The sequence below is a fragment of the Seriola aureovittata genome, chromosome 5 (genome assembly GCF_021018895.1).
Source record: "Seriola aureovittata isolate HTS-2021-v1 ecotype China chromosome 5, ASM2101889v1, whole genome shotgun sequence".
Lineage (NCBI taxonomy): Eukaryota > Metazoa > Chordata > Actinopteri > Carangiformes > Carangidae > Seriola > Seriola aureovittata.
This window is the reverse complement of record NC_079368.1, coordinates 21,750,592-22,006,345: the sequence shown is the minus strand read 5'-3', so window position 1 is coordinate 22,006,345 and position 255,754 is coordinate 21,750,592. Positions and strand designations below refer to the sequence as shown.

At 39.4% G+C, this 255,754-nt stretch overlaps 18 protein-coding genes and 1 long non-coding RNA gene across 28 annotated transcripts; 10 read left to right on the top strand and 9 right to left on the bottom strand.

The window, feature by feature from the left end:
• Nucleotides 1-9,373: 9,373 nt before the first annotated feature.
• Nucleotides 9,374-58,539, bottom strand: slc20a2 (solute carrier family 20 member 2). 5 transcript variants are annotated; one of them, XR_008827798.1, is made up of 12 exons: nucleotides 58,278-58,539; nucleotides 31,264-31,844; nucleotides 28,498-28,638; nucleotides 27,777-27,862; nucleotides 26,201-26,297; nucleotides 25,845-25,964; nucleotides 24,228-24,461; nucleotides 22,990-23,626; nucleotides 22,602-22,787; nucleotides 19,256-19,340; nucleotides 17,793-17,877; nucleotides 14,845-14,983 (listed from the first exon to the last, which is right to left on the bottom strand). XR_008827798.1 is itself a non-coding variant. In XM_056375599.1 (11 exons), the coding sequence occupies exons 2-11, from the start codon at nucleotides 31,550-31,552 to the stop codon at nucleotides 14,819-14,821; spliced, it is 2,040 nt and encodes a 679-aa protein (XP_056231574.1). In that variant the 5' UTR covers nucleotides 31,553-31,844; nucleotides 58,278-58,539; the 3' UTR covers nucleotides 9,374-14,818. The 5 variants fall into 5 exon arrangements, 4 of the variants coding, with proteins under 4 accessions (XP_056231574.1, XP_056231575.1, XP_056231576.1 ...); XM_056375599.1 differs by lacking the exon at nucleotides 17,793-17,877 and having other exon boundaries at nucleotides 9,374-14,983; XM_056375600.1 differs by lacking the exon at nucleotides 19,256-19,340 and having other exon boundaries at nucleotides 9,374-14,983.
• A 4,936-nt stretch (nucleotides 58,540-63,475) lies between these two features.
• On the top strand, nucleotides 63,476-75,199 carry mthfd2l (methylenetetrahydrofolate dehydrogenase (NADP+ dependent) 2 like). 2 transcript variants are annotated; one of them, XM_056375401.1, is made up of 8 exons: nucleotides 63,476-63,636; nucleotides 65,161-65,345; nucleotides 65,595-65,717; nucleotides 66,456-66,608; nucleotides 68,886-68,993; nucleotides 72,362-72,454; nucleotides 74,222-74,347; nucleotides 74,702-75,199. In XM_056375401.1, exons 1-8 carry the CDS (start codon nucleotides 63,494-63,496, stop codon nucleotides 74,815-74,817), a joined length of 1,047 nt encoding a protein of 348 aa, XP_056231376.1. In that variant the 5' UTR covers nucleotides 63,476-63,493; the 3' UTR covers nucleotides 74,818-75,199. The 2 variants fall into 2 exon arrangements, with proteins under 2 accessions (XP_056231376.1, XP_056231374.1); XM_056375399.1 differs by lacking the exon at nucleotides 63,476-63,636 and adding an exon at nucleotides 63,742-63,821.
• A 1,558-nt stretch (nucleotides 75,200-76,757) lies between these two features.
• On the top strand, nucleotides 76,758-78,973 carry epgn (epithelial mitogen homolog (mouse)). Its single transcript, XM_056376827.1, has 5 exons — nucleotides 76,758-76,864; nucleotides 77,151-77,282; nucleotides 77,705-77,825; nucleotides 78,055-78,207; nucleotides 78,582-78,973. Exons 1-5 carry the CDS (start codon nucleotides 76,831-76,833, stop codon nucleotides 78,634-78,636), a joined length of 495 nt encoding a protein of 164 aa, XP_056232802.1. The 5' UTR covers nucleotides 76,758-76,830; the 3' UTR covers nucleotides 78,637-78,973.
• Nucleotides 78,974-79,951: 978 nt separating this feature from the next.
• LOC130169065 (proepiregulin-like) lies at nucleotides 79,952-87,643 on the top strand. The gene is made up of 5 exons (XM_056375480.1): nucleotides 79,952-80,167; nucleotides 83,398-83,481; nucleotides 84,755-84,881; nucleotides 85,030-85,176; nucleotides 86,348-87,643. Exons 1-5 carry the CDS (start codon nucleotides 80,128-80,130, stop codon nucleotides 86,412-86,414), a joined length of 465 nt encoding a protein of 154 aa, XP_056231455.1. The 5' UTR covers nucleotides 79,952-80,127; the 3' UTR covers nucleotides 86,415-87,643.
• Nucleotides 87,644-92,628: 4,985 nt separating this feature from the next.
• On the top strand, nucleotides 92,629-98,565 carry areg (amphiregulin). Its single transcript, XM_056376862.1, has 6 exons — nucleotides 92,629-92,779; nucleotides 93,684-93,860; nucleotides 94,124-94,352; nucleotides 94,725-94,886; nucleotides 96,372-96,485; nucleotides 98,223-98,565. Exons 1-5 carry the CDS (start codon nucleotides 92,743-92,745, stop codon nucleotides 96,463-96,465), a joined length of 699 nt encoding a protein of 232 aa, XP_056232837.1. The 5' UTR covers nucleotides 92,629-92,742; the 3' UTR covers nucleotides 96,466-96,485; nucleotides 98,223-98,565.
• Nucleotides 98,566-103,273: 4,708 nt separating this feature from the next.
• On the bottom strand, nucleotides 103,274-106,400 carry LOC130169786 (granzyme A-like). Its single transcript, XM_056376754.1, has 5 exons — nucleotides 106,296-106,400; nucleotides 105,939-106,080; nucleotides 104,988-105,126; nucleotides 104,127-104,402; nucleotides 103,274-104,036 (listed from the first exon to the last, which is right to left on the bottom strand). Exons 1-5 carry the CDS (start codon nucleotides 106,390-106,392, stop codon nucleotides 103,884-103,886), a joined length of 807 nt encoding a protein of 268 aa, XP_056232729.1. The 5' UTR covers nucleotides 106,393-106,400; the 3' UTR covers nucleotides 103,274-103,883.
• A 1,094-nt stretch (nucleotides 106,401-107,494) lies between these two features.
• On the bottom strand, nucleotides 107,495-113,660 carry LOC130169694 (uncharacterized). Of its 2 annotated transcripts, none has more exons than XM_056376613.1 (6): nucleotides 113,315-113,660; nucleotides 112,285-112,653; nucleotides 111,343-111,651; nucleotides 111,009-111,131; nucleotides 110,630-110,920; nucleotides 107,495-110,407 (listed from the first exon to the last, which is right to left on the bottom strand). In XM_056376613.1, the coding sequence occupies exons 1-5, from the start codon at nucleotides 113,358-113,360 to the stop codon at nucleotides 110,811-110,813; spliced, it is 957 nt and encodes a 318-aa protein (XP_056232588.1). In that variant the 5' UTR covers nucleotides 113,361-113,660; the 3' UTR covers nucleotides 107,495-110,407; nucleotides 110,630-110,810. The 2 variants fall into 2 exon arrangements, with proteins under 2 accessions (XP_056232588.1, XP_056232589.1); XM_056376614.1 differs by having other exon boundaries at nucleotides 111,009-111,128.
• A 2,091-nt stretch (nucleotides 113,661-115,751) lies between these two features.
• On the top strand, nucleotides 115,752-118,049 carry LOC130170176 (uncharacterized). The gene is made up of 3 exons (XR_008827953.1): nucleotides 115,752-115,890; nucleotides 116,134-116,262; nucleotides 117,960-118,049. It is a non-coding gene; the product is annotated as an uncharacterized LOC130170176 (long non-coding RNA).
• On the bottom strand, nucleotides 116,659-128,206 carry LOC130170174 (cell division cycle protein 20 homolog B-like). 2 transcript variants are annotated; one of them, XM_056377343.1, is made up of 12 exons: nucleotides 127,853-128,206; nucleotides 127,449-127,508; nucleotides 122,782-122,998; nucleotides 121,699-121,802; nucleotides 121,125-121,176; nucleotides 120,429-120,545; nucleotides 119,120-119,334; nucleotides 118,868-118,962; nucleotides 118,353-118,581; nucleotides 118,062-118,187; nucleotides 117,855-117,978; nucleotides 116,659-117,403 (listed from the first exon to the last, which is right to left on the bottom strand). In XM_056377343.1, the coding sequence occupies exons 1-12, from the start codon at nucleotides 127,889-127,891 to the stop codon at nucleotides 117,306-117,308; spliced, it is 1,476 nt and encodes a 491-aa protein (XP_056233318.1). In that variant the 5' UTR covers nucleotides 127,892-128,206; the 3' UTR covers nucleotides 116,659-117,305. The 2 variants fall into 2 exon arrangements, with proteins under 2 accessions (XP_056233318.1, XP_056233319.1); XM_056377344.1 differs by lacking the exon at nucleotides 127,449-127,508.
• On the top strand, nucleotides 124,097-126,421 carry gpx8 (glutathione peroxidase 8 (putative)). The gene is made up of 3 exons (XM_056377345.1): nucleotides 124,097-124,484; nucleotides 124,646-124,907; nucleotides 125,822-126,421. The coding sequence occupies exons 1-3, from the start codon at nucleotides 124,278-124,280 to the stop codon at nucleotides 125,983-125,985; spliced, it is 633 nt and encodes a 210-aa protein (XP_056233320.1). The 5' UTR covers nucleotides 124,097-124,277; the 3' UTR covers nucleotides 125,986-126,421.
• Nucleotides 128,207-131,143: 2,937 nt separating the features above from the next.
• mcidas (multiciliate differentiation and DNA synthesis associated cell cycle protein) lies at nucleotides 131,144-133,903 on the bottom strand. The gene is made up of 6 exons (XM_056375816.1): nucleotides 133,792-133,903; nucleotides 133,123-133,202; nucleotides 132,628-132,682; nucleotides 132,250-132,476; nucleotides 132,027-132,137; nucleotides 131,144-131,911 (listed from the first exon to the last, which is right to left on the bottom strand). Exons 1-6 carry the CDS (start codon nucleotides 133,901-133,903, stop codon nucleotides 131,471-131,473), a joined length of 1,026 nt encoding a protein of 341 aa, XP_056231791.1. The 3' UTR covers nucleotides 131,144-131,470.
• Nucleotides 133,904-136,176: 2,273 nt separating this feature from the next.
• Nucleotides 136,177-140,519, bottom strand: LOC130169162 (cyclin-O). Its single transcript, XM_056375639.1, has 3 exons — nucleotides 138,072-140,519; nucleotides 137,340-137,525; nucleotides 136,177-137,245 (listed from the first exon to the last, which is right to left on the bottom strand). The coding sequence occupies exons 1-3, from the start codon at nucleotides 138,423-138,425 to the stop codon at nucleotides 136,616-136,618; spliced, it is 1,170 nt and encodes a 389-aa protein (XP_056231614.1). The 5' UTR covers nucleotides 138,426-140,519; the 3' UTR covers nucleotides 136,177-136,615.
• Nucleotides 140,520-140,696: 177 nt separating this feature from the next.
• On the top strand, nucleotides 140,697-164,089 carry gak (cyclin G associated kinase). Its single transcript, XM_056375637.1, has 29 exons — nucleotides 140,697-141,032; nucleotides 144,637-144,698; nucleotides 145,643-145,702; nucleotides 146,643-146,757; nucleotides 147,302-147,444; nucleotides 147,627-147,752; nucleotides 148,533-148,622; nucleotides 149,108-149,243; nucleotides 149,833-149,945; nucleotides 152,069-152,147; nucleotides 153,538-153,655; nucleotides 155,805-155,854; nucleotides 156,028-156,176; nucleotides 156,368-156,490; nucleotides 156,636-156,769; nucleotides 156,920-157,114; nucleotides 157,222-157,339; nucleotides 157,505-157,584; nucleotides 157,776-157,969; nucleotides 158,171-158,332; nucleotides 158,567-158,733; nucleotides 158,853-159,114; nucleotides 159,212-159,406; nucleotides 159,550-159,687; nucleotides 159,821-159,907; nucleotides 160,058-160,375; nucleotides 160,740-160,888; nucleotides 161,156-161,332; nucleotides 161,452-164,089. Exons 1-29 carry the CDS (start codon nucleotides 140,891-140,893, stop codon nucleotides 161,551-161,553), a joined length of 3,984 nt encoding a protein of 1,327 aa, XP_056231612.1. The 5' UTR covers nucleotides 140,697-140,890; the 3' UTR covers nucleotides 161,554-164,089.
• Nucleotides 164,090-164,950: 861 nt separating this feature from the next.
• On the bottom strand, nucleotides 164,951-177,840 carry si:dkey-164f24.2 (uncharacterized protein LOC566607 homolog). The gene is made up of 12 exons (XM_056375638.1): nucleotides 177,657-177,840; nucleotides 174,652-175,086; nucleotides 169,782-169,829; nucleotides 168,552-168,596; nucleotides 167,908-168,417; nucleotides 167,618-167,650; nucleotides 167,424-167,492; nucleotides 167,204-167,311; nucleotides 166,683-166,814; nucleotides 166,429-166,545; nucleotides 166,092-166,193; nucleotides 164,951-165,953 (listed from the first exon to the last, which is right to left on the bottom strand). Exons 1-11 carry the CDS (start codon nucleotides 177,699-177,701, stop codon nucleotides 166,131-166,133), a joined length of 1,605 nt encoding a protein of 534 aa, XP_056231613.1. The 5' UTR covers nucleotides 177,702-177,840; the 3' UTR covers nucleotides 164,951-165,953; nucleotides 166,092-166,130.
• A 7,360-nt stretch (nucleotides 177,841-185,200) lies between these two features.
• On the bottom strand, nucleotides 185,201-187,916 carry mrps30 (mitochondrial ribosomal protein S30). Its single transcript, XM_056377242.1, has 5 exons — nucleotides 187,310-187,916; nucleotides 186,787-186,932; nucleotides 186,397-186,502; nucleotides 185,897-186,073; nucleotides 185,201-185,751 (listed from the first exon to the last, which is right to left on the bottom strand). Exons 1-5 carry the CDS (start codon nucleotides 187,914-187,916, stop codon nucleotides 185,492-185,494), a joined length of 1,296 nt encoding a protein of 431 aa, XP_056233217.1. The 3' UTR covers nucleotides 185,201-185,491.
• Nucleotides 187,791-192,614, top strand: hint2 (histidine triad nucleotide binding protein 2). Of its 2 annotated transcripts, none has more exons than XM_056377244.1 (5): nucleotides 187,791-187,923; nucleotides 189,084-189,221; nucleotides 190,117-190,221; nucleotides 192,085-192,157; nucleotides 192,267-192,614. In XM_056377244.1, the coding sequence occupies exons 1-5, from the start codon at nucleotides 187,915-187,917 to the stop codon at nucleotides 192,356-192,358; spliced, it is 417 nt and encodes a 138-aa protein (XP_056233219.1). In that variant the 5' UTR covers nucleotides 187,791-187,914; the 3' UTR covers nucleotides 192,359-192,614. The 2 variants fall into 2 exon arrangements, with proteins under 2 accessions (XP_056233219.1, XP_056233218.1); XM_056377243.1 differs by lacking the exon at nucleotides 187,791-187,923 and adding an exon at nucleotides 188,665-188,856.
• Nucleotides 192,615-193,859: 1,245 nt separating this feature from the next.
• On the top strand, nucleotides 193,860-207,487 carry LOC130170083 (long-chain-fatty-acid--CoA ligase ACSBG2-like). 2 transcript variants are annotated; one of them, XM_056377209.1, is made up of 15 exons: nucleotides 193,860-194,018; nucleotides 195,769-195,843; nucleotides 196,020-196,231; nucleotides 197,458-197,741; nucleotides 199,275-199,363; nucleotides 200,290-200,410; nucleotides 200,527-200,607; nucleotides 200,815-200,964; nucleotides 201,577-201,744; nucleotides 201,824-202,005; nucleotides 202,605-202,838; nucleotides 203,174-203,391; nucleotides 205,324-205,463; nucleotides 205,548-205,791; nucleotides 206,516-207,487. In XM_056377209.1, exons 2-15 carry the CDS (start codon nucleotides 195,779-195,781, stop codon nucleotides 206,605-206,607), a joined length of 2,280 nt encoding a protein of 759 aa, XP_056233184.1. In that variant the 5' UTR covers nucleotides 193,860-194,018; nucleotides 195,769-195,778; the 3' UTR covers nucleotides 206,608-207,487. The 2 variants fall into 2 exon arrangements, with proteins under 2 accessions (XP_056233184.1, XP_056233183.1); XM_056377208.1 differs by lacking the exon at nucleotides 193,860-194,018 and adding an exon at nucleotides 194,628-194,674.
• Nucleotides 207,488-212,671: 5,184 nt separating this feature from the next.
• On the bottom strand, nucleotides 212,672-220,361 carry LOC130170285 (flavin reductase (NADPH)-like). Its single transcript, XM_056377508.1, has 5 exons — nucleotides 220,320-220,361; nucleotides 217,202-217,437; nucleotides 215,509-215,710; nucleotides 214,656-214,820; nucleotides 212,672-214,240 (listed from the first exon to the last, which is right to left on the bottom strand). Exons 2-5 carry the CDS (start codon nucleotides 217,334-217,336, stop codon nucleotides 214,083-214,085), a joined length of 660 nt encoding a protein of 219 aa, XP_056233483.1. The 5' UTR covers nucleotides 217,337-217,437; nucleotides 220,320-220,361; the 3' UTR covers nucleotides 212,672-214,082.
• Nucleotides 220,362-221,584: 1,223 nt separating this feature from the next.
• Nucleotides 221,585-235,493, top strand: ppef2a (protein phosphatase with EF-hand domain 2a). The gene is made up of 19 exons (XM_056376688.1): nucleotides 221,585-221,705; nucleotides 221,792-222,038; nucleotides 222,148-223,352; nucleotides 224,281-224,340; nucleotides 225,052-225,179; nucleotides 225,281-225,335; nucleotides 225,415-225,590; nucleotides 226,299-226,413; nucleotides 227,012-227,058; nucleotides 227,650-227,816; nucleotides 227,962-227,998; nucleotides 228,629-228,778; nucleotides 228,880-229,224; nucleotides 230,356-230,541; nucleotides 230,713-230,855; nucleotides 231,977-232,083; nucleotides 233,312-233,478; nucleotides 234,200-234,287; nucleotides 235,186-235,493. The coding sequence occupies exons 4-19, from the start codon at nucleotides 224,289-224,291 to the stop codon at nucleotides 235,437-235,439; spliced, it is 2,217 nt and encodes a 738-aa protein (XP_056232663.1). The 5' UTR covers nucleotides 221,585-221,705; nucleotides 221,792-222,038; nucleotides 222,148-223,352; nucleotides 224,281-224,288; the 3' UTR covers nucleotides 235,440-235,493.
• The last annotated feature ends 20,261 nt before the right edge of the window (nucleotides 235,494-255,754 follow it).

Here is a 255,754-nt window from a genome sequence, read left to right as displayed (position 1 = left end):
AAAACCTCATAGTATGGAAAGGCATCAAACAAGATAGTATAGTAAGGTATAAAAATGCCAAAAACATCTAAGTATTGTGTCATGTCAGTGAAGAGATGTTTGTCTGTCTTGTGACTTGTTTTATTTTGAAAACCTAACTCTCCTCTCGTTTCAGAGAACTTCCTCCTTCCCTTGTGTGTTTCCCACTGGTCTGATTGTCTGCCCCGCCCTGATTGTTTCCACCTGTTTCCCATTACCTTGTGTGTGTATATAGTCTGTGTTTCCCTTTGTCCTGTGCCAGTTCGTCTAGTTATGTTACCAGAGAACCACGCCAGCCAAGTTGTCCCATGCCAGGTTTTTTGAATTCTATGTTACATTTTGCCATAGCCTTTCTGTACATTCCTTTAATACTTTGTCTTTTCCTTGTGTCCTGAAGTTTTTGGTTTTCCTCGAAAGAGCAATTTTCATTTGGATACTTTGTACATATATTCCTCTGTTAGAGTGACTTTCTTTTGATATTTTGTCTTTTCCTTGTGTCCTGAAGTTTTTGGTCTTCCTCGAAAGAGAGATTTTCATTTGGATACTTTGTAGCAAATATTCCTATGTTAGAGTGACTTTCCTTTTGATACTTTGTTATTAAAATATCTTTTGGTACTTTGTCTTGGAGTCGTGCATTTGTGTTCAAGCCTTAGTTCAGTTGTGATATATTGTATGTCATAAAAATGCCAAAAAACGTCATAGTATAGTATGGCATGAAATGTCAAAAAAAATATCATAGTATATTAAGGTATAAAAAGTCATAAAAACGTCATAGTATGGCAAAGCATGAGAAGAAATTTATATAATTAGGCTTAAAAATGCAGAAAAATCATCATAGTATAGTATGGGATAAAACTTAAAAAAAAGTCATAGTAAATTAAGGCATAAAAAGTAAAAAAAAAAACCTCATAGTATGGTCAAGCATTAAACGAGATAGAATAGTAAGGCATAAAAATGCCAAAGAAGATTTTAGTTTAGTGTGGCAGAAAAATGCCAAAAAACGTCATACTATATTAAGGCATAAAATGTCATACAAACATCATAGTATGGCAAGGCATTAGACGAAATAATATAATTAGGCATAAAAATGCCAAAAAACATCAAAGTATTGTATGGCATAAAATGTCAAAAATACATCATACTATATTAAGGCATAAAATGTCAGACAAACGTCACAATATGGCAAGGCATTAGATGAAATAATATAATAAGGCATAAAAATGCCAAAAAACATCAAAGCATTGTATGTCATAAAAATGCCAAAAAACGTCATAGTATAGTATGGCAAAAAAAATGCCAAAAAACATCACAGTATAGTATGGGATAAAACTTAAAAAAAAACCTCATAGTATATTAAGGCATAAAAAGTAAAAAAAAACCTCATTGTATGGTCGGGCATCAAACAAGATAGAATAGTAAGGCATAAAAATGCCAAAGAAGATTTTAGTCTAGTATGGCAGAAAAATGCCAAAAAACGTCATAGTATATCTCTTTCTCAGATTAAATCGAAGGCAACTGGACTTGTATTTGTCTGTGGAAGACGTTATAATTAGGCATAAAAATGCCAAAAAACATCAAAGTATTGTATGGCAGAAAATGTCATAAAAACGTCATAGTATGGAAAAGCATCAACCAAGATAGTATAGTAAGGCAGAAAAATGCCAAAAAACATCTAAGTATTGTATGTCATAAAAATGCCAAAAAACGTCATAGTATAGTATGGCATGAAATGTCAAAAAAACATCATACCATATTAAGGTATAAAAGGTCATATAAACGTCATAGTATGGCAAGGCATGAGATGAAATGATATAATTAGGGATAAAAATGTCCAAAAACGTCAAAGTATACTATGGCATAAAATGTCAAAAAAACATCATAGTATATTAAGGCATAAAAAGTCAGTATGGCAAAGCATGAGAAGAAATTATATAATTAGGCTTAAAAATGCGAAAAAAAACCATCATAGTATAGTATGGGATAAAACTTTTAAAAAAGTCATAGTATATTAAGGCATAAAAAGTATTAAAAAAACGTCATAGTATGTTCAGGCATTAAATGAGATAGAATATTGAGGCATAAAAATGACAAAAAACGTCATAGTATAGTATGGCATAAAATGTCAAAAATACATCATACTTTATTAAGGCATAAAATGTCATACAAACGTCATAGTACGGCAAGGCATTAGACGAAATAATATAATCAGGCATGAAAATGCCAAAAAACGTCAAAGTATAGTATGGCAGAAAAATGCAAAAACATCATAGGAATAAACATCATATGCAATAAAATGTCAAAAATACATCATACTATATTAAGGCATAAAAAGGTCATATGAACGTCATAATATGGCAAAGCATGAGACAAAATCATACAATTAGTCATAAAAATGCCAAAAAACATCAAAGTATTGTATGGCAGAAAAATGCCAAAAAACGTCATAGTATAGTATGGGATAAAACTTCAAAAAAAAATCATAGAATATTACGGCATAAAAGTTCATAAAAACATCATAGTATGGTCAGGCACCAAACGAGATAGTATAGTAAGGCATAAAAATGCCAAAGAAGATTTTAGCCTAGTATGGTAGGAAAATGCCTAAAAACGTCATAGTATAGTATGGCGTAAAATGTCAAAAATACATCTTACTATATTAAGGCATAAAATGTAATATAAACATCATAGTATGGCAAGGCATTAGACGAAATAATATAATTTGGCATAAAAATGCCAAAAAACATCAAAGTATTGTATGGCAGAAAAATGCCAAAAAACGTCATAGTATAGTATGGGATAAAACTTAAAAAAACGTCATAGTATATTACGGCATAAAAGTTCATAAAAACATCATAGTATGGTCAGGCATCAAACGAGATAGTATAGTAAGGCATAAAAATGCCAAAGAAGATTTTAGCCTAGTATGGTAGGAAAATGCCAAAAAACGTCATAGTATAGTATGGCATAAAACGTCAAAGATACATCATACTATATTAAGGCATAAAATGTCATACAAACGTCATAGTATGGCAAGGCATTAGACGAAATAATATAATCAGGCATGAAAATGCCAAAACATCATAGGAATAAACATCATATGCAATAAAATGTCAAAAATACATCATACTATATTAAGGCATAAAATATCATACAAATGTCATAGTATGGCAAGGCATTAGACGAAATAATATAATTAGGCATAAAAATGCCAAAAAACATCAAAGCATTGTATGTCATAAAAATGCCAAAAAACGTCATAGTATAGTATGGGATAAAACTTCAAAAAAAAAATCATAGAATATTACGGCATAAAAGTTCATAAAAAAGTCATAGTATGGTCAGGCATCAAACGAGATAGTATAGTAAGGCATAAAAATGCCAAAGAAGATTTTAGTCTAGTATGGCAGAAAAATGCCAAAAAACGTCATAGTATATCTCTTTCTCAGATTAAATCGAAGGCAACTGGACTTGTATTTGTCTGTGGAAGACGTTATAATTAGGCATAAAAATGCCAAAAAACATCAAAGTATTGTATGGCAGAAAATGTCATAAAAACGTCATAGTATGGAAAAGCATCAACCAAGATAGTATAGTAAGGCAGAAAAATGCCAAAAAACATCTAAGTATTGTATGTCATAAAAATGCCAAAAAACGTCATAGTATAGTATGGCATGAAATGTCAAAAAAACATCATACCATATTAAGGTATAAAAGGTCATATAAACGTCATAGTATGGCAAGGCATGAGACGAAATGATATAATTAGGGATAGAAATGTCCAAAAACGTCATAGTATAGTATGGCATAAAATGTCAAAAATACATCATACTGTATTCAGTCATAAAATGTAATTTAAACGTCATAGTATAGTATGGGATAAAACTTCAAAAAAACATTCTAGTATATTACGGCATAAAAGTTCATAAAAACGTCATAGTATGGTCAGGCATCAAACGAGATAGTATAGTAAGGCATAAAAATGCCAAAATAGATTTTAGTCTAGTATGGTAGGAAAATGCCAAAAATACATCATACTATATTAAGGCATAAAATGTCATACAAACATCATAGTATGGCAAGGCATTAGACGAAAAAATATAATTAGGCATAAAAATGCCAAAAAACATCAAAGTATTGTATGGCATAAAATGTCAAAAATACATCATACTATATTAAGGCATAAAATGTCAGACAAACGTCACAATATGGCAAGGCATTAGATGAAATAATATAATAAGGCATAAAAATGCCAAAAAACATCAAAGAATTGTATGTCATAAAAATGCCAAAAAACGTCATAGTATAGTATGGCAAAAAAATGCCAAAAAACATCACAGTATAGTATGGGATTAAACTTAAAAAAAAACCTCATAGTATATTAAGGCATAAAAAGTAAAAAAAAAACCTCATTGTATGGTCGGGCATCAAACAAGATAGAATAGTAAGGCATAAAAATGCCAAAGAAGATTTTAGTCTAGTATGGCAGAAAAATGCCAAAAAACGTCATAGTATATCTCTTTCTCAGATTAAATCGAAGGCAACTGGACTTGTATTTGTCTGTGGAAGACGTTATAATTAGGCATAAAAATGCCAAAAAACATCAAAGTATTGTATGGCAGAAAATGTCATAAAAACGTCATAGTATGGAAAAGCATCAACCAAGATAGTATAGTAAGGCAGAAAAATGCCAAAAAACATCTAAGTATTGTATGTCATAAAAATGCCAAAAAACGTCATAGTATAGTATGGCATGAAATGTCAAAAAAACATCATACCATATTAAGGTATAAAAGGTCATATAAACGTCATAGTATGGCAAGGCATGAGATGAAATGATATAATTAGGGATAAAAATGTCCAAAAACGTCAAAGTATACTATGGCATAAAATGTCAAAAAAACATCATAGTATATTAAGGCATAAAAAGTCAGTATGGCAAAGCATGAGAAGAAATTATATAATTAGGCTTAAAAATGCGAAAAAAAACCATCATAGTATAGTATGGGATAAAACTTTTAAAAAAGTCATAGTATATTAAGGCATAAAAAGTATTAAAAAAACGTCATAGTATGTTCAGGCATTAAATGAGATAGAATATTGAGGCATAAAAATGACAAAAAACGTCATAGTATAGTATGGCATAAAATGTCAAAAATACATCATACTTTATTAAGGCATAAAATGTCATACAAACGTCATAGTACGGCAAGGCATTAGACGAAATAATATAATCAGGCATGAAAATGCCAAAAAACGTCAAAGTATAGTATGGCAGAAAAATGCAAAAACATCATAGGAATAAACATCATATGCAATAAAATGTCAAAAATACATCATACTATATTAAGGCATAAAAAGGTCATATGAACGTCATAATATGGCAAAGCATGAGACAAAATCATACAATTAGTCATAAAAATGCCAAAAAACATCAAAGTATTGTATGGCAGAAAAATGCCAAAAAACGTCATAGTATAGTATGGGATAAAACTTCAAAAAAAAATCATAGAATATTACGGCATAAAAGTTCATAAAAACATCATAGTATGGTCAGGCATCAAACGAGATAGAATAGTAAGGCATAAAAATGCCAAAGAAGATTTTAGCCTAGTATGGTAGGAAAATGCCTAAAAACGTCATAGTATAGTATGGCATAAAATGTCAAAAATACATCATACTATATTAAGGCATAAAATGTAATATAAACATCATAGTATGGCAAGGCATTAGACGAAATAATATAATTTGGCATAAAAATGCCAAAAAACATCAAAGTATTGTATGGCAGAAAAATGCCAAAAAACGTCATAGTATAGTATGGGATAAAACTTAAAAAAAACGTCATCGTATATTACGGCATAAAAGTTCATAAAAACATCATAGTATGGTCAGGCATCAAACGAGATAGAATAGTAAGGCATAAAAATGCCAAAGAAGATTTTAGCCTAGTATGGTAGGAAAATGCCAAAAAACGTCATAGTATAGTATGGCATAAAACGTCAAAGATACATCATACTATATTAAGGCATAAAATGTCATACAAACGTCATAGTATGGCAAGGCATTAGACGAAATAATATAATCAGGCATGAAAATGCCAAAACATCATAGGAATAAACATCATATGCAATAAAATGTCAAAAATACATCATACTATATTAAGGCATAAAATATCATACAAATGTCATAGTATGGCAAGGCATTAGACGAAATAATATAATTAGGCATAAAAATGCCAAAAAACATCAAAGCATTGTATGTCATAAAAATGCCAAAAAACGTCATAGTATAGTATGGGATAAAACTTCAAAAAAAAATCATAGAATATTACGGCATAAAAGTTCATAAAAAAGTCATAGTATGGTCAGGCATCAAACGAGATAGTATAGTAAGGCATAAAAATGCCAAAGAAGATTTTAGCCTAGTATGGTAGGAAAATGCCTAAAAACGTCATAGTATAGTATGGCATAAAATGTCAAAAATACATCATACTATATTAAGGCATAAAATGTAATATAAACATCATAGTATGGCAAGGCATTAGACGAAATAATATAATTTGGCATAAAAATGCCAAAAAACATCAAAGTATTGTATGGCAGAAAAATGCCAAAAAACGTCATAGTATAGTATGGGATAAAACTTAAAAAAAACGTCATAGTATATTACGGCATAAAAGTTCATAAAAACATCATAGTATGGTCAGGCATCAAACGAGATAGAATAGTAAGGCATAAAAATGCCAAAGAAGATTTTAGCCTAGTATGGTAGGAAAATGCCAAAAAACGTCATAGTATAGTATGGCATAAAACGTCAAAGATACATCATACTATATTAAGGCATAAAATGTCATACAAACGTCATAGTATGGCAAGGCATTAGACGAAATAATATAATCAGGCATGAAAATGCCAAAACATCATAGGAATAAACATCATATGCAATAAAATGTCAAAAATACATCATACTATATTAAGGCATAAAATATCATACAAATGTCATAATATGGCAAAGCATGAAACGAAATAATATAATTAGGCATAAAAATGCCAAAAAACATCAAAGTATTGTATGTCATGAAAATGCCAAAAAACGTCATAGTATAGTATGGCATGAAATGTCAAAAAAACATTGTACTATATTAAGGCATAAAAGGTCATATAAACGTCATAGTACGGCAAGGCATGAGACGAAATTATATAATTAGGGATAAAAATGTCAAAAAAAGTCATAGTATAGTATGGCATAAAAATGCCAAAGAACATCATAGTATAGTATGGCATAAAACTTCAATAGTACATTATAGTATATTAAGTCATAAACGGTCATAATATCGTCATACTATGGTCAGGCATCAAACGAGATAGTATAGTAAGGCATAAGAATGCCAAAAAACGTAAAAGTATAGCATAGCAGAAAAATGCCAAAAAACGTCATAGTATATTAAGGCATAAAAGGTTGTAAAAAATGTCATAGTATGGTAAGGCAAAAAAGTCATAATAAATGTCATAATATAGTAAGGCATAAAAAGTCCTAAAAAATGTCACAGTATAGTAGGGCATAAACAATTTCATAGTATAGTAAGACAGAAAAGTCCTAAAAAATGTCATACTATAGTCAGGAATACAAAGTCATAAAAAAATGTCATGATATAGTAAGGCAATAGGTCATCATATCGTAAGGCATAAAAAGTCATAAAAAAATGTAACAGTATAGTAAGGCATTAAAAGTCACAAAAAGATGTCACAATATAATAAGACAGAAACGTCCTAAAAAATGTCATACTATAGTCAGGAATAAAAGGTCATAAAGAAATGTATAGTAAGGCATAAAATATGTCATAGTATAGTAAGGCATAAAAAGTCATAAAAACGCCATAGTATGGTAAGTCATAAAAATGTCATAGTATAGTAAAGCATGAAAAGTCATTAAAAAAAAGTCAGAATATAGTAAGTCATAAAAGACATAAAAAATGTCATAGTATGGTAGGGCAAAAAAAAAACAAAACAATATAGTATAGTAAGGCATAAAATATCATACTATAGTCAGGAATAAAAAGTCATAAAAAAATGTCATAATATAGTCAGACATAAAATTTCATAAAAAATGTCATAGTATGGTAGGGCAAAAAGGTCATAAAAAACGTCATAGTATAGTAAGGCATAAATATGTCATAGTATAGTAAGGCATAAAAGTCCTAAAAAATGTCATATTATAATAAGGCAGAAAAGTCCTAAAAAACATTATAGTCAAAAATTTGTTGTGTTGTGGTTCAGGAGTGGTGGAGTCAGAAAACAATTAGATTGAAAATATGATGCAGGCTCTGGATGATTTTTTTCTCCTTGGCAACTATCATGTTTTCCCCAAATGATGTATAGATGGCTTGAACCATCAAATAGTGCATGTAGCTGCTCTGAATGGGGAAAATATCTCTAGGAGTAGCATGTCCCATGAGTACAGACTTAAGTTGGGGCTAAGCCCCGAATGTTTACAATGTCTGGCTCTGCCCCTGGTATCTATTATTTGATTCAAAATGAATGTGCTGAAGCACAGAGTCCGAAGAACAATAAAACTGTAACTGTCCAAATACATACAGCCTGGACTGTATTTCTATATCCTATTTACTGTTCTTGTATATACCTATACCTATATGATACCTGTCCCCTAAACTGTAGACCTGGACACTCCCTGTATGTATGTGGAAAAAGCAGAAGTTCTGTAAGAAAACTCAAAGTTCAATAAATTCTGTGTTAAAATATATAATTTAAATATATATAATTTTTAGAAGTAGAGCGGGGCGGCCTTCTATATTTCAAGTGCACGTCTTTACATGATCTCCTTGCACTTATTGAACAAATGCAGTAGTCAGTACTTACACCAAGGTCTCCTACTGCACTGAAACTTTAGTGTTGTCCCTCACTTGGAAGTAACTTTGGATAAAAGCCTCTGCTAAATGAATAAATGTAAGGATGTAAAGTATTGTTTTAAGTTGTTTTCAACAGTTTGCTGGACAAATTCTTTGTTGACTTAACCGTAATCATTTCTGCAAATCTAGTGGATAGAAAGAGGTCTACAAATAGATTTTCATAAGAGTATAAAGTATGGTACAGCTCTTGTATTAATCACTTTTTCAACCATGTGGACATATACTAATACATATTGATATGTGCGTACTGTATACTATATCATCTTGCTGCACCTGTACAGTGTATGTGTTAAAAGTATATCAAAAAACAATAAAAACTAACTCACACAAAAAGAGAGAAAACTGTTTTGAGAGTTCCGAGCTGGCCATAAACATCTCATCTTCAACTCATACACATCTTTCCAAAAGCATGACACAACTCAGTGGAGGTTAGGTATTCTTTGTAATTTTAATTCCCATAATTTAGTTTAAATGCAGACATTTTTTTCACTAAACTCTTAAATAAAACATTACAGTACGATATATGCAAATCAGAAGAGCTTTAAGATTTTGTAGAAGCAGGCTACAGTTTCTTTTGATTTTTTTATTCATTTATTATTATTTTTCTTTTACTTTTTGAAGGACTGGACAGTTAAATAGCAGTAAACAGTAAAAAGACAACACAGAGCTGTAAAGCCTGCAGGCCAGCCAAGGAGCACATTCTATTACAAAACAGACCAGAAAACTAGAGACAGCACGCCACATCCAGATGAAGGTCTGAACTGATGCCCCTCTACCTCTGTGAGGTGGTGCTAGTCCCACACACACAGGAGAGGGCATTATAACACCGGAGCAGGTGGAGCTACACGACCACAGAGTGACAGCAATGTAGTTGCACCTTCACAAGAAACAGCTTGTATTGCACATTCAGGGAGAAAGAAATGGCACATTCTGTTTCTCTAGTTTTTTCCCTACAAAAAAATGTTACAAAACAGTTATAATGCAGAAGAAGCACAGTAACTCCCTCAATGGCAATCACACCACACCACTGATTGATTTATACTGATCTGTTGAAATGGACTGGTCTAAAATGCTGTCCCTCTCTATGGGGAGGGAAAGTGTCCGACTACTCCATCTAGTGGCTGCGTTCATACCTTAGCAAGTTTAAAAAATAAAAAATAAATAAGATTGCAAATTCAAACCTGCAGAGTTATAATGACTAGTGGCTTTGGGGACACAAATTAAAAATGTATTGAGAGAAATTTTTGTTGAGTTCAGTTAAGTCTATAATTGATGAGATGATTAGATTCAATAAGATCTGAATCATTTAAAGGCCCTGAAAACATTGTGTCCATGTATATTCAATTATGTTTCCAGGGGCAATAACATCTAAATATCATTGGTGCCTTTAATATCTCCCCTGTAGCCCCAGTTGAGTTCAAGACATTTCTGTCACAGACATGCAACACTGCCACCAGAGGGCAATTTTCACTTTCCCTCCGCATCTTGAGCAGTGCATCCCTTTTGGCCTATCAGGACTGATGATGCATGGAAAAACAAAAAAAAAATGACAGTGTGAGTTACACAGTGGGGCCGACAGAGCACAGTGATGATGCACAAACCAGATACCTGGAGCGTGCTGGCTGACCTCAGTCCATTTGCAAATAAAGCTCATCATTCAACAGGAGGAAAGTGGAGTCTCATTTCATCGTTTATTTAAACTCACACAAGAACAACAAACTTCCAGCCTCAGTCACACAATGAATCCTGCCACAGAAAGTTTCTTTCATCAGTTTTCTAAACAGCTGAAACATACTGGTGGCTTTTTGTCCATGTTCTAAGAATTGGTTTTCACTTCTGTTTTAGACATCAACAGATGAGCACTAAATAAAGGTTATTTTGTTAGCATTCAACAGCTGCTACCACGAGCTTTTAACTGCACTCATATTGCTAAGACTCATAGGAGCTGTAGTTGTTTAACGTTAACAAAGTAACTGTTTTATTAGGTTGCTGTAAATGCTGTAAGATAAGATGCTCAAATGTTAGTGTCTAGTACAGTAGTACATGCCTATTTATTTAAGAAGTAAGCTAGCGTAACAGAAGTTAACCATAGCTTTTTGAGAAAATTAGCTTTTTGTGCTGGATGACTCTGTCCATGAAGTCAGGGGTAGATTTTGCACCATTTCAAGTTTACAGTGACAGGTGATTAAGAGACACGGACTGGGTTTGTGTTCAAGCAAAGATAATTCGCCAATGAAAGCAGGACTATGTCATTTCTGAAAGAAGAAATAACAAAAATCGTCCTCTAACAGATAATTCTTACGCAGTAAAACACACTCCTGCTCAGTTCAGTTCACTCAATGTTTGTGCTGATACAGTTTTACTTGGTCTAGTATGACCAGTAGCATGTGGTGGCTAGTTTTAGCTTTTAGTTTTTTGTTCTTGTGCTTCTGTTACAGAATGCTTTAGCACATTTAGTTTTATCTCCTAGTTGTCAGTTGTTAAATTGGCTCGCTTTAAAGACAGTGGGGAAAAATCTGATCTTCCACAAGCTGTATTTCTTTGATATTTTAGGAAACAAGGCTTGCCCTTTTGTGCATCATGAACTTTTGTTTAAACGACCTCCAGGCACCTTTACTGTACAAGATAAATAGAATTTGAACACACCCGCTCCGTGCAGCCCCGCTGTGTAACACACAACCTGGAAGAGTAAAAGGGTATGAGCTTCAAGAGTGGTCACCCGCCAAAACAAGGAAACACTTCAATTCTCACAGTCCAATTTTCTGTTGCTAAATTTAAGATTTACGTTTCTCAACTACACAGATTTTGCTTCTAGGTTTTCGCCCTCGATGAGCAGTTGTCCTGGTTTTAGCAAGATGCTGTCCTGCTCTCACAGCTCATGATCAAAGCAGCAGGGAAACAAAATTACAAAGTGTTTTCATTTAAAATTCAAAAATAAAAATGGTAATTTAAAAATCTGATCTACTGGCAACCGACACGTCAATCTACATGTTAGAAGAACACACCGGGAATAGAGGGAGAATGGCACATGGCACCAGCAAAGGTGGGACACCCCTGTAACAAGACCATTTCTCATTATCACTGTGGACTCGTCCCTGTTTACCAATTTCCCCATCAACCCCACAGTGTGTCCTCCACAGTGTCTGGAAGCTCACCCAGGTTAAAACTCAGATATGGTAGAAAAATATATAGTCTTGATGAAATTTCTCTAGTTATTCTCTTCATTACTGAATTGCACCCATACATGTAGTGTTAACGCTTTGTAGTAGTAGTGTAAAGTGACGGGATCATGATTAGCACTACTGCTACAACAAAAACGAAAAAACAGGTCATCGCGCGCACACTTGCTCTTGCTCTCTCTCTCTCTCTAGACACTTCTGGTTATATTTTTTTACTTGCACTTAAAAAGTCATGGTTAATAGTTTGTCTTTCATTGGCATCATTAGGCAACAGTTTTTTTTTCAGATACTCTACAATATGGTTACGATGTAAACACCACAGTACTTAATTATTTTACTGTATCTGCACAAAGTAAAACACAATGTTACAAGGCAAGTGGCTACTTAAGCATAGATTTGTTCATGAGAAACAAAAATGAAATTAGGAAACACACCACAAGAACAAAAAGAACTTGCAACACCTGGCATCGAGTTTGTTCAAATAAAAAAAAAAGCTTTAGACTTTGTTCATCTACAGGTCAGATGACCCTGTTAAAAAGCTGGTGATGATCAGTACTATCCCCCCTGATACCATCTCATTCAAACATAATGATCCCAAGACAAAAGTCTTGTGATATTTTATGACATGAGCAGACTTAAAGACCCCGACCAGGCTTCGATTCAGCCCTCGACTTGACCCTATGATATGATAGCTAACCTTTAGCACTTAGATTGAAAACATAGGTGATCAATAGACTAAATGCTTCTACACTTCAAACACCACCAGCCCATTTTGAGGAGCTACAAGTGTGGCTGGGGTTGAATCCCCCTCTTTCCTTCCACTTCTGTATAACCTGCTGACTTATAATACAACAGTTTGACTTTTTAGTGTTTGATATGACACATAGTTGCTGTCTGACAAGACAAGGCTTTAACTTTCGGAGGCATCCCGAGAGACAACTCATGAGGGTTATGAGACTGAGGTTCAGGGCTACTGAGACAGATAAGATATGTAATCTGACTGATGAACAGGGCGGGAGATCTGAAATGACTCGAAAATGGACAGTGTAGAGGTCCATCATTGGCAGGGAGCCTTCAATATGAGGAAATGACTCCAGTAGCTGAGCTCTATGTGTGGAAATAAAGGCATACAGATGCAAATATGTGAATGTCTTGCGGGCCCTTCTCAGTGTGTATTTGTATCTGTTCAGTTTTAGTATTTTGGCTTCTGCTGCACCTAAACCTCATTATTCTACTTTAACTTGGCATGCTGACATGGCGACAACACAGCTCGCTTTGGCATGGTGCTGCTCTCAAAAAGAGCGACCTCCCTCAAACATCGCCATCTGAAAACCTCTCCTCTTTTCACTAAAGGACTTTCTGTCAATACTGTTGAATTTTCTGATGATTTCTGAAAATCAAAATGAATGAAATAGCTCCAGTTTTCTCTATTGAAAACAGGTTTGATTCGTTACTTTAAATTCAAATACCATTTTCCAATCAATATACTTCTGCCAACCGCCAAAAGAACAGCAGCCTTTCAAGTGTGTGTTCATGTGTGTGTGTGTGTGTGTGTGTGTGTGTGAGCCTCTGGGATGAAATACACTATATAATATGACATCATGAAGAGGTGAAGAGGCCTCCCCTACAACATTAAATACAAACCATGATCCCCCACCCCTCCCCCGAACTCTTTAAGGACAATATTTACAGTACAAATTACAGTATAATACATCATTAAAAAATATGAGATCCATCTCTAAAAACATACAGGAGCTTTTGACAAAAATCAACTCTTTAGCAAATCAGGTTTCTATGGTATCATGTGGAAAATAAAAAAAGCAGAAAGACAGTCCCACCACCGCTCTCTGAGGCGTCCTTTCCATTTGGCCCCAGTTGTACCTGGCTAGCATGTTATAGGAGTGAGATGATGGATGGGTTGGTTGACCACACGGACATCTTTTCTTCTTCTTTTTTTAACTTTAAAGCAAGCTGCAATACAACAAATCACACTCAATCCAATACAACAATATGTACAGGTTTTTTCTGGCATCTTGGAATAATAATAATAATAATAATAATAATTATAATAATAATAATTAGAAGAAGAAGAAGAAGAAGAATTTGACCAACTATGCTACCTGGGGTTGCAGGCAGAAGGATATAGTTTTACTGCAAGCATGTTTGCCAGTTTAGGTGTGCAGAATTAACTGTTTTTTGATCATTTTTAGTCGTGATTTTTTTTTTTTTAAATGAAGAGACAGAAAATGGCTGCCACTGTTTCTCCATCAACCATAATTTTTGTTAAAAGTTACTGGAAATCTCACTATTATTGTCATATGTACAGCAGATTGAATGGTACGGTGAACACGTTGGTTACACGCTTTCTTATGCACCCAAAAAAGAGAATAAATAAAAACCGATCAGAAACTCAAATGAGTCAAAAAAGATCTCTGGACTATGGAGCCAGGCAGCATGTGAACCAACCCTCCTCACATCCACAGTACAACCAAGTCCATCTGTGAAACCTCTGCAGCTCCCTCCTTCTCTTCTCCTTCTCTTCACCGCCACCCTTGCCCTTTTCCTCTCTTCTTCATTTCCTTCTCTTTTATCTGAACCCCGACACTCGAGCTATGATTTTTACCCAAGTTTTCCCCTCTCTCTCTCTCTCTGACTCTCTCTTTCCTCCTCTGTTCTCCCTCCCAGCCACATGCCCTCAGACGAAGGGCAGGATGCCGTAGACGAACAGGGCCATGACGGCCGCGCTGAACAGGCCGGCCACGGGAACCGTGACGAACCACGCCAGGAAGATGTTCCTGAAGAGGCGCCAGTCCACTGCTTTCTTGGAGCGGATCCAACCCACGGCCACAACAGAGCCCACCTGGAGGCCGCAGCCGGAGGAGAAGAAAAACAACACAATCAGCAGCAGAAATGTCTAAAATGGTAAAGCCAAAGACACTGAAGAGCTTGTAGGCTGTCCAGGCTTTCCTCATGATGGAGGGTTTTCATGAGCAACTGATCATTTAGTGTTCAGATAAAGCCTGCTTGTTTTATCAGGCATCAGTTTCCACACCCAGTTTGGATGTTGAGCCATTATTTGTCTGTGTAGCTCTAACGCTAAGAACAGCTGATGAATTGAACTGCCAGTTTGTAGCCTCTGGTTTTAACACTGAAGATGGTGGAACAAGTACTCAGAGAATAGTAGTATGAAGTATAAAAATACTACTACTAAAGTAAAAGTAGAGATGTCTACTACTAGCACTGTCAACAGATGTTCTTCAAGTATCAAAAGTATTATATATGTTGTATTACTGGATGGCAATAAATTATGCATTTATGGGTAAGCAGTTTTTTGGCTGTCCCATCTATAAAAATGATCAAATCTTATAAGATGATCACACATTTAGCTGTCAGTTAAATGTGTCACTGTCTCTATCACAATAAAGGCAAAAATGCCCCAAAAAATATATTGTAAAAAGATAATATATTAATATTAAAATACCAAGTACCTCAATGTTGTTCTTAAATACAGTGCTTAGTTAAATTCCACTACAGATAATAGTTGAGCTGAAACACTGTGTGTGTGTGTGTGTGTGTGTGTATATATATATATATGTTCATACAATATTAGCATCTGGACAGAAAAGCCTGTACACAACCTTCAGCTCTTCAGGACCAGCTCGGTCCAAAATGTCTGTGTTAGTTAGAGCAAGCCGATAAATTAGGTATCACTACTTAATTCAATTTGTGGTTGTGGAAGTCTGAAATTGGCAGGTCTACTGTAAAAATCCTACTATTTTCCTCTTCATTAGACATCAAGTCAAAAAAGAAAAAAAAGAAAAAAGAAAGACCTAATTTTGGAGGTTTTTTTTTTTTTACGTTTTCCTAGCTAATGGAAAATATATCTCCAACTGTCAGACTTCCACTGATGCATTCTTCACTCACCTTTATGAAAGAAATCAAATTATAATACCATTGAATGAGAATTACTTTTGGAGAAGACGCACACATACACAGTGCAGACACTTCAGTGTGTTGGAGTGGCATGCACAGCGACTGGTTTCATCTCAGTTGACACTGCAGGCGGGCGGAAATTAAACTGTGTTCGCCTGCTCTTATACAACCAGACACATGATACACCCTCTGTCACACTCACAGCTAAATGCGAAAGGTTGGGTTGAAAGTCATGTTTGTAGTCTTACTAAAAAGGTTACACTAGTGCTGGACTACACAAAAAACATCTTGTGGTGAGGAGAGTTTAGGCTGCATTTTGTGGCCATCGTTGTTTGTTTACAGCCATTTGTAGTATTTCAGGCATGCAGCAACAAAGCCTGATCTCAGCCTGACCTCGGTGTTTAGGCTGCTGACCGCCTGCAGTGCTTCTGAAACAACAAGTCACTGTACATAATCACACCACAGCGCCCCACACATCACACGTCAGGGCTGGGCATCAATTCAGTTTAACCTCCACGGAAGATTAAATAAATAAATAAATAAAAAGAGCCAGAGCTGAGACAAAACTAAATAGATGCCCATTGCTTCTCATTCTCTCTCTCACTCACACTCACACACACACACACACACACACAAACACACACACACTCTCTCACAGCCATCTGGGAAATATTGACAGATGTTGTTGGCTACTTCTGTGTCACTTTTAACAATCAGAAAAAATGCCTTAAAAATAAAAAGCTTTACTGCAAGTGTATTAATAACTTAAAAATACTGGTTTTGGTCCAACAACATGTGTGAATCCCCCAGACACACACACACACACACACACACACACACACACAGACACACACACACACTCACTAAAATCAATCAAATCACCACCATGATTGTATACCTCTAACCATCAGTAGATTTAGCATTTTGGCATAGCAGTTGATTATCCAAGGTTTTAGGGAAGAGACAAGGGTGTTTGCAGGTGAGAAATAAACTATGGATGGCGATGTTGATGTTTAGACAAATTGATCATCAGTAATTAAATACCAGTTTTGAGTCTTGTGCAGTTTCCCTTCAACAGATCTGACATTTTTTAAGTATTTATCTAAATCAAAAAATTGTGTTACTTCTATGTTTTCACTGAAACGCTATTATCCACTTAACTTATCCCATGTTTAGACCTAACCCTTATACAGACTAGCTGCACGATTAAAGGAATAGTTCAATATTTTCCTTCAAATATCTTTGCTAATGTTGCATGAACACTAATTCAAATTTGACCTTTCTATAATCAAACTTCTCTGTTCCATTGAAGGAAAAAGATTAGCACTACAGAAAAATGTGATTAATTCATATAATTAAATAAGAAGAATGTGAACAAGTAGATCAAAATCTGGCAACGAAAAAAAATGGAAATAAAAAAATAAAACGATAAATTCTCATGAGTCTCTGCTTTTTAAGAGGGTGTAGTTCAATTGCTATACACTTGTGATTTACTGCTCTTTATCTAATAAGCTTGCATCGAATTTGCTCATATTTTCCTTTAATGTTGCAACGCTCCCTTTATGGACTGTTATGGGAGATTTAGTTGCTGGAGGAAAACTGCACGAGAGGTCAAAACTTCAACTGCGGGAGTTGTGATTGTCTTTGATGATTGACAGCTACAGGTGAAGCGATGAAGTGGAGCTCTCTAGTGGGAGGGCTCTCTAGCACAGCTTCACTACCAATGACTCCAATACCTTGCAGTGGGTGGAGCTTATTGGGATGCCCACATTTGATGCAACAAGCACTGTTAGCGCACTCATTACTTCAATGCAAAATCCGCTGTGAAGACAGATGAGTGGAGAGACACAGAGAAAGATGGAGAGTGAGAGGTAAAAAAAGTGGAAAACAAGTGAGACAGGTGGGGGTCAGGGCAGGAGGCTGGTGGTGGTGGGGGAGGGGGAAGAGTCTGCCTGCAGCCAAGCACAGGAGGGTGGAGGACCCACATACCAAACCATGCCAGTGCTGAGAGGGCAAAATGGAAAAGAGTTGGTGGAAATGAAACAGAGGATGAGACACCATGTTGATGGGGAGGGTGAGGGGGGCAAGGGGGGGAGGGACAGGGTTGGCGCTGGAGGGGTCCGATAAGTCTTCCAGCCTGGATCCGATGTTCCTGAAAAGAACAGGGGAGAGGGGCTGCACACTGTTGCCTGGGGATGTCTGTGGCGGGCTGGACACGGCTTTGTTTGTCTTTTAATGCGGTGGAAAGACTGCATCTGAAAATCACCACGATCAGAGGATTAAAGGATAATTCTGGTTTAGTTTTCACAGATTTGGTAATCATTATTATTGTTCTCACCAAGTTCATTTCTACGATCTGGAAAAACAGCGACATTGCACATTGAGGTGAGAAGTTCTTCAACCAAATACATTTCTCCACCACTGATGCACTAAAGCAACTTAAAATCATGTTTAGTTTCTTTCCTTGATAGAGACCTGATACTTTATTATAATGCTTGTTACATATTAAAAGATTATGATCCTTTGTTAGATTATGTTGCATCTTAATTAAAAAGGACACTTTCTTTTACTGGCTTATCTTCGACTATTATTCCAGTATGGCATGGTTAAAGGAGAATATAATATTAACAACTATAAATAAAAACACTTTTATATTTTACAGCTCTGAGTAATACCTGCAAATCTTCTTTAGGTTGCATACAGCCCCAACAATCTCCAGCAGCGAGGTAAGACATCCATCGCTAGTGGAATTGTTTAAATGCCTGATTGTAGGACCTCTATTGTCTCTGGCCCTGTCTTGACTTTGTTGTAGCAACGCTGCCGTGTTGCCAGATCTCAGCAACTACTTTGGTGAGTGCAATCTTACAGCTGCAGGAAATGATGGCAGACAAGTTGTAATAAACCAGAAATTATCCTTTTCTGCTACAAGAGTCTGAACTTTGCTGTCTGTGGTGAAATATATTTAATAAAAGGCATCCTTGCAAATATGACGAGGAAAAGGAGATGGACAGAGACTGCCTGACAAAAGTGGCCATAATGATGTGGATAACAGACACAGAATCCACAGATATTATCTGACTGAAGTGCCGTGTGTGTGTGAGTCCAGCTCGATGCCCTGGGAGGCAGTGTGAGCTCCCTGTCCCCTGGAGATGCCTGGAGGGGGGGTTGAGAGAGCAGCTGGAGGTCCACTCAGTCATACCTTGCAGTGTGTGGTACTGACAGGGATTCCGATATTGGAAGCCAACACGACTGTGAGTGCAGAAGCCAGTTCAATAGTGAATCCACTGTGGAGGAGGGAGGGGAGAGGGGTTTTGGGGGGTGGGGGGGGGCAAAGAAACATTCTTCATTGTAATGCCTGGGACGTGCCGTTGATGGCACGGTCTCACCATTTTCCAGCACCCACATTAAACCACAGTAGGACATTCAACAGAGACATTCTTTTAAGTATGCTTAACACGCACGCACACACATACACACACACACACACACAGGTCCAAAATGTTGGTAGGTAATTCATAGACCGAATAAAGAGTATGGTTGCATGTGGTACACAGACAGGCAGTTGTTGTGTGAGTGTGTTGCCTTGTGCTGCTGACTAGGAGACACTTTGTCTGAGGCCCTGTCCTGTTTCCAGAGCTGGAAAAGAACCCCCCCCCCCCCCCCCACCCCCCCCCCCCCGACGAGTGAGAAACTGGACGAGTGAGAAAGCAAAAAAAAAAAAACTAAGAAAGAAAGAAAGAAGAAGAAGCCAGCAACACTCGGGTAAGGTCCTGCGAACAAACGCTGTTGAACTGTGATTGGCCAAAGTGACACAATCAGCAACATGTCAATCCGGTCACTGCTGTGGCGCTCGTGAACAGCAGGGGGCCAATCTCCTTCACAGCAGTCTGCTAATCATTTGACTTGAACCAATTGTGAACATAACTTGAACCCACGTGTAAACAGGAGCTCGCCTTCAGTGTGTGTGTGTGTGTGCGTGTGTAGAAACATTTCAGACTGCATAGGTGTTGGATGTCCTGGTGGCCAAATGAGCTTAAGCTGACCATGTGATTACATTATATTCTCATTCTCATTCTCTCTCTCTCTCTCTCTCTGTACTCATATCCTGTCATCTCTCCACTGAACGCTGTCAAGCAAAGGTAAAAAAAAAAAAAAGTGTTCATTACTACAATAATGTCTAATCTCCATAGAGCGGTGACACCTGTTCTGTGTGATCAGAAACCAGCTCTTGATTTTCCAATAGGTTTTTTTTTTTTTCCACAGCGGATATTTTGATTTGTCAGTGCAGGAAAAGAACAGCTGTTCATCTCAAGGACAAGACTGTTTACGTTTTAGATCTGCAGCAATCCATCCCTGTGGCGGTTAAACAGGAGAGCTGTCCAGAATGATGGAAATCCATATCTCTATCTAAGTTTAAGATCCTTTTTTCTTTTTCACTGCTGTGCTGTTTTAAGTGTTCACTGTGCCTGGCAGACTAGGCTATAAACACACACAACTACACACACTTTCCTGTCCTTGCCCCAAACAAACTTCTTTGTCAGACTGATGCATGGAAACAGACAGTGGAGGAAAGAGAGTCTTTAGAGGAGTGAAGCAGAGCAAATTTGTCTTTGAGTCCTGGCAAAGAAAAAAAACTAAGCTGGTGTTGGAAAGGAAGAGATTAAGAAAGAAAGAAGGCACACAGGGAGAAAAGGGGCTAAAAAAAAAGAGAGGAGGAATGAAGAGGAAAAAAAATAATTAGATGAAGTGAGCATGAGAATGACTGCAAGACTTTGGGGGGTGGGAGAGAGAGAAAGATTTAGAGGTGACATGCCTACTAAAAACAGGACGAGAAGATGCAGTGAGGAGAGGGAAATGGGAAGGAATGAAAAAAAGGAAAAAGTGAGGGAAGAAGAGAGTTAACCGCAAAAATAGAGATTTACAGGAGGAGGACAGACGGAGGGAAAGAAAAGTGCAAGAGGAGTCAGGCTGGTGTTCCTCCCTGTGGTTGGAGAAGAGAGGCCAAGGGTTCCCACTGTGGCTTTACCCCTCCCTCACCCCCCCTGCTCTACTTCTCTTCATCCAGAACGCCAAACAACTTTCTGTAACCCTGTGTGATGTTCCTCTCAGGCAACAGAGCGTGCGCGCACACACACACACACACACACACACATGTACACACACACGGAAAAAGAAAAAGAAAAATCTGGAGCAATTAGACCTTAATGTGCATGCATGCTCACATTCATACAGTAGATTCAACGCACAATGACCTGCAGACACAGAGCCTGGCTTCCTTAAGCTGACACCATACAGACAAAAATCCTTGAGGTATGCACGCGCGCACACACACACACACACCCACACACTGTTCTGCTGCTGTGTGGAAAGACGAGAGGACAGTAAAAGAAGAGATATTAATCTCAAGGACAGAGCAGCAGCAGTAAGTGGTTAAGGATGCGTGATGTCCGTTGCTTAGGTTGTAGGACGAAGTGAGCCCTAGGGCTTCATGTGTTGTGGTCCAAAGGACATCTTATTTATTCATAATTATTATGTAATAAGTCAAAGTGCAGAGGGAAAATAGTGAGAGCGCACCATTCCTATTTCATTGCCTATGCAAAGAGGCACTAGAGACACAATTATTATGGTAGATCTCTGAATGTGTTCCAAAGCTGCAGAGAATTATCTCCAGCAAAGTTAAAGTTCCTGCAGGAGTGTGTGAGGACTGCCAAAAATGATAATGACTTTGTTCAGATTATTTCTCATCAACTTGTTTATAGCCTTTATCTCTGGGAGAAGAAAAACATATTTGATTGCATTTGCTTGTTTTAAAAAAGGGACAGAAAATATTCTTTCACATTAACGTCCTTAAACTCAAATAAAACTCATTCAAATATACAAATCTGTCCTTTAAATTAATGGAATCATACTAATTCAGTGTGCTGTCGCTGGATGAGAAAATATGAATACGATTTGACGCAGACGAGGATGCAGAAACTTTGTACTTGCAGGTTGTTTGTGGAGTAAAAGTGTATGTTGCCTGCAGCAGCAGCAGCTCTGTTTGGGAAGTAGAGAGTGGTTAACCAGAGCTGCTCAAGACAAATGTCCTTGAATAGTCAGTTACTGTACCTGTGAACACAGAGCAATTGAGGCAACAGAGCACGCACTCTGAAAGTGATTGTGTTGCCTCAGGTTTTTGCACTTCACTTTCAGCTTAGTGGGAAATTCTCTGTGTGAGTTGAATGGCAATTACTTGTTCAATAACATTTAACAGCCTTATTAAAAACATTGGGTGTGTGTGTGTGTGTGTGTGCGCGCATTCTAATACAGCTATGTGCACGCACGTCAGTACTTACCCAGGAAGCTGTGGTCCTGGATGCACTTGTGTGTGTCAGCATGTTGAAAGTCTTTGAAGCGAGTGAAACCCAGCATATGTTGGGAGAGTTCGCCTTTGCCACAAATACTCCTCCGTTCTCTCTTTCACACACACCCTCACCCACACCCACACCCACATCCACACACACACACCCCCTTCCACTCACTCTCCCACGTGGTGGCTTTCTCACCTTGAGGGGGTGATGGGAGTCAGGTCCTTCCCCATGGTCTGGATGACGCGACGGCCCCACACCCACAGGCCGGCGCAGATGCCTATGCCGCCGTAGAACAGCAGCCAAATGGGAGTGGCAGCATCCTGCATCACACCGCCCTGGTCGTAGATCATCCACAGCGCCACCAGAGGCCCGATAGCATTACTGCAGAGGTGGGAAAACACATTATAACCTCACCAGCTCCTCTGGTACCTGTGCTACACCGAGACTACATGATGTCAGAGCAACAAAGTAAATTCAATTTCTCTATTTGTTGTTGCTGAAAAATTACTTGCATATAATTTAACAGGGAGAGAAACTTCTGGAATAAAAGAATATATTAGCAGGTATTAGCAGGAGGCAGCACCTGACATCGTTGCCTCCGTGGGCAAAGGACCCGAAACAGGCCGTGAGGATCTGCAGGAAGTGGAAAAGCTGGAACACCTCAGGCTTGTCCTTCTCCTCATGATCCTCCTCGGCCAAGTCGTCCAGAGGCACAGGTGCTGGAGCCCCTTCTTCCTCCACCCCCTCCAGCTCTGTGGCCAGCTTCATCTCCACCCCGCCCTCCTCCGCCTCAATTTCAGCCTCGGCCACGGCGTTACAGTACGACGAGTAGCTATCGTAGCGTACCCTCTTCTTGGAGTAGGACACGCTGTTGCTCCTGCCGCCTCCCTCGCCCACCAGCTTTTCACTGTCCTCGCGAGACTCTGTGCGTATGAGCGGCTGGACGGGCATGCCGCATATCGCCGCTGTGTAGCAGGTGTAGCTGTTGTTGCGGCGCAGCAGGCGGTAATTGTTGTCAGCCGGGCCGGCGTTGGAGCCCGAGCGCTCGTTGTCATCCATGCGGCCCAGGTGGATTTTGTGAAGCAGGTCTTTATAGAGACCTGAGTCCTTGTGTACTGTGTGGTACACCTGGCCATCGCTGCGCATGTGGCCATCGAAGCTGAAGCTGCCATTAGAGATGGGTGACTTGAGGCAACCGTTGGTCATTGAGTGGGTCCGACCTGAAGGAGACGAGATGGAGAAGAGGATGTGGATGCAAAACTGTTGCCAGGCAGCATCCAACAGCAGCACATTTACATTTACAGTCTCTTACTCTAAATAAACATAAACTGAATAGGAATCTTTAATAAAAGAGAAGTTACTCCCTACGAAGGAAGCAAGTCAGATTTCTAAATTTGAGACTGAATCTTCTTTAGTTATGACAAACTGAGATTAAATCTTTTTTCCACCTGATGGGTGACAACGCTTTTTGTCCTCAGTGTAAAAATTTTAAAATATCTTGCTGTTTAATGCTTTTTTGTAGGTTTTGCATTCATTGTTTTTTTTTTTTTTTTTGTGAAGACACAAAACTAATTGATTGACGACATATAAAAAGGAACCAGAAACAGCCCGACACACCACCCTGCTGAAGGTGGCTGTAAACAGAAGAGTTGTGTGACCTCTGAAAAATATTAATGCAGCAACAGAGCTGCAGTTCCTCTCCTCCTCCACAAAGATTACACAGTGACCACAGCTTTACAGTCGCTGTTTTTGTCCCTAGTGAACAGATGTAGTAGATCTACTGGAACATCTCAAATCAGTGGCTCTTATTTTCAGTTTTACCATACACCCGGCCGTTTGGCAGGACGGTGCCTCCGTTGGCCAGGTTGGTGAGCTCTCCGCTGGAGTCTCGGGTGCCCCGTTCACTGCTGCCCCCGGTGAGTGGCAACACGGCCTCATCTGTTCCCTTGGCCCCCGGGAGCTCCTTAAAGACGGGACTCTCCTCCTCCTCCTCAGGTATCTTGTCCAGGCTCTCATCAGAGATCCTTGACAGAGCCTGCTCCTTCTTTAGACGACCTGAGAGAAAACAAGTTCAGTTAAGAGATCTTCCTGAAGGGAAAAAATATCACCACCAGGTAAATCCTGTTAATCCTCTTAACAATGTTACCAGTGTTTACAGGGCCTTGTAGACAAACTATGAGGAAATTACAACATCTATATTTGCATGTCAGGCCCATATTCTAATATGTCTGAGTGATCATTTACAGCAGGATGATGAAACAGTAGAAATAAAAATATTTTACAGAAGTTATCTGGATGATTTCCACTGATGGAATCAGGACAGGAGCTCAATGAGTGAATCACACAGATAATATTTTTATCAACATAAATTTTTAATGCATATTTTTGCTGAAACTATGTTGTTACTCTGCACCACCATCAATCATTTCAGGTCAGAAAAAAAAAAAGAAGAGAAAACTATGCACCAACAACAAGTATAGCCATCAGCTGATCCTAACTAATTCCAGTGCTGATAGACTTGATGCCCCCCTACTCCTCAAAACAGCCTTCAGCACAAACACATACATAAAACTCACTCGCTTCATTTTGACGGATGCAGTAATATCCAGATTAGGACCGATAATATCACCTATAATCCTCTCAGGCATTCAGCGGTCACGACGCCTTAAGCAACAGATCAAATCGGCCTCGCTCGAAAGTTCGAGAAAAGAATCGTTCTGTTTTAAGCCTCAACGTGGATTGTTATCGCTTCAGTAACAGCACTTCTTTATGTTGTTTAAGGTAAATCCAGTAACAAAACTGTTGTAATTTAACCTTGATTTTTATTTTCATGTCAGTGGAAAGCATCTCAGGCATCTAAGACTTGGGGCTTAAGAGTTTGTAGCTTTGTGTTTGGATTGTTGCACTAAACAGAAGTTCTTGTCAAGTTGAATTAGAAGACTGGTTGCCTTGCTTATGTCCACTGTTCTCTCAGATGTTCCTCTTACTGCCCTTTCCACTGTTTCATTTAATGTGTCATTATGGCGTTGTCTGCTTTGCTGCAGGCTGATTTTCCCATTACGAAAACAATTCCTAACCTTGATCTGAAAGCTTTCTTCACTGCAGGCTATGATTACGCCCAAAAATCTTAAGTGTTTGAGCAAAGCAAGTGGAGTTCTACACAGAGTTCACAGGGTTTCTTGGTGGCTTTAGTGGCTTTGGCAGAGGCCAATGAGAAAACACATCCGCTGGCATCCAATGTTTGGTGTCAGAGCACAGAGTGTGCAAGCAGAGGCTGAGACTCAGTTGTTAGGTTCGGGTCAGAGCGCTGGGCTTTCAAGCTTTCAAATGGCGTGAGAAAGACTGGACACACACACACACACACACACACACACACACACACACACACACACATATATACACACACACACACATACACACACACACACAGATACCTACTTGCTATTTTCCTCCTCATCCAAGGACACACGAAGAACCACACCACCGCTGCGCAGACCAGCGCCCCGGCTAAAGTAATGAGAAAGATGGCCCACACCGGTAGCAACTCTAGCCCAAGCACTGAAATTAATGAACACACACACACGGGTATAAGAACATGACATCTTTCAAGTAGTTTTGAAATGTTAAAAAAAAATCTATGTATACTCTTGTCACACCTTCAGAAGGAATTTTGAGTAATCAAACGACACTGGCGCAAATCAATGCGACTGAGATGATAATTTGATCATACGTTGGTGTCAGACTAAATAAACAGCGAGAATGTCTGTTATGAGTAAATGCCGCCTGTCACTTACACGGGGCTCCAGTGTACATGATGGAAAATGTGTTGATCCCGATGGTGGTGGCATAGAAGAGAGGCAGCGCTCGCAGGCCGTTAGGGACGGAGTCATCCTGAAGAGAAAACACACAGATGGAGGACCAACAATTATTAATATCTTATGCGTGATTTATACTATATATATTTATATATATATATATATATATATATATATATATATATATATATATATATGCTATATTTCCATATACATGTAAGGATGAAGATGATAAGATTAGTCAATTAATCAATTAGCAGAAATTTAAGCAGCTTAACTTTTTTTTAATGATTATTAATTGTTTCAGTCATTTTCTATCAAAAATTCCAAACATTTTCTAAATTCAAGCTTCTCAAATGTGACGATTTGCTCTTTTTTTCATATATATCTTTGAGCTTGAGACTGATGGTCACACAAAACAAGCACTTTGAAGATAGGAACTTGGGCTCCAGGAAATTATAAAAGGCTTTATTATTTTACTTCATTCAATATTGGGAAACTTTATTAATATTGTGATACTGATGTAAATAAATAAAATAAATAAAATAATTATACATTCTTATAATTAAAAATAAAACAAATATCTCCCACACAAGATTTAAATTTCCTTATGTGCCTGTTTATTAAACCTTCTTGCTCTCCTCTTCAGGTTCTTATGTGATGACCAACCTGCCATCACTGGCAGATCTACAGCCTCGTAAAGTCTCCCTGAAGAAGACAATGAAGGCTCACTGATTACACATCATTATGTGCAGAGCTCTAAAACTAGAAATATGCAGAATAGGTCAAGATGATCTGAAGTTAGAGCTTTCTCACTGCAGCCACAAAATCATGTGCGAGTGTGACATGTTCACTTCAGAACTCCAGTTAAATACAAAAGGTGAAATATTTCTGCACATTGATCACTGTTGTGATCAACATGTGCTGCACAAGCATTGAGGTCATTGTTCTGGCTCAGGTCAATTCATAGGTGTGGACATGTTGAAAACAGAACTAGACATGCGACAATTCATTCTTACACAAGGTGTGGTTTACTGTTACAAGCAGCTTGATATGCAATATGACCGACCTCCCACGGTAAAAAGTCTCATATGTAAAAACTAAACTAAACCTCAGCACAGCACAGATATAATAGAAAGATCAAGATGAGGCAAACAGCCAGAGACAGAGATGAACTCATCCTGAATCTGACCCAGCTTTACAGTAACTCCAGCCCAAATGACAAATCATCCCTGTGAGTCATTCATACATAATCCTGCTGTTGTGACCTTAGGATGAGCCACAACACTTCTGCTCGTCTGTCAGCGATAGCCTGTTACGTAACAGCAGGTCTGTGGGTGTTGCCAAATCCAAAAGATTTTATCTGTGCTAAAGTTCTTTGGACAATTTTTTGTGTACACGTGTACAGTCTTAGCTCTGGTATTTGACCTTTTTGACAAACAACTCAGTCAATATGTGGAGAATTTGTATTACAACACCCAGATTTCTGGGGTTAAACCAGAAATACATAAAATACAAACAAGAAGCTTGTCTCAGAGAGGTGATGTGAGCCCACCTTGCTGAGGATGAAGTGTCTGATGAGAATGAAGAGGAGTCCAGACATGAGTCCAGACAGCAAGGGGGAGATGAACCATGATGACACTGCAGAGGGAGGAGAAAATTTCATCACAAACAGGAAAAAAAAAAAGAAATCACACACTGATACAGTATTATCAGACATCATGATTTTTTACAGCTTCTGTACTTGAATCACCTCAATTAGTCCTTTCCTACATTTCCCACTATGACTTTCAAACTTTCAAATCCTCTGGAAATGATTCAGATTCGGCTGAGGTTGTAGTTGCAATGGTGGGAGTCATTTTCTCTGGCTGAGAAGAAGTCATAGCTCAATCTTTCACTTAACAGGTACTTTAAGATGTTTTGTGGCTGCATTGCATGCTGGTCTACTGAGGCTCTTAAAGGGGGAGAAATTGGTATCTCTGCCGCTTCTAAAATAAATTAGTTTCTGTGTAAAACGGCCAAGGGAGTCATCCTCACTGACAACAAAATCTGATGATTACCGTCTGTGTTTCACAGAGCGAAAAACCTCCACCGGAGCTGCACTGGATATATCCCAGTGCGCTTTTATTTTGTATTATATTCAATGGGAAAGTGGCAGTTCTGCAAGTATGAGTAATATTATGTAAAAGCATTTCACTGTATATGTTTGCAGTGGACGTACGTTAGCAGAGAGAATATGTGAATTGTAACGACACAAACGCTGGACTCCAACTTACCAATCTTGACAAGCTGCATCCACTGCACGCCCTTGGTGCCGATGGCCACCATGGAGAAACCGATGGTGGCGCCAACAATGCAGTGGGTCCCAGAGATGGGCAGCCTGAGGAAGGAGGCGATCAGCTGCCAGACTGCTGACCCTGTGATCAAGACAGAGACACAAACCTCAGACATTTTTCATATTTAATTGGCCACTGTTTCTGGAACAAAGTTCAAGTTCAACTGGAAAATAGAGAGAGCAATACCACACGCAACAGTTTGTCATTTTGGTGTTCATTTATTTAAAGTCGTGACATCGTGTTGCTGTTTGTGGTTTGCTTCATTAAAGTGAAGACAGAAATAAAGAAAAATCAAACTGGGTTATGACAGCAAGACATTTTAATTGACAGTCTGAGTAATGTTTGAAACTAAAAATTATTACCTCAAGTTTGCATTGTTTGTAAAAAGTTGGCACAAATGAACCTGTGAAGTCTGAAAACTGCAGACACATGATGCTCCAACACCACAGACTAGTTTTCAAAAAGCTCTAGTATCATATAAACATCAGCATTAAGAGTTTTTAGCATGAGGGACTTTCTGACAAAATATATTTTGAGATACTATAATAATGACAAACAACAGAGAATAAGGCTTCATTTATCAAGACAAAAATCCCACTGGAAATGTATTTTTGTTTTGCTTTGGAAACAGAGTCCATTATTTAAATAATAAGTCCCCAATGTCTCATTGTTAGGCTGGAATGAAGTAGCCCTAAATTAGACCCTGACAAATATACACTGTATGCTGTAGTGTATTGTGTTGTTTCTGTGAACTGCTGTGAAACATTAAAAACCTAAAGGACACAATAGAAGTATTTTCCTGTCGTTATCAAATTAAAATCATGAAGTTAAACATTCTTCAAATTCTGTCTGAACAATATGGCAGAGGAAAAAAAAAAGTTTCCTGTCTGAGACGACGAAGAGAAACTGCTCAGTGTTTCCCCAACATTCACTTGTGCCGCTCTGCGACACGGGAATCCCCCCGTGCATAATATCACCTTATTCATCAGCGTTTCCCAGCGCATTGTCTCAACAGGAGCCCCATTGTTTTTTGTTCTGCACCATTCATTTACTGAGGTAATCGAAAGCTGATGTGTAAAGCCACTGGTGATGCTCAACAATCGCTGCTTGTGCTTATATCTGCAAATAGATTTCCATATTTTTCACACTGTTTCTTAGGAAGCTGCTTTGAATCTTTGCAAAACAAATTTTTATTACATTGCTCATAAAAAAAGTGGTTTGGAAAACAACAGCAGATGTTCTTCAAATGACCAATTATGAACTTTTACCGACTGGAATACAAAAACACATTCTGCTGGGGTTATGTTATTTAGCAGTTTAGTTCTTGTTTGTGAGCAAAAAGAAAAACAGGTGGATGCAGAAGCTTTTTTACAGATGATTGGGAAAAGTTCAAAGTTCAAACATGCACAGTAATATAATCACGTGAGTGATGACTCTCTTCTGTCCACAGGGCCTGTGGACACACACACACCGAGGGCAGTGTGACAGCAGAGTGGACTCTGATCACAGCTGCACACAACATCTCACTGAGCCTGGACTTACACACTTTTTCACTTTCAAATGTGTGCAGAAGAGGGAACAGTGGAGCCTGCCTCATAAATTAAATACATTCAAATATATACAGTAATATGCATTACAGATTTTTAACTTGCTGGTTCCAGCCTCTCAGATCTGAGGACTTTCTGCTTCCCTCTTTATATCATTGTAAATCTAATATGTTTTGGTTTTGGACTGTTGTCACTTTGGGCTACAGGGAATTGTGATGGTACTTTTTTCACTATTTTCTTACTTTTTTTTGGACAGCAAATGCTTTATTTAAAAAGAGGTTGAAGCTAGATAAGAAACTAGATCCTGGCTCTGCTCCACCATCACAGGTTAAGGGTCAGCGATTGAGAGACACTCATCAACACATGAACTCGTGGATGTCGTTTCCCCAACAGCATGAACAGCATCAACACAACTTTACTCTGGAGGAAAATGTCACTCTGCACTTCAATATTTATTTATCTGTACAGTGGTAATCACAGAGAATTATTTTTTGTGTTTTCAAGGCTGAAACTAACAATTACTTTTATTAGCAGATTCATCTGTCAGTTATTCAATTATTTGATTGCTTAGTGTATAACATGTCAAAAAATAGAGATGACCCAAAACCCAAAGATTTGTAGTTTACAAAACTATAAAACAGAGAAAAGCAGCAAATCCTCACATTTAAGAACCTGTGGCTAGTGATAAACAGCTAAACAGACTAAAACTATGAATTTGTTTCCAAAAATATTGATCATTATGTCTCTGCTAATTGACTGATCTACTGGTCAATTAATTGTTGTTTCTGTAAATGATGGAGCCAGGAAGCAGCAGTGCTTCAGCTGTGACGCTGTCAAAAAGTAAAGTCTTTCCTGACATGGAACATGAAAGTTTTCCTGCTTTATCTGTAACACTGATGCCTATTTGCCATTTAGACAAGGTTGACATTTACTCTAATGTTCCTTACGGCTTCTTTCAGATATGAGAGGACATTTATGGAAAAAGCCACATCACTAGGTCTGACTTGGACACATTGCCCTTGTAACTTTTATGTAAAAGTGATTCACACATGTGAAGGACATGTTATATTGCAGTGTAAACGGGTGCACGTCTGAAAAGAGCTGCTGGCGTTAGAAAAACCGACATAACTCGGTGGAAATAAAAACTAGTCCAACTCACCGACCATGGCGCTGACCTCCCCCGCCATGAGCACGGGCACCGTGTCGTTGTACAGGCTGACATCTATGATGCCCTTCCGAATCGTCTCGCCCACTTTGGCCCCCAGCAGCATTGAGCCCAGTGTCTCAAAGATGGACGCCAGGATACAGGCCTGCTTCAGTGTGACCACGCCAGACCCGACCGCTGTGCCGAATGAATTGGCCACATCATTGGCGCCCACCGAAAAGGCCAGGACGAAGGCAATGATGAAGCCAATGATCACCATCCACAGATACTGATCCATATCCATCTTGATATGATTTCACCAGAAAAAATCCAAGAGGAGAAAAACAAACAAAAAAAAAAAACTAGCTTAAATATTCTAGTAAAAAAGAAAAAGAAGTGCTCTGTGCGTTTTTAGCGGAGGACTTTGGTAAGCCCGCTCCTTATCTTCGTCCCCTGGTTGTAAAGAGTTCGAGGGGAGAAGCACAGCCGCTAACTAAGCGTTTGGAGCTCAGTCCAAAGATTGGAGACTAGTGATGGTGGGAGCAGGGAGCATTCCATAGCTTAGTGTGAGACAGCCTGTCTGCACGTTCCTTCACCTGCCAGAGAAACGAGAGAGCGGAGACACAGAAACAGATTAGTGTCATAAGACATGATTACTCTTTTTCAACAGCTGCTTCAATGTGACAACACCTCCCTGTGACTTCCCCAGAAAACCTAAAACAAAGGCGGGGAGGGACTAAGAGGGAGGAGGAGGAGGAGGAGGAGGAGGAGGAGGAGGAGGAGAGCTGATGAGAGAAGACAACAAAAGACAGAAAAAGACAGAAAAAAAGATTCAGGATTGATGATGGCGATGCAGAACTGGCTTTTGAGCAAACACGGAGAGCCCTCCAGTGGGGGGTGGGGAGCTGAGGACATCTCAGATAGCCGCAATAGGAAATCACAGTCTGCACTTCAAAGAAATCAAATCAGACCGTTCAGAGGGCTTGCTGTCAGCACTGCGACTAAAAAAAGAACACAGTATCGAGATTGAGATGTGAGCAATGCTCCCAGCATTAGAGTAGACTGTTAACACCTCATCCCCACACAACAGGCCAGCTGACGTTTCTGCCAAACCTGCTTTCATTTCACAGGTTTGGCCTTTGCCACACATCCAGATAGCCTTTGGCTGGAACTTATAATATCAGACTACTAGACCTTCTCCATCACTATCATGTCAAACACATGTGAAGCTAAAACTGATAATAAAACGGCATTACCAAGGATATTAAGTGTTTTACATCACAATGTAGCGGCACTCCCTGAAATGTCTGGAAGCAGTTTGATCGAGCCGACCTTATTAAAATATGAATGTTAACTGAGAGACAGTTGAACCGACGGCCTGGTGGCAGGTTACGTTGCAGTTACACTTCTAATCTTTGCTTTCAGCCTCAGTGGGACTGTTACGTTGCTCACATGGGGGGAGACAGTCAAAGGTTCACATCAGTTTTGCAACAAGCTTTTTGAGTACAAGTTCAAACAAAATCAAAGGCTTTGCTGCAGCACAAAATATAAAAAAACTCTAAGTCCAGACTGCAATGCAGTGAGAATATCAGCAGTTCCTGCTGCTGCATGTGAGAACACAAAACACAAAACTGCACTTCTAGGGCTCAGGTCAGTAAACTGATCGTACAGTAGAGAAAACACGACTCGGGAGTGATGTTCAAAGAGATACTGTGGATGTTCAAGTTCCCAGTGTTAAAATGCATATTCAAATAGGAAAGTAAACCATGTTTTTATATGTGTAACTTACTGACAAATTTTAGTTGCTCCATTTCATTTTTTTGTGAAACATTTTGCTGACCAATTAGTTTCAAGCTTTAATCAGTTAGATCTTTTTAGAGCTTGAGGGGACATTTCTATGTAAATAAGCAAGTCTAGTGCTTGTGGACATCAACCTTAAGCGCTGTGACATTAACTAATTAACCTAAAAAATAAAGGGATGGCAAGAGAATTATTTCAGATGCAAATTACAGCTTTTAAGTCTATTACATTCACTCTGATAAGAAGCAGGATTTTCCTGTGAATGTGAAAGTGATGTTGATATCTACACTGTGTGCACAGACTACGGTACTCGAACAAATCTCATCTCATATCTGCTCTCCATGCTACAACAACAAAAACCATTTTACGCTGCTGTCTTCGAGTTAGAACAGATCTACAATCAAACATACCAAACATTCCCTTGTTTCACCACCGAAAATGTGGAGATCTGCTTCTATGTTTTTATCACTGTAAACTGGACAAAAGATATTACTAGGCATTTTTTTAAAAACCTTTTTCTAGATTAATAAAAAAATAATCAGATTAATCAATAATATATATAATCATTAAATAATCATTAGTTGCAGCCCAGCTAGAATAACATCTGTCAGGTGATCCTCTCCTGTAATAAGAGTATGAGGTTCTAGCGATGTACTTGTTGAGTTCATCTATTAGAACAACAGTCAAGCAGCTTCTCTTGTCCCTGTGAAGTTCCACAGAGTAAATTTACATCACAACACAGACATCGTGCTTTAGAAACAGATGATGAGGCCACCAGCACTGAAGCCTCTGGTGGTCCCCGAGAAACCTCCACACCACAAATGACTTACTCTGGGTTCTTTCTCCTCTTTTTCTTTTGCCTATGCCACATAATCAAAGTCATGTCATACGGGTAAATGGCAGCACATTTCCTTCTTTGGTTGAGCCAATTGTTAATGGGGAGCATTAAACGTAAACAGCTTGGAGGCCAGACTAGTACATTCTCTCGGCATGAACCGACTGTGTGCTCCTCATCGTGTGGGGGCAGGCAGCTCCTTTTCTAAATAGCCTGCGGCCAGTTATGGCTCCCTCCTCGTGACCAAGAGCTCCATCTGGAACAGTTGAGGTCACACACTGCTATCCCTTTATCCTTTGTTGAACCACAACACAGGATGATGATGATTTGTCTCTTGATCAGGTCCGTGGAAGACCTCCCTGAATCAGGATCTAGTACCTTAAGTGACACTTGGAATTACTACTTTGTTAATGGTTAAAAATCAAAGAGGAAATCTGACATGTTTATCTTCCTCACAGTAACTCAAAAGATCGCAGGCCAGATTCTTTTTTATATAGACGTGAAGTGAGCTCAGAGGCTGCTGAGTATTTGATAATGTTTGATTTGTCACTGATCCGTGAGGAGAAATTCTCTTTTCACCTGCTTCCCTCCAGAGAGAGATCAGCACGCAGGATCAGAGCGAAGGATCAGTGCCTTCTGGGCTTAAAGATTCAGAGTCCCGGACACAGAGAGTTGAGACTTTGGATGAAAAGTCGATAAACTAAAGTCATGAATTGTGTCCATCGAGATAATTACTACTAAAAGGTTAACCAAGTTAATAATTCACGAATAGACATAACAATACAATCATAGGGAGGATGTTATTGTAAGTTTCCTGAAGTGCTTCATGTCATGTAAACAACTATATTGGTTTATCAGGAAGACACACACAAGTACTGCTTTATTAAAACTGCATTAAAATCCAGACTAAAAGCTTTGGAGATCCTTAAGAGACTTTATTGAACAAGTTAAGAATATAATTCAGCATTCTTTGTTTGACAACTTCTTCACCACTCAAGTGCTGAATAAATAATATGTTTTACAGTCAATGTCCTGGCAGTAGCAGAGTTTGAGGGACTAACAAGATGCTGTGTAAATGTTTGATCAGTGGAGCACCACTGCCACGAGAGGACCACACAGTCAAACATGGCCGTCCACCAAGCACAACCAGAGACTCCACAGAGGAAACGGTCTGTGCAACGGTCAAAACACGTCACCGGAGAGAGCACAGACAGTACATCCTTCAAGAGTGTGTGTGTGTGTGTGTGTGTGTGTGTGTGTGTGTGTGTAAGTGTGGGAAGGAGGAGAGGAAAGATGAGCATGAGTGACTTGAGTGTGGGCGTGCGCACGAGTACCAGGCCATTTTAATCAGGTCTACAATTTTCTAAACAGGGAAACTCACCATGACAGCTGCAGCTGACACGTGGTTAAGACCTCGTCCTACTGTAACACATGAACACTGGTTCACATACCGCCGCTCGCAGTCGTGCACATAAAAACTATTTTCTCCAGGGCTGAAACTTGTACATTGCATTAGTCCAGTGGTAACCTGTGTTCTCCTCTTGTTGACTGCTGTGCTGCAGAGGAGATTCAAACAGTCCAATAAAAATGTTAAAAGGAGTGAACTACTCTGAGGGGAATGTTAAAAAAAAAAAAAAAAGACAATGTCCCACAGCTTCAATAGCATTGTCAGGGTTACAGGATGTAGTCTGCGAGTGCAGTGAAGTCCAGAATGGCCACCTGAGGGCCGAGATGTCACTCAGAAAGACATATGTAGTTCACATGTCAACCTTCACCCTGATCGTCTGTGGAATCCGTAAGTTCAATGGCGTCTTGAAATGGGAGGAGCCATTTCAGCTACTCCTGGTTCTGGAAATGCAACTCCCATCCATCCCTCCCTCCCAGTTTAAGTATCAGCAGTGTTACCTCTTCTGGCGGCCCGCCACTGCTAAATCATAGCCGCCACGCCTTCAAATTTCTTTAATTTTTTTTTTTTTTTTTTTTTTATTGTCGCAAATGCACCACCGCCACATCTCTCCACCTTCACAGCACAGCCTGTGTGATGATGAGCTAATATCTACACGTCATTATGTATTAACTGCTGACTGCATTTTCAGATGAGCTTGTTCAGATACTTCTCTAAGAAGAGAAAGACAACAGATGAAGAAGACGCTAGTCAGGTAGCATCATAAGCCTTTTACTGACTCGTAAATGATGATGGTTAGGTAAAAAATAGTATTTTAATGTTCACACTTGTAATCAGATGTGATGTGAGTGTAAATTATATAACGCTGTTAGCGTTACGTTACTCACACTTTTATGTAATCTTATTAGACAAGTAACATTAGACACGGAGGAGTTGTTAAACAAAGTGGAGGAGAGCAGAGCACAGCAGCGAGAGAGCTGGGTGAAGGTGCAGGGGAGAGAGATGAGCCTGGGTGCAAACTTTGCCACTCTACCCCCCCCCCCCCCCCCGGATAGCATGTCCCCACTGCTGAAAAAAATCCTAGAGGAAACACTGATCAGTATAAAAGATTACCTATATTGCTACACAACTTCATGAGAAAATATCCAGTTCTTTGATAGAAAAGTTGAAGGTACAAGCTTGTGTACATAAAGGCTTTGGGGTGAGAGGTGCATTTCAGAAAGAAAGATCTAATCACAGAACTTAAAACTCTCAGACGTGTGCTGCTAACAGCTTGTGAAAGCTGAAGATTAAAGTTTAGAGAAAGGTGACAATGAAATCTGTGTCTTAAATCAATTTACCTTTAAATTCTGGGTCAATATTGGATTAATTCAGCAACTATGGCACCATATTTGGTTTAGAAATTTCACAACAAAACGTTTTGAATTCACTAAAGCTCTGATTCACTTCCTGTGACTAGCTTCTCTCCATAGCAACGGTGGCCAAGGATCATGAATACTGTAATGTTTAGAACCAGTCGCCTGATTTTTAAGGAACAAATGTGAAATAATTCAAGCTGATGCTCCAAAATATAAACCTACATGATTCTTTACATTAACCAGAAGAGTCCCACGTTTTTATGAGGAGCAACTCTGAGGATTTTATTTAAAGAAAAACTAGAATGGGAGTGTAGAGCAGGGAAAAACACTTGTCATCTCTACAGTAGCTCTCTCTGTTCCCAGAAATACAGAGTTTAATAAGGATTTTTAATATGATTCTACTGTAGCTTAAATGTCTGAAAGAATCTAGACGGCTAAAGGCTACAAACTCCAGATGATATTAAGTTACAGTTAATTTAATGACTGCAGGGAATTTTAGTCTCTGTGTTGGACCCATCTTAACTACTTAGCAGCAGCCACAGCGCAGTGCACAGGAGAGCAACTCCAGTGCCTCCTGGTGCGCCCTCGAGCAGGTTGGCAGGCAGGAGTATTTTACATGCATGCACTGTATTTTGTGATTGGGAGAAAAACCAGAGCACCTGCAAGAATCCCATGCAAATTCAAGGAAAATATGCAAACTACAGAAAGAGGCTCCAGCTAGTGCAGGACCTTGTAACGACGGGGCACAAACTTCTGCCCTTTCACGCTTTAGCTTTTTCTTGGACATCACTGTCATCCGCAGACCACCAACCTGTGGACAATACCCCCAGACTGCCAAATATAAAACACACACAGTCTGTGTTAATATCCAAGGTGTGAAATTTCTCAGTGAGAAATGTCTCCTAAAAGCTGTGGTCAAGTACACCACATCTGTCCACTGCTCTCAGCATCTGCTTTAAAAACATCAAAATGTCTGTTGCTCAGTTTGATCATCAAAATCACTTTCACAGAAAAAGTATGTGACCTTATGTCCTTGACTAGTAAGTGAACACACCTGCCATGCCTTTCTTTATACATTGATTTGTACAAACAGCCATCATTCAGAGTACACTATCTGCCAGAGACTCAGTTATAAGATTCATGTGTGTGACGCAAGCTAACCTGAGCTCATATGAAATGGCTTTCTTGCTAACAGAGTGGCAATATGACCTTCAGTGTGTTAGACGAATCCTCACCATCTCAGGCTCCGCAGTCAAGTTGTGTGACTTGTGACTGTTTACACTGCTCCGATGAATGATTCATTAGGACCTTGAAAATGAAAAGACTTCCCTCCTTTGGAAGAAAAACACTGAATCTTTATAAATTAATATCGTAAAACTCACTTTCAAAATAAGTTGCATAAAATGTTACGCAACCTTTCTGAAGGTTATCCTTCACGCTTTTATGTCTCCACAAAGAGAATAGTTTACTTAGAGGAACTCCACAAAAATCAATGATATTTAACATGTCAAGAGTAAACTATCTCCGAGATCCATTTTCAATTTAGAAATATTACACTCAAAAATATAATTTGGTAACAACTACTCAGCATTAAAGGCACGGAATAGAGTCAGGGCTGCAAATAAGAAAAGAAGCAGAGGCTGCAGTACCATAATGCAGATTCACCGGCAGTGGTCGTAATTGCTCTGTGCTGCATGGGTAAGAATGCACTGCACTGATTATGTTGCCGTCTTGCTGGCCACTCGGACGCAGGTAAATAAACAGCAGATGAGACAGTGATGCCCTGAATTTAATTTGAAAACTGGCAGCAATGGTTATTTGACCAGAGACGAAACAAGGTATTAAATTTAGTCGAGATGTTTGAGACGATGTGCAGAGCAATGATGAGGATGATGATGGTGAACATGCTCTAACAGGGAGCAGGACACAGTATGTCTTGATAAGTTAATGTATAGTAATCATTGAGACCTGCAAATATTACATTTCAACTGCCTTTGCAACCCAACAATATTAATTTCCCAGTTAATTATCATGTCAAGTACAAAACAAAATAAAATTGGTTTAAAAGACCATGGTGGAATTAATATACTGTTAATGAGTTCATTTCAGGCTTGTATAAGATGTTAATGTGACTTTATCCGTCTGGAGGTTTCTGGGTCACAACAACGCCTGTGTGAATTCAAAAGCTAACCACGCTAACATAATGTTAAGCTACGATGAACGTTTGTTTACATACTGTCGACCGATCGGTTTACAGGATGTAACAACCTGCTTCACTGTTCTGCTCAGGTGGATCATTTCTAACGTTCTGCTCAAAGCGCTGTCCAAGGTGCTGAACCTGGGACCACCAGGAACTCGGGAGCTGACCGATGTGACTGCTGTTACTCCACACCTTGATGTACTTGATGACACCAGGGGATATGCATCAGGACTTTATGTAAGATGTATATCTAGCAATATATTAGCTATGATCCATGCACTTGGGACATACTGAACATACTTTTGTTTATACTGCCTGAGTAAGTTCAAATCGTTTATAACAGTTTTAATTAACATTTTATTATGATATTGTCTTGCTGTTGTGAAAATCAATCATCCATGAAGGAATATCAATACATCTGCACAAGATGAACATAAGAAGAAGTGTTGAATATAAGTGTTAACTAATTTTGCTGAATCTTTGGTGTTTATAAGATGCAAACTTCAGTTTCGGGGGGGCGGCTATGACTCAGGAAGTAGAGTGGGTTGTCTGCTAATCACTGGCCGTTCAATCCCTGTCTCTTCCTGTCCACATAAAGAAGTGTCCTTGAGCAAGAGACTGACCCCCATAGTGCTCCCAACTGGCAAGCCAGGAGCTTCCATGGCAGAGAGAGAGAGAGAGAGAGAGAGAGAGAGAGAGAGAGAGAGAGAGAGAGAGAAAACCAAATTGTAAAGTGTTTTTTTGTCCGCTAAAGTAGAAAAGTACTGTTTAGTATAGTCTTGTATAATCTACCTTCTCATGCCCAGCTTGGAATAAACTGCTCTCCCATCTAAAAGAGCTGAAACCCTGAATAAAAACACTTAAAAGCGACACAGTCTGTGTGGCAACATGCTCTGGAGGATTATTACTGGCAGACACATTTTCTTCCTGTGTGTGCCAGGTGGCAAACAGTAACACATAATGAGGGCAATGACACAAAAAGAACACATCATGGGGAAAACAAGACTAAATTAGGTCTTCATGTTTAATATGCCAGAGTGTTCAATCATGACGTCTAGAGGACAAGTTCAAGGTTTGAAAACTGTTCAATAGATGTGAAGAACATCCACTTAACTGAAATTTCAACTATCCAGCTACATCACAAGCTGAGCAGAGCGGTTTATCTGTTACAGCATCAACCTCTGGAAGCATGTGTCTTGTGCCATGACCTGTGTGCAAACTACCTACTGCGATCACTCCTCTAACTGCTTGCTGTTGTGATCGCTGTACAATGCTCATTAATCTGAGCCTGAGATGCCAATGCACCACAGCCACAGCTGGTGCAAAACACTGTGTCACGAGCTACAGTCTGCATTGACACGCGGCTGCACTATCCACGCAATGATTCAAACCCCCCCCCCCTCTCATCAGCGTCTTCTCTAGGCACATGCTGAAAGGAGCAGAACTAGGAGAACATACATGCAACGTCAGATAATGACTCACAGCAGCATCTTAACCAGCGCCGGCTAATTGTCACACCTGAAGCATACGCAACTGCAGTCCGTGCCTCCAAGGACACAGGATTCTCACTCTCATCTACCAGACGGCTTACTAAGTTAAAAGAGAGAGAGATCTGCTTAAGACAAAAAAAAAAAAGAAAGAAGAAAAGAGAAAGACACAGGAGCCTTAAAGCCTGGAAATCAACTCCACTCACCTTCATGTCTCCTCACATCAGTAGAAGGTGGGAAAGTGGTGGAAATTAGTGAATGTCTACGGCAAAATGACAGTATTGGGGAAAAGCACTGACAGAGAGAAATGATAGGTTGAAAAAGAACAAAAAGAAAAAAGAAAAAAGAAAAAACGGACCGAGAAGAAAATGGGGGTGAGCATGTGATTGACGGGAAATGAAATTATGAGGAGCGAGTGCGAGAGAACAGTTGATGACAGGAGGAGAGGAGGAGTGGAAGGGAAGGAGGGAATGAGCAGCAGAGGCTTAGTGAGAAATCAGCAGGTTGTGGTGGTGTTGCAGGAGGGAGAAGGAGAGAGTGAGCGAGCTAACGAGAGAGAGCAACACACACAGTGCGAGAGAGAGAGCGAGAGAGAGAGAGAGAGAGAGAGAGAGAGAGAGAGAGAGAGAGAGAGAGAGAGACAGCGTTACCAGCTGAGTCTAGACTGCCCCTTAAAGGAAAGCATCCGCATTCACAGCACACGCCAGCCAATGACAAATGTCGGAGAGGCCGAGGTGCTTGTTTGACTGGCTGTCTGCGTGCGGAGAGGACGGACGGATTGAGAGGAGGGCAGCCAATGACTGCAGAGGAGGATAACTAGAGAGGGGGAGATGAGGAGGAGAGGAGGTGAACCTGTGCGTGGATGTGCTTTACAGCCGGAGAAAAGCATGCAGACGGATCAAGGGCATTCAGAGCACTCGCCTTCCCTCCGTGACTCCGGTCACAACACAATACAAGCTGGAGACGGATCAATATAATGTGCACATTTTGGCAGCTAAATACTGACGCACATGTTCAGAGGGGAAGCAACAGTGCGACGAGGTCTTGGTTACACAATCATCTACGATGCTTGTTAATGCAAAGAATTTCAATATGATGAAATGAGCTCGGCCAGTTTGGACCATTTTTTTTCTTGGTAACACGGGGGCCCATCACAGAAGAACACACACTATCTCCACACCGGTAACTGGCTGTGAGCCATCCGTCACTTTCTCTCCCTTTCTCTCTCTGCCACAATTGTCCCTTTCAAAAAGACGTGCTGAACACAGGACGCCTTTATGTGACTTGGTTTCGGGAGGCAGAGGCAGAGACAGAGGCTGTCGTCGACACAATGAAGAGCGCGGACCAGAGTCACTGCAGACTCATCGCTGACAAAATACAAAGCAGACTAAAGAGTCCACGTCTCGTCAGCAGTTCCTCAACACTCACTGGTAATGCTACAAGAAGCATGGAGAGGAAAAATCACGCACACAGACCACTGCATACATATTAACAAGTCTTTCTAGTGAACTGGTCAATGGGAGGTAAAGCAAGAAACACAAATGAGTTGGAGATTTTGTTTTCTAAACTATGACTGCAGCACAATACTCTGGTCTTTTTAAACGCTTATGACGTCCCTATGCATGTTTTTCAAACTTTACCAGAGATTTGGCTCAACCTCAAACTACCTCACACAGATTCTGCTGTGCTCAATTTCCACACAATCTTAGCACAGTTTTAAACACACACTTAAAAACACTCATTACTCACGTTCACTGCTGAAGCTAAGGCAATGTCTGGTGCAGTTCAGGTCCTGTTCCCTTCCTTCTCACATACTGTGCACAAGGACTAGAATAGGGGCGATAAATTCATTTGTCCGGTGCTGCTCAGAGGTCTGATCTTGTGTTTGTTTGAGCTCCTGTGGCTTTTTTCCCCCTCTATCGTCTCTCACTCATTCTCTCCCTTTCTGTCCCCCAACTGGCCCTGCCTGCTAAAAAGCCTATCTGCGTCAGCTGCACCTGCTGCCTCTGACTCTGTGCTTCGCAGCAGGGAGGCACTGTCTCCTAGAACCCAAAACTAACACACATACACACACATACAGTGCTAAGATCAGTCAGCCTCCACGGGCAGGAGGGGGGTCGCTTAAGAATGACAACAACGGCGAGTACGACTGCAAAGAGTATGTCGCTCTCAACAACATCTTCAAAGGCTCCTCTCACTCACACACACACACACACACACACACACACACACACACACACACACATACACACACACACACACACACACAGACATTTCCATAAATCCTCTCACTCATTCTATTTTCTCCCCTCCGCCATGGGTCTGCATTGCAGCACTAAGTCAGGTTGTCAAGAAGCAAGTAACTCTGGTAATCCCTCAGATTGCTTCTGACGGCCATTACAAGCACACACAGACAATCTGTCTGAATTCATGCCGAACTGCAGCTACATCAACACTTTTCACTTTTTTTGGCTGATTTACCTTGGTAGAGATGAGTGATCATCATCCTTCGGTCTCCTTGCTATCACTTACGTCCCAGGGCAGCAGTGAAACGTCTCACAGCACAATCCCTGCCTTGAAACAAAAATCGCCTCTCTACTTCATGTTTCATCAATATTCATTCTCCCTTCATAGTTTATTTAAGTTCAGCTGCTATTTATTTATATAGAGACGTGACAATGCACATTAATCAACACTGATGTTAACAACATTGATGAGAATGTGGCGGCGTTAGCTCAACAGCTAATGTAATAATAACAACTGTTGATGATAAATTAGACTGATGAATGGATTTTGTGTCATTAGCACCCGCTAACCACCAACGACAAAGACAAACAACAGCCAACAGTAACATATCGAATATTGAGCCAACTACTTTATCATCAACAGTAAGGACCTTCACATCATGTGACTACTGACATGATTAGGTTTGGTGTTAACTGTCACTGTTAACTGTCTACATAACTTCAACACAGATTCCTACCTGTAGTCTTCAGATCAACATTACCTCCAGTGACATCACTCGAGGCAATTCATCAAACTTCATCCCTCATCTGCTGCTATTTTTTGTTATATTTGAAAATCTAATTGTACATATTATATTATTACAAGAGAGAGAGAGAGAGATTTCGCAGTTTTCCTTTCCTCATACTGTCCACTTTGCTGCTGTAATACTGCAAATTTTTATCCACTGTGGGACTAAAATTGGATTATCTTATCAGGTGCAGCTCCCCCTGGGGTCATAAAAGGCTACATGCAACTTTTTCCGACACCGAATGTGGTGTCAAACGCAAGACACGGACACAGACTTCGATGTGGAACATCGGAGCGCTTACCCATTAAGTTTCAAGTGGCCTTTCTAACTTACCAATTTATCAATTTATTCTTATCACTATTTCTAACTGGACCTCTGTCACATTAGTGTTTGCCGTCTATGACATAAAAGACTTTGCCACTTGGTCATTTTCACTCCTTCTTTGGTGGATTTATGCGGCAAGCTATCTTCTTAAATCCAGCTCCAGAGGATGACAGAAATCAGAGAAACGTCAGCGTCTCACCCTCCACAGACTGAACAAGTATCCGAGCTTTTAGCAACACTAAAGCAGGCCGTGTAACAACAGCAAACAATCGAGCCCCCCCTCTGGCTTTCGGTGTTGAGTAAGCCTTATGTTTAAATACTCTTAAGGTCAGCTCTCTCTGGTTTCAGCGGAGACTGTGCAAGGGTTTGACTCCCTCACCCTCAAATGGCAAAGTGACTGAAGCGACTCCTCCCTATCAGAGTGTCTGTACAACTGTTTTCAGTAAGTGACAGAGCACTGCGCTGTCCTCACACTGTTTGTGGTGGTTAAAAAAACACTACATAACAAATGAGAAACATACACAGATATAACTGAATGACATTTAAGAGATGTAAATATTCATGATTTCAACAAGTAGTGTTTTTTTTTTCCCTTGTAAGTCAATTAATATTGGATTTGAAATTATTCTCTAGACACGTCCAGCTGAGCGCACACACACACACGCACACACACATACACACGAAGCATAAAAAAACCCACTAAAGCCAAAATAGCAGCCACACAATGGATGCAGAGCTCAAAATAATGCTGTTAGACTGGCAGAATCTATTAGTCACCTCTGAGAATAAACCATGCTCACAACAGGGATCCTAATTGACCAATCAAAATGTGCCTCAAAGACAAATATAGAGCCAACTATTTTATTACCAACAGTAAGGGGCCCGCTTTTGTTGGCTAGGCTTCACATCATATGACTACCGACACAATTAGGTTTGGTACCTACCAACAATTGTGGCTGTTTAAGGTCGGGGTCCGGCTTTCTTCTCTTTCGGCCATCTGTCTCCATATTCCTCAGAGTAGGAGTCATCTTACCTTTGACCCTCTCTCTGTTTTCCTCTCCTCTCTCACCCCCCTCCCAAACTCAGCCTCAGCCAGACAGTTCCAGTTCTCTTCCACGAATCAGCATAGGTGTCCAGTAGCAAAAACGAGTCCCGTTCACCCCTGTCCTTCCTCCTCTTCTCGACTCCCCCTCCCTGCCTACCCCCCTTTCCAATCTCTCCTTCTCTTAGGTGTGGAAACTGAGAAATGTTGATCTGGCTCTGTGCTCACAAAGCACTGCCAGGACCTCCAACCTACCTACCTCTTTCTCGACTGCTGGGACTGGTAATCTACTGTTGGCGAGCTCGGTGGCATTTAATTGTGTTACTGGGGCAAAGTGGGTGCCGGTATTAGTGATTGCTGAAAATGCAGTGCGAAAAGAGGACAAGAGACTCGGTGAGAAAGGAGAGGTACCGATATGATTAATGATGTTTCAGGCTACATTCACAGTAATGGGGATAAATACATCTTGCCGTCTCCGTTTTGGTCTTCCAGCCACATGAAATCTTACTCAGTGTTCTCCAAAGAGGAGAACCAAAAATGCTGGTCTTTTGCAAATGCTGACATATGACTGTCATGTGTCACATGATCCATCTGAGAGACTGGACGCTTTAAAAAAAGAAAAACAGGGTCTAAACACTACTGTGGGAAACAACGTAAAGCTCCTAGCTCAGGACGTCTCCGCAAACTACCTACTGGTGACACTGATGAACAGAAAAAGTAAAGAGTAGTAAAGTAAAAACAGATCTATGCAAAGTGATCCAGATAAATTACAAATATAAAAACACAGAATACATTTCCAGGCACTCTGCTGTGTATTGTACTTCAATGTGCTCATTTTGATGACAGGTCTGTCTCTTTGAAAATGGCCACAATGACTGAAAAGAAGTGCCAGCTGTCTGGGAAAGTTCTACACAGTGCGAGCGCGCTGCCAGTGGAACAGCATGTGATGAAAGGTTAAGGAAGGACACAATTAGACACATAAACAGAGCTGAACATATCTGCATTGATCTGGACACGGGTTCACTGCGTGACAGTATTAAGTGTCTGTGGACAGATTTCAGGAAAAAAAAGGAGCAAATTCATTGAGTACAAACTGTGTTTTTTTTTTTTTTTTTTTTTGTTTTTTTAAATCGGCCATAGTATAGTATGGAGATGTGTTTGTTTCTATTCACTGTGTGTCTCACTACAGTATAATGGACATTCGTGACCTTGAATGGCTGCGTCCCCACATGTGAGGTGAAAAGATGAGCACAGAAGCAAAAAGAGAGAGGCAGACAGAGAGAGAGAGAGAGAGAGAGAGAGAGAGAGAGAGAGAGAGAGAGAGAGAGGCAGACAGAGAGAGAGAGAGAGAGAGAGAGAAAGAGAAAAAGGGAAAGAGAGAGAGCGAGAACGCTGCCTCCTAAGCTGGATCTAGTGGCCTGTGCCCTCCTGCTCTTAATCCTGGCTTCTAGCACATGACCCAGCTAACAGTATTATGGACTGCTTTGATTAGACCTGCTGCTGTGCGCACGTAGCAGTGGACGTGGCGGCGGTGGGGGAACATGGGGTCCTGTGCTTTGCCACCTCTTTGCAGGAATGCCAAGCCTCTGTACAGACAACATATGCATGCACACATTACACACACACACACACACACACACACACACACACACACACACACACTGCATTAACCAGCATTTAACCTTAGGTTACACAGCCTACACTTACAGCGGAAGAAAAGACACGAGGCTGGTGGGATTAGGCCTGCGAGTCACTGTGTCAGCGGATTACCCCGGCGCTGTTATTCTAGGTGAAAACTAAAAGTAATGCTCAAAAACGTGCTGCTAGCATTAGCCGTGGACGATAGGCCGCGGAATGAGCTGCAAGAATGGCACTGCGGGAGGGGGATTTCACATGACGACTTCAGCAGTAGGCCTTAATCGCATCAAGGGGTCTCACAAGGGGGACATTTATTTTCAAATTTGCAACTGATAGAAAAAGCAACCTTAAAATTAGGGGATTGGCATTGAAAGTCAACACTGAATTATATCCACATCAAATTAAAAAAAACTTTCAATCTTAACTTTGTTTACTGTGTACTATATTAACACAAAGCTTATCCTCACTAGAGTAAATGTAGTGTTTTGGTATGAAAAAAGGAGGGAAATGGAGCTGAAAGCTGGTTTGAAAATAATACCGTAAAGCGTAAACTGTTGGGGAATTCAGCATAGCATGCCACCACCATGGGAGATGAACTGTATGTTGTATTCCCTCTAGGGAAGGTAATTCTGTCTTTATAATGTTGACTCAACAATGAATCCCAGAGGAAAAGCAATGGAGATAAACTAACACAGATACAACAAACTAGTGACAACCCTCCAAGTTGATTGTAGTTGGACTTTTTGAGCCATGGAGATATTATGATCTGCATCAATTCTAGCCAAGAGATTTCTCAACTATATAAACTCCCAAAAAGGTTGAAAAAAAATGTAGAAACTCAACAGTCCACAGGCAGGTTCCTGACAGCATCAACCTGTGAACAAATTTGTTCACTGCCAAAAAAAAAGAAAAAGAAAAAAAAAAAAAAAAAAATCACAATCTTGAATCCAGGATTGTCAATCCAAAATATTGCACGGCAGGGGGACATAGATCGATGCTGTTACAACTGCTGAAGCATGAATGAGTTAATCTTAACATTACAGAGTGCACACTGTGTGACCAGCGTTATCTATCACATGTTTGCAGGTTGGGTTGAACACTAGCAGACTGTGCTGTACTTGAAGGAGTGGTGAGGCAAGTTGGAAAAACAGGTTTCAGTCAGACTCATTTTATGATACAAGTACTGTAAAACTAAATCCTTCGATAGTCAACAAAATCAGTGATTGTAATGTAATCAAGAACTTTGAAAACGAATTCTCTTCACAGGCAAAATGTCTATGTTATTACTCTATTTCTGTCCATCTGCTTGCCTGCAAAACAAAACACCACTATTTCAGACCGTCAGAAAAAAGTGTTTTAATGCAGCTGTTGCACTGACCACTGAGACAGATATTTTTGGGGACAGCATCGTTTGAGGCTGTGTGTGACATGTGCTACTTTCTTTGTGTCTGAGTGCTATCGCAGCATGCTAGACGCTGAAGGAAACTCGTTGTGACAAGTGGTCTGCTGGTGTTCCGGTAGTGGAGGGTAGACGCGGAGGAGGGTGGGCTCGCCTGGGTCACCTTTAATCCTGTTGGGAGAAATCATTTCCTTGAGACTTTTTCCACCCATCGCCTCAAATCAGAACGTCATCTTGCCCCCACCAGGAGGAGGCACAGTGAAGCTCTACCCGCCCCTTGTTTTTTCCTCATATATACCACTAGAAAATCTTAATGCATGGAGTGATCATTTAAAGTCTAAATAAACAACATATTCTATTTGTCACAGAAAGAAAATTACTGCTTACTGCACCTCCTGCAAGGCTACAGTTGTTCTCATTACAAACTTGCTGATACACAACTGCCTCTACTAAAATGATCCACCACTTTAACTACACTTGTAAATTTTATTTCATCCCAGATATGACTCTTTAACGAGCTAGTCATTGGCGTGACATGAAACATTGTTCTATTAAAGCAGAACTAAAAGTGACCAGATCACTTAGTGTCTTCAGCCAGATACATCGTCGCTGTACTCCCAAGTTTCAATTTTCCTCTTCACTGCTACGCATAAGAACATAATAAGAAGTGAGGTAAAGTTGCATTAGAACAAACAGTGAGAGTTTCAGACTGTGGCAAACAAATCAGCAACTTTTAGTCTCTTCCTGGAAATTAATGTCGATTCGAGGAAAATATATAACTGCAATTGTGATTTTAAATTGCTATTGTTTTCTAGAAATAAACCATCCAAGCCATTTGTGGTTTACATCAAAAAGATTTGACTTTACCCAGTTTACCACAGACCTCTCATGTTTCTATATTATTATATAAAATGAATCAGATGTTTGTTGGTGAGGACCTCCCATAGTTCAGACAGTTTTCTATACAAAAACTGAAATCTTAACATTCAAAATTGGCTTTTTATTGGTTGATGAAAGTTGCATATTTGGCCACTTATAGTAATAATAATGTAAGATGAGATTTATTTTTGTTAAGATTTATTTTGTACATTACTTCAGGTTTGTTGAGAGAATTGGAATAATTGAAGTAATGGTAACTACAGCAGAGAGACAGTACAAATATAACGTATTCTGTCCCTTAACTTAGATTTGAAACTACATTATCCACTTTGCCTGTAAAGTCAGTGATGGCTAAGACCGGCGGAGTGATGTGATGTAAGGCAGTGAGGTGATGTTTGACGGCTGTAGGTGCTCAGTTGTCCTAGTGTGGAAGCAGACATTAAAGTGGATCAAGTTAGTCAGAAGTAGGCTGTCCCCATGTTGTTGCTCCTCCCACGACCCAAATGTAGACTGATTCAGTAAGAACTACGTTTATAGTTAACAACCAACGTTAGAATAAACTGCTGCTCAGGCACTTAATGTTGACAGCTCTTCACTTTAGCTGCTTAAGGTAACTTCAACGTTAGCTTCACAGGTTGACAGACCTGACCGCCTCACAGCCCCCAAACCCCTGCAGGTCTCAAGTCAGAGCTTTTCAGGTGTTGAGCGTGAAACAACGGCATGACAGGGAGAGTCAGACATCAGCTGTCCATCAGCTGTCCGTCACTGCAGCTGGCCAACTACCTGCTAGCTTTATTCACAAAAAGACACTTTTAAGAACAGCAAGGACACAATCTTTAGTCTTAAACCTTTTTTTTTTTTTCCTTGAACTTTCACTTCACAGCTTATTCAGACACCGCTAATAATGTAAGTTATAATTAAAATTGCAGCTTAAAATTTGAAAACCAGACTCTGGTTGGCAATTTCAATATAAAAATGGTTAACAGTTCAGCCCTGGGCAAAGGAAAACAAATTATCGTACATTTTGCGAGTCACAAACAGAAGTGTTTATGTGTAAAGGGTATGTTGACAGGTTTTGTGACCACAGTTCATACTGGGTAAGCCTTCTCAGCATTACTGGGGTGGTGGTGGGGTCACTCACTGTGTAGCCATAGCAGGGATGGGAATGTGTGAAACATTATGAATATGTCATCACCTGTTCAGTACAGGGAACCCTGGGGATATTCAGTGATATTTAATCCCTGTCTCCCATAATTACTGGCCTGACATTACCCTAGAACAGCATCTTTGTACAAGGACAGGACCCCATTTATTCTGCACACATTCTACTTTTTAGCATTTTCCCCAGGGTGTCTTGTAGTACAGGAGTATTTTTGGTGCCAGTGCATTTTCTAGACTCCGTTCCAAAACGGTTCTATTATGGACTATCATAGCGAAAGAAGACCAATTATACAATTTACCAATTATACAATCCTCCGCTCAGTTTGAATACCTCGATTAATTCTTCTTTCAACAGAAAAGAATTGCCCCCTAATACTACTGTGTAAGGCAGTCTCTGCTCGTTAGAGCTTAAGGGCATGAATCAGTGCAATCATCATATCTGATCACAGTATTATTTCCTCAACACTATACAATTACATGTAATTATAAAGGATATCATTTACATGATTTACTTACTGATGGACCAGTCTGGTCAGGACCAGAGATGTTACATAACTCTGAGGTGTCCCTTTAACTGATCACACTGATTGGGAGGTTTTGTTATCCATATTGCTTCATACATTTTTCTAAAATGGAATCACAACATCGACTTGACGACAGAAAAACTACCACCCCAGAAATCATGTACCATGACAGAGCGAGAATGTGTTGACAAGTGAGCCCCACCCTCTTAACTAAATATGGTAATGTCACTGATCAGCACTCCGAGAGAAACCTGGGTTATCAATACCAGAAGTACAAATTGCAAGCATGCCCGCAGAGATCTTCAATTACGGTAAGGACATACAGGTCAGCTGAGGGTACTGAGAGTTTTATTCCTGATTGTTTGATTTGGGAAGCCAGTGTCACAGTGAGTGTACTAATCCATTAAATTGCCATTCGAGATGAGAAAAATGACAGAAAACTATTATGTTTTGGTTTGTTATGTAAGCAGCCAAGCAAGAACTCTAACAAAACATATTGCATCAAAATCATCTGATCTTTTGACATCCTGTCAGCAGCCATGATGGATTGTGTCAGCCAGCAGTTCATGTGTTTATTTTGAGTGTGTCCACTACAAAAACAAACAAAAAAAAACAACAGTGCAAACATTATCGGACAAATGACAGATTTGTGGCGAAATTCTGAAAGTCAATTGCCCAGCATGCCATTGTTCTACCTAGCTTATCCACACCCTGCAAGGTGGCCTCTGGAGAGATCCCACCAGACTCTATCTGACAAACTGCCCCCACCTTCCAGCCCTCGCTGCTTTCTGAGGTGTCACATATCCACCACTCGCTCTTGTTGCTAAAGGCAGTAGAGAGAAGGAATGATTTGGCTAGAAATAGCAGTGTCACATGAGTGTGTGCGGTGACCAGTCAGCCAGCTGCTCATCCTTACATGGAGCCCTGCCCCAGCGTACAATCAAATGCAAACAGGCGGTAACTTTATCAACATAACAGCAAGGACCAGCACAGACAGGTTCATCATTCATCTCTTAAGGCTTGTCACACCCTTCACTACTCTCTGGTGCAGAACTACGAGAGCCGAGTTAAAATGAACACGTGAGCTCACACCTGTTCAAACATCAAGATTTCTACAAACTCAAAAGAGCTCTCACATGTACAAAACATGCCTGAGCCCCATTTTCCCATTAGAGAACATGAAAAACACATTTTTCTTTTTTTTTTTTTTTTTTAAAAGGTTACGTGTGTACAATCATGTGACAAAATATTTACACACAAGAAGTTTATGTTCACACATAATCACAAAATTGTGATCAATCTCCAGGAAAGTGCCCTTTTTTCTAGATCAGCTACTTGTTGTGTCACGCAGAATTACCAGTCTAAACATTTAGGAGAGAAAAAGAATTATGAGAACAGTAAGTTATGTCTTATTAAAAGTTAAACAACAAAGGAGGCAGAAGAGATCCATGCAAAGGCCTTTTTCTTCAACCTCGCACAGCCCACCCACAGTGTGTGTGAGTAGATCTCTGGTAATTTGGAGGAAATTTGTAGTTAACAGGGTCATAGATTTGTATCCACCCTGCACAAAAATGACAAAATGTGCCACTCACATGACATGACATCATCTCACATGCCAAGAATAACTTTTCCCATGCTTCTTTCAGTATTTCCTCTCGTGTTTTGCCATCAAACATTTTCCAAAACCTCAAACTGACCCGAACTCTTAGTGGCAACATTATGACTCATCAAACAAGCCCTGGTTGCTCGTTGACAAATGTACTTGAATGAGGGGAACAGGGAAATAATGTCCATTCTACCTACCATAAATAAAACCACAATGCCTCACAGTTCAGCAGTGAGCCTGTCATTAGCATAGTTAACACCAGGCCAGCACCCAAACAAGAGACGCTCTGTGTGACAGTGCTTTGATACAGACCCTGCCGCTTACAGAAGGCCACCAGAGACACTACAAAACGGCTCTCATGGCCCGAGTGGAGAGCACAAACGAGGCCAAAATCCCACAACAGGTCAGAGAAATCGTTGTAAAACAACCAGTCACGCGCTAACTAGGGTATTAAATGACTAATTGTTTACATATGAAAGGTGGCACGGGTTTCCTTTTGCGTGATAAGAATTAGGGATGCGTGCAATTAGTTGACTGATTAAACGTGTAGGTATCAGAAATACAAGTGGGTTAAACTAATTATTAATATTTTACTAATCTACAACACCAGTTAACTGTTGTGTCTTAGATGTTACGCAGTTGCCGGCCACTAGCTGGGGCTACAGCCCCCACAGACGGCTGCTCCATTCTCCCAGCGCTAATGCCCCAATGTTGTAAACAAGTAAATTGGAAAGTTGATGATCCGAAGACGCCGTCATCCCGCTCTGTCTGAAAAGGTAACGCAGCTCATCATCGTGGCAATTTTGACTGTTTTCTGAGTGTTTTCTTACTATAAGTCAACTGGTCTAAATTTGAATTTCCATTTAATCGTCAGGTTAAAACAGTCATTAGCAACATCGTCTAGCAGGAATCCAGAGGCTTTGTCTTGAAGGAGGCCACAACTGAAAGAGTAGAGGTTTCCACGAATGTGTCACCCTCCCCAACTTAAGGGAGGGTCTTTTCAAAGCAACCAAGACAGGAAAACTAACAGGAAGCCAATAGCCACCAGCATGATTAAATAACTGAGTCAGTGCTCACTGTAAACGCTGATATTTGTCAAGAAGACAGAAGAAACCGTAAAAAATACCACAACCATTCAGCGAAGACATGTCGGTCAGAAGGAGCTATTACGGCTCATTTTTTGGTCAAAGAAGAATGCGGGCCTGCGTGACATTGGTAACAGGAAGACAGGCAAGCATTATGGGATGGAAGCGTTTTTATCGGTTATAAACTGGCCACTAGACAGGAGTTCCCTGAAACCAGCTGCACACATATACATGTGTAAAAAACCACAAACATTTAAGTGTATAAATGCAGCCTCAAGTATTTTTGTGTCCAGACAACTTACATCTTGTTAAATGCTGGGGCAGATCTGAACCAGTGGTTCTAAAGTCTAATTAAGAGCTGAAATGGTTTGGATTATTTTCCCAGGCTTTAAACAGCTAAATTAAATCATCAGGAGACTCACGGAACTGTGATGTCTGAAAACCTCTTTTCTCAAGTTCCCTCCATTTGTTTTCAGCCTCTATCTCCCATCACTGACAGCTAGCAGCTTGCTTAATGTGCACTCCTCTCCGTTTCCTTTCACAGCAACATCAACAAGAACCCTCATATGCCGACCTTTTCCCGCTCTTCTCTGTGCTTTGACCTTTGCCAATAAAAAATGAGAAGGCACGTTATCAGCTCCACTTGATCAATGACATGCTTAATCAGGTTTTAAGCTGTAACGTGGATTAAGCAATGCTGGTGCTGTAACACACACACACACACACACACACACACACACACACACACACACACACACACACACACACACACACACACACACACACACACACACGGACACACACACACAGCATGAAGATTCCCACTCTTTCAGTGCTATCATGTGATGTTGCCATGGCGAAGGAGGCCTCAGACATAACAGTGTGATTGTGCTCTGAGGGCGAGGTGGGCCGATCGGAGAGACAGACTGTTCTCTGACTGTGACACTGCCAGCCCTGGTGCCAACTGCCCCTCCGCCCACAGAGACACAGACACACCCACTGGCAGAAGGGCCAGCCCGCACGGGGCCCTACCGTCATGGAAACCAGAACAGACTGCGGCGCATTTTCTATACATTTAATTTTCTTTCTTCCCTTTTGTGGCGTTCTGCAGAGACCGAGGCCATTTCTTCTGTTTGTTAGAAAATGTGTTCTGAATGCGCTCTGCGCTTAAAGCTACAGTATGTAACTTGTTGAACAGACTGGCAGTGACATTCCCTTCTGAAGTGTCGCAGGAAGCCTTGCCCTTCTAACCAATCAGAGAAGGCCAAAGTCAGGGGTCGGCGCTCATGGCTGTCAATCAATTTATGAACTTGCTTCTGGTCAACTACTCATCTCGCACCGAGGGCGTTTTGCTTTTGAGTCTTGTGCTCGCACTAGCTTGATTTTCCCTATTGTAGCTTCAACAGCCGACTGTGCTGGAAAATTATATTTCTGACTTCTTTCTTTAAGACAAAACATCAGATCAGAGCAAAAAGTCTGGCATCAGTTATGCTGGCAGCTTCTATGTTACACTGTAGGGCAGCAACTAACAATTATGTTCATTAATGATTAATCTTTTCATTGTTTTTTTGATTAATCAACAAACTATTTGGTTAAGCTTTAATCATAACAGTGAAAGATCTGAGAGCCCGTGGTGAGGTCTCCAAATTGCTTGGTCTTACCACCAGTCTCAAACTACAGCTAAAACAATAAATCACCCAGATAGAGCTAAAATGATTCACTGCTTAATCTATTAGTTGATCAATGGAAAAATGAATCCGGTATTTTGATAACTGTTAAACCGTTTGCTTCTTTCTCTCTTTGTCATGTCTCATTGTAAACTGAAAATTCCTGGGTTTAGGACTTTTCTTTTTTTTTTTTTTTTTTTACCGTTTTTGAGGTTTTATAGACTTAACAATTGAAAAATAGCAATAATTAAATAATAGTTAGTTGCAGCACTACATGCAATAGTGACATATTGTAGATATACATGTCGAATGATGAGTAACAAGGAATTGCAATGCAGAACTGAAACGTTGAGTTGGATCATCGAATAATCGCTTGACAGAAAATGAACTGCTTACTATTTCTATGAGCTATTTGATCTTGGTATGAGCATTTCATATAAGTTGCTGTTTTTCTGTGTCTTATATGACATCACAGAGTGCATCAGACCTTCACAATCATGTATAACGCCTTGAATATTAATCCTGCCTCACTGTGTGCAGAAATCTAATACAGAAAACACGGCAAATAGGGTGTTTGAGAAAAAGGGGACGACCTGCACAGAAGGAGGCTGTGATGTAATGTGGCGTGACCTGCCCGCTCATGGAGGACATTCTCGTCGCGGAGTGAGAAGCCTACGATGAATTTAACATTGACCTGGAACGAAAGGTGGAGTCATGGATGACAGAAAGTTCTTAGAAACAGTAAAGTGCTAGTGAGTGAGTGCAGTGAGAAAGTACACACCTCCCTGAAAACTGGTCTGACACAGCTTTCTCAGCATCTTGTTGAACATGAAAACATTACACAATGTACACATGCTTCTTCCGTCCATACAAAAACACCTCCACCTCCCCACCCCACCCCCCTCCACTGTCAGCCATCCCCAACACAGAACTGCCAAGACACATGCTTAAGCTGTCTGACTTAAACTGCTGTTTAAATATGCACCAGTCTGTGAGTGTTATGAAGCATCTGGATTTAAGGGTTCACATAAAAGAGAGACTCTATCGACGGTGTGGTCTAAGCTGTGGCTGCACCCTGTCGCCACGGAACCGGCAATTAAGTGTGAATCACTCTGCCTCGATTGTTTTGGGTTTTTTTCCAAAAGGATTACACTCATAAAGGGCAGGTCAAAGTACAGTCAAAATATAAATTGGATCTGTCCTTATCTTTTCTGTGAACCCACCTTAATTCCACACCATAGTGATAGAGAAATTTAATTAAGGCTCAGTCAAAAGGAGGGCAACAACAGTACAGCTTTTCTGTCCGGTGACAGCATCACTGCAGAGAGACTTGCTGGGGTTCGACACACACGACTTTAACTGTAAGGTTTCTTGGAAAGTAGGATCCCTCTGCAAGTCAGATGGCTTCAAATGCAAAACAGGAGATTAAACCGTGTGGGTGCTTAAAGAAATTTAAATGTATTTTTTTTAATAAATCCCTGCATGACCATGTGAAACCAGTGGAGTAAGCTTAGAGGCCATTTCTAGGCTGGCTGGCTACTCTTCAGGAGTTACTCAAAAAGGGTGTATCTAGGGTATAAACATGGGTGAAGGGTGTGAGGGGCTGCAAATAAATTGCAGCACCACTTCATTATTACTAAAGCACACTTCAGAGAGAGGTGGGTGCCTTTTTAAACAAAGGGAGGGATGGGAGAGGACGCAGACACTGTCCTTATCATTGAAATAACAGAAGGCCCAGACTGTGCAGTCCTGTTCACATAAAGCATAAAGGTGTGTAAAAAAAAGGGAAGTCATTAATCTGTCTATCTTATCGCAATATGTTATCATATCAGCCTTATAGCCTTTATGGCTAGACGAGATACAACAATCAGTGTATTAGGTTGTTCCAGTTAATGAGCCCCTGCTGTGTAAAGCTGTAACTGATGTTACAGTGGAAGTGGAAGAAAACAAGTAAAACACACGAGGTTGTCACAGACCACCAGCATTCGTCTTCTTTCTCTCTCTTTCTTATCACAGTATGGAAATCAATCATTAACTTACACACCCTATTCCAGCCGCCAGGAATGCTATGTGCTTCCACTGCCTATGTAAGCGATAGGATAAGATATCTTCAGCGTGGAGTATGTGAAATATAAATGACATAATTGGAAGACTGCGTTTGACATACTCCACACAGTAAATACTTGTGAACGTCTTAACTCAGCTCTGATCTGCATCACAACGATGAACGGCGACTAACACATTTACTTTGGTACTGAGGTAATTTGAGGTACTTGTGCTTAACTTGATTCATTCCATTTTATGCAACTTCACACTAACAACAGTAACATAAAGTAACACTTACACATTAATCAAAACCGTAATAATAACACTCACATGGGCCATATTTCTAAACTGACCTACACTCTCACCTTTGACACTTCAAATACACATTTTGCTAATTACACTTAACATTTTCACTACCAGACTACAGTTCTACAATGCTGCATCTCTACTTTTACCGAAGTAAATGGTCTGAATACTTCCTCCAACCACAGCTGAATTATTTTGCCTGGTTTTCCTGTTATTCTTTCCACAACATCCTAACCCTGTATGTCCGCTGTGCACATGTTCCAGTGTTTGTGATAATTCTTGTTATCTGTCACTGCGCCAAAGGAAGAGGCTCACCCTGAAAAAGCAGATGGGGCCTCGATAGCAGGAAAACAGTGTATGCTGCAATAATTGCCATGATAAACAGGTTTATTACCTTGTGCCACAAGTTGTGCCACAGAAATTATGAAACCATCTACAGGTAAAATATCAAGGTAGACACAGCAGCACAGTGACAATAAAAAAGCCTGGACCCTTGAGTCCTTGTTGGAGACTGGGGAAGTGACCTGCAGCACTTCTGAGATGTCTGGGACAGTGTCCCCCAACTTATTATCATTTGGGCAATGGGGCGGTAGTGTTTGTGCACACTGCGCATGCCCGGTTGTCGACCCGCCTTGTCGTCAAACAGTTTCTGCTCTGCGCACGAAAAGCTCAACAGAGTGAAATGAACTCGCGTGATTAACAGTCAAATGATTAGACCCTTTTTGAAAGCGGCTCACCGGGCCAAGCACTTCGCCTCCGCTTGGCTTTCACAGCCTTTCCCCCCCACACTGGTTCAGACCGGTGGAATGAACCAGACAGTGGATCTGATCCGGTGCTATTGTGATATCGGATGTGGAGTCACACACGTGTAGCGGCAGCTCGACTCACTCATTTAGTTGTGTGCGATCGGTGACAACAATAAGTACGAGCACGCCAACACGACATGTAGCAACTTGTGGAGAAATGCAGCATTTAGTAGCGATGTCTGTCAAAGCTGCACGAGAACAAGCGGTTCGGAGCTGCAGCAGCTGATTTCAGTAAACAGACATTTGTACTTTACGCTGTATTCACACTTACCAGGCCCGGTCCTCCGTAAACGCAGCCCCGCGCGGACGCTCACCACAAAGAAATGCGCAAGGAAAGTGGATAAACAGAAACCCCGTCGACGGGTAAAAGACACAGGGGCAGCGGTTTTTTTTCCTTTTTTTTTTTTGCCTGACAAAATGTACTTACCGACGAAATAGGACACCGCAAGAGGGGGAAATGTGCTGTTCCTCCTCGGCTCCACGCCTCTATCTCTGCCTGTATTTTCCCAGAACCGTTCTGCGTGGGTTGCGTCGAAAATGTCACAGATTCCAGCAGTGGCTGTCGTCCCCCCGGAGTGGTTGCCCTCGACTCGGCCGACTCATGCGACCATGTTGCCCTGTTTGTTGCCTGCTGCTCTCATCCGGGCGTTTAGGAATTGAGCCGTCGTCTCAGCACTGCTCAGGATGACAGCTTCGGGATGAAGGAGAGGAGGAGGAGGGGTGGGGGTGGTGGAGGGGTAGCGTGAGACAGGGAAGGAGAGGGAGAGAGAAAGAGAGAGAGAGAGTAGTAGTGGTCAGTAATCTGGTGAGGGCATGATGACACCATATAGAGGGGAGAGCAATAAATATACCTAATACCATTAATGTGTTCAGGGAGATCTCTTATGAATAAAAATGAGTTAAAGTGCATTTATGTAGCCTATGTACATTATGTTCTTAATTAGATTTTATTATTCAGAATATATTTTAATGGTCAGTTCTGTGGCAGAAATACTAATGTTTGCTTAATATTTTAAATCGGTGTTGCTCACATGTGCAGCTTCTTCCTCTGAGATAAATGTGAAATGTCATTTTCCACAAGGCCTAAGGAAATGAAAGAAACTACTCGGTGTGTTGTTGTTTTTTTGTTTGTTTTTTTTACAAGCAAAGATGAAAACACAGTACAGTCACTGAGTGTACAGTCAGATTTAGTTATGAGCAAACACGTCTGCTTTCATTGTGTTTTATTTCTATGGTTGAGACGGAGAGGACCCGTGCCGAGCTGAGGAATCCGTCTTGGCGAGTCTTGTCTATTGCTGGGGGAAAAAAAATCCATTATTTAACCAGAATTTCCCCTCGACTTCGCCCTTTACTGTCCGCATCAAAGGTATTATGTGGGGTTACGTGTGGACGCAATGATCACTGGGTCGATGGTAATGTTTAATCCGTCCACATATTGCCGTCTATTATGGCTGTGGCCACGTGCGCGAGGCATAAATGTGTTACGTAACCGACTGAGCCAGTCAACAAAAGTGGGTGGGAGAGAGGGAGGAGGGGTCGTTTGGAGTGAAATTAAACAAACCTCAACTTTATGATTTAAATTTATAGTACATACACCGTAAAAAGCAAGAGCAGAGATAGAGAGAGTTAATTGCACACAAAGGTTGAATCATTTATAAAAAATAAAAAAAATCCAGATTAATATCATGTACCAACTGTTTCCATTTTCACCATGCATTTGCCTTAGAGTGGCTTCAAAGTTTAATAAAAAATAAATATGACCTTTAAATTTAATTATAATATTGGAGTGTGTGTGTGTGTGAGAGAGAGATCTGAGGAACAATTTCCATTTCCAATTGTATAAAAGCTGGGTCTTGTTGAGACATGACTCGGCTCCATTCATGGTGTGGAACAACTGACTCTTACTGTCTCTCTATACAGAGTTTCACCCACGCCTAGCCTTATTCCACATTGGCCTTAACAATCAGATGAATTTGCTCAACCTACACAAGGCCACAGCCGTAACATATTAGCAGACAGACCCAAACTGTATTTAGCCTGTTGGCCAACTCTCTCCATACTCTCTAACAATAAATCCAATGGGGCTTTTTCTTTTATCATAATCCTGTAAAATCTTATAATGGTCTGAGAGCAGATTTGCAATAGGGATAGACCTCTTTTAAATGCTCATCCCAAAGAGGATAAAAAAAAATTGCAATTTATATATTCAGATGTTATTATTGGGTTTTCAAACATTTATTTATGATTTCAAAGCCTCAAGTTCACGCGTCATACCCATCCCATCCCCTGAAGGACTGGCCAACACATTAACAAAGTCAGTTTTGCTTACACCTTTACCTACAGACTAACTCAGGCCTAAGACCAATGTTACCATGGTAACAGTCAATGACACCTGCACTGACTAGTAGCACCAAAAAACAGAAACATGCATGGGTCACAATTTGTGGTTTAATAACATTGTTATGGAGAGAGCAATGAGATGGGAAAGAGGTTTTAGAGGCCACAGCAATGTCCTTGTAAATGATGAATTCTTTCAAAGACAAACATTTTTTGCTTTTGAAAAAAAGTCTTAATTTATCCAGAATTCATTGTACCACAGTCCGGTTTAAGATAGTCAAGAACTAAACTGCGTTGTGCAACAGATGAATTTAGACGTCTATCTGAGGTCAGACTATTTGTTAAGTGTAAGCCACAGTCAAAGTCTATCTTTGTGAAACTGGCCCGAGATGTTTTGCCTAAAACAACAAGGCCACAGCATCAGCATGGGCTCGAGAGAGATCAAATTGACTTGGTTAGCTATTTTAAACTGGATTTGACCTTGTCAGGTTGTATGGATCATCTCAATGGATGAGTCTTATTTGCAATCTTCTGACCAAAGTCATGCTGCCATTTTTTTAAGATGCTCCAAGGACGGTCACACAAAACATCAAAAATCTGATACACGTATGTGTTGACGTGTGTTTATAGCAGCATCTCTGTGAGTACAGAAGGTCAAACACCTGGTGGGAGTTTGAGACGGGAAGACAGGATCGTTTTTTAAGGCAAAGTTTTTCATTTTAAGGTACCTGAAAAAACGGCACAGGGGACTGTCAAACCCTTTACCCATCCAGAGTAAAAGGCATGAAATTTTTATGTGAAGAGTCAGTGTGAGTAGCAACCCTGTTCAGAAGCTTGTAATTGTAACAGTTTTTTAACAGCAGTACTTGTCAACCACTGAGGGGTCAACATCTTGTGATTCAGATGTTCTGTATGCTGTCTGACAGTCACATAACAAATATCGCAGCTTCATCACAGTTACAGGAAATTGATCCTCTTTGTTCTTGCTTTCCTGGAGTCTTCTCATTCCAAGTCGTGTTCCTGGTTGGCGACTGTACTTTTCACTGTGTAGTCTGCAGTTTGCGTTGTTTTAATAAATGTAATTTAATATATATATATATATATATATATATATATATATATAAAAAGCGAATGTTTTTGGAGTCACGTAATTTACCTATGGGTTGGCAAACAGACCATGTAGTTAAAGCCAGTCATTAAGTAAACTGTAGCTTAGCTTTTGTCACACAGGATAATTCATACATTCTCCATAAGGCCCGTGCCCAGGCAAGCATGCTTGGGTGCGGTGTTTACCAGATTTTCTGAATACACTCAAACAAACCTTTAGTCTGAATGTGTGTTACAGGTGTTTTTTTTTGTGCCGAGCTTCATACATATTGATTCTTTATTTTAGATTTTATCAGACGTGTACGATGCATTAACATTTTATTTTCTCTTTCTTTAATGTCTTTCTTTAAAATTGCCCCTAACTTTCTTTTCTTGAACTTTTTAACACCAACCTGCAGGAATCCACTTACATAACCAGCCCTATTGTGAGATAGATTGTTTAGTCCTTATTTGAACAGTTGCCATAGTGTTACCTGATGTATATCTTACTTGCAATGCTGAGTGTAAAGATAGCTGGCTCATAATACTGTTGCTTGTTCACACACTGCATGGATTGAACTTTTGGCCACCAGTGGCAGCACAGAAAAATGAACAACATGAGCAACATTAGCATTCATTTGGAGTTGTGTTTCTTTTTAGCTCCACTTACATGTTTCTCATACTAAGAGCTTGTTTCTTATGAGGAAAAGTTGTGTGGATGTGGTTTTTGGACATTTTACTTAATATAACATGATACAAATACAATAATAGACATCATGTGAAGTAACTCCATTCACATGTAACATAAATGTGGGTTTGATGGTCACGGGACTGAATTGTGGTGATTTAATATATTCACCAATAAGTGTCAGTGACAGTGTGAGTTGATTTTTTGTTTTGCATGATTGCTTTTACTCCTACACATCTTTTGGTTTGCAGGTGTGACAACCCTTTGCAAAAACCACATGCAGTCGTCCTTGTCGGTGAATTTGTAGTGAAAGTTCACACTGAAAACGTACATGAATTTTATGTGTGATTATGTTGTGCATATGTGCTGCAAAGCCTCTTTGTCTCAACTTCTTTCACCCAGGGTTACGTTTTTATCAATATGGTGACAAAATGTTTACACTGAACATATTAAACACTGACAACAATATCAGCTTTTCTGCTTTTTATGATTATGTTTAGAGAACTAACAGAGAACCAATTGTAGTCTTGATTAAATATTGAAATGAATGAGGAAATTCATTGTAGTCACAATCATACAGCCTACTTTGTGCATCCAACCATGCATCCAGCCATCACCTTATTCTTGGCTGCATATGAATGGCTTGTATAAGTGATGTTTCCATGTGTCCCCATATTGTTTACTCTGCCCTTATTTTATTAATTGGTCTGGTTAAACCATCAAGTTTGTGGGTAATAATCTTGGTTCTGTTGAATCATTTGTATGCATGAACATCACTGTGCGGCTCCCTTTCTGGGCTAAAGGATCAACATCCAGTCAGATATTTTACATACATGTGATCTGTTTATCATATTCCTAGTGGACACCTAGTGTTCATTTTCCTCTCTCTGAAATTTCAAGTATTTTAAATGGATCCTCCACAATTCAGTTAATGCAGCAAATATTTGCTGTCATCTTGTGGCAAAGCAGAGCACAGCTGTGACATTCACTGCTTTTTGTATACTGTGATATTTATATGGCTACACTTTGATTTGCTCTGAAATATGTGGCTATGAAATAAGAGCCCAATGAAAAAAGAATCCATGACCTAAATTACACTTAAATATACTAGAATTGATATAATGTGTACAACAGTTTGCATACAAATGCTCCAGTACAAGCCATCGAATATGATCAAATGTGAGGATCACAGCTTAACAGGACAAGGTGGAGGATGTGGGACCTAATAGAGTTGATATTATATGCTATAAGCAGCACAAAGTTCTAACAATATTGTGATTAATTAAAATATGTGAAGATAACTTGGGGCTTTTTGAGGCCCAGAGGATCTTGTTTTTTTTTAAATCCAATTTATATATATATAATGAATAACAAAGAATCCACTACAAACAAGTTAATAAGATATGTACAGTATGTTCAGTATGTGGAGTGTGTACAGAGGCTTCAGCCTATCATTAACCCCAACCCCACCCCCCCTCTCATACCAGACACACGCACGACGTACACACGCTCTGCGACACACGCACACAAACATGGCGGCCTCTGTTTCACCGCTACGCTCCTCCTTCAGGATTTGTAGCCCGTTAACGTTACACCATCACTGCTGTCGGGCCAAACTGCGGATGCACAGAAAATGCGAGAGTCAAAGGAGACATCTACATCAGTCGGCGACGAGGTAAAGTGCACCACATTTAAAACACCGCTGTTTTTGTCTTTAAATGTGGGGTATTACTTTGCGAAGGGATGGATGAGCCGGTGAAGGCGTGTGTACCGTCACGTGTTAGCGGATTGGTGATTGACAGCAGGTTTCACCGTTCACGGAAGAGAGGGCAGGTGTCGCACCGTACCTTCAACTGGAAGGTGAATTACTGGTCAGGTTAAATCTAAAAACGCTGTCAACAAACCGGTCACAGTTACATAACTAAAGAGCACATTGCATGTGTATAATGTTGGCTGCTGCTAAAGGACGGTTAGCTTCGGTTAAACGGTCAAATATGAATCACCGGGGCTAATAATTACCGTGTGCTTACTAACCAAGGTTTCCTAATTAACCGCCAACATGTCAAGAACAAAAGCATAAATCATTTTTCCACCCGGAAGACAAGAGCAGAATAACGATGATTCGTTACTCTGGTTACTAATTAACGATTATTTTCAGTCTTTTCCGTTACCATGACCGGATTAACGTCCTCGGAGGCCGCGGGCAAAAATGTATTGTTGGGCCCCTGTTAATCCCCATTTTATTATTTCCCCAGATATACAAAGGGGAATGAATCGGTACACAAGAATTGAAAATATCAAATGATCAGTTATTACGCTATTTGATAAAACACAACTTTAGATAAACAGCCTTGACATAACCTACTATGTTCAACTGAGGTGTTGGAGCTAGAATTTTAAACAGGGTCTGAATAAGATGAGCAGTGGTGCAAATTTCTGATAACATTGCTATTAATCATATTATATTGACAGATATTATATGGATTAAACCTGGGGCATTTGTCTGTTACAGCACCAAATATGTCAAAAACATTTTGACATAATTTTGCTGGAAAAAAAATCTATTTTTTCAGTGTACTGTGTTTTATAGGGCTGCAATGATTACTCGATCAATCAATTAATATATTAGTCAATCAACAGAAAATTAATTGGGATCTGTTTTGATAATGGTCATTTTTTAAAAGTAGAAAATACTAAACATTTCCTGGTTCCAGTTTCCTAAATGTGAAGGTTTTATGACTACAGAAAAGTAAACGAAAAAGATTTGGGATGTGGATAGCTGGTTGAACGAAGCGTCATTTATAGATGTCACTTAGGGTTGTTGGAAATTGTGTTGGGCATTTTTCTGAATTTTTGACATTTTACAGACAAAACAACTATTCAATTAATCAAGAACGTTAACTGATAATAAATATTGCTACTTGCAGAGCTTCAACTAATCCTAATAGGGGAAAAAAATCAACCATCACAATTTCCCAGAGCTGAAGCTGACAAAATTAAATTGCTTGTTTTGTCTTACCAACAGTACAATCCCAAATACATTTAATGAACTATCACCATGACTAAATGAACCAACAATTAATCACATTTGAGAAGCTGGAATCAGGGAATTCGTCAGTTAACTAATATTTTATTTGAAATAACGTGTGTATATTTTTTGTGATGTGGTCTGGGCTCTCTGTATGATTTACCTCCCCAGGCATGCTGCTGTGGTGATTTCGGGGACAGAGTTGGCTCGTCAGCTCCACAGAGAAATCCAACGTGATGTGGAAGAGCTGGTGGCTCAGGGCAACATGAGACCCCACCTAGGAGTGGTCTTAGTTGGGGACGACCCAGCCAGTCGTACATATGTTAAGAACAAGACCCGGGCAGCCAGCATCCTGGGTCAGATATAAGCATTGCACGCATTTCTGAAAACTGTTTACACAATGTGGCAAATGAACGAACACAACAAAGATCTAGCCTAATGCATTTCACATTTCTATGCATGGACACATGGATACACATTGATTAACACATGTTTCATAAGCAAAACTAATATGATGTAGTGCAGTTTCACACAACTGCGTACTAACATGCACATGGCAAGATTTTGAACATGGCGTATGTGTGTGATGTGCATGTGCTCTTTAGGTATTTCCAGTGATACAGTGGTGCGGCCTAGCTCCGTCTCCCAGGAGGAGTTGCTGGAGCTGATTGACAAGATGAACCGTGACTGGAGGGTCAGCGGCCTGTTGGTGCAGCTGCCACTTCCCGGTAAACATGGGCCACAGCTGCAGATGAGTTTTCCTCACTGACATCAAAGTCAACCAAAATTTAATTAGTCATTGCGGTTCAGTTTCTGGTGATCCTGCCTACATAATAAAGTTTAGCCTTTTTAACAGCAGGTCTCAAGTGTATTCCCTTTAAATGACCTGATTTTTACCCCCAATTTACTTGTACACAAAGGTTTAAATTTGTCTGAGGACACAAGCCATGTGTCACTATATAACAAAGAACTTTAAACTACTGGACCTAAACTGTACCAACAAACATTAACACACATACAATACACAACACATACAATTATTAACAATAGATAGAAGGCAAGTTCCACTAAAACTATTTTGTTCCTTATCTTGTTTAGGATAAATGTTCAATCTAGTCTTGAATTTTTTTTTTGTCAACTACATTTTCATGACACTAAAGGATGGGGATGCTGAATAAAAGTTCAAATAAAATGAGTTATGATTTTTTTTAATTCACATAAAACCAGTTATTTTTATCTATTCAGTTATTTATATCGCTATTTATAACTATTTGTTATTGTGTTTATAACCAGGGTTACATCAGCCTGTCAAGACTTTCTTCACACATCATTCAATTTATGACAACGTTTACAGCAGCATGTAATACAAGTGTAGAGTGTAGCGATCAACAATTAGTCTTTAAGTTGTGTGTTTCATCATATGTAATACATCACTGAGTATCTGTCCAACTCTCTCCCCTTGTTAGAGCATATCAATGAGCGGGCAGTGTGTAATGCCATCGCTCCAGAGAAGGATGTGGATGGTTTCCATATTGTGAATATTGGGAAGCTGTGTCTGGACCAGAGATCCATGGTGCCTGCCACGCCTGCAGCTGTCTGGGAGATCATCAAAAGAGCAGGTGAACCTCTTCAGCTCCATTACTCATGATCATTGAAGAAAACATTTTTTTTCTTCTTAATTTCAGTTGTTAACTTTGTTGTTTTGCCACAGTTTTCATGGTGCATTTGTATTGTTGCAAACAACTAATCCTGTAGAGGGCATTAAAGATCTATCAACACTATACAGAGTGGAGTAGATTATCAGTATTCCTCAGGGGCTTATTCAGTGTACCCTGTTGCTTTTGTCTTTGCTGTTACCTTGAATTTAACTCACACCGTAACTCATAACGAAAAGACGACAAACTTCAATAAATGTTTGAACTTAATTTACAAAAATGTAAAAGTCCATTCTGGAGGCAAAGGGAGGAGCAGGCATGTTCCTGTCTTACCATGCATGACCCACCAGATGGTGCCAAACAGTCATTTTCCAACCTAAAACCTGTCCACTGTGATAATGTGTTGGACCAGCCAGTCATCCTCTAGAGTCTAGACCAAGTGAAGGATGTAAATATTCTGCCAACTAAGAACTATGGCTGAATGTGCTGTAGCAAATGTAAATTGGTGTAATGAATTTTTTTTTTCTCAAAACCGCTTCAGATAAACTTGCGTGAGTTAAAAAAAATATATAGTTCAAAATTTTCTTGAATAAAGTTTCAGTAACTTATTTTACTTTATTCTTGATATGTAGCAGACACGCTTGCATTTAAAACTAGAGGGGGACGTCACAGCACTGGTTGTATTTAGAGATTCCACAGGCAGTGAAACAACTATAATATCAGAAAACTAGCTGTCATAGGAAGTAACCCCTTGGTTGCCTTTCTGATCAAACCCAGAAGAGGGTGCTGTTGTTGATGGACAAGCAAAGCTAAAGCTTCAGTGCTGATGTGGTTAGTTCAGTTCAGGTAACTGTTGTTGATGAGAAATTTGGCAACCACGAGAGGGCAGGGAGGGCCCTTGACAACACTGGGGCTTTTCTCGATGCAGTGTTTATGATGATGGGGATGTTGTTAATGTGATAAGTGAATTCTTTCAATTCCCAGGTAGTTTTGATCGTCAAGTTAAGATCTGTTCTGATTTTCTCTTCAGCAAAGCAAATCAATCATCAAAATCTACTTCTCCACTGTCCATCTGTATGTTCAGGCTCACACTCTTATGCTCCTCATGCATGAGCAATGTAGACAATAGACTAGAGGAGGTTTTAAACACTAATATGCTTGACTAACTAAATACTTGTAATGTACCTTTCCTCCACAACCCAAGATTGCTTGAAGAATGCCAGCTTTTTCATCTTGTAGAGCACTTTATGGCCGTGTTCAGACTGACCTCATCCTTGCATGAAACAACGCAGCCACGTCATTCATTTGATTGGGGCCAAACATGGCAAAAAAACACAGCGTCATCAGGCAGACAAGTTGAACCTGACTCAACTTTTGCATGTGCCATTGGGTGCTGCGTTGGCCCAACGGAGCAGTGAGAGAACACATGGGTGGTATCTTACTTTGCTACATAAATGCTGCATTTCTACTGGTTTCATTGCCATCATCACAATGAAAGATAAAATAATGGCCGCCATGATAACTTTACAGAGTTTTAAAATCCTGTCTCAGAGGATTATAAAGCTCTGTGCACTGTTCGCATCTGATGTGCCTTCAGACTCATGGATGCTGAAGACGTAATTCAAACTGGACTTCCTCCTCCTATATTTAAGATTTATATTTATATTTAATCCTCATCTTTGCGTTGTTTAAACTCGGGGCTTGTGAAGGTTAACTGGATTTTATTAAATGTGAAACTGATGAAGTATGTTGACTAAGGTAACTTTCAGATATAAAACTGATATTACACAAACAATTAATGTACACTGACATAATTAAAGAAGCAAATAAATACCGGTAAGTCAAATCTACATAAACTTTATGTAGCTGTGACCATTAGTTGACAACATGCCTGGCCATCATGCATATATGGAATGCAAATCAGCAAATCTATCACCTGTTTATCAGACTTACCTATCCTCCCACTATTAATCACTTTAATGACTTTGGTCTTGTCTGACATGATTATAGTAATTGTCACACAGGCGACATTGTGGTGCCAGGCTGTGATGCAACTGGCAGATTAACCTCCCTGCCACATGCTTGTATGATCACAGGTAAAATACTTTCACAGGCTCTGTGGGACTATTTTTTAAATTAATTTTCAGTATTTTTTGATAATCAGGTGAATTTGCTCCTTGCACATTAAAACTCTCTTCAGTCAGACATATTTATTAAAAATATTGTCCCCTGTGTTTTCAGGTATTGAGACGGTTGGGAAGAATGTGCTGGTTGCTGGTCGCTCCAAAAACGTTGGAATGCCCATCGCAATGTTGCTGCACACTGATCGCAACCATGAACGCCCTGGAGGTAAGTGGGCATGCGTGTGTGTGTGCGTGTGTGTGTGAGTTGTGTAATGTGGTTGCATTGGTGTTCTTTGTAGGCAAATGATGTTGCACCATCCTGGCTTTCCCTGAAGGATGTTTGATGCATTGAAATCTTATCAGGATGTGATCAATGAATTAAAGTTTTAACGACTCCTCACCTAGGAAATCAAACAATAAATGCTGATACACATCCTGCTGGAGGACTTCAGGAAGGAAAAAAACAAGGGAGTGTGTAGGAAAAGCACTGGGCGAGACTTTTGGCATTGTGCTCTACTAGAGGATGGATCAACTTTCCTTATAAGGGTTGCAGGAAGAAAGGAGGGGTTGGAAAGGCATTGCATGGAATGTACTGCTTAGATGAAGAAACAAGATATGTTTGACCTGTCAAAGAATAGCAGTATTGCAGGTCGATTATCACACAAGTGTAAATAGCTTAGTATCATGCATGCAAACAAAAGTTCACTCAAGTCCCTGCCCCTGTGTTACAGGCAGAGTAAATGCTCCTAAAAGTACAGACATTTCAGCTGTGCAAATATGAGATGCATCACTAGGGAAAGTGTCTTGTATGATCAGTTCAGGATCTTGGATTCAGTTACACGTTGCACGCCTGAAGGGTGATAGATGCACATGATGCCAAGTCAGAAACAGATCAACAATAGCAACAAATGAAAACACTTTTGATTGTTCCTCTTTTACTCTTCACACTAACCGGGTTAGCAACATAATTTGTTTTGGCGGTAGTTCAGTTAGCTAGTTAGCTAAACAGCACTTACACCTGGCAGGTACAAATCTTCAGCAGCAACTAATCTCTACATAAGAATTAGTTTGTGTGCTTTAATTTAGTGACGCGTGAAACTAGATTTAGTAACTGTTTTCGGTAGAACTAGGCTAAATGTGAACTTAAAAACAGCTGGTGAAACCAGCTCCCAGCCTCCTCAGTCAAGTGCAACACACACCCATAACACACACCAGAAGCATCATACACCCAGAGAAAGTAGTCAAGGTGTGGTAGTCAGGATATGCCAGTGTGGTGAATGTGATAATATTGCTGCGTTTCTGTTAAGTTGATGTGTAATGAGGGAAACGAGCAGCTAATGCACTGACCTGTGTCATCGTGGCATGAGGCAAAACAATTGGTGTGGCTGTTTTGATTCACATCATGTACCGTGAATGTGTGTTGCCCTTTAGAGTTTATGACTCACAAGAAATCAGCCAACGCAGAGTATCTTTGTAACCGAAAAATCTGATAAGAGCCATTGAGGACACGTCGAGATCATTGCTTCTACATTCTCCTTATATTTCGTCTATTGTTTGTATTTTCATGTTCTTAATGTGGCATTTCCCCTTCGTAATATTCTTGATAGTAGAGCGGGGCAGAAATCATGAAGTGAAAGTGGGACAAATGAGTCCCTGGCTGGAACTGAAGTGGTCATAGTGTATATATCATAGACCAGGGGGTTGATGGGACACTTTATTTTTTCAAGGATTCAAGGTGCTTATTTGACATTAAAAAGGAGTGCTTTCAAAGATACATTTTTCACTGCTCAAGCGTTTAAGGTCGAGCACGCTGAGTGTCCATGGCCCCTTTGAAGCGATCACATTCTTGGTGATTATTTGAAAGAAACAGCTGTCAACACACTAAGTTTACTTGGATAATATCTAACCGTCATGTTATCAATCATAACTTAACCCATGCATTTTATTGAATTGAAAACCAACAAGTGAAAGCACATCAAAATATCATATATATATATATATATATATATATATATATTGGATTATTAAAGATTTCAGTCTTTGTTTGCATTTTATTTCAGATTGTGTCAGTGAAGTGGAATTTTGTGCATGTTAGAAACTGGGCCTGTTACACTCCAAGGTTGTGTAGGAGAGTAACCGAATGTGCACCAACACACAATGACAAGGACACACAGCTGATGGAGCGACAAACTTATAAATATTCTAAAAGTTTCTGTGATCAATTTTATCATTAATTTAATGGGTCAGTTCTCTTCTTTTTTCTCTCTTTCTTACTCCCGCTCACACACACACACACACACACACACACACACACACACACACACACACACACACACATCCCACATCCTACTAGGTATGTGATCTACAGGTTTGATGTGCTGTGACTTGCCTTTTCTTCCCTCTCATTCTTATCTTCCTAGAAACCCTCTTGTTTGATCATCTCTCTCTCCCTCCACACCTGTATTCCGGGTCACAGTTCACTTAAGTCTGTGCAGGATGTCCTTACTCATCCTACATAAAGATTAGTGTTATTATCATCATGTTTTCTTGTCTTCATTGTGCAATTACTGAATAAACACCCCAACATTGCTCGCCACTTAGCGCACTGAAGAAGGCTTTGGAGTTGCACGACCACAGCAGATTCAACTGTTGATGAGCAAAAACAGCCTGTTCGCTTTTATATACTTAATGGGACAGTTCACCCAAAATACATACTTTTTTTTTTTTCACATACCTCCATCATGTTGGACCATGAAAAAAAAATGCAGGTTTAACATATTTAGATTTTGAGATATCTTCCTTTGAAGCCTGTCCCGCCTGTGTGATAAAATAGAGGTGAATAAACTTTTGTTCTCTGACTATTCACCGCAAAGTGAACATGACGTGTGATCGATCAATCACTATTACCTCCTGTTTAACTTATCTGAAAACGGACAGAATGAATAACATAGTTGTAGTAAAGCACGAAGACAAAAAAATCATAAATCAAATAGATGTAAAACTTTCTTCTGGTCCACTTGTAATATTCATCAACAGGCTCTGAAGAGTTGAAATATTACATAATCTTGATTGAGTTTTAGTGTTTGTCTGGTACTTTAAACCATGTTTTGATGGTAGTAAATTATATGAACTAAATTAAACAGCAGCTATTTTATAAACTGGAGCTTGTCAAATTTAGAAAATACTGATAAACTTGATAAACTTGATAAACTTGAGGTACATAGATGACGGTCCTCACCCTTTATTATAAGAGGCCTTTTGTGTGATTTAGTGCCTCTGCTCTTTTCCTCCTGAGGCTTAATGTTATATTTTCTGAAAGTGCAATAAGAGAGTCTGACGTCAGCAGAAGTTGTCTTAGCTTTAGATGAGGCACGCCTCAGAAAACGCTGAAAGAAAATGACACTGTCACTGTCGGCCGTTTTCAGAGGGGATTGTTGCTTGAGATGTAAGGAACTCCAAATTCCACATATCTCAAAACTTGGGCACATAAAAGCAAATTTATCTGCAGGGTTCGACACCTTTTAAGGTAAGTGAGAAAATGTATTTTGTTTTATATTGATGAACCGAACCCAAAAAAGTCCTGTTTCCGCTCAGGTGATGCCACAGTGACCATTGCCCACAGATGTACACCGAGGGAGCGGCTGAAGGAGCTCACCAGCCTGGCTGACATCATTATTGCAGCTGCAGGTAATTACTACCTAGACACCAGTTAGGTTAATTCCTGCCCATTATTTCACGATTCAAGAACCAATTACTGAAGTGACATATCTCATTCTGAGTCTTTCAGATTGATTAATAATACAGAATCATACAGAGGGTCTCACCATGTATCAGCTCACTTTTGGGCTGCAACTAACAATTTTTGTCAGCATCGATTAAATGAAAGTCCTGAAAGGATTAATTGATTTTTCAAAATAGTTGCTAATTAAATTTTTGACTGATAAATTGTTGTATTTGTCATGTCATGTCGATGATGCATATTGCTCAGTATATTCCACTTTATTACAAAGAGGATCATGAAGTTGTTTTACAGAAGATCATCTGGGTGGATTTTTATGCATTTAATCCATATTAAAATGTGATAATTACAAGGCAGTTTAAATGGAGTCAGTTAATATAAATGTCTGTGCTTTACAAGAAGCCCAGTCTTGCCCATTATAGTTGTCCACTGTGTTCTGATCACAACTACAATGAGCACATTGGGTCAAAGATGAACCATGTGGTCACTCTGCAAAATCAAATTCACATTTACAACATGCGGTCTGAGGAATAACTGTATCACTCGTCTTTGTTTTCACTTTCAAACAACTGGACTAGCTCATATCGTTCAAGTGGAGGGTTTAAAATGTGTGTGATCACTCCAAAACTTATTTGGCTCTTGCCTCAAGTGTACACTCCTTAAACCACTGGCAGATTCCTTTTCATTATGTTGGAACTGCCGTAGCATGGATTATGTGGCCCAGTAATGCAAGGAGGAGGAAAGATTGTGAAAGTGCTAACCAGCCCTTACTTGAAGTTTTCTTGTTAAATAATCAACACTGAAGTCCCAGTATATTTACCTGGTACTCTGCCCCATCTGGGGTCACTGATGGCAGCTGTCTTGTAGAACAATAGCGATCTGTGGTAACTGGAATGTGGGATCATCAATCAATGCAGGGGAGCAATATCTGTTGGGAAACTCTTCTGTAACATAATGCCTTAAAGGGGTGTCATGTTGTTGAATAGGCTGTTTTCCCTGATGACTAAAAGCAGCTTTCTGGGAGGAACACCTCCTTTTCTTTTCATTCAGCTGTTAGGTTTCCATTTTAGAAGTAAAAAATTGGCATGTGCACTCAATATGATTAAGTGAACCTCCAGCCTTTGAGCTGTTTTAATGTCACCTGGGAATTAGCACGCGTTTGGCTTGAAAATCAAGTGTATGTTGGGGATTAAATTGTTGTGGAACATGCTGTAATTCCAGTTAGTAGATTATTAGGCAGAGGGTGTAGTTTTGGGTTGGCGTGACTGAGTGCTTTACATGGGCAGAGGTATTTTCTACCGTTAAACCTGGCACTTAATCTTTATTCGGCTCAGACCTGATGTCATTCTTGAGCACATATAATTGCTGTCTGAGGAGCTAAACTGGGCAATTTTGTGGCAAAGCGGAGCAGTTGTCAAAATAAATGCTTAATTATTTTCCTTCCTCATAGACAGTCAGCTCATCAAGATGAGGCACACTAGAAACAGTGATTAAAAGGAGATGACAAGCATTGCTGCCTCCTGTTCAGAGACTTTGATAGGATAACTTAGCAAAACCAAAACCTGCAGCACTTTTATTTTGCTCCTGATGTGGGTCATTTACAAAACCTGGGGCCATGTAATTCTCTAGAAATAATCTTCATGTTTCCTGCAACAGTTCATTCAGCATCATATTGTCTTCTAACGGTAAACCTTGTCCTTGGTTTCTGTGAATAGGTGTTCCCGGGCTGATCACAGCAGATATGGTGAAAGAGGGCGCAGCAGTCATCGACGTGGGTATTAATCGCATCCAGGACCCGAACACGGGGAAAGTGCGGCTCATTGGTGATGTGGACTTTGAGGGTAAATAATCACAAAGTTCATTATAATAAAAACTGCACCTTTTTTAATGTATTTTCTAAAACAGCACTGTTGAACAACAGCAATATTCAAATTTTCTTACCTCACAAAACTGGTGCATTATATCAAACTTTCAAACCACTTATCATTTGTTTTACCTTTTTATCCTTGTGAAAATATATCAATGTGACTGAAACACACTTGGCAGGTTTCTCAACGCTGGCGGATAATCAGGATTCCTGAGATCTAGACTTTACCGCTTGTAATGTTGTTCCACAGAAATAATGTTAATCTTAGATCTGGTTCCTGGAATAAAGATAATGTCCTTTAACTCCAAGTCAACTGTTTGACTTGTAGGAGTGAAGGAGAAGGCAGGTGTCATCACCCCTGTTCCCGGAGGCGTGGGTCCCATGACAGTCGCCATGCTGATGAAGAACACTGTGACTGCCGCCAGAAACGCTCTGATGCATTAAACACAGACACAGTATGAAGACATTCATTTCAATGGATGCTATATGGTACAAACAGTATATGCATATATACACACATATATAGATACATCATTTTATTTAGATATACACACACACACACACACACACTTTGCCAAACATCTAACACACTTTTATTTAAAATTCCATGAGCTCAAGTCTCCATACCTGCTGGGAAACTTACTTGATATGTACTTTGTTTATATTGTGAATTTGTTCATTTATTTGTTTAAGTTATTTATTTCAGAATTCACTTTTTGAGAATTTAGATTCATATTTTTTCTACTGAAGTCGTTTTGGTTCATTTTTGAACATCCAGATTCACTGGAAAAGGAATATTAAATAAAAAAACAATGCTGTGCCAGTACCACAAACTCACTTTCTTTCTCTTAGTTTGATGTGTTTTCTTTAGTCTGTCTTAAAACAATACTCATATGCCAACAAATGACGAAATCCACAGGCCTCGTTCTGTGTAAAAATGCATTGCGAAGTGAAGCCGAAGCATACGCAGCTTCGACAGTTTCAGACAACTCCTGGTATTTATATTAAAGAAGACACTGTCATGGGCAGCACAGCGAGCTACTAACACGATTACCCTCAATGCATCTGAGCCGGGGAAACGCTGGAAAGAAAACTTTCCCAGTTCTTACTGACATTGATGTGTCAGTCCACTGCTTTGGTGCCGTCCGGAATATCTCAAATACTTTTGGATGGATTGCCATTGATGCCAGAGGCTGAATCCTAATCATAATAATTTGGTTTATGACCAAATGTCTTCAAATGTTCAGGTGTTTCCATCAGCCTCAGCTGTGCTTTTTTTCTCTATGGTGCTTAGCAAATGTTAGCATGCTAACACGTTAAAACAAGACATTAATATACACACAACACATGACTTTAGCATATCAGCATCGTCACTGTCCATGCTACCATGCTCACAATGACGATGCTGATTGAAACACTGTATTAACAGAGTGAAAATACATCCTCAATATGGGTTTCATTACACCTGCTGACATTAGGTATCCATGTTTCCTTGATTTTCAGGTTCTTTTGTATTATTAAGTGCCAAGAGTTATTAGAGAAAAGTCTCTCCCAGTCATAATTACAACTTGGATATTGACATGAATGCTATTTACGAGCTGGAAAAACTCCAATCTGGCATGGTAGTGATGTAAGCACAGCCTCACGGAGCCACTAGCATGGCTGAGGACTCTTGTCTTGTTTTATGAAGTCAACAGTCTCTTCTTTTCCCCTGACACTGAGGAACTTCATGCGTAAAGAGGTCCCCCCATCACGACCAGTTCCTCCCAGACGCCCTGACCACCCAGTACAAGTGTCTGATGAAGTGACACGATATGAGCCCTCACCAGCTTCTTACTGGCCAAATGCGGTGGGAAGGAAATCATCCGTGGGGAGAACCTGTTGGTAAACCTTTCTCTGCCCTGGATATCTCACCATTGGCTGCCAATCAGTATCAATCAGTATCAAACTTGTCACCTGTCATACATTAAATTAGAGGAAGGAAAAGAAAAAAAAATTGTCAAAAACTTCCTTTTGTAATGATACCTTTGAGAAAATTGACGCTTTCACAACACTCGTAACTGTCAATGAAGCAACCTGACAAAACTGCAAAGGAAGCATTTGAGCGAAACCTGCCAAGGGCATGCGTGGGTTCAGAGGCTTCCAAAGAAGAAACTACACTTAAAGAGCCTGTGGGTAATAACGTGCCTCCACCACCATCAACAAGCCTTTAGACTTTGTCTCTGCACGCAGAGAGTCGCTGCAAATAAAGGAAATGATGCAGATGATTTTTTTTTTTTTGGAAGGAAATGCTTCTCATTTTTCACAAATCTTTTTAGTTCGTTGATTGGCTGTTTATATCCTTTCACTGGCTGTCAGTTCAGTATATAAGCTCAGCCAAAACCTGCTGTTGATCACACCTCTCAGGCAGAAGGAGTCGAGCCAATAACATCAGACGTCGCACCAGCAGGAAAGAAGATGTTTGCACAAAGACAGACGTACCTGGAGAAGGGTAAGTGTCGAGTTTATTTTGACTTGTCAAATTTCAAATATATTATTTAGGAATGCAATGTGCGATTAATAATCCTTGATTATAGCAAAGCAATTGGAACATGGTGTTTGTGTGATGTAAACAGAGGTTATACCGAGTTGTTTTAGAGTGACAGAACCACAGTATTTGTAAAGGAAGAATATTTACGAGAAATCAACAAGTTTTGCAGCACAAGGAGCAAAAATAAAATAAACCTTTTCTAATCATCTGAATAATGTTTTCTATCATTTGACTCCATGTTTTCCAGCCCTGCACTCAGCAGTGGCAGTGCTGCTTCTCCTGACCACAGCGGGGCAATCTGCAGTTGTGACTGACAACCTCCAGACCACAGCGACTCCTCTGCTGTCAAATGCATCTCTCACCACAGAGCTCAACAACAGTAAGTGTCTTCAGTGGAGTTTGTGTCAGTGTGAAACCGTAGCCCACAGCGTCGCACCCAGATGTGGAGAGATAGCTGACTTCTAAGGAGCCCAAAAAGTCCCAAAGATTTGAGATCCATCTTCAAATAAACAAACAAAAAAAAAAAACATACATTTTCTGGACTACAATGGATCCGTAGAAGTCTGTGGAGGATGCTGGTCTCTGTGGGAGCCAGATTGTGTCACTCAATTAAGAATTGATTAATCAAGCCAGTATGGGTCCCACCTCCTGCTTCAAAGGGAAAATGAAAAGCAGACAAATGAAAAACATATTCCTCAATCCCTTTTTAAAGAAAAATTGAATTTGTGGCATGAATGGGCCCCTCATAATTCTGTTATGAAATGTGATCATTGATTATGATGTCACTGTTTCTCTCTGCAGGCAGTATGGACGAACCTCTAGTGCTGCGCTCACACAGATCCTGTGGAAGTGAACATGAAAATTACTGTGAAAATGGTGGCGAGTGCATGTACCCCCAAGACAGTGACAAACCTTTTTGCATGTAAGATCTAGTGTTATCTCACACACACACACACACACACACACCACACACACACACACACACCACACACACACACACACACACACATACCCTCTACAGAGCTGCCTTATGTATCCTGAATATGTTTTTAGTTATAATCAGTAAAAAACTATGCTCCGTATCCACATGCACATGTCTGTTCGTGTTCACCCCTGGAATGCACTCACATATCTGCCTGTCTGGTCCCCAGCTGCACGTCCTCCTACAGCGGGACTCGCTGCCTTTTCTTCAGTGACCACACGTACTCTCTGCCTGAGTTAGAGCAACTGATCGGTATCAGTTTTGGTGTCGTCATGCTCATCATTATCCTGGCAATCATGATTTACTGCTTTGCCCAAAGGAGGTGAGTATCTACTGTGGTATAGGTCTTTCTTTCTGTCTTTCTTTCTTTGACATATTAAATAAAAATAGAAAATATTCAGCTTTGCTCTGGACTATTTACTTACTTATTTGTTTGCTCTCTGGACCCAGCACTCTTCTGTTGGGCTTTCCTTAATGAGTCAGTCAGCCAAGTTTGTCTGGGTTTTGTTTTTACATCAAACACAATGATGGATTTCCAGCGTTTTCAGACGTGTTTCTTACAGTTGTTACAGTTTAGACTCAAATTACATTGTTACTTTCCACTTTTGTGTATTTGCAATTATAATTTTACATTTTTAAGTGTTGGTTCAAAAACGTATTGAAATTCTAATACAGATGTTTTTTCTCTCTTTCCAGATGTATCAAATCACCACCACTAATAAAATCTGCACCATCTAAGACATCAGTGTGAATCAACCCATTGCTCCTCCTCCTCTTCATCATCATCATCATCATCTTCATCATTCTCACCATTATTGTCAGTAATGACGCACAAAGCAATTATGAGTCTCTAAAAAGCTTTCTGTACTTTATTGGACTTTTTCATTTGATATAAAGAAGTCCACTGCATCATTCAAACAAACAGATGCTCTGAAATGAAAAGACTGAACTGTGTCAGACCTGTTGGGCCTTTTGTATTGAACAGGGACTGAGACTGAGGGAGAGAAAATGTTCCTATTTATTGTAATATAGCAACTAACTTATTGAAAGTGTTTATTTAAAGTTTTGTAATAAATTCATGAATTGAATATTGATATGTTTCTTGAATTTCTGTGGGTAAAAGGTGAATAAACACAAACAAACACATCTTATTGATAACTTCATACTTAAATTGTTATTATTAATTAACTGGTTGTCTAATTGTGAGGCTCAAGAAGCTTTTTTATTTTAGAAAAGGATACTGTAGTTACCATTTAGGAAAATATGAAATATAAAATATAATATATAAATATAATAATAATAAAGAATGGTAACATCTCTGGTGTGACACACTTGGCTGTAATAATACAGAGGAGTAATAAAAGAATGTGATTTTGATCTGCTAACACAAGTTAATGAAATAGAATAAAATCAGATAAAACACATGGGAAAACAAAGACATGTAAACACAGAGCACACAACATGAGACAATGATAATCACAAAACAAAACAAGTACAGTTGAAGTTATTAAAGACAGAAAGTGTTGATAATAAAAACTTATTATTAGTAGTATTACAGGTATCTTCGGTTAAACCACATCTGTGGAAAATGATTGATAAATAATAAATATTGTAGGATACTACTTTAATACTGTACTTTGATATATTTGAAATACTTGAGTTTTTCCATTTTATGCTATAGGCTGCTCATTTCAGATACCTTTAACTGTGCTACATTTCTTTTCTCAGCTATTTACTTTATTACTTTATGGACCAATTTTTTGAAATATAATACATTGTTATGCGTCAACAAACTGCTTCTTCTGCCTTTAGCCTATAATATCTAACAGAAGCCCACAATTCTGGCATGAGACACTCTGCTGTATAATAACTGCATTTTTCTTTTGGTAGGTATGATAAGTATATTTCAGGCTAAATTAAATTGCGGTAACTGTTTTTAAGTAACGGCTGGACTTCCATCTGAAGAGAAGCAGCTCCTCCCTCAGATGTCGTGTTGGCTGCAGGATCTGTCTTTTTTTTTATTATTTAAAGTCGGAAATTATCTAAATCACAGGAATGTGTCACCACACCCAGAGTGCAGGACTGAGCCCATTGGCTTCCCGTGTGTCTTCGCCAGGAGAGGCATCGCCTGCCTCTTTACTCAATAATTATTGTGTCAGGTCGGAAGCGTCTCTGATCCAGACCAGCTCATCCCTCTGGAGGTGAACCTGCACCGCCGAGCCTCGATCCTGTACCTGCGGAAATGGGCAACAGCAAAGCTTCAGCGCTGCTCTCACTCCTCGGTGAGTTTTCTTTAATGTTTTAATGGGATGAAATCAGCGTCACGTACTTAGTTTAACATGTTGTGATGTGACATGTTGATTTAAAAGACATTAAAGACACTGAAAGCTACTGAACTCAAACCAGCCAAGTGCATTCACACAGTTACTAACGTGCAGGTTTCAAATGCTGGTACTTTACTCGAGGATTTGTCATGCTCCTTTATTCCTCTCCATTATTGTATTTACAAAAAATACCTTAGTCCTACTTTTCTCTGCGCTACATTTATGTAACAGCTTTAGTTACTTGTTGCTTTTCAGGTAAAGATTTTTTTATAAAACATAATATGATTTTATAAAAAACAATGCATTAGATTAAACTTCCCAACAGTATTAAACTGGATCCCTCTTGAAATAGAATGAAAGTTAAAATGCCTCTTACACAATAATCCAGTATCATAATATAACACAGGGTTCATTTTTTTTGCAGAAGGAATAAAGTACTTTTACTTTAGATTCTTGAAGGTGATTGTATTATTTAGCCATATTTTGAATGTAGGATTTTTACTTGTATTGGAGTATTTTTTTGAGAAATCCAACATTACACCTTTATTCAACTGTGTTTTACTCCGTTACATTTATCCGACAGCTACTTACTACAGCTACTTTGTATCTTGCAACATAAAAGTCACATTGCCACAGTGTAGAAATACACTAATACAAGTACTCAGGAAAAAGTAAAAAATGGAAATACTAGTGCATTATTTGGATAAATGTACTTAGTTGCTTTTTACACCAGCTTGAAAAAAACTGGTGTAAAAATGTCATAATTTCTTAACCTTTACATCTAATCTGGACTGGAAGCAGGAACATATCTATATTTAGGAGATAAAGGTATTGCAGCAGTTTATATTATAGAAATGGGTCAGTTATAACTTCAAAATACTTTTATTTTACATGGGATTCTACCTGGTCATTCTTCCACTTGTTAACTTTGATGTTTGCCTCATCCTTTACAAGTCATTTCAGAAATGGACCTGAGTGGAAGTTATGGAGTCAGATGAAGGACTTTGCCACATACCTGTGTTAATGAGCTGACGCCCATGCTGAGCCCAGAGCCTGAGGGATGCTGAGGGATGTTGGCAAATAAACTATGAATGGAAGACTTATTATTTGAAAGCGCATGTGGTCTGATTAAATCTGTCATTTAGCCTACTTGTTGTTCAGGTTGATTCTTAACACCAAAAAGTCATATAACAAACTTGAGCAGGAAATAATATATTCTGGCTGTTGAGTACCCAGTAGTGGAGGAAGTGCTCAGATCCTTTACCTGACCACCAATATAACAATGTGAAAATAATCCAGTACAAGTCAAACTCCTTCATTTATCAATGAAATATACTTTAAGTATGAAAGTAAAAGTACTTTTTCTACCGAAAAGTGACAGATACGAGTCTATGTGGAGCTATTTTTAGTTCTGCAACACTAATTTGTACTGTTTTGTATTGTATTTTTCTTTTCTATAATCTTTACATTTACTGAAGTAAAGTAACAGATAATGGAAATATTCAAGTAAAGTACAGGAACCTCAGTCTTCTACTTCAGGGCAGTAATTCAGCAAATATATTTAGTTACTTTCCAACACTGTGAGACAAACAAACACAAACACTGCAAATGTCCTGATAGAAATATTAATGTAATTATTTTTCATTAGGATTTTTTTTTTTTTTTAAATAAATAAACCACCTCAGAGTTTTGCAGTAATTCAGTCCGGGTTCACCGAGTTTTGTGATTAATAGGTAATCCATCCAGTTTAACAATGAAAACCGTTCCTCTTACTGCTCTCGATCATGTGGGTCATTTACTTACTGCAGGTTTGTTGTTTTCCTTCTTACCTTTACCCTTTAAAAACAGTTGAGTGTTTTTATTTGTATATATGTTTAATCTGATTGTACAAAATGTTGGAAAAATACAAGTTTAATTCTTAGTATCATTAGAGTGAATCAGTGGCTAATGATGTAAATGGGCTGATTGGATGGTGATGCAGAAGAGTTGCTTGGTCACCACTTCCAGCTCAAATGAATTGTGTAATTTACACCAATCAGCCACATCAGAAACACCCAACAACCATCCTGTGTCCTCTCACTGAAAACAGAGGCAAATATCTCTGCAGCCATAACAACAGGCAGGAACAGAAACCCGGAGCCAGGCTTTTACAGCGAGTATAACCAGATTCATAACCAGCCATAACTAGACGCATCTTGCATCCAGATTTGTGTTTTTCTGTCCTGCCTGCAGGAATGTGGGCGTCTGCAAATGATACGCATTATAATGGTGTGCAGGCTGGTACAGGCATGTGGGCCAGGCAACACGAGCCACACCATGTAATGTCCTAGGTGGGGTAGTTTACACACACACACACACACACACACACACACACACAAAACAAAAGAAAAACTGGCAGGGAATCTGACGTTTATCTGCAAAATCTTTGTTTTTTTTTTCCACTTGTCATTTCTGAATATTTTCTTAACGCTAACCACAGTCGACAAACACAAATCATTTTGCAGGTGATGTGGACTAAATGACCAAGATAATAATCTCTCATAGGTAAAGCTGTGACAAGGGGTCATGCATAGACTTGGCTTCATTTTAAAGGGTCACAATCAAAACCATTTGGAATCAGTCATTAAACATATAGAGGCAAGTGTTGAGGAAATCAAGGTAGTGAAAGAACGAAGCACCATTTGAGTCTGACAATGTGTGTCTCAACTGTCATAAGAGGGTGTAGGAATAAAGATATTACAAAGTACAGCTAGTGACAGTAGCTCCGCATGCGCAATGTTGTCTCTTAGTCCTTCCTCATGTCCTTCAGTAGGAGCGTTGACGTTGTCGGCTCTGTTTCCACTGGAGAAGACGTGGGGGCTCATTCATTTTCTTGTGTTTGTACTTTTCTTGTACTGCCTTCTCACAAACAAAGGAAAAAAGAACAGACAAACTTGGTGTGGTTTGAAAAGCCTCATTAACAAATAGGTTTCCCTAGCTGCTTCCTACACAGAGCAGTTACATGGACAGACACACACACACAAACACACACACACACACACACACACACACACACACCTTTCCAATTACAGATGTTTGGATGGCACGCCACAGAGACAACAACCTCCACGAGGCGGGTAAATATCTGCCATACAAAACTGACTTTATATCCAGTTTAACTAATGAGTCAAGTATTCTCTGTTCGACAGGTGTCATGCTGCTCTGGCCGTATGTACGTACCAAGAGTGTCTCATCCAGACTGCAAACTGCAGACAGCGCCTCTCTACCTGCAGGTATTCACAGCAACATTGTATTTTTTCAATTTTCCAGGGTAGTTCAAGTATTGTAAAGTATATGGGACTTCATGCTCTTGATAACTGTAGATAGTGTATTTAGATTTTGAGTCTAGCAATAGTAAAGATGTGTGTGTTGTAGCACTTTGCAGTGCTTCAAAATAAATGCAGCATTTAAGACCCTTTTTTTTTAATGACAGTTATATTGCACTACGTGAAAAATGACCATGAGGGTAAAGTTTTGTAGACCTGAAACAAAAAGGATAATCAATTAATTGTTCAAAGTTCAAGTTCAAATACCAAACATTTGCTGGTTCCACCTTCTCCAATCTGAGGATTTGCTGACTTGCTCTGTTTTTTATCCATGTAAACTGAATATCTTTGATTGGACAAAACAAGACATATGAAGATGTCACCTTGGGCTCTGCCAAATTACACTGGGGATTTTCACACACAAATTTCAGACATGGTAGATAAAATGATGAATTTATGAATTGAGAAAATTACAGGTAGATTAATTGATGGTGGAAGTTGCAACCCTAAAGTGCTGACTTCGAGATCGAATTTGAAAGTGTTAAAAATGACAATAAATAGAATTCGGGATATGTGTTGTACACTTTTCCCAGGATACAGATGTGATGACCCTCAGACACCATTAAAGCTGAAAGTCAGTAATTTTCAGCTCCACCATTTTATGTCATTTCAGATTGAATTTGCTGTAATACATATCCAAAAAAACAAAAACTATATTGATGTGTAAATATGTAAAATCAAATGTGGCATGTGGCGTGATTTAAACTCTAATTATACAACACCTTTCAAAGTGCTTTGCAACAGGGGAAAAAGGTAAAACACTTCCTTTCTACAATCATCAAATAAAACCAGACAAAGGGATGTAGAGACACAGCAAATTAAATCTAATAGAATACATTATTAAATTAACTTCAATGTAAAACCCAGACAAGCAACACATTGTTGCATCTGAGAACCTGCAACCATCAGAGGTTTTCTGCGTTTTGGCTTGAAAAATGACTTAAATGATTAATAGCCTATCAGAATAAGAGCAGATCGATTTTCTTTCGTTTGACCAACTGATTAATCGACTAATTGCTGCAGCTCTGAAAGAAATTTAGAATATCAAACATGTTATTGATTCTTCAAGCCTCAGATCCGGATGAGAGCACTTTCATCAACAGAGTGCCACTCAGGGAAAATGATGCAGCGTTGCCAGTGAAAAGGTTTTTCACAGCCGTCTTTGTTGTGGGTGTTTCAGGGCAGGGAGAGGAGCGCCCTCATGTGGTGAAGCGGTCAACGCAGAGCTGCGACAGCAAGTTTGACACCTACTGCCTGAACAATGGCCAGTGCATGCTGCTGGTGGACATGAACGAGCACCACTGCAAGTACGATCCTGTGTGTGTGAGTGTGTGTGTGTGTGTGTGTGTGTGTGTGTGTGTGTGTGTGTGTGTGTGTGTGTGTGTGTGTGTGTGTGTGTGGGTGTCTGTTACTGTTAATGTGTGATTATGTGTGACTCGCCTCTTTGTGTTGCAGGTGTGAGAGGGGTTTTTATGGCCCCAGGTGTGCCCACCCAGAGCTTGTCGTGCAGCGAATGGGAGATGAGCAGATAATTGTAACCATTTTCTGTGTGAGTCTGCTGATTATAGGTCTGGCTGGAGTTCTGTACTTCTGCTGCAAATGGTAAGTCTTTAGTCTGTGACTGAACGTGTATGTGAAATATGAAAGGAAATAACCACTTTATCTTTATCTGAGAATGGTGCGGATTGCTTTTATCAGTGCCTGTATTTTAGGGATGTAGCTAGGAATTCTGGGACATCCGACAGTAAGCCAACATTATTTCTGACACAAAATCATTTCTTCACTTTTTTAATTTTGAACTGGCCTTTTTCTAAATGTGGGACACTGGCTTTGCTGCCAACTTTGACTCCCTCTCCTCTGACTGTGAACACCAGACAGCAGACAGACACAGTTAGCAACAAGCTGATGACCATCATGGAGCATTTAGCAGCTAAAGAGTCAAATGTTTCCCTCAGGGGTTGGTTCAGACCAAAGTAGAGCGAGTGTTGGACTTAGAGTGATAATGTTTCTCTGTAACTACTGGACGTGTAAATAAGCCGCATCAGTTTGAAAGTTGATGATGTGTCAACATGTAGAATAAGCAGTGAACTGTAACTTGTCTTCCATCAAGAGTCTTATTCTCATTTTTTAACATATAAAAAGTTTTTGGAACAAGTTCATTCCTGTGAGAAACAGGCTGATCTAACGGAACTGGCATGTTTCTCATCATAAATAACTTAGTGAGATGGATGTTCGATCAGATCAGATCAGCTCAGATAGTAGTAGTTGACATCCAAATGTTAATCACATATTAATGCACAGGTAGTAATAATCCATTGGCCTTTTCCAAATGTGGGCCCCAGGTGCAACGAAAAGAAGGTTATTTTCAAGTTTTTGTTAAATGAAAAAAGCCTTTATGTTTGTGCCTTTTGCCTTTCATTATAATCCAATACATTTTTCAACATGCACTGAAACTCTTTTTTTTTTTTCTTGGTAGCATGCAAATTCAGTATAAAGTGTGATCATAGATTTTTAGTGTGATTCAAGCGCCTCATGACGTGAAGTCTGGCCCCGACATCCTGTTTCATGCAGGGACACGTCGAACCACAGAGGATGATAATGATCTCAAAGCCATTTCTTTGGACATTGAAACTCCACCAACCTGCAGTTTTGACTTTATTTAAGTGGTTTCAAAGGCTTTTTTTTAAAGGATGGTGGAAAAACAAAGTTAGTGAGTTGATTAGTGTCTTTTGAACTGGAATAAAAAATAAATAAAACTGTGTTATCTTTACAGGTATAAGAAAAAGGGATTGCGACGTCATCAGAAGCAGCAGGGTTACAGAGGAGTCCAGATTGTGTAAAGTGTCACACACACGCCCCCACAAGGATTTTCTCCAGTTTTCTAATTGAAAATTTCAACACATCATGACGTGACCTGACTCGCTACATTGGCCTACACTCAGTGGCTGGTTTCCTGGACTGTGCCTGCTCACAGTATTGTATGTCACAAGGCTTTGTATCACTTTATCAAGCGCGCAGATCGCCACATAGAGATTAAAAGAATCAGCTTTTTGTGCATTGGCTCTAATGTTTCATACCCTCATGTATGAAAAGATAAATAGTGAGACACACAAAAGCAGTTTTCACCCATAATGACAGTGTGTCATGGAAAAGGAACCAATAAGAGGGGTAAGAGTGGACCAGTGAAACTGTTTCTGATCCCACGCAGTGAACCGTGCTTTCAGAAATTCTGGCCTGGGTCCATAAAGCTCCTTGTGCTGCTTCCCAGTTAAAGAGCCACAGTTTAGATCCAGATTTTCAATGATCGTAATCATATCGTCATGCTTTGCTTTCTTCACGTGAGACTCAATGTGAGATTTCAGGATTTCAAAGAGCTCATCTTGAGCAAGTTTTCGGATCTTGTAACGTCTGAGACAAAAATGAAACTGATTGAAAGTGAAAACTGATGAAGTTTAGCTGCCTTCCCTCTTCTCAATTACTTGCTCAAGCACCGATTTACACAGTTTTTATCATTTGTTAAACCTTGTTTCTAAGTTATAGCTAGTATTTCTGCCTTGTTTAGCCTTTATTTATTGTTGCTTTTTTCTTTACTTATGACAAATATTAAGAATTATCCGATGTTGTCGTTATCACTGGCCACTGAGTGTAACCATTCTGTTTTTTATTATTTGAATCTTCGTTTAGTCAGAAAGTATTCTCATTTTGCTAATTTATTTGAAAGTATTAATTTATACACTGGAAGTGCTGTTACTGCTACAAACATGAATACAGCTTGAATTTTTTTTTGTACCGTCCTGTATGAATTTGTTTTCATGCCTCCTGTTCGTTCTTCATCGCTGTGTGAAGGGCACAGCTGAGAGTCTTCTCATTCTTCTCAAGTCTCTGTGCAGTTTTCACATTTTTCCTCCATGTGATCAAAGTGATCAAATATCTCTCCGTACCACACAGTTGATCACAATCTGCTGCACAATGACTGTAATTTTTTTATATGACATTTTTGCAATAGTAGTATTAGCTGTACAAACATGTTTTATTAAATATAAATTAAAGCAAATGCATTTCAAATGTGCAGCTTGTCCTCTTCCATTTTACGCTTCTTTCATTTGATTACTGACTTTCAACTTTCATCTGTCGACCTTTTCTGGTTTATGTGTGAATTTTTATTTTGAAATTATATCAGTATCAAGTGCATCTTCATTTGTCCTTTTCACAACAATATTTTCAAAATATTGGTCTACGGAGTAACTTTTTAAAGTTAGTAAAAGTGAACGATCTGGTAAGTAAGATAAGTTTCCAAATGGAGGTTACTGGGGGACAGTATGTGTAATCTCAGACTGGAGCTCCTGGAGTTAGAGCTCTGCTTTAAGACTCGCAGCGCCTCTTTAGATCTGTTTCAGCAGACATGGTTACGACAGCTGTATGTGATTCACAGTTCCGGGCCCTGGTGTTGTGCATGCTGGCTCACTGTCACGTAATAAACCAAACATGTAGACCTACCGCTGGCTAACAGAGGAAGGACAACTTTTATCTGTAGCACTTCTTTTCTGTATAAGACTTGGCACATGGTGGTAGCAGTGGGAAAGTATAGCATACCTCAGCCTACCTGCATCATAACAAAATGTTATCGTTTGTAAAAAATTATTACAAAAAAAAAAATTATTTGGAAGTCACCAGAAAACCAGGTTAACTGTTCTCTAGGAGGTCGCTGAACATGGCGGGTTAGCAGCAGGTTTAAAGGATTTGTAAGCAAACCGTTTAACAGTTTTAATGACTTTAAGAGCTTTAATGACAGTAAACTGCACACGTTCCTGTACACACTCAAAATAATGATCAGGATGGATGGATGGAAGAATCTGTGAATGGGTGTTTATTAGACAGCAGAGTCACCCTAACCTTTACATTATGAGGATCGATGATTCATGGTGGGACTCACACAAGCGTGGTGCACAGAGACTGCGTGCAAAACAACAAGCGTAGCCGATACCCTGATCCCTCTGATTAAACACTAATGACACTGTAGGATTATAAAATGAGAACTATCCTGTTTTATGACTCTTTCATTTTATGTTCTCTTTTACAGTTCAGAGGAACATTGGGTGACACTCTACTTTGATATAAAAACATTTAGTAAATGGTGTAAACACATTTTATTCATGTTCAGTATTTTTCAACAATTGTAACTTTTCCTATGAAGACATATCTTATAATCTTACAACTGTGTATTACAATATTGTCATTATATTAATATCTATTTATAGAACAGCTCCACTTTTACAACTTTGTATTACTATATTGTCATTAAATTAATATCTGTTTATAGCAGCCTCTGCTTATGAGCGTCCACAAGAGGAGTTATGAATGTTGACAAAATATTGATAAACACTTGTATCTGCTTTAAACTAAGTTATAATGAGTTATAAACCAACATCAAATGTTGATGTACTGCTTATAAATGCAAAGTAATAATAATTCTTTGCAAGATAAAACATGACAAATTGTTGCAGCGTTGTTCTAAGCTTATATAACGCAAAGAAATGCTGTATGTTTGCGGCATCATCATGCGACCCACTGAATGTAGTGTCTGGTGTCAAGTTAATCAATAACACCATTTTAGCTTTGCACCGTCATTAGTGCTTCAACCAGAGTCAATGAGCCATTTCTAACACCTGACTGAGGCATCGTTATATGTCCTCTATGCTAATGAACGGCAGTGATGACACATAAACATTAACTCAGCGGCAGGCGCTGCTCTGTTTGAGGCATGTGTAGAAACACATCAGAATGCACTTACACACACACAGACCCACAAACACACCCACTTAGTGTTGTCCATTTTGTTCTAAATATAAAACCCATGGATAAACATATCCGAAGTTCAGGAAATGCTGCCATGATCTCCACAGTGTTCTCATTAGAGGTAATTGCTGTTACCTAATTACTGCATAAGTAATAGTAGGTTACTCATACAGTGAGTAATGTGGTTGGTGGAAGCCCCACTAAGCTGCAGCCTTGCGTGTCCTTTAACAAAACAAAATGTCCACGTGTACCATGTGCACATTTGTTTTGCTGCGTAACGCTGGTTCATCTCCGGTGTTATTTTTGTTAGCCATGCTAATGGCATGGCTGTAGATACGGTAAGGTTGGTGTGTCATTTGGTCAACCACTTTGGTCCAGACTGAAATATCTCAACAGCCATTGAATCGATTGCCACGGGATTTACAGACGTCCATGTTGGCCAGAGGAGCAGTCTACTGACTGTGACCCCCTGACCTTTCATCAGGACAATATTTATGGTTTTGAGGGAGATGGATCGATACCTGTTGCATAGTTTCACATGAAATTTGGAAAAGGCATCTGAATACCGTAGAAATTCAACAGGCCTTCTGTTTTAATAAAGTTGCATTTTACTATGAGTATTTCATATATATTTATGTATAAACTTAATTCTTCAAATATCCAGTGATCTAGGATGTATATATGTCATAATAATATATCCTCTTATAGGTGACATATATGGTAACATTGCTCTTGATATAGGGACATATATGTCATATATATGTCATAAGTCATAGTATATTAAGGCATTAACATTCATAGTATAGTAAGGCATAAAATGTCATAAAAACGTCATTGTATTGTAAGACATAAAAACGTCATAAAAAAATCATAGTAAGATATAAAGACGTCATAGTATAGTTTGGTGTAAGAAAAGTCATAGTATTCATAGTGACATTTTCTTTGTACTTTTCAATTTAAATTAAACTCATCCTTGATATATCCAGCATTTAATGTTTACAACCTGACTGCTATGCTACAGAAGACAGAAGCCAGGGTTAGCTCGCTAGTCAATGCTAGCTAACGTGGTTAAATAAAATCAGTTGACATTTTTCTGGTAATGTCAGGTACCACTGTGATACTCTCACATGACGTGAGCCTTCATATAGCCCGCCTAAATCCTTGCATCCCCGTCTCCATGCTTTGTCTTGGAGACGCAGCCTCTTGGATACGCAGCCTCTTGGAGGACTCATTGAAATGATCTAATATGACCTCACTCCAAACATATATATTACATATAATATACAAATATTGGTAGGGACATGTCCCTACCGTCCATGTGCAAACCTACGCCCTTGAGCCAAACATCAGCATGTTAGCAGGTTAATGGTAGCACTTAACTCAAAAAAAAGGGGGGAAGCTGCACATTTATAACGCTTACCAATGAAAATCAACATGAACTTCTTTTCTTCAGGATAAAATTCAACATTAACCTGACTTGCATTTACACTTTACCAACTGAGACAAATGCTACAAAGCAGGGCAGTCAACTTAAGGGTCCATAACCAACCAGCACAAACCAAATAAATACAACAGGACTTATCTCAAAGCGTAACTGTGCCTAACTAAAGCCTCACAGAGCTGCTTTTGTGTCTAGACTCTTAGTCTTGTTTGCATTTATTCTGTATTTACAAGTTTGTAGGTCTTAGGTTTTGCTTCATGTGGGCAATAATCCCTTTCCAGAGGTGGGGGTGGTTAAATCATGACAGCTACTGAGTTTGTGTAAAAATGCATGATTCAAAGTTTTATCCAAATAGATACGGCTGTATTTGTGTGTCAGAAAGTTTTTACCCGTCACGCTGTTAACTACACAGCAGCGTGTTTACAGTGGGCGGCTGTTATGAGGTGCTTCTCTCCAGGCTTGTGTCAGACTTTCCACACATTCATATCACATATCCTCAATGCCATTACACATAATCCAAACAATTTAATTCCTACGGCTGTTATAAACAAAATGTGTCAGGAGCTTCTGGTCGTTGTTGAGGCCGAGGAATGAGATGGACAAGTTCCCAGCATTCCTAGAGGGCTTCTATCGGATTCCACCGGAGCACGAATGATGGGACAACCTCTGTCTGCAGACACAACAACATAACAACACACCCTTCTGTGCAGCATCCCCACCCAAGCCATAAGGTGTCCTCTTGGTTACAGTGTACTAAAATAGTAACGCTTGCCATCATTTAATTAAACCACACACACAATAATTAAGACACAGAAAGACTCCCTGTTGAACAATACAAAACATACATTTAATAATAGAATAACATAACAGATTTGGTGCATTTCAATAGATAAAATAATATTTACTTGAGAGCAGAAGTTATTCTGCCTCATGTTCACTGTGAAACACACAATTAGAATATGATATATCTTGTAAAACTTGACTTATCTCTCAGTAAAAAAGCTGGATTCAGAGGTTGAATTGGTTCATGATGCCACATTAACATTTTTAGACCGTCTTCTCCCCATTTGCCCATATCTGTACGTGATACAGATAATTAATAATCATCACACAATCATAAAAACTTATTTTATGTTTACTGCCATCACTGACCATCTTTGTACCTTGAGTAAAGTGCAGCCGGTTCCGGTCACTATGGTGATTACAAACTGTGTGTATCGTTGTTACCAAGTGAGAACATTGCATCTCTGTTTTTGATTGACTTTTGTGTTTTCATCTCTTTAAGCTCATTAAATTTCCCAATAATCCTTTAAAAAATTAAATCCCCAAATAAACAATGAACAAAATATTATTAACTTATTTCAGTTTGTGGTAGCTAGACACTTTGGAGACACAAGATTTTGACCTGATAAGAGTGCTATGAGTATGTTGGGGTGTGTGTGCGTGCATGCGTGTGTGTGTGTGTCGGTGTAATTATTGCCTTATTCGTGACCATAGAGGGAGAAGCGAGGAAGCAATAACAATTAAAGAAGGGGGAGCAAATGTTTGTGTGTGTTTTAATGGTGAACAGAAACAAGTCAGAATACATCAAACTGTTTTGTGTCTCAATCTCATTCAGACTAATTATTCTCCAACAGAGGTTTGTCATGTGTGAGGAGTTGAGGTACAAAATGTGTTGCCTGAGGCTGATTAATCACTAGACACACACACACACACACACACACACACACACACACACACACCCTTCTTTTTTCCTCAGAGTTGAGAGGCAGGCGTTGGTCTATAAAAGCTGCACCCAGCAGAGGTAAAGAGAGCAAAGCACAATCTCTATCAGCAGGGGACAAACAGACACATCACACTCGGGCACGCACACACACCCTCGCACAGATTTGCACAGGACTGTCATACACAAAACACTCTCTTCCTGGGATATGAACCCTCTCGTCCTCACCTGTCTCCTGTGCTTCGGTAAGTTTGGACTTGTACCTTTATTATGTACGTGTGCGTTTGTGTGTGTGCAGGGCCAGGAAAATCAATGAAATGGAAAGAGGAGAAATGTAAAATGGCATGAGGACAGAGGAGGAATGGGGTGCTCTGGGTCGGGGGCAAGCAAGAAAGAAATGTCTCTGCAAGTGAGGACTTGTCAGGCAAGTTTTAGAGAAAAGAATTTGTCTCAGAAGTGCAGCGCCTCTGGTTCTCAGGATGGATCTGAATCATTACCAGGCCAGATCGTTGTATAACAGCGCCAGATGCTGCGAAAGGTCACCATAATTCAAATTCTTCATTAGTCTTTGAATTTCATTCATTATTGTTCTCATCGTGTGTGAATGATGCATTCAGGTACAGCATTGTTCAGGACATGGACTGGTTGTACTTGTTTTAGTGTCAATACAGCATGTATGTGATTAGCGGGCTCAGATTGCGCTCGATATTTTAAGATGAATGGATAAGTCAGATGTAAATGGGACAAAGATTCTGAATACAATGCCAATAGAAAGTAACCAGGCAAGCTTAGGTTCCTGGTGACCATAGAATAGGAATAAAAGAACTGGATGCCATTTCATCAATCTCAAGATGTTTGTCCTTTTTCTGGTTGCAGAAAAATAAAACTTCCAGATAATTATAATTCATTTCATCCCTTCATGGCAACAAGTTGTAGTCTGAGCTTGGTATCATGCTTTAAAAAAATGTTCTTGATCTTCCCAAATACTGTGGATATAAAATACTGGGGTCACCACATTAAACTGCATGATGTAAACTTTGACTCTAATTGCTCCCTATTGCTTATCTTTTTTTTTTTTAAATATCTCTATGTAAATTTGATCTCACTCATTAGTCTGTTTGTATTCTGTGTGTCCTGTTGGTTTTACAGTAGTCTGCAGTTCGTCGGGCGCTCAGGCATCTGAGGCCACGTACTCCAGTGGACTAGCCGGAGTGACTGGGGGTCCGGCCTCTGGGGAGGGCCTCCAGACTCTGCTGAGCGACGATGACGAGCTGGAAATAGATGAAGATCTTTCAGGAGGGGACAACGAAAATTTCAGCCCTCATGGTATGACAAATCAAACAAGCTCTTTTCCTCTTAAACTTGATTTTTGTTTTGTTCAAATGCTGGGCCATTTGTGATTCTGAATGCAATGGAGAAGTGAAGAATTTCGCTGTTCCTTATCTGCTTTACACTGTGTTCAGTTGATCAAAGAAGATATTAAGTCACAGTCAGGGATGTTGTGTATGTATGTATGTGAAAAATTCATCATGTAAACTGCTTGAACTTATATGTAGAAACTCCTAAAATGAACCTTTCTCCTGCTACAGAGTTACATCTCAGTAAAGATGAGAGGAAGAAAAGGAAAGGCAAAGGCAAGAGGAGGAGCAGGCACAAGAGCAAAAGCACGACTCCTTTGAACCCCGAGCACATGGTCTTCACCAACGGATACACGGCAACTCTCACCACCGCAGAGGATCCCTGCACCTCCACCCACCTGGGCTACTGTATTCATGGTTACTGCAAGCACATAGAGGGCCTGCAGGAGCCAGTGTGCATGTAAGTACAGCGTCAGTTCACTTTGGGTGTTTGCATGTGGGTGAATATGAGCGACGTGGTTTAGTCAGAGGCAAGTTGATCACGAGTTTATCATCAGAATAAATAATCCACATCATTTTTTGCTGAACTTTCCAACAGGCAAGAACAAAAATGACATGAACACATGATTAAATTTATATATTAGTTGTTGTTTTTTTTTAAGCTGAGGTTTATTGGTATCTTTCCTTATTTTGACTAAATGGACATATTCACTATTTTGCGTAAAGTTTAATATCTGAAGCCACATTTATTTACACTGTCACCCTATTCTTCATGATTAACAAAATATACTTCTTGGCTGATCAATTCGTTCTGTTGCCTCTCACTCTGCAGATGTATGAAGGGTTATGACGGGGAGCGCTGTGGGATCCAAACTCTGGAGACCCGCACCAGGGGGGGCAGTGACACTGAGTTGGTGCAGACGGTCTTGGTAATCATCGCTGTGGTCCTGTCAGTCATCAGCTGCATCGCCATCCTGCTCATGACCTGTGCTCAGTGAGTACGACTGTGTCTCACACGTGGCATCACATCTTGATTTTAAAGCTGCGCTAAAGACTGATGTAACACGGGGGAAAGACATCCTTCAGTGACCTGGCCTCATTCTCTGGCTGTAGTGCTTTCAGAGGGAACAGAAGGTGTTAGTGGGTGGGAAGCCAGTGAGGGATCTTGAGCCCAAATAATGAGGACAGGTGACAACAGGAGAGACTTTCGAAATTTACCCATTTCCCAGAATTATATATCAATATTGATAAGAGAGATGCAAAAAAAATATATAAACTGTGTCTTAACAAAAAGTGAGTGACGGCGACAGATTGACTGTCTCCCCTCATTTGTATAAAGTATCATTTACCCATGGGGGTGGTTAGCATAAGTGTGCTGTGGACAGTTTGTGCAGGATCTCTTGGTACTGAACACAGTGTTGTTACTGCTGTTTAGAGTTGTAAACCTAAGACAACTTGTTTTCAGTGGATTAAAGTTAGGAATCAAAATTCACAACACCATTATGTAACCAGATCGCAATATATCAATTATCTGTGTGCCCTGCTTCTCTCTTCAGCCTCGGTATCAAGTTTCCCAATAGTTGGAGGTATAATAAGAAAGAGACCTGATGCCAGTGGTTTTGAAATAAAGTCGTCTTATTCGTCTTTATCCTTTAAAACTGTTATAGGGCAGATCACTGAAGCTTTAAGTGGATACAGATGAGGGCCATCCACACCCCGGCAAATCCCAACACACATTAGAACCCACACATTAGAAATGCTTCTTGGCACCCAGACACACTGACACATCAGAAGGGCACATAACACACCCAAACACACCCACACTATAAAGGTATTGCTCACCACCCCTCACCAGGCCTCAATATCCTCTATAACTTTCATGTCTCATTCTTACTTTTATTGTAGACTAGTAGTGAAATCTACAGTTTCGCCACAAATGGTGCCACATAGATGAAAGCGTGTCTTACTCATCCTTTATTTTAAATGATCTAGTATTTCCTGTAATAGTTTGACAACTCATTTCCTGTATAATCACAAGGTCTGTATCAATATGTAACCAAATCACAGCTATTATTTGAATGTGGGACAAAGTCAATAGTCCAAGATAGTGCAAATATAACAGCAGCAGTGCAATTAAAGCTTTACAGCCCGTGTGAGCCAGCAATACTGAAGTCGGGGGAGGGTGGAGAGAAAGTGGAACTTATTACTGTGAGAGCGAAACTACATCCAATTTAAATTCTGATCAGAAAACAATACTAGAGTTCATTTTAATAATCAATACATACCCTTTATGGGCCGTCATCCTTTGAAATAACTGCCAAAACACAACAAAAACACACCTTAAATTTCATTTGTCTAGACAGGATCAAAGCTCTAACTGATTCTGCACTCCCGCCTTTCAAAATAACTTTACTGCGATCATCTGATAATCACGAGAGCTATACTCGGCTTTTATACTCACAGTGAATGTGTTTTTCAGTTACCGGTCACATAAAAACTACCTGGCATCCTACCTGGGAACTGGGACGGAGCAGGAGAAGTTACAGAAACCTGTTGGTGATGTCGTGGTGTGAGGGCGTTGAGTTCCGATGAGGTAGGTGTCACGTTGTTGAGCTTTTGACCCACCTGTGTACTTCGTTCCAGGTCAGCAGTTACACTGAATTCACACTGCGTCAAATTAAATGACATCCATAAACATCTCAATACCCCCAACAGTTCGCTTAACTTCCCCCCTGAACATCGTTTGCCCAGTCATGGCTTAGCAGCCATAAAGCTGTCAGCCTTCAGGTTCGCCCTGTTAAAGTCGTGTGCATGGGGTGGTAGATTGTGTGTAAAGAGTTTGAATGATGGTTTTATTTTTTACCATCTTCAAAACAAGAGAGACAACAGCAAGGATGTAAAGATTAAACAGTGTTTGTTTGCTTGTCTGGCCCAAACAACAAACAAGGACCCAACAACAAATTTTTGACCCAGGACCCCCTGGAAGGTTAACCTGGCCATAAGCTTTAGTCTTTAAGCATTTTATCATTTATGTAATAATCAAATGCATATTTGACACCATTCTCAATATAAAATGAGTTAGCTTAGCCATTAAAAGGTTTATGAGATTTCTATTTACATTAGCTTAACTAGCTTGTTAGCTACAGTTAATTTACAGTGTAAATATGGAGTTGTAGAATGGAATGCTTGGCAGGATAGCAACAGTAACTAAGGGGGCAGGGCCTATTGAGCAGTGAATTGCTTGACTCAGGATGGAAATCCAAACCTTCACCAATCACCGTGGTCATGTCATATGTTGTGATGCTGTAAAATGACATGTATTTCCCCGGGGTGTATATTTTGCTGCTGTATTTCTCCCAAAAGTCTTGCCTCGGACTTAATCCTCGGAGGGTGGTGTCTAGCCTCTGCTCACGTGAATCTTAAGCCAAACAGGAAAGAGTGGGCTCAGAGAGTGACAGAGGAGCCCGTATACGCTTGTTGTTGTTATTGAATACAGCAAGTTGCATCATGAAGAGAGGAATCCCCACTAGAGAAGAATTAGTCAGGATTAGCCAGGGGTGTCTCGGCCTATCCCATCTCTGCACTGCATACCAGCGTAAAGAAAAACCACACGCTCGATCGTACACATTCACCTGTGTGTCCAAACAATAACAGTACTGACACACTGACTGTACACGTGATGACCTAGCTGTAAGAGCTTACTCCATTTAGATGTGGTCAGATCTCACTGAGCAACACACACACACACACACACACACATAAACACACGTGCAGACTTCACGTGTTTAGATACACCGAAATTTTTCACCTCAAGACAAATAATGCGGCTGTTCATCTTTCTCCACAAAGCCTGCATGTCGCTCACTGTCAACCCTAAAAAAAGCAAGTCTGACTCACTCATAGGTTACAGTGTTATTTACATGCTTATTCATTTGCAGGCTTTAAATTCTTTTATTCATGTGTTTAAGGAATAATTAATTTTTTTTTACAACTTTTCATAGTTTTCATTGTAGTAACCAAAGCAATTACTGAGATATGGGATAAGATATGGGAACTGGGAGACCAATAGACAGGTTGCAAACAAACAAAACAGTTCATCCAGATTATTTAAACTACTTTATTTTGCGTTAAAGCTAAAATGGAGAAAGGAATTCTGGACTTTTACTTTCAATGTTTAAGCATGTCGTCTGTGCAATTATTTTAAGCTGTTTTAAATTAACTGCTACATGGTAGTTTTCTAACTAAATGGTTTCACTTTTACTTTTAAAATGTAATTTCTATGTTTTCCTATCTATTGACCTTTGATTTCTCTCTATCTGTCCTCATCCAGCTGCACGATTCAACCGCGAAGCAGACCAGAGGAATCTGAGGACCTGACAAAGAAGTAGAAGTGATAGACTGCTTCATTAGATGCTGTGTAAAAGAAACACTGTCCAGTACTTGTTAGAATGTAATTTATTCAGTGTGATTATTTATTGCTAACGACTGTATGAGTCTTTGTATGTTGGACTATTGTTATGATGTCTATTATGTGCGAATGCTGAGCATTCAGCCCTTTGATGATCTGTAGGTTCGGTTTTATTTATTGCACTGCTGTTGTTATAGGTCAGAGAAATGCTCTTCATCTCAGTCTGGAAAAGGGATGGAATTTGATCGCTAATAAAGTGTCTCAGTGTTATATGAAAGTGTTATTTATTCATGCGTCTCTGCCTGACTTTTCTGTTTACATTCCTATCTCTGGATGCATCCCATACCTTAGCAGCCTGCTCACACAAACACCTCAGCCTTTTAGCCAAACACAGATTCAGCAGACAAGAATAACCCTGAGACAGGCTCTCAGAAAGCTCTGAGACTTCACTGAGGAATTCAAAGAATCATGAGAGCAACACAAAAGCATGAGGGACTGGAAAGTCTTTTTAGGTGTCTGTGTGACAAGCTGGACCATCAAATGAAATTGTACCACTTCATTGCTTGAGTTTAATTTCTAACAGCTGATTTTGATGAAAAAAACAGATATACAATATCCTGTACACAAGGATTAAACCACACTCACAGACACACCATCCATTATGTTAAAAACACAATGGATGGTCACTGCAGTGTTTTCAACAATCAACTGACGTCTAAAGCTGGATGTGTAGACAATATACTGCTGCACAGGTGGATTGGGTTAAGAAGCGGGGGCGTGTCTGGTATGAACTATTTTGGGACTATTCAGGTAACTTAAGTTCTCAAAGTCTTTGCAAACAAAGACTGTTTAGATGCTTCTGGACAAAGGAGCTCAGAATAGACTGTGCACAAAGGAGGAAACAGTTTCACAAGCACAGCATTGAAAAAAAAATTGAGATAAGAGCTTTAATGAAGAGTGTTAACACCAAACAAACTTCTGGCTACGCACTGTTTGAGTATGAGGTTAACCTCACATGACCTTATTCATATCCAAAGATAGCTGACAGCTGTCACTACACTGCATGATTTACATAGTATTTATGAAGTCACCAGTCCATATTCTCTCAATATTCTTATACTTTTTTACAATTATGGGTAAATATGCATAATGCATATTTTGGAAAAAGTAGTTTGAGGAGAATGTGTTAGGTAGCCAGTTTCCTTTTTCTATTTCACCATAAATAGTTTTAACTTTAACGTAATAAAAATCCTCCTGTTCCACACTGTATATATATATATATATATATACATATATATATATATTCTGTATAAGCTTGTTTCACCTCTTCATTTGAGCTGGATGATGTTTACACTTTTTATGGCTGCATCATTATATAAAATGAGAATATTCTAAGTGTCTGGTATATCCTTCTTTACTGTACACGTTTCCTTAAAATTTAACCTGACATATTTGGTGTCTTTGGGAGCCTCTGGGTCTCCAATGGTATTTAAAATGAAGTTCTGTGGGTTTAAGTGATTCACCATCAGCACGTCAGTGGAATTTACAGTAGGATGTTAAGAAAACTCTTAAAGGACAAGTACAAAGTATGACCCCTTAAGAATATTGGAATAACTTTAAGTCATTAAGAGCAAGAAAATAAGTTTAAGTCAGTTTTCACATGTTGATATTAGTGTTGAGAAACATTGTTGTAGGTTGTATCCCTCTGCAGCAGCTCAGGAAGGAAACACAGTGGAGGAGTTTGGACAGATGAAGCCTCATATTTGCTCCACCTGAACCTTTTGCATATTATTGCACAGTACGAGGAAGGTGGATTTTTGACTCATGTTTCTTACAGTCAAGTTGCATCAGGAAAGACTCGCTTCATGGCCAGTAAGGAAAGGAGGAATGATTACAGTGACCAAAAACTCTCTCAGCATATACACTGTACTTTATTGAAAGATTTTTTTTTTTTTATATGTCTTATAAATTTGGCGTGCCATGTGCTGGTGACTTTAAACAGAGCCAGACTGTTTCCCCCTGCTTCCAGTCATTGTGCCGAGCTAACTGACGCACTAAATTTAATGTATTTTCCAAAACAATTCGTCTGAAAGTCTGAACCTTTCCTTTGAGTCTTTATCTGAAAACAAACGTAGCAAAATGGACAGTTGTCTCATAATCAAACATTTGGGACAATGTGATACAAAACTAAATTGCCATACAAAGACTCTGACTCACCTGCCAGGATACAACAGTTTCCAGTTACCTTCATAAAACAAGATTTCACTCTGTGTTTGCGTGTGCGTGCTGTTGCGTCACTAGTGAGGGAAAGGTGAGGCAAGGTGGGCAGCTCATCCAACACACACAGATGATGCAAGTCCAGGTAAACATTTACTCTCGCGTGTATGTGTGTTGGTGTGTGGGACAGTGATCACCATGGCAGAAATGGTTATTTAAACACGCCAAAAACAGTCATAAACACTCGTGCATTCATCCATTTGACAAATATAAGTTGATATGGGTGTGGTGAGCTTTGATAGTTTCGGTGGCACTGAAGTGGGCCTTTGAGCTTTTGTGGGTGGCTATGGAAACAGAGTAAACACACAGGCAGATGGTTGGTCAGTGATAATTCACTTACAGCTCAAATAAAGGACATGCTGGAATTTCCTGGGCGTGGTAACATTTTTTCCTTCACCTTTACAAAGGAGCAGGTCAGTTGCCAAGGACAGATTTTTTTTTTCTTCTTTTGTCTTACATTTTTGTCTCTTATGCGGACCTCTAATTCAGCGAAATGACACAGATTGTCATCAGTTTTTATCCATGCTAGTGTCGTGGCTGTATGGACGGCAAAGTCTGTCGGCCCACCACTTTTGTCCAGATTGAAATAGCTCAGCAACTATTGGACGGACAGTGTTGGGGAGTAACAGAACATATGTCAAAGTGTTAAGGATATAATAACAGTTTAAATAGGTGGCAATCAGAATACAGTTACATTATTAAAATCAATAGATTACATGAAGCGATTACCTGTTTCAAGCGTTAACTTATTCACTTATTCAACTTATTTAAAAGTTTTGTATTTGAGTTGAACACTTGGTTAAGTTGAACACTTGCCTACCTAGCGAGCTACCGGCCGAGCGAAACTCCTAGTGACTGTAGATCTGCCTGTTAGCACTGTTGCCATGGTAACTAGCTTGTCTAGCTAACATACAAAGCACAGAGTCGAGACCAGCGAATTTACAACACACATAATGTGTGATTTATGTTACTGTTATTTACATCTTTTTCAGCCTTTTCATGCTTTGGGAAAAACAGCAAAGGTAAAAAAAAACGGCCTTTTGTAGTGCCGTACTTATTTTAAGTGGATTAGTTGCAAGGCGACAAAGTGAAAACAAAATATTCTATGGAACTATAAATTTGTGATGTGTGTGTATGTATAGGTATAAGTATTTGTATTTGACTTGTACTTATAAGTATTTGAAATACATTACTGACGAATCCCCTGACTTTTCTCCTTCCATTAAGCTGACATTGTAGTTCTTTGATGGGTTGCCGTGAAATTTGAAATAGACAGTCATGTCCCCCTCAGGATGAATTGTAAAAAAACTTTGGGGAAACTTCAGCCTTGCCTCTGGTGCCATCACCTGGTCAACATTTTAATTTGCCAACCTACATGCAAAGTTAATGACAGTCCCATCAGAAGTTCTCAGCTGTGGATCGTGATTAGCGTTAAATATCAAATGTCAGATAGTAGAACATGTTTACACAATAAATTGGGTTGTTGCTAAATATAGGATTTGTTTTTATTTTCTTGGAAGATGTGACATGTGATGTGATATGTTTTTATTTGTTATTAAGGTGTCAGTGACTTTGCTGAGAACTTGGACTAAATTTAGTTTGCAGTTTGAATGACATCTTTCTCACCTGCCTAAACAAACTTAAAAAGAAAAAAGACAGCTCAAACCATACTGTATGTGCCTGAATCATGTTGAGCCAATTCTTCAAATGTAGCTCTGTAGGTTGCAGCAAATTTGCTTCACCCAGAAGTAATAGTAGAGTTTCCCAACCTGGGGTCACATAATACACCTCAAGCGTTGCAAGATGCTCACGAGGATAGAAAGCTGCGTTTTTGTAGGAGATGTGCTTTCAACTTATTATGTCATTTCTGTCTCAGTTGTCATTAGTTTATTCAAGTCTTACTCTTTATATACAGTCTATGGTCTTAAGGTTAGATTCTGAATTTTATGTGCACCATTTTCACTGCAATACTGTAAAAGGTGGACCCAAGGAAGAGTATTCATGCCGTCCCAACAACCAATAGGTGTCAAAATAAACAGGAAACATGGTATGTTTTCTATTTATCTACCTTATTAATCAAAACTCATTTTTAGTTTTACTTTTAGCTGAGTGAAATGATCCTAACCCCCGATTGGAATCTCCTTTCTGTAAATTACTGCGGCAGTAGCTACAGCAGAGAGCACCACCTAGTGACGTAGCATGAAAACTGAGTCCCAGGTCATAAAGAGTGGGTGTATAGACATGATTAGTAAGCTGAGCTGACACAACAAAACCACAAGAATTTAAAGTGGAGCAAATAATGCAGAGGGAGCAAATGTTTCAGGGAGACAAATGGGCCTCAGTCAGCTCACAGGAATGAAGGAACAATAGTATTTAAGATAAGGGAGACAAAGAAAATGATGAATAATCCGCCCAAAAACGTTACTGTGCCAACCTTAATGACAATGGCAAACATTTCCTTTTACTGGAAGTGGAAGTGTTTGACATGTGGTCACTGATAATGTCTCCTATAGAGGCATGTTTGCAGCATTGCGACACTTTGCACGTTTCCTGTATGGGGTCTTTATATATGGAGCGTTGTGGTTCAGAGCTTCATGTTCTCTGCGTTGACATTACGGTAATTGTCTCATGCAGGGAAGAGCTAGAGCTTTATCGACAGATGACCTCGAGAGGAGGAGGGAAGAAAGCACAAAACAGAAAATATTCTGTTTTTATTTTGATCACTGATCTTGCACAACATGAAACCAGAGAACTGAAACACAAACACAAAGAGATGTGAGGTGTGAGCTACAGAAATGAGAAGGTATTTTGAAAGAGATATAGTTCTACAATATGAAAAAAGAAAGAACAAAAGATAAGATGCCTTTTATATTTCTGACTCTGCCTTTATGACAGGGGAAAATGTCATTGTGTGTGGTTTTCAGGCAGTAAGAACATCGATCAGTGGTGAGGAAATAATTCAGCCTGAGAAGTGACCTTTAAGACAAAACCAAGAGACTTGAGCTGAAGCCTCAGTATCAGTTTATGCCTTTGATGCAGGAAGTGGTGAATCTGTCTGGTTGACAGGTTGAATAATGCCGCTGTGGTGTTTTGCGTTTATGCTAAAGATGGCTTATTGGTCTCAATAACAATAATTTTTTTAAAAATGTTATGTCTTGTTTTATTGCAGCAGACGCAGATATCTATGAAGAGCCTATAATTATCACATGAATATAGGATAAAGTGAATCGAGCACAAAAGAAGTCCGAAGATAGAAGTGGTAAATTTGCAAATACAAATTCATTAACAGTGGGGGCTGATTATATTTCATTTCTTCTTCATTGTCTTTTTGATCCAGTTGAGATGTTTTTCTGAGAGGAAAGTGTACACCCCGGGCTTTTTAGTCTGGCCACACTTCCTTCCGAAAGAAGTGACTCCAACTAGACCTTGACCGCACAACAGTGGGCCTCCTGAATCCCCCTGTACAGACAGAATAATGCATGACAGTCATTTCCAGGCAGATCAGGCAGTGATATGAAGGGTGGCCGTCTGTTTTACTTGTGCACTCACCTGACAGCTGTCGGCATGGTTTTTGCCATCAGAACCAGCACATATCATGCCACTGGTGATGACAGGTTTGCGGTTGTAGTAGTCGGGAGAGTTGCACTTCACTCTGTCGATCACAGTCACATTGACAGACATGAGGACGTCTGACATTTTATTGACAACGTTGTTCGTTTTCCCCCATCCAGCCACCAGACAGCTGCTGCCAGCTGCTGGATCCTTGACAGTGTTACCCAGCTTGAAAGGTTCCACTGTCTTGGTTTTCCTCACCGATTTGTCAAGCTGAAATTTTAAGAGAAGAAACATTATTCATTGATGCTGACTTTATATATATATATATATATATATATATATATATATATATATATATACATAAATGGATGAATGTGATGGATTGATGTGTGAACATAAATGCTTTCTTTTCTAGTATCCATCTTGAATAAGATTTCCACTCATAAAATTATATCATCAAAGTATCTATAAGAACATGGGGGGGTTTCAAGGTTTAACCAGATTATTGTTTGTATCATTCAGTGTTTGAATCACAGCACAACAATAAATGAAACTTTCTCCAGTTCGTGGGTTGAGAAGAAAGACTTGATTTTGGATATTGTCCACATTTGTAGGAAACTGAAGATAAGCAGTGAAGATAAGCAACTGCCTGACTGAACGGGCAATTATTGTATTTGGACCAAATGTGGTTTGAACAGTATCTCTCTCTCTCTCCTGCCCAAACAATCTAAGGAAGCAAATTTGATTTCAAACAAAAGCTGTTTCAAATATGCGTCACAAACAATCTCACACCACTTTCCTACAGTTGTTCCTCGAGGTGGTAATTCACTGCTGGTTACCATAATGTCACCTTACCTTGAGCAACATGAGGTCATTGACCAAATCTTTTGCATCGTAGGAGGGATGAGGAACTGACTTCTTAACCTTTCGGACCTGCCTGGATTTCTTTTCATTTGCTTTGATGGAGTGCACCCCCAGCAACACCGTCTTGATGCTGCAAGGCCAGAAACACAGTATTGCATTAGCTTACAGTTCACATAACTGTGACTTCATCACAATTGCCTCATTATATATTCCTGATCACTGTCATATAATTGGCTTTTAGTGAGTGAGCCTCAGAGACACATGTAGACCCACAGTGTTGGTAGCTGATTAGTGTTGAATGGAGAGTTCTGATATGACTGTGTTCCAACTGTTGAAGGTGTAAAACGACTCATGGGTGTGCACTGAAATAAAAGTGTAATGTTTATTCTCACTCCCGCAGAGTTACACTGAGAAAGACAGAATTGTGCATTTACAGATACTTTCATTTCCGATAAGCAAATCTTCCTCCGACGAGGCTACAATGTGTGGACATTTTTTGTGATGTTTTTCACTAAAACTCTAAATATTGGAAGATTAAATAATCAGTAGGCTACACAATATCTTTTACACCGTCCATTGAGAATAAACATTGGTTTTAGTGCATATTCTGAAATCTGGTCATTCTAAGAACATGCAGACGGGTGGCAAATTGAAAGAAAAACGAGTGGAGGAACAGGATGTCAATGCCCCCGTCACTGAATGGTTGCATGAGTATGAAAATGATGTGAATCATATGCTATGGCCTTCACAGTCACCAGATCACAATCCAATTAAACACCTGTTGGAGATTTTGGACCGACATGTTAGACAGCGTTCTCCACAACTATCATCAAAACACTAAATTGTCATGATTTGCCATGGAAGACACTTTTTGTTAGTTTGTTTGGCCTTTTGTGCGATTTCCTCTAATTTGTCCCCCATGTGTATTTATCTTGTTCTTACTTTTTACAGTGGGCAGCAGTCAGGACCCACGATGGATTGATCAGTATCCCTCCACAGATCGGTGTGTTGCTCTGCAGCAGAGCCATGTAAGGCATCGAGTGGGGCCGCACCTCGTTCCCATCAATAATCTCAGCGCCATGGCCTAAGACAAAACATATTCAGATAATTCATTTAAACAAAAAAGAAACAAAAAGTGAGTCAGTAATTGGTCGAGCACACAAAACATAACACTCTGCACCAGCTGCACAGTGATTCTGAAAGACAGCATTACTTTGCATTCTGCATGTTTACATGAATGAGCAGGATCTCACAAAGTAAATCACTCACATATATATTTAAAAAACGAATACTACTCACTTGACTGGACATTGAGGAGGACCATGAAGGAGAAGAAAACGGTGAAACCCCTCGGACACAACATGTTTCCTTGTCTCTGTCTTTGAGCTGGTGACATGAAGTGAAGCCCACCTCGATGCACATACTTGTATTTATGTGTTAAGCTCAAAGGATGTGGTTTGACCGTGGAAACGCATGACTCAGCATAATGGACGCAAGCACGACATGAGAGCTAATGAGAATTATCTTCATGCAGAAATCTGTGGTAATGGTTAATGTCATTTACTGGTCGTCATACCCAGGCTGTGAGGTGGAGGTTTTTTGTTTTTTTAAGTGATGCAGCTCGCATCATCTGAAAGTGGAGGCTGTTGATATTTTCTCAGCGACACTTATGAGTGATTTGAATGACTCTATGTTATGAGTCAGAAGAAGGAAAGACTGATGGAGAAAAGGGAAACCTCTGAACTGAAACAGAAGTGGTAGAAGTGAAATATCAAGAAATGCAGAACAAAAAAACTCAGAGGAAGGGTTTATTACTGGAAGCTATATCTTATGCTATATTAAATAAATACTTTACCATTTTGGAAAATATGCTTATTTGATCTTTGGCAGATCCATACCACTCTCATGTCCGTGTGCGAAATATGAAACTTCAGCCAACAGTGGGTTAGCTTAGCTTGCTAGCTTGCTCAGTCCAGTGGTAAAAAAAATCCACCAGCACCTCTATATCTATTTATGTAATCAGTTAATTAATCAAATAAACAGCTAACTGACATTATGATAAAACTTTAACAGATGTAAAGTGTCGAGTGTTAGAGATGCTAGTAGACAGACACAGCTAGCTGTTTCCACTTGTTTTCAGTGTGTTTATGCTAAGATAACTAGCTGTGGATGAGTGTAGCTTCATATTTCTGGCACAGGTATGAGCAGAGGCCGTGTGAAGCAATAATTCAGGGCAAGAGTTTGGCTCCATCCCCAGATTACAAAATACAAAAATGAGTGACTGCCCAACAAACATGAAAAAAAAATGTTATTATTATTATTATATTATATTATTATTATTATTATTAATAATATAATTTTTTAATGATAATTTAAAAAGAAGGAGAAAGTGGAGGCTATGAAACCCAATATAGGCTGTAATTATATGATATAAAACATTATAGTTGAAAGGGCAGAGGTCAAAACTACCCTCAGGTCACCGGGAAACGTCTCACGCTCTCGATGTGCTGTCTGCCACTGTGAGGTTAATCTTCTCAACTAACTCTCCACCAGAAAGCAAATAAGCATAGTTCCTGAAAATGTGCATCTTTTGCTTTAAAGTTCTTCAAATGAGCCAAAAAAGAAACTCCAATCATGTCAGCTGTATTACAGTATTCATTTATTAATGCGCAGCCAACAAAGACAACTACAAGTTGCTTACAATCAGGGAATCTGCAGGTCTTGAAAAATCTGTATAAAGCATTGAATTCAGTTTGCTCATTAAAAAAAATAATTTGCTGTAGACAGTAATATTGGTTATAAAATGTTTTGTTTCTCTTGTTGGGAGATGTAACTGACCTGTCGTGAATCTAAGAGGATGCTCTATTCTTTTTTTGTGGATTTCCTCTGTCTAGCTCACTACAGTCGTTAGGAAGCTTATTGTCTCATAAGTTTAGTGTCATTAATTAATCATTTCAAATCTGTTAATCCGTCCATCCATTCCATGATGCTTATCCAGGTCCAGGCTGCATTAATTAAATTAATTACAGTGCATTCAGAAAATGTTCAGACCCCTTCAATTTTTTCACATTTTATGTTTTTTCAAAATTCATTTCCAAAAAGCACCCAAAAGACTCTTAGACCGTGAGAAACAAGAATCTCTGGTCTGATGAAACCAAGACTGAACAGTTTGGCCTCAATTCTAAGCGTCACGTTTCGAGGAAACTAGACCTGACACTCAGAGTTGATTTACCCTCTGGTAGTTTCTGCCATCTCCGCACACGATCTCTGGACTGATGAGGGAGAAATATATATATATATATATATATATATATATATATATATATATTTTGGCATAAGACTGCAACATAATACAATGTGAAAAAATTAAATGGGTCTTAACACTTTCCAAATACAGTGTATAACCTTATGAATTATTGTTATACACTGCTGGGAAGGACTGCAAAAATTTGATATATTAATAAATAATTCTAGGTCACATTGTCCCTATTGGTTTTCCATCCTACTTTCATACAATGATTGGTATTGCATTGATTGCTGTTGATTGGGAAATAGGTAATAAATTGCATTTTAATAGATGTGGTATTAAAAAGGTCTTAAAACATGTTGAACTTCACAGGAATCCTGTACAGTACATTTCTACTGTCGAACAAAGTGCTGTTCAGAACCTCAAACAGAACGTCATGTAAAATCCCAAATGCAGCACTTAAGAAAATTTAACGTAGAAGCCTGAGGCACGTGAGCTGCAAGATTTATGGTCAAAATATTTTATGTAAAACGTGTTCATTGCCTAAATCATAACTCGTCATACCTAATCATACCTCAAGCTGAGGCCCCTAAGGCCTGGCTACATCTGACACATCGGATATGGTTTATTGACACTGTCTCCTAAATATAATACTAGAAAATATATAGAATTTTATCTGATGTGGTCAGCATGCATTAATGGAAACAAAAAAAAATCTAAAAACAAACAAACATAGACATAAAATACAAAGAAAATACATGTGTGTACTACCTAAAGTTGTGTCTCTGTACTTTCAGAATGTGCTGCCACGTTCACATTAAGTTTCCCTTTAAGCCTTGATTTGAAATGAAATTTTATCATAGCATAGTTTCACTGAAATAATGTTTTTAGTCAAGGCTTTTAGTCAGTTTTTAAGTAACGTCTGGCCAGGGACACCAGATGTAGTTTTCACATTTGCTAACCTCCTGCATTTTAAAATAAACTTAACTAAGTAACGGGATAATCCCTGTGTGAACAAAAAAAAAAAGCTGCACTCACACAGAGTCTTAATACTCTGATAAAACTACATTTAGAGACCATATTTCTAGCTACCTTTGTTGGGTTTACAGTACTAACCCAGGATTTAACTCAATCTCGAAGGAAAGAAGGCCTCACAATATAGATCACACTTACAAGTAAACCTTTGCGAACACTACAATCATCCATGTGTTCACTGTAGTTCATCCAAGCTAACACATTAGCTTATGCTATGGCATGGTGCATTATCTCAGTAATGACTAACTTGGGTTCACTCTATTTTAAGATCATAACCCTTTCATTTCTGAAGCAAACTTGATTAAAATAAGAAGAGAATAGTTATTAAATAAAAGAAAAATAAATACTGGATAGCGGAAATTACACATTTGATATGCTGATATGTTGGGCCTTCTCTGAAGGCCTGGAAGGCGCAGAGGGTTCCCCACTGCTGTGTACTGTGTGTACAGTATATAAATCTAAAATCTAAATCGAAATTGTAACTATCAATCTACAGCTCAGTGGAGCAGTGCGTCATTACTTTGCATATTGTAAGACACCTACTATGACTTCACGTGCCGTATACTCATTGGTCTAGTTATCAGTCATGCGCCTTAAAGGTTCTGTAAACGAGATTTTAAATGATAATATAACAGTAAACAACTATATTTTATGTAAATATATGGTGGAATAATGGCTTCCTGAGCAGAGAACAGAGTCACACCCCCTCTGCTAAAGCGCTCCAGCTTGACTAAGAACTGGCTCTTCTTCTCCTTGAAGCATAAGTGAATCGATGCCTACACAGTGTCACATGCCTGTTTTCATTAGTGACCGGCCACAGTAGGCATGGTAACATCAGCTAACTTGTTGTTACTGATACCATGAATGTGTGTGGCAAATGTTGCTATCGCTAGCTGGCCTACTGCGAGCATTGCTGTGGAGCATATCATGGCAATGCTGGTGCGCGCTAATGGTGGTGGCTGGTTTGTTGTTCTGATGACTCTCGTGCACACAGAGTAACTTTATTCAGTTGCGCTTCTTGTTGTGTGTTTAGTCGTCGCTTCCACTCGTCTTGCTGACTGAGAACTTCAGGGGGGGCGTAGTGCGACATCTAGTGGCAGTGACGGAAATTTACAGAACCTTTAAGCACCTGAGATCAAAGAACAAACAATAAAAATGACTTCAAAAGACGTGTAACTATGAACACGTTCCACCTGTTGTTTTTGTGTTTATATTCCTTGCATATTAAACTATTTAGCTTAACTTAAACCTTTAGCTTTAGCTTTACCTTTAGCTGATGACAGGCACCATGATCAGCACGATTAAAGCATGAAGCATGAAGCATTTTCATGTCTGTGTCCTCATGACTTACCAGGTGACTTCACCTTCTGGTCAAAAATTTGTTAAACTGACCAATTGTGTCCAATTCCATATTTTTTCATCAGCCCATCACACCATCGAGAAAAAAGTTAGTAAAACAGTCTTTCTCTGTCCTCTAGACCCCAGTCTCAAGGATTCCTCGATGGCGGTGTAGAATACAATTTTCCCCTCCTTTATTTGATTCCTCTCATTTTCTCAGGGATCAGCTCAATAACTGTGTCCTCAGTTGATAAGTCCACTGATGAGACCTCATGATCTGCATCATCATCATCATCATCATCATCTGGAGAAGGAAAAAAGGTCATGTTTAGGACGTATATTTGACTTGCATGTTTGTCATGAGGAGTGTCTCAGTATGTTCATTTTCTTACCCAAGAAAAGAGGCTTGTCTTTTCTCAGGATACAATAAAGAATCCACAAGGGAGGAGCCAGAGACATGAGCTTCAGTGACTTCAAAATGACAGTGATGACTTTGGACTGCTGAAAAGAATCTGCTGTGGAGGAGAAAAGATGTCCACATAAATAATCTCGACAGAGGCCTACTCCCATTTAAGAACAAATGCCTATTGTTAAAAACTAGAGGCATTAATTTATTATTTAATTACTTGATTATCAAATATATCACAGCATATGAATCACACAGCAATACAAAACAGTCCATACAGAATTAATTACAAAATTAATTAAAATAAATTACATTCGTACCTGTTTTGACTTGTAGAGCTGTGGGGTGACTTTGAAAGATCATTTTTCCACCAGTGACACTGTCGGGCCGAACGACAAAAGCAGCGATCTTGATGAAGTACTCAGTGGCTGAAGTTAAGTTGGAGATGTTGATGCTCATGGATGCAGAGCCACCAGTGTAGGAATAAAGGAGTGTGTCACACGTGCTGTTGCATGCCGTCACGTTGTAACCGTGTGGTGTCATTTGCATAAAAGCAGAGACGTTCCAGCTGAGATTCAACTGATCAGCGCTCACAGAGTCCACCGCCACTGGCTGTGGGGAAACTGGACCTGCGAGTGAGAGTGAGCGAGTCAGTCAGATTAGTTTCACACCTGTAGTCAGTTCACAGTTTCACATGGAAGTCTGTTTCACCTTGGGGTTACACTATGGCTGTTTTAAGATCCAGTATCACAAAAGATGAATGGTTTGGGTTCAGGCAGGTGGGGGTAAACACAAACACAGGTGTTACTAATAACATCAGCTATGGCTAAATGGAATTCGGCCATCTTTCATTTTATCATTTACACCTGTGCTTTTCCTGCTCCTACCTTCCTCCTCTTCTATGAATAATGATGACACGTAAACAGGAAAAACAAAGCATCTTGTACCACAGATAGATTCTCTGTGTCATGCTATGTTATCAAAAAGCTCAGGTAGGACAGGGTTTTTTTTCAGTGTGTCATATTCAAAGAGTTTTATTGTTAATGTTGCAGTTAAACCACAACAAAACACATGCAATCATGATGTCTGTCATATTTGGCGGCAAATTTGCGTCTGCCAAAATTAAAGCCCTAAATAAGGCCTTGTATTTACAGTACATGTGTATATATCTGTATGATACACAGTATTTAGGGGAATTGTTGTATGGGTGCATATGCATGATGTTTCTAACTTGTAAATAATAACAATGAAGTATTAATCACCCTGACAGACGAACATGTGTGGCTCATCACAGTAGCGAGCCAGCAGCTTCTTCTCTTTCTCCAACATGGCCTCCATACTTGCACACAGGCCTTCATAATTTCTCCTGTACCAGTATTCATAGCTCAACAACTCTCCGTTCACCCAGGTCCAGCCACTGAATATGCTCTGGCGCTGCAAACCAAGCCAAAAGCTGGCTTGGTTTGCATGCGTGGCATTGAGGAGAGTGAAGTATTGCTCTTCTGTGTTTAGGACAGCGAGGTCCACATGGTGCTTCTGACAGAACTCCCGGGCTTTGGACCAGGACATGGGTGTCTGGATCAGGTTGTAACGTGACGCGGTCTGACCCACTGCAAAGCCATGGCACACCACTGAGTCAGGGGAAATATCAAGAGAGGAAAATGGATAAGTTATTAACAGCTGTGTTCTGACCTGATTCCATGGCTGTGCATCCATTATTGAATCGGCCTGTTGAACTGTTGAGTGTATTCCAACAAAATGCAGTCCAACATTTGTTTTTGGTGATACAAATTAGTACTAAGACAAAACTAATATATTGTATAGCATGCTGTAGTATAATGTCTGTGCAGTCTGAACTAAATACTAAAGTTCTTCACCTGCACACTGGAACTTAACGAGACACAGAACTACTAAAGAGATAAACTACTACTAAAGAGATGCAACATGTTTTGTTACGTTTTTACACTGGAGCCCTTTAACATGTGCGTGCCCAGGGGCCTGTTGTCTCATACAGTCCCCTGTCCTTGAGTGCACCTCTGTCTGTAGTTATACAGTTGCTGTCAGATCACACTCAGTCTGCTGCTGGTTAATTTTTGTCCAGAGCTGCTCTGATAAATCATATAGTTGAAACTCAAAAATAACACAACTAATATAAATTACTGTTATAATTAACAGTAATAACTGTTGCACTTGGTATTACATCGTACAGGATTTCTTTAAATGATGAAACATAATACCATATTACAATAATCTCATAACATGCAAAGATAAAGATTTTTTGGAAAGATTTACCCAGAACAACCAGTCGCTGTAGAATCGGCGTCTCACAGGCAAACATAAAGAAGAATCATGTGTTTTTTCCTGGAAGGTGTGATTTATTCTTTTCATTGCTTTTCCATCTGGCAGCATTTCCCCAAATCTTACTGATATACTGAATGCTGCATATTCTGTGTTATGTCCAACCCATCCACTCTCCCTCTCTCGCCTGCCTAAGACTCCCTCTGCTTGGGAAGTTTATATCACTGTGGGGTGATGCAAGGAGGTGGAGGAAGTGGGAGTGCCCATGTTGCATGCTCACCTGTTTCCTGATGTGATCTCAAAGAGAAAACATGTAGAAAATGTGTCCACTTACTTCATTCTTGAAATACTCAAATTCCTGCTCATTTTAATACACTTAAACATTTCTCTAATTCAACTTCAGGAAAATAATTCTATCTCTACTTCCTGATTGAAGTGGTGAACAGAAACAACAGACTGTGTGAAACAAAGCGTGTGAACCTGCTGAACAAGCCAACTGTAACTGAATACCAGGTGAGAGGTGCTGAGCTTTTATAGGAGGTGCCAAAATACTGTTATGTAGCTCCGCCCCGCAGCCTATTTTTAGACTATATATGACTGCACTCTGTAACTTTGAATTTCCAAACTGATAATGAGCACAACAATCTGCAGCTTCTACAGGTGCAAGAGGAGGAAAAAGGACACTTAAGTTTGGGGTGATCTTACTCCATGTAAAACAAAATGACACTTAAAAACTGGTTTGGTGTGAAAAAGAAGTGTTTACAGGAAGAACAAGTATCTTATCAGTTATGAGTTGTGCTCCCTCTCATCGCAGGTATATCGCCTTTAAAGCGACCTCATATCAAACAAACCATGTAAGTGATATCTCAGCAGCAGTCAGGAGACCTGTTTAGCCAAGTTATCCATGAGCTGATGCCAAGTGTTTCTCAGGATCTGCCACGGATGGTGAATGACTCTCTCTCTCTCTCTCTCTCTGTGCTGTTGGTTTGAAGGTTTATAAACTGCATGTTTAGATGATCATAAAGTCAGAAGCTGTTCAGGGGTTTGTGTTCCAGATTTAGGGCCGTAGCAGACACACAGAGATACACACTCATCATCGTCATTGTTTCACTTTTGCTCATATGTGAATTGCTCATGTGCATTCAGTTTGGATTTATTGGATTTTGATTTTACTTATTTGTTTTTGCACTTGTAAGTAAGAGAACCCAGATTTGCTTAACTGTTAAAACATTCTAGTTACTTAATAATACTTAAAAACTAGTTTGTAATTCAGAGGAAGAGACAACTTAAACAACATTTCACTGTGGTTCCTGTATAGCATGTTTATCAGTTGGGGGGGGGGGGGGTTGTGTTTTCTATCCTACTGATGTTTTCTGTAAAGTTGCATTTATTATATTGTGGCCGCTGCATTTAACCATCTGTATCTTGGTGAGAAGTGTGGTGGAGTTGTCTGAGAAACAGATGAGGTGACGTGAAGTGTAAACCTCACGTTGCACCCACTCTCTGCACTTCAGTGTCTGTGAACATTTAAGCCATAAGACATATCAGGTTAGATGGGGGTCTTGCTTTTCTTTTTCTTTTTTCAAAGGAAGTTTTCACCACAGGAACAAAGTGTTCTCACAGGTCTAATCATGTACTTGCAAGTGCAGCATCTCTCAACAAACAGGTCTTTGCTAGGAGAACTGCCTTCTAGATACTAACCGTAACAAATGTGCTCAGTTCAACGTGGTGGCAGTTCGGTCACATCTGGCTCACCGCTGGGGATGAAACACATCATCAACAAGTGAACAAGTACGTTCACATAAGACTGATAAAGTGGGAGCCACAACACAATTAACCTGCGCTTTTAATTCATGCTTGAAGGCGGGTCGTCCACTAATCAGAAGGGCGGTGGTTTGATCCCTGGCTCCTCCGGTCCACATGTCAAAGTGTCCTTAGGAAAGATTATGGACCCCAAAATGCCAAATTGTGAATGTGTGTGTGTGTGTGTGTGTGTGTGTGTGTGTGTGTGTGAGAGAGAAGGGAAAAGTTCTGTATGAATGTGTGTGTGAATGGGTGAATGTGACTGGAAGTATGAAGTGCTTTGAGAGGTCGTTAAGACTAGTGTAGCCCTGTCTAACATCATTCAGACTACAGTGCATAGAATCAGTAACACAGCAAAAAAAATAGTTGTATAAAAAGTTCATAATACTATAAAATAATAAAATAAAATATGTACTATACAGTTTAAAAAGTTGTGCTATTTATAGTTTAAAAAGTTAAATAAATATTTGTAAAAAGATTTATGTTACTTTAAAAAATCGTTATTCAGGAGAAAAGGAGTTTGTTTGATCTAAAGTCTGTGTAATCAGCCGTGCAACCTAACCTGTTACCAGTTTAATGTCTGTCAATCTGTGTTGTCATTGGCGCAGGACAAGTGGCGCAGGTCAGGGTAGTGTTTTCACTAGAAGACAGACAGACGTACTGTTGTCCGGAAAAAGGAGAGACGAAGCACCGTGTTGCTGAGAGTTTTATCTGCAAGGTCGGCTACTCGTGGTCCTGATAATAACTTGTTTGTAATCCGAAAAAAGGTAAATAAGTGTGTGCTTTCTTGTTGTGCTGTAACTAACCGTTGTAGTGATAAGACATGACGTGTGATGCTAGCTAGCGACCTGCCGGTTAGCTTAGCTTAGCTTAGCATACCATGTAAATGTGCCTTGATATCATACTGTTACTGTAGCATTGTAATGCTTCCCAGTTAAAACGGACTTCAAGTTAATTCACCATGAAATAGTGTTTGGTATTGTGGCTCAACTGAGTTAATATGCTTAAAGGAGATGTGGAGAGAGAGCGGTTTTCCTGGTCTTCCCAGTGGACGGACTCTGCTGTGTACTAACTAATTACCCCTGTGACTGCCATTGCCCCTGTGACTGCTACCCTCACTAACAACTCGTTTGGGATTCGTGAGTACTAACTGAACTAACTGAACTAACTGAACTTGTATGCACGTGCTTTTTGTTTCTGCTCATGTCAGATTGAGTAAAGTTTTTAGGCCTCACCACGCCCCAGTTTCAAATCAGGCCTGCAACAGGGTTAAATCTGATGATTAAGAAGTGAATGTGTGTGTGGGCCCACAGGTATACATTGAGTGATTTTGATTTATTGTATGTGATTGAAACTGTGTTTTAAGGTACTTATTCTACTTGAAAGAAAGTTAAAAGGTATTTTGGTGTAACTTAGAAGCCCAAAAAGGTATTTTTGTTGAATTTAAAGGTACAGAAGGGTATTTTTTACTGAACATAAAGGTATAGAAGAGTATTTTGAAACCAAAAGAAAAAGGAAATTTATAACATATTGAGTATTGTTTATATTTTATTTCACAATGAAAGAGTACCAAATTTTATTTTATCTCATTATGTAAATAAATACCTGTAAAAGGATTATTGCATTTAAAGTACAGTTGTGTGGTGTCCTTATTAATTTTGTTGAGGAAGTTTTGAAATCAATCGAAAGAGGTCAACTAAAGGGTAATATTACACATAACAGTTCAACAACGAATTCAGGCCCTTTCCCATTGTACTACACACTCAGGATAAATATAACATAGCTACATGGGACATGGGTTACACTATAAAAGCACTTTATAAATGTAGTCCATTTACCATTTATATACTGTTGTGAATTTTTGTGCGACTCTCTCAGCAGTGGAAACTAAAGTAAAAATAAAATCATTCCCCCTGAGGGAGCCACAGAAACCTTTACATTGTGGTGTGTGAACTGTGTTGGTGTGATGGAAGGGTTGATTTGGTGGTAAGCTAGCTTGGTAATGTGGTTAGCTCAGAGCAGGGAGCATGAAATGTGCAGGAGCACACAGTGACACAGCGGCATTACCAAGAAAAGTGAGCGGACACCAACTTGCAATACAAGTCGGACCAAATAACAACGTTCAATACAGGTCTGACCATAACCCAACCACATTCACCGTCCATGTTGCTGACGTTGATAATCAGAGGTCCCAGATGTGAAAGCACTGGTCCACTGCAGCAGAGAAAATCTGAGTGCTGTCAGGGTTCAAGGCCACGTGCAGGACTCGACGAGAATGACCTGAATAAAACAACAGCAGCATGATAGAGCTTTTAACCTTTAAAGACCTTGTTTCCCATATAAAACAAACAGTGTCTTCATGTTTATTCGCACCACTATTACCAAACACAATTAATGCAATTTGTGTATAATGTATAACATGGTTACATCATGAGTGTTTTGAGGAATGTCTCTGACAGCTAGGTTTTTGGGTCTTAATTCACAATACATCAGGAAACTGTGACATCTCATATCACGTGTCATTTTTGACGTGTTTCATTCATAGTTTCACAATGACTGGAAACCCAGGACATGAATGAGTCGGCACAAAGCGGCCATTAAATATCATATCTCAGGGACATCAAACTGTCACACCCAATATTACTCAGCATGCAAAGTGATGCAATACATTTATTCCTATGAGGGTGATGAGAAGTTGTTAAATCATGAATGATATTTCCGGCTCTCCAACCTGTGAGCTGGTAGACTGGTTTGAGGGAGGGAAACTCTGAGGTCCAGCAGATGATTTGGTGATGAGGAAGACCGTGACCTGTGACCAGATATCTCTTCTTTTCAGCCCATCGTAGGGAACAGATCTGCAATTGGAGTCATCAGGAGTCGTCTATCCGATATGTATACACATATTAAATAAAAAAAAACATGGCTGTAATTTGAGCACCTGTGAGTTTGTGCTGGTGGAAGTCACGCAAGTCCCCGATTGTGTGTCCCAGATTCTCAGTTCTCCGTCTTTCCATCCACCTCCCGTAGCGATCGTCTTTCTCTGCCATGGACACCATCCCATTGCCTAAACACGCGAACACAATGAACGCACAAGCAGGCGCAGCAATGGTCAGCAGATTGTCTGCTGGTTTAAACAGACCGCCTGGCTTATACTTACAGGATCAACCGACAGTATTTCACCAACCGGTATCACGCTGCTCAAGTTTACACAAGCTTCGAGTGCACTGACCTTAACGGCAGTGGGTTGTGTCATTGTAGTCACTGGTTGTTTTGACCTTGCGAGCCCTGCGACGTCACCATCCCATATATGGAGGAGGCCGTCCGTGGACCCGCTGGCCAGCCAGTCATCTCCTGGCGACCACTGAAGGCTGCAGATCCCCGTCTTCTGGACAGCTGCACCCACCAGAGGTGCAGGAGCCCGAGGGTCGAGGTGATGGATACGTCCGAGAACAGAGCCGCTGTTAGATTGTGGACACTGTTATTTCCCAGCATAAATACTGAATTTAATAGAAACGTTATACTGATAGTCACCTTTCATACTTAAGGCTAATTTACCATCATTTATTTTAGCTAAGGATTAAACTTGTTTCGTTTCACCCTAAAACAACAGAAGGTTTTGTGTCATTCCTGATTAAGTGAAGTTTATGAAGTTAAAAATGATACTGTGGATTGTTTAAATTAGTCCTTTTCTGTGTAATATGTAGTATATATGTAGTATACTGACAACACATACACACCAACTACCTGCTGAGTAATTGATGTTTCCAGGAAAGGGCTCCGACCACAGACAGGTGTGACGGTAGACACCTCATATTCTGCTTCTTTTCAACATCCCACAACTAAAGAGTCAGAGAGACAAAACACCACAAACCGTCATCCTGCTGATTCCGCTCACTGCTACACTTCCCCCAACAGAGGCCCCCCCTTCACCGCAGCCTGTGTGAATCACTTCCCACCATCTGTGTTCTCATTTACTTGAAGCTCCAAAGCACTTACCTGTATCTCTCCTCGCCTGGTCCCGATGCAGAGGGCTCTGCCATCCCTGCTCCAGCACAGAGATGAGACCGACTGATGGCGGCGCGCTCGTCCTGTTTGTGGACTCGGGTCCAAATATCCCCCCAGAGCACGGGTCTCTGAATTCCAGAGGTAAACAGAAGAGCCCAGTGCTAATGCAATCATACCGTTACAACTGCAGTCGAGGACGTTAGTGTCTGAAAGGGAAGAGAGAAAGACCACAGAAGTGTGACTGTGTTCAAATACTCACAAACAGACTCAGCCTTAATTGATAGTATTTTATTTCTTAGTTTAAAGCTCCTAATTTGTTTCCTCCAATCAGGAGATATATTTGCTGTCGGCTTGCTGTGCTACGATGCGTTCATTCATCAAAACAAAACTACAGTATGGGGTGTTTTTAGTGAATCTTTTTTGAAGCAGTGAGGTTGTGTGACCTTATGAGGGTCAGGCAGATAGCAGGAGCTTGTACCTGGTTCTTTAGAGCTCACTGGCAAAAAATACAAGGCCAGATTTTATAGAAATACCCAAGTCCCCCAAACACAAGCCTCAACATGCTCGCATATTTTTTAAAATCAGAAATCAAAAAGGTTTCTTAATTTTTTAAAAACGAATGTAACTTTTCATATTTTTCTTGGTTATACTCACTGTGTGTGTGATTTTCCTACATGAAGCTCTAAAGCGCAATAAGGCTGATTATAAGGAATAATGCAACTCACTAAAATCGCTGGAATTAGCTCATAAAATAACCACCATGTGTATACTTCAGTTTTAATTATATAATGTAAACATAATCCCAAGTTTCTAAAACGTTCTTCTACGTTCCAACGTGGAGATGATGAGTCAATCCAAAGTTTGTGTGTTTGTTATGGTCCACTTAAAGGCTGGAGATATTCTATTTTATATCAAGAATAATGTGCAATGCAGTTGCAGTGGCTGTAAATACCCACTAAAGCAACAAATGTGTATTCATCCATGGCGGAAAATAGTCCCAAACAAATAGTATTAACTTCTGTTTGAGGAACATTCACTGAAAAATCTACAGTGTCCAGTTGTGTCAGGAAATGATTTAGCCTCTTTTAGAAATTAAACTTTATTTGTGACCCATTCTTCAATATTAACATGTTGAGTAGAAAGAAATGAGCTTGGTGCTGAGTGGCACAGAAAGCATAGGAAGTACAGAGAGACTAACACACTGTTCTTTACATGGGATTTGTTGACCAGGGATTTTGTTGTAGAGTTGTTTTTCCTCATGTATTTGTAAGTATGAAGCAGGATTTGCATCTTCTCTTACAGTAGTCGTTCTGCAGTGACGGTGCTGCCAGCCTCATCACTGACTTTCCCTGCAGACTCACAGCAGCTTTGTCCAGAACAGCAAACGGCTGCAAATCATGTCTTCTCGCATCAGAACCTGCAGTGGAAAAATATTATGAACACAAACGCACACAGCTACACAAAACAGGTACGCAAAGTTTCACATCAGAAATACGTCTCTGGTTTACTGTTGATGGTGTCAGTTCTCTCACTCATCTGAAGTTTAAATAAAACAAACATTACTACAGAATCGCAGCAAACACCCACATTAAAAATTATATATTAAACATTTGTTACATTGAATTAATGGTTATTGACCATATTTACTCTCTGATACACTGCGGCTAAGAGAGACACACACACACACACTTTAAAGTAAAAATGGAAAGTCTCTGTCCATCGATGACTTAATTACAGAGACTTAAACTATGATTAACGTCTGATTATCACACTCCAGGTAACGTAACAATACAATCATATCAGCAATCATGAGCATACAGTAGAACCGCCGCACTCCTGTTTGTGTTGCTTAAAAATATGTAAATGAGCCATTTTTTCTCATTTCCTGGTATGACATCGTGCAGTATCGCTCATCATTTCTGTGCATGCGTGCGTGTAGGTGTGTGTGTGTGTGTGTGTCTTGAAGCACTGAAAGAAAAAACATTCATGCTTGTACCAGTCTGTTGTGCACTGTCATGCTCTTGAACTGCAGCTCTCCACATCCATCCCTGCAAAAGAATTTGATTGTTATTTGAGTTAGTGTTTTGCTCGATCATTAGCAATGATTGTGCACAGTCTTTATGACAGCGATAGACCATATTTACGTATTTATGTATTTTGCAGCATAATGACACTATACTCCTTTAGTAATTACTGATGTTACACCTGTTTTAGCTTTATGTGGGTAAAGCCGGGTTATGTTGTTAACTTTTAGTGATCTTACAGCTTTTCTTATTTCACTTAACGACAGATTTTTATAACTCAGCCGTTTCTAACTTTAAATCTCCAAAGAACTTTAAGAAACCAGATCCTTTATCGTGTTTGTCATTTTCTGTCCTGTGACACAGTTTGGCCTGAAGGTTAAAGGAGCAAGCTTTTGACTGAAAGGTCAACAGGATTGAATCTGGGTGGGGAAAGTGAATGAGCAGGGCTCAGTGGCCAGCAGGTCATACTGTGGCTCAGCAAAACTATCCTGAAAAAATAAAGGTTAAAAAAAGATTGTGGCACAAGTACAAGTTCCTGGAACAAACCTGTTCTGAGAAATGTTGTGTGGTAGGATGCCCCATGGCAGAGATGGTGTGTGGCGTGTTCGATGATGTGACAGCCCTGCAGTGGGACACGCCTCTCTCCAACGCTATCTCAGATTAGGACAGATAATATCACAGAAAAAGTGACATTGACATCCATCATAAAACAGGTATGGAGTAAATCTACTGTGTCTCTATGGTGAGACCTGTGGACTTCACAGTAAGGAGAGCAAAGAAAGGAGCATGAGGGTTTGTGGCCATGGCCCTGCAGGGACAGGTTACCTACAGGTCTACAGGTCAGGAGTACATACAATAATCCTTTGTATTCTAACAACAAAACAAAGAATATGGACATTGCTGATATCATTAAAGGGGATTAAACTACCTCTATGTTCATTATTCAAATAAAAATAGGTGTAGATTTCAGTTTACAGTCAGTCCTCAGATTGGGGGCAGCTACCAGTTGAACCACAGTTGTTACTCTGCAGCTGTGATATGCAACACTGAGAGCTAGGTGTTGTCCATGGTGGTGTGAAGTGCAGTTGAATGTAACGTCTGAAGCAAGTTGCAGGGCACACATTGCACTTACGCATAAATTACCTAAAACTTTTGAAGCATTACTGCATTTTTTTCATATTCAACAAAAATTATAAACTGAAGTTAAAGCATATTTTGTGTGTTGAGCTTTTATCAAGGCCTCTTGCACACGCAGTAGGAGGAACTTAAGGAATGTATTTCTTTAAGCCACTTGAATTAAAGTTGGCTAAATATTTCTGAGGACTGGGATTTAAAAATGTGATGGTGAAAAACTGGGAAACCAGTGACGGTCAATATGTGTCTATAAATAGTATGACTGTGGCAAACAACAAAACATTGTTTAGATTAATTGTTTAAAAATAATGTTTTAGAATAGAGTCTGAATGCATATCTCTCCTTTCCTCTAGAAAAGTGAGAGAGAGAGAGGGAGAGTGAGAGACAGCGAGAGAGAGAGGGAGAGAGACAGACAGACAGAGAGAGAGAGATCAGTATCAGAGACAGGCAGATCTTCTACATTCCTCTATGGTGTGTGTGTTGTTAAAGTCATACCGTGAAGGTTTCCATGCAGGACTGTCTGGGCCGGTCCTCGGTGTCTCGGTGGAGAGTCCAGCTCCAGTCTCTGACAGACTGGGTCAAACTCAAAGCTTAGCTCACAGTGCCGCCCAGAGGCCAGAGGCGAACTCACAGCAGGGGCCTCTCTGCTGCTCCTCCGGGTGACCCGCCTCCTGAAGCGCTTGTATAACACGTGATGAGCGTCGTTTTGGCCCTGAGAAGACGAGAAATTTTTTTTTTAATTATTTAATTAAAGAAAAAAAAATCGTTTTAATAGTCTCGATCACAAAACACAAAATCGACACGAACTTCATACTGAGGCAAACGTCAAACCACAAAACTTCACTGGAGTCAAGCAAGCCACACAAAGAGCAAAACTTCCGGTTAAAACTTTCAACACAAAAGCACTAACATTACGCTCTGACTTAATTTTCCCTCTTTAAAATACCAGTCAATGTCTAAATATATCATTTTGTTCTGTAATGGGCTGCATCCAATGATTATTTGCATTATTTATTAATTTGCTAATTATTTTCTCAATTAATGAGTCATTTTGTCCACAATATGTCTTTAAGGGGGGGGGGGGGTCCCTTTGTTATTTCAGTCCAACATAATCTTCACTTTTTCACAGTTTTTGCTTAAATACAGTTAAATGATTATTAAAATATCAGAACTGTTACCAGTTAAATTCTGGTTGATTGACTAATCAATTAATCAACTTATTGTTACAGCTTTATTCAGTTCAGTGCTGTATCAAACAAATCCACATAGTAATTTATTTTTCTGAAGTTAATTTGAATGCATTTTCTCAATTAGCAAAAGTCATTAGATTATTGCTGATAACTTACTATATGGATAGTTACATTTTCAAAGCAAAATGTGTTGCTATAGTAACTAAATTATTGCTGAAAAGGTCATTAGGTCTTTTGTGTTCCTTCAGCAGTTGTTAGAGTATTGAACAATTAATTACTAGTGTTTTTTATCATGAATATCATAATGCAAAAGACCCCTTACATATTGTACAAACATTTAATGACATCAATTTTTGACCGGACAAGCAGCAGGAAGGAAGTCCAATTGTGTTTTTAAACTTATTCTAATTTTGCACAACAACTTGAGTTTGTTTTCATGGTGATGATACAGAGACCTGGTGCTTTCTCACCTCACTTCCCTCAATTGTCACAGTGATAATCCTGTGTTTTCTGTTTAAACAAAATGTAATTTGAGAAAAAATAATTTCGGCAAAAAAAAAAAATGGCTTTCATATATGACTTATATGATTTAATATGACTTGAATTGTTGTGCCCACACCAAAGATTTCCGCGTTTCAATACTGGTTTTACTTTTGAAAGAATCAGCGCTCAGCTTCCGGTTCTGTCCCGGTTTTCTTCAGCAGCTTTAACGCAGCTCCCTCCTCCGGTCCGCCCCGACACTTTTGGCAGGAGCCCCCCACCATCCTGTCACCGATCACGGCTTGTTCTTCCCCCTCCAAGATGGAGGCCTTAGGGGGCTACCCTGCCAAGTCCTCCAACCCGAAAGCTAAAAAGTTAACGGTGCTGTTGAGCATGACAGTCGGTGTGGGGTGTTTGTTCCTCCTGCAGACCCAGCTGGTGAAGCCGAGGAAACCCGAGGATTTTTATTCTTTCGAGGTCAAAGACGCGAAGGGGAGGTCGGTCTCCTTGGAGAAGTACCGAGGAAAAGTAAGTCCACATCATCACCAGTCCTTTCACTTTGAGAAGAAATCTGAGCAGACTTTGTCCAAGTTATCCGTTGTGTGTGTAGTTCGGGTTTCGTTGGATAATGCGTGTTTCTTAAACGCATTTTTAAAAAACACTTACACCCTGTTTCCCCTCCTGTGCAGGCGTCTTTGGTTGTAAACGTGGCGAGTCACAGCGAGCAGACGGAGGCGAACTACAAGTCTCTGCAGGAGCTCCACAGGGAGCTGGGCACCTCTCACTTTAACGTCCTGGCCTTCCCCTGCGGCCAGTTTGGGGACACCGAGACCGGGACCAGCCGGGACATCGAGGCTTTCGCAAAGTCCAACTACGGTGTTACTTTCCCCTTCTTCAGCAGGATCAAAATAATGGGCTCAGAGGCGGACCCGGCCTTCAAGTTCCTCACAGGTTGGCAGAAAGACATCCAACATCTGTGTGTTGCACACTAAATAACATGCCTGCACAAATATACTTGAAAGGAAAGTTCAACACCACTATGTTTAAAATCTAGATTTCCAGTTCCTTAAGGATAAAATGATGACTCCTGTATTTATGGCCACACTTAGGAAGTGCAGCCTGAACCTAACTTTCACTGCACCAGACTTCCCCAGATCTTGCAACTAAATGCTATTTTTATGATCAAGTAATATGTCAGATTATAAACAAATACTTTAAGTTCAGACCTGGAGGCAGGAGTATTCAGTTTATAATGAAAAGGTCTTTGCATCTGTGAAGCTGTAACCAGCAAATGTTTGATATTTTACTATTTCTTATTTCTTTTATTAACACCTGCCTTCCTTCCTTCCTGCCAAAATACACAATTACATTTTCTCAGAGAAGAAAAAGAAACACATGTTTACCACTGTAAGATTTCACTTTGCTCATTTGTTCCACAAAAATTAAATAAATATTTATGGATGTCCGTCCCAAAGCACAGATGGAGAACTGTGAGCTCCTGAGGTTACTGGAGTGTAAAATCTGGTACTTCTTCATACACACTGAATGGACTTTGTTGACTCATGATTTTGTGTGTAGTTGCTGCACCCAAATGTATCGGTTAGCATTTCTTAAGTACATCTCAGTTTAACACTGCTAAACTAACAATCAGCTACACTGAGGGGATCTTTGAATTTGGCATCGATGTGATTAGCAGTACGTCTGAGAAGTCAGGTTTTTGGACCCCACTGTATATGTAGTATTTACAAGTGGATTTATGATTGATGACTGGTGGAAACAATCAGAGCAGCATCAGAGTGTATGACTAAATTCAGGCTGTAAGATGCACCATAGATTACTGTAAAAGCTAATGTGTTATTTTCCAGATTCTGTGAAGAAAATCCCAAAGTGGAACTTCTGGAAGTTTCTGGTGGATCCAGAGGGGAAGGTGATCCGGTTCTGGCGAGCCGACGAGCCCATGGAAAGCGTTCGTCAAGAGGCCACGGCGCTGGTGCGAGAAATCATCCTCAAGAAACGGGTGGAGCTATGATGGAGCTTATTGACAGATACTGGACATGCCGCTGTGTTATGTCTGTGCTGCCCGACAGCCGGGAATAACCAGTGACCGGTGACCAGTGGTGGACTGTGAACTGTGGTCGGGCGACGTCTCGCTCCAGACAAGATGTGTTTGTATTTGTCGGTGTGTGTGTGTGTGTAATTGGGACCATCCTGTGGTTAATAATGACAATGATGATGAACATTCCTTATAATGACCACTGCTGCGGCTGAAGGATTGTTTGAAGTGTTGGATTTTCACACGTTCAGTTTGGCTTAGTCTGTACTTTGTCTGTACTCTGCATTGTTTACATTAAAATCCATTTCTTGAGGTGAAGCACAAGATTTTAGGCCATTTTGACTGATTGGAGCCCAGCAAATTGTGAAACATCCATTCATCCAGAAATAAAATGATTTGATTTAGATAATGAGCCCAGGATTTTTGATGTTTTAAAAGCAAGAAAAAAAGCTTATAGCTACTTAATTAACTGATAAATAAATCCACATTAGTATCCAGAAGGTTGATACTAATACATATTGCTGCTGATTTTTTATCTATTACAGTTGATTTTTCTGTCTGACATTTTAAAAGTTATTTCAGTGTCTTCTGTCTCTGAATATTTTACAAACTGATGACTGGTTGGAAAAAAAAAAAAAAAAACGTCAACAGGAACTCTTAAGTCTCAGACGTCCCCCGTGTTGCTGGTGTGGATTTAAATGGGCAGCTGGAGGGCAGCAGCAGGTAAGCTGGCACACACACAATCAACCAGCTAACAAGACACTGCCTACCAGCCACTCACAGTAAGAGAGCTGAAAAACAATAACATCTTCTTTCTTTTTTTTTGATTTTGGGTGATATTTTCCATCTAAATTGTTCTGTTTAAGTTTAGTCTTTGTGAAACCAGAAGCTCAAACATTGACATTAATCCCCCACCTCAAGATAAACCTCATTCTCCGCTGTCTCTAAACATCTCCAGGTATGATGTCATTTGGGAATCAGGATGCTGGCATCTCTTTGAGTCTGAGCGTGCAGGGAATGAGTAATAAACGCATGCGTGCAGTCAAATGTAACTGTTAAGGTAGCAGAGCAGTGTGAGCTGACAAAAGACACGTCAGCTAACATTACACTGCCTCCCAGCCAGTCACAACTCACAGGCCTGTACTGTAATATGCAAATGCATGGATTTGACTATGTGGCGCTGATGTTGAGCTGTGTTAAAAAAAAGTGCTGCCAGCTTTATTCCACTGTTGACTTCTTGTTTTACAGGTGAATGAAGAGGAATGTGTGGCGACTCTTTGAGGTCCGTTGGAAGCAGCAGTGAGGAGTGCAGCTGGCAGCTGTCAGTCAGATAGTGCCACAGCCAGCAGCAGTACACTGCCACACTGTCGCCACCAGCTCTGGAGCTTTGTGGGGGGGGCAGTCAGCATAATTAGACATATAACTATTTCCCTTCTTACCTCAAAGGGGCTCTGCCTCCTCTTTCCTACAAAATCTCTGAACATCTCCCTCATATTGTCCTGGTCGTAAAAACAAGCAAAAGATTCAGTCGAGGTGATGCTCAACATCATCATCATCATCATCATCATCATCATCATCATTATCATCATCAGGAACAACTGTCTCACGTGCTAAATTACAGCTTAAACAAAAAGTGGAGTTACTACTTTCAAATAATTATTCAGCTAGTTGAGGATTGTTAATATATTAAATGCATGTTGGAAGTAAGGAGGAGCAGTAGTCATGTGTTTGGAGTTTGAGGTGGTTGCCTGGTAGCAACAGCAACAGACCATAAGTGAAAGCAGGGAAATACTATATCTCCATATTAGAACTATAGGCTATTTATATTAAACGAAAAGCTCACCCATTCATTTGGACCTCCAGTTGTGAGTTTCAGCCGCATCTTCTGTTCCCATGAGTCTCGTTTCCTTCCCCCTGAGCCTGTGAGAGGAGGCTGACCTGGTCGTGCCCGGTGCACCTGTTGTCTCCTCTCCTGCACGAGCTCCGCTCCTAAATACTCTCCCCGGGCGGACTGCAGAGCGGGAAGCGACGTCCTCTAATCTGCTATTGGCGGTTAGGTGTTGAGTTTTTTTTTTACTCTTATTCAGGGATTCCCTCCGCCTCCTGGTTTCTCCTGGAAACAAATAGACACAAAACAAAAAGAGCAACGCGCTAATGTTTTAAAGGTGAAGGCGGGAGCGTTATCAGTTAATAACCCCTACAAGGACAGCTTGTTATGTCAGACTCAGCCCGTATATTATAGCCTTTGTCATTTGGCTGAAGACAATTACTCTGAAACATCAATGATGATGATTCGCTGGTATAAATATTAGAAAACTGTATGTAGCACCTTTCAAACAAAGCAAGGAATTAAAACGTTTAAATGAAAATAAGAAGGAAAATCTAAATGCTACCATAAGGTAATTTGTACTTCATTAATAACAATAGACAACAATAACAACATTATCATCATAATGATAATGTTTATGTTTCAGAAACATTTTTATTAAGCAAACTAAAACAAAATAAACGCGTTTCAACAAAATATATTATTTTACAGCTTAGTTTATTTCAGTAAAGCCTGAGTGAAAAAAAATAAATTTAAGCTAAATAAAATGAAATAAAATAATTCCAAAAACCTCAGGACATTTTTATAATAACAAACAACAAAAGCCAACACCATTAGATAAAATATATTTGATTTAATAAATATTTTGGATCACTCTTATAACCTCACAGGCCGCCGTGTACCCGCGGGCCGCACCGGTTTAATGACGAGCTGCTGTGGCGCTAAGTGGGCTGAACGGCGCGAGCGGGCGCACGTTCTCGCCACCTGCCACTTCCATATGCGCTCACACCGCGAGCTCGAGCCCGACTCAGTGCGACAGGTGCGTGCTCTCAATGACACGGAAGGGAGCAGCTCCATCAGTGTGCACCAGCAGGCGGCCATGTACCCAGGGCTATAGCCCTATAATAATAGAAAAGAGCCAAGTAGCCTTCTCCTCAATTTTTCCATTATCAACCAAAATCTATAGGCTGTACGTCTGACAGTTGCATGTCACTTATGACCCTTGAAAGGCCATATATATTTAAATTGTGATTCTAAATTATAATTTGCTATTAATCCATCTTTAGAGGGCTTCTCCAACTGGCATTAAACAACTACGCCTATAATTAAACCACATTTTTGTTTACAAATATTAGTAGATCTCGAATAAATGTATGTGGGTTCTGTACCCATGTCTCTTGTTTCCTTCATTTTATTACCTCAGAAGGTTATAAAGTGCTGCAAAATGTAAGCCTGTGCCTACATGAGGAAAAGGCTGATATGAAAATCCTAACTTTGTTATGGAGGCCTCGCCTCTCTAATTCTACCCACCATCCTCAGCATCCCTCCGCAGAAAAAAAAAAAAAAAAGGTCTAAATTATTATTTTTTTCTCCGCCCTGTTTCCCGCGGGACTCTGTCTGGTTTGTAGCCTCCACCCAGGTTTGGGCTTTAGTCACCTTAGAGACTCATTGTGTCTGTATTTTCCTTTCCCCCTCCCGCACTGTCCCCCCGCAGTTTGGCGGTAGCTTAACCGGTCAAATGTGTCAGAGCCAGGCTTAAACAAAGCTTCGCCCCCTGTGCCCGCTCTCAGCAGCGCTGCTGGTCAACGACAAACGGATTTGTTTGCAGTAACAGCGGCTCAAGGCGCGACTGGCTGTCGAGCTAAGCTGACGTGAAGGTTCGTGCGGTTATACGAGGGCCTGAGGTTTGACATCAGGCGTCCTGTTTGCTTTACGATGGCAGCGGGAATTTAAATTGTTAACGGTGACAACCAGTGGGGTCAGGGTTTGTCAGATATGGTACCTGCATGTAAGCTGCACACTGTGTCTGTTTATGGTCGTTTTACATCTCTTTAGTCGTTTGGCATTTGTAGGCCTATTCATTCATATACTTATTATACTTATTTTGTGTCTCTTTGTCTTAGTTTGATTGACTTCCCAACCATAAATATTAACCATAGATAGATAGATAGATAGATAGATAGATAGATAGATAGATAGATAGATGATAGATAGATAGATAGATAGATAGATAGATAGATAGATAGATGTTAATAGGTTTGTGGATTCTTGTTCAGACAGTACTGCCATAAAGTATCACCAGATCATTTCCCTTGTACAGACACATGAAGAGTGTAAATATTTTAGTATGAATTATAACATATATATATATATATTATATGTACACTATATAATCACTATTGTTGTATTGTTGTAAAGATAATCGTCTTTACATTGATGAACATAACATGTACCCAGCTGTTGGGTTGTCTGTGGAGCCTTAAATGCATTATCCAAATTTTATTACTTAACAAAAAATCCTAACTTCCCTCTGTGATGTACCCTTCCATGATCTTACAATGAAATGTCAGGCACACTTCCAGCTCACTATCAGGTTCCTCTTATCTTAGTTTGTGTTGTTAGATGCAGTGTTCACCACAGCAGCAGCAGCAGTACTGTAAATTGTCCCCTGTGTGAGGGGCTGCAGCGCTGCCTTCACTGCTCTAAAGTAAACAGACTCAGGTCTGGGGAGTTTAAACAGGTGTCTGAACTGAGGTTCAACATTGTCCTCTGGGCCACTCTGCCTCACGCTAACTCGCTTTTTACAGCTAAAGCCCGCAACAGAGAGGCTGAAGGAAGATCGCATCACAGATACAAAGGTCAGAAGGTCACATCCTCTTAAGATAAGTTCATCTCTTCTTATTTTGATGAAGTTTAAAAAATAGAATTCTTTAGGAAAGATGTTGCAGCTTTAGCACACATAAGCTAATCTTTTTTCACTGGGGAAGTTTATACAGCTTAAGTACTACCAAATAACAAGTCATGCAGTCTGGAAAAAAGAAATCGATTTCAATTTCCAAAAAGAAGGATATAAACAAGGATGTTGGCTGTGATACATCATGACTCAGGCCCTTTCTCCAGACCACACAGTCGCCCAGACAAAGACAAATGGGAAGGAAGTCACTGTTTCTTAAAGGGGGTCATGGGGTCACATTTGTTTCACTGCTCAAACAAGGAAAACTGTTTCTTTCCATTTGTTTAAATATCACCTAAATGTTCATTCCATGATTAAAAAAGATCTCTCCAAGTCAGCTTTATAGGCTTAAACGTAACTTTTATTCAGATGTGTGAAATCAATTGTATTTTCCAAGATAAAAACATGTTGTGAGGTGCAAAACTAAACATGACATTGAGGCATGTAAACAAACACAATGTAAACAACAGCTCTGGCAGTATTATTTCCTTTGTTAAGCACCACCTCTGACTGATTATCTTAGAAGCTACCTGAGGAAGACATAATTTAATCATTTACAGATATCACTACAGATTATTAGTTAAGCATTAACAGTCATTGCCCACCCACACTTCCCTCCCCAGTCTCGAATAGACCTTCAAATCACTAATTAGAAGCATAATGGATCCGGTTTTCTGGTTTCAGCTGTGGTTGGGAACCCAGCGAAAGCGGTATCCACCTTCCTGAGTCGTGGAGGTGAAGGCGCGTCCATGTGGAAACACCTGAGTCCTTATGGTGCAGTGTTCTCTGATGGAAGTTCTGAAAGATGAGATGCTTTCTTCAGCCTCTGTTCCATCAGTCCTCATGCTGCTGACTTTAGAAACATTCGTCTGTAGGCCTGAGAATGTCCCAAACATGCGTATGGTCTCTGATTCCTGCCGGACTCCTGTTCCAGGAGCAGTGCCGTGCAGGACAGCGTTGCAGCGTGTGCTGATGTCCCTCAGCATCTCCTCCACTGAGTCGGAGGATTCTGTTTCATATCCTTCATCCAGTCGCTGCCGCTTACAGGGACTCAGTGAGGTTTTATCACCACAAGGAAGCACTGCTTCTCTTGCCTTTGGGTCTCTGACTGTCATCAGTTTCTGAGGGAAAAATGGTGAAAGTACAAGACAAACAGAAATAAAGGGTAGATGAAAATTATGACAATACTGGCATGAGAGCTTATATAGTATCCAGGATGAGACTGTGTGTACTCACTTCGAGCACTGAGGCCAGGTGCTTTGCTTGACTGGCCAGCTGCCTGAGGTGAAGGTTCCTCTCCTGAAGGGAGTCGATCTCTTCCTGTCGTCTGTGAAGAGTCTTGTGGAGCTGCAGATACAAAAAACTAAATCTGTTCACTCATGCTTCTCAGGGTTGAGATCACATTTAAATATGACCTTTTCGTTTGCACTGCAGTCATCAAAAAACCCCAAAGATTTACCTGATGGTTAACTTCCATGGAATGATCCAGTGCCCTGACGTGACAGTGGGCGATGCCTCTCCAGAGAGCTCCATCCTGGGCAGGTGGGTTGCCTGTCTCTGTGGATGAGTTAATAAGATTGTCCTCTGGAGAGAAGTCCTGCTGGGGGGTGAGGGGAGGTATGACACATCCCTGAAATGGTACCAGTTCAGCTGGAGACAGACTGCTCTCCAGTGTGCTGGGAGACTCTGACAGAGGAGGAAAACATCCAGGGATTCAGCCGACATGACTTTAGAGGATCTCTTCAGGTGATGATGATGATAATCATGATGATATAGTAGCAATAGTGGCTCAGCACACATTCAATGCTGAATTTTTGATGTAGAAAAGTTTTCTCACCTGCCATAAAATCCAGCGCATAATCTCCAAAGTCATCTGCATCAGATTCATTCACCTGTGGAAGAATAAAACTGACGATTAACACACACGTGGATGTATTATGAAATAATCGTTCGATTAAAAAAATCATAACAGTTCTACCTGGAAATCCCACCAAGCATTGTACTGTGGCTTTATAACTGAACACGTCCAGGTCGTCATTTCAGTGAGTGTTCAGAAGCGTAATGCGTAACGTGCGAACGGTGATCTGTGCCAAAGAGGCAGTTTGTGAACAACACTCGTGAGGGTCCAGCCAATTAGCAGTAGCCTGCGTGTCATGAGTAAACTACAATGCCATTCGTGCAGGATTCCAGCACAGCATGTCAAACATTAACAGCCTGGTGATGCAGATCTGGCCCCAGATTTTTTTTCTCTCTGGTAGATGTAAAATGTTGGAACTGCGTGGATTTACACGGTGATTATTATTATTATTACTTATGAGGTGTTTCCCCTCACCTGAGAGCCGAGGGAATCGCTCTGCCGTCTCACGACAGAGGCGCAGTCCTCTAAATCATCCCATGCGATTGTTGAAAAAGCTGTAACACAAGAAAAGTGTGACTGAGTGATTCAATCCCTCGAATTTATTTCTTCACACGTGATTTCTTTTTACTTACACGCATAAAGATGATGCATGAAGTTCAGCCATAATGTCAGAGATGCGCATACCTTGTTCAGTGATGCAGGGGAACTCAACGTAGACAGTGAGTGGACTGCTGCTCCGTGGCAACAGCGCTTTATCCTACAGGTAGAAAGCGTTTTAATCATCTTTTCAGCTGCACAGAGCTGCGCTGTGTGCCTCATTACAAAGACAAAGAGTTCATACCTTTTTCACTGCAGCTCTCCTCCGCTGCTGGGTCATTTGGTTGTAGCAGAAAGCGCCAAACACTCTTCTGTCTCTTGGCATCTCCATCAGTTCAGCTCTGAACGGAGCTCAGAACTGAAGGGACATGATTTGATATAGAGCTGATATAGTCGACATTCTCCCGGTTTGCATCTCTCCATGCCGCGGTTTCATACTTTTGGCCCAATCAAACGCACCTATTTGGTCTCCAGGGAGTGACAGCGTCCTCGGAGATTGAAGTGGTGCAGATTAACGGTTTTCTGGTCTGAAGTGTGAAGTGGTACCGCGCATAACGGCGCCGTTGCAGCAGGTGTTCCCTGCGTCAGATCTGCCCTCCCTCTGCCTGCGGCCAAGTATTCCCAGCGCCCTGGCAGAGGCGCATGGAGAGTTTGCCATGGTCTCTTCAAACCATATGTTTTATTTAAAAGAAAAAACTTAACATTCATCATCATGGCCTAGATAAGCACCAAGACAAATAGAACAGCCGATGAGTTTGTGAAGACTGGTCGACAATTTATAAAATCACGGATAACACCACAGTGATTTTATTGCTTTCAGAGGGAGTAAGGCATTTAATGTATATGTCCTTTTATTATTATTATTAAAACTTAATCAAGTGTTAATCACATAATCAACCCTGCTTCGTTTCCGATATAGCAGTTTTAAAACGCGGATGGCCATAGAATTAGGCGCGTAATTTCTATCCAACTGTGCGTAAAATGTTTACCTAACGCAGGTCAGGTCGATGCCTGTTGCCACATTTAAAGCAAAGTGGAAAAGGAAAAGGGTCATTACAGCAGACAGCTCGGTAAACACTCGTGACAAATGCCTCTATTGGTAAACAAACAAGACTAAGTCCCCTTGCACTTAACGCTGAATGCACCTGTGTGGTCGACACTGTGTCAGCAGCATGTAGGTGCAGTGCTGCCGGAGCACCGACACTTTTTCACCAGTGTGAAGAAACAGAATTGTTGTTTAAGCACTTGAAGATCCAAACATCTAAATACTAAAGTGTGTATCACGCAAGAGGCAATACAAAGACATTTAATGGTCAAAGTTGTCATACTGATATTTGCGGTAAACTAAAACAAAGAGAATTATCTTATTGAAGAGGGATAAGATTTTTCTGCATAATGCCTTAAAATCACCGTGAAATTGGGAAATTTTGCAGCAGTTTCCCCCAAAACTCTAAAAGTTATGCTATAGAATTAAAACATATGCCTGTAGCATCATTGTGAAAATATTTCACAATACGAATTAAAAATTACACCACCACTCTGATTCCTTTTTTTATTAGCCTACTATAATTTTCAACACAACATACAAATTCTTTTGGACAGTATATTAATTAAATTCATTAATTATTGTTGTTTATTATTTATTATCAACTATTATTATTACTAATGAGCTACTGGACGGATGAATTTCCCCTAGGGGATAAATAAAGTATCTATCTATCTATCTATCTATCTATCTATCTATCTATCTATCTATCTATCTATCTATCTATCTATCTATCTATCTATCTATCTATCTATCTATCTATCTATCTATCTATCTATCTATCTATATATCTATCTATGAACTCATTAGCAGTGGCTTATAACCCTTTTTTAAAATGTCAAATCAAAAGCAGTGATTGATATAGCTGCTTTTTTTCACCAATTCACTATTTTTAAAGTTGACAAACCAATGTCTAAAATGTTTTTGCTGTGAATACAACAGCTGTTATTTTCTGCCCCTGAAAAAAATACTATGGCCTTTTTGCTATAACATTAATAAAAACATAATATCAACCCACCCAAGATACAAATAATAATACACAAAAACTAGTGCTTCTATCTGACTATGAGCTTTTTTAGCATGTTGCAGCAAATGTAGCATGAACTCTCTTTAAACAGAGGCAAGTGCAGAATAGGTTTCTCAAAAATAAAGCAATCAGTGAGCTTATTGATACCTGTGCAGTTTTAACATATTCTGTCTGGTGCAATGCGTTCAAAGGCCAGACTGTTGCGTTGATCAGAGCATTAGACCTACATGGGGCCTGCATTGTTCCAAAACCCATCAGAAGACAAGATGGTCTTTACATGCTTCAGTGTCTTGGTTTATGTGTATCCCACCAAGCAGGTGAAGTTATAGCATATGTCATGCTATAGAAGGAGGGGTTATTAATCGCTATATGAGGCTGGGATTGGAGCAAGAATGATAATCAACATTTAAAGTTGCATTATCAACACATATGTATGCTATTTAGGTCTATGGTGTGAATACAACCAAAATCCCATTCCATCGATTTTGTGATAAGGGAACCGAATGTACAAAAGAAGCCACAAGAATCAGTTACACTTTGAGAAAAGTAGGCCTATTTATTTTTGCTATTATCACATAGGGGGCCCTATAACTTCACATTTACAGCACGTACCACGTACTGTAGCGTTGTCTATTATGTCACTCTTACAGGATAGGCTCTCTGCTTGAATTATTATCTCCTTGTAGTTTACCTTCAGCAATAAGCCAAAGTGAGCATGATAAGCTTTTTTATGTCATCAAGACTTCCTGACACACTCATTTCAAAGGTTGTTAAACATCAGCTGAAATTAATTTCATATTTCATCACCAATTCAGACGAACACAAACTCATTTACTGATCATTTATTTCATAACATCAATCAATTCATCACAGTACAATTTTCAGGTCCTTCATTAACAGGTTGCAACAGTAACATAACTTATAAACTTGCAGCAGGTCAGTGCATATATAGTAAATTAAGATTTTGATTTAGAATTAATTAAGTAATAAAAAAAATAGCTATAACAAAAACTTATTATCAATAAATATAAAATAATAATAATAACACATTGTTAAACATTCAATGGCTGGTATCAAGTATGAGTGATTGTCTGTGAGATATACAGTACATGAAGTTTAGTGCACAGGACTGGATGAACCCCAGACCTACTTCTGAACATCACCTTCACATTAAAACATATAAATGGGGCACTTTATTCTCACTTCTGTGTTTCTTCTGTTTGTTAAAATAACCCCTAGAATATAAACCCCAACAGTGGAGGGGAATTTGGCATTTTGCTAGTTGTGGCACGCTGCAGTCACATAGTGGACATCAGCTCCAATATCTCCTGGTTTAATGACACCAACAGCTTCAGGTTGTCCTTGCACTCCCGGGCCAGGTTGTGGTTGTAGCTCTCCTGCCCTACAGGCTGGAAGTGGCCCTTCACTTTTAGAGAGTGGTTTTCAGAAACCTCAGAGCTCTCAGGTGGTTGGACAGAAGCTGCTTCGGTACATAATGCATCCACAAAACTGTCCCACCGGTCTTCCTGTGACTGGGTGGTTGCATCAACAAGCCCTTGTTCAGTTTTCAGTAACTCACTGGCTAGCCTCAGTGCACAGCTAGCAGTCAGAGATGGTGGGTATTTGTTAAATGCATAGTCTGCTAAACTCAACTCGCATATCTTTCGTGCAAGGTTGCTGCACTGTCTGGGTCTTTTTGTGTCTAGATTCATTCTTGCAAACCTGTCACCACCTGCGTCCTCAGTCACAAGCTGCGCAGCCTCAATGCAGTTGATGTAATAGTCCAGGAAAAAGGCCAGGGTGGGTGCAGCGAGCTGGAAATCGAGACGGAGGAGGATGAGACACTCCAGGTTGCAGAGCTGCTCTTTACTGAAGGCATCACAGCACAGTGACAAGAGATGGCTGATCCGTGGTGAGCAAACCTCCACCTTGGTGATGCAGAGAAAGGGAGATAGTTTATTTGAATGAAATCAAAAGGTGCAAACTATCTGTTTACCTCATTTACCTCACTCAAAGACGCACCTGTTTACTGGCGAGAAGAAGTGCAGTAACACCCAGTAGCTGGAAGCAGTCAGCAGCCACCGCAGTCGATGCCAAGAACCTGTCCATGATGTTCACTGCTAGGCAGCAGCACTCAAAGGACAGACGGAAATGTTTATGTACAGGGATGAGCCAGCTCACAAGCTTGCACCGTGCCTCTTCATTCAGCTGCAAGTAAACAGAATCCATTGCAATAAGCACCAGAGTGCCAAGTAGTAATTTGCTAGTATTTAATACATTTTAAATGATTTTAATTGCATAGAAATATATGCAATCTTTTCTGCAGCCTTCATTGTTATAACAGGATTTTACAAATATTTCCATGTCATTGATTCCAAGTATTCATGCATTCAGCCACGTCATCTCATGTGCTTCTTTGGTTCCACAAAACAACAACAGCTTTGTGTCAGTTTCAGTAGACTATTGAATCTTATTGACAAGATTTTGATGATCAGCTATGGTAAAACTATATGATTAGTTATCAAAAGTTCATAGTCTTGGTATTACCAATGACATCATATTGCAGATGTTGATCTCTTAATTAGTGTAAAAGTGTAAAATCAGGCCTCATTTTTGGCAGACAACAAGTCAGAAATGCAAACATGCAGCCTAATTCATACAGAATGTTTTTTTTTTTTTTTTTTTAAATCACATATTTTAATATTTCTATAGCCTATATTGTGACCCAACACTGTAAAGTGCCCTATAGCTTACTTGTGGCTGGCGTGCCAAGCTGTTGCAGGGATGAAACTGCGCCTCCCTCTCCCTCTGGATACTGTAACCGATGTCTCCGTACTGGAGGTACCAGCTGGACAGCTGCTCTGCAGGAGGCTCCGCTTCATCTAAACGGAGCGGGGACACATTTGTCCGAGCCGGAGGTGAAATCGGGGAGGATCCCAAATCTTCCTCGAAACCTGAGTCACTCAGTTTGGACATGAGTTTCTGTTTTCTGTGCCTGGCTGTCTGCCGCTGTCTAACCGGTGTGAGCGCGTCTGGAGGAGGAGACGCGCCGTGCATCCGTCTCCGTTTGTAAACAGTCTTGAATCCGCTGTCACCAGATGACACCATCTCCACTATCTTTCACCGAAGCCTGTTTGCGCATCGGCTGCCCTTCTACTGGCTGTGTGTGACTGAGGCCAGGTCACACAGCAGCAGTCTCCTGGGGGCTGGATGTGGGATGGTGAGGGGAGTTCCGTCAGCTGACGTCAGTTTTCCCGGGGTCTTCCCCGCTCTTGCAGCACGCCTTTCTCCCGTCGCCCCGGGCGACCGAGGCTAAACAATCCCTTAATAATATGATGGGATTTGACCTGTGTACGATTTCTTTCATTTGTAGAAATATAATCACTCAAGTGTAACTACTCTTATATTCATAAAGTCAAGTCCCGTGTAATGCTAGAACACATAGCCTACATGCGTGACAAATTACATTGTTATTGAATTACATTTTCATCTTTAACTTGACTGACTTCTATAATGACTTTAATATTAAATAATAATAAGTTATATTTCTGCACCAGATGCAAGATGCAACACTATATTTTAATTATGGATTGTGCATTTATAGGAGAACCCAGCCCTTTTTGAAGAATTCACACTTCTCATTCCTGTGCTCCAGAGTGCAGCATTTATTTTCTGACATTCAGCTAAAACTGTGCATACATTGCCCTGCACTCTTAACTGCTCCAGCCTGAAGAAGGCAAGAAAGTTTATCAGAGTTTATTATGTTCTGACAGCTGCTTTTACACCACAGCCGTGTGTGTATTAAATTCACACACAAACATTAAAGTTTGAAACGTTTCTCTGTCTCTGTCTCTCTGTCCAGGTGACAAAGAAGGCTGCTGATGCTGCTTCTGACACGGCTGCCTAGGTTAACAATGGTGGTATCGTGTACGGGCCAGGTGCTCACCTGCTCTGAGGGCTCTGAGGGCCTTGCAGAATTTGCGGTTGGATTGATAAGGGTGCATCTTTGAGGTGGACCCCGGAAGTATCTGCCATCTCATTGAGGCATAGTGGTCCCAACTGGAGGGGAAGCACAGGATGTTTGGCTTGACTGACACCACAGTGATCCAGAGGATTTCCCAGGAGGAGTGGAAGGAGAGTCTCCAGAGGTGAGATTCACTTCAGATATCATCGTTTCCTCTAATGAGTATCAGATCTATATTAACACACACTCCTCTCTATGATTATCTTTCAGCTGTACTCTTGGACTGAACTTGGGCCCTGCAAACTGGCCCAGTGCCAGTCGCCTGGTGGAGGCCGTTTGCAACCAGCTCTGCCGTCTTCACCCATTGGCCACGTGTCCAGAGGGACCATGAGGACTTGGTGGTCCCTCATCCTCAAGGACTATGTGGCCATTAGAGAGGCAGTCCTGGCCAGCCTGAGGTTGATGGCTCAGGCCATCAACATCCAGCTCTTTGAATTGAATTGAGCACTCAGTTTGTCATAAAGCTGTGTTGGTGTGTTGTAATCTGTACTGTGATTTATCTTTTAATGAAAGCTGAAAATACTAAAACAGTCTGTGTTTGTATGTGTGTTCAGGTGATGGCCAGACTCTCCTTTCAGCAAAGGGTCTGTCCTTGGTACAGGTGGGACATGGACAGCCCTTAAACTTAAATGCCCCGAAGGGGCAGCCTGGGCCCTCCAGCAGGGGTCTGCCTTCTCCTCCTCCTTTTCCCCCAGACAATGAACAGCCTGGCCCCTCATCCAGTGCTGTTGGTCCTCCCCCTCGCTCCAGCGCCACTCCCCCTAAAAATTCAGTGTTGATTGGAAATGTATTCCTGATCAGTTGTGGGCTAGCAGAAAACACGATAATAGTTATGAATTATGTTAATTATTTACACAGTATGTTTATTTATTTAGCTTAGCTCTCGTTAAATTGACCGCTGCAGCCTTTACTTTGAAGACGAGCTGTCTCTGTTTCCGGCTCTTGACTTCCTTGCTCAATTTTCATTTTTCATTATACAACGTGAACAACTGCCGAAGAATTAAACTTCATGCACGGACCCTTTCCACTGCCAGTATGTGCAGCTGTATTTTCCTGCAAAGAAAATGTTCAAATAAAAGAGGAAGCTTTATATCACAAACACATAGTCTGAATGGATATGTTTAGTGACTGTCCAGTGAATCTGGGTTTTTACCAAGTTCCTTCTTTGTGAATATTAAAATATCTTTATCCGACATTCAGTTTAGACAAATAGTAATTTCAAAGCGTGGATATGAAAATGCCTCTGTATGGTTACATTTCAACACAAGGAAAACATCAGCAACATTTTTTTCTACGTCACATGACTGGGTCGTGTCGTAGCGTCATCGCCCCTCACGGAAGTCAGCAGCATTGGCGATGGTGGCGGCCTCGTCAGCCTAGCAGCAGGAAGAGGATGTTTGCTTCCAGTGAAAGAATAATATCACCTGATTACAAGTCTTCATAACAGAGTAAACCGCCCTATAGTGTTTCTGCTGAGCTTGCTGGGATTTTGACAGCTCTTTCCCTCGCCCGGAGCCGGCTTCTGTGAGTCTGAAGCTGGGCGGATAAGATGTCCCTGTTCCAGTCGGCACTGGATTTTCTAGCCGGGCCCGGCTCGTCCGGAGCCGCCAGCCGGGACCAGAATGACTTCGTCGGACAAGTCGTTGAGCTCGGTGACATGAAACTGAGGATTAAGAGGGTGATCGCGGAAGGTGAGATGGCGTAACTCTACGTGAAATGTTGATAACGGCTCGCGCGGCTTGGCATGCTAGCTAGCTAGCTGAACGGGCTAACAAACCTCTATAGGTAGTCAGTGAAAATAGCGTTAGCAAGTGCAGAGCTATGAGTCACCAAGTAAACACCAGTTGATAATTTGGTTTCGTGTGTCCAACAGGCGCCAAATCAATTTCCAGATCATGGTGTGAGAAGGTGATGCGGGCAACTTTTAACTTGTCTTGTCTGTTACGTTACCATCTGTTGTTGTTGAGCTGCAAGTTAAGTCACAGCGAGAAACATGAATGTACGCAAGACTGCATTTTACTTGTCTATCAGATCTCAATCTGTTGTTAGCTACACACCTCAAGCCTTATTTTTTTTCTAGGCAGGAAGACATGTTTGACTCAAGAGAAAGATCACTGTCGAGGAGACACGTCGACATGCAGGGATAGAATAAAACTGTCTGTAATGACAGTGTTGTTACCCAGACTCTTCGTTAACAGGCTGTGTTCAGGACTCTGTTAGTTTTAATGTGAATGACACTAACAACCAAATAGTAACATCTGCAGAGCTTTGTTAGACTCTTCCCTCTGTCATCAAGCGAGAGACTGGTTTGGAGCCAGTACTCCTCTTTCCCTGATCCCCCCCCCCCCCCCCTTTTTTTTTTTTTTCTTTTATTCATGTGTTTCTGGCTTGAGCTGCAAAATAAACAAATGAAAAGCGAAAGATTAAATGTCCAGGAAACCTGGTTTTTAAATTCCTGAATTAGGCCTGGGACGATCAGCATGACACTTTTAGAGTTTGACTTCTCAATATATAGTTTTCTAAAGCAAGTCTAAGATGAATGATCTTACTTATGAGCTAGATATTAATTACAAAAAATACCATTACGGCTGTCCCCTCATCATGTGCTGTAAAATTCAAAGAAACAGCTACTTTAGCAAAATTGGTTCATAATAATGTGTCAGTTTGAATCTGACACAGCCTGTATTTGTCTATATGCAGTGACTCTGGTCACAGGACATGTGTAAACCCACGGGTCATGTTTCCTCTCTGTGGCAGCAAACAGTGATTGTTGCCCTTTCGTGCCCCCTGCAAAGTGGCAAGACAGTCTTGCTATACTATCGTACATGGTTAGTTACTTGCCATAGTGGCTGGTAGAGCAAACAGTAAATGATAAATGTAAACAATTAATATAATGTTAGTCATTATACACTAAAGCAAATTGTTGTTATTTAACTTCCTGTTGATACACTATCAACTTATTGTTTCTGCAACAATCCTACTCTAATCAACAGTATAATCAGTGTTGTGATTTCACATCCTCAGCCATGATAGTTGGCTGGAGAGCGATAAAACTTGTAAAGTTAGAGCAGATGCCAAAACTCAAGATCATTTTACACTAAACTACTGCCTTTTCAAATCCCGTCCTGCTGTTTGAAGGCCTGTTCTTTGTTGTCTTCCCTCACTGAGGTCTTTGGTGAGAGAATACAATGGCTGGCTTTAACAAGATGGTTGTATTATTTTTCTACAGCTTTGACTAGTTTTGCTGTGCGTTGTACTTGCCGCATGGGCAGATAGGCAATCAAGGTTTGTTCCACTTCAAAAAATCTTTTTGGTTTGTCATCATTGTAGTACTTAACTAAGCTTGACAACCACAGACTCTGTCTTCTTCAGGTTAGTGAGGCAGAGATTGAGATCTTCACATTCACTTCCCTTTCTGAGCAGGTGAAACAGTAGACCAGAGAGCTCTCTTTATTCAGAGCTAGACTGGATAAGGATAAGATCTGCTTCTTTCATTTTATATTCCTGTAATTATTTAACATGCGCACAAAGATTCTAACCTGAGTAAGATTTAACAACGTAGGGAATGATAAAGAAGGAGTGTTTCCCCACTTCTCAGTATTTCTCTTGGAATGGCTTGGTAATTGGAGCAAAGGAAATTGAGCTTTTCAGGTTTCAATCCCTCCCTTTGCCAGAACAAAACAGAGGAAGACATGTGATCCCCACAGGGACGGGTGTGAATTCTCAAAGCAAAGTCAGTGGCATTGCTCACAGATGTTGTTCCAGTGGATAAGAAATTATGTACTGAAGTGATAGCTGGCTGAATGACAGTTCGGATAATACACCTGGGTAATCTTCCCTGTGTAAATAAAGACCTGATTGGAATCTTGAGTGTGCTCTTTTGGGTTTTCACAGAGCAAAGGAAGGCTGGTAGTTGATTTACTCATTGCTATGGTAACCCTGCCCTGGCCTTGTTTAAAGTGTGGCTTGCTCAGTACATATACCTGTGAGCACAAACACTTGATGAAAAAGTTTCTTGTCTGCCAGCCACAGTGACTTAAGTCTCAAAATTCAAAATGAAGCCAGTGCAAGAAAGGAAATGTTATGTACTGATGGAGGAAGAAATCGTGATAGTTGACATATTGTAAATGTCACGGACCATAAATTCCACCCATAGTTCAACATCTTTGTACAAGACTTTTGTTCATAGCTGTGAACAGATCGATAGTTAACTCAACAAGTACTTACCCACGTTAATTAGTTAAAATTCTCCATTTAGAAAATGTTTTTAAAAACTTTTATCTGTGCATCTATTGTCATACTATTGTGACACTTAAAATTCCCTGTGTGAGATCAATAAAGTTTAGATTATCTTATATTATCTTTAAGTGACTGGGCTTTAAGTAGCACAGATTTCCTCCATGAAATGCATTGTAGTGAGGGCAGGGTTTTGATCTGTATGCCTCACCAGTGTGAAAATGCATGTCCAGTTGTGTGGATGTTTGTGTAAGGCTGATCCTACTGGTCATGAAAAGCTGATTCTCCTTCCTCTCTGATAGCGTGCTGATGAATACAGCAGCGCTTGGCAGATTATCACCACTTCAGGTTTCAGCCACACCTTCAGTGAAGAGGTGGAGGTTCAGCCGGGCTTAGCGGTATCCTAAATGTTAAGGAAGTGATCTTGTGACAAGAGACGTCAAGTGTGTTGTGGTGTTCTTAAGCAAAGCATTTAAGCTCCAACTTCTACAATGTGGCCACTCGGTGGCCGAAAGATAAGACAGTGATTATTGTACTTGGCAGCTTGTAGGTTTGACTGTTTGTGGTTGTGTAGCGCAGGGTGCTGCTGGAATGTTTTCTGCTATCTGTGGTCATGAGGTAAAAGTCACTGAGTTCAGTATACTGTGGAGTGGGATGTATGGTGTTCTGGGGGCATTGAATATGTTCCCTCTTGTTGTTTGTTTTTTTATAGCTGTCCTTAGTAATCCCAAAGAAGATTGACACATCAAGTGTGGATGTGTTTGTTTCAGTACTCAGTTGTACCATAGACCCAAACAACCAGTGCTTTTTTTTGTGAGTTGTCATTTTTACAATTATGCCATAACAAATTCAACATTAATTCAAGGCAGTAGCTGCATTAGACCATATTACAGCACATCCCACACTGCACCACATAGTTCCTGCAGTGCACTGAACATCTGCGATTGATGAATTGATGATTATGTTTCATTTTAAGAGCTTAAGAGTCATATTTAGTATTCATGTAGATAGAAACAACGTGAATTACATCCTGGTCGCTCTTCTCTTCTCTTTTCTCAGGTGGATTTGCCTTTGTGTATGAAGCCCAGGACATGAGCAGTGGTAAAGATTATGCCCTGAAGGTAAGATTAAGAAGTAACCACAAAGGAAATTGTACCCGTTACTTCTTATTACATGTTGAGCCACTCTTACATTTTGGCTGTACCAGTCAGTATTGCACATTCCTTCATTAATTCACTCACTTCTTATTAGGCACGCCAATGTCTATAAATGATGTACTGAATCAGCAACATTAGCTCTGTGCACACTGATTCTGCCTTCTACAAAACACACTTGTAAAACACATTATTAGTAAATACCAGTCAGCGTGTAAATTGCTGTGTATGCACTACATTACTCCATATGAGTGGACTTTATCATCTTAACCCTTCTCAGTATAACACAGAGAGGACTTTAGCCCTTTTCTTATTTAGACACTATGCTATGCTAACTGCATATTAAGAAACTGTTTAATGTGCTAATGTGGGCTGCTAATATTTTGTCGATCCCTTTGCTCAGGAAACATTCTTCAAGCACGTTGTTTCTTGTAATTATGGCAAAGTTTTGATTATGTGGGGACTCTATACTTAATAAATCTGTACATGTTGTATGTGTAATCATGCTTCTCTCAACTAAAATTAAACACTACAGATAGTGAAATTTCTTTATTGTGGGTGTTTAGTATGGAGATTTTGGGCAGATAGGTTCAGTGGTCACTTCTCTGTAATACTGCTGGTTATGTAGGGTTAAGATGCAACCAGAGGTATTAAATACCAAGGTGTTAAATATTGACCATGTTTGATTGTGTTTGCTTGTGAAGATCCATTTTAGATTGGTCCCTGCGTTAATGGTGGCCACTGAGCCGGTCAGTCTCTGTAATCAGCATGAGCACTTAATGTGATAATCTCTTATTCAGTTTGACTTGGCCTTGAAATCCTTTTTCTCATCTTTAAAGCGAATGATGTGTAGACTGTTGATGAGCAACAAACCAATGGTCTGTGTGTGTGTGTGTGCGCTATTGTTTCAGAGGCTGCTGTCCAATGAGGAGGAGAAGAACAAGGAAATCATACAGGAAGTCTGCTTCATGGTATCCATTATCATTTCCAGACCAGGATGAAAAGACACTGTTTTTTTCTTAAGATCACTGTAGAGCGTTTCTTTTTTAACACACAGCAGATGGTGACATGTGACAAAGGCAAGTTAAACTCTCACCCATGACTTCATAAGGTCGTGGAATGCACCTCCAGCGTAATAAACTGTCATTACTACTGTTTATTGGCAACACCACACAATGCCAGGGACTAGTATATAATTACAGTGTTTAACTTGTGGTTTTACAAACACAGACTGCTATGTATTATGTGGTTCTGTGCTTACAAGCTTGACATTTGTGAATCTTTTCTCAGTTTTCTTATCTCTAAAGGCCTGAAGCATCCACTGCACTTCAGTGCTTCTGGAGCTGTTTTATTTTATGAGGCCCCAGTTTTTTGTGACTGAGTCAGTGGAGGGGACCAATGAACCTTTTGGCGAGCAGCTTTGAAAAATGCTGGGACATCTCTTGCACAGTTGGGCAATAGTTGATTCATGCTGTGAAGCACATTGTGGAGGCACAGGCTATTGGTAAATGACACACTATGTTCCTGGATCCATTGCAACATTTGTCTTTTCAGAGCGGAGTTATTTGCATAACGTTTGATGACTTGAATGCTGATGAAGCAGAAAAACAAACTTTAAAGTCACCGGGTGAACTCCTCCTATCACCCCACTATAATCTCTTCCCGAGTTCACCGAAACAAGCTGCAGTACAGTTTAGGAACAAACTGCTCGTTTGAGGCTATGCATCAAAGTAGAATTGGTAAGAGATTTCTACCCAAATCGGTGGCCACAATGACTCATTAAACTCACAGTTTAATCAGTGACTGTGATCAGTGATTTCTGTTTGAGATTCTGAAATGACTGACCCGAGGCCGGGCCGGACTCCACAGTCGTGTACATACTGTATGTTCCTTGACCCGCTGGTTCCATAGAAAAAGCTGTCAGGTCATCCCAACATGGTCCAGTTCTGCTCTGCTGCCTCCATCAGCAAGGAGGAGTCAGACACCGGACAGGCCGAGTTCCTTATCCTAACTGAGCTGTGTAAAGGTAAATACACACACACACACACACACACACACACACACTTCCAAAGACACTTTTCCCAATACTTGTACTTCTGTTCCTCATTCTCTGTCTATTCCGTCACTGCTGAATCAGTGCTTACTCATTCTTCAAGCTAAAGTGCTGTAAATCTGAGGTGCCACTACTGTTTCCCAGTAACTTTAACCGAAAGCATTTGTGATGAAACCGTTTCCTGTCTGTGGCCTTTCCGCTTCCTTTCTGTTCGTTTTCATTCAGCAGTTTTTCAGCTGTAAAAGCAAACAGCTCTTTACTTACCCTTGAAAATGATGTATCAGTACTACTTTCAAACATTTCTATGATGTATGTGAAGCATCTTTTAATTCCATTATTCGATTAGCTATTTTAATCCATGATGCAAGGCTTCCCCTTTTATCTGCAGGGTCTTATATTTTCTGACAACTTACAATCAGCAGTCAAAAAAAAATCCATGTGGTTAGTAGCAGGTGTCACTTTCACTTTGACTGATGTGTTTTCATTCATTCATCTCTGTGTGTCTCCTCTGCCTCAGGTCAGCTGGTGGACTTTATAAAGCGGGTCGAGCAGAGAGCTCCCCTGTCATGTGACACTGTACTGAAAATCCTCTACCAGACGTGCCGCGCCGTGCAGCACATGCACAAACAGAAACCTCCAATCATACACAGAGACCTCAAGGTCGGTCTGTCCATGGTGGTAGTATCTATAATATGTGTATGTGTAGGTGATTATGTGTATAAGATGCTGCAATTTAAAGCAAAACAATTGGTAATACTTTAAATCAGCAGCTATTACGATCGCTAATTGCTAATTATAAATGTATTGATTGACATGCTTGCTGTTTACTTGATGTGTTGCAGATTGAGAACCTCTTGATTAGTAACCAGGGCACCATCAAGCTTTGTGACTTTGGCAGCGCCACCACAGTGTCACATTACCCTGACTACAGCTGGTCGGCACAGAAGAGGTCCATGGTGGAGGATGAGGTGCGCACACACTCGAACATCAGTTCAGGCTAATGTCAACACATCCCTCCTTATACAATACATTGATTCTTCTTTTTTTTTGCTTCAAGTTTTGTTTATCTCCAATAATATTGAAATGATCTACATGTATATATTTGTTTTTTCATCCTTGATATTGTCAGTATATTTCATGGTCTTGATTTTAAGAAGGTTGTTTTACACCAGGTGTCTTTAGTACATGTTTTGAGAAATACAGAAAATATAAATATATATAAATATTTCACATCAGACAAAGGTTTTATTTGCGCTATAGGTTTTAACATAACAAAGAACAGCCAGGTTTCTCTGAATATTATATTCTCTAATTTCATTATGAAAGTCAATTTTTTAATTGAGAGAAAAAACAACACATCCAGAAGTCACAGTGGATCAGTGGTAATACTAATATGTTATGGGACAGGAACCAGAAACCTTCAATCGAATTAACAGCTGGAGGTCCAGGAAGGACTGATCAATGAGCTTAATTATATTTATACCATAGCCACACAGACACACACTCACACACAGGAGCTTTGCCACAGATGACCTCAGTGTGCAGGACCCCAGAGATCCTGGTCTCTTAATGTAATAACATGGGTGTCCATCAGGCGCCTATTTTCAGGCTGGTGGCACAAACAAGATGCTGGAGGAAAAAGCTTTTTATGATCAGAAATCTGAAGTGGAAAAAGCATGCTTACTTCTTAATGTGGGAACAAGTAATTATTTGTCCTTTGTTTATTTTGTTTTTTTCTTTCTGTGTAGATCACAAGGAACACAACTCCAGCATACCGAACGCCAGAGATGATTGATCTCTACTCCAACTTCCCCATCAATGAGAAACAGGACATCTGGGTCAGACCCCTTTTATTTTTCTTTCTTTGCATTTGTTCTGCTGTCAGCTACCATGAGGACAATAGTGTTAACCCAGGTCCAGTCATGTTACAGATCTTACCTTTGCATCATCTGAGGTAGCGAGACCCAATGTCTATAAGACTGGTTCTCTGTGAAGCCAAGACAATCAAAGATCCAACCACAGCATTTTCTGATTCAGGAGATGCTGTGGCTGTTTTGCTAAAACAGCAAACAACTTTGTGTACTGTCAACAGACCATAGTCACAGTCTGTTGGTGAGGAATAAAAGTTGTGTTTTCTTCTCCGGTTTGGGGAAAGCAGTATTTCCTTTATCAAACGAGAAATAATAACATTGGCCTTTCACACAAGAAACCCACAACAGCAACACAACAACACGAGTTTTTAGGCTGATGATCACTTTCTGCACTTCTATTCATAAAGAACGATGACTTGGGAGTTTATTATTTTTTCTGCTCTTCCACACAGGCCCTTGGATGCATCCTCTACCTGCTGTGTTTTAAGCAGCACCCATTTGAGGAGGGGGCCAAGCTACAAATCGTCAATGGGAAATACTCCATCCCTCAGAACGATGTCAAGTACACTGTGTATCACGACCTCATACGTACGTCCTGCCTGTTTTTCTGCCGGCTCGTCCGTGCTAGTTTATTCTCATCAATCCGTTCATCCGTTTATTCAGTCATTTATCTGCTTCTGTGCTTGCCCATGAGTCACAGTTGGCACCACGAGCCCAATATTCTAATGTTTAGGACGGCACCTCTAGACGTAGCGTTCATATACTGTAAAAAATTGAAGGCAAGTTAATTGGGTAAAATTTCTAAACTAGTAAATCAAGTTAAAAAGCTCCATCTGATGGAAAGTAGTGTCCATTTCCTGCAAAGTGTCACACATGAAAATATACATTTAAAAAGTAATACATTTTTTTATCATTTTGTTTGAGTAATGAAAAATCAGTTATTGATCAACTGTATATTTTCTTAAGTTTCTTGATTTTTCATAACTGGTATTACCATTGTATTATCCACAGACCCGACCACACAGCATTTATAATCGCCTTCTGCAGCAGGCTCATATTTTGTTGCACCGCCTCTTTCAATTTTAACATCCCCCTTCAAATTTCTTTCCTTCCTCTAATGCACCCCTCTCCTCCTCCTCCTCCTCCTCCTCCTCCACCACCTCCTCCCACTCTCCAGGATCCATGTTGAAGGTGAACCCAGAGGAGCGTCTGTCTATTACAGAGTTGGTCAACCAGCTCCAGGAGATAGCAGCAGCACGCAACGTCAACCCCAAGTCTCCCATTACAGAGGTAGGTGTGTGTGCATGACTGCATGCAGTGCTGTTGTGAAAAAAATACAATGGCGCTAGATTAAAGAAGTTAAAGAAAGATCTACAGTAAAAGGTCTTCTTCACTATCAATTAGTTATTCGATCTTTATCTTGTAGTTCATGATGACTATGTTGTACTTTTTTGTTGCAAGCAAAACCTGAACTTTTTTTGTTGAAATTGAAGTCACTGCCTTCCCAAATACAGTTGAAACAAACACAGATTGGATTTTGAGAAAATATCAAATAACAAAGAAAATATCAGCACTGAAATGGAGCTACGTTTTGGTTCTGGCTCGTTAATTTGTTGACTAAGGGACAAGAGGAAATGACAAAGCACCTAGATTAGAAAATGCCTGCAGCAATGAAATAAGTAGACTGGTAACTCATGAAGGAAATTAGACTTTCCATTTTGTTTAATAGTGTGTGGTTGCTGAGTTAGTCTAATTTCTAAATGTAAATTCTTGAATTCACCAGACACCGTGGGTACCAGTTATACTGTGTCTGCTTCGGTTTTCAATTTTGAGTAGAGGATTACTTTCACAGTAAAAGTGCATTTGAGTAATGTGGTGAGTAAACGAGTTGACTGGCTGAGCCACAGAAGCACAAGCTCAGTGTCTGCGAGCCTGTTAGAAGGGTATTGACGGGGCGACTGCACAGCTTCCTCTACCGTGTGCGTAAACGTGCACGCACACTCGTACGCTCTGAAATTGCAGATGTGGTAACACTTGTTTAGCTTCACAAACAACACACACACACACACAGAGTGGCTGGCACAAAGGAGTCTGTATTCTCTTCCCCCAAGCTCCTTTCTTCCCAGCTGGCGTCGTCCTAGTGGGTCCAAAGAAACAGAGAGACGCAGAGGTGGAAAATGTGTGAACTGAAATTCAAAATAAACATGAACCGATACCAGCGCCTCATTAGTAAAGCAGGATTGTGGCTGGCAGAGTCACTGTTGTGTTGAGGCAGATACTTCTTCTTTCATCTACCACCCACAGAGGCTAATTCAGCACAATCAGATTGAAGATTTTAGCCGCGGTTTTGCAGCAGAAAAAAAGCCAGGACCAACTTAGCAGCCACAGCTTCTTATGATTCTTACCACAAATCCACAAATCCTGTTACTTATCACCAAATCCTCAACCACAGTTGTCATTTACATAAAGCTGATTTCAATGTCAAAAATCTCCAGGTTTGCAGTGACTCTTCTTTCTGCTGAAAACTTTCTGTTCTGCAACATGTGCCTGGTTGATTTATGGAGTCAGCGTTTGTATCCTGAACTAAATTTCTACTACAATTAAAAACAAAAATATGAATACTTAAGTGCTATTTTTCTCCCTTGGGAACAAATTAGTTAATTAGGGGACAGTGTTTGTCTATATCCCAACCAATTTCATACTAAAGGCAGTCCTGATAAGGCTGGTGTGCAGTGTGAAGGCAGATTTGGCGATTGCTGATCTGATTAAGGTTAAGAAGGGGTTTCCCTGCTGGACACGAGGAGATTATAATCCTCCTACTTCTCCTCCTTCTCCTCCTCCTCCTCTCTCTGCTGCTTCTTGGCACAGACATATGGAGAGGCAGACAGTGAGATGGAGCACAGAGGAGGAAACTTGTGAAGGAAGAGAACAAAGATGGAAGTGAAATACTGAGAGGGAAATGCGCTAGACGTCCCAGAGAGGAAGAGAGACACAGTCTGGCTGCTTTAACACAGACCCAGACGCTCCAGTTCTCATTGGAAAATTATTTTTATCTAAGTGTAGTGTCTGCTTTTTGGAAATCTTTGGAACTGGTGATTTTACATTTAGAGACGGCGACAGGATCTGTTGCTTGACAATCAGGATTTTTTCTGTTCCTCTATTTTTGATCTTCTGACCGTTATTTTCCATCAAGCTCCATTTTTATTCTTTGCTGGGATGTAATTTGGTATTTTAAACCAAAAAAAAAAACATTTTTTAAGATGACATTTTGTAGGAAGGTTTTTGTCTTTCTGATGATTTTCTTATCTCCCTCTTTTTTGTCATCTTAGTTTTAATTTTGTGAACTACCTGTTACAATGTTGAGTGCGTACTACTGTTGGCGTCCAGTGTATGATGGCTATGAATGTCTGCAGCTGCTGGAGCAGAATGGAGGTTTTGGCAACAATGGAGCCCAGCCGCCGATGCAGGTCCATAATGTCCACAACAATGCAGGTGAGGGAATGTTTAGGTGACAATGCAATGCTCTCTATGGGCTTGGGCCCGTGTTTGTTAGAGAGATTGTGGGTTTGTGTGGGTTTTTTATAATGTTTCTTTGTTTCAAGTTTGCATACATTTGCTATGCTGCACTCCAACAAACTGACAAAATAACTACATGTTATGACTTAGAAACAGCTGTACAGCTGTTTTTCGAGATACGATTGAACAAAATACCTAATTTCACTGAACTTCTCTTTTCTTACAAGCCTTAATTTCTAATCAGCCAGGAGCACATGTTCACACGCACATATCCATACCCCCGAGACACCGCCCGTATCTCTGGGAGTCACGCATGGCAGGAGGTAATCTGGTTGGTTCACCCGTGACCACCCGACTGCTGCCACACAAAATACACACACAACAGTTGCTTTGTATCCAGGGTCCTGTGAGGAAACTGAAAAGTATCTTCCTCCTGAGAAAGGGGGTCATGACTAACAGTCAGTAGGTCAGTTGTTTTTAACCCCAGTGGTCCAGATCCTCATGTGTGATTCAAATTAAAATTATGTAACTGAGTCTTTGCATGGCGATTTATAGAATGACGATCAATACAGTGGACATTTCATAATGAGATATTTTACTCTCAATCTCTCCATTCTCAGGATTTCTTTTTTTGTGAGTCACCATGGTTTCCACTGCACTGTTTCATTTTCAACATTATATTCGGTCGCTCTGTTACCCTCTAACCTTGACTGATGCGTGGCCATGGTGAAATGATGAAAAGCAAACTGTAAAACAAATATACAGCCACAGACCAAATACTGGCATTTGGTACGATGACCGGTTTGTCCACGCTGCAGTGTGTCTGAAGCAGGCTGAAGCAAAGTACACAAGCTCAGGAAGCAGCTCAGTCTTCTCTTTCTTTGGATATTAAAATGAGATCGTTAAGAGAATGAGCTGAAGGGACAAAATTATATTTTATCTTTACATTTCCTTTAACCGAGCCTAACGGGCTTATCATTTTCCCATGTATTCAAACAAAGAGCTATACAAACGCACGCACAGGCTGAGTACTGTCCATTAAGAGGATTGCTGCACTGTCAGTCAACCATCTGTCGCAAGGGAGAATGTGTTTGCTCTTTCCCTTGAGAGTGACGCCAGTCCTCGTGTCCATTCATACCTCCAGACCTGAGCGATACATGATGTTGAATCAGTCTGAGTCTTCTGCCTGTTGTTGTGTCTCAACATCAGGTTATAAGATAAGAATTTGAAAATGAAAATATTACAGATTTTTTCATGCAGATATTTTGTGGTCAATCGTATATTAACTGTATCAGTGCTTAAACTATGGCAACAAATGCAAATGCATCTTATTCAGCGTTCTGTCTCTTTGTCCTGATGCTCATAGGCATGTACGATCCTGATCAGTCGGGCAGTGGCCTCCTGGACATCTTAAGGGGAGGAACAGAGCGCTTCCTCACCAACATAAAGGACACTTCCTCTAAGGTGATCCAGTCAGTAGCCAGGTAAGGTGCTTCAACCATGTTACCATGAATATCGTTGTTGTATTTATTCATATTTTAGTTAAAGTCTTTTCGGTTAATCTTTATTGTAATTACAAATCAGCTGACTGTGCTTCATTCATATAACCAGACAGTCAGTTTTTTCCTTACTTGGCATAACATGGACATGTGTTGCTGAATTGATCTCATGATTTCCATAATGATAATTTTTTTGTAAACTGTGAAGCTGACTGAACATTCAGTTGAACTTTCCACATTTTGCACTGACTACTTCACATCGGTCTATTTAATACTTATTTAACCCAGACAATTCCACCTCCATGTTTGTGGTGCTGTAAGGAAATTTGAATGCAGGCATCCACCAAATAGCATAAACATTTTCTAAACAATATGTTGTAATTGTCAGTCATCCTGTTTCACCTGCCTGACGTAAATGTCGATGATTATTATTATATTTCTACACTTGCAAACTGTCTATATAACCATTCATAATCATACCTACCCTGCTCCCAGGTTTTCCTTTTTAAAAGGAACATTTTGCTACTTGTCCTCTGTCTGAAATGTGGTTCTCCACCGTGACAGCAGGGAAAGACAAATCTTATTGCAGGTTATCTCCCTTTGTAGTTCTTTGACCAGCCACTGGCATGAGAAGAAGTCAGTGGACGATGGGAGTTATCTAGTCCGCCGGCCTAGATCCAGTCGGCCTCTGTGACTGATATGTATAAAAGGGTTGAAAATATGAAGCAAAGTGTTCCTTAAATAGCCACTCCATCCAAATCCGTTAACGTTTGATGTTTCATTTTGTTATTCTATCATCAGTTTGTTACATTTGTTTGGTCGTTTTTGTTTATTTTTTTTTTGTTGTTTCTTTTTTCTGTCCCAATCCCTCATGGTCCCTCTATGTGTCCATCACCTAGCAGCCCAAGGTAAATATGGGTCGGTGAAGTGCATCAACTCATGCGTCGCTCTGTGTGTCCCAAAGTTTGTGTTTGATTTAGAGGAAGAATTAAAAACAACCTACTATGCATTTTTTGTTGTGCTGTGTCCGTCATCACAGCTTGCTGATCCTAACATCACACATTCAATAGTTCAGTTGAATGAATGCAGAGCGTGATGTGATTTGGATAGATTGGTAGAGTATCATTTTTAGAGTGAAAATGAATTGGAAAATGACATCAGCGAATAACAAAACAAGTGAAACGTATGCTCTATGCAGGATAAAGGAAACTATTGGCCCAATTAGTACCAAGGCATTGAATTAAACCTAATCGTGCAGCAAAGTTGGCCTTTGTTTGACAAGGTAAATACCAGAAAGCAGTCTAAATTATACACTATACTAATCATATAATTTGTATGTTTAATTTATAAGGAAGGAATGAATGAGTGAATGAATGAATGAATGGCAGTTACGGTTTAAATATGGCTCCACTGCTTACTAAATCACCATTTCAGCAGCATCTGTGTCTTAACTAGCATCACCTGTGTGTCCTAACACCGTACAGATAAAGCCGAGTGTCATCAGCATAGATCATAGATCAATTTCTTTGCTTGGCCTCCAGTTTGTTTGTCCTTAGGAAACGTGCTGTGTTGTTTTTGCTGCTGTCATTGTTCCAATATGATTTTGTTAGCTGTAAAAATCCAGTGTTGTAACCTCATTTCTACTTTAATTATATGTTAATATAAGGCTTAACATGAAGGAGTAATGATTCTTCTGAGAATATTCTCATGTGACAGCAAGCATCTGCCAGATGCATGTGCCACTTTAAAGACTCAGAAGAAGTTCAAAAGATGAACTAGGGACTGTCTTTGTCTAATTTCCACATCTTGCGGGACAGCCTTCATCAGAACTGGTTGAAATTCTGTATTGTGTGGTGGCCCTGGCAGAGATGTCCATTCAGGCATCACTCATTTACCTCTCCATCCTGCAACATTATGGAGTCATATCAGTTTATTGTAACACAACGCTTTTTTGTTCCTGAACCGGCTTGTGTCACTAAGCTGTTTGTTAATGGCTGTATTTGTGCAGGCTCCCAGACCTTAGTCTAAACTCTTTTCTTTCTCGTTTTATTTCTAGTACAGATTTGTGTTTTGTCCTCCCTGCCACTTTGTGTATTTTGTCCTTTTATAAGTGTAGTTGTAATTTCTCTTACAGCTATGCCAAAGGAGACCTGGATATTTCGTACATCACCTCTAGAATAGCAGGTAGGCACAGCACCCTCCATAAAACTTTCTTACTTCATTATTTTTGTCTCTTTCTGCATAATTTTGACATTAAGTCATTATTTTACATGTGTACATTTTACATCACATACATTTTACATGTGTGTGTGTGTGTGTGTGTGTGTGTGTGTGTGTGTGTGTGTGTGTGTGTGTAGTCATGTCCTTCCCAGCGGAGGGGGTGGAGTCAGCGATAAAGAACAACATTGAGGACGTGCGTCTGTTCCTGGATTCCCGTCATGCTGGCCACTATGCTGTCTACAACCTCTCCAAACGATCATACAGGCCTTCTCGATTCCACAACAGGGTATGAAGTGTGTGTGTGTGTGTGTGTGTGTGTGTGTGTGTGTGTGAGGATGGTTTGTTTACTCTAAACCGTTGTTGGCACTGTGATACACAAGTTTAGTTTTCATCTGAAGAGGGTTATTTTTTCACTAATGTGCAGCTTAACAAGATTCGTGTTATTACAGGTGTGTATCTTTATGTGTGTGTATGTAGGTTTCAGAGTGTAACTGGCAGGTGCGCCGTGCTCCCAACCTCCGCAGTCTCTACAGTGTGTGTAAGAACATGCATCTGTGGCTCAAACAAGACCAAAGGAACATCTGTATAGTGCACTGTCTGGTAAGTAGCCTCTCGCCATTAAGATGACTGATGATTTAGTCTGTCATGCATGATCAGGTGGAGAGAGATGATAAGATGAAGAAATAAGGAGGAGGATGACGGCTGCCATATCTGTAACTGTTACCTTCACCTTTCCTCTCTGTAGGATGGCAGGGCGGCATCAGCAGTGGCCGTTTGCTCCTTCCTGTGTTTCTGTCGCCTTTTCACCACAGCGGAGGCTGCTGTCTACATGTTCTCAATGAAACGCTGCCCACCTGGCATAGCGCCCTCACACAAGAGGTAAAACAACACCAACATAGAAATCATGAGGTGTAGAAAAGGTTGTTTTGTCTCAGTTTTCAAGCTTTTCCATCTTCCTACAGCAAAACATTCAGTTGTTAAACAAAAACCAACAAGACATGACCCTGATGTTGCTTTTGATTGTTGCAGGTATATTGAGTACATGTGTGACATGATGGCAGAGGAGCCCATCATCCCCCACAGCAAGCCCATAACAATTCGCTCCATCGTCATGACACCCGTGCCGCTGTTCAACAAGCAGCGTAACGGGTGCAGGCCGTTCTGTGAGGTGTATGTTGGAGATGAGAGGGTCCTCACCACATCGCAGGAGTACGACAAGATGAAGTAAGTTAATACATGCAAAAGGATAACTTTCAACTTTCCCTTGATCTGAAAAAGATGTTTAAAAACTGTTACTCTATCATTCATTCTCTCTCTCTCACTCTTTTCAGGGATTTTAAGATGGAGGATGGGAGAGCAGAGATTCCCCTCAATGTGACAGTCCAGGGAGATGTACTGGTGGTGATCTATCATGCAAGATCTACACTGGGAGGACGCCTACAGGCCAAGGTATAAACACACGCAAGCTTGAGTGCAATTGATCCTAAAATACCCGCGATGACAACTTAAGCGGACACAGCATCTCTGTGGAAAATGACCTTTCAGAAGCCCTGTTACTGTGCTGTTGCATTCATGGTTTACTCACATTTTAAATTCCACTCTTTTCTGTTTCAGATGGCGTCCATGAAAATGTTTCAGATCCAGTTCCACACAGGTTTTGTGCCCAGAAATGCGACCACTGTCAAGTTCGCCAAGTATGTATTCAGTCTTGAGCCTGTCTTCTGAATCAACATCATTCTCTTCTGCAAATTTCATACTTGCTGCTTGATTGCATCGACTTTTCTGATCAGCTCACTCTGTTGTTGTAGAGGTGTTAAAGTGATTCTTAACATCTGTAATTCTGTTCATATGGCCTCTCCGTAACTTCTACCTGTTCTCCTGTCAGGTATGACTTGGATGCCTGTGACATCCAGGAGAAGTACCCAGACTTGTTCCAGGTCAACTTGGACATTGAGGTGGAACCCAGGGACAGACCCAGCACTAAGACTCCTCCATGGGACGGCTTCCAAACCAAGGGCCTCAACCCCAAAATCCTTTTCTCCTCTCGTGATGAACAGCAGGAGATCCTCAGCAAATTTGGTAGGTGGACTTACTTAAAAAAAAAAAGCTGGACTCTGGGGTTAGGAGTGGTTGGGTTTGGTTTACTGTATCTACAATAATCCATCTGTTTATCAGTTCTCTTATAAATCTATATGTCTTTCTTCTTTTCTTCCTTCACTCCACTGGTATTGTGTTTTTCTCATTCACATATAACTAAACATTAAACCTCAATCACTTCAGGTAAGCCAGAGCTGCCTCGTCAGCCAGGGTCCTCTGCATTTTACGACTCAGAGACGCCCCAGCCAGTTCAGACCCCCGAGGGCCCCAATGCAACAGAATCAGAATCTCCTGTGAGCACCGATACCAACGCCAACAACTTCTTCCAGACACTGGACTGGGAAGGTACTGTACTTGTGTTCTTGTGATAATATTTTAGCTTTAAAATTCCTCCTGAGTATTCTGGTTAATATCCTCCTACCTAAAGAGCAGGAGCGTGCTTTGCATTTAGTTTACTTCCTTAATTTTACCGTATAGGATTTACACCATAAAACATTCTCTAGCCTCCTGATTTACCGCTGCCTTCACTGAGGGAATGTGCCCTTCAAATTTCCACTGAGCTGCTTCTTGTATCTGTAGATGTGAGTGGCCCTCACGATGCCTCAGACAGTCAAGGAGGGGGATCCGTGAATGACCACGAGGACTTGAGTGATCAATCAGAAGGAGAATCCTACTCTTATTCTGCCCCCAGTGGGGAGCCGCTGTCACGTGACCCCAGTGAACCGCTGTTTGATGCTGACTTCGAGGTGAGGGAGTTCTTGGATATTATGCCATCGAGACAGTATGACTTCCTATTTCATGCAAAATGCCAAAATGCTTTATTTTGCTCCTCCGTCATTGCATTAATGTCCATATCTTCTCTCAGACCTCCCCTCCTACAGCCCAGGAATCTCCTGTTGGTGACACAGCTGATCTCTTGGGGTTGAACTCTGACCCCGGAGCTCCTTCCATGTCCTCCAACTCCTCCTCTGCTCCTCATCAAGGAGTCCAGGGAGGAATGAAAGCCGCATCCAGCAACAGCGACCTCCTCAACGACCTGTTTGCACCCCCTGCTGGCCAGACAGGAGCAGTGCAGGAAGACTTGTTCTTCAGTGGGCCAACCAGTGGGGCCACACCAGACCCAAAACGTAAGGGTCAAGGCTTAATACGTGCTGATTGTGTTATCTTAAAAATCTTCCAGTTATATTTAATGCATCCCCCCCCCTCGCTGTGTCTGTGTTGCAGCCATGGACGACCTGTTTGATCCGTTTGGGATGGGGGCTGGCTCCGGTGTTGGCTCCAGTGTGGGTTCCTCACGGCAGGCCTCGGGACCAGACCTGTTTGGAGACTTGTTGGGTTCTGATAGTTCAGCCACCAGCGGGTTCAGTTCAGGTCACAGTAACCCCACTCCTGCTTCCAACACCAGCCTCTTCAACCTCAGTAAGTGCATCGGCTGCTGTGACATCACTCGGCGTTATATCCCAACTGTCCAAAGTTCCTCCGCTGCCTCATCATATCTCACTGTCGTAGACTTCCGTACAGTGTCTTAAAATCTCTGTTTTTGGACGTTTGTGTGTTAACAGATAAGCTAGTAAATGATGCCCCTAAGATGACATCATCAGCCAGCCAACCGGACCTGCTGGGTGGGTGGGACAGCTGGGCAGCTGGCACCACCACTGGCATGAGCGCTACCACCAGCAAACCCAACTATACCAACACAGGTATGTGGAGCAACATTATGTAGGGGTTTGTAAGCTGACAGAAATTTTACTGAGCCCTACGAATGTCCAGTATTATCTAGAAAATAATGAACCCCAAAAATTTGTAACTCACATATTGTTACTCTGCTTGTAGGTTCTGGTGTGTCGTCCATGTCAAAGGCCAAGTCTCAGACCTTTGATCCTTTTGCCGACCTAGGAAACTTGGGTTCCACTTTACCAGGTAAAAGTCCTGGTCACATATTCAGTTTCCTGTAACTGTGCAACAACACTGAGCGTGAGCGGTGTTTCAGGAGGTGAAAATAGCTTTAAGAGAAAAAACTTAAAGATTCATCTCAAGTAACTGACTGTCATTCCACCGTGTTTCTTGCAGGTTCCTCCAGCAGTAATTTTTCTGGGCCTTCGTTTAGCACAAAGGCTCCTTCCTCCTCCGCTTCTTCCTCCGCTTCCTCCTCTGCTAAGCCTCAAGCCCAGCCCTGGCAGTCTGGAAGACCCACCTCAGCCCAGGGCAAACCTTGGATGCCGGGATCAGGATCAGGATCTGGATCCGGATCTGGATCCGGATCCGCACCCAAAGCATCCTCAGCGTCTCAGCCTGCAGGCTCACAGCCCTCCAAACCAAACTACAACCTCAACTTCTCCAGTGTCATCGGTGGGAGGGAGGAGAGAGGAGTGCGTGGGCCTGGATTTGGTAAGAGACACAGAGTACATGGAGAGTTATGGATCATTTTAAAGTTTAATTTTCCTCAACTATCTCTCAAATATTTTCCAAAGCTTGTGGAAATGAATAAACGTGACTAGTAATAAGCACAGGAATTTACCAGCTGATTAAAATTGAAGTAACTGTAATATTCATTGTGTTGATTCTTTGTTCTGTATTGGTGTGTTGGTGCTAAATCTTCTTGGGAATGGAGCGAAGGTGCTGAAATAATTGAGATCTTCAGTCTTATCCATAAAGGTCTCATCTTGTATAACAAACTCTGCTTGCATCTTTTCATTCCCACATATTTTCCATTATCGCCCAATTAATTTCTCTGTGCTGTGTCGAAATGCAGGCCCCAAGCCGAAGGTGAAGGAGGATGATTTTGAGGACCTGCTGTCGACTCAGGGTTTTGGCTCCAGGCCTGATAGGAGGGGCCCAAGGACCATCGCTGAAATGAGAAGACAGGAGATCACCAAAGACATGGATCCACTTAAGTTGCAGGTAACAAACTAAAAACATGTGTGAAGGACTAAAACAAACACTATTCAAAATAAATGAGTCGATGAAATGTAAATATAACTGGCTTAACACACCGGATGATTTCACCAGGCCTAAATGGGATCCTTAATATTAGATAGATCAACATGGCACTTTTTGGCAGGTGGTACTCAGAGCTTTACTTCACAAAGTAGCTTCTTAGTGCCAACCAGTATTTGCCCTTTTCCGTGCTAAAAATAGTAAAGGCTTGCTTCATTCTCAATGCTGCAGATCTTGGACTGGATTGAAGGGAAGGAGCGAAACATCCGAGCGCTGCTGTCAACCCTGCACACGGTGCTGTGGGAGGGTGAAACCCGCTGGAAGCCCGTGGGCATGGCTGACCTGGTCACACCCGACCAGGTGAAGAAGTACTACAGAAAGGCTGTGCTGGTTGTCCATCCAGATAAGGTACAGTATAACCTGCAGCTTAGGCATTAAGCCAGGTCAGTTATAGGTCAATATTTCAACTCTCATCTTGACTGTTCTTTAATTAATTCACGAAATGTTTGCTCTCGCTGTCTCTGCAGGCAACAGGCAAGCCTTATGAACATTACGCTAAAATGATCTTCATGGAACTGAACGACGCCTGGTCAGAGTTCGAGAACCAGGGATCCAAAGCACTCTTCTAAAACCCTGGTCTGGATCCCAGCTAGACCAGACCAGACCCGACTGGACTGGATTTGGCCTAAGCAAACAAGGGGTTAGACTGGGCCAGATTAGACAGGACTGAGCCCACATTGGGCCTTAGGGGGCAAAGAGCCTCTGAGAGGTGTCCTCTCTACCATTCCCTTCACTCCCTTCTCCTTCTTCTCTTTACGTTTTTCTGTTTCTACAGTCAAGGGAAAAAGACAGTTTGCCTCATGCCTGACTGTATTAAAAACCTCCTCACTGGTTCATGAGCCGCCAGTTAAATGTCGTGATCGTTCACTGCCTACCTGTACGACTGCCTGATCGGTGCTGCAAAAGAGGGAGGAATGGGTGACAATCACAGGAAGAAGACAAAGAGGGAAAGACATCGGTTAATACAAGGACTTTTGAAATTACCAAAACGATTATCATGGCGGAGGTATTCAGATAAAAAAAGATTTCATGATCCTACACTAATAAAATGCTGTGGCTGGTAAGTTTGTCATTTGTGGCTGGCACGTTTAAAACAACCAGTCATTTAGCTGACAGGTTAAAAAAAAAAAAAAAAGAAAAAAAGGAAAATGGCTGTCAGACTACATGGAAATTTACAAAACTTAATTTAAAACTTTTAAGCTCAGCTGCCTCAAAAAAAGAGAATAACCAACACTGCTAATGAATATCGGAACATAGCAGCCACAGCAACCAATGGACAAGAAAACCCCTTAGTTCCTAATGCAGAAGCAGGATTTTGAAACAAGATCTGTTGATGATGCCCAACGATACATTGAAATGCTACTGCTGCACCTTTTGGGGTCAACAATGAGTTGGGTTTGTTTCTTGAGCCTTTTTCTTCTCCAGAAGGACGAGACTATTGCCTGCTGAACACTACTAGTGCTGCTTCTACCATTGCAGTTATTGCTACACACACACACACACACACACACACACACACACACACACACACACACACACTCACTCCTCAGATTGACATTCAAACCCACATCTTAAACTTCTAACTTCTGACTAAGGAGCTGAACTCGTTTCGGAGCCCCATATAAACCAGAGCGGGCCGGCTGTTTGTTGTTTTTGAAGTGCTCTTTGAAATCCACCCACTCGGGCTGCACTGTGTAGCTGACTGACTGCATGCTCTCCCACACTGAATCTCCCAACATCAGGAGGTGGGGTGTGTTTGATTTCAATCCAGCGTAGCCCAAAGGGGCGGCGGCTCTTTTATCGAAGTGCTCTTTTTCTTGTAGCAGAAACATAGAAGAGTCTACACCGGCCTGATTTCTTTTTTTTTTTTGCTGAGTGGCAGCGCTCATACTGCTCATTGCTCCATCATCACTGTCATCATTAACCCCTCTCTCTCTTTGCCTCTGTAAGCCCCACCCACCTCCAGCACCTACTTCAATGGACATTTGTTATTCGTCAGTGCATAGGAGGAGATGAAAAAGTGAAGGAAAGAAAAGAGAAGATGGTGATTTAATCTGTTTCCTCTTGGTTTTACTCTTGCTTGTATGTTTTTGGGTTCGTTCTGTGTTTGTATCGAGCTTTTCGTCAGTTAATCATCACTTCATTGTAAATATAAATATTATCATCCATCAAGTGGCTTTGTTAAGATTACAGCCTGGGCAACTGATTGGTTATTGAGCTTCACGCTGGACCGTGTGAATGGTTGTGTGATTGTGTGAGTGAGCGAGTGTGTGTGTGTGTTTCTTTCTGGGGGAAGACAATGAAACCTTGTCATCATGCTTTCTTGTCTGTAATCACAAGCTTTTCTGTTTTAGTTTTTTTTTTTTCAGGCCACACTTTTCTTTTTGTGGAAGTTTGTCTTTTCCAAAATCTTTCCAACTTTTGCCCTTTTGATCTTTTTTTTTTTTTATTATTATTATTATTTCACATTTTACCTCATGGACCAATCAAATCTCCTGTTTTCATATTTATTATTATGTTTTGTGTTAGGAGGGTTGGGGGTTATAATGACATGTATTCATGCATATTAATGGCACAAGTAAAAAAGAAGAAGAAAAATCAGATAATATATAAGTGGAATGTGCTGAGTGCAAGTGGGACAGTTGTTGGTTGATCACAGTGAGACTCTTTGTTGCTGTTTTCATTCCAAAGCATCTATTATTAATACGAATGTGCTTTTACAAATATATATATCCTCTCTGTTGTTATGCGGTATGTGTTTATCATTTGTCTGTCCTGTCTGTCTTTTTCTGTTTTTTACTTTTCACTTCCTTTTTTTTTTCTCTCTTATGGCAGAACTGAAGTTGTTGCTTCTGTTTTGCATTTTGACATTTTGTTAAAATTCCAACACGAGGGGCCAGTAAACATAAGTAAGAAAAAAAAATAAAGAAACTGATGCTTGACATTCAGTTGAAACTCCTGGTGACAGTGTGATCATAGTATTAAGAGGGAGGATTGCAAAACCACATATTGGCAGTGTTTACTGAACCAAATTACATCATACTAATATGAATGTAGATTTCAATGCAAAAACAAATGATTAAAAATCTTTTGATCTGAGGCAGATATTTTGGTCTCTCATTGTCTTTATTTTGGAGTTCATTATAAGAATGTATTTTTTTTTCTCTCCGCCAAGGAGGTTATATTTTCACCCGTGTCTGTTTATGTGTCAGCAGGATTACGCAAAAACCAAACTTGGAGGAGGGATGGATCACTGGCGAAGTGACTGAAGAAGTCATTCAATTTTGGTGCATATCCAGGTCATTCAACATGAATATGAATTTTGTTTCTCTGAAGTCTGGTGTATGTTGTTACTGTTTGCCTTGGCGGAGTTATGTTATGTGCCCTTCTAGTTATGTGTCATTCCTGTTCTAGCTTTAATCATCTTACTCTAGGGTTTTGTCTGTGACCAGTAAGTATTCATTATTATTTGATTGATTAGCAACTTATCAAGTGTTGCTCATTTCTAAAACGAACAGCCGAGCTAAGTTGAACGCTAACTGAAGATAATATTATCAGTGGTTTTTTTATTCTCTGGCAATATGTTTTTGAGTTGTTGAGTAACAAGCCCAATTCTGTGCCCCTGTCCCTGTGCTCATAAATAAAAGCATATTTTACTATCGTTGCATAACCTTCTAAAATAAAATCTCTACAGCTTCAGCCAGATTTTTCTTTACCTTGTTCACCTACAGTTAATTATCAAAAATTAATTTTACAAATAATTTCCCTTGGATTAGTCATAATATCAAAATGTGAGATTTAAATTGGCTTCACATTCACAACCAAAGATAAATTAGAAAAAGCATCTTTGAAAGCAACCATTGCCAGGAAAGTTTCTCTGTTGCCGAACTCCTGACGCGTTTCTGATCTGTTATTATATTATTCTATGAGTGAAACAGTATCAAAAGTGAAACACGTACTCCAGCATCACGATGAGTTACAGCTTTATTTCAAAGTTGGATTAAGTCAGACCGTCAAACAGCCCACGAGTGATCCTCATCACAAAGATCACATAACATCACATCTCCCCTCCGGACACATTGAACACAAAACTGTAGCGCATCATACGGTCTATACAAAACGATTTTAAAAAAGGAGAAAGTGAGGGAAAAAGAGAGACAAAAAAAAAAAACAACCTCTGAGTTCGTCCCCTTCATGTCCGCCATTCTCCAGAGGCCACTGGTGCTGTACAACCTAAAACTCTTGGGAAGTGTTTTAGCATCAGACTAATGTAAGCTCTGGCACTGAGTGGGGGCAGTGAGGAGAAGTGGGGGGCAGAGAAGGGGGCAGAGACAGACGCTGGGGTGAAAGTTTGGAGCTCTGACTCTGAGTAAAAAGAGCCTGTCGAGCAAAAAGCTGTGATGATGTTGAGATGTGAATCTGAAAAAACAACAAAAACATTTGTCCCTCCCACCCGTAAGTATGAACATAGGCCCGTGTACAAGCTATAGCCTCTTTCACTGATGCTACAGTATTCACATGCATTGAGTGTCTGCAGTGTGGAGGCAGATGTTCTGGAGAGGGGAGGACATGTAAGAAATACCAGGCACTGCCATTCATCTTGTTTTAGGAATCTCCACCTCTCAACAACCTCTGCTTCCACTGCTGATGCAAATTCACTGTACATGCCTTTGGAGAGAAATACAGATTAAAAGGAGCCACAATATGTTTGTTTTCTACATCTGCAAACTTATGACGAGTCCTAGTCTGTCCTGCTGCCTTTGAATGCAGCGCGTTTGGCATATTGACATCTGGTTTGGTGTTTTGACAGGAACCAAGGCAGGAAAGGCACTTCAAAGTGTGGATGTTCCTTCGATTTCCTGTCGGTTCTGTCATAAGCCCTAAAAAAATAAAAAAAAAATAAAAAATAAAAAGTCAGCTGGTTGACTCCCTTTAAAGCTATGAGTCCTCCAAATGACCAAAGGGGAATCTGAAACACAGAGAAGTAGAAAGGTTAGTGGCTGCTGAGAGGTTTAGAGGTGAACAATAAGGTCAGAGAATAAAACGGCTACAAAATGAGATGTAATCTATGTGATAAAGAACTGATTCAATACTGTGAGGCTCTTACAGAGACAAAAACTGGTCTTCAGAGCTGTGTAACGTGGATCTAGCCCTCGATGGACACCTCTGGAACGATGTGTCCATTCAACGCTGCCTCCACTGACATCTCCTGAACAACAGAAGGCATCGGATCAGGTAAGTGCAATGTCACATCACAACTGTTAATAGCAAACAGGTTAATTAAGTTGGCTCTTAAACATATTTTGAGTATCACTAAATCCATATTAAATTTTTAAAAATCTGTAAATGACCAGGAAACATGACGTACACGTGACTCATTCGACTCCAAGAAAAGGTTTAAAGCTAAAGCTATGCCTCTCGTCTTAAATTCATTTTTCTTTTACCATTGAGTTGAGCTGCACAGACTCAACAGCGAGCTGCATCTGACATGGCATGTCACAGATTTCTGACTTGGGTTCTTCTGACAGCACATCCAGACACGTCTGCTCAGCAGTAGCATCCTGGAAATGAAAGGAAGGTGGTTAGGAGACAGAGAGACCCACATATGTGTTTTCAAAGACATGTACTGAGCACTGTACAACATACAAAGCTACAGGATATGACTACTAATGAGAAAGTCACCAAGACGGTAACTTACAACAACCATTTCCACTGCAGGGGCAGCAGCAGCAGGCTCAGCCTCAGGCTCAGGCTCAGGCTCAGGCTCAACAGGGGTCATATCCACAGATTCTGTTTGGGTGATGGGGGTGTCACTCATGGCCACAATTTCCTAAATGCAGCAGAAACAGGAATAGGTCAGAACAGAAAATGGTCATACGAATGGACCATTTGAAATAAACATGACTTGATTGAACTGATTTAACACATTACTTTTACAGTGACACTGAGCGCCCACCAGGCTGCATTGCATTTGTTTGTTACAACCTGCCCCCTGGTGGCCACAGGTCTGAATTAATCTGCATTTAAAATACAGTTATACAACATTTTGTTCCGACCAAGTAATTTGATTGGACAAGAGTCATTCCATGAGTGCTGATCGGTGCTGAAATACAGTGCAACAGCTTTGCAAAGATGAATATATTTCCAGAAATAACATTTGTATTAAATGATGTATGTCGTCAGAAGAGGATGAAGGGAAGAAGTTTGTATAGTTCTCACCTGCTGGACAGCAACAGACTCAGCTATGGCGACCTCCACTGCTGAGACAGATTCTGTGACAACAAAGTCGTCAACCAGCGTGTCAGCAACGTCCTGAGCGACAGGAGCCTAGAGAGAACAGGAGAGAACACACACAGGTAAGTTTATGTGGATGATCTAACAGCACAGAACATTTCACAGAAGGTCAAAGATGAAACTGATTAAAAACCTCGTGTTTTACCTCTGTGACTTCAGTGACGGGAGCCTCTTCAGCCTTTTCTACCGGAGCCTCAGGGACAGTGTCTGGCACCTGGTGAGACAACAGGTGGTTGTGTTACTACTCATGCAAAAGTTACTTGACAATCCAAAAGAAAGGTAATAGGTCAAATGTACTGAAATTTTCTTGATGTGGGGGGAAAAAGAAAAAACACTCACCACTGGGATTTCCACAGTCTGGGCAGGAGCATCCTGGTGTAAACAAAACAAATGAAAGGTCACAGTGCTGTTTGCCGTTACATTAGATTTTGAAATAAATTATGCAAGTGACAAAACATGTCATGAAAACAGATCAGAGACTTCAGCTTTTGAAAACCTGCTTGATCCTACTGATGAAACATTTAAGCCACATGCTACACACCAGCAACAAATCACACTCTAGAAACGTTTTTTAAAAAATCATTTTGCAAGAGAGAAGAGGGGAGTTTTTTTTTATATCAGTGTGGCACCTCTGCATTTGTGACAGGCTCAGCAGGAACTTCAGGTGCACTTTCTTCAGCCAACACTTCCACCTCAGCTTCGTCCTCCTCTTCCTCCTCAGCTGGAGCTGCAGGACTGATCACCGCCTCAGTCACCTGCTCAGGCTCAGGTATCTCTGTGATAACCTCCTCCACTGACTCCACCACTGTTTCCGTAACCACCTCTGCCGCAGCAGCTTCCGCCTCAGCAGAAACCTGCTCACTCGTATGTTCTTCTACCACCGGCTCCTCAGTGGCTTCAGTGACGGGCTCTGGTGCGGAGATATCCTCTGTGACGGCCACCTCCACTTCCACTTCTGCCTCCGCCTCCACCTCTACGTCCACCTCAGTGACTGTCTCTTCCTCTGCCAAGACCTCAGCCTTCACCTCAGTGACTGTCTCTTCCTCTGCCAAGACCTCAGCCTTCACCTCAGTGACTGTCTCTTCCTCTGCCAAGGCCTCAGCCTCAACTTCAGTCTCTGGCTCGCAGACATCAAGTGTCTGCACATGCAAAACCAACACGGCACACGTTAGGAAAAAAACATGCAACATGCATCTCCCTGGATAAAGATTCACTGATTTTATATCCATGACTATAATGTGAAGCCATGCTGTCATAAAAAGCTCAGTCTCACCTGTTCAGTCTCTGTGGTTACGATTGCTGTGTCAACTGACTGAACCTGAAAAAACACAGTTAAGCAAACTCTTAATTGACGGGACAGATAATTCGATCAATAGATGGACGGACAGATGAACAGCAGAATGAACAAACAATGGTTCTTTATCTCTTTAACTTAAATGCAAACTTTTTTGTCTGCACAGACAGTAATCTTATAATCACACTGAACTGAGCGTTGTTGCTGTGGTTTTTAGGATTCACATCAACTGCAGCACTTAAGTCAAAACCCCTTACTAACTACAATTTCAGGCTGTTTTGATTCTTTTTTTTTATCAGTAATGAGAATCAGCAAGATCTTCTATGTGCTGAGTTGTTTGCAGAATCAGTGCAACTCATAAAACAGATGTTTCTTTGTTGTTTTTTTGTTTTGAGTATGAGAGCCAGACTGTGATGTGAGAGCTCTGTTATTTAAGAGAAAGAGACCTGAGGCAAAGTGTGGTTCTTATTCATAAGGTGTGAAGCTCAAGTTAAGTCACAGAAACTTTAAACACATTTCCATTAAAAGGTTTGTCTCTTGTCCAGTTGCTGCTGCTGTAAACTTATAAAACACGAGTGGAAACTCTGAGATACTCTTGTTTTGTACGTAAGCCGTCACTTCCACAAGCGTTTTGACACGTGAGCAGAAACATCACATACACTGAGAAATGTGAGATTGTTGTACTTTTAAAAGGGCAATTTTAAATGGCGACTAATTAATTATACCAGTGATCCCCCCCCCCCCTTTTTTTTTTCACTTTCGTTATCTTGGAAAAGTTAAGGGAGCATGTTTTTGTGGTTGTGGTATTTGTTTGTTTTTTTTTACCAGTTTTCAAGATTTTCCAGAGAAACCTGAAAGGTGTCTATTTAATCACACTGCTCGTGTTGCTCTGTTCTACACAGAGCCTCTTTAAAGCCGTTTGAAGTTGTCTCTCAAATGTGCTGTTCAAAAATCAAAGTGCTTGAAAAGTGTCATGGTGAGTTATGCTTCACTCGTACTCATTCACACCCGTGTTACTTGCCTCGGGCTCACACCACAAATATATACTGCCTGAACGAGTTGAGGTTTGAGGGACAGAAAAGGGGTTGTGTGTGTGTGTGTGTGTGTGTGTGTGCGTGTGTGCGTGTGTGCGTGTGTGCGTGTGTGCGTGTGTGTGTGCGTGTGTGCGTGTGTGCGTGTGTGCGTGTGTAAAAAGCAGGTTTGTTTTACCTCAGCCTCAGCAGGAGCTGCCACTGGAGCCTCAGCTGGGGGTGTGATCTATAATGGAAAGAGGGAAAGTGTTTATTCAAGAGTCAGCAAAACAATCATGATCATATACGTGTATTTAATAAGACAGAGTGTAGTTGGCAGAAAAGTGGACCTCGTTAAAAATGCACTCTGGGATACATTAACAATCATTTATAGGCCATTAAAAATATTTGGTTCATTTTGTGCTGCTGCCATTCTCCTGTTTTCTGACCTTTTTTTTTTTAATTTTAAAGGTCGAGCACTGGAAGCGCACAAACAGCTGTCCTAAAAAATGTGCCCAGAGCCAAATAATCTTCTGCACAACAACCAAACTGTAGCTGTGATGGCCTCAAGGCAAAAACCCAGTGAGGCTCTGAACAGGTTTAATGCCTCCAAAAAACAGGAAACGTTTGCCAAAATGGACTGGCAGTCCACACAAACATTATACTATCTACGGGAAGGTTACAACCAATTGGACAATGGGAAGCTGTTACGCCCTCCTCTCACCCCCTCTGTAAAAACCACCTTAGGTTCAGAAAACTGAAATATTCACCTCATTAAATCAGCGTTTGCTGTTACTCCACAAAACCCCCACAAATTTAAAACCCCCACATGTTTAATTACATCTTTTATCATCTCATCGGCATTCATGATACCGCAAGTGGGCGATGGAGAGAGAAGTTGACCATGAGCAAGACGATTTTCTTTGGTTTCCAATGCTTTAGGACAATTTCTTCTTATTATTCAAGTTATAGTGTTATTAGTATTAAAACACAGATGCCAAAAAATGGGCAGATAATGATCAAAGTCATCATCAAAGATCATATTTTTCTATTTTGCAGCCGTGCCATCGTTTTGCTGGAACAGCTGCCAGTAGCATTAATGGCCACTGTTGGTGCCCACTGTGCAGCCGTGTGCGCTGAGCCATAGTGGCAATCACAGGGAGCGGCACATAAATATTGTAAACGTTCATGGTCCGACGGTAAATTATTTATCCTGTTTTGTACCAGCTCTTCTTCAATGTAGGACAAGTCTAGTGCACGCAGGCTCCCTGTGCTGCTGCTGCTACTGGAACAGAAACATCTAATTTCATCCATCTACAGTTGTTAGAAGAGAGTAAAAACTGTCACAGTAGACAGTTCAGACACATGTGGTTACACTTGACCATCTCTGTCTCTTGTGCAACTGAGAGGTGAGGAATCCAGTCCTGCAGCATTTTACACAACTAATGAACAAAAGCAGTAGAAAAGTAGGCAAACATGCACGTATAGTTGAGAGCGGCAGATATGACCTTGGAGGGATGGTATAGGGGGGAGAGAGGAGGAGGGGAGGAAGGAAGGAGGGAGGGAGGGAGCTGGATTATAGGCCTTCCTTTGCTTGATTGTAAAACACACGCACCCTCCAGCGTGTCCCACCACCAGAACACTCTGTACCAAACTGATCTGCACACAGATCCCGCACCACAAGTCCTACTAAAAGTCGAATTTAGCACAAACCAAAGCTGATCTAGGAACAGCTACATTTTACGCAGCCCATTTTAACACAAGAAGAATGACATAGTGTACCTAAATGCACTGAACTCTATGTTCCAACCAACTTTATGCACACACACACACACAACCACTCACACATACAGATTTTGGAAGGACCAATCTTCTTTATCAAGATAACTAGAAATGAAATAAAGAAAATATATAACAGGCTCTGTGAAGTCATTCTCAGTATAAAAGGGAAGTTCTTAAAAAGCTAAAATTAAAGCAGAAGTCGAGACATTTTGACTTTTCTCTGCAAAAGTGCGTGTCTCACAAAACAAACCCATAAAAGTTGCGAGAAGGTGTGGGGAGGGTAGTATATGTGTGTGTGTGTGTGTGTGTGTGTGTGTGTGTGTGTGTGTGTGTGTGTGTGTGTGTGTGTGTGTGTGTGTGTGTGTGTGTGTGTGTGTGTGTGTGTGTGTGTGTGTGTAGGAAGGCTGGGGGAGGATTGTGGGGCCCATGTTTTGCCACAAGGTGATCATTTTTCTAACTAAGTCTGAAATAAGTATCACTTCACACATCTTTGTCCTCCACTACTCTCTCTCTCCGGCTAAATGTCAGATGTGATAAAAAGAAAATATGCTCACCGATCATTTGCTGTTTTCATTGTGAGCAAACTGAAACTGAACGTACCCCGAGTCATCCCTTCACTAGAGATCCGTCAGAGACTTTAAAAAGGTTGTGACAGCTGTCTGTAATCTCCTCTTCAGCACACAAATACCAAAGGCTAAACTACAAACATGCTTCAACAGGCAGATGTACCCCCCACCACCCAACATGGAACTCAATATCCCACCTTTCCCAGTGCAGCCCCCTCCCAGTACTCCCAGTAAAGAACTAACTATAGAAGGAAGACACATGTATGGACGCGTGCATGTGCTAATTAGACCAGTTAATAGGGGCCCACAGGTTGCCCATAGGAGGGGAAGAGAGAAAGGGGATGATGGAAGAAGGGAAGGGGGACAAGAGAGAAGAGGAGAGAAATTAAAGAGGGAGGGCAGAGGAGGAGGAGGAGGAGGAGGAGGAGGAGGAGGAGGAGGAGGGGGGAGGAGGGAGAAAGGACAGACAAGAGAGGAACAAGCGGTGGGAGGGCAGGAAGGTTGACGAGGTAGAGCAAATTTACAAGGGAAAACTGTGAGGGACAGAAGGGGGGAGGAGTGGAGGGCTGCAGGAGCACAGAGGGAGCAAGCTGGTACAAAATGTTCAGCCTCAGCAGGAGCCGCACCCACCGTCGCTTTAGGCCACAGAAAAATGAAACGCATTCAGCGGCTCTGTAGATTGAGTGGTGGGTTTATACTCACCTGACTCTCCGTGGCGGCATCCAGAAGTTGCGGGGCCACCTCTTTTTGGCCCCAAAGCCAGCTGAATACGAGCCCCATTTATGCCTGCTCTGATTCTATCATCTGTGAGCGAACGCTTTCTTGTACAACTGTGGCCGCAAGTGCAAGTTTACCAAAGCTCAGGGTTCACAAAATCTGACAAAAAGTTCACAAAACGAAGCAAGTAAAACATACAGCTGTACGTGTTTGCAGCTGCAGTCTGCACTGACTAATTTTCAGTTTTACAAAAGAGTCTGCGTGTGTTTCTGTTTCTCAGCTGAATCTGGCACATCTGCAAGCAGTGGAGGAGCTGACAAAAAGTGAGGCAAGAGGGGAGGAAGGGGAGAGATGGGTGGTGTGGTGGATGGGAGGAAGGGAGGGAAGGAGAGAAGGAGGGGGGTAGGGATGAAGGGACAGAGGGACGGAGGGGGTTGATACTGCCGCAGCTCAACAACTACACGGTGATGGGCAGTCAATCTCCTATAGAAACGTCTTTACTGGCCCCGTATAGATCAGTGCGTAGAGCAACACTTCTGGGTCAGAGGTCACAACCCAAATCTGCAACTAAATGACATCTCTGTGATTACTGGAGCACAGTGTAGCTCTGAGTGAAGTCAAAGGAAATGAACATCTCATTAATAACACCTCATGTCTCCTCTTACACTGGGCCTTGTGTACATGTGCACACTAACATACATGTGAGCACATACATGTGCACCATATGTGCTCATGGCTCAGTTACTGGGAGCGAAGACCAGGAGTTTAGTGTGTGTGTGTGTGTGTTTGTTTAACTATATTTGTGGGGTCTGTGGTGCTTCGTGGGGACAAAAATGCTGAACACCACAAGTTTAAAGAACTTTTTGAGGGTTAAGACTTGGTTTCAGGATTAGGGTTAGAAAAATGCTTAGGTTAGGGTACGGGATGAAGTTCGGCATTTAGTTGGGATTGTTAAGATTAGGGTAAGGAGCTAGGAAATGCATTGTATCAGTGACGAGTCCCCACAGAGATAGCTGTACAAATGTACGCGTGTGCATGTATGCATTTGCACGTGTGTGCGTGTGCACGCGTGTTTAGGCACATGTACATGTATGTGCGGTGTGCAGCTCGTGTGTACGTCTCCACATCGCCTGCAGTCTACTGGTTGAGACAGAACATTTTGTCCCAGTATATGTGAATGAAGTCTGCATGAAACAACAAAGACCACTATTTTTCAACTTGCTAATAAAAATGTATTTAAAGGGCAAAAACAACCTAATGAGACATTATTTTGTGGTATACTTATTTTTGGTATGAATCTATGTAAAACTGCAGTATAGACCAAACGCTTGTATAAAACAAAATCACTTCTTAAAGCCAATCATTTTTTCCTTTAGCTTAATCGACTTCAAAACTCAAAGCAACCTCCTTGATGGCATACATTAGAAGAAAAGAAAAAAAAAAAGATAGATGCGTCCTTATTGGCAGTTTAGATATAGGTGATGAAAAACCTCTGCCTGGATTCCCACTGATGTAACCCACAATCCCTCTCCTACTTTCCACCTCTTTGCTAAATGGAACATGTTGTTCCCTATGCCTCCCACCCCCCACCACTTCCACCTCCTTTCTCCCATGAGGACCGAGCCACAGCACATTTTGACCAAAGAGCAGCTAAAAAAAGACCCAAACCATTTCACAAAAGCCAGCAAAACTCACGCTGACAAAATATAAACTCAAACATCCAATAGAACGTGTCTCTTTACAGAAAACCATATGCTAAATGGAACCTGATGACGCTAATTTCTCCAACATTTGAGAAAGAAGCATGTAAATTGGCAACTGCAAGCACTTTATATGAAGGTACATGCTGAGCCCAACACGCCAGCCAAGAACCTGCTTGGTGAGATGTCGCACAGTTGATTTCTAAAACTAATGGCAACAACAAAACACATTTTTTACTGGGAAGTTTTGAAACATGGCTCCGCCGACGAAATCTATTTGAGAGTTTAAAAAAAGCTTTCTTACCTCAGGTACTGGTTCTGTTTCAGGAATGACTGGTTCAGCCTCCTGTACGACTTCAACAGGAGCTTCAACTACAGGGGGCGCCGCTGGTGGAGTCTCGACGACTGGTGCTTCTTCAGTGACCGGTGCTGGGACTTCAACCTCAACTTCCGCTGGAGTCTGTTCCAGCACCACAGCCTCGGGCTCTGGTGCTTCTGCTTTGACTGGGACGGGCTCTAGGACAGGTTCTTTCACAACTGGTTTTGGTTCTGCTTTGGGGGTCTCAACAATGGGGACAGCAATGGGAACGACCTCTGGGATCTTTTCTGGAGCTCGCGCCGGAGTTTTAGCGGCTTTCTTTGGGGTTGCTGCAGGGGGCGCACTTGTGGCAATCCCAGGGCTGGCTTTGACGGGCGGGTTGGACGCGTGCTGCTCTTCGAGGGCTCTCCTCTGAGCTTGCTGCAAAGGGGGAAAGACACAAAAACCTCTGCGTTAATGATTGTTGTTTTGTCATTACAATGATGTCTTACTTGTAAATTAGTGCAAATTACCAAGTGTAATTAAATTAAAACTAAGTCAATTAGTTTAGGGTAGTACACGTTGATATTTTATTTCAAACAACTGAGATTTTAAAATCTGAAAGCTGAGGAGTGGGGAACTTGATTCCTCTTGAGTACTTAATGAAACTGAAGGTAAAATGTCTTCAAACAGGCGCTGAGTATGTCAAGCAAACTGATAAAAGATAAAGTCAAAGTACAAAGGAACAGGCAAATGTGAGGTTTAAGGTCTGAATGCTTTTGAGTGCCTCAACATGTTCAAATACTTATGTTTTTGTCAGCCTGAGCTTCATTCTAGCACATTTCTGTCTGCAGGAATACCTAGCATGCCATCCCAGCCAGGTCCGACATGTTTTTCAGCTCCGGACAAAACCCCCTCGGGCTTTAATGGCGGTTTTTAGGAGCCCAGACCACTGAAGGGAGGGGCTGAGTAACTGGGAGTGGGCCCAGCAAAGCTAGTTAGATAATGGGAGCTAATTAGTTGAATCAGAGCGGTCCTGACAGGTCTGGTGAAGCGGGAAGGGAAACCGTGCGAGTCAGCAGCACTGATGGGTGCCCCGCGGGCCAGACAGTGGGCCTAATCACATCATAATCAGGTTATAATCAGGTTACAATCACTCCCCGAAAATGCTTTTGTTAGGCCGACAGCCAGTTCGGCATTCACAGTGCTAGACCAATGCTGTAAGCCAGCGGAGCTTGTGTGTGTAGGTGCATATGTCTACGCCTGTCCAGTTTGCCACCATCAAAACAACCCCCCCTCTTCTTTGCCCACAAATAGCTCGCTGTCTAGAATCCAAACCTCACTACCACAAAGTAATATATAAACTTCAATTAATCAATGCTGTTGACTGTGTTCCTCAGGCTGCATCAAGGAGGCCCGGCCTTCCTCGGAGAGAAACCCTTTTTATCAAAGGTGCATACAAAGTTGGTGTGGCCAACAAGGAGCACTCAGCTTGATGACTTCAAGTGTTCGGCAGCTCCTTCCCTTTACTGAGCTCTGATATCTCTGAGAGAGAGTTGGTGATAACACCACACTGTAACTGACTTCAGGTGCCATTTTTATCTGAGTGTCACTAGCAGACTAGCAGAGTGAATCAGAGAGACTGTGCAGACTCCAGTCTGGCAAAACTAAAGCAAGACATTCCTCCGGTCAAGACACTACCAAATACAGTTGTGTGGTGTTGAGAGTCACGGACCGGCCAGCCAGCCAGGCACTTAAGGGAGGGTGGGGGTTGAGGAAGAATGCCACAAACTCCATACTGAGAAGTCTTACCAGAACAGCAGGACCGGGCTTTAACTCAGCCTTTAGTGGTGAAGCAGGGGATTATATTTAAATTTAAATTAGAAGATAAAACATGGTTTGAAATAATTAACTATTGTGATTAAACAAAGTCAGAAAACAGTTTTTGGGGATGGAGTAACCTTTGCCCTCTGAGAAACTGGAGCTTCTGTGTTACTTTCTCACTCACCATACACCCCTCCCCTCTCTGCCACACCCACCCCATCGCTTTGGGCACTGAATGTTCAGAAGTGAAATTTCTCCCAGTTATCTAAGACGGATGGAGTGACATATGTCAATTATCATGTAAGCGACGTTGCTGCGTCAGCACATTGAGTTGCATAAGAATGACAACAGTGTAGCTCCATAAGTCAAGACATCGTGTACTATGAGTGTATGTGCATGAGGGGTGGAGAAGTTAATATTCTTTTTCATGTTTTTGAATGTGGCGCCTTTCACGATTAATGACTATAAACCACAGAAATACAGAAACTTAAAATCTCCATCCCTGCTTTTCCCATCTGACACAGAACCCACATGGCGCATGGAGTTTAACAATCGTCTTTGTCTCTTGTGCTTCAACCTGGAACCAGAAGTGTCGCGCAGCTGTAACTGACGGTATAATTTCGATATTTTATCCATATGTGTAATTTTGGTGCAGCCTTCTTACATCTGCGAGATTTTACGCGCGGAGCTCGGAGCGCTCCTCGCAGCAGCGCGCGTCACAAGAAAAGCAACAACACAGCGTGAATGTGTGCAGTCCAATAAATCATGATTGATAGTAACAGAATTAACACAACACGACGTACCAAAAGTTTAAAAATAAAAATAAACACCTGGTCTCTTTTCTTTCTGTTGAATTTTGGATTTAAGTTTTTGTTTAGAAGCTTAATCTGATCAGAAGTGGATATTTACAAGATTTTGAGCAGTAGGCTATTCCCATTTTTAGGCATCGGCAAACACTGTGGGTTAAGTGAACAAAGACTAGTTTTTATTTCTTTTTCGGGGAAAAAAAAAAACTATAAACAGACGCACAAAACATCAACTACCACAAATGATCAAAATGTAATATTTCGGAGCGGAAGGTCCCCACTAACTGACTTAAATTCATAATCTAGAGACTTTATATATGGTCGTGATGAGAATAAAAACCTAGCGAGGGGGGGGAGGAAAGTGCGCCTGCTACTGCTTACCACTCTCCTCATGCGACGCTTGTTCTTCTTCCTCTTGCTGGGCATTTTGGTGTGAGCTGTGCGGAAACGAGAAAGACCGAAAAAATGAAACGAGCAGCGAGACCGAGTGAACAAAGTGGATCTTTATAAAGCCCCCGGTCTTTCCGTTACCTTTGCAAAGAACCTATGAGAGGACTGGGATGAAAGATGGGAGGGGGGCGTGGAGAGAGAAAGAGCGAGAGAGAGAGAGAGAGAGAGAGAGAGAGAGAGAGAGAGAGAGAGAGAGAGAGAGAGAGAGAGAAAGACACACACACACACACCCCTCTTAACACGTGCACGTGCACAACAGCTCAGTGCGATGATTGTATCAGAGTTGGTCTATCCACAGGCTGGATGGTGGGTTATGTTATGTAACCACTCCACCAAAGCAAAGAGAGAGGTCCGTGGGCTCACAGAGTGCCACACCCCCCTCCCCCTCTCCTGGATTAGTTATACTTTTGGATGTGCACATGCTCTTAGTTTTCTACCTTTTCCTCTCCAATTTTTCGACCTACTCAGAGTCAGATTTGTAACATAGAGCACATAAAACATGTCACCTTGATTCTTGAGAGAAAACCAACAAGACAAAACACACTCACGCATGTGATACAGTACATACAAAACAGTGAGTGCTTCTGTGTTAACTTGTTTTGAATTCATTAAAATCGTGAAGCCAGAGAATAGTTTTCATTGTGTATGTCTAAACTAGAGAATAAAGAGAAAGAGAAAGCTTGTACATGTGTCTACGCCCACCGCCCCCCTGCACTGAATCAGCTGTGAGCACCCATTGTCTCCCAACTCCTTGGGTGCAGCCGCACTCACACAGCAGTGAAGAAACACATGCTTTATTCTGTCATTTATTGTGCTAACCGTGAAAGAGCGTCATTGAACTTCCATAAACATGTTGCTGTGCTTCACATAAGTTGTGCATGTGGGGAATGTGTGAGTTAGGTTTTTATCTATAAATATAGAAACTAAGTAAAGCAGTCTCATCTGAGGGCTTGCAATTTGATTTACGCCTCACCAGTGTGTGTGTGTGTGTGTGTATGTGTGTGTGTGTGTGTGTGTGTGTGCAGAATAAAGTGTAACTCTGCACGTATTACAGTTAGAGCTAAAGAGGAGTTGAAAGATGTAATGACTCAGGATTGTCAGTTTGAGTCAGTCAAAAAATGTTAATGGTTCGATGGAGATGGAGAGTGGAGAGAGTTGTAAATGCTTGTTGTTTAGCTCGACAGTTGTGGTTGACTGTGTTGAAATCCTTTGTACAGTTGTCCCTTTAAAACATGACTGTAATTAGCCTTAGCTGCCTTGGCTTGTCAGCTTAATGCTAACAGCATCATCATGTGTTTATGGCTGTCGTTAATAACGTTAGCATGCTATAGTTAGCAAGCTAATAGAAATTTGGTCATTACTTTTTGAGGTATATTAAATTAAAGTGTTGGACAAGTGGGAAATTGTGACCTATTTTTTACTGGAACACACGTAAGTATTTAATCCTTCTTCTCTGTTCGCTCTGCTCTCACTCTCTCTGTTCTGTGTCTCCTTTTTTTTTTTAGTCAGTTTTGTTTGGCTTGAGTTGTAACTGTTTGGTTTGGATAGGCCATGTTGAAATCAGTCCCTTTAAGACATGACAGGGATTAGCCTTAGCTTAATGCTAATATAGGATTTTCATATGTTTAATCAGAATCAGAATCCCTTTTATTCGCCAAATGTACATAGTACACAGGAATTTAACTTGGTGCAAAAACACACGAGTAAAACAACGCAAAAAGAAAGTGTTAAGTTCATCTGCCAGACCAGGGGATGGATGGGGTGATTGCAGGGCTTCCCTTATTGTTATTAGTGAGTGCCCTGAGTGTATTTCAGCCGGCTGCAGGGTTGTTGTTTGAATCCCACTTCAGCCTGGCTTCGTAGTCCCTCTTCTTCAGGTTCTGTCTAGCCGGTCTGAAGGTATCCACGTCTCCCTCCCTGTATGCCTGTTCTTTTTGGTGCCTGAGTCCTCTCAGCTGTTTGGTGAACGAGGGCTTGTGGTTGTTGTATTTAATGATTGGTTTTGGTTGGGAGGCATATCTGCTCACAGAAGTTAATATATGAACAGACAGTGTCAGCCGCCTGTTGTCCTCAGGGCCTCTCATAGACTCTCAGTCAGTGGACTCCAGTCCTGAAGCATCTCCAATGCTTCTGGAGTCCGTCTCCTTGTAGTAGCCCTGATTGGTTTGGCCCTCTTCAGCTGTTGTCTGAATGTCGGGACCATCTGGGCGCGGGGGATGGAGCGGTATGCGTGTTTGATGGTGGAGTAAAAGTGAGCCAGTGTTTTTTTTCATCACGCCTGGAAAAACACTGGATCACTTTATGTTTACAATTATCGTTAAGCATGTTAGCATGCCATAGTTAGCAGTTATAGTTAGTCAATTCAGTTACATTTTATTTGCATAGCATCAAATCATAACTTACATTATCTCAAGGCGCTTTAAATGCTGGTCAAGACAATATTATAGGGACAAACAGTTCCCACAATGAGCAGGCACTTGGTGACAGTGGGGAGGAAAAATGACCTGGTCTGTTGTTGTCATGATGAAAACTCATGGGGTCTACTAACTCATCAGGATTCAGCCTCTGGGGACCATGAATGTTTCAACCAAATTTCATGGAAAGAAGTCACATTGTTTTTGTATGTGAGTGATTTCGGGTTTAGTTGTATGTCCAGTCTGTGTCTGTTTCTGTGTTCGAGGAGGCTTCAGTTACAGAATGACCGTCGGCCTGCATCACTGTCACGCAGGATCAGATGCCACATATTCTAAATGTCTCTGTCTATTTGGTCTACAGATTGAAATTTGCAGCCATATGCAGATTTGACAGAACTCAGTCTATCAGATACTTGCTCAAGCATCACTGAGACGTGATTCTATCTAAGAGTGTCTGAGATACGACGGGTAAATATCTCAGTGTAAACAGCCAGTGCTTTGAGATTTCTGACTCTAGTCTTATTGTATTATATTTAACTGGTTAAGGTCTAATGAGATGATGAGCATTTGTCTCACTGTCTTTCTTTAAAATGACTCGCTTTGTAGTCTCTTCCTTTCAAATACTGATTGTATGTTTAGCAATCAATAATTAATCACACATATTGTTCTGAGTAGATCAACTTAGAGTGCAAGTTTACTCAGTGGGATAGGATTAGTTGCTGAGGACAAACAGTCTCACAGGAGATGTATCTTAAACATTTAACTCTTGTTATTTGTTGCCTCTAAATGGAAATTTCTTTACAAACAGTTATTTAACAGTAAAATTATCATCCTACAATCATCATCACACCGGTTTTCCACCTCTCAGTAATCAGTAAATTGATCAGTTTGTTGGAGAAAATGTAAAAGTTTGCTCAGTGTGTTGTCCAAAGTTTCCATCAAGCTAAAGCTCAAAGAATTTGCCTGAATATTTAAGGATGAAATATGGATAAAAGTTGAAAATACCAATACTGTTTTCAGCGTTACGTTCAGCTCCAACTTGCAAGACTTGGTTTTTCTATGCATCAACCCCCCTGTACCTTCAGCATGTGTGTGCTTGAGATACATAAAAATGTGCTGAGCAGAGACGTTGAGCAGGTTTGTCAGGTCAAATAGCTGAAGGGTTAAAAGCGTGTGGTGTTTCAAACCAATGGACGTCTTTTAGTGTTTTAACATCAGAGAAAAGCGTTAGCCACATAACAATCTACAGTCAACCTCACCCTTCAAATACAAAGCAAAGTGTTGTCGCTGTAGGACAAAGTGAAACCAAGCTAATTGTGTTTAGAAATGTTTTCCTCTGGTGCCAGAACAAAGTACAGTCACATCTATGTGGCGATGATGGACAAACCTCCCCATCCTCTCTTGTCTGTAATGGATCTGAGAAACAAATGGAATTTGCCTGGAGCCCAGCAGATGTTGGAGAGGAAGCTGGTTTTCGTCCAGTATGGTGCGCTCCCTTGTGAAAGTGAAAGGTGCACTCACTCAGACATGGATGATTAAAACTATAAAACAAAAAGCTGATGGAATATAAATAAGAACAAATAGTTGCAGATGTGTTTCGTAGACAACGGGGAGTTTTATAAATCTGCAGGAGAAGAGGACGGTAACCCTCCTTTCAACACCGTGTAACACAAGATAGTGCTTCCAATATATGTGTGTGTCCACTGGGGGTTTCTGTGGTCAGAATAATGTTGAAGCCTCCTCACAGTTTAGACTGGAGGGAAACAACCACAGAAACACTTTGGCTATCAGCTGCTCACAGAGAATCACCCTCTTTAAATAGACACACGATCTTTACCTGTGCTGAACTAGGTCATCAAACACACACACACACACACACACACACACACACATGAGGCACACACTGGTATGTTGTTCGTCAACAAACACCCCTCCCGAGCTCAGCTCTATGGTTACCACCCCTGTTCCATCAATGCAAACACACTCACACACAAACACACACACACACACACAAACACACACACTCACAAAGACAAACTAACTCTGCCCCAAATACCTATTTTTAGTTTTAAGGTTTAGTTTTCAGCTTATTGTCCCCAGAGAGAGATTTTGACCAGTACATGGCAGATTTTCACCAATACAGAAATCTATACAGATAAACTACAGGAGCGCAGAGTTTAAACTAAATTAGTTTCAGTTCAAATGGCATTTAACTACATTACTTCCTGTAACGACACACTTTGGAAAGGACAGTTTTGAGCACAGTGCAATGTTTCATAAACGCAGGACAAGAGAGGTCTGTTTTCACTCAGCGGTGATGCCACTTTTATTCGGTTTTCTTGTTTATATTTTGTAGCTTTTTGTGGCAAAAAAAAAAAAAAGTTTTCTTTTAAATTCTCAAATGATATTTTGGGAGAAGACCTGAGAAGACCAGATACCGTCTCAAGGTACCATTGTGAATGTAAGTAAATAACATTAGCAAGTCATTTATACAGAACTTTTGAATGAACAGGAGTTGGAAAGTACTTTAGGAAGAGGAACAGACAAGACATTCACTACTTCAGGTTATTGCTAACTGCAGAATTTCAGTGCGCTACAGATACGCAGGCGTAGGACGACACAGCAGCTACAGCCTTTTGTCAGACAACAAAATCAAATCTCTTAACCGTGGGAGTATGTCTTAAGCAAATGTTCATGACTCAATGGGCCATGCTTCATGAGAAAAGGCTCCTGAAGTCTCTGACCATGCAGCTCATCTTGGAAACATGATATCCAACGACCTCTGACCCCCCTCACTCCCTCCAGAGCCACCAACTCCCCCTCTTTTTTTTTTTGTTACCCCTGACATTCCTGAGTCCCACCAGCAGCAGCCCACCCACATACACAGACAGGAAAATTACATCGAATCTGACCAGATCTTTAAATGAAAAAATAAATGCAAGTGTTTCCCTGCTATAAAGTCTGTATATAAATATTTGTCTAAAGTTTAAAAGCATAAAGTGTCATCAATCTGTTTTAAAACCATCCTTTAAAATCAATATTTTTTTCTTTTGTTTGTTTTTGTTAAAACTCCATGTGCTTAATTTTGTTAATGAAATGACTGTATATGTGTAAGCTGTGAGCAAATGATCACTTTATTTCTAAGTTAATCGTCATTGTTGAGACAGCTACGGGAATCCCGTAAGCATGAGCTGAGGGGTAAAGCAAGTTTTACCAGCTGAGTGCCTAACAATTGGACCGGCATAACGCAACCCTAACCAGTATGATTCAGCTTGTTGCCAGCTTGAGTGATCAGCCCAACCGGCTCATACCAATCAGACTGTCTCATGACTTGCTTTTCACAGTTAGTGAAGACAAAGACATCAAGAAAATAATTATTTTAAAGGGCAGTCTCTTCCAGCTGACACAGTAAATCAGCCTGAGTTGACTTATAGAGACCAGATGTTAAACTAATATTAAAAATATTCTGTAGTGTAGTTGTTGTTGTGGAAGGATAGGTCTGGATAGTGCCAATCACCTCCTATCACATGAGTGAAGCCAGTGACAGACATACAAGCCACTAATGCACAGACAATGTGGGAGTATTAATAAAGAGTCAGTGACGATGAAGGCCACACAAAGATGGCAGCTCGGGGGAAGACTCAGTGAGAACGTCATCAGACGGTGTGATGCCAGGGACTGTCCAGTGTGTATTCATATCACAAAGCAGAGAGGGGAGGGGGTAAGATAAAGAGAGCGGAGGGAGTGAAGGAAGGAGGTTGGTCATCCTGGTAATAAAAGCAACTGTGCTCAGCTGTCATTCATCAGAGAGAGGACTTATACACATAAACACAGACACTTTCTCAGCAGCTCTCTCACTATGACACTCTTTTCTTTGACCGACATGCTCACATGCACAGACATAAACGAATCCCATCCTTTCCATCCATTTCCTTTCATATCAGCTGTTCTTCTCTCTTGTGTGTGCAGCCCTCAGGGGGTTTCTTCCTCTTAATCTATTGCACATTTCTCCTCCAGAGCTGCAGCATTCAAACGCGCAGTGAGGACTCGACACCAGAAGGCTCAAACTGTTCACCGAAAAATTTCCAGCTTTACTGGTCTCTCTCTGTTTCTGTTTCTGTTTCTAGTGCTGGTGGTTAGCTTGACTGTCTGCCAGCAGGATCTATTCAACAGTAATGAACAGGTTTAATTGGCAGCAGGGATGCAGTGCTATTTGTTACTGGAGTGCATCTATGACGAGTACATTTATAATTATCTAAGGTTATATAACCACTGTTCCTATGCTGGCATGTTTGCATATATTAGTCAGCTGTAACTCACCACACAATCAAATGCTAGACTGACGTAATGAATAGTTAGTAAAGACAAACAAATTCTTTTAACTTCAGTGTCACACAGTGTGTGGGAACTTTGAGCGCTGACTTTAACACTCACTTTTCTGCTTTGTATCTGCACAGATGGTCATAAAAGCACCTCTTCTTTCACAGTGTGTTTGTGTAACCTCAACATCAAGGGGGGAGATTTGCATATGGACGGTGGGGACATGTCCTTACCAATACTTTGGGAAGACAGAATTATCCCTACCAATATTTTATGAACTCGTTCGTACTGTTTGGAGTGATGTCATTGACTCAAAGAGCGGGGGGGGGGGGGCTTTATGTAAATAAGCTGACCTTACAGACATGTGGTCAAACAGGATGACAAATGGATCAAAAGAGTGTAGAAACAAAAGGTGTTTTCATTTAGAGGCCTCACAGTGTAACACCTGTGATCAACTTACCAGGGGGCCGGGAGGGACCCCCAGACTGTATCAGTTAGTAAGGTAAGGGTATTGTAAGATAGTGAGGAATTTAGCAAGATAAAGGAAGAGGGCGCTGCATGCAGACAGACAGGCGCCAAGTCCCAACTGCCCAAATGTGTATTATAAGTATAGAAAATAAAGATAAGTTTGGTTCTGCTGCTTCAATTTTGGTACTTTCAAAAAATTGTGTGACACAGGTAAAAAGGCGTCTTATAAATGATCACATTTTAGTTGTAAGCACTGAAAGACACACAAGAATCTCTGTTTGTAAAGCATGATTTTATTTTTGCATAAATACAGTCTGCACAGTAATAATAACCAGGGATGTGTGTTTAGTATTTTTCAGTACTTTGTTCAGTTAACCTGTTTAACACAGATTTTTCTGCTTTTTGAACATTACAGTTTTATACAATCTGGCAAAACTTCCTCATTTCTGCCATGTTGGATCTTTAAGAGCTCTTTCTCTTAAATTCCTGCTTCTTCCAACACCTTAGAAAACACAGACAGATAGAGGCAAAGAATCACAAGAGCAGACAGGTACCCGAAGAAGTCTACGGCCGGTTCATGAGGAACTGAACCAGCAGCTTGATGACACTGTCATTCAGACCCACCACCTCTCCGTCCTGCACTGTCTCGTACAGTCGCAGGCTCTCTGTGCCCCACAGGAGGTTCTTCCTGGGGTTGTTGGCGTCTGTCTCCACGGAGAGAGCCACCGTGTTGAGCTGGTAGCAGAAGAAGGAGAAGAAGTGGCCATCGGAGATCACAGCCTGGGACACGAAAGGCCTGGTGACGTCCTCTTGGTCCCAGAAACCTACAAAAGTGAGAGGGAAGTATAACCACAAGCTGTTTCTTCTCTTTTTAGTAAAAGGTAATTTCATTTTAAAAGACTTTGGCATGGTTAAAATATAACAGGGTTTCTGTACTTAGAATGACTCTTTCCTGTGTTGATAACTCACCCTGGTACAAGGCTTGAGCCCCTGTCCAGGCGAAGAGGCTGGCCAGTCCGTTAGCTCGGAGAAAGACCTCCACCTGGTCAGACATCTGCTGCCGAGCCATCCGCTCTCGGTGGAATCGGTCAGGAACCAGGTGGAACTGAGTGTGACCGTAGCATGCTGGGTCTGGTAGCTTAGCGCCTGTTAATGAGAGGAGGGAGAGTGTCTTGTTTCAAAAGTTAGATCAGAGGAAACGTGAAGAGCAAAACGGCAAACAGTTATTTGTTTCCAGTAATTTCTCCAACAGCAGGAAAAATAACCATCTCATAGACTATGACTGTATCTGACTGAACAGACATTGAAAGTTGCACGCTGGTGTCCTCTAGTGACAGCAAGAGGTAACTGAATAATGAGAAATTTAACTTTCTTGCCATGACATGTAACTGGCACACAACACACACATTTACCCACAGCCCTCCACCTAATGTTCTGTTGACTTATGTTGACTTATTGACATGTGTTACCTGTGAAGATGTTGTTGTCGTACTGCCTTCTGAACAGGGGCATCACATTGGGACAAAGTGTGATCTCTGGTACTTCAGCTGCATACGAAGCCTCCAGCGGGGTAAACTGACAGAAGGTAAGTGATAAGTGATTTTATAACACCTTTCAGTGCTTGTTTGTTTAAATGATTTGTGTCCTTTAATAATGACTTTCTCCAGTTTGGTAGGTTTGTCATGTATGATTACTGCATCCGAACCAAAAACAGATGAATGAAATATATAAAACACTGTGCAACAGCCACAATCCTAATAAAGATCCTCCTCCCATTACTTAAAATGAAAGACATATTATAATGTGTTGCTCTGTTTTTTTAGTACATAAAGTCCATAGTGTGAAAATTATTACACTACCTGTGGCAGTTGTTGAGTGGTCCGAATCTGACAGAGCGGGTGGTCATCAATCTGGAACCTGGTTGGCTCTTGCCGGCCTCTCCGGTGTCCCTTTGGGATGATTCTCTGTCCTCTCCTCCAATAAAAATGCACCTGGGGATTAATATCTGATGAAGAAAATAAACATTATAAACATAATAATATATATATATAATTCTGAATTGGGACATTCAGCATGAATATTTTTACTTTTGGTAGTTTGTGTATATCTTTGGTTGGTTTATATGTTTTATAATTAACAATTATTAATTCTGAGTTTTTTGTATTGCGTTTACTGTGATATAAAACATACATTTTATATTTGAGAGGCTTTTTCACACGCTCGACTAATCGATCAAGACTAATCACTTCAGCTCTAGTATATTCTGATGCTTTTGTACCTCAAAGTAAAATTCTGAATGCAGGACTTTTGTAACAGAGTATTGCTACTTTTACGTCACTAAAAGATGTGAGTACTTCTTCCACTTCTGACAATCACCCATACCTAGACTTGACAGGAGGAGCACTGGGTTGTATTTAGTCAGACTGTAGGTGAGTCCCGTTAACAGGTTTCTCAGAAAAGGTCCGACCATCATCTCCTGCTCTCGGTATAGGAAAGGTTTGCGTTTCTTCGTGTGCCAGTGCTCCTGTAAAATCACACGAGTGACCATGGAGCGGATGTCAGCGAACGCATCATCTTCAATCCCCGGCACTGCAATCTGAGCTGCCGTCGACGGAGAGCCCTTCTCCCCGGCGACCTCCTCCGGGACCGGGGTGAATTTCTCGGGCAGGCCCGGGATGTAGGCGGTCTTGGTGAAGTGCTGATACCATCTGTCTGCGTTCCGGGCAAAAGTCTGAGGGTAAACCACGAATTTCTCCCGCTGGATACGAGTGATGAGGGAGAGCTTCTCCTCCACCGAAGAGGCACATATCTTTTTTATCTGCTCCTCAACCTGCCGCCGCCGAGCTGATTTGCTTTTAGCCGTGAGAGAGGGGACGATGGGGGGGTACACGGGCTCCTTAGCCGCAGCCTCTGTGTGGACGAGCTTTTGATGTCTGAACGGAGGCAGGTTTTTAGGGAACAGCAAGGGCAGCCGTGTGCGAGCCGCCATGTTTCAGGTGTTTCTTCTTCTTCTTCTTCTTTTAGTTTGGTTGTAAACCACCATGCAGGTGCAGTACCGCCACCTATCGAACTGGAGTATAAAACTATCATCAGCTTCTTCCGTTGCGTTGACACATGAACTAGTAGTCTCCCACAACAGCGTCCCCTGCTGTACAGAAAGTCACGATGAAATATATTCAGTAAAACAATATTTTAGGTCTCTGGAGATCTGTTCATAGATCCCTATGTATATATTGTAGTTTATTTCAGCTCAGTGCCATATTATATGATTTACTTTGGTAGCTAATGCTAGCACCGTGGTTAGCATCGCCGACCGTTGATGCTCTTGAATGACCCTTCTAGCCATAAAATGCCCCCTTCACAGACACTACAAATGTCGTAAGTTTGAGTTGTTCAAACATTATAAAGGCGATAATAATATTTTGAGAACCTATATGCGCACTGCCGGTTGTCAAATGAATCGAAAATGAGCACTGAAGTCATATCTAACAACTAATAAGAAAAAGGCTATTTTTTGGCCATTTAATTACGCTATACTTCAGTTTTGCACTTGAAACTATTCTTTACGTTTGCTCCCAACATTGTTAATTACATTACCCATATACAAATCGATTTCTGATAAGACTAGTAATTCTTACTTCTGTAACGTTGTGCCATTTTTCTGTAGCCTATTGTAAACAGAGATAAGGCGCATTCGTGACTAGCTAAAAAACGTTTCAAGTGGATACCTGAAGGCAACATCAACGTAGTGTACGTTGGGTGCAGAGTTTTGGTTTGTGAACAAGATTTTTGTACTGTGCAGTTGTGTGTTAAAAGTATGCTAGTTAACTAGTCAACTAGCTATGTATTTTCGCCAGTTTTTGCGGATACGTTACGTCGGGACCGGAACGGCTCACCTCAACTGTTTGCAGCGTGTTTGTCGAGCCGAGGTAGCTGCTCTAAAGATAATCACTCTTGTTTTTATCGTCATAAACATTTTCTTTCCTTTAGCTACATTGGAGCATTTAGACAACACCTGCCCTTCCAGCTCTGGTGGTGGCTGTGGGAAACCTGCAGCGGCCAGCCACCAAGATGTTTGGTTTATTGTGGCCCTCGTACGTTGTTTTGATGTTATGTTTGCTTTATTTTGTGTGTCATGTGTCTGGCTGACCCACAGAGACCACTGTGCACCAAGAGTGACGAGGTGAGACTTGCAGAGGAGGCAAGCAAGAAGTACGGCTCCCCAGCTCCAACCATCTTCTCCAAAGTGATTGACAAAAGCATCCCTGCAGATATCATTTATGAAGATGAGAAGGTAAACATCACAACACGTCCCCAAAACATGTGTCTGTAAATGGTTATCTCTGCTGGCCTATTCCACGTGGAGTCTAGAGATAACTTAGCACAGACTTGTTGATAAAGTTGTGAAATGTACAGTTGTGTTTGCAGGCACCCTAGGACAAATGATAAATTTGTTTTGTTTGGTAGATTTTTTTAAGTGAAAAGAAGCAGCAAACAGGTATTAAAAATGAGCCCTTGTTCAAACGTTAATGCACTGTTACTTTTTATTTCATGAATTCATAAAATAGAAAAAATTAAACTAATGGTGGCATGTACTAAAGTTTGGTCATCCTTCTACTTTTGAGATAATTAGAACTTAATTAGCTCATTAGGCTGCAATTGACTTATTCTAATGCAGGTAAAGAAGTGTAATTGGGAAACATCATCTGATGACATTTCCACGTTGATAAACTGTCTGACTCTTCAAACCTTTCAGTAACAGTCAACAATCACGGGCTCCTCTAAGTAACAGACTGAGGATCTGATTGACACCTACAAAACAGAGGCCATAAAAATGACTCTCTGAAGTGTCACTAGGAAATGATGTTTAAGACAGGACCTGAAATACCAAGAAAACCTCCAGATAAAACTAAACACATGCTGGGCAGAAAGGCAAAGCACAACCCCTGTGTGACTCCAAGGGACCTGCAGGAGGATTTAGCTGACACTGGTGGGGTGAGAAAGAAAGAGCCACATTTGATGAAAACTGTGAGGGTGGAAATATTCTACTTTTGGGTTGTGTGGCACAGGAAATACTGCACAGATAGATGGAAGAAGTCAGTAAAGAAGAAGTCACCAAAGTTTTGCTTAGAACTGTGTATATATATATATATATATATTTATTTATTTTTTGTGTGTGTGTTTATCAGTGTTTGGCATTCAGGGATATCAGCCCGCAGGCCCCTGTTCATTTCCTGGTCATTCCAAGGGTTCCTATTCCCAGAATAAGTGAGGCCAAGGACGATGATGCTGAGGTAAGTTGGACACACTTTTTCTGTGTCTGATGATGGTTCTGTTCAGGGGTTTGATGGGGGGTCTGGAGCCCATGTTAGCATGCATTGAGTGGCCCCTGGACTGGACAGGTCATCAGTGTATCACAGAGCCCAGAGAGGCAACCACATTTACATACCTCTACTATATGGACACCCAAACAGTAAACCCATATGTGGTTGTTCTGCATTTTCAATTCCAACACAATGGGCAATAGTCTGCTGCTATAACCGCCTCCACTCTTCTGGAGCTGTTTTCCACAAGATTACATAAACTGGCTGCAGGGATTTGCTCCAATTCAGCCACAAGAGCATTAGTGAGGCCGGGCGCTGATGTTGGGCCAGTTCATGCCAAGGGTGTTGGATGGGGTTGAGGTCAGGGCTCTGTGCAGGCCAATCAGGTTCTTCCACACCAAACTCAGAAGACCATCTCTTCATGGACTTTGTTTTGTGCACAGGAATATTTTCATGTTCAGATAAGTATGTTTCCCAAACGGTTGGCACAAGGCACCTGGAGGCACACCATAGTCTAAAATATACATATAACACAAATATATAATGTATTTACCATTAAGTGTCCCATAATTGAAATTAAGTAGCTTAGCCCAAACCCTTAAGAATATAGCCCGAGGCCAGAAGTTGGCAAATATACTGTAGGTCAACAAACTTTAGGCTGTGTAGTGATACTACACTAGTACTACACTTTTTGTTGTTTACCTACTTTGCATTTCTGTGGACTTTTGGGAGCGGTGTTAAAAATCATCAAACAAATACTGTAAACTCCACACAGCATTATTAAAATCAAACTATAATTGTTATTGTTAAGATTAAAATCTTATTTACTGTCATTGTCTCCTCGGTCTAGCTTCAGGACAGATTCACACTAAGCTGAGGAATACTATAGAAAGTCGTTGCCATAACTTAAAACAATGTGTATGTTGAACTTGTTGGACATCAACATCCAAAATCATCAATAGTTTCAAGTGCATGGTCATTTTATTCATGTAGCACATTTTATTAAAGGTAAATTCAACATACATTTATAAGCACACAGCAACAAGTAGTAAAGATTAAAAAGAATTTTCCAGGATATAGCTGGATCAATTTTTTAGTAACCGCCAGGGCTCACGTCCAACCAGGCCCCTCATGTATTAACATGCACTTGAGTGTCTGAGCTAACCATGTTTAGTTTTTTTTTTGTTTGTTTTTTTAATAGAAGTTAATTACCTGGTGATGTTTGAAAAACCCAAAATTTTGTTAAAAATACTTAGCACGATCTGACATATCTATATGACATATTCATATGTGCAGAATCCTTAAAGATTCTGGTAAACCATCTCATCAGCTGCATGAAAAATGTTTTTTAACCCGTTTACTTAGTTTCGGCTTAGTTATAATGAATCATTTTTTTTCTCGCCAGTTAACTGTCTTTGTTTTGGTTTGAAAACGGAGGCGTGACTGGGGGAAACAAGTTAAAAAAAACTTCACTAAATAGAATATTTCTTAATCCAGATGGTTAGAAGAATCTTCAGATACACAACGGTAAGTGTTTTTATTTTGGTTTTTTCAATCACTGAGGTTTAATTAACTTTAGAAAAGACAAAGACTGAGGCTCTTTGTCCCAAATGTATGTTAATGCATGAGGGCCACAAACTGGGGCAATGGTCCAACATGGGTCCTTTGCCACAGAATTTCCTCCAATGTCCATTCACACTCAAAATGTTAATTTTTGAAAAGTCATAACTGCTGCACCTCCAGTTCACCCATCGTCGAGTAATGGGTAACAACAAATGTCGGACACATCCAATGAAAATCATGTCTTGAGCTCTTTTTTTTCCCGACTTTCAGCTCTTGGGACATTTGTTGGTTGTCGCCAAAAATGTGGCAAAGCAACAATCTCTAGATGAAGGATACAGAGTGGGTAAGTTATATAGTTGATAAAAGTAACGGGCCTGCAGCCATTAATGTGAAAATACAGGCTGTTTATTTACCTCCACATTGAATTCTGGGTATGTTTCTGCCCTCCACAGTGATCAACGACGGAAAGCACGGCGCTCAGTCAGTTTACCACCTTCACGTCCACGTACTGGGAGGAAGACAAATGACTTGGCCACCAGGATAATGGTGTCATGTTGATGTTAATGTGTCTGTCAGTTAATCTACTTTCACGTGTTTAATCCCATGAGCAACATATGATGGGTGTAGTTCATGCAAAAGTTTGTATTCCCCTGCACAAAAAACTCACTTCACCACACAAAATAAGAAATGTAAATATGTTGATTTTAAGAAATGTAAAAAAAATTGTAAAAAATGAAGAGTCCTCTTGATATGACTGCAAATAAAGATGCTGCTTCCAAAAATGGAGGCTGAAAACTCAACCCAGTTCTTTATAACCTCTATCCATTTATCAACTGCAGACTTATTATGGTGTATTAATGGATTATAACTGATCTATAAATAATAGTAACTATAAATATTAGTAAATGACGTATTAACCATTAACAAATCCATTACTTGCAGCTTATAAACTTTTGATAAATGCTGTTTTAAGGCAGAAAATCTAATATTCATATACAACACATTTGAAAATGTTCTTAAGTGTAGAGCTAACACTGATGAACCCCCTCACTAATCATTCACCACCTCCACGGTCGGCATGTGCCCACACACTGGCAGTGAGTGTTGGAGAAGGGAAAGCTGTGGTGTGACTGGGTGGTATGATTTCAGTGACCTTGGTGCCCGTGAGTGAGGGTTACTGTGTGTCATTTGGGGGGGGGTGAACTTTCCTCCATATTTAATTACAAAACAGTGTGTACTTTCTTGAACGTCACTGTGGGATATACATAGATGGGTCAGGAGGAAAGAGGAAATGAGACCTGGATTAATGACACTAGAGAGAGTTTCATTTTTTTTTTTTTTTTTTTTTTTTTTTTAGATTTTAAGCTGATTCCATGAAGTGCACTGGCAAATGATCCCAAATAAAAATCATATCCACTCACTGATCTCTATGCACTTCATACCAATCACAAAAAACAGGTGTAGGTTGAGAGGAGTGCAGAGGTTTCTCCAACATGATATCAGAGAAATATTCCTAATATTTAGTGTATTTTAACTCGGATTACCAACATCTCGACTCTTCTCTCCTGATGTGACAATCTGGTTGAAAAAGCAGAAGTTGCACAAGTTTTGTTCATCTATTGAATAACTGTTTTATGGGTCAAAGTCTCATGTATCCTCATAAACCAGAGAGAACTTATCTAGTTTTATCATTATTTCCTCTGACAGGCCCTGTCATGTAAATGTGATAATGACAATCTTCATTTGTCAATTTGGGATAATAAAAGCCTCGATAACATACAGCCACCCGCTAAGCATTGCTTTATAGGATACTTAAATCTTTACAGTGTTAAATGTTTTAGAACGTCACCAGTGTCAACAGCTGTCAGCTTCTATATTTAATATAAACAAAGCCGGTTTGCACCAGCTGCGCACTGTTTGTGTGTCAGGTTCCAGGTCTTCTTCACCTTGAGGAGCCATAACCTTTGGTCAAGTTTGTTGGTGGATCTTTAACTGGTGGACACGGCCTCAGCAGCAGGTGTTCTTGGGATTGTGCAAGTCTACGTTGCTCTGGACAAGGCGTGAGTGAATGCCCTCACACAACCCCCCTATATGCTGATATTTCCTCCAGGGAGTAACAGTCGAGTAACTGCGACGAGCAAAGGTTGATCCAGGCCTGTCCTGAACCTGACTGCTCCTGCCATTCAGTGCTGTCCCTGCACAAGGTAGGCTTTCATTTATATTTACCACTTCATGCTTTTTGATATTTAAGTGTGTAAAGACTTGGGTAGGATGTCTCTTGTTGTCATAAATGCTTCAGGGCCTGCATGTGTCGTATGGGGATTTCCACATCAAGTTACACATAGAAACTCTTTGTTTATTGACGTGTTCCAGTTCTTTCTTCTTTTTTTTTTTTTTACGTCAGCTGACTGAATTTCACAGTTTAATTGATGAATTTAACACTGAGTAAAATACTCCACTGTGCACACAGTGGTGGAGTCTGCCATGTTGACAGAGGCAAACTGAATTCACCAGCCCTTGGGGATGTACTTTATGGTAAATATATATGTGTTAGAGACAAACACATGAATACGAGATGAATACAGTATAGCCACCATTTGATATGAGCAGGCTCCTCGACCTCTGTTGTTTAGTCAACAGAGACACAGTCTTTTGATTGGCTTGAGTTAAAAGCCAAACAAATAGCTGCAAACATGACTCGTCCTTACCTGGAGCTCATTGTCACATTCTGAGACTAAACATCTGTAACTACGCTGGATTTTCACTTTTTCCCATGGGACTGTAGAACTCATCTTTCTCTTCTTTTTTTGTTCACTACTTTCAATTTAATGCACGGCTTTCTTCAACATCTCCTTTCTGGGTAATGTACAAGTCCAAGCTAATAATGAGACTGAAATCTACTCTGTGTGCACTTTAATTGATAATTGCTTCATCCAGAGCAAAGACTTTGCTGGTGCCACTTCATATTGCCACACTGTAGTTTTGTAAGTCGTTTGAACTTTGGTCCACAGAAATCTTGACCAAAGTTATCTTAAAAACCAGAGGTCACACTGAGATTCTGCTGGGTTGACTGATCTTAATCTTATATGATCTTATTACAAATCTAGCTTTTATATCTGTCGGAGAATGTCTCACTAATTTGTTTTGATTGACTGATTACTTTTGACAGTTGAAGACGTGTGAATTGTTTCTACTGTTGCAGAATATACACACCAGATGGCATCACTGTCACTGTCTGCAGCACAGACACAAGAGAAAAGAGTTGAGGACAATTGCTTAACAATATTTACATTTTATTTAATACCTTACACCCTGGTTGACCTTTGTTATCTTAGGTTAATATTAATAATAATAATAAACTTTATTTATGGAGCACCTTTCATGCAAAAGATGTTGGTCAAAGTGCTTTAAAAACATGAAATAGGACAATAGAATAAGGGCGAATAGAAGGACAATGAAATTAGACAATAGAAAGACAGTAGATGATAAATTATGAAAATGAAAATAAAATCAAAAACCAATAAGAATAATAAAATATGAGAGAATTAATTAAAAGCCAAGTTAAATAAAAAGTAACCAGCTGTCATTTAAAAATGTTCACAAAAAAAGTAGTTAACCAGTGATGACAGAGATGCAGCGTATTCTGTTTCAAAGTGTGTCTATTTGGATCAAAGTTGAGTATCAATAGTTCATACAGATGTCCCAATGCTGTCTGGCACAGTATACACAGTTTCAACATGTAGACCACTGCTGTACGTGATTACTAGCATTGTCGGTCATTGGCTCTGTTGCAATGACATTAGTGAACGTCAGTCTGGTATAAATAAGCAGAGCCATGCTGTTTCATAATGGATGATCTTATCTGCGTGGAGGGTCCTCAGCTGAGGACATCTGAAGTGTTTTAATGCAGATTTTACTTCACGTCCACTGAACATAGTTTTTCTCTGTTTCCAGCAAACGCAAGATGAGCGGCCAAGAAGATTCACGTGTGAGCAACGATGTTGCGGTCATGGATGGTAATACTGAGAGGTATGGAAAATAATGCAAGTCCCAAAGTTGGAAACAAATCTTTAACCAGCTTCAAGGTGATTCTCATGAAGATTTGATCCACTTAGCGCTATTTTGGGTTTAAATTATGAATCTAAAATTCACGTTTATACATTATCAGTTCTCATTCATAACCTTTAAATGGTTTTCTGTCACAGCATCCCTTCCCAAAAAGCACAGACTCTGCCAGAGTCCACCAACTTAAAGACCCACTCCACTCCCATCGCTAACGGAGAAGCCACGGCAGCTGAGCTCAGTGCAACATCAGCTTCGGCGATCCAGGAGACTCGTCCTTCCAGCAAGCCTGAGGCAGCGACCGAAGCTCCCAGCTCTCATGAGCTGGAGGAAGCTGTTGAAGGACTTTCACTAGGTAACAATGTTAATCAGTGTAATGTCAGGAGAGAGGAGCTAATCCGAGCCAGTGAACTGCTCCAGAAGTGAAAATTTCTACAGAATATACTTAACACTTTACTGTAGAGTTGCTGCTCCACAAATACTGTGTATTTTCTTCTGACTTGTTTTTCCATTGTGGAATTCTGAATAGTTTTATCTCTTCAGGCCTGAAAAACTATTCAAATGATACAGTCTGAGAAGGCAGCATCACTCTTTAGTTCAAAATGTAGAAACATACAGTATGCAGCCTATAAAAGGGTTGTGAATCGACATTATGTTACTTTAAAAAGTCAAAAAACAACAAAAAAAAGCTACTTTATCTGCAGCTGAATGAACGATATTAAGTATATAAGTGTTTTAAAACAGCAGGGTTTTCAAGTTAAACCAAAAGGAACATGTAGACAGCAACAATAAAATGCATCACAGAAAAAAGAAAATCTAAATGTAATGATTGTTTTACACAAAGCAAGGTTTGAAAAAAATATTTGTGGGACTGAACCGATGAATTGGTTCCATTAGGAGTGAATTACCTGACGTTTTTTTCCACAGTCATGGTCAAGATTCCTTTTAACTTCAGTCTTGATTATGATGAAGAGAAGTGCAGCTTAGGGGTTCTTTCTCAATGTTGTAAGTTTAAAGGTTTAAAGGTTATTTCAAAAGGCTTGTCACCATGCTGTCCCTTTGAAACAATCAGTACAGTGTAGGAAGCTAAAGTTGCATAGAAAAAATAGAGATAATTGCATTCATTTAAAGCATTAAAGGTGAGAAATGACATGTTTCGACTTTTAATTTTGTTCTAAGTGGCAAAAAATAACCTTGCAGGGAATTTTAGTGAACAGTTTACACTTTAACAGTTTACACTTTACTTTGTCTGTGTTCTCTCATACATTAATCCAATAATTGAACTCTGCTTTGGAAAACCCTGATACTTCTTCTAACCAAACCTGATTGGTAGGTAGGTGGAGACATTCCATAGCTTCCTGTTGAGTCTCAGGTAACAACAACGCTGCTCCCTGTTCTCTGCAGACCATGCTGCTGAGACAGCAGGTGTAACACACTCACGGGTTTCTGCAGTCCTCTCATACTCCTGGCTCTTCGCTTAAAGGGCAAACTTGCTGTGTCTTGGTGCGGTGTCGTCATCTTCTGAAATACACTTGTCATTCATGGCGGGTAAATTTGGCTGCCCCTGTTGTCCCAATACAGAAGAGCCCAAGGCAGTTCCACTGTCCTCGGCGAATGTGGCAACGACTCTGGCCCCAGCTGACCGGCTATGGAGCACCAGCAGAGACGAGGCAGTCAGGCTGAGGATGGAGGGTTCGGGCAAAGCCTCGGAGACTCCCATGACCATCCATCAGATGTTCCTGCAGACGGTGGACAGCTCTGGGGATATTCCTGCCTTGGTTTCCAAGAAAGAGGGCCAGTGGGAGACCCTGACGTGGAGGCAATACTACGAGCACTGCCGGGCAGCTGCTAAAAGTTTTCTCAAGGTTTGTTTGCAAATTGACTTATTCTGAATATATTATGCAAAAGTATATAATACGGTGTGCTTCAAATACAGGAAGACAATCAGGAAGTATTTGGGCAGTTCATTTGTAGCCTCTACCTAGGCACATTGATTTTTAATGAAACAGACTATGAAAATACAGTGCTGGCTTTTAGATTTAATTTAAGATCATTTGAGAAAGTTGAGAAAAAATAATAACAATAATTAGAAGAAAAAAATACTCTTGAACTGTGTGACAGTTATATAACTTATAAAAACCTTAATTTTATGCTGTCTATGCTGATTATTAATCATTGTCACAGCAATTACATGAAACCTAGAATAACATTTCGATGCTAATGTTGCACTCAATGTTTGGACAATCGAAAGGGAAAACACAGTATCTACAAATAAAATGTGTTCTTGTTCCTCTCTCTCAGCTCTTTTGTACATTTCAACTAATGACATTAATTAACATACAATTACTAAGCCTCTAAAGCATCAAAATATAATAGGGGAAAGAGAGCACCTTTGTTTTCTAGTTCTTTTTCTCCCCAAAAATTGAAAAATTTGATGTTATAATAATTTCTATGGTTAGGTGTCAGATTCTTGTCTTAATTCAACTTTCACTAAATATGCAGTTTTTGCATTGTGCTTCTGTAGGACAGTGTAGTCCAGCTTTCAGAAGCAGAGACCATGCAAGACGAGGCAAATCCATTTATCATAGATAACACAGTTCATACACAGAGGCAGTTTCGAGCAATTACTATTCAACTTTAAAAGGAACTGAGACATCAGCGAGTGATAGAAACTTCACCTCTTGCTTGCTGTTGGTTTTGTGTGCATAATCAGCAAGTCATGGTTCACCAACAGGTTATTCACAACAAATGCATAATACGTCAGACTGAGATCAGGGTTGCCATGTTTCTATTATTAGGATAATTATCCCTTTTGTAATGTTATTCTACATGCATTGTCTTACATTTGAGGTACTGGGAATAAAAAACCTGATACAAGTTCTGAGAGTTCGACCCAATATGCATGTGAACACCCACAGAAACTCATTAACACTGCATTTGAAAGTTGTTCTAGCTGTTTTCATTCAAATGCAGTGTGTTGAAGTGGAGCCAAAATCAATGAAAAATGATAAAATATATAACAGTGTTCACTATAATATGTTATTATTTTCTGCCTTTATAAATAGAGGAATTCAGGTGGCATGTGAATGAATTATGGGTTAGACAAACCCTTGAATTCCTGGCTCCTGTTTTGTAAATAGTACAGAATTTACACCGTCTCTCACTGTGATCTCCTTCATGTGAGAATGGGCCGTTGAAAACCAACACTTGGGTGTGTGAAATTCACAGCTTGTGTTACATCTCCTGTTTCGTTGCCATGTTCAAGTCTCATGAGGTGGAGTGGCTTCTAAAACAAGATGTAGGTCAAAAGTAATGGAGGCACTGTGCCGCTGTGTCATTAAAGATACATGTTCTTAAAAAAAAAAACAACAACAAAAAAACACTTGTCTTTTTTTCAGTTGGGGCTGGAGCGTTACCATGGTGTGGGGATTTTAGGATTCAACTCCCCTGAGTGGTTCATCTCAGACGTCGGCTGCATCTTGGCTGGGTAAGATCATATTTAAGGAACTGAGGGGCAGATAAGACTTCTTGTCTTTTTGACTTCAGATTCCACTTTTGTGCTTGAGATGCTTTCAGCATAGTTTCACCTGACAATCCACATTTATCTCTGTCCATGCTTATCTCAAAGTCTATCTCCGTGTCTCTGCCCTCCCCTCACCTCACCTCTCATGTTTTCAGATGCTAATTTGCTTCTATGATAATTTCTTTTGTATGATTGTATTATGATTTTTTAAATTCCAACTTTGTGGCATGCCCTGTGTTATCTGTTTGTAACTCAGCGTTAATAATAATTCCTACTTTGGCCAGAACAAAAATGAACTGCATAGCTGTAGGTCCTGAAAAGTCAGTTCATGCATTCAAAAAAAAAAAAAAAAAGGCATCACAAGCTTTTAAAAAAGTCTTGAATTTCATTTACCAAAGTAGCGCTAAAATGTTTCTGTATGTGATTTCAGGCAGTCAGGACACTTTATAAACTGAGAAACTGAAACTGAACCGATTGTGCTGCATGAAGCTGTTCAATCCCTGAACATGACAAATTAATCATTTTTAATTTTGTTAGTCCATGCATTAATTTTGCACCGCTTATCTGAGTCTGATTAAATTACATCAGTTGGAATTATTCTTGTATACTGCTACAATTTATTGAAAAAATTAGATATAATAAATAATTCTAGGCTATATCATCCATACTGGTTCTCCATCATACTTTCATTTCACTCTGCTGTTCATCTGTTTGACTGTGAAACAGGAAATAAAATGGATTCTATGTGTCTTTAAAAGTCTTCAATTTAACTCGGTGAATCCTGCAGAAACCCTGTTGAGGAAGAGGCGTTTGTAATTTGCACCAATTTGTAAAAAAAGACAGCAAATGTGTGGATTCACCTGAGCTTCTTATTTTAATTTGCGCCATAGGGGTCTGGCAGCCGGCATTTACACGACCAACTCGCCCGAGGCTTGTCAGTATGTGGCTGCCAACTGCGAGGCCAACATCCTGGTTGTGGAGAACCAGAAACAGCTCGACAAAATCCTGCAAGTGAGTAGCGTTATTATTATTACAGCACCGGCCCTCAGTGTCCCTGTAGTAACTATGTGCAAAGAGGAAAAAAATCTGCCCTCACATGCCCTTGTTTTATTTGTCTTTCCCAACAGGTTAAAGATCAGCTACCTCATCTGAAAGCCATTGTCCAGTATAAAGGCGAGCTGCAGCAGAAAGCACCATTCTTGTATACAGTACGTTTACTCAGCAAATAGATGAGTCACATACAAAACATCTGACGTATTGCACCATTGATTTTTAGGGCAAAATTATTATCTCTCTTACTTGTGGTACAGGAATTGCAATTAGATAAATGTGACTGAGCCACACAGATGCATTGTTGTTAAGTTCAGTCTGGGAGTGGAAACATTTTCTTGAACATTATGTCTGTATTTCTGTAGTGGGCAGAGTTCATGAAGCTGGGAGAGGACGTGCCCAACGAGCAGCTGGATGCCGTGATCAGCAGTCTCCGGGCCAACGAGTGCTGCACTCTCATCTATACCTCTGGAACCACTGGAAAACCTAAAGGAGTCATGCTGAGCCACGACAATGTGAGTTATCTAGACAAGAGAATTTCCTTTTCGTAGCTTTTATTTTTTTGACACCACTTAACTGCTTTTTAAATGTTTTCATCATTGACTAATCTGCCGTATATTTTTCCGAAGATTTCGGTAAATTCTGCAACACCAATAAATCATTTTGTTTATTCAAAAGTCAAGAAACTGTCCCAGAGCGCAAGATGGTGTTTCAAATTCCTTGTTTTATTTGACTTAAAGTCCAAATTAATTATTAAAATAGTTGCCTATTATTTTCCTGTTGATCAATTAAACAACTAATAATTTCAAGACTTTTCTTTTACTTTTATTTAACCTTTATTTAGACTTGCTGGAGAATGTAAAGACACCTCAAACAGCTAAGCCACACTACTGATGTCTCAACTAGAAAAACTCTTGCAGTTTTATGAGAGCTGACGACCTTCTCTGCCCTTTTTTTCAAAATGTCTTTTTGCTATTATGTTATGCATGTGTGGGACAGACGCTGAGAGTGATGTTGGTGTGTGTGAGTCTGTATGAGCAGATTTGTATTATGAAATTTCAAGAAAAACATTTGAATAAAAAAAAAAAACTTCTCTTATGACTCCTCTCCCACTTTTCAATGTGCAGCTGACATGGACAGCACATACAGCAGCTAGCTTGGTGGATTATACCTTCGCTTCGGAGGCGGTGATCAGTTACTTACCGCTCAGCCACGTGGCAGCCCAGATGTTTGACATGTGGATTGCTATGACTTTTGCTGCCACCATCTACTTTGCAGAGCCAGACGCCCTCAAGGTAAGGATGCCTGCAGTTGCACAAATATGGGATGATAATGAACGTTTCCCATCTTGACTATAATCCTCATTTTCACCAGGGTTCCTTAGCAACAACAATGAGAGAGGTACGCCCGACTTATTTCTTGGGGGTCCCTCGAGTGTGGGAGAAGATACAGGAGAAGATAAGAGCGATTGGTGCCAAGGCATCCCCAATGAGGAAGAGGGTGGCCGACTGGGCCAAGTCCATAGGCCTGCAGTACAACTACAGTGCCATGAACGGGTGAGACAATAGTAAAGTAAAGACAAGTAAATACTCCAAAACAATATGCATAATTGATCAGGATGAACAATAATGAACAAGACATCTACATCCATGCTAACAAATCTGCTAATGCTAATGCTAATGTCAGCATGCTAACATGCTCACTATGAGAATGCTAATATGTTGATGTTATGCTGCAATGTTGGCAGAATGAGGACAACAGATAAAACACCTCCAGCTTAGGAGTAAATCACCAAAGGGATTTTTCATCCTGAGGGAATTATCAATTTTTTTAACCAGAATTTCCTGCCAGTCCATTCAGTAATGGTCCTTTGACTAAAAACAACAAACGTAATCACTTTAGACGTCAGTAGATTTAATCATCTGAGGAACATGAATGTCTGCACACAATTTCATGCCAATCCATCCAGTAGTTGTTGAGATATTTTAGTCGGGACCAAAGTGTTGGGCCAGCACACAGACTGTTTTTAGAGCCATTCTGCCAGCATGGCTAAAAATCTGTGATATTTCATTTTGAGCTCAGTTCTTAATTGCTAACAAATCTTCTCCTCAGTTTTGGCCCTGGTGTAACTTTTATTTAATCTTTTGTGTAACAGAGAGAATCTGGTGCCGTGGGGTTTCATGCTGGCTAACAATTTGGTCTTCAAGAAGGTGCGTGCTGCGCTGGGCTTAGACCGCTGCAAGATCTGCTTCACAGGCGCCGCCCCCATCACCAAAGAAACTCTGGACTACTTCATGAGCCTGAACATGCCGCTGATGGAACTATACGGCATGAGCGAAAGCTCCGGCCCACACACCGTCTCGGTTAACAGCAGCTACCAGATGTCAAGGTCAGCAACAAAGCACTATCGAACATGGCAACTATAGTTACTGTGTGATGACTGAACGTTTGTCTGCCTACAAGGACGGACGTATCAAAGTGTCTAAACAGCTTTAAATGACAAGAGAAAACACACTTGTTCAAAAAGCTTTACATAACCTGGTGCTCTTTTCACTTTACGCTCCAACAAGAACTCTCAGTATTTTTGAAAACAAATTAGATGTAATCTCATTTATATGCACTAAACATCAAAGAAGAGGTACAGTTGTAGTGCAGCTTTCAGTCAGCATCTGTTCACATCAGATCTAAATGAGCATGTTGTTGACTTGTGATTTGTCTCTCCAGCTGTGGGAAGGTGATGCCAGGCTGCAAGACAAAGCTGGAGAACCCAGACAAGGAAGGGAACGGAGAGATCTGTTTCTGGGGTCGGAACGTCTTCATGGGCTACCTGAACATGCCTGACAAAACCACAGAGGCTCTTGACCAGGACGGCTGGCTGCACTCCGGAGACCTGGGAAGAAACGACCAGCAGGAGTTCCTGTACATCACAGGAAGGATCAAGGGTAAGCTGTGGTTAAAGAAAGCTTCTGTACGTGTTCTTAGTTTGGGACACACATACACTTGCCTTTGTCAGCCTCTTTCATTCTTTGGTTCTAAAGAATGATGTGAGCATCTGTCACGTACCAATAGTATTTACTGGCACTAACAGTCAGTGGTGGAAAGTAGTACATTCATTCTGCATTATTTATTTATTTATGATATTTATTAGAGGTACTTGTACTTTACTTTAGTATTTCTATTCACCACATTTCAGAGGGACATATTGTACTTTTTACTCGTCTACGTTTATTATTTATTTCATTTATTATTTATGATTTGACAGCTGGAGTTACTTAAGATACATGAAAAATTATATAATTATATATATAATTATATAAGCTTATGAAATACAGCGTTACTAATGGTGGATTTTTGAGGCCACTACTGATATCAATGTTTGGGAGTTTAAAAAATCAGATTATGATATCACCGCCAGTAGTAAATCGTTGAACATAATCACATAACATTAAAAAACAATCTTGATATGGATCCCTTAGATTTGTTGCTATTGTGATCAAGATACGTATTTTATCAACAAACTACGTAATGGTGACACTGTTTCTAACTGACCTAGTTCAACATTTCTGTACTGCAATTTCTCATTACCTATCAGCCGACATATACAGGATACCTAGCTGTATTATGAAATACAACACGCAGTGAAAGGTTAAACTAAAAGTGTTTGGGCTTGGGACCCCTTAAAGCCTTCTCTGATGTCATTGCCGTGTCATTAAAATCTTGCTTCAATACCAAAAATCCAATCCAATCTGTCACAAAAACAAAGATTAAAGAAAAGTATGAGAAATTAATAGAAATTTTTTCTCCTTCCCTCGTTGTCAACTCACGACCCCTCACATTTATCTTGTGACCCTTTAGAGGGGCTGGACACCTAGGTTCAAAGCCTCAGACCTCCACCACCTAACTGTATATAAGGTAGTGAAAACTGTCTTTGACCTCGACCAGCTACAACAATTAGATGCTGCTAAAACACTGATGTACAGTATTCACAATTTAAAAATGGCAGATATAATAATATATCAGTCACAGGAGCCATTTTTCTGCAGGAGGAGTTTTTACTTTTAATACTTCAACCACATTGTGCTGAAAACTACTACTACTTTTCCTCAAGTAAAGGATCTGAGTTCTTCTTCCACCACTGCTGAGAGTTGACTTTCACTCACACGTCACCGTCACACTTCACAGGAGCTGTTATAAACATGTCATGGTTGTTCAACTGGTTCAGTTTTCCTCATTTAGGGCTGCAATCAATGTCTGTTTTCATTATATAATAATCTGCGATTTATCTTTGCAGTTGATGGATTAATCTTTTTTGTTTGTGTTGTTGGACCAACGCTCCAAAGCTAAAGATATTTAATGCTGCGTTCACATCATATGAGATGGACAGTAGAGCTGGGAACGATTGTTCATGTCATGGGATGAGACACTAAACCTGTACGATTTCAGAGTTGGTCATGTGAGGGTTAGGATTTCTGCTTGATAAATGATTATAACAAAAAAACAACTAATCAGTTAATTTTTCTATGAATTATTCAACTGATCATTTCAGCACTTTAAGCATCATCATCTCACTTCTGCAATTAGGAAATGCACATGATGAAAAAGTTATATAATCAAATTCTAAAATATAAACTTTTATAGAATGTGTGATGACAAATCAAATACTATGCACTCTGGTCTTTTTTTTTCATCTTTTTAGATTAACTTGTAGTGAAGTGTAGTTTGCTTTAGGTGGTCACTAACTTTTTCTACTGCTACTTCTTCTTACAAAGACAAAATTTATATATAAAATACAAGAAAACAACACAATGCAGTGTTGTCTTGTCAAAACACTGGCGAACAGGTGACACACTTTTGAACTTGTCTTTTTTGCACAGAGCTGATCATTACCGCCGGCGGAGAGAACATCCCTCCTGTGCCCATCGAGGATGCACTGAAGGCCGAGGTGCCAATCATCAGCAACTCCATGCTGCTGGGAGACAAGCTCAAGTTCCTCTCCATGCTACTGACCCTCAAAGTAACCGAGCTTCCGTTTCTCCAAAACACAGCCGCTAAATAAATAAAACAAACACAATAATGACCCTTCTCTCTGTGTCCACAGTGCGTCGTCGACGACAACGGTGACCCCACGGATGAGCTGAGCCCTGAGGCTTTGGACTTCTGCCAGCAGCACGGCGTCACAGCCACCAAGGTGTCAGAGATCATAGCCAATAAGGAGCCAGCTATTTACAACGCCATTCAGGAGGGTGTTGAGCGCGTCAACGCCAAAGCAACATCCAACGCCCAGAAGGTGCAGAAGTGGGTCATAGTGGAGCGAGACTTCTCTGTCGGTGGAGGAGAACTGGGTGAGTGAACAGAGTTTTGTTTTTCTTCCTGTCTTGACTATTTGTCCGCACCATGGGGATGTAATGAACGCAGGGAAAAGAGAAAACAAAGGTTTAGCATTTTCTTTAGGTTTCCTCATCGATCGCAAGACAACAAAAAAACAAAGAAATCATGGCTCCTGCTGCCTCTCTTGACAAATAAATGCTGGTTCTATACTTGAGTACCTATATAAAACTTAGGGTGCCTGCAGTGCTGCACACCTGTTACAAAACAGCAAATAGACTGAATTACGAACTAGAAAAAATAATAATAATTAATAAAGAAAAATGTTAAATAGATCTAGTCCAACTTAAGCAGAGAAATCAGATACTCAAGATAAATAAAACACAAACAAAAAAAATGATAAATGTCTCAGAAACTTTCTGTTATGACTCTTCCTTTTGCTTTTAAAACTGAAGCAAATGCCAACATACAATAATATTATTAAGGAAAGAGGAACTTATCACCAATGCTGTAAATTTTTAACTTCAGTGTAAAGCCTCATCAGCTTTTATTCAAGGCCAGGTGGAAATCAGGTCACAACTTGTGACTGTGTGGCATGCCAGACAACATTCCTGTGGAGTTTGTTGGATAGCAATTGAATCTTTCTCTGACAACATTTATAAAGCAGCAGCAGATCAAATGTTTGCCATTGTGTCACTCACGCAGATCGAATTAACCTGCTTGTCTTTCTTGCCTGCGCAGGTCCCACCATGAAACTGAGGAGGCCCATTGTTGTGAAGATGTACCAGGAGAAAATAAACGAAATGTATGGAGTGGCCACAGACAAACAGTAGACTGTAATGCACAGAGATCAGATTATACTGAAGAGAGACGGTCATGAGAAACATGTGGCATGTTTATGAACATTGTTTTGAGCCCAGACGTATGAACCTCTTTTTACCTGAATGTTAAAAGTGCACGAGGTTTATAATTTAAGGGGGGAAAGTCTTGATTCTGATTGTGTTGTATTTAATGAAATAGAGGGTTGTGCTGCTACGTTTTAATATGTTGAGTTTTCCAGAAGCTGTCTTGTCTGTTTCTGTTCCAAATTGATATTTAAGCTGTTTAATGTATATACAGTTTCACTGCAACTGTGCACTTTTTGTAAATAAAACATCCAAATCAGAGCCAAATCTCGCCATTTACTGTATGGAATATACACACTGTGACTCAGCACTAAAGCCACGTGCACGATGGGGAACACTGGATGGTGTCAGTAATCATTTAGGGAAGTAAACTTTTACACTTGTACCGTTTTTAAAGGACATTCTGTGAACCATAACCTACTGTGGCCTGAAACATGAAATCCTCTTGTGTGATCATGAGCATATGTATTTTATTTTTGAAGCAGCAGTATCTATGTTAATGTTTTACAGCATTAATTGCCAGTTTTCAGTCTCATATTTTGTACATAAGATAATCCCCATCTGGCAAACTGCAGATATTGCCTCTATAGATTGGAGGTGATGCTTGAATAAGTGTTTTTTTTTTTTTTTAATATGATAAGAATATTATTAGTCTGAATTTCACTAATCACTAATCAAGCATGTGCAAAGCATACATTTGAATTTGTGCTTCTGCATGTACAGTTTGACAAATATTGAAATGTTTATTTTGTGATAGATGTTCCATGATTGTCAATAAAAAGTGAGTGATTTGGATAAATTGACCAAATTAGTGCGTTTTAACTTTTTTTTTTTTTTAAAACTTTTTTATTTTTTATGTACAGTGAATATAGGAGGGCTTGACCTACTGCTATGCCACATTTTCGTTTCAAAATATGATCCAGCATGGTGCAAAACAGCACAGACTGCAAATGGTCACATTTGAGAAGCTGGAATCAGCAAATGTTTGGCATTTTTGCTTGATCAAATGTTTGACTAATTATTTCAGCTTTTCAAAAATGACTCACTTACTCTGAAAAGGATATAACGATACATATGACTGAAAATACTGCTGTTGGGGAGCAGACATTCACGATCACCTAAGGAATTCAATTGTAATTTAGATTTTAAAAATCGTAGCATTTCAACTAGCTTGTCTACTTCATATCAAGTCACATTTTCAATTGGTACAAGAACAAATATCTAATGATATTCGCATCAGCCTGAGCTGTTACCTTCTTTGTTTTTAGTGAAACCAAAGGTTAGCATCCTAACATGCCTAACAAAGATGGTTGAACATGGTATATACATGCTGACGTTAGCATTTAGCACAAAACACTGTTCCTAAATAAACAAAGTCTTGTTTCTGGATCAGTGGCGTAGGTTTGCATATTTAATGCCGTACTATACTATGAAGTTTTTATGCTTTATTATACAAAAGTTAGTTCCGACCAAGTAATTTGATTGGAGGAGAGGCATTCCATTGCGTGTTGATATAGAGTACAACAGCACTGGGACTTTTCACCGCATGTATCACTCCGCTTCACAGGTGTTCTATTAATCGTTAATCAGCGTTACATCAACGGTCGTTATCTTCCTTAGATTGCAACAAACTTTGCAAAGATGAATATATTCCCAGAAATAACATTTGAATTAAATTATGTATGGTCGTCAGAAGAGCACGAAGGGAAGAAGCCTGGATACTTCAGCGCACACCTGAGGTAACGTGTAGACAAAGTTAGTGACAGCTAGTGTGTAATGTGCAGGTCAGGAAAACGTTTATGTGATGCTAGCAACAGTCGAGTTGCGCGTAGCCAAATAAATGATGAAATAGACAAACAAATCATAATATGTTGTTGCCTATTTAACTAATGTGGCGCTTGTAGAACTGTTGTATAAAAGCGATAGAATGTGACGGCTGTGATTCAGTCACAGGTACGAGGCAGCAATGCCGATTACCGAAGTCAATCACAGCCGTGCTGATATTCAGGACAACATCACGACCTCGAGTGTGATATTGTTTAAATATACTATGATTTATTCATGGGGCGGCATGGTGGTGTTGTGGTGAGAAGGTTCTGGGTTTGAACCCCGGGCCTTTCTGTGTGGAGTTTGAGTTCTTCCGGTGCCTGTGTGGGTTCTGTGTGGGTTCTGTGTGGGTTCTCTCTCTGTCCTCCGGCTTCCTCCCACAGTATAAATGGTAACTAGGTTAATTGGTGACTCTAATGCCTTACTGTACATGACTTTTTATGCCCTAGTATACTATGACTTATGACATATATGTCCCTATATCAAGAATGATAATGATGTTACCATATGTGTCACCTATAATAGGATATATTATAATGACATACATCCTCCGGATATATGAAGATATAAGTTTATGAAATACATGAAATACTCATAGTAAAAATGCAACTTTATTAAAACAACATGCTTGTCAAAATTCTATCTTTATGTATATGATTTTCATAATAATTTCTTATTAAATTTAAATAACATGTCTATCTTTATATTTACAGATATAATGTTAACATATACTGGCCTATACCTATACAGGCTTTGGGATGGATATATATTTGTGTAACGGATGTCAATACTATAAACAGACATACTAAAATACATATTTCTATTAGCTAGACATATTTGTCAGTATATGATATTGGTCCAAATTGTTTTCATGTCATTTTTAAATATATAGGCTATAATTTAAATACATATGATTTTACTTCTTATGTATATATATTTCATATATGGAAATTCAACACATGTACATTTATTACATTACATTTGCATGTGGGTATTCCTAATGATAATTTAGACTTTATGTTCATAAACAGTTTGGTTGACGGCATTAAAAATCTCTTTGTTTTGGAGGGGTGGCGGGGTTGTTGTGTTCCTACCAATAATGAGACCAAACCTTGTTCTGAATAAATGACTTTGTCTTTATTTTCCATCATTCAGTCATTCAGATAAATGGATTAGCATTTCAAAGATTAGCACTTCATATATTTTGAAAGAATAATGAATTATTGAATCATCAAATGTCAAAATTAGTTTGTCGGAGTTCAATGCTGATTGAATATTTTATGACAATTAGTTCACTAATCATTTTAGCACGGATCACTATCTCACTTACTCTGTAAAGGATAACAAAATGTCACAAAAAAGTCATTAAGTGCTGACACATAAGTGACTTTGAAAATAGTACAGCTCTTGCTCCACATCTGTCAAAACAGGCATTAGCTCTGAACCAGTTTATGAACCATTTTTTACATTATTTTGGGGATTTTTAGGGAGTTAGAGGCAGTAACTTCATGGTGGATATTTTTCACTTCTTGTTTTCCAAGAGGCCAAACTTGGCATACAAACAACCATGTAATCTATTGTCAAAATCTACAATAATTTCTAAATCAAACACTGACATTCAGCTGAAAATTTTGAACTTTTCATGAATCTGCAAAAGTCTTTTGTCTCGCACAAACCTGTTCTTTTAGAAAACCAGTTGGAAGTAAAAAGAAAAACAAAACAAAAAACCCTTTAATTATTTACAACCTCACTAGCCAAAACATCCAGCTAGCTAAGGCCAAAGGGTCAATTTAGAAAGAGTGTGTGTGTGTGTGTGTGTGTGTGTGTGTGTGTGTGTGTGTGTGTGTGTGTGTGTGTGTGTGTGTGTGTGTGTGTGTGTGTGTGTGTGTGTGTGTGTGTGTGTGTGTGTGTGTGTGTGTGTGTGTGTGTGTGTCAAAGCCAGAAGCAACAACTAAAAGTAAACATGGAGAAAACTACATTGCAGGGCAGTGTCCTATTCACAGACACCTCTTTCCCATTATTAATTATAATTTCTAATTTGTTTCCTGTCAGTGAATTTCGCGACTTTTGGCTTCATCACAGCACAGTTCATCACTACTCACTTGTGTGGCACACATACTGTATCTGTATCTGTCGTTTAGTTTTGTCATCACAACTTGTTTAAAAGAACAAATTCACAGATGTATCCGATTGCATTCTTGGACAACTGGTTGAGTTGCTTCTCCTGTCAGGTCACTTCTTTAGGTAAAGTCAAGATGACATTCCAGGTAAAACTGTCTCATGTCAGCCATAGATTTTGAGAATGTATCAACATCTTATCCTCTAGCATTGTTTGACTATTTAAACTGTTTGTACAGGGTTGGGCTGATGGCCACACATTCCCTACAGGCGCTGTGACATCTGACAAAGTGCACTGATAAAGATAATATGAGGTTAAATGCATCTGGTACATCTATACACTCACCACTGAGTTCCTGAACATGGAAACAGATCTTCACCTCCACACTGGCTGGAAATAATTACCTTTAACCCATTTTCTGTGGGTCAACTCAGGACCTTCAAAGACATGAAAATCTTCAAATCTCTGTTTTCGTTAAGTCACTTCCTCGGTTGTCTCTTCTCCTGATCCAGATGCCAAGTGTCTCATCAGCAGGGCCAAGTCTTTCCAGAATTGTTTCCATATTGAAGAAATATCATGCAACTCCTGTGAGAATGTTGAGTCTGAGTTGAAGCTGCAAATGTTGAACTGGTATTATTTTTTTGTTTTATTTTTTTTTAAACATGACAATCAATTTTCAATAATAAAATACGTGATAAGGCAACTCTTAAAAGTTTCAAGACTATTTCTAAATTTATTCTACATGACAATAATTACAGTGCATGCATAAATAATGGTTTGGTAATGGCAATAAAGGTTTTTTTAATCAACTGACAGTTAAAAAATCTGGTTTAATTTGAAGAACAACTCAAATCAATACTAACATTTCACTTCACAATTTATCATTTAACCCTTATTGTTTTTCTACTGGGCGTCTGTTTAAAGGGACTGTTTTCATGTTGGAAAGTCAAAATTGCTCTGAGATAATCGGCATATAACTACCACTAATTGAGCTTCACTTAAATTTAGTAGCAGTTGTGACTCAGTTATCTTTTACATTACACAACAAGATCTGGATCAGTCTGGACCATGACAATACGCAGACAGCAGCTCTTGAAATAATAGTCTCCATTTAGCAGCAGGAGATGACGTCTTCTTCACCTTTTAAACTAAAATGCAGTATTTCATCATTTTAATGTGCTCTCTTTGAACGCCTGGCTCTCCCACACCCTTCTGATGGATGGACTGTGTTTTCTTCCACTGCCCCCAGGAAACAGTCAACAGTTTAGTGGTGCCAGATTCAGGCAACAAAATTAAATTGTAAATCACAAAATTAATTACTTTTCTTGCTCCTTGACCAGCAAAGTTCCCTGTAAATCAATTGTTAGTTTCAGATTTAGGAACCTACATTTTTTAAAAAAGGTTTCTGAAAAAGTTTTTATTCCTGCTTTTAAAAAACTGGTGGAAACATAATATAATATCAGTCTGTAGAGGGGTAATGGACTTGAGTCTTGACCACTTTAATTAATTTCTACTCCTGCATGAAGCTCACTCTCACATCACCTCCTCACCTCAGTCAACAATTAACAAATACAAGGACAATATATCTCTATTTTCTCTCAACTGTTCATGTATTTGTAATCATGTTGCACTCCTAACCACACCCTGATCACTGGAATCAAATCCAGCCAGATGTTTTATCTTTCACAGATGATACCGCACAAACTGGATTTTACACCACTGCACAATTGTAAGTTTAAACTCATCAGTGCAGCAAACGTCTAGTGTGTGTGATTAAGTGTCCATTTGCTATTTAAAGACTGAAGAGTTCTGCAATGTTGAAATTTGGGATAAAAAATAAATAAATATCATAGGCAATAATTGGTATTTAAGATCTTATTCTGTGGATAAATCAGTCGATACAATTATTTAACTTTGGCTCAATAATTTTCCAGGATTTCTAAAAACTTCCAAAACCCTAAATAGACTGACTTGTTGTGTAAATTCCCATATACAATGCAGAAAAGTTCTCATTTTATACCTCCAGCACAAATGACCCTTCATCAGTTTCATAATTTATAGTAGTTTATTTCAAGGAACTGATACAGCACAGTTTTTTAATATAAAGTACTCCTGTGAATACACGGTGCAACATTTTCTCTGAAGGTCTGAATTCTTTCTGAGACATTCTTGAGGTAAATTCAGTTGCCTTTCACTTCCTGCTGCTAGATATGACACCACACTGACCTCGTGTGGCTGTAATCATGTCATACAACTACATCTTAGTTAAACAAGAGTAAATAAAAAGACACATAAGGCAGTTATACCATCTTATCCATTAGTAGACTGTCAAGGTCAGGAAGGCAGGAAGTGAACATTTCACGCACATTTTGTTAAGGGCTCCAAATAAAGAAGAACACTCTTTCTTTCTTATCTCTAGAAGTATTTCACCATGAAGATTAGTTAGGATTTCTAAATCAGCATGAGTTATTGCCCATAACTGGAAAAGCAAAGTTAGATCTGAATAAAGAGACTTGAAGACATAATAAGCACTAAAATTGAGTTAATGATAGCCAACTTGCATAACCATAAAAAATAATACAGTTTTTGTCTTTCATAAAAGATAAAAACTCTATAACATACAAAAAGAATGAATGTGCTCTTGTATCTTATTTTTTTCTGGTTTGATCTGTGTTTGTGTGTCACTTGGCGTTGTTGTGATGAAACTTATTTTTAGGTTTAGCTTCTTGTTTATATGTTGATTTATTGTATTTTATTTCTTTTTTTTCAATTCTCTTGAAAAGAAAAGTAAATAAACAACTTTAATGATAAGTTAATTTTGGCTTTGGTATTCATTTGGATTATTCCTGCTGTCACTCCAATACAGTAGAGGTGAAATTAGTTTTGTTCACTGCTGATTTAGAAACATCTTTTTTTAGAGGTGACGTCTTCGTCTGTATAATTCCCTGAACATGCAATCGTCAGTTTTCATAGGGGACCTGTTCTTTGATAACACTTCAGTTGTAAACACAACACTGACATATCAAGCTTAATTTCACATTGAGCAGTTTAGAGCTGAAGTGATTAGTCAATTAATTGATTAGTCAATTGACAGAAAATTAATCAGCAACTATTTTGATAATGATTAATCAGTTAAGTCCTTTTTCTAAATCAAAAATGCAAAAAAATTCTTTAAATGAATTTAAGCTTCTCAAATATGAGGATTTGCTGCTTCTCTTTGTGACGTGTAACATGACTAAATATTTTTTGTGTTTTGGTTTGATGTTTGGATAAAAACAAGGAGTCAGGAGACGTCACATTTAAAAGACAAAACGCAGCAGATTAGCTTTGATCACCAAAAACGTTAATTTACTTCTGTTGTATTAGGGTGGAGGTAAAAATATTTTCATGGCTCGATACTACTAGAGATGTGTGAGTAAACGTAGTTTTTATACTTATTTTTTTTTGTACTTCTTTCTCATTTGGTAGTGATGGCAACTCCCCTCTTGACCCAGGCGTTGCTGTTGAGCAGAGAGAGCATGAAGCGAGCCACATCTCCTCTTCCCACCGCGCTGCCTGCGGGGTTGCCACTGCCGTCGGGCACAAAGTATCCCTCGTGGGTCAGAAACTCTTGAGCTGTAAAGGTCACAAAGAAGGAAAGCGGCGTTAGAGGCATTACAGCAAAGTCATTTTTTAAATTTGGTCCTTCAGGTAACGGAAGGCACTTAGAGTTTCCTTGTATACATACTGAAACCTCATGGAAAGGATCTGTATTTACGAAAAATGAGGCCCATTCATTCTTATCACCATGACTTTAAGTAATGAGAACACGTGCTAATGAGCTTGAACCATGTCAAAATGAATCCTGAGGCACTGCACTCGTTAAACACTTCACTCAATGAAGCTAGTCTGTTCTTGGTTGTGTCACCCCGGCTTCAAACTGACTTCCTCCTGCTTGTTAAATGAATGCACCTCACAACTCACAACTCACAATTGAGTCTATTTACAGGTTTGTTTCTGCCCGTGTTGCCCGCTACCTGTCTGCTTTTACCTGAGGCCGGCAGGTTCTTGAGGCCTGGCGGGCGGACCACAGTCCAGCTGATGTCCCCGGTCTTCTGCAGAAACTGCTCCATCTCAAACATGTTGGTGAGGACGCTTCGGATCATCGGCAGCAGGAGGAAGCGGATGAGGTAAGACGACTGAGTTCCAGAGTTAGCTAACAATGTAAAAACGAAACACACAACTCAATGAAACTCTTTTTTTTTTTTCTATTATTCTCTTAAATCACTAAAAAAATGTGAATTGAAGAAGAAACTTTTCATGCTGATAACAGTCCTTTAATGTGAAGACCACATGATGCTTGTCCTGTCCTCACAACTGTCTAAAACCCCAAAATATTAAATATACTGTTATATACGACAAAGAAAAATATCAAATTCTCTCATTTGAGAGGCTGGAACCAGACAAACATTACCATTCCTACAGCCATGCAGCTAGTGTGGCTGCAAAGCTACTAGAGATGAACGTGAAAGGTCAATCTTGGCCTTGGAAACAGTAGGTTGACTAAAGGTCCACTTACTAGCTCCTCTACTACTTTATTTTAATGTCTGACACCATATTAACGGCGATTTATATCTGAACACTCAACCAAAGGGAAATCCCTCACAGAAAATGAAGTGATATCAAAATTCAGCAATTAAAGCCTCAATGCAGAGCAACCAGAAGTACCAGTACAAACCAATGTTCACAAGTGATTTGAATTAAAAACAAAAACTTGACACGCTTCCTCTGGAGATTGTGGAAAGACATTTTGATATTTAACTGTAAGAACAATGAATTGTGGATTTTTTTTTTTTCTAACAACAAAAAGGCCTTGAAGGCATCATCACGTGTGCTGGACTTACGCTCGGTGTACCAGGAGGTCATGGTGATGATCCTGTTTACCCGGGCGCCTCGCATGGCGCTGATCATAGCGTTCATGGACATGGTGTAGCCCGTCACCGCCGAGAAGAGGGAGGCCGGGAAGCCGAGGCAGGACATGATCACATCCTGTCCTTTGAAATGAGTCTTCAGACTGTCAGCTGAGAAAATATCAGCTTCCACCACCTGTAAGTAGACAAGGAAACATGAATAATTAATCCTGAGGAGAATTTTACTTGTATACATGCATACATACTGCCCCTATATATATATGTATATATATATATATATATATATATATATATATATAGGGGCAGCGCATTGCTTTTAAATGGTGATATTACTCGGCTGCATTTTAAAGCTATGTGCACATGGATGCTTTTTAATTTAGAGATCTGTTTCCTTATTAATTAATTTTATTATTTTTATAACCAAGCCATTTAAATGCTTTTATTTTAGCACACAATTAAAATTTCTAAGTGATGTAAACATGCAGTTGATGTTACTGATGAACTGTTACTCAAAGGCTTTCCACATTTAAAGTCGTGCTAAAGGTCAAGGAAGTTCTTTTGCATGTTTTACTTCTTGTCAGTAAATCCTATGAAAAGACCAAAACCAACAATGTATTAGTTTGTCTTTAAATACTTTCTGACTTCTGGAGCCTGTCTGTGCCCCTCAGCCTCAAGCCCACTGGTTTCTACTTAAGACTAAATCAAGACTAAACAAGTCTTGTATCATGTCCTTGTTTCCAATTTTCCTTCAACATGTTGCAGGATTTCCACAAAGAAGATTTCTGTAACAATTACAAGCTGTTGCCGTTGTGTCGGGAACTACTTTCCTCCAGTTCCACAAATTAATACAAATATATACCACTTCCCAATACACTTTCTTGATGGAAAATACAAAGATAAAGTACCATACAACACAGAGGGATCTTATATCATAATATTTGTTTAGCACTTTAATACAAAACACATTTATTTTCTGACATTTCCAGAGAAAACTCTATGAATGTGGTCTTCATCAAATTATATCCAACATATCTGACGTTTATGTCACTGCTCTACTTTTCACTTCGAGTGTGGGCACTGTAGTTTTTTGGCAAATGTTACTGAAACTGAAGTAAATAGTGCATTTGAGGGGGACTATTTTCAGCTGCAGATTAATACACATTTTGTACTCTTGTGAGTATTTACAGAAGCGGGACGGTGTATGCGAGACTCATTCAAAATAAACTACAGTTCCCATGTTCATGGTAATTAAGGAACATGTCTCCCAGTGCAACAGTGTAGCTCACATTAGTGTTTTTAACAGTTGTTGGACAATGGAGCTGTATGGCACAGAGGAATAAGGTCTATCAGGGGATACTTGTTAACATAATTAATTGTTTTTTTGTTTTTTTTCATGTTTTTTGATTAAATAAAACCAGGCTTCTCTTTGCAGTGCTGCAGTTAAGTCCACATTGTTATCTGAACTGTTGTGTGCACAGAATCACACCAGAAACATAGAATACTTCAGGTTGTTCCTCATATACCCTCATTTGGAAACAAGACAACATTTACCATGTGACTTCACACTGACTGAACTTTGCACCCAGCATGCAGTGAGCAGCAGTAATGGCCTGTTAAAATCCTGCAGAACAACACAACACAATACACAGTGTCAGTGTTACATTACCTTGAGATTGTCATGATGCACGGCGAGCTTTCCCGGGTTCCTGACGATGGCTGTGACTGCGTGACCCTGCTGCAGCGCCTGGTTGACCAGGTACTGACCAGTCTGCCCAGTGGCTCCCAGCACAGCGATCTTCATCCTCACACTCTGACACACAGGGCTCAGTCACGGCTGAAGCTGATCAGCGGACGTGTTGAATGCTCTGACCTCTCAAACTTAACTGCAGGGAAGTTCCCTCCCTGTTTCACAAGTACAAGTGGAAAAAAAATGATTATCACGGTGCAAAAAAGAGTCTCTCTAAGAGATTTAGGTTAGTCATCTGACAAATTTTGAGTTTAAACGGCAGATAAATATTACACTGGATTCTTTTAGTCACTGATCAAACAGAAATACTTATATAAAAGAGGTCATGTCTATTAAATGCCAGAAAATAGAGAAAACCATTTTTTGGTCCAACAAGCCAATCTTCTCTTTTCAATAACATATGTGAATATACTCCAAATATGTCAATGATTGCACATGCTGCCTTTAGTCACTGGGATTGATTGGCACATGGGATGCGCAGTTTATCTGTAACTGGTCAAACATTTTGTTAAAATCATCAGCCCCATCTTTTAAATGCTAGTGTGTGGAAGAAGCTGTCAAGACTCTCCAGACTCAGCGGTAAGCAGGAGATATAACTTTGATTGAACCAGGCGAGCACAACAAACTGTGTGTCTTTGTTGGATCCAGACTGGGCCAAATGGATTATCTCTGCAGCATCAGAAAATGACGAGCTTGTTGGTCAGATGCTCGCTGAGGATACTAAGCGTCTAGTGACTCAAACTCAAATGATGTTGGTTAGAAATCATTCTGAGGATGTATTTCTTGGTAGCTGAGAGAGTGGCAGCTATGTTCAAGCTAGATGGATGGGTTGCTAAGAGAGATGAAGAAACCTCCCGTCTTAAATAATTTTATTTATCATCATGTATGTACTATATATATTTACCATGGGAAAGTGTGTCTTTTGAGTGGTACTGTATGTGAATGCCATATGTGTGCACCAGTTCAAAGAATGACATTTACAGCATTGGCTTGGATTTGAGACAAACCCCGTTTTTAAACAAAATACTTTTTGAAATATAAGAAATAGTGAATAAAACATAGAAGGCAAATATTCTATATTCAGCATCTTTTTAATGTTTAATGTATTTTGAAATTTAAAAACAATATTAAATAAACCTGTAAAAATGCTAGTACTGCATTCATATGTTAAATTGTTGTTTTTATCTAAGTTTACATTTAAAAGAAGTTACAACAAATCAGACACCAATTTTCTTTTTTAAATCTTCATCTTTTCTACAGTAGCTGTTTTCAACTAATTTCAACAACAACAAAAAAATTAATAAACTTAAAATTTTGCATCTCCTGGTTCCCACAGTTCTTGTCCATGAGTGTGCCAAATTTCAGGCTGTTGAAGTACTAATGTTTTACGGTGCAATTTATATGCTGTGTACCCAGGTGTCCTTTTGTGTGCCAAATATTTCACCCTACGGTGAAATGTCCTTCACCGCAGGGATGTGTTCGCCAGGTGTCTGTCAGAAATAGTGTTTAGAGTTTCCTCCCAAAGTGCTTCATTTATGTCCCATCAGACCTTGTCTCACTGGCAAACTCCAAGCACACTGTTATATGCCTTTTACTCAAAGTGGTTTCCGTCTAGCCACTCTACGATAGAGGTCTGATTGATGGACTGCTGCTGAGATCATCGTCCTTCTGGCAGGTTCTCCCATCGCTTCTGTTTCTCAGTTTGGCCAGAGGGACATCTCTAGAAGAGTCCTGGCTCAACACTTCTGATTCAGTTATTGAGGCCACTGTGCTCCTGAGAAAACTCAAAGCTCTAGAAATGGGTTTATATCCTTGCTCTGATCTGTGTCTGACCACAGTTTTATCACAGAGGACAACGGAGAATTCCTTGGATTTCATGGCTCGGTTTGTGTCCTAACGTGCAGTGAGAATTGTGGAACCTTATATTCACAGGTTTGTGCTTTTCTAAACTATATCCGTGCAATTCAGTTTGCCATGGGTGGACCCCAGTTGAGTTCTAGACACATCTTAGGGATAATTAAAGCAAACAGGAAGTGCCTGAGCACTGTTTAGAGTGCCACAGCAAAGGGTCTGAAAACTTGACTGACATGTTTTCACTTTGTCATCGTGGGTTGCTGAATGTAGATTGAGGCCAAAAATATAAATTTCATCAATTTAAAATTAAATCTACGACACAATTAAGTGTGCAAAAAATGAAGGGGTCTTTTTTTAAAGCATTGTATGTGTCCAAACCTTTCAAAACAATATGAGGCAGTATTGTCCATTTGTAACTATTTACAATCATTTAAATCATCTTTTTGGCATGGCTGAAATTCAGTTTACAGTCCTCCTGTCATCTGCAGATCATGCCACTCCGTGAAGCAGAGACGATATGGGTTTATGGTATGGCCTAAGTTATGACCCAAGTTAATCTAGAAGTTGTATCAGGCAAAGATAGAAGAAGCCAAATTTCATAGAATAAAAGAAAACCTGTGATAAAAACAAAACATGAGGAATATATTTTGGCTACACAACCATCTGGTCTAATACAACACCCATGCTACAAACCTCCTTCATTAAACTTATAATGTTCAGTTTTTATTCAATTTGTTTTAGAGAGGTGTTGGTTCAACTGTATGATCATTTTGTGGTGCAGAGGTGTTTCTATAGGATCATTGATATTAATGGGGTGGACAAAATAATAGCAACACCTACAAATCAACAGCACCACAAACTGCAGCCTCCAAAACAAACATTTAGATGAATCTACACCTCTCTGAAACAGTTTCAACACAAGCTGCATTAGTTTTCGTGTATGTGACCTCTAAATCTAACCAAGCTGAATCCGTGTTTGTGTTTTCCATTGACTCCAACACGCCCCTTTGTTATCCAACAGGCGGAAGAACGTGCATATATAACCTGGCCTACAACATTTTACCACATTGCTCCAAAACATTACATTTTGCGTTAAGTGTTACACAGATAACAGAGAGGACAGCTCGTTATGACAGTTAAACGTTGCTGTAGTACTCTAACAAACCAGGATTAGACAACTCACCTCACGTTAGATACACGTCCAGTCAGTGGGGAGGCGTTCAAGAGCAACAGCGTTCAGGGGTGTTTTTAAAGCAACGATTTTCAAAAGTTTCACCTTTTTTTGTTTAAATTTGTGTTTCGATGACATCCCAAAAGTGTATATTTTAATGTGAAATTAGAATTTAACATGTTAACTAAAACATTAGCCACATGTAGGCTAACTGATGAGTCAGAAAATGTAATAATCATTTCAGGCGCTCATCAGTTAAAATACTCTGATCTGCTGGTTATAGCTATTTACTTCCTTTACATTTTTAATATCAAGTGTTTCATATAAAAATAGGTTTTCTGGCTATATTATCTTATAAACAACACAAAGTCTTCAACTTTTACATCCCATTCATAGTTTTTACACAGTGACAGTTAAAGTTTCTTGAACGTTTCTGGCAGCTAGAGTGAATGACATTACACATGTCTCAGTTTGAGTTTTGCAAAAAATACAATAGGGTTTTATTTTTATTTATTTTTTTTACAAATCTTGTCAGGTACTGACTTGTAGGATAAAATCTGTAATAATTTATAGGAAAACCTCTTTTTAATTTCTTATATTAGTAAGAAATTAGAATAAATTGAACTGAATTATTGTTGTCATTGAACCCCTGAAAAGAGATATTTTTGCATAATGATATGAGTGTTGAGGTAACATAAAAACAGTCTTTTGGGGGTAATTAATTAATTACGATATGTGTCTTATTGTGAAAGTCTTGATCGGAAGTCGCTATGACGTTTTTTTCGGATGTTTGTTTGCTGCTATTCTTCACCCAAAGTGCTGCCTTTTGTTCACAAAGTCTGTCACACTTTTTGCCTAGTTCATATGTAACATTCGTTTGTTATTTATTTATGAGGTGTTATATTAAGCGTTTTGATTTGAAAGTTCAGTCGCTGCTAACTAGCTAGCCCCCGCTTGCCCGCATCAGGTTGTTTCTCTACCGCGGGCGGACTGTACCTCCACCATCTTGGACTGCAGCTGGTGATACAGCTTCTTGTTCTGCTCAAGCAAAGAGCTGGTACATGTGTCTCGGCCTCCTACCTGTAAACAGCTGTCCAGGCGAGTAGCCTTTTCTGTCTCTCCAGTGGAGTGTTTCGGCTTCCGCCTTAAACAGTTCATCCCAGGTACATGCGTGTGTCTCATATGTTGTGATTAAGTATGTTGTGTATTATCATTTCATGCAAACACAAAATTCATTGTTGATTCAAAACTCTTTTCCTCAAGCTAGTGGCAAGTACTTCCAAGCTCCTGGCAACAGTGAGTTGTCTTCCCTCCCAGATACCGGGAGAGGCGCAGGCGACAGTTCAAGGCGGCGATGGGGAAGAACACCTCCTGTCCTGGGAAGGAGAGTCTCCAGAGGTGAGATTCACTTCAGATATCACTGTTTCCTCTAATGAATATCAGATATATATTAACACACAGTCCTCTCTCTGATTATCTTTCAGTCGCCTTCTTGGACTGAACTCGGACCCTGCAAACTGACCGAGTGCCAGTCGCCTGTTGGAGGCTATTTGCAACCAGCTCTGCCACCGTCACCCAGTGGCCACGTGGTCCAGAGGGACCATGAGGATTCGATGGTCCCTCATCCTCAAGGACTACGTGGCCATTAGAGAGGCAGTGCTGGCCAGCCCGAGGGTGATGGCTCAGATCAACATCCAGCTCTTTGAATTGAATCGAAATGAGAACTCAGTGGTAAGAGTTTGTCATAAAATTGTGTTGGTGTGTTGTAATCTGTTCTGTGATTTATCTTTTAATGAAAGCTGGAAATACTAAAACAGTCTGTGTTTGTCTGTGTGTTCAGGTGCTGGCCAGACTCTCCTTTCAGCAAAGGGTCTGTCCTTTGTCCAGGTGGGACAAGGACAGCCCTTAAACTTCAATGTCCCGGAGGAGCAGCCTGGGCCCTCCAGCAGGGGTCTCCCCCTGCTCCTCCTCCTCTTCTCCTCTTCTTCTTCCTCCAAACGATGAACAGACTGGCTCCTCATCCAGGGCTGTTGGTCCTTCCCTCGCTCCAGGGCCATTCCCCTCTTCTGTTCAGCCACCTCCTCTGCCTGGACTACTTTATGCTCCTCACGTGATGGTGATCTCACGTTTTTGTGAATGCAATATCTCAGGAACGCCCAGAGGGAATTTCATTACTTCTGGTACACTGTGACCTCTCAAAACACGTTTTGGGCCATAAGGATAAAATTAAGTGATAACATTTCATATTGAAATGTTCAAAGGTCAACTTCTGTAACTCAGGAAGGGAAGATTGTGACCATATTTCCTGCAACCTGGCTTACAACCAGAAACAAAACCACGAGGCGGCAATTGTAGTTGGGTTTACATTGATATAGAACAATATAACTTGTGTGTGTGGAGGGTTTTGTGCTTTTGTTTCAGCCTGGCCTCAACACAGTCTCAACTGAACAGACCTGTAACATCAGCCCAGTCTCCTCAGCTCATACTGCTGCACTGAAACACGGCGGTGCCCTCAGTTGGCTCAACATTATCGAAGATGTCATAAGAAAGTCAAGAATTCCTGTTGAACAATGTTGAATTGAATTGTGCTTCAGAAAGTCACTTGAGTTCACCAGCCTGGCCTGCTATCAAACACACTTCCAAAACCAGACACTGACCTGCCTATTTCGAATCATGTTTACTTCTGCACTTTGCAGACTTCCTATATAAAGACCAGTCTAGTCGCATCAAGTCATTAGCTCAAGTAATCCACTTGGGGCTTGGTGGCTTGATTATGCGATCACATCGAGTGACTAAAGACTAAACCAGCGTCAGCACAGATCGGGGGTAGCTGCACAGAGGGGATAGACTCACACATGAGGCCTCTGTGGTGAATCAATGGACGCTGCTGTCATTCATCTTCCTGACATCCTGCAGTTCTTGACCTGATCCGGGTGGACCGGTGGAGGATGAAACAGAGCAAATGGCTGTTTAAATACTCGCTGACACAAGGCACTGACAGCCAAACAACTTGGGAACTGGAGACTGGAAAGAGGAGGTGACCACGTAAGTAAACAGCTGATTTAAGTCTCTTAGGAGTGTTTTTTATTTATTATTTTTTTTAAGATTTCTACAGCAGGTAAATTAATCTTGTAAAACTCAAAAGAGCAGGACATGTCATGAGTCTCAGTTTTTGTCCTTTTCTGAATTTGATTAGTTCAGAAGAAAGTGTGAAACATCTTAAAATGTTCCAGACTCGGTTTAAATAATTGTTTGAAGCACATGTTTATTTTAGTCCACTGCCTCATAGTAATATTTTCTTTTGAATGATTATCATTCACAGAATCTGATTGGATGATGTTAAATATCTTTCTATGTGATGAAAGTCTTCCATCTGTTCTTTTAAGTAGGTCAGAACCAGCAATGTGGAACAAGAAAGTTATGTGCAAACACAATTTAATGAGATCTGGTATGTTCAGACTTTTATTGGCTTTTGTAAACTATAAACAGTAATTTAGGCATCATTTATTTCCCCAAAACAACAAAGGGACATTTAAAAATGTTGTTTCCTCATTTGAATTATTTTAATTATTCCATTACATCAAAATAACCAGAGGTATTTCCTGCCTCCACGGCTATGTTGATTTCTCAACATAGCCTATGCCTTCGTAGAACTCGGGCAAAAACAGTCCTCTGCTCCAGGATTGAGGCCAATCGCAGCAGCCAGGAGTGAACTAGTAGATAACAAGATTAAAAGGTCATTAAAAGTCGAACCTCCTCCAGCCCCAGTTCTCCTGCTCGTGCTGAGCCACGCTCAACTTTCTGCTCTTTGTGAATGAAAGAGCCCAAAACCATGTGTGTGAATAAGTAGTGGATGTGTGCATAATTGAATTCAGTAGATCCAAGACTGAACTTATATTTAGGAGTTTTTTATGCCACATTTTCAGCTCGATTCGGTGTAGTGATTTTAAGGTTTGTGTGGTGTTTTGAACAGGAACAGTCATGGGATGTGGCGTCACAAAGTCCGACCAGTTCCACAAACAGTCTGGAAAAGGTAACTGTGATCCTGCAGACAGTTCAACAGAGACAGACAAATCTCCCTCTTACATGTGTTGTATTAATGTATCTGTATTTCCTCTTGTCTTTCTGTTCTGCTGCGTACAGCCGTCACAAGTAAGACACACCTATCTTACCTTGTCGTGATAAATTGTTGCCGCTCTAGAAAAAAGGGGTTTTTTCTTTCTCTGATGGAGGACATTTCACATTGTCATGGGGTGATCTGTCTAAACAGTCACTGATTTAGATAAACAAAGGTTGTAAGGTAAAATCTGCCATTTACAAGGGATGATCATTATTTATTTCCTTCCTTGTTTTGCCAGTAATGGTCTGTGACAGTTTCATCATCTCAGTGGGACAGGACAATACAGCAGAATATCACAGTATTTTTCCATTGTTAAAATAATAATACATAATATAATAATAATACACCAGATTTCACCTATGAATGTTCACGGGAGGAGTTATAGTTTGGTTGATTTTGCTTTTTTAATAAGAGTTTTCTTTGAATCATTCATTTACATAATAAAAATGATAGCATTATATGATTGAGTCATTCCAATATAATTCTACCGTAAGTCTTTTTGTCTACTGAGGAAAGCCATGCACAGCTTTAGTGAAACTGAAGATTTAGATGAACATGAAAACTGATCCACCTGCATCTCTGCAGTGTTTGATATGTTCTGGTCACTTGTTGTCTGTGCTTCAGCTCTGAAAGCTGCTGTCCTGATTCAGCGATGGTACCGTCAGTACGTGGCCCGCACAGAGATGAGACGGAGATACACCTGGCACATCTTCCAGTCCATCGAATACTCTGGAGAACAGGCTCAGATCAAGGTGACAAACTGCCAGAGACGATCTAGTGTAATTCTGTTCGTTTGCCATAGAGTGATAATAAAACTACAAGCTTAACGTTCTGATCTCTCTCCCCTGTGCAGCTTTATAATTTCCTCGGATACCTCATGGACAATTTCACACCGTCAAGCAATGAACGTAAGATTTCACATGTCAGCTGACAAACTGTATTGCTTGTGTGAAAGTGAATCTCTGAGTTCGAACCGTCGTCTTCCAGGAAATCTGATCTCGCACATCTTCAGAGAGAACGAGGTCTGTCGGGACGCAGAGTGGGAGAGGTACTTCTGCTACAAGAACATCGAGGTGCCAGAGATTTACTCGGGACCTCATCTCACCTTCCCTCTGACGGTGGAGCAGGCAGTCGGGCTGGTGGAGGCCTTCAGGAAGAAGAAAGTAGGTGCACACCAGTACAGTGCTTCTAACCAGCCTGAATCACGATACCTGGGCTCATATCCAGTGATTGTTGTGTCGCTGTGATGGGTAGAACTCACTTAAAAACATCAGGCACAGCAGGTTTAGATGCGAGTGATCCACCTTTCTGTATATCATGGGGCAAAAATAACATAATGACATATTTTAAATTATAGATACTGGAGGCAGACACTAATTTGTCAATCATGATTTGTGTTGTGTACTTGTCCTGCACCGTCTGCAATACAAATATCAGACACCCTCAGTGCAGCAGTGCTTTTTTTTTAAATAAAGGTTGACATCTTGTTAAGCTGCTGTTACAATTCAGCCCTTACACTGTTGGCCAAAGAAGCCAAAGGAGAAAAAACTCAGACTTTTCTGTATAAAACTGACCTTTGAAGTCGTGTGTAAGGGCTTAAGGTGTGTGAGGTGTCTCCTCAACAAGGTGTTTTTTTTGGGGGGTTTTTTTGGTGTTTAGTAGCATTTCTAAAAAACAAATTACCTTCATCTTGGAGATTGGAGAAATGAAAAGCAAGTTCTTTTTCAAGATCTGAGCAAGCACCCAGGACAAAAAGCTTGCATGCATAAATCACAACATCACAGCAGTGGTCAAACACTGCGGGTTGATGTATGTCCACGTGTTTGTCTCTGCACCTGAAATCCTCCTCTAACAAGTCTCTCTGCCAGTAGCAGCTGCACTCGCGCTACGTCCTGCAGCTCCTGCTAGAGACATGGAAACGGCTCCGGATGTTGCCAAATATCAACCGCATCTCCACCTGCCACAGCAAAGAAATCACTATTTGTGGTGAGCTGAAAGAAATCCTTGATTTTTTTGATTGATTGATTTCTGCCTTTAATTGATAGGGACAGTAAAGAGGTGGTTGGAAATGAGGGGACAATATGCAACAAATGCTTTCAGCCAATTTTTAACTGTGAACACTGCGATTACATGGTCAGCGTCTTAAACACTTAAAACCATTAGTCATTGATGGATAATTAATCAGCATAATGATCAATTTATAAAATTTTCAGCAAAATGCCTAAAATTTTCTGGTTACAGCTTCAAAGTTTTGAATATTTGCTCGTTTTTTAAAATCACCCATATTCAATTGAATCCTTTTGGGTTTTGACGTGTTCTCTGTTTTATAAACCAAAGATTATTAGACATTAAAAATCTGATGTTTTATACCTAAGAGAAATGGGTAGATCTCATTGTTTATATAATAAAATTAATGTAATTTGTTGCAGCCCTAAATTTAAGACAGACACCTCTCCATCCCAACAGGTGTTTTTGTTTAAGCACTTCCAGACAGAAATGTCAACAGTTTCTCATCATTGATTTATTGTAATTATTATTATTTTTTTTTTTTTTTTTTTTTTTACATATGTTCACTTCATTACAGGTGACTTGCATGGCCAGCTGGAGGACCTGCTGCTGATCTTCTACAAGGTCGGGACCTCATCTTGTGAAATCTTAAAATTTCACTACTGTTGAAATAATCCTGACTCGGAGCCACAACCATAGATTTATTTCTTTAGCTAGTTGTGTTATTTTTTGGACATTGTTAAAATCATCTGAAATTATTATTTCAATGAAAAACCTTTTCTCCAGCAGAGCTCTAAAATATATCACAAGCTAACCAGGGCTGCAACTGTTGATCAATTAATTAATTCACCGTTTTCTTAGTCCATGAAATGTTGAAAAAGTTCTGAAAGCCCATGTTTGTTTTGTCCAACGAGTCCAAAAACTCAAAACATATTCCACCAGCAAATTCTTACATTTAGGAACAATCAACTTTTAATCAAAATTGTTGCTGATTAATAATGTGTTAATCAACTGATCGATAAATCACATAATTGTTTCCCTTCTAAACTTGAGTTTTTGGCTGCAACATGCTGCATTTTCTTCCCAATCAGGGAGTGAAACAGGATCTGTAATCCTTTGTTTTCTCTCTCTGTGCTGCAGCCGATCATTTGTTTACATGTAGATTACAGAATGACCCTTTAACGCAGCGTTTCTCTGCTGTTATTTCCGTTACAGAATGGCATGCCGTCATTGGAGAAGCCCTACGTGTTTAATGGAGACTTTGTGGACCGAGGGAAAGACTCCATTGAGATACTCCTCATCCTATTTTCATTCCTGCTCGTCTATCCGAGCGACGTCTACCTCAACAGGGGAAACCATGAGGATCACATAGTCAACCTAAGGTAAAATAAATATATCTACCTGTGGGACAGTGAAGCCTTGAGTCTCATTTGTCAACAGACTGCTTGTCCTCCCATAATTAATTCATCTGGTATAATTAAATCGTCATTTTCTAACTTGCATCTTCTGTTTCTTTGGCTGGTTTAGATACGGCTTCACAAAGGAGGTGTTGACTAAATACAAGGTAAGTTCATATCATGTAACCCTGCAAACCTAAATACCTCCATTTGTTTAAAGCTTGGTGTAAACGCCTCATTATTCCTTATCAAACTAGTTCTTGGAGCCAAAATGTGTCCTTATCCCTACTATCTTTGGAGCAGTGGATTAAAATGGTTTCAATCACCTTTGCCTACACATTCCCACTAAAGCCTGATATAGGCCAACTTACTTTCCAATACAATACAAGTCACTCCTGCTTGCAGCTAAGAGGATTTGAGGTCATTATACCTGTTGACTGCAGGACATCTGACTCTGTTCATGGCTTCTCATGAGTCAGGGAGGGGTGGTCCAGAGACGACCTCAGATGTCCCAAATGCTTAAAGATTTACTGTCTTTACTGACAAGTTTGAATTCCTGTAAACTTTCAGCACTAGTTGTATTAAAAATTGGGTTTTATAGACATTTACCAGGCAGCACATCCACAATCTGAAACAGCATCTTTATACCAGAGACAAAATTCATAAAAACATCCATAAAATGGGACAAAAATGTGTCTTAAGACTCATGGAAGACAACAAAAGAAAAAGTTAAATGACAACAAACAAGAAAAGGAAGAGGATGAATGAGGTCATCTTCTGTTTGCGTTTCTCTTCAGATGCACGGCAAACGGATTCTGAAGCTGCTGCAGAAGATTTTCAGCTGGTTGCCGCTAGCGACGGTGATCGACCAGAAGGTGCTGATTCTCCACGGAGGGATCTCCGACACCACAGACCTCAGCGTCCTCACCAGATTAGACAGACACAATGTGAGGAGACAGCACGTGAAGCTGTGAACCTGCATCAATCACAGATGCACCTACATTCATTTCAAGTCCCTGAAATCTGTGCTCTTCTCGGTTCTTCCCAGTATGTTTCAGCGCTGAGGCCTCCAAAGAAGAAGCACGTGACCTCAGTGGGGACGTCCATCGACTTGGACATAGACGAGGACATCTGGTCGACCAACAGGATCTTAGAGCGTCGGGCCTCCCTCACGTATCCCAAACCTCTGGGAGGCCGCGACAGCTTCCAGAACCGCTCGTTGCAGGACTTCTCCGACCGGCTCAAGGTGAATGGGGTGGAGGACGAGCTGGAGATCCGCAGGAGGAAACAGTCTGTTTTCAACTCGGCGACCAGCAGATCAGAAAAAGACATAACTGTGTCTGTTACATCTGACTCTAGCAACAGTGAAAACCCCAAGGATGAATGGAAACAGGTGATGAATGAATATTGAGCAGAGGTGTGTGCTCAGATACTGAGACAGATTCCTGTCCCAGTTAATCCCATTGAATGTATTTGTTGAAAAATCAACTGATCCCACATTTCTGAAAGTATCACATTAGTGCTGCCGAAAATTAGGAGTCTCATTCTTTGCATGATCCTTGCTTCAATACTGTAAATGATAGACCTTATTTAATATAAGTGCCTTCAAAGGCTTTTAAGTGAATAAATGGAGCAAGTTAAGCAAAAATAAATGGTATTAAAACACAACAGAGCTTCAAGAAAGAAACAAATATGCATATTCAGGAAATTTTAAAAAATCTGAATATGAAAATACACAGACGGAAGAGAAATCAAATCATTAAAGCGTTAAAGTGTCCCACATGAGATATGTGGTTAGTGACGTTCATTGCAGAAAATTGTTCAGAGGTCAGAGGTCATGGCCTTTGTGCTTTGGATCTGTCCCAGTGGACTGAATCAGTCACAACGTGATAAATGCTCCATCAGTAATCACCACTCACCTTGGAGCAAGAGCTGCAGATTGTTGCCTGCGTGGGCCGTAACATGCTGTAATCCACCGCATCATTAATCCCTCTGCCCTGAGCCCAATCTGCTTTTTCCAACTGGCCGTCATCACCTTAAGCACAGGCTGTAAAAGTCAGTGGTCTCAGCTGGCTCTGGTACTTGGTGACGGTTCAGCTCCAAACATGCTCAGTCACCGTAAATGACTGAAGATAACACAGACTGTAAACTGTCTTAAATGTAAAATGATGCTTTCAGGTGACTGTGCGTTAAACCACTGTAAACACAAATAATAAATAAGTAAATCCTGAAAAACACTTAATATTTTACATTCCATAATAATAAGACATTATTTTAGGAAATTAAAAGCTTGAATTACAGAATTACAGGTTATCTAAATTTATTTCGGTCTTCAAAAAACAAACAGACATACAAACTTATGGTCTAATGTACGTCCCGAGCAGCAATTTATACTGATTTATACTGTGTTCAAATGTGACTGATTGCTTTGGTCAAATGACTAAAATCCAAATAATCTATTAACCGGATTCAGTGGTTTTTAAAAATGAAAAATCTCCCTCCTGTTGCTACCGTGTGCCTCCAGATCCTGGACCTGCTGTGGAGCGACCCGACTAGCCAGAACGGCTGCATGCCCAACGAAGTGCGGGGCGGAGGCTGCTACTGGGGCCCCGACGTCACTGAGGACTTCCTGAACAAACACAATCTGCAGCTCATCATCCGCTCCCACGAGTGCAAACAGGACGGTTATGAGTTTTGTCACAACCGTAAGGTGAGCTCAGACACTGGCGGCCCACACAGAGACTGACGATAATCCCACAGATCAATAGATCACCGATATGGTTGCAGATGTGTTTCAGCCTGTCCCTAAATATTTCAAGTCTGAGGGAGCTGTTTAAAATGCTCTAAAATATTAAACCTTCCTTCATTTCACTTACTGTAGGTCCTCACTCTGTTCTCTGCCTCCAATTACTACGATGTGGGAAGCAACAGGGGCGCCTACGTGAAGCTGGGTCCAGACCTCGTGCCTTATATGATTCAGTACCAGGCCAGCAGCATGACCAGAGAGCTCACTGTGAGACAAAGGTACAAAAACCTACAAGAAAACATTCATCCCAACGATGTGGATCGTTGGTTTGGATTTATAAGATAACCCACACAAAATAGAAAAACAACAGATTCAAAGCAACATCCAAATTTTAGCAGCAAGACTCAATGTCTTAAGGATTTAGATCCAAAAGATCTTTGAGTTTTGATCATGCTTAGTATTAGTGCCTGTGTTAGTAAGATAAACTTACTTAACTTTAAGATTTAGTTAAGTAACCCACTTATGTAGGTTACTGAGGTCTGGCCTTTTATGTGAACTACAGGTGATGTTACACAAGTTACAAGCTACAACTATTTTACCTGTTGATTATTTTATAATTTTTTCAGTTAGTGGCTCAGTCTATAACATAATAGTGAAACATACTATGACAGTGGTTATACTTTCCCAGAGCTGAAGGTGGCAGCTTTAAGTTGCTAATTTTCTCCAAAACACAGTTTTAAAAAAAACAAAAAACTGCCATGAACAGAACAAAATAGAGAAAATTAGCAAATCCATGCATTTTTGGAAATGTGTGTATTCGCTTTCTTACCCAGAGTTGTAAGAGAAGACTGATACAACTCTCATGTTTGTCCTTAGTTTAAAGAGCAGGAAAAAGGGGAAACTTGTTTTTTTTACCTTTGGGGAGAGCCTGTCTTTGTGCTAAGCTAAGCTAACTATCTGCTGGCTGTAGCTAAGAGTGGTATTGATCTTCTCATCTAGCCCTCAGCCAGAAAGTGAATCAGAGATTTTCCCAAAATTTTGAACTATTCCCTTAATCGATGAATTGATCATTAAAATTGTTGCGACATTAACTTTCTGGCATTCTTATAATTTCAGTGAAACGTTCCTCAAGTATGAAACAAACATGTGTACACAGCATATTACATTATGAGTGTACATGACTATAATGAATTATTTTCCTACTTTTGCAGCTGTAGCAAATTCCACCACATAAAGTTTGGTTTATTCTATTTTAATTGATTTTAATTTAATTTCTGTTGTTTTTTAATCTTCTAATGAATTTCTTCACCTTTATGCAAATTAACATTTTCAATGTGCCTTTAATGCTGTTAATGATCTGTTGTTGTTGTTGTTAACTGTGTTTTTATCTGGTCTGCAGTGTTGGGCGAACCGAGCGCTCAGCCCTCAAAGTCCTGCGGGAGCAGCTGTTTTCGCACAGGTCTGACCTCATCTGTGCCTTCAAAAAGATAGACAGCAACAACACAGGTGTGTACTGTGTGTTTTGTAAACCAGTTCAATCCTCGGTGGATCAGGTGTTATTTAATTTCATTACAAACCTCACATGTACGTCCCTTTTTCCATGTGGTTCTCACAGGACGATGTCTGGATGGGGAGAAATATGAGCTCACACCTTTGTGCTTTGTGTTTTGTGAGGAGCATCATAATCCCCCATTCAGGAAAAAAACAACGTGGACAGAACATTTGATAGTTTCACAGAAACCTCAGCTGAATCGGTTGTTGTTGTTCACTGATTTATTTTTATTCAGCCAACATCCTTGTTTTTCAAGTAAATAAGGAAGTATTTAATTTTGTCATAATTTACTTACAAATTAACTCCAAAAACAATGTGTTTGGGAAATCTGTTTGAAAGTTCATGCTTGATTTTGGAAATAGTCATTTGACAAAAACTCAAAGTCCACTAATCAAATTTTTCAGGACCTTTCTCACATATCTCATGGTCTTCATCAGCAGTCTCCTTGTGTGTGAGGCATGACTTCACCTTCAGCAGGTAGTTTTCAAGATGCAAAGCTACAGCAGTATTGAGAACAAGTTTGTTATTGATTACATATCTTATACTTTATAATATATTATATAATAAAGTTAAACTCAATGTTTGCAATGAGACGTGTCTAAAAACACTACTTTACAAAACTTTGTAAAAAAGTTTGTTTTTTTTGTCATAGAAAAGTTTTAAACTTGTTCATCTTGTAACAGCATTAACGTTATAGGTAACGTTATAGAGGTTCAATATTTGAAATCAGTATCAGTTTCTACTCTTTGTTTTTACATAAACACACAAACTCAAACATATCGCTGACATTTCTTTACAGCAATTTGTTGTTGTTTATTAGCTGACATCTGTGCCGATGTCAATGAATCTGTGATAAGCTAATAGTGGCTGATAATTTCAGCCTGGACAATGTGCAGGTCAGGCTCTACTTTGGATGCTTGTAGAGTTGGTTTCTGGAGAGTTCATTGCCCTGTGGTGGGATGGGTCTGTGTGGGGAACCCATGCCTCCAAAAGAGTAAAACAATCCAACAACCATCCAACGATGAATGGAAATGTGGCTGAAATCCGATGTTTTATCAGAAATCAAACATTGGATAAAATCGGTGAAATCAGCCACCCTCAAATTTGACTGGTGGACCAGATTACTAAAGTTTCTCCTCATGAGAAAACTGTTTTGACTTCCTCTCTTTCCACTGCTGTCAGGTCGCTTGTCTCCTAATGACTGGGCCACTGCAGTGGAGAGTGTGATGCGCCTCTGTCTGCCCTGGAGGATGCTGCGCTGTCAGCTGGTCACCAGCAGGACCAGTGATGGGATGATAGACTACTACGACTGGTTCAACGAGCTCGCCATCGCAGGACCCAACACAGATGTAAGTGTTGAAGTACATCGATGAGAAAAGCTTTTTTTGTTTGTTTGTTTTTGAAAAACAGAGAAAAGACAAGAATAACATTTTGTTTCCCTCATCTCCTCAAAAACTCATGAGAGACACAAAAAAAAAACAACACGAGGAAGAAAAGTAATTAAATAAATTACTGAAAATGGGCAGTAAAGTACAGATCAGACACTATTCATACTAGTGAAAGCCACGTTTTTTACAGTGAATATTGTAAGAGATTTTGTTAAGAGGGATTTATGTGAGATTGTAGATGACCAAAAGTCAGAATGAGTGTACAAGAGACTAAACCAAAGTTACAGAGACATGGCAGAAATTTACGTTGCAATGTTTTTGCCTCACCTTTCTTTCTTTCTTTTTTTGGGTGAGAAAAAAAGGGTCTGTAGTAGCACTTTGGAGCCATAGTCATAAGCCTGAACCAGTTCTGTGTCAACAGTGGTTACAGTGATATGTGGATCCTGAAATACTTGAAACGGAAAGAATCAGGAGACTTGGAGCATTCGAACAATGTATAATAAGTCAAGGTTGTGTGAAGACTGACTCTAGTACTGACCAAAACAGTGACAGTGCTTCCAAGGCCAAAGTGCCATTTGGGTGGACTGGTGTATTTTAAAGGGTTAAATGATGTTCACATGAAAATAAAAACTCTCAGTCCAAATTTTTCTGACTTGGTGTTTCATCTTTTCTCCTCTCGCAGCACATCGATCAGAGTCTGCTGGAGACTTTGTATCGCCACCGCTCCACCTTGGAGACCATCTTCAGAATCGTAGACACAGACAACTCAGGTAAAGTCATTTATTCATCACTGGAACAAGTCACATGTAAACATCTGCACACACCACTGGCTCTTTCCCATTTTAATGAATGGCATATTTTCTTCCTCTCACTCTACCTTGTGTTCTGGGTCCTTTTCTGTTATTTGTTGGTGTATTTTTCTTAGCAACAAAACACGAGTGACTTGACATTAGGTCAAATTTCAAATCTCTTCAACAAATTAAGAATAAAAATAACTAATAAAAAAGCAAGCAATGATTTGATTTTTGATAAGCTCTTAATAAGATGTAGGTTGTTATTCTGTACCTGTGCAGAGATGCATTAATCTCAATGCAATAAATCCACAATCGGAAAGAAAGATGCCTTCTGATTAACAACTTGATGACACTACTGCACTGACTCGCATACACAATCTAATGATGTCTGGTTCACAGTAAAGTGTGTCAGGGCCTCGTAAAGTGTGTGTTGTGTCCAGATTGAGATGTCTACTGAGTTCAGCCTCCGTTAATCCACAGTAGTGTGCCAAAGAGGCCGCAGCAGGTTACGGCCCCCTGAATCCTCCCAGTTAAGACCAGGATTAACCCACTGATCTACTGGTCTCTCCATCCCTCACTTCTGATCACACACACACACACAGTGACACACACACACACACAGTGACATACACGCAGTGACATACACACAGTGACATACACACAGTGACATACACGCAGTGACACACACACACACACACACAGTGACACACACACACACACACACACACACAGTGACACACACACAGTGACACACACACACACACACACACACACAGTGACACACTTTTTCTTTATCAGAATCTGCCTCCACTTTTTCCATCCCTTCCCTTCATTCCAGCTACAGCCTCCTAACCTTCAACCTCCTCCTCCTCAGGCTTCATCACCATGGAGGACTTCCGGCAGACCTGGAAGCTGCTGAGCGTCTACCTAAAGATGGAGATCACGGACGAGGCCATCTACGACCTGGCCGTGACCATCGACAGCAACCAGGACGGCAGCATTGACATCGACGAGTTCATGGAGGCCTTCCGCCTCACGGACAAGAAAAGCCGCCTAGAGCGAGGACGCAGCATGTTCATGGGCACGGCCACCGACCTCACCAAGCTGGAGGGGGACCCCAACATTTGAGCAGAGAGCAGGAGCAAAGATTGAAAACAGAGAGCGACCTCAGCTTGGACTCCTCGCCGGCCAGGGAGGGGAGGGGAAGGGAGGGGAGGGGAGGGGAAGGGAGGAGAAGGGAGGGGAGGGGAGGTGCAGCTGATGAAAGCTGCTTAAATGACGCACATAAAGACGTGGGATGCGGCTGAGCAACAGCCGTGTGGCTCGCATGGGATTAGGAGAAGGTTAGAGTTCATGATGTTTCACAGCCAATGTTGATTTCACTTTTTGAAGCAGTTTTATCCACAGAGGAAATGTGGGTGAAACACATCTGCATGAACAAGAATTTAGTCTCTTTTGTTAAGTTAGAATAGTTAAAACTGTAAAATACACAAACAGAAACAAAAGGCATCATATTCATTTAGATACTGTGATCAGTTATTATGTGGATTTTTGCATTTTATATCCATATTTATCATTATTTTGAGCAACAGAAAATGTTTTGACTTTGAAAAGTAGAGTAATACCTGCACACTGACTCCAGATGTTTTAAAACTGACAACTTTTTCGATTCTTGACTTTTTTTCTTTCTTTTTTTTTGGTGGCAGGCCAACTGATTTCTCAAATAATTGTTTCAACTCATAAACATCTTATTAATATTCTTTCTGTTTACATTCAAGTTATCACTGTTAGTATGGAAAGCTGGTGACAAAGAAGCTATACCAAACATTTACCTCAATTTACAAAATCTAAATTTACAAGGAACACTTTATTTTTGTATTCACCATTTATTCCTGTTGGTGTAATAGTCTGAAGTGTAAAGATGTTTAATGTGTCTCTCTGACACTGTATCTCAGGAAGGGCACTGGGTATTTTGCCTCTTTGAAATAACACAATGCAATACTCATGTGTTTGACTCCCCTTCTCTCAGTGAGTCAGTGTGCAGATGATCCTATGTTCATAGATGCTGATGTCCAACAGCCTTGCATTTACATGTGATGTTTGTAGAGCTATATAAAGTATAGCTACACTCTGTCTAAGCACTTTTGTAGGTACAAGGAACAGAAACAAAATATAAATGATGAACAACAAATGATTGTGCAGCTCATCATGAGCACTACATATTTGCAACTAAATGTTACTGGTGCCTTAGCAGCAGAAGAAATGAAGATATTTCTAGGATGCACTGAAGATCTTTTATATCAGTGCCAACAGCCACCCTCCCCTTGTCCAGGACGGAGAAATCATGCTTGTATTCAATTGACCTTTTTAGGATAATATTTCCCCCCATTCAAATTGTTGCTTTAAACACCTGAACAGTTGCTGTATTTTAAACCGATAGTTTGATATTTTGGGAAATGTTTTATGAGAGTGGTATCAATATTCTCATCTAACTCTGTGCAAGAAAGTGAATAATAATCAAAATATCCAACTATTCCTTTGTGACATAGAGATAACATGGTGTTTCTGAGTAAAATATTCTCAGTGTTAATGTTAAATAAAGCTCCCACAATGTTCAGTATTGTTTAACACAAATGAAAGAGACATGAAGAAACCAGTTTAAGTAAAATGTAAATTTTATTGTATCTTTTTTGATCATGCTGATGATGTACAATTGTAAATACATCTCTAACTCCAATTTGAAGCATTCATTTGTCTGTGTGTGTGGTAAATGATGATAATGAATTGCAATTTTAAGAACCTAAACTGATCCAAAAGTGGTATATTGGGGAAAATATAACGGCAACTAACAACTATTTTCATTATCGATTAATCCGATAATAATACCCTAAACTTAAATTGTTGTTATAATTGCTCATATCATCTCAAATTATTAATACTATTATGGGGTTGCTGTTTTTATCCCTCCAGGGCAGACAGATTCATTTTCGGAATCACCAGCAGGGGGAACAAAAGACCATTTGGTACAACTTGTGGGAGCAGGGGGGGAGAAGTATCCACATGCTTTACTTAAGTAAGAGTACAACTTAAAAAATACTCCATTACAAGTAAAAGTCGTGCATTCAACATCCTACTTGAGTAAAAAAGTAAGTAAAAGTACGATAACCCCATACCAAAAGGGAAATATACTAAATGTACCAGTAAAAGTACACAATGCTGAAAATGGCCCTGTGACTGTTCTATATATCTATTATATCATTTGATTATTCTTACTCATGCATTAGTAGGAGATCCTAATAAAGAAACTTATTTTGTGAAAACTGACAGAACAGACAAACAAATTATTAAAAAATTAATTAAAACCATTAAAATAATTACAAGGAAAAACAGAAAAGCCTCAAATTGAAGAAACTGCAACCATGAAAAATTACTGACAATTACCAAAGTAGTCAATTTTCTGTCAATCAACAAATAGTTGTGGGGGAATTTAATTTATATGACAGCAACATATGAGCACTTCATATATTTTGTTAGCAAAAATATTAATTTGTAAAGAAGCTAAAGCTGTAGAAGTAAAAAGTACAATATTTCCCTCTGAAAACCTGAGAACCTCTCATTTCTACTTAAGTACAATTGAGAAAATGTATTTACATTTACAGCCCAACACCAGAACTGATGACTGAGATTATTGATAGAAAAGAAGCACTGACCAATTGTCTAAGATAATAATTGTCCAAGAATTGGTCATGAGTATTCATTTTTTAGGAAAAAAAGGACACAGAGGCTTACTTGGATTACTGATGGCACGCACCCTGAATTTGAGCTGCAGCAACAGACAATGGAAATTCTTTGGGTTTTAACTCTATTATCTTCTCAAGCGTCTATAGTAAAGTCAGGAGTTTTACATTGAAATGATAATCTTTCAAACATGCCCAGAGCTGTCTGCAGTTTAAACAAGGTTTTAAAAAGCATTGCACAAACCAAAGTTTATACCCACTCATTGTTTACCTGGAACGGAGAGTTTGTCCTTGGAGTCATGGGCAGTGGAACAACTCCTGTGTCAACAGGATATTTTAGATCAGACATGTTTCCTGTTTCATCTTGATTTATGGGTGGTTATTAATAAAAAGAACACTGGAAAGTTACAGCTAGAAGAGAATATTGATACCACATAAATGGTTGTCCAATATGAAGCTGAAGTCAGAAGCAAGTTAGCTTATTTTAGCATAAAGATTGGAAGAAGGGGAAAACAGCTTGAATACAGATATGTATAAATATTAATGAAAGGAACATTGGAAAAAGGCCTATTCACTTTTTTCCCAAAAGTTATAGCTAGAGAAGAAGATTGAGATCACTTGTGTGCACAATATGAAGCTGGCCAGAGGCTAGTAGGCTTAGCTTAGCATAAAGACTGGAAACAGCCTGAGTGACTACTAGCAAGTTTAAAGCTCACTGATTAACACATTATGATGTATTATTTGTTTAATCTCTGGTCATGTCATATGGGAGGGAAGGTAATGATAAGAAAGATGATGTGAACTTGTGAGTGTTCATGTCATCACAAATTGTTTGAGAGAAATATAAGAGAACAATCTGTGTGCCTCTACAGACAAGGAGGCCAATGTGTCGCCCCCTCTGCTGCTTTTAACAATCCAGCCACCCCCAATGTAAAATCACACACTGGTGACAAGTTGGACAATAGAGGAAGGCAGTTAGACCTAGTTCTCCAGTGTATAAAAGGAGAGGGCAGCTATTGTTGACTGTCTGCGGGTGGTCTTTTACAGTTGTAAAACTGTTGGAACTGTGCCCTGATGAAGACATCTGAATCAGTCAACTGGAGCATCTCAAAGTACTCACTGTGACAGATTTAAAGGTCTAAGAACATTAAAATGGAATAATGATTCAATTTGTCCAACTCAGTGTGTTCCAGTGGCCATGAATGTTGTAATATAGCCTACTGTTTTTATCACCTGATTCTGCCACTTCTAATTGGCAAAGTATAAAGCCGCCAGGAACACTTACTCACTGCACTATTGCATCAAATTTTGCAAGTATGAATGCTATTTGAACACAAAACAATTGTGTTGTTTGTTATTAATGAAATATATATATAGTTATAAAACATAAAAATGTTATTTACATAGATTTTTAAAGAAAAATCAAAAAAATGAAAGGGGACAAAATCACTTTACATGTAAATAGCTTTTATTTCTTACATGTATCTGCCGTAATTTTATATATAAATAGTGAAACTATTTTTTTTTTTCCAACCTTAAAATCTCACTGTCCTGCAAAGCTTATGTGCTTGGGTACCAAAGGTGTAGGGTTGCATATGGATGGTAGGAACATGTCCCTACCAATATTTTGAGAGGACAGAATTGTCCCTACCAATATTCTGTGAACTTTTTTGCACTATGTTTGGAGCGAGTTCATATTACATAATTCCAAGGTGCCCTCCAAGAGGGTATGACACCATTTTCGTTTTTTCTTATTGACTTTTTTATGGCTTAATATAGGCTATTAAGTTTTTATGACTTACTACACTATGAATTTTTTATATCTTACTATATTATGACATTTTTATGCCATGTATTACATAACATTTTTTGACATTTGTAAGCCTTACTATACTATGACATCTTTTGGGCATTTTTATACCTTACGATACTATGTTTTTTTTTACATTTTTATGCCATGATATACTATAACGTTTATTGACATTTTTATGTCAAACTATACTATGACTTTTTTTTTTTTTTACATTTTTATGCCCTACTATACTATGATGTTTTTTTGACTTTTTTTATACCACATTATATTGACGTTTTTTTTTTTTACATTTTTATGCATTACTTTACCATGAGGTTTTTTCATATTTTCATGAAATTGTATACTATGACGTTTTTTTCAGATTTTTATGCCTTACAATACTATGACTTTTGTGAACATTTGTATGCCTTATTATACTAAGATGTTTTTTGACATTCTTAATACCTTACTACACTATGATGTTTTTTTGACATTATTATGCCTGACTATACTATACTATGGCATTTTTCTCCGTTACTATACTATCTTGTTTGATGCCTGACCATACTATTACGTTTTTATGACCTTTTATGCCTTAATATACTATGATGTTTTTTTAAAGTTTAATGCCATACTATACTATGACGTTTTTTTGGCCTTTTTTTGTGCAATATTATACTTTGACGTTTTTTAGCATTTCTATGCCAAATTATATTATTTCGTCTAATGCCTTGCCATACTATGATGTTTGTATGACATTTTATGCCTTAATATAGTATGATGTATTTTTGACATTTTATGCCATACTATACTATGATGTTTTTGCATTTTTCTGCCATACTATACTTTGACGTTTTTTGGTATTTTTATCCCTAATTATATTATTTCGTCAAATGCCTTGCCATACTATGATGTTTATATGACATTTTTATGCCTTAATATAGTATAATGTATTTTTGACATTTTTATGCCTAATTATACTATGATGTTTTTGCATTTTTCTGCCATACTATACGATGACGTTTTTTGGTATTTTTATCGCTAATTATATTATTTCGTCTAATGCTTTGCAATACTATGACGTTTTTTTCAGATTTTTATGCCTTACAATACTATGACTTTTTTTTTTTTTACATTTTTATGCCCTACTATACTATGATGTTTTTTTGACATTTTATGCCATACTATACTGTGACGTTTTTTGGTATTTTTATCCCTAATTATATTATTTTGTCTAATGCCTTGCCTCACTATGACGTTTGTATGACCTTTTATGCCTTAATATAGTATGATGTAATTCTGACATTTTATGCCATACTATACTATGATGTTTTTGCATTTTTCTGCCACACTATACTATGACGTTTTTTGGTATTTTTATCCCTAATTATATTATTTCGTCTAATGTTTTGCAATACTATGACGTTTTTATGACATTTTATGCCTTAATAAAGTATGATGTATTTTTGACATTTTATGCCATACTATACTATGATGTTTTTGCATTTTTCTGCCATACTATACTATGACGTTTTTTGGTATTTTTATCCCTAATTATATTATTTCATCTAATGCCTTGCAATACTATGACGTTTTTATGACATTTTATGCCTTAATAAAGTATGATGTATTTTTGACATTTTATGCCATACTATACTATGATGTTTTTGCATTTTTCTGCCATACTATACTATGACGTTTTTTGGTATTTTTATCCCTAATTATATTATTTCATCTAATGCCTTGCCTCACTATGACGTTTGTATGACCTTTTATGCCTTAATATAGTATGATGTATTTTTGACATTTTATGCCATACTATACTATGATGTTTTTGCATTTTTCTGCCATACTATACTATGACGTTTTTTGGTATTTTCATCCCTAATTATATTATTTCGTCTAATGCTTTGCAATACTATGACGTTTTTATGACATTTTATGCCTTAATAAAGTATGATGTATTTTTGACATTTTATGCCATACTATACTATGATGTTTTTGCATTTTTCTGCCATACTATACTATGACGTTTTTTGGTATTTTTATCCCTAATTATATTATTTCATCTAATGCCTTGCCATACTATGATGTTTGTATGACATTTTATGCCTTAATATAGTATGATGTATTTTTGACATTTTATGCCATACTATACTATGATGTTTTTGCATTTTTCTGCCATACTATACTATGACGTTTTTTGGTATTTTTATCCCTAATTATATTATTTTGTCTAATGCCTTGCCTCACTATGACGTTTGTATGACCTTTTATGCCTTAATATAGTATGATGTATTTTTGACATTTTATGCCATACTATACTATGATGTTTTTGCATTTTTCTGCCATACTATACTATGACGTTTTTTGGTATTTTTATCCCTAATTATATTATTTCGTCAAATGCCTTGCCATACTATGATGTTTATATGACATTTTATGCCTTAATACAGTATAATGTATTTTTGACATTTTATGCCTAATTATACTATGATGTTTTTGCATTTTTCTGCCATACTATACTATGACGTTTTTTGGTATTTTTATCGCTAATTATATTATTTCGTCTAATGCTTTGCCATACTATGACGTTTTTATGACATTTTATGCCTTAATAAAGTATGATGTATTTTTGACATTTTATGCCATACTATACTGTGACGTTTTTTGGTATTTTTATCCCTTATTATATTATTTCGTTTAATGCCTTGCCATACTATGATGTTTGTATGACATTTTATGCCTTAATATAGTATGATGTATTTTTGACATTTTATGCCATACTATACTATGATGTTTTTGCATTTTTCTGCCATACTATACTATGACGTTTTTTGGTATTTTTATCCCTAATTATATTATTTTGTCTAATGCTTTGCCATACTATGACGTTTTTATGACATTTTATGCCTTAATAAAGTATGATGTATTTTTGATATTTTCTGCCATACTATACTATGACGTTTTTGGCATTTTTCTGCCATACTATACTATGACGTTTTTGGCATTTTTCTGCCATACTATACTATGACGTTTTTTGGTATTTTTATCCCTAATTATATTATTTCATCTAATGCCTTGCCTCACTATGACGTTTGTATGACCTTTTATGCCTTAATATAGTATGATGTATTTTTGACATTTTATGCCATACTATACTATGATGTTTTTGCATTTTTCTGCCACACTATACTATGACGTTTTTTGGTATTTTTATCCCTAATTATATTATTTTGTCTAATGCTTTGCCATACTATGACGTTTTTATGACATTTTATGCCTTAATAAAGTATGATGTAATTTTGCATTTTTCTGCCATACTATACTTTGACATTTTTTGAAATTTTTATGCCTAATTATATTATTTTGTCTAATGCCTTACCTCACTATGAAGTTTGTATGACATTTTATGCCTTAATATAGTATGATGTTTTTTTGACATTTTATGCCATACTGTACGTTGATGTTTTTTAGCATTTTTATCCCTAATTATATTATTTCATCTAATGCCTTGCCTCACTATGACGTTTGTATGACCTTTTATGCCTTAATATAGTATGATGTATTTTTGACATTTTATGCCATACTATACTATGATGTTTTTGCATTTTTCTGCCATACTATACTATGACGTTTTTTGGTATTTTTATCCCTAATTATATTATTTCGTCTAATGCTTTGCCATACTATGACGTTTTTATGACATTTTATGCCATACTATACTATGATGTTTTTGCATTTTTCTGCCACACTATACTATGACGTTTTTTGGTATTTTTATCCCTAATTATATTATTTCGTCTAATGTTTTGCAATACTATGACGTTTTTATGACATTTTATGCCTTAATAAAGTATTATGTTTTTTTGACATTTTATGCCATACTATACTGTGACGATTTTTAGCATTTTTCTGCCATACTAGACTCAAATCTTTTTTGGCATTTTTCTGCCTTATTATATTATTTCGTTTAATGCCTTGCCATACTATGATGTTTGTATGACCTTTTATGCCTTAATATAGTATGATGTATTTTTGACATTTTATGCCATACTATACTATGATGTTTTTGCATTTTTCTGCCATACTATACTATGACGTTTTTTGGTATTTTTATCCCTAATTATATTATTTCATCTAATGCCTTGCCTCACTATGACGTTTGTATGACCTTTTATGCCTTAATATAGTATGATGTATTTTTGACATTTTATGCCATACTATACTATGATGTTTTTGCATTTTTCTGCCACACTATACTATGACGTTTTTTGGTATTTTTATCCCTAATTATATTATTTTGTCTAATGCTTTGCCATACTATGACGTTTTTATGACATTTTATGCCTTAATAAAGTATGATGTAATTTTGCATTTTTCTGCCATACTATACTTTGACATTTTTTGAAATTTTTATGCCTAATTATATTATTTTGTCTAATGCCTTACCTCACTATGAAGTTTGTATGACATTTTATGCCTTAATATAGTATGATGTTTTTTTGACATTTTATGCCATACTGTACGTTGATGTTTTTTAGCATTTTTATCCCTAATTATATTATTTCATCTAATGCCTTGCCTCACTATGACGTTTGTATGACCTTTTATGCCTTAATATAGTATGATGTATTTTTGACATTTTATGCCATACTATACTATGATGTTTTTGCATTTTTCTGCCATACTATACTATGACGTTTTTTGGTATTTTTATCCCTAATTATATTATTTCGTCTAATGCTTTGCCATACTATGACGTTTTTATGACATTTTATGCCATACTATACTATGATGTTTTTGCATTTTTCTGCCACACTATACTATGACGTTTTTTGGTATTTTTATCCCTAATTATATTATTTCGTCTAATGTTTTGCAATACTATGACGTTTTTATGACATTTTATGCCTTAATAAAGTATTATGTTTTTTTGACATTTTATGCCATACTATACTGTGACGATTTTTAGCATTTTTCTGCCATACTAGACTCAAATCTTTTTTGGCATTTTTCTGCCTTATTATATTATTTCGTTTAATGCCTTGCCATACTATGATGTTTGTATGACCTTTTATGCCTTAATATAGTATGATGTATTTTTGACATTTTATGCCATACTATACTATGATGTTTTTGCATTTTTCTGCCATACTATACTATGACGTTTTTTGGTATTTTTATCCCTAATTATATTATTTCGTCTAATGCTTTGCCATACTATGACGTTTTTATGACATTTTATGCCTTAATATAGTATGATGTATTTTTGACATTTTATGCCATACTATACTATGATGTTTTTGCATTTTTCTGCCATACTATACTTTGACGTTTTTTGGTATTTTTATCCATAATTATATTATTTCGTCAAATGCCTTGCCATACTATGATGTTTATATGACATTTTATGCCTTAATATAGTATAATGTATTTTTGACATTTTATGCCTAATTATACTATGATGTTTTTGCATTTTTCTGCCATACTATACTATGACGTTTTTTGGTATTTTTATCGCTAATTATATTATTTCGTCTAATGCTTTGCCATACTATGACGTTTTTATGACATTTTATGCCTTAATATAGTATGATGTATTTTTGACATTTTATGCCATACTATACTATGATGTTTTTGCATTTTTCTACCATACTAGACTAAAATCTTTTTTGGCATTTTTCTGCCTTATTATATTATTTCGTTTAATGCCTTGCCATACTATGATGTTTGTATGACATTTTATGCCTTAATATAGTATGATGTATTTTTGATATTTTATGCCATACTATACTATGATGTTTTTGCATTTTTCTGCCATACTATACTATGACGTTTTTTGGTATTTTTATCCCTAATTATATTATTTCATCTAATGCCTTGCCTCACTATGACGTTTGTATGACCTTTTATGCCTTAATATAGTATGATGTATTTTTGACATTTTATGCCATACTATACTATGATGTTTTTGCATTTTTCTGCCACACTATACTATGACGTTTTTTGGTATTTTTATCCCTAATTATATTATTTTGTTTAATGCTTTGCCATACTATGACGTTTTTATGACATTTTATGCCTTAATAAAGTATGATGTAATTTTGCATTTTTCTGCCATACTATACTTTGACATTTTTTGAAATTTTTATGCCTAATTATATTATTTTGTCTAATGCCTTACCTCACTATGAAGTTTGTATGACATTTTATGCCTTAATATAGTATGATGTTTTTTTGACATTTTATGCCATACTGTACGTTGATGTTTTTTGGCATTTATATGGCTAATTACATTATTTTGTCTAATGCCTTGCCATACTATGACGTTTGTATGACATTTTATGCCTTAATATAGTATGATGTATTTTTGACATTTTATGCCATACTATACTATGATGTTTTTGCATTTTTATACCATACTAGACTAAAATCTTTTTTGGCATTTTTATGCTTAATTATATTATTTCGTCTAATGCCTTGCCTTACTATGACGTTTGTATGAGATTTTATGCCTTAATATAGTACAATGTTTTTTTGACATTTTATGCCATACTATACTATGACGTTTTTGCATTTTTCTGCCATACTATACTATGACGTTTTTTGGTATTTTTATCCCTAATTATATTATTTCGTCTAATGCTTTGCCTCACTATGAAGTTTGTATGACATTTTATGCCTTAATATAGTATGATGTTTTTTTGACATTTTATGCCATACTGTACGTTGATGTTTTTTGGCATTTATATGGCTAATTACATTATTTTGTCTAATGCCTTGCCATACTATGACGTTTGTATGACATTTTATGCCTTAATATAGTATGATGTATTTTTGACATTTTATGCCATACTATACTATGATGTTTTTGCATTTTTATACCATACTAGACTAAAATCTTTTTTGGCATTTTTATGCTTAATTATATTATTTCGTCTAATGCCTTGCCTTACTATGACGTTTGTATGAGATTTTATGCCTTAATATAGTACAATGTTTTTTTGACATTTTATGCCATACTATACTATGACGTTTTTGCATTTTTCTGCCATACTATACTATGACGTTTTTTGGTATTTTTATCCCTAATTATATTATTTTGTCTAATGCTTTGCCATACTATGACGTTTTTATGACATTTTATGCCTTAATAAAGTATGATGTATTTTTGATATTTTATGCCATACTATACTATGACGTTTTTGGCATTTTTCTGCCATACTATACTATGACGTTTTTTGGTATTTTTATCCCTAATTATATTATTTCATCTAATGCCTTGCCTCACTATGACGTTTGTATGACCTTTTATGCCTTAATATAGTATGATGTATTTTTGACATTTTATGCCATACTGTACGTTGATGTTTTTTGGCATTTATATGGCTAATTACATTATTTTGTCTAATGCCTTGCCATACTATGACGTTTGTATGACATTTTATGCCTTAATATAGTATGATGTATTTTTGACATTTTATGCCATACTATACTATGATGTTTTTGCATTTTTCTACCATACTAGACTAAAATCTTTTTTGGCATTTTTATGCTTAATTATATTATTTCGTCTAATGCCTTGCCTTACTATGACGTTTGTATGACATTTTATGCCTTAATATAGTACAATGTTTTTTTGACATTTTATGCCATACTATACTATGACGTTTTTTGGCATTTTTCTGCCATACTAGATTAAAATCTTTTTTGGCATTTTCATGCCTAATTATATTATTTCGTCTAATGCCTTGCCTCACTATGACGTTTTTATGACATTTTATGCCTTAATAAAGTATTATGTTTTTTTGACATTTTATGCCATACTATACTGTGACGATTTTTGGCATTTTTCTGCCATACTAGAGTCAAATCTTTTTTAGCATTTTTAAGCCTAATTATATTATTTCATCTAATGCCTTGCCATACTATGATGTTTATATGACATTTTATGCCTTAATATAGTAAATGTATTTTTGACATTTTTTGCCATATTATACTATGATGTTTTTGCATTTTTCTACCATACTAGATTAAAATCTTTTTTGGCATTTTATATGCCTAATTATATTATTTATACATACTATACTATGATGATTTTGCATTTTTCTGCCATACTATACTATGACGTTTTTTGGTATTTTTATGCCTAATTATATTATTTTGTCTAATGACTTGCCTCACTATGAAGTTTGTATGACATTTTATGCCTTAATATAGTATGATGTTTTTTTGACATTTTATGCCATCCTGTACGTTGATGTTTTTTGGCATTTATATGGCTAATTACATTATTTTGTCTAATGCCTTGCCATACTATGACGTTTGTATGACATTTTATGCCTTAATATAGTATGATGTATTTTTGACATTTTATGCCATACTATACTATGATGTTTTTGCATTTTTCTACCATACTAGACTAAAATCTTTTTTGGCATTTTTATGCTTAATTATATTATTTCGTCTAATGCCTTGCCTAACTATGACGTTTGTATGACATTTTATGCCTTAATATAGTACAATGTTTTTTTGACATTTTATGCCATACTATACTATGACGTTTTTTGGCATTTTTCTGCCATACTATACTATGACATTTTTTGAAATTTTTATGCCTAATTATATTATTTTGTCAAATGCCTTGCCTTACTATGACGTTTGTATGACCTTTTATGCCTTAATGTAGTATGATTTTTTTTTTGACATTTTATGCCATACTATACTATGACGTTATTTGGCATTTTTCTGCCATGCTATACTATGACTATTTTTGAAATTTTTATGCCTAATTATATTATTTCGTCTAATGCCTTGCCATACTATGATGTTTATGTGACATTTTATGCCTTAATATAGTATAATGTATTCTTGACATTTTATGCCATATTATACTATGATGTTTTCGTATTTTTCTACCATACTAGACTAAAATCTTTTTTGGCATTTTTTTGCCTAATTATATTATTTTGTCAAATGCCTTGCCTTACTATGACGTTTGTATGACATTTTATGCCTTAATATAGTACAATGTTTTTTTGACGTTTTATGCCATACTATACTATGACGTTTTTTGGCATTTTTCTGCCATACTATACTTTGACATTTTTTGAAAATTTTATGCCTAATTATATTATTTTGTCTAATGCCTTGCCATACTATGACGTTTGTATGACATTTTATGCCTTAATATAGTATAATATATTTTTGACATTTTATGCCATACTATACTATGACGTTTTTTGACGTTTTATGCTATATTATACTTTGACGTTTTTGGCATTTTTATGCCCAATTATTTTATTTTGTCTAATGCCTTGCCTCACTATGACGTTTGTATGACCTTTTATGCCTTAATATAGTATGATGTATTTTTGACATTTTATGCCATACTATACTATGATGTTTTTGCATTTTTCTGCCACACTATACTATGACGTTTTTTGGTATTTTTATCCCTAATTATATTATTTTGTCTAATGCTTGACATACTATGACGTTTTTATGACATTTTATGCCTTAATAAAGTATTATGTTTTTTTGACATTTTATGCCATACTATACTGTGACGATTTTTAGCATTTTTCTGCCATACTAGACTCAAATCTTTTTTAGCATTTTTAAGCCTAATTATATTATTTCATCTAATGCCTTGCCATACTATGATGTTTATATGACATTTTATGCCTTAAAATAGTATAATGTATTTTTGACATTTTTTGCCATATTATACTATGATGTTTTTGCATTTTTCTACCATACTAGACTAAAATCTTTTTTGGCATTTTTCTGACTTATTATATTATTTCATTTAATGCCTTGCCATACTATGATGTTTGTATGACATTTTATGCCTTAATATAGTATGATGTATTTTTGACATTTTATGCCATACTATACTATGACGTTTTTTGGTATTTTTATGCCTAATTATATTATTTTGTCTAATGCCTTGCCTCACTATGAAGTTTGTATGACATTTTATGCCTTAATATACTATGACGTTTTGTGCCATTTTTCTGCCATATGATACTTTGATGTTTTTTGCCATTTTTATGCCTAATTATATTATTTCATCTAATGCCTTGCCATACTATGATGTTTATATGACATTTTATGCCTTAATATAGTATAATGTATTTTTGACATTTTATGCCTAATTATACTATGATGTTTTTGCATTTTTCTACCATACTAGACTCAAATCTTTTTTGGCATTTTTATGCCTTATTATATTATTTCGTTTAATGCCTTGCCATACTATGATGTTTGTATGACATTTTATGCCTTAATATAGTATGATGTATTTTTGACATTTTATGCCATACTATACTATGATGTTTTTGCATTTTTCTGCCATACTATACTATGACGTTTTTTGGTATTTTTATCCCTAATTATATTATTTTGTCTAATGCTTTGCCATACTATGACGTTTTTATGACATTTTATGCCTTAATAAAGTATTATGTTTTTTTGACATTTTATGCCATACTATACTGTGACGATTTTTGGCATTTTTCTGCCATACTAGACTCAAATCTTTTTTAGCATTTTTAAGCCTAATTATATTATTTCATCTAATGCCTTGCCATACTATGATGTTTATATGACATTTTATGCCTTAATATAGTATAATGTATTTTTGACATTTTTTGCCATATTATACTATGATGTTTTTGCATTTTTCTACCATACTAGACTAAAATCTTTTTTGGCATTTTATATGCCTAATTATATTATTTCGTCTAATGCCTTGCCTTACTATGACCTTTGTATGACATTTTATGCCTTAATATAGTATGATGTATTTTTGACATTTTATGCCATATTTTACTATGACGTTTTTGGCATTTTTCTGCCTAATTATATTATTTCGTCTAATGCCTTGCCATACTATGATGTTTATATGACATTTTATGCCTTAATATAGTATAATGTATTTTTGACATTTTATGCCATATTATACTATGATGTTTTTGCATTTTTCTACCATACTAGACCAAAATCTTTTTTGGCATTTTTCTGCCTAATTATATTATTTCGTTTAATGCCTTGCCATACTATGACGTTTTTATGACATTTTATGCCTTAATATAGTATGATGTATTTTTGACATTTTATGCCATACTATACTATGATGTTTTGGCATTTTTCTGCCATACTATACTATGACGTTTTTTGGTATTTTTATCCCTAATTATATTATTTCGTCAAATGCCTTGCCATACTATGATGTTTATATGACATTTTATGCCTTAATACAGTATAATGTATTTTTGACATTTTATGCCTAATTATACTATGATGTTTTTGCATTTTTCTGCCATACTATACTATGACGTTTTTTGGTATTTTTATCGCTAATTATATTATTTCGTCTAATGCTTTGCCATACTATGACGTTTTTATGACATTTTATGCCTTAATAAAGTATGATGTATTTTTGACATTTTATGCCATACTATACTGTGACGTTTTTTGGTATTTTTATCCCTTATTATATTATTTCGTTTAATGCCTTGCCATACTATGATGTTTGTATGACATTTTATGCCTTAATATAGTATGATGTATTTTTGACATTTTATGCCATACTATACTATGATGTTTTTGCATTTTTCTGCCATACTATACTATGACGTTTTTTGGTATTTTTATCCCTAATTATATTATTTTGTCTAATGCTTTGCCATACTATGACGTTTTTATGACATTTTATGCCTTAATAAAGTATGATGTATTTTTGATATTTTCTGCCATACTATACTATGACGTTTTTGGCATTTTTCTGCCATACTATACTATGACGTTTTTTGGTATTTTTATCCCTAATTATATTATTTTGTCTAATGCCTTGCCATTCTATGACCTTTGTATGACATTTTATGCCTTAATATAGTACAATGTTTTTTTGACATTTTATGCCATACTATACTATGACGTTTTTTGGCATTTTTCTGCCACAGTAGATTAAAATCTTTTTTGGCATTTTCATGCCTAATTATATTATTTCGTCTAATGCCTTGCCTCACTATGACGTTTGTATGACCTTTTATGCCTTTATATAGCATGATATTTTTTTGACATTTTATGCCATACTATACTATACTATGACGTTTTTGGCATTTTTCTGCCTAATTATATTATTTCGTCTAATGCCCTGCCATACTATGATGTTTATGTGACATTTTATGCCTTAATATAGTATAATGTATTCTTGACATTTTATGCCATATTATACTATGATGTTTTCGTATTTTTCTACCATACTAGACTCAAATCTTTTTTGGCATTTTTTTGCCTAATTATATTATTTTTTCTAATGCCTTGTCTTACTATGACCTTTGTATGACATTTTATGCCTTAATATAGCATGATGTATTTTTCACGTTTTATGCCATATTTTACTATGACGTTTTTGGCATTTTTCTGCCTAATTATATTATTTCGTCTAATGCCTTGCCATACTATGATGTTTATATGACATTTTATGCCTTAATATAGTATAATGTATTTTTGACATTTTATGCCATATTATACTATGATGTTTTTGCATTTTTCTACCATACTAGACCAAAATCTTTTTTGGCATTTTTCTGCCTAATTATATTATTTCGTTTAATGCCTTGCCATACTATGACGTTTTTATGACATTTTATGCCTTAATATAGTATGATGTATTTATGATGTTTTTGCATTTTTCTGCCATACTATACTATGATGTTTTGGCATTTTTCTGCCATACTATACTATGACGTTTTTTGGTATTTTTATCCCTAATTATATTATTTCGTCAAATGCCTTGCCATACTATGATGTTTATATGACATTTTATGCCTTAATACAGTATAATGTATTTTTGACATTTTATGCCTAATTATACTATGATGTTTTTGCATTTTTCTGCCATACTATACTATGACGTTTTTTGGTATTTTTATCGCTAATTATATTATTTCGTCTAATGCTTTGCCATACTATGACGTTTTTATGACATTTTATGCCTTAATAAAGTATGATGTATTTTTGACATTTTATGCCATACTATACTGTGACGTTTTTTGGTATTTTTATCCCTTATTATATTATTTCGTTTAATGCCTTGCCATACTATGATGTTTGTATGACATTTTATGCCTTAATATAGTATGATGTATTTTTGACATTTTATGCCATACTATACTATGATGTTTTTGCATTTTTCTGCCATACTATACTATGACGTTTTTTGGTATTTTTATCCCTAATTATATTATTTTGTCTAATGCCTTGCCATTCTATGACCTTTGTATGACATTTTATGCCTTAATATAGTACAATGTTTTTTTGACATTTTATGCCATACTATACTATGACGTTTTTTGGCATTTTTCTGCCACAGTAGATTAAAATCTTTTTTGGCATTTTCATGCCTAATTATATTATTTCGTCTAATGCCTTGCCTCACTATGACGTTTGTATGACCTTTTATGCCTTTATATAGCATGATATTTTTTTGACATTTTATGCCATACTATACTATACTATGACGTTTTTTGGCATTTTTCTGCCTAATTATATTATTTCGTCTAATGCCCTGCCATACTATGATGTTTATGTGACATTTTATGCCTTAATATAGTATAATGTATTCTTGACATTTTATGCCATATTATACTATGATGTTTTCGTATTTTTCTACCATACTAGACTCAAATCTTTTTTGGCATTTTTTTGCCTAATTATATTATTTTTTCTAATGCCTTGTCTTACTATGACCTTTGTATGACATTTTATGCCTTAATATAGCATGATGTATTTTTCACGTTTTATGCCATACTATACTATGACGTTTTTTTGCCATTTTTCTGCAGTATGATGTATTTATGATGTTTTTGCTTTTTTCTTTCATATTATACTTTCCATACTATACTTGGCATTTTCGTTTCATACAATATTATCTAGTTTGATGCCTTGCCATACTATGATGTATTTTTGATGTTTTATGCCATACTACACTATGACGTTTTTTGGCATTTTTCTGCCATACTATACTATCTCATTTGATGCCTGACCATAGTATGCCTAATTATACTATTGTGCTCATGTCTTACCATACTTTGACGTTTTATGACCTTTTATGTCTTAATATACAATGATGTTTTTTTTAAGTTTTATGCCATACTATACTTTGATGGGTTTTTTTTTACATTATTATGCCTTACTATATTATGAGGTTTGTGGAGATTTTTATGCCTAACTATAGTATGAATTTTCTGAACCTTTGTCTGCCTTACTATACTATGATGTTTTTTATGAAATAGTATATTATGACTTTTTTGCTATTTGAATGCCTTAATATACTATGATTTTTTTTTATTTCTGTATGCCCTACTATACTATGACGTTTCTGACATTTAGGACAGATATGAACATATAAGTTTATGAGATATATGAAATACTCATAGTAAAATGCAACTTTATTAATACAACAGGCTTATCAAAATTCTACATGCTTGTATATGATTTCCGTAATAATTTCTTTTTAATTTTAAACATCCACATCTATCTTTCACTTTAACGTATATAATGTGAACACATACTGACAGGCTTTGGGATGGATATATATTCATGTTACATATAGCTATTATATAAAAAGGCATACTAAAATATATGGTTCTATTACCCAGACATATCTGTCAAGTATATGATATTGGTCCAAACACTTTTCATGTCATTTTTACATATATAGGCTATACTTCAAATACATATCATTTTAGTTCTTATGTATATATTTTTCATATATGGAAATCCAACACATGTACACATATTACATTTGCGTATGGGCATTCCCGAGTGTAAAGTCAGACCTTATGTTAATAAACCGCTTGGTTTATGGCACTACAAAGACAATCTCCTTGTTTTGGAGGGGTGGCGGGGTTGTAGCGTCCCTACCAATGTTGAGACCAAACCTACACCCTTGTGTATGACATTGCAATTTTACTGACTTGTAACTGCATTTAAAACAGTGCTCGTCCACTGTTTTAGAACACTTATTTTGATGCGATTGCTGTCTTTATGGCATTGTATTGTCATTTGTGCAATTTTTAACCATCAGCTCTCTCGCACATTTATAAAAATGTTGATGTAATGTATAAACGTGCTTTGCCCTTACGAATAAATAGAATGAAATGAAATGAACTATTCTACAGCAATATTTTCAGAGATGATTACTAAAAATCAGTAAATCTTTGCATCATCTTTCTTGTGTTTTGGGTTTCTGGCAGCTTTTTACGCTGTTAAATTCACACAAAGATAAAGGATAGTCAGGAAAGTTTAAAATCTGCATAACAAAAACTGAATGTGAAAATGAACCAAGAAAACACTTTCACAGGAGTTAATTAAGAAATCATCAGATGAGAACTGCAGTTTCCAATATTGTCTCCACCTATGTGTTGTTGCCATAGTTGTACTTAGTATAGAAATGTAATTTCTATGGCAAAAAAGTGAATAATACACACTGAAGGAGGACCTCTGTACATGCTGACGCCTGCAGTCCCTGAAAAGATAATCACAAGGGCAGAAACGTATGATGTCAGTTCCCAGTAGAGCCTGCCCCAAGGCTATCACTTAAAATAATGAACAGAAAGGCTGCTGATGTGTACGCATGTAATGCCCTCATGGATTTGTGGATTTATCTCTGTTACAGACACGTGTGACCTCCTATACTCCCTGAAAACTTGCCCAAACTTGGGGCAGTTCAGCTGTTAGTTTCACATGTGAGAGAAGAGGTGAAGTTTAGGTTTGACAAGAGCAGGAAGAGTCACAGCTTTCTGGGGAAATGTGTCTCATTGCTGCATAAAATGAGGGTTTCCTTTGAGTCAATCTAAAAAAAGTCCTTGCTCTTTAATCTTTGTTGTTTGTCAAGT

Bases quoted from the DNA above. Each gene is read 5' to 3' on its own strand.
- slc20a2 (XM_056375599.1), bottom strand. From the start codon at position 31,552: ATGGATATGGATCAGTATCTGTGGATGGTGATCATTGGCTTCATCATT. The intron at 28,639-31,263 runs GTGAGTTGGACT...TCTTGATCACAG, and splicing joins GGAGGTCAGCGCCATGGTCG to GGTCAGCAGTCTGGCAGCTG. The intron at 23,627-24,227 runs GTAAAACTGAAA...CGTCTCCTTCAG, and splicing joins GCCAAACGGCCGGGTGTATG to GTCGGACCCACTCAATGACC.
- LOC130170174 (XM_056377343.1), bottom strand. From the start codon at position 127,891: ATGCGGCTGAAACTCACAACTGGAGGTCCAAATGAATGG. The intron at 122,999-127,448 runs GTAAGAAGGGAA...TCGTCTTCTCAG, and splicing joins GGAGGCAGAGCCCCTTTGAG to GGCCAAAACGACGCTCATCA. The intron at 118,582-118,867 runs GTAGTTGGTGTG...ACAATCTAACAG, and splicing joins AAACATCAATTACTCAGCAG to CGGCTCTGTTCTCGGACGTA.
- LOC130170083 (XM_056377208.1), top strand. From the start codon at position 194,643: ATGCACGGCTTTCTTCAACATCTCCTTTCTGG. The intron at 201,745-201,823 runs GTAAGGATGCCT...CATTTTCACCAG, and splicing joins CAGAGCCAGACGCCCTCAAG to GGTTCCTTAGCAACAACAAT. The intron at 202,839-203,173 runs GTCAGCAACAAA...TTGTCTCTCCAG, and splicing joins AGCAGCTACCAGATGTCAAG to CTGTGGGAAGGTGATGCCAG.
- LOC130169162 (XM_056375639.1), bottom strand. From the start codon at position 138,425: ATGGTGTCATCTGGTGACAGCGGATTCAAGACTGTTTACAAACGGAGA. The intron at 137,526-138,071 runs GTAAGCTATAGG...GTTTACTTGCAG, and splicing joins GCTTGGCACGCCAGCCACAA to CTGAATGAAGAGGCACGGTG. The intron at 137,246-137,339 runs GTGCGTCTTTGA...TGCATCACCAAG, and splicing joins TTCTTCTCGCCAGTAAACAG to GTGGAGGTTTGCTCACCACG.
- LOC130169786 (XM_056376754.1), bottom strand. From the start codon at position 106,392: ATGTCACCAGCTCAAAGACAGAGACAAGGAAACATGTTGTGTCCGAGG. The intron at 106,081-106,295 runs GTGAGTAGTATT...GTTTTGTCTTAG, and splicing joins CCTCCTCAATGTCCAGTCAA to GCCATGGCGCTGAGATTATT. The intron at 104,037-104,126 runs GTGAGTGCACAA...CTGTCTGTACAG, and splicing joins ACCATGCCGACAGCTGTCAG to GGGGATTCAGGAGGCCCACT.
- mrps30 (XM_056377242.1), bottom strand. From the start codon at position 187,916: ATGGCGGCTCGCACACGGCTGCCCTTGCTGTTCCCTAAAAACCTGCCT. The intron at 186,933-187,309 runs GTATGGGTGATT...TTTCTTCATCAG, and splicing joins GCTCCTCCTGTCAAGTCTAG to ATATTAATCCCCAGGTGCAT. The intron at 186,503-186,786 runs GTAGTGTAATAA...ACCTTCTGTCAG, and splicing joins CCACTCAACAACTGCCACAG to TTTACCCCGCTGGAGGCTTC.
- mcidas (XM_056375816.1), bottom strand. From the start codon at position 133,903: ATGGCAAACTCTCCATGCGCCTCTGCCAGGGCGCTGGGAATACTTGGC. The intron at 132,683-133,122 runs GTGAGGGGAAAC...ATTCTTCCACAG, and splicing joins GCGATTCCCTCGGCTCTCAG to GTGAATGAATCTGATGCAGA. The intron at 132,138-132,249 runs GTAAATCTTTGG...TTGTATCTGCAG, and splicing joins CCATGGAAGTTAACCATCAG to CTCCACAAGACTCTTCACAG.
- gpx8 (XM_056377345.1), top strand. From the start codon at position 124,278: ATGGAGGCCTTAGGGGGCTACCCTGCCAAGTCCTCCAACCCGAAAGCT. The intron at 124,485-124,645 runs GTAAGTCCACAT...CCTCCTGTGCAG, and splicing joins TGGAGAAGTACCGAGGAAAA to GCGTCTTTGGTTGTAAACGT. The intron at 124,908-125,821 runs GTTGGCAGAAAG...GTTATTTTCCAG, and splicing joins GGCCTTCAAGTTCCTCACAG to ATTCTGTGAAGAAAATCCCA.
- mthfd2l (XM_056375401.1), top strand. From the start codon at position 63,494: ATGGCGGCCTCTGTTTCACCGCTACGCTCCTCCTTCAGGATTTGTAGC. The intron at 65,346-65,594 runs GTCAGATATAAG...TGTGCTCTTTAG, and splicing joins CCGGGCAGCCAGCATCCTGG to GTATTTCCAGTGATACAGTG. The intron at 72,455-74,221 runs GTAATTACTACC...TTCTGTGAATAG, and splicing joins CATCATTATTGCAGCTGCAG to GTGTTCCCGGGCTGATCACA.
- gak (XM_056375637.1), top strand. From the start codon at position 140,891: ATGTCCCTGTTCCAGTCGGCACTGGATTTTCTAGCCGGGCCCGGCTCG. The intron at 141,033-144,636 runs GTGAGATGGCGT...CTCTTTTCTCAG, and splicing joins TAAGAGGGTGATCGCGGAAG to GTGGATTTGCCTTTGTGTAT. The intron at 156,177-156,367 runs GTATGAAGTGTG...GTGTGTATGTAG, and splicing joins CTTCTCGATTCCACAACAGG to GTTTCAGAGTGTAACTGGCA.
- LOC130169065 (XM_056375480.1), top strand. From the start codon at position 80,128: ATGGGCAACAGCAAAGCTTCAGCGCTGCTCTCACTCCTCG. The intron at 83,482-84,754 runs GTATTCACAGCA...TGGGTGTTTCAG, and splicing joins CAGCGCCTCTCTACCTGCAG to GGCAGGGAGAGGAGCGCCCT. The intron at 84,882-85,029 runs GTACGATCCTGT...TTTGTGTTGCAG, and splicing joins ATGAACGAGCACCACTGCAA to GTGTGAGAGGGGTTTTTATG.
- ppef2a (XM_056376688.1), top strand. From the start codon at position 224,289: ATGGGATGTGGCGTCACAAAGTCCGACCAGTTCCACAAACAGTCTGGA. The intron at 227,059-227,649 runs GTCGGGACCTCA...TTTCCGTTACAG, and splicing joins TGCTGCTGATCTTCTACAAG to AATGGCATGCCGTCATTGGA. The intron at 234,288-235,185 runs GTAAAGTCATTT...CCTCCTCCTCAG, and splicing joins CGTAGACACAGACAACTCAG to GCTTCATCACCATGGAGGAC.
- si:dkey-164f24.2 (XM_056375638.1), bottom strand. From the start codon at position 177,701: ATGCCCAGCAAGAGGAAGAAGAACAAGCGTCGCATGAGGAGAGTG. The intron at 168,418-168,551 runs GTGAGACTGAGC...TTGCATGTGCAG, and splicing joins TAACCACAGAGACTGAACAG to ACACTTGATGTCTGCGAGCC. The intron at 166,815-167,203 runs GTGAGAACTATA...TGCTGCATTTAG, and splicing joins AGTCTGTTGCTGTCCAGCAG to GAAATTGTGGCCATGAGTGA.
- epgn (XM_056376827.1), top strand. From the start codon at position 76,831: ATGTTTGCACAAAGACAGACGTACCTGGAGAAGG. The intron at 76,865-77,150 runs GTAAGTGTCGAG...CATGTTTTCCAG, and splicing joins ACAGACGTACCTGGAGAAGG to CCCTGCACTCAGCAGTGGCA. The intron at 78,208-78,581 runs GTGAGTATCTAC...CTCTCTTTCCAG, and splicing joins TACTGCTTTGCCCAAAGGAG to ATGTATCAAATCACCACCAC.
- areg (XM_056376862.1), top strand. From the start codon at position 92,743: ATGAACCCTCTCGTCCTCACCTGTCTCCTGTGCTTCG. The intron at 93,861-94,123 runs GTATGACAAATC...CTCCTGCTACAG, and splicing joins CGAAAATTTCAGCCCTCATG to AGTTACATCTCAGTAAAGAT. The intron at 94,887-96,371 runs GTGAGTACGACT...TGTGTTTTTCAG, and splicing joins CTGCTCATGACCTGTGCTCA to TTACCGGTCACATAAAAACT.
- hint2 (XM_056377243.1), top strand. From the start codon at position 188,770: ATGTATTTTCGCCAGTTTTTGCGGATACGTTACGTCGGGACCGGAACG. The intron at 189,222-190,116 runs GTAAACATCACA...TGTGTTTATCAG, and splicing joins TCATTTATGAAGATGAGAAG to TGTTTGGCATTCAGGGATAT. The intron at 190,222-192,084 runs GTAAGTTGGACA...CCCGACTTTCAG, and splicing joins CCAAGGACGATGATGCTGAG to CTCTTGGGACATTTGTTGGT.
- LOC130169694 (XM_056376613.1), bottom strand. From the start codon at position 113,360: ATGTTTGCCTGTGAGACGCCGATTCTACAGCGACTGGTTGTTCTGG. The intron at 112,654-113,314 runs GTAAATCTTTCC...CCCCTGACTCAG, and splicing joins ACAGCGACTGGTTGTTCTGG to TGGTGTGCCATGGCTTTGCA. The intron at 111,132-111,342 runs GTACGAATGTAA...TCTCCTCCACAG, and splicing joins AGCTCTACAAGTCAAAACAG to CAGATTCTTTTCAGCAGTCC.
- LOC130170285 (XM_056377508.1), bottom strand. From the start codon at position 217,336: ATGAAGATCGCTGTGCTGGGAGCCACTGGGCAGACTGGTCAGTACCTG. The intron at 215,711-217,201 runs GTAATGTAACAC...GTCTACTTACAG, and splicing joins TGCATCATGACAATCTCAAG to GTGGTGGAAGCTGATATTTT. The intron at 214,241-214,655 runs GTAAAAGCAGAC...TGACCTTTACAG, and splicing joins CAAGAACCTGCCGGCCTCAG to CTCAAGAGTTTCTGACCCAC.